Source organism: Vanacampus margaritifer, chromosome 4 (assembly GCF_051991255.1).
Source record: "Vanacampus margaritifer isolate UIUO_Vmar chromosome 4, RoL_Vmar_1.0, whole genome shotgun sequence".
NCBI classification, from domain to species: Eukaryota; Metazoa; Chordata; class Actinopteri; order Syngnathiformes; family Syngnathidae; genus Vanacampus; species Vanacampus margaritifer.
In genome coordinates, this window is record NC_135435.1 from 26,714,155 (window position 1) to 26,957,475 (window position 243,321).

A 243,321-nucleotide genomic window follows, 5' to 3' on the forward strand; every position below is an offset into this window, starting at 1 on the left:
GCGGGTGGTTGGCGGCCACCTCTTACCCAGGGACGGCTGGGGTGGTCTCCGGCTTCCCCATGACCCTAATTGGGATACGCGCTATGAAAAGTGGATGGAGGGATTATTTTGTTCTCTTTTTCTTGCTAACAAATTAAATACCCCAATGTGCCTGCTCAGCGTTGTTTTGCCCAACTCTATCCATTTCTTTATTTTTGCACTGTCTCACAAGTACAGTGGTACCTCGGCTCACGAACGCTTCAGCTCACGAACTTTTCGCCTCACGAACATTAAATTCGCGAGCATATAGTCTCAGCTGACGAACTAGTTTTCGGCGGACGAACCAAATCACGCGACACGAGAAATCACGAGAAGCTGACGCACGCTCACGGCGTCTCAGTTCGTCACCCCCTTTCTTTGAGTGCGGACGTGGTTTGTGTTTGGTAGACATTTTGAAGTGTACTTTTGCTATCATGGGACCGAAAAAGACCCCACCACAGGCTAGTGTTAAGCCGAAGAAGACATTAAAGAAAATTACGGTCGAGCAGAAGAAGGAGATCATCGAAAAACACGAACGAGGTGTTGCGTTTGTGTGACTTAGCGTCCCGGGTATTATCGCCGAGAAAGCACGGCAACTTCACTCGGATATCATCAAGAGGCAACCTGGAAGTTCATAATGAGGTCCTCAACACAGAAGATTTGATTCGCCTTCAACAGGACAAGCAGAAGGAAGCCATTCAGGAGTTGTCATGTGAGGACGAGGAGGAGGAGCATCAAGACCATGTTAACTAAGTGGAGTGATGTGCAGGCTTTTATCGAACAGTACCATTCAGAAAAGACTGTGGCTATGAGAATCATCAACATGATGAATGATAATTGTGATGCCTCAGTTTCGTAAGACCTTACAACTCAGAAAGCAACAGGTGTCAATTAAGAGGTTTTTAGTCAGCAACAAGGATAAAGAGTCTCCTAAGAAGCAAAAAAGAGAAGCCACACCGGAGGACTCTCCTTCCAAACAGTAACTCCCTCCCTCCCTCCTCCTCCCACTCCATTCCATCAAGCCTTCAACTACTGTACCATCACAAAGGCAAGTTGCAAGTTTTGCAAATAAAAACACTTTATTATACAGTACAGTGTATTTCTTTAATTACAATACAATAGCACATTTATTATACATAAAATAAGGTATATTTTGTGTAGTTTTAAGGCTTTTTTAGTAGAAAATTGTGTTTTATGGGGACCTGGGAACGGATTATTCTCATTTCAATGGTTTCCTATGGGAAATACTTGTTTGGAAGACAAACTTTTCGGCTCACATACTCTCTGTGGGAACCAATTAAGTTCGTGAGCCTGTATATTGTTTTGTTCGTTTAATTAGTGGCTTTGCAATTGTTCCCTGCTGTCTCATACTGTTCCATGTTTATCCGATTGTCCTGTAAAATGTGCTTAAATGTTTTTTGTTTGTTTGTTTTTGCAGTAAGTACATACTGTACAACTACTGCACTTCCTAAGTGCACCAGTGGAGGAGAGCAATTAAATATAGAAATTGCTTTGCCAAACATACCGCTTTGATGTCCTATAAGTGGTGTTGAAAATAGATGGAGGGATAATATTATATTTCGTTTTTCAAAGCACTATCAAATTTACTTTCTCCGTGTTCTTTTTATGCGTTCCAGATGAAGAAAATACTCTTTGCAAGAATTGGAGGGGTTGGCTCTATTTCCTTTATTGCCAGTGTCTCAGTTGTTTGGATGACGGTTTCTTAATGCTGAAATAAAATACAGTATGATGACATCCACCAGTGTCAGTCTTCCTGCGCCTCGATCAAATCCACCAAAATTGCATTACGCTACCTGCGCCACAAGTTAGACCTGGTTTTACCGAGTGAAAAACCTAGTCTGCTTTTTGTCACCAAATGGGGAGATGCGGAACATCCACGTCTACCAAATTGTAAAAAAAAAAATGACAAGGCTCCCTTTTTCATGCCAAGTGAACGGGCACCTGTATTTTAGCTCAGCATGTAGTTTACCAAGTAAACTCACTAAACCATGACTATATGCCTTTACTAAGCCTCTTCCAAACGCACCATTGTGATGTATAATTCATCTGGAAAGATGTTCAGAGGACACCACTCTTCTAATTAAGTTGTGTAAATGACAAGGTCATTAACAGTGTTCTTATGGTAATACTGTGCCCCAAAAGGGGACACGGGCTGCAGGATCTGCTGGCCTCAGTAGGCTGCCCAGCGGGGGGCTGACGAGACTCTGTGTGTGTGCATTAGTAAGGGAAATGTTCAACAGCAGTACAGACGTATTAACATACACAGAAATGGCAAGGAACGGGTTATGGAACCGTATGGATGACATGCAAAGTATTTGTTTGATAAAATGGTTGTTTTCTATTAAAACGTACATGTATGTCATTATACTTAACATGCAAACTCCAAAAAAGGAAAGCTGGAGCACAGATTCCAGCCCATGACCTCAGAACTGAAATGTGGATGTGCTAACCACTCCAAATTGTACAATAAATAAAAAAACAACAATAACAGCGAGTACATTTCCAAAGTAGGTGGGTGACCCTGTTCAATGTTTGTTCTTCAAAATTGATTTCCATCTTGAATGGATGGTTGACTGTATAAACCTGCAGCTGTTCAGTATGTATACCTAATGCAATCGCTAGTAAAACAAGCAGACATCCGTGCGTTTCATGAGCCTGGGGCACTCTACTAACTGCAGTGCATCTATATTGTCTATTTATTTTTATTCCCGCCAGTTGTTAAAATATTGTGTATCTGCATAACAGAAATACATTTAAAAAAAAAGCAAAAAAAAAGCAAAATCAAGGCAAAGCTCATGGTGAACTTAGTAGACAGGTCAGCTCATCTGCATTCAATCCATTAAAATATAAATGTTTAGTCAGGCCTGACGTGTGTAAAATTTCATGAATATTCGTCCATGTTTATACCCTAAAAAAAAAAAATGCAGCATTTTTCTCTGCAAACAGCGCATCGCCACGGGAACAGCCTTTGACGAAATGAAAAGCTTGCATTAACTTTTCATCTTTAAGATCTTTAGATGAAACATCCAGTTTGAAGCGGATTGGATATGTTCTGTGGGAGGAGTTTGATAAACTATGACCTCTATAAATAAATAAAAATAAAAAAAAAGGCTAAAAATGGCGCCCAATTCCAAAATAAATGCAAAATGGCGGACTTCCTATTAGGCTTAACATATGGCTATAAAATATATAAATTTTTTTTTTAGGTCCTGTGGCATTACATACGCCTGCCAATTTTCACAGATCTACGTGAAACTTACAACCGGTTGTTAAAAAATGGTAGCCTGTTACATGCATATTAGTGATTATATAAAGTTAAAAGTAGAACATTGATTGGCTTGCTAACCCACCTAAAAAATTATACAAACTGTTTCAAAAAGTAGCTCTCAATGTCACAAGCGTCGATGACCACGTGACTCCCACGCTGAGAATGGTGCTTGCGAATATTGATGATGACAGTCTTTTTTCACAAGTCTCGTTCCCTTGATATTTTCCCCCTTTCCGGCACTGGCCTCCTTGCTTTGAGAACTCGAAGGCGCGAAGTTAAGTGGATGTAAGTCAACCTGCCAATGAATGCGTCCCGTAATTGCAGTACTTGTGCAGCAAATCAACATGAATTGCCCTGGAAGGGCGGTCTGGAAAATCAAAGTAGCATCGTTGAGTCACATTGCTAAACACAAGGATTAACAAATGAGAGCTGAGGCTGCATGTCATTTATCTACTCATGTCATGACAAACACTTCAGGTCCGTTGGTTGCAAAACCCACTCACATTTTTTCAACATATCATTCACTTTGTTCAGCTCTCACCTTCTTTTTTTTTTTTTGCATTGACAGAATACTTGAAACAAAGATCTGCATTTTGTTGTCTGTATTTAAAGTGCTGTTTTCCATCTGTTGTGACTGAGATATGCAAACGTGTCGGTGTCGTCAGACCGAGACTTTCTTTGTGCAAATTTGGTGATATCCATTTTATAAATTATTAACCAAAGTGGTGAAAATAGCTAAAAAAAAAAAATCAGATCATTTACTTTTTTAGTCCAAGACACACTGTCAAAATTGACCGTCTTGAATGGAACGACTGAAGGGAACAAGAGATCGTAACCATTCTTTCAATTGTTCGATTTCAGGTATCAGGTCTCCCTGATTTGTTGGAATTTAGATGTCTCTGGGGTTGGTGGCCCGGTGGCCTGGTGGGTGGTGTCTGGTCGGTGCTGGATTTCACTTTCCTTTCTTTTCTTTGGTCCTTCCTCGGGTCTCCTGACGGCCTCATGACTCTGGCTGGAAGTGTTTGGTTTAGGTGAACGGTATGGGATTTTTTTAATAGGTTTTAGGTGAACTAATGAATACACACACACATACTCACCCACATACAAAAAAATAAAATAAAAAATAAAAATAAAGGAGAGCAATGATGATGACATGTCAAATGACCGAATGAACAATACTGAGCTCTCCAGAAAAGAGAAAAAAATCAAATAAAATAAAAATAAAACAAAAAAAGGTATCTTGGACAAACTAACAGCTGTTAGCAAACTGCACTTGTTTGTTTACATTCAACCGTAAACTATAAGAGCTACTGTATATCATTTATTTATTTATTTGTGTGTTTATTATTTTCCCCTTTTTGTCATCTCAGCATGGGACTCGGCCCTAGTTTTTTTTGTATTTTATTTGTTTTTATTGCGTTTACGTCAACTTGTTTTAAATTGTTTTATGTCGCATTGTTTTGCGTTTTATGTTTGTGCAGCACTTTGATTCAGTTGGGGTTGCTTTTTATTTTTATCTTTATTTTTTTTTACATGCTCAATAAATAACCTTGCCTGGAATTGAGTTGAGTTACTGGAATTGCTGCTATAGCCAGCCTATTCCCAGTTTCCCTTGTGAGAGAGATGCTCTATGAGGCACTACACAAATATTCCATTTAAAATCAAAACAATTGCTTTCCTACTTGTGGCACTGAAGGGTTTAGAAAGTACACTGCAGATTTTCTCCTTAAAAGTACGTTTTTATCTCGACATAATTCATGTTTAGGATCACCTTCACGTCAGGATGCAACATCATATTTCAAACTTGGTGTCGTATCTGAAGTGCCATTGTCGCCGGCTGGCAGTGCAGTACTATTTATCACTTTGCTCATCATTGGCGTGGTAAGTCAAGATGAGTGCTATCGGAGGAGAAACAAAAGGCGTTGTGTTATTGTCCATCAAGCTTTGGTGCTCCACCTAACAGCACGCGCGGGTGTTTGCCTTTATGAAGTCGCTTTTATAAGTGACCAAGAAACTATTACAGGTTCGGCAACCTGGATAAAGATTTTCTAGTAAATAGTAACGTGGGGCCCTTCAAATAAATGTTGATTCCGTAATTTGTTCTTTTTAAACATCAATGTCTATTTAGTTTGACTCGTTTTGTCTTTTTGTCATTTGTTGTCCACCATTTATAGCTAACAAGGAAACAAGCAGCTCATTTGTTTCATGAGTCAAAAAAAAACAAACACAGCATATACTCTTTGGACACTTAATTAGGTACACTTGCCCAGTCAAAGGCAATGGGAAATACGTAATATTAATGGATACTAACAGAGAAGTATTGATGTGTGAATACAGCAAAATCATTTTGGGGTGAACCAAATCAATTGGTCCAAGAGGGGGGGCTTGCTACTATGCAATACAAGTCTAAATTTGACATATACTGCACATTTACCATTTTATTATGACATAACAATAATAATAATAATAATAATAATTTACTTGAGTGACTGACGCCCTAGGTGCATGGTTTGCACCCAGCTGATGCACAAAAAGAACACCATCAAAGAATGTGCTAAAAAAAAAGATAATAATAATAATAATAATGATAATAATAATAGCATTATGCTGCAATTGTTGCACTGTAGTTTGGGTTTGTCCAGTACACTTCCTTAACTAAAATGAGAAGGGATGTGAAGGAAGAAAAATCACCCAAAAGTTTTTAATTGGGTTAAGAAATGCAAAAAAGATTGGAATTCTTGCTCATGACAGAAGTGTAACGTTGAGAAGCACAATTAAAGTCACAGAAGTACACCAACGAGAACTAACATGAAGCATACTTCACACAGGGATTCATATTTTCGTGATGCTGTAATAACTATTACTCGTATAAAAGGAATTCCTTTTTTTACTTGTTTTTTAATCTGCAAAACATTGTTGCTTTAATGAAAGGGCAGCTTTAAATTGAGTAAATCTTGACTTCATTATAATATACATGATTGTCACTGCAGTAGCTCTGTCTTCTATAAATTGCATCTTCTCTCTTCTTGCACATTAGCAAGCAAGGAATTGTTTGCTGACCATGATTAATTTAGAATACACATGCTGTTCATCATCCCCCTCTTAGAGCAAACATTTCTTTTCTGTATCGACAGCATGTCTATTCTCTCGATCAGAACTGGCTTCAACATGACGGGCAGTCAGAAACATCTCATGCAGCTAATAATTCATCTTTATCATTTTCGACAACAAAATCAGTCACGGGGTTACTGATGTAAATTTTTATAGTTTTTTTTTTTTTGGTGTGGTAATCTATCTTTTCGAAAAATTGATTGCCATTTCGGCTAATTATTGCCTTCTGAGAGGCACAACTAGTAAGACTCAAGGTCAACTGATATTATCTCATTCACTGCCATTGACGGCTTTAGACGTCAAAAATTCATTTGAACTATTTCTATTAGTTTAACATTTTTTCTACTTTTGTTAACAAGAGCATGAAAACCTATATTTTTATATTATTTTATTATTATTTATATATTTTTCATTTAGAAGAGATATAAAATGTGTGATTAATTGTGAGTTAACTAGTGAAGTCATGCGATTAATTCCGATTAAAAAAAATTGTCGCGATTAAAATTTGTAATTGTAATTAATCGCATGACTTCAATAGTTAACTCACAATTAATCACACATTTTATATCTGTATTTCTATAAAAAAAAAATCTAGGTTTTCATACTCATGTTAACAAAAGTGGAAAAAAATGTTAAACTAATAAAAATAGTTCAAATGAATTTTTGACGTCTATAGCCGTCAATGGCAGTGAATGAGTTAATGTCGGCATGTTACCAAAACAATCGTTATCTGGACTTTCTCCTGGAAGGGATCCTGCCGGACGCTTATCCTTCACCTTGCCCCTCCCATCCTGTGGGCATGGACTGAAGGCTGTCTCCACGGCAACGAGACATTATGCTTGTCAACTGAGACACGTCATACACACGCATGCACAATAACATACTGTATAACATTTCACAGAGGCGAAATATTTTACAACCACGCCAAAGCTGGGGATTTGACAAAAGCTAATTGTTTATTCTTACAAAAAGAACAATAATAGAGCGTCCGCACGGAAGCAACCACACTTCAAATAGCGTCACAAAAATAAATTGGATCGAGTCGGCCAGGAAAAATGAACAAAGCTTCAGCAACAGCATCAGCCAGGTTCCGTCAATTCCTCCTATTCCATCCTCCCATGTCTCCTACATGTATACAAGTTTTGAGATTTGGTGTAATGTCGGTATGCATGCACTGCAGGTGTGAGGGTTTTTCCCCCCAGGCTTCTACTATGCTCGCCTTTAGTTGTTTTTTTCCCTCCATCCCGTCTTTCCCTTCTTATCTAAGATCTCGGGGTGCTTTTAGCAGATACCGACAGACGATTCCATTTTTTCTCCCTCTGTTGAACATTGTTTTTCAAGTTCTTTGGACAGGTTGAGCCTTTTAAGTCCATTTTGTTGCTCTGACAATAAAAATCCATTCCGGTAAATTCCATTCCAGAAATGAACAGCCACAATGTTTCCTAAGCTAACATTAAACTGTCTAAAGTAAAACCGAATAAAAATGTATTGAAAATCAGGCAAAGGTTTTGAAATATGGTCAGATTAATGACTGCAGCAGCAAACGCTTGCTATTCTGTCCCGTAGAGTGACAGCGGTGGATTAATAGATCATATTCCTTTCTGTGTTTGAGTTATTGCTCCAACACAGTACAGGATTGCAACAAGCATGTCTCATTCTTATTTAAATGTGACAGATGAAAGCCTTGGAGGAATCAACTGCCTTCATCCCAACATCCAAGATGCTCTGCGTTCTCTTCCGAATTTCCCTCCCATGTATATCGCCTACAACCCTATCAAACAATATAAATAATATATGAGAAGTAAACTCAGTTTGTTACTGTCATGGATATCTAGAGAGCAGAGCATTTTGTCTCTGTTTTCTCCTTTTCCGCAGGCTATAACAAGAACACTTGTCACTGTTCCTCGGGGATTTCCTTTAGTTGTGCATGTGCAATGTTCGCGGGGATTTCATTTTTTATTTTTATTTTTACCGCAAAAGCATAAGTGTAACAGCATTATGTATGCATAAAGTATGCATATGAAGTATTGAACGATGTTTTTGGACTCCCACATTTACAATTTCTTGGAAGCAAGGTGTAGTATTCTTGTAGAACGAGCACTGTAAAATAAGAGTTGGTAGTTGTTGGCTATGGAGCACCAAAAGTGCCACAATTAAATAAATAAATACACCATGAAATAATTAAATAAATGTGTCATGAAATAATTAAATGTGTCATTTATTAATTAAATATGGAATTAAATAAACAAATAATTAAATGTGTCATGAAATAATTAAATGTCATTTATTAATTAATTATGGAATTAAATAAACTAATAATTAAATAAATGTGTCATGAAATAATTAAATGTGTCATTTATTAATTAAATATGGAATTAAATAAACTAATAATTAAATAAATGTGTCATGAAATAATTAAATGTGTCATTTATTAATTAAATATGGAATTAAATAAACCAATAATTAAATACATGTGAAAAACCTATATTTTTATATTATTTTATTATTATTTATATATTTTTCATTTAGAACAGATATAAAATGTGTGATTAATTGTGAGTTAACTAGTGAAGTCATGCGTTTAATTACGATTCAAAAAATTGGCGCGATTAAAATTTGTAATTGTAATTAATCGCATGACTTCAATAGTTAACTCACGATTAATCACACATTTTATATCTGTATTTCTATAAAAAAAAATCTAGGTTTTCATACTCATGTTAACAAAAGTGGAAAAAAATGTTAAACTAACAAAAATAGTTCAAATGAATTTTTGACGTCTATAGCCGTCAATGGCAGTGAATGAGTTAATGTCGGCATGTTCCCAAAACATGTTCCCAATTTCATTTTTTATTTTTATTTTTACCGCAAAAGCATAAGTGTAACAGCATTATGTATGCATAAAGTATGCATATGAAGTATTGAACGACGTTTTTGGACTCCCACATTTACAATTTCTTGGAAGCAAGGTGTAGTATTCTTGTGGAACGAGCACTGTAAAATAAGAGTTGGTAGTTGTTGGCCATGGAGCACCAAAAGTGCCACAATTAAATAAATAAATACACCATGAAATAATTAAATAAATGTGTCATGAAATAATTAAATGTGCCATTTATTAATTAAATATGGAATTAAATAAACAAATAATTAAATGTGTCATGAAATAATTAAATGTCATTTATTAATTAATTATGGAATTAAATAAACTAATAATTAAATAAATGTGTCATGAAATAATTAAATGTGTCATTTATTAATTAAATATGGAATTAAATAAACTAATAATTAAATAAATGTGTCATGAAATAATTAAATGTGTCATTTATTAATTAAATATGGAATTAAATAAACCAATAATTAAATACATGTGAAAAACCTATATTTTTATATTATTTTATTATTATTTATATATTTTTCATTTAGAACAGATATAAAATGTGTGATTAATTGTGAGTTAACTAGTGAAGTCATGCGTTTAATTACGATTCAAAAAATTGTCGCGATTAAAATTTGTAATTGTAATTAATCGCATGACTTCAATAGTTAACTCACGATTAATCACACATTTTATATCTGTATTTCTATAAAAAAAAATCTAGGTTTTCATACTCATGTTAACAAAAGTGGAAAAAAATGTTAAACTAACAAAAATAGTTCAAATGAATTTTTGACGTCTATAGCCGTCAATGGCAGTGAATGAGTTAATGTCGGCATGTTCCCAAAACATGTTCCCAATTTCATTTTTTATTTTTATTTTTACCGCAAAAGCATAAGTGTAACAGCATTATGTATGCATAAAGTATGCATATGAAGTATTGAACGACGTTTTTGGACTCCCACATTTGCAATTTCTTGGAAGCAAGGTGTAGTATTCTTGTGGAACGAGCACTGTAAAATAAGAGTTGGTAGTTGTTGGCCATGGAGCACCAAAAGTGCCACAATTAAATAAATAAATACACCATGAAATAATTAAATAAATGTGTCATGAAATAATTAAATGTGCCATTTATTAATTAAATATGGAATTCAATAAACAAATAATTAAATGTGTCATGAAATAATTAAATGTCATATATATATATATATATATATAATTATTTCTGTATTAATTTATTTCATGTTACTGTGTTGCAGCGTTTCATGAATTTATTGTGGCTGTCAAACTGGCCCGTCCAAGTTAGTGGGCGGGGCTGATTCACTCAGATCTCTAGTCGACTGCTTCGGCCTGAAGAGGTTAGAAACATTGCGGCTACGTCCCTGGATATTTTTTTTTGCTGATATAGAATGATCGAGGCTTGTTATCGTGCAAAACCAACATAAAAATAAAAGCAAAAAAGAGTGGAGGAACCACTTGCAGGGAGGGAGGAGAACCACGGCAGGTTATACTGACATACTTCATTTTACAAAAAAAAAAACACTAACAGGGGTGCTGGTTAGCATTAAATAAACAAAGATCTGAAAAGATCCAAAATCAAAGTAACAAACAGAACACCAGCGGTGACAGCGACAAGCGACAATGATCCCACAAGGACTGACCAAACCCAGGGAACTAAATACGCACACACTAACGAGATGACAAGAAAACACCTGGGGCCAGACACAAGTGGCTGAGGGCACGGATTGGTCAACACGAGGAAGGGGAGGACCACACACAAGACCAATGGCACAACACAACCACAACCAACCAAACAACAACAACCAAAACCAGAGCCCCAAACGTGATATTTTGTGTTAAGAACGTAATGAAAAATGAGATTTTACAGATGAATACACATCAAGTGCCGCCTAAAATTCAGATCCAATTTGGCCTCCATCAGCTAGTTAACAATTGCATGCCATTTATTCATCCACCCCTCCATCTATTTTCTATGCCACTTGTTATTCTTGGGGTCATGGCCGGTCATTGGTAAACTGTCGTACCGGCTGGCATGAAGCCCACCACCTCACCGTCGCCACTCAAAAGATTGCTATTTGTGAAAAACAAAACAGTAATTCAGATCCATCTGCAACTCCACTCCAAAAAAAAAGAAGCAAAATGCCTGGTTTGCAAATGTGCAGAAAGCTATTATATTATTTATGCTTATTGTTAGCCCCACCAATGGCGTTTTCCATTAGGTGTTAGCATTAACTCTTTGACTGCCAAAAACGTTATATAACGTTTAGTAAAATCCTATGGAGGAGTGCCAAAGACGTTAAAAGACGTTTTTTTTTTTTTTTTTTTTCAAAACAGAGGTGAAACTAACCATTTTCTATTGTTGATTACTGAAAAACGGAATAATGTAGAAACAAACTTTTTTTCTGATGAAAGATGAGAGTCCAATCTTTCATTTGGTAGTATGTGTGTTGCCATAGTCCAAACACATAATTTTCTGTGGACCTTGAAAGATCAGTCAAAAATGCTTACATCGGCTGGCACCCACGGCATCCCTTTTCTGAAAACGTCTGGCAGTCAAAGAGTTAAGCTATTGAGAGCATTCCAATGGCAGAGTTGTTTGGTTGTTTTAAATTCTCTTTGTTTTATGTTCAGTTTGACCGTAAACTTCAACAGGCAGTAGCAATAAGCAGCTTTAAACCTTTTTTTTGGGGGGGGGGAATTGTTCTGCCAACTGCCAATATGATGCAAAATGCCTTTCCTCAGTCTCTCCTTTGGTCTCTTGATGTCTCCCTGATTTGTTGGAATTTAGATGTCTCTGGGGTTGGTGAAGGACTCTGGTTGGTGGCCCGGTGGGTGGTGTCTGGTCGGTGCTGGATTTCACTTTCCTTTCTTTTCTTTGGTCCTTCCTCGGGTCTCCTGACGGCCTCACAACTCTGGCTGGAAGTGTTCGATTTAGGTGAATGGTATGTTTTTTTTTTTTTTTTAATAGCTTTTAGGTGAACTAATGTATACACACACTCTCGCACGCACGCACGCACACACGCACATACACATACTCACCCACATACAAAAAAAGGAGAGCAATGTAAATGAACAATACTGAACTCTCCAGGAAAAAAAAAATGATGCAAAATGCCACAAAGCAAGGAGCTTTATTGCCAATTTTCATCTAACTTCTCCATCAAGATGAAAAGTTTGGTGCGTGTAGCAAAATGCTCGTCTCATTTTCTCATTTACGTGAAGATGGGGGAGCATATGGAGAAATGTGAAAATAAGTTCTGTCTTCTCAATGAGTATTCCACTCACGGCTCCCTGACCTTGAGGTGAGCTTATTCCTGACCAGTGTGCCGAGCTGAATGAATTACAATATCCACCTATAGGCCCAGTGCTAGCTTGTGTCCTGACCAAACAACAGCAGGCCTCACACAGCATCTCCTGAGACCGCAGGCGGGGGCTTTTCACCACATTATCATCTGCCCACTCAAGTATGAATTCCCGGCCAGTCAGGAACCGTTGGATCCGGAATACAAAGCACAGATCATAGAGCAAGATGGTGGTAACTACACTGGAAAATACACTTCTTGAGTCAGTCTTCTGTCAAGATGATTTCAAAATGCACTCATCTCTGGAAGTATTGAATTTGTCAGGCAATCAATTTTTTTTTTTTTTGATGTAGAAATCAAAGGATGGATATGAAACAATAGATGAAGATGAATTGTATCTAGAAAAGATGTACAACTTGGAAGAAAGCCCCTTTTGTTTTAATCAACTATTTTTCCATGTGAGTAATAGTATTGTAACATGTCTATGCTCAGGCTCAGATTTGGTTTTTACTCATGAATACTTTAGAATATTATTTGCATATTTATCATACATACATGTTAAAGTTGGAAGATGGAAATCAATCACCCATGACACAAATATTGGCCGGAGCCAACATTGCCATTTGAAATGATGCCCTGGAGAAGAAAGAAACTACCGGAATGCTAAGTAACAGCTGTGGAAAGAGTAGATGAAGGAAAACATTTATTTATTTATTTTTAAAGAAGAAGTGTTGGTGACATCAGCAACAACCTCCAGAGGGAAGGAGTGAAGGTAACACAATCTGTTTTAAGTTTCATGGTACAAGACAGAAAAGAAAGGTTTTGTTTACCTTATATCTTTTAGAGTTATCTTCATCAGTGGGTCACATGATGTTAATGGGAGCCCAGAGGATCATCACAATCTATTATTAATTGCATTGTTAATTAAAGTACAACACCATGACAGCAAGATTCAAGGTTAGGGTTTCAAACGAAGGTTTGGGTTTCAAAACGTGCTTTTAAACTAGATTAAGGGTTTTAAACTTGGTTTCAAGCTAGGGTTTCAAACTTGGGTTAGCGTTTCAAAGTCGGGTTTTAAATTAAGGTTAGGATTTCAAGTGTTAGTGTTTCAAAGTCGGGTTTTAAATTAAGGTTAGGATTTCAAGTGTTAGTGTTTCAAAGTAGGGTTTTAAACTATGATCAGGGTTTCAGAGTAGAAATTCAAACTTAGGTTAGGGTTTCAAACTAAGGTTTTGGTTTCAAATTCAACTAGCAGTTGGAGATTCAACATTCAAGTTTAAAATTATGGTTAGGGTTTCCAAGTAATTTGGTTAGGGTTTCAAAACGTGGTTTTAAACTAGATTTAGGGTTTTAAACTAGGTTTCAAGCTAGGGTGTCAAACTTGGGTTAGCGTTTCAAAGTCGGGTTTTAAACTAAGGTTAGGATTTCAAAGTAGGTTTCAAGCTAGGGTGTCAAACTTGGGTTAGCGTTTCAAAGTCGGGTTTTAAACTAATGTTAGGATTTCAAAGTAGGGTTTCAAAATCAGGTTATTGTTTCAAAGTAGGGTTTTAAACTATGATTAGGGTTTCAGAGTAGAAATTCAAACTTAGGTTAGGGTTTCAAACTCTGGTTAGGGTTTGAAACTATGGGTAGGGTTGGGGTCTCGCCTACAGTCAACTGCGAAGGCTCCAGCACTCCTGGGATGCTTGTGAAGATAAGTGCAACACAGAATGGATGAATTGTTTTGTTTTTAGTGCATGTTTTTGTACAAAGATTCGAAAGTGACATCATTAGTTTGTACAAGCCGAACGTCAGAAAAGAATGCAAGAAATTGAGATTGTTGCATGTGATTTGGGTTTTACTTTTCAATAACATAGTACAGTAGTTACCAAAAAGAAGATTTCTGTCGTTCCATGGGTGCAACACAATACGTATATATGATAATGTTCACCATGAAGTAAAGGCAAACACTAGAAAATCAACCCACCCTTTGCACCCGTGTCCTCTTATAGTCACACATAGAATTGCAGTGCTCCAGGGGTTCGACCACTTGAATTTGCAATGTGAATAAATTGGCTTCACAGTCCTGTCTTCATTGGCCTCGGTGGCACATGACATCGGGGCCAGTGGAAGCGAGAGGAAAAGCAAATGAGCCTGACATGGAGCAACAGCATCGTGCCTAATGAATTCACTTATATATTATTTTTATGCCTTTTATCGAAAACATTTATCTGAGTCATTGTCATTGTGCAGTCCATATATATGGCTGTATGTGTGTTCACCAGGTTGGTCTAAGTTAGCACGGTTACAGCTGTGAAATATACTTTACATCAAGAAAGACGCGGATTTGTGAAAAAGTATTTCCGGAAGCGCGTTCACTGTCTTCAATCACTGTATTTCATATTTTCGTTTCAAGTCTCCTGAATGATCACATACTTGTAAGGTCTAAGTGTCCTTGAAGGTAGTATTCAGAATATTCTCTATTTCCATGCACTTTAACGTTATTGCCTGGTAAAACTTTACTAATTACGCCAAGGCAAATGTTTTGTCGACTTGTTTTCTTGGTCTTTTTTTGGATCTGATGAGATGGTTGACAAGGAAATACAACCGTGAATGTATTTATCAACGCATTGTGTCAAATGTGCTTTTGGCCTTGACCGTTGTCTTTAATCTCAGTGTGCCCTTCCAGTAAAATAAAATGACTTGAATGTGATTTTAGTTAATGAGGTTAATGGCTCATTTCACAGAAGAAGAAGAAAATCACCCAGCTATTATCATTAAAGCTCACCATCTATCCAGTCACACACACAGTTAAGTTTAATGCCAAAATGCTCTTTGTGCCATAAGCAAAGAGAGCAGCACAGTACATAAAGCAGCATGTAATCGATTAAGGGACATTGTCAGATATTTAAGATAACAGTGTCCTAACTCACATGTTGTGTCAAACGCCGATGCAACTATTTAATGGCTGTTCAGCATGAAGTTCTTTCCCATTTTGATTCAATGACCTCTTAGGGTGCTACGGAAGCATGGAATCGCACTTGTGGAGTAAACAGTCTTGACTGACAAATACATTTAAATCTATTTGCAAGTACGTTTGAACATACATTTGTATTTGTAAGGCATTATAAAAAAAAAAAAAACAGTTTAACCCTGGAGAACCCAAGAACCCTTTTCTTCTTTGGAAAATTATGAATTATACATTAAATGGCTGCTATAAATTCACTGAACACCAAAATATACAGTATGTTTTTTTTAATGTATTCCCTAATTTAGGATTAGGGCGAAATTTGACCCTTTGGGATTTAGGGGTATCATTTCGAAAAAATCAGAATAACAAAAACTGTCTATTTAGAATTTAAGAAAATAATCAATCAAATACACAGCTACATTGAACAATATATATTTTTTTGTTTTATTTGTTGCATTTTAGCCATCTTGTCACCACCACTCTGGCTCATGTAAGTGCAATATTCATCCACTAGATGGCCCCATGCAGGGTTCAGAAGTGGCACTCTGGACTTCTGAAGTTAAATTTGTAAAAAAAAAAAAAAAAAAGGTCTTTGTTATTTGAGCAGCAGAATTTATAGGGGCCAAATTTGACCCCGTGGTTTCTCCGGGGTTAAAAAAAACGGTGGGGTTAGCAATTGGCCTACTTTATACCGATATGTTTGAAAGTAGTAAAAGTAGGCATTCTTTATTCGTAATTTATATTATTTATTATTGTTATTATGTCTGATTTCTGTTCATCGTTTTTCCCGTAATGGGCCATGGTGTATTGCATATACCTTTTGCAAGTAAGTATAAACGCATTTAAAAATGTTCGATCGTACTTTTATATACGTTCAAACGTATTTATGCGGAAGTCAATATCCCATGGCAGGTGGAGCTAACATTTTTAACTGGCAAATACGTTGAAACCTATTTGTAAATACATCTAAATACATTTAAATACATTCAAACATATTTGCAAATGTGTTTGAACACACTTGTAAATACGTTTCAACGCACTTGCAAATACGTTCAAATGTATTTGCGAGTACCAGTCAAAACTGTTTACTCCACGTTGGCAGTTTCACGTTTCCTTTTTTTTTTTTTTTTTTTTTTTTTTTTTTTTTTAATGGAGAGCTCAGTATTGTTCATTCGGTAATTTTACCAATTTGACATGTCATCATTGCTCTCCTTTTTTAATTTTTTTATTATTATTTTATTTATTTATATATATATATATATATATTTTTTTTTTTGTATGTGCGTGTGTGCGTGCGTGCATGCGTGCGTGCGAGTGTGTTTCATGTTTCCATAGGGTGCCCATTTGCGTTATGTAGAAAATGTAATGTTTCTCTTGGTGATGTGGCGTGAACAAATTTGAGTTCAGTTCTTAAGAAGCAGGAAGCCGAGCAGACAGAATGACAAAAAAAGTTTAGTGAAAGACAAGAAAGCGAATGAAGAAATTGTGATGGCTACCACGCTTCGTCTGCATTACAATGCGGCACAATCGTTGTGGCGTCCCGATTATAATGCAATATCACTCTCTCCTCCTCTACTTCCATCTGTCTCTCTCTCCGCTTTCATTCCATCTGTGTATCCGCACGCCTCCCCCCCCCCCCCCCCACAACCCGTCCCTCGTACCTCAGCACGCATACTTGGCTTGCCTTATCTCGAGTCCCAGAGAAGGCTCCCTGTTTGAGCTGTCATTATAATCACTTTGAATGGCCTCGCTTCATGGCGGACGAGGAGAGACACGCTGTGCCCAATCACACAACACTTTCTCCCTGCCCAATAGATGCATGTCATATTTCATTCCGGCTAAGGTAAAATGTATTGAGGGATTTGAATCCAAAATCCTTCAGCGACTGAACGTGGCTGCGGGAGTTTTCCATGAAAAATACTCTGAGACAGGACTGGTTTTAGAATATGGCTGCCCTGAGCTCGACTGACATTAATGCATTCCTTGGCCCAAAGGGCGCTGTTTGCCTGCTAAGACGTTGATTGAGCTTGTGCATTAAGTGTACTATTGGTTGGGAGTGAATTCGTTACAAGCCCAAGATCAGGTCCAGTTAAAGTTTTAAAGTTACAAATAAGCTTTGTGCAAAAGCAGAATCTGTTGGGGATTTTTACCCTTTTAACCTTCAGTGATCTGAAATTTTGTGAACCACCATAATGTTATATAATCTAAAGTGCACTCACTTTTATTATCATATTTTATGGTGTCAGTTTTTATGTACCGGTAATACTCCTACAAGAAAATGAAGCCATAACAATGTCTCTTGCTTTTGAGGTTGAAGGATAGAATTACAGATAAAATGCTGCAGACAGAGGAAAAAAAAAAATTTCGGGCACATAAAGCCGATGACCGTACGACGTTAATTTTGAGTCTTGCAGTAAATGAGTACGGAAGTGTGTGGGGTAAACATTTTTACAAACACATTCGAACATACTTATAAATTCGTTTCGACGTATTTAACTACGTTCAAGTGTAGTTCAAACGTGCTTGCAAGTACAGTTAAAACGTATTTACGTATTTATATTTGAGCGTATTTGCTAATAACCTTTTTCCCATAATGCCACGGGGTATTAACTTAAAGGTGTATTGAAGGATTTTCTCAAAAAAAAGAAGCCAAACATCCGTCACGTTCAAAAAAAAGACCATCTTACCAGCTCTCCTGCTCATCGCGGGTAAACGCCCCTTAAAATGTCGCTAACGTGCGAGCTCATCTTCATCTTTATCAGTCTCTTTAATCTCTGCGGCCGCCCTCGCTTCAAAGTATGCGGTGAGCTCGTTGGAGCTACAACGATGAATGGCTGAATCCGAAGCTCAGCGGCTACATGCTACAAACACTTGAGGTGTGCATAGGCAGCTAGGGACGAGCACGCACGACGTCGTTTAACAAAAGTGCTATTTTTTTTTAGCATTTGGCCTACATTATACCAATATGTTCAAAAATAAAAAGTAAATAAAAATTATTTGTAGTGCATTTCCATTCTACATTTTTCCCATAATAAGAAAAAAATGGTTTTAGCATTTAGCCTACATGTACGTGGGAATGTACAGACGCTCCCCTACTTACGAACAATCGAGTTGCGAACAACGGTACATACGAACATTTCTGCGCGTACAGTATGTCGAAAAATGTTCGGAAAGAAATGCTGTAAGTTAGATTTTGTATTGCGCGTAGTGCTTCTTTCCGCCGCTAATACCGACGATTGGCGCTGTGAGAGCTCATTGGAGGCTGAGCAACGTGGCGAGGAGGAGGAGGAAGAAAACGCCGGTCCCCATGAAGCAGGAAATAACTTTTGAAGCCGATTCCAGCGACGACGAAGATTCTCTCATGATGTAAAATCCTCCTCTTCCTCCTCCTCCATCATCTCCTTAAGCATCGAGTACATCTTCCAAAAGTAAGTTAAACTTCATTTTATTTATCTTATTACGTACATGTACATACTGTGTGTGTGTCTCGCTCTCTCTCTCTAACATACGTAGTACAGTACAGTACTGTACGTATTCTCTCCATTTTATTAATTTTTTTTCAGTACAAACCAATGCAGGTTACTTGTACAAGCCTTAAACATACTTATATAAACCTTCAATATACTTATATAGGCTTTAAACATAAATTATAATACAAAATATAGCACTGAAGCAACTTACGAACAAATTCACCTTACGAACGATCGTCCGGAACGTAACTCGTTCGTAAGGTGGGGAGCGTCTGTATATGCAAACTCGTTGGAACGAGGGGGGGTCAAACATATTTAGTAGCAATTCTGCACTCCCACAGATGACGGCGAAGCAGTACATAACCTCAAAGAGAAATTAAGGGGGGGAAGTAGGGTCAGCATACACAACACATATCAAAGGCATTACTTGACAAATACACCAATATATCGATTTCCCCGTTATAGATTTAAATGCAAGTAAATCTTGGTAATGGAACTACCCAGACATGCATGATGGTCTGGCTGAGAGCACCTCCTCCTCCTCCTCCTCCTCCTCCTCTACCAAACCGGGTGATGGAGATGAGCTGAATCGATGCTGTCTGAAAGTAAGCTCTTATTATTAAGTCATCAGCAGGTGATAAAGGTTGAATATAGCACTAAACGGATGGAGGAGATGTGGCTTAGTGGCTGCGGCCACGAAGGAGATTATGTGTCTGAGTTAGTATCATCACACTTAACACCAATTCTAATAAAACTACAAAGGTGACACATTGCACCCAGTCTGGTGGATTTAGTGTGGGAGCAAGCATGAAGTTGAATCCAAGCCTATCTACATCCCTTTACTTACAACATAGACCAGCATTAGTGAACTTACACTGAACTTTAATTAGCATCAGGGCTACACTCGAGAGCAGCGCCGCTGAGCAGACTAATTCACCGGCAAGTGCACGACGGAGTGTATGCGTGCATCACACATGACGTTAGGTAAGCACTCACTACCCGTCCGATGTCCTGACTGTCTGTATGACTGCTCACCAGCACGGTAACGCAGATCTTTAAGTTTAGAAAATATATAAATAATAAATATAAATAATATTATATATATATATATATATATATATATATATATATATATATATATAAAATATAAAAAATATAAATAAAATAATAATTTTGAAAATTCCCTTTCATATAAATCTCTTGGGTGGGTAACACCACTGACTTTGACACAAGGGACTGGGGTTCAAATACCGGTCAGTGCAGTAACATCCAGGGAAGACCCATCATGCTATAAACCAAAGACTCAGATGAGCAATTCAAATAATGGATGTCTATAGACTCTAGTCATTGAGAATACGTCCATCCATCCATCCCCTGAACCGCTCATCGTAAATGACAATCGACGGACAACATGCCCACAATTTTACAGTGCTGCGGTAACCAATGTTTTTATTTTTTTCAATAGTTGAAAGAAATGCTAATTGAAGGCTCCGAGGTCTGCCAATTTGGGTCAATTAGTGGAGCTTAAAGCAAACATGGTGAAGCAACATTTAGCTGTTATGCTGCATGCAAATGGTATAAGCTGCCAAAAGAAGTGATGTCAGACCCAAGTGTAAATCTCCAAAAAATTGTTTTTTTTCCCCACTAATACCTATGATTAAGGTTTTTCGCAGCTTTTTTTTTTAAAGTCATTTTTATCAAAATCTTGTTTTTGCATGGGCTCTTAGAAATTTTAGTAAACTACTTCTTGTTTCTTTACATTGCTTTACCTCTCTTTGTTTGTAAAATGCTTTTGAATGCTGGATTTTTGTTATGCGAAGCACACACCGAGTTACCTTGGGTATGAAATGTGCTATATAACACTGCCCTGCCTTGCCTTGCCTTGAAATATTTTTTCAGTCTTGACTTGCACAGCATCTCTCATTTCTACGCCTGCTACTTCCCAAAGGTTGACCTTGGCTGCAGAATTTTGTGTTCTGTTTTTTTGTTGCTGTTGTTATCTGAACAACAGGTGTTTTTGCTCTGCCATTTCAGGCAGCTCCTGAAACTCACAAAATGCTGTCCAAATGTTGTCTCATTGAATTGCAAATGACCGCATTCACAGTTGTATGCGTTTCAAAAAGGACAATTTCCAAATGATATTGTTTTATTTTAGCTGACCAACCTTCTTATCAGAAATAAAAATGCATTTGACACCTTTTCTTGCTTAAGAGTCAGAATAAAAGGCTGTGACAGACGCCAGCTCTAGACATATTGCACATCGGAATAACACGGCTGTAAAGGCCAAACACAATTTGATCAAAACCGTTAACTATCCATCTTTCCAGTTTTCATTAAAAACAAGACAAGATTGACAAGAGCTACAAGGAAAGATGTGGCCGCCGAAGTGAACTATTCTTAACCCCCATGTCGCAACGCTTTAATTGACTGTCATGTACTGAAATAAGGTCTACCTTGAGAATAAGTATATTTCTTCTTTTTCATGTAACTGACGGATCTATTTAGTAAAATGGCACCCCGTTTTTAAGGTTAATTTCAGTGTCAGACACAAGGTCGGGGGCTTCAGGGATGGACCCCATAACTAAGCATACCTGGAGAAGCTTGATTTTCATAATAGCCCATTCATCAGTTGTAATTTGCAAAGCTAATCTTCCTATTTATTCCTGTGAGGGGGGCTGGGGGGGTGAACCTGGCCATTTTACACTAATGAACCAAATCATTTGAATTATAATGCTAGATTGAGAGTTCAAATTAAGGTGGCAGTTCAGGGAACCGGGTCCCCTTCCATAAAGGCAACACTGCACATGGTTGCTCAGCCCGACACAATATAATTTAAAATAACATGATCAAATGTTATTAGCGAATCAATTACCCAAAGTTACACTTGAGGGTGGGAAATACTAACATTAACTGTGATATGACACCTTAATACAGGATACAAGTAGACGTAAATAAAATAAACCTTATTCCATTTTGTTTGTTATTCAGAAATGTGACTGAGATCAATAGAAGGACGAGCAAACGACAAAATGTGTGTTTTTATGCCTCGTATGTAATTGATGTTTGTGTTTGAAGACACGCTACTTACTGCAGGTGTTCAATTAACACGCACGAGACAGTATAGAGTAGCATAGGTTTATTGTATTGAACCAAGTTATGGATTGACCTTCCATAGTTTTACTGGCATATTTTGTGTTTTGAATAGTGCACCCTTATTGCAAAAATAGATCATCATTGATTATGGACTTACAGCAATGCACTTAGAATGTGCCTCAAATGTGTCCTAGCTATTAGAATCTTGTTGTTATTCGTTTTTAAATTTAAAAAAAAACAGTTGGAATCCATTAATCTTTGACTGCCAAAAACGTTAAATAACGTTTAGTAAAATCCTATGGAGGAGTGCCAAAGACGTTAAAAGACGTTTGTTTCAAAACAGAGGTGAAACTAACCATTTTCTATTGTTGATTACTGAAAAACGGAATAAGGTAGAAACAAACTTTTTTTTTTCTGATGAAAGATGAGAGTCCAATCTTTCATTTGGTAGTATGTGTGTTTCCATAGTCCAAACACATAATTTTCTGTGGACCTTGAAAGATCAGTCAAAATGTTTAAAATCGGCTGGCACTGGGGACAACCCATTTCTGAAAACGTCTGGCAGTCAAAGAGTTTTAAGGGCTTTATTTTTCATAATCATGAATGAGCGAGTCTTTCATGGTGGTTGTGACTCGAGTGTATTAAATGTTGTAGATAAGTACCATCCTGTCTATGGTGGCCCTGCAGATGGGGCATTTCTTGGGTTCTGAGAGCGCCTCGTAGCACACCCTGCACGTGCACACATGACCGCATTCAAGAAAGACGCAGGAGCGCTCGTGGCTCAGGCAGACGGTGCATCTACTAGCCTGGACGCTGCTTCGGAATGATGTCTGCTCCCCCCTACAAGTATTCTTCCCACGCTCCTCAAACTCCTGAGCGTAATCATATTTTTGCAAAATGTCAATTTTGGCCTTCCATTCAGCAATCGCCGTCTCCATTGCGTGCGTTTCTTTGCGAGCCTTGATTGTAGCTTCGGTCCTTTTTCGCTCGGCTTCAAACTCGGCTTCTTCTCTTTCGATTGCCAATTTCTCATTTAAAGCTGCGGATTTTGCCTGTAATGACGCACGCTCCAATTCAGCCTTAAGTCTGATTGATGACGTTGAAGACTTCCACTGTGGGCTTCCGCCTTGTGATCCGGTAGCACTTTGACATTTAGCACTCGGTCTGGATGACGCAGACTTGAAGTGTTCTTTGTCATAATTGTCTCCCTTGTCAGATCGTTTCTTCACCTCTTTCATCCATTCCTCACATTTCCAGAAGAAGTTGTTCATGACTTTATTTTTCGGATAAAACCAACGGATTTGGTTATTCCTAAATTCCTCTTTAGTCATAAACTGCTGCAAACCGTTATTCAAGTCGCGAAAGTCTTGTTTCAGAGCAACAAAATCAATACGCGATTTAGTTTTTACGGCGTCGACGTTTGCATCATCCTCCATTAACTGCTCAATTTGCGTCTCCATTGTTGTAATCTGCGAGAGTTTGTTGGTACGAGCCCGGAAGAGGTCACTCATCTGTTGTCCTGAAATGGATACTGCGACAGCCTTCCCTTTCTTGAACATCTGTGTTTCTCTGTCCTTTTCGCACTTTGCATCCATTAGGGAACGTTTCAAAAGACAGCCAAGTTGCACTTTGCAATTCAGCCAAACTACTGAATTACTACTAACGGTACCCAAAACGAGTTTAGTAGTTTACCATAAGTAGCACATCAACATATGGCTCAGATGTTTGTCTTTCCATCTCGTCTAGGCTAAAGCGTCTTCCGTCAGTCAGGCCGATGTTAATTCCATAATTCAGTGAACTGATTGAAGTATCGCCTTTTGTCTTTATCCGTTACTACTACTACTACTACTGGACCAAGAAACATCGTGGTACAAAATCTTCATTATATCCATAGGATGTTAGGAAATAAAAAAATATATTTCTTAAGGTTTCCAAAGAATTTCACATCATCTGAGCGGAGTGGGCTGGGTTGCTCCACCAGTAGTCGTAGAGGAGAACAAAAGGTCTAACCCCACCCCCCCCCTAAAAAAAAATAAAAATGTCTGCACTTTGCCTCTTGACTCAACAGTGTGCAATGATTTCAATGATGTACATCTGTGAATTTACAGATAAAAGATGATGTATAATGAGTTTTGATGAGGTATGATGAGGTAGGATGATGTATAAGAGTAAAAAAAGGCACCACAAACGAGTGAGGCGAGAATAAAACGACGTACAAAGCTAAAAAGTTAAATGGCTTGGGTACCTTCTTGGAAAAATGACATAATATATGAACATAAATGATTCAAAGTTAATCACAAAAACATACATTAAATGAATTTTAGCTGCAATCATACATTTAGCAGTCAGTAACGTTAGCAAGTTATGAAAGCTAACATTTATTAGCCGCTAAATTGTGGCCAAACAACATCACATCCCACTCGAGCACTGACAATGTATATGATAGATACTTACGCGTAATAAAAAACGGATTGAATCTTGCATCCTTGTCGTGAGATGTAGTCAGTGACGCAAAAGAATGGGCGGGCATCGTCGAAGAACAAAATGTCTACTCTCACATTGCCTTGTTGAATGCTTAGCAAGCATATTGGTTTAGCATTGTCGTAATCTGGTATGAGGCAAAACTGATGTCCATTCACATTCAATTGGTCCACCTTTGCGTATTCCTGGGATGGAATTGCTCTTCAAAACAACCCTTTGGATGACAAGTGGTGCACAAAATGTGCATTCTCTGGATTATTCAAGGAAGAGGTGAACAGAGCGCGGGTCGAGTGTAAGGTGTGCGCGATGGTACAAAAAAAGGAATGGGAGAGTCACGTACATTTCACGTGAGTGCATTAAAACCCTGGAGAGCCCATGGGGTCAAATTTGGCCCCTATAAATTCTGCTACTCAAATAACAAATACCATATTTTTTTTTTTTTTTTACAAATTTAACTTCAAAAGTCCAGAGTGCCACTCCTGACCCCTGCATGGGACCATCTAGTGGATGAATATTGCACTTACATGAGCCAGAGTGGTGGTGACAAGATGGCTGGCAACATGCTGTTTTGTTGAGCTGGAAATCCATCCAAACAAAACCATCTTCTCAGCAAACCATCATTTTTTTTGTTAATCTATTTCATATCATGTTGCAGAATGCCTAGGAGTATGTTTTATATATATATATATTAATAAATTAGCAACTCTGAGCTAGTTAAAAATTGAACAAACATATATTTTGGTGTTCAGTGAACTTATAGCAGTCATTTAATGTATAATTCATAATTTTCCAAAGAAGAAAAGGATTCTTGGGTTCTCCAGGGTTAAGGTGAAAATGTTCTCTGACTGGCTGAATTAAGGTCTGGCAGGCTTGCCGATTAAGGATGACTGATATGCAGCATATAAAGAGATATAGATGATTATTATTATTCTCATTATAATTACCCTGTTTATTATAGCCTACAGCTGCTCACTGCATATTTTTTAAAAGAAGAAGTTTCATTAAAGCCACCTGTAATGACTCTCTCTGCCTGTCAATGAATACTTATTACTCAGGTTAAATAAAGCATTGCCAAACAGCGGTAGAACATCCTTGAGCAGGCAAGTAGCTATTGGTTTCAATAAACAAATTGAAAAGTTCAAGACGAAAACATGGAAGCCAGCACTAAAAGACTGATGGGACACAAACTGTCCAAGTGTACATCAGTCTTTGCAGTTTCCTCCAAGGCTACCTTGCTCAAGGACAGATTGGCGCCCGTTGACAGCAGGAGGTGCTTCATTTTATCTGCCAGGGTGACAATTCTATTCTGCTTGTATATTTCAAAGATGCATCAGAATGTCAGCATATGGACTCATAGTATCAGGATTGGTTTGTGGTGCAGGTTCATTCATAATTGCGGATTAAGATTTACACCACATGGTTAAAATGCATGGAGAGAGATTTGTCTCAAAATCATTCATACCAACACATCGGCAATTTTCACGTTCTTCACATCCACAAATATTTTTGTGAAGCAAGCAGGATCAAGTCAAAAGTAATTACTTACTACTTAAGTTAATTTACTAGATTTATTTTCCGGTACTTTGATAATAGTGCAATTCTATCTCATGTGTTTGCTTAGCTAACAGCCTATCAAGGCATGACTGATCACGGCAACGGATGTCGTCGTCGTAGGTAAAAAACAAAAAAAGGACAATACACCCCCCACCCCCCACCCCCCCAAAAAAAAACCACTGCTGCTTTGTGATTGGTCCGACCTACCGTTGGTGCTGCTCGGAGTTTGTGAACTCATATACCTCAAGAATTCTGCTTGCAGGTAAGGTCAGCGATTAATGGCCCTTCCTTTCACATTTAAATCACAATGAAACAAAAATTTCTTAATTTGTCGAGATATTTTGTATTTAGCATAAAATGAGCAAGAATGCCCCATCTAGCAATTTGTTAAACAAACATGTTTACAAACACAAATGATTGCCTCAAAAACCTACTGGAAACACCTGAAACTAATAAACAGACCGAGTTCCCCGTAGTAAACTAAGCAAATAAATGGATTAAGAAATTGAGAAAGGGGTGAATAGACAGATGGCTTGTAAATATTATAGTTTTGCTTCAGGAAAAAGTATAGCAAGCATGGATAGGTTTACAATGACTGAGAACTGCTTCTCTCATCTGTAAAATACCCACCCACTCACTCCCCAAAAAAAGAAAAAGAACATCAGAATAGCAGACAATAAAGAAAGGCAATATCTGAAAAGGTTGTGATGCTCAGCTTTACTGTAAACGTGAAATTCTTCTGACCTTTTGGTGATGAAGACCATCATACATTGATTAGGATTGGATTCTGACTGATCCCGTCAGCGAAGGACGTAATCAGTGAACTACACCGCTTCATGTTTCGATTCTCTTATTAGAGAGACATGCTCATCGTGTCTGCACTCAGATGTAGGTATTCAGAAATACTCGAAATATGAGTTGGGCGATATCCATTTTCAGAAAAAAAAAAAGTAATTGTTGTGTTCAACACTTGCTCAACCAAAGGTCAGCGCAGTCTCTGGAGTTTTTACGCCTCATGTTGTGCCAGTACTGGAAGCAGTCCTTGCTAATAAAACAAATACATCTTGGGCTATTAAAAGATACAGTGACCAGACATCCTGGCAAAGTCTATTTTGGAGATCATTTTGAAACTGTACTATTTGATAACCCTATTGGTCAATTATTGAAGGTAGAGACTGTTATGCATTCTTCATGCAGAATGTTGAGAAGTGGTTGAACAAACCAGTCATGTTAACCCCTTTTCTGGTATGGATACAAGTTAGCATTGCAGCTTTTTTCCGTTCCGTCTTCAATTCCGCTTATCCGGGGTCGGGTCGCGGGGGCAGCAGCTTTAGCAGGGAAGCCCAGACTTCCCTCTCCCCAGCCACTTCACCCAGCTCCTCCGTCGGGATCCCAAGGCCAGCCGAGAGACGTAGTCTCTCCAGCGTGTCCTGGGTCGTCCCCGGGGCCTCCCGCCGGTAGGACATGCCCGGAACACCTCCCCAGGGAGGCGTCCAGGAGGCATCCGAACCAGATGCCCAAGCCACCTCCACTGGTTCCTCTCAACGTTTTGAGCATTGCAGCTGCTAAAGAATAATAAAGATGCTCCATTGATTGTTTTCCAGAATGTATTTGCTCTGTGGAAGACAATGATTATCTTCTAATGAGAAATTAAGTACATTTTCACTCCGTTACACGTGTACCATGTTCTGTATGTTCCTTTGAAATATAAACTTAACAGAGATGTTTTTGGGAGTATTTGTTTTTCTAGCATCAGCTGCTCTTAACATCTGACTTTGGGAAGCGTTTGCATGTTCCCCCCATGTTTGTGTTTTCATTTCATTTCCAGTCGGCGTCATTGACCAACGTTCTTTCTGCCCACTATTCTTCAGGGATATGTTAAACGCAAACAACAAATGCGGCTGTACATTGTCAAGTCCACTGCTTATCCGTTAACCCGATTCAATCTCGTTGAATTTAACGAGCAGGCATTCGATTTTATATTGTCAGGTGATCCTAACAACAGGTTCGTACATGTTGAACAGTGAGTGACATAGGAAACATAAGACGAGCATGTTTCTTAAAGATGTCTCTGCGGCCCTGCCAACAGAACTGACATTATCAGCTCCTTACTAGATCAAACGCTGAGCCGCCATCATTGACCTGAATCCACTTTAGCATCACAAAGACACTTCCTATGCTTGCTTGCCCAGACTGCGCTATTGATCCTGACAAACAACCCGTCCAGGATATCTCGCAGTCATTCAACACAAGTCTCCTCTAGTCTTATACACCTCCAAATTTCCTCTGTCAACAGTTTCCTCCTTGGTGCGGCGACAAGAGCACTCACCTGAGTTTACATTCAATGAGTGGCGCCATAACAACACACTAAGTGTTTGTTCAAGCAGAAGGTAGGGGTAAGCGAAGGAGGGAGGGAGGATGATAAATCACCAACGAGGACCGTGTGAAGCTGACAGTATTACATCCTTGCACTGTTCCTCACTAGGCAAGGTTAGGCTGGCTGTCGGGTGGGCTGTGGCTCCCTCGGCGCCTCCAGGAAAGGCAAAATTAGGCAATTACAGGCAAATAAATCTTATATCCCTTGACAGCAGCTTTCAGAGTCCGAGTGTAAAATGGCATTAGGATTCAGATGGAGTACCTTAGTGCACCAGGACTTGGGAATACATGATGTACTGCGCACACAATGAAGAAGGTTTTAGTCTTGATCCAAAATTACAAAATTAGAATTCTTCACCGAACAGAAACACTACAAATATAATTAACTAGAGATATGAGCGTCCATCATTCAGCAATTGTCAACACAATCCGCCAACGTTATTCTAACCGGTTTTACGTTATTGCTAAATTACAGCTGCTATTTTAGAACCGAGGGTAGGCCGCATATATATCATTGGCGCAGTCCGTCAACCGTCAGTCTGTCAATGTTCTTTTAACCACACTTCCATCTTTATAAATTACACTTTGTCACTACTATTTCCTACTTGACAATGTTTGTTATGTTCCTATTCTTTTCCTCACTAATGTCACCATATAATATGTGCACACGGTCGTCACTCCCGTGAATAGGCCATGCAGCATTTCTCTTTTTTAGGACACTTAGCCTAGCTGTTCAATGACCTACCTGACTTAAAATGGCACGCCGAAGGACCGCTTAGGTATCTATTAACATGCCCGATATCAAATAAACAAACTGGGCACAAAACTAATGCTTAGATATACGTAGCGCTGATGAGGAATTTACAATAGGAGGAAAACATTATCATTATTATTGAGCTCTACAATCCGTCGAGCTATCAGTATTGGGACGGAGCCAGAAGAGAAGTTAGCATACCAGGTAAGTGTATATGTACTTGTTTAATACAGGAAGAAAAAGAGTGGCTCGGCCACAGTCTCAGGAAAGAAGTGTATGTCAGCAAAGTGATGTCTGTCAGTGTTTCCGTCATCCATCAGCGTCCGTCATTGACGGTACTGGGAAGGTCTGTTGGTACTGACTCAGTTATTGATGATTACATTGACGGACGAAAATCCACTTCCTGCAATGCTTAGTCCATCAATTTTTTTTAAAGTTTCCCTCATTCGCTAATCGTCAACAAAACTGATTCACTATAGAATATCTGTGGCTATGAAAACAATAACGTGTAATTCCCTCAGAAATGCATAAGGAAAGAAATACTATTGTAAATCCTAATTGGCAAAGAAAATAATTCATTAAGAACTATACTGCTCATATCTTTTCATGGAATGTTTTCTTTTCTCTCAATTATACAATTAAAATGTCCCACCCAAACTAGAGATTTTGTTTTTGAGTAGGAGACAAAGTCATGACACTTGAGCACGTCATTTCGATTTTTCAACATAAGTGATTAGTGGCACTCAATAACAATAATTCAAAACAAAACAATACAACAAAATTGTTTGAATGTACTTAATGAACATTTTGTCAAACAAAATGCTCAAACAGACACAGTGTTCTGTTCTTGATCATCTTATTCAACAGTCGACACGCAGCGTCTCGAAAATGATCTGATTTCTGTCTGCATTGGCGCCGAATTGCATCAGGGATGGGGACCGGTTGATATTCACTGCATGGAAGCACACCTCAAGTGTCCTGACTTTACCAGCAGACGAGACAAGACTGGCAATACGGATACGTTAATGATAGTGAAACAGAGGTATGGTTAGTATTCATGAAGAGACACACCTCAACACTGCTGCTGCTGCTGCTGCTGCTGCTGCTGCTTCTGCTGCAGTAGAGGGACATGGCGGTCCAAACACAGAGGCTTGAGGAAAATGCACGGAGGTAGTTTATAATGTTTTGCTGCTATAAACATTCTGCCCTTGGCTCTTCCCAAGCAGACGGACCATGGAGAATTTTACAATAGCCGTAAAGCATGTTCATCTTCTCCCTCTCCTCTAGCATCCCCTTCAGTCATAACATACAGAAAGACACACAAACACCCACACGCGCATGCATGTCATATTTCACAAGCACCACCTGCATTGGAATGAAGGAAGTGAACAAGAGTACCATCTGTAAACAGCAGCCAACAGCCCTGCTGATAAAGTATATGGTTTATTCTGATATCCAGGAGTAAAGCCAGAGCTATACTATATCCAGAAGCAGAATGTCAGCTCTGCCTCCTCATTATATATATATATATATATATATATATATATAGGGTCTCTTTACCGTTTCAAAAATGTATTAAAAATGTAATTGATTAGATATTTGATTTAGATTTGTTCTAGTGTATTCAGCGTTTATTAAAGTTTTTTATCACACTGCATTTGTGTGTTTCAGGGATCCTGTTTGTCAAAGGTCAAAGGTCGCCCACTCCTTCCTTTATCTAACACTGTCCCTGTCTCCATAAATTTCTTGTGCCATGCACGAATTGACGGACGTGATGGTGGATTTCTTCCATATTTAGTTCTGTAGTTTCGCTGAGTCTGCCTATCCGATTTTGTTTCAATAAACCATGAGACACGTTGCGCCTTCTCTTGAGGGGTAGCCATTTTGTAGGGGTTCATTCAACATCACCTCTTTGACAAACAGGATCCCTGAAACACACAAATGCAGTGTGATAAAAAAAAAACTTTAATAAACGCTGAATACAATAGAACAAATCTGAATAAAATATCTAATCAATTGAATTTTTAATAATGTTTTTAAATGGTAAAGAGACTTTATGGACACCCTGTATATATATATATATATATATATATATATATATATATATATATATATATATATATATATATAAAATTCAGTTCATCAGCATCACTGAATATATCGGCTACCAAGGTACTTCTTACAGAAACAGGATGTCTTGTAATTATGGTGATAACGTATGGCGCTTTCGTCTTTTCCTGAAATTGTAGCTTGACAGTATTAGGTCAGTTGGCCTATTAGATTGAATGAGAATCTCAGCAAGTTCAAGAAAAGTGTCTCGCTAGTTATATAAGTAAGAAAGACTTGTGCCTTGCATTTCTCAAGCTGAAGGCTCACAAACAAAGTAGGTTTGAAATCAAAATTCCAACCATCCGCCTTGTCCAAGTCTTGTTCCATACAAGTTCAAACATTCTTAGCTAGCTAGCTAGCAGCAAGCACGTGTCAACATCAATCACGTGGGCCTGTCAGTACCAAAATTATTGTCAGTAGCAAAGCATTCTCAAAGTAAGATTTTAGGACCTAAACTTCCTAACTTGGTTAGTTGTAGAAATTTGGGCTATATCTAATATTACTTCCACATTTAGCTCGACAAAGGTCCAAGCTTTAGTTTGATATATGGCGTGTTAGCATTTATAAAAGAAAATTTTAATTACTGAAGAACCAGCTGTTCAATTACTTATTTGTTGAGTGTACAATAATAAGTTATTGATTGATTAAAGTACTTGAAAGGGAGGGAAAAAGCAACATTATATTCTGTGGAGTTTAGAAACACCAGGTTATATGACTGAGATATCTCAAAAAGAGTGCAGGTCAGAAAAAATGACATTACCTGGGCCTTGTGCAAACCAAATTGAATAAAATGTAATATTAATCATACTGTACATTACTTCTCGTTCATCTTTTAAAGCCTTTAAATCTAAAGGCAGGCAGTGTCCTTGTGTTTGATTGTCCTCTCCCCCTCCGCCACTACAAGTCCATCTGTCAGACCTTGGACGACTTTGTCATTGTCAGAATTGGGCAGTGTACCCTTAAGACCTGCTGCGTTTTAGAGATATGAGCTGGGCGACATCATCAGACAGCACCTAATGTTAAATAGATTTAGTTCTTGTGTTGGATATGCGTTCTTAAACGCATGTTTTGCTAGACCAAATAGTAGAAATTCTATGGTAAACCACTTATTTCGCCTACAGAAACAATTGGCTGGCAAAATGGAAAAACCCTAACCAGTTTTATCGTTGCCTCTTTTTCGTCAACAAGCTTTGAACCACGATGCTCTAAAAAACACACACACACACACACACGACCAATCTGTTTCAACGCCTAGGGGAAGATAAATAACTGTCAGTGTCTGGTTCCACCTCCCCAACAGCGGTATTGCATCCTGGCCCTTTGGTGATGACTGCCCCAAGGTTTAATCACAGTGTGAACAGGTGCTGGCAAATCAACAAAATTATACATACAATCATTTTTAATGCATGATTAATATCCACCGTGTGAAATATTCGATAAACGTTCTAGTACAGCTAAAATATAAATCAGAGTTTGAAGGAAGAAGCCAATGTGACGCATAGTTGCCGCTCTGATAAATCCACTTTATTTGGAACTCTTCAGGCTTTTTATGGCTTAACTATGCTCAAAAAGCAATTCTGTCTTTTAAGCAGGGCCTTTCTACTTTACATTTTTAGTACCTAATTTTTGTTGGACAATTACTGGATTGTGTTTGTTTCCGGAGAGCATTTACTTTGGACAGCTTATTTACAAGCCGAAATTACCAAACGTGTCCTTGACTTGTCTGCCTGTTACTGGTTCTTAATCACAAACTGTCTGTTGACTTACAGGAATTAAGTTTCTCAAATGTCTTTTACTGTGAGACTCATTAGTAGCAACTTGGATGATTAGGAGATCAAGTTGAGAATTTTTAAGAATCCAATTGACCACAATAGACCAGGGAGAGCAGATGTGTCGTAGAACAGTTGTTTCCAAATTGACATCTCGCAGTGTCAAGTATTAGATGGATGTCAGGTGAGAATGTGTAAATGTTAGATCAATTGTGAAATTATATGCTTTCGTTATAGCAAGTAGATTGCCTACATCAGAATGCAGATTGAAAATCAAAATAATTATATGCTGTTCATGACACTGTTTAGCCCCAGTGGGAGAGCAATCTGCTGTAGTTTGAACCATCCATACTAATTTATCGTGTCAGCAACATCATGATTGGCTGTATTCCACTACATAATGTTTTCCATTCATCTACTGATAAAAATAGTGGGAAAAAACCGCGAGTGAAACAAAGAGCTTGGGGTTAGGGTTAGGGTTTTATCTGTTTATAGCACTCGTTCTTTTAATTCCTACAGTTAATTTACCTGAATGGTCCTACTTGAATAGACAATCTTTACAAAGATAGTTGCAGATTTTCCCATTTTGGGACAGATACAGCGATGAAAACCAATTTGAACCAGGAAATCGTTTTTGATTTCAAACCGAATTGAATCCATCCACTTTCAGATGTATTAATATAATAAACATTTATACGAGCAGACTTTTCAACATAATTGGAATAACTCAAACGGTTGTTCAAAAGCTATTTATGATGATCTCAACTCCAAAACTTAAACAAAAACTTCCAAACCTGACTGAAAGAGTCATTTATTACCATACATTTCAAATCCCACTTTTCAAAACAATAACAAAGGAAAAAACACATTTAAAAGTAAACACCTGGTTGGCCCAAGGTGCTCCTACATGAATGCTTTTGGACTTCCTTCAGATGTACAACCTTAGACGATTTTACCCACGGCATCACACAGTCACATCCCTGCCACGCACATTTTGGCCGGTTGCCGTTATTGTATGTGTTTGTAGCTGCTTCTGAGGTTTGATCTATATCAGCTGCTTTGTAGCGATATCCCACTCTTTGAAGCCTTCTCTTTTCTGGCAGTGTTTTGTCCACTGTGGTGGTATGGCTGTGTAGAAACTCCAATTAAATTTCTGGACAACGGTTCATCCCAGTTCTCTGCGAGGGATCAGAATCACTATGTATTTAATATTTCAGCCATGCCTGGAATGTGTGAGCATCAGTCTTTTAATGTTGCTGCTACCAAAACATGAAAATACCAAATTGTGGATTAATAAAAAGAAGAGGGAAAAATAAATGTCTTTTTTTAGAGAGTTATGCAAGGGCCTGGACGAGATAATTAGTGGAACTAATGAAAACTGGATTTGGATGTCAGGTGCAGAAGCATAAAATACCATTTTTATCAACAAGGAGGATTTACTGCAGAAAGGTCCACCATCAAGCCCTTTTCACACTGCATTTAGCAAGGCACAGCGCGCCGTCGTCAAACCTATTCGCTGTGTAAGCGGTTGAGGGCGGGGACCACGTTATGGAGCAGTGCGGCGACTTCTGCTGCCTCGTCCTGGGACATGACGTTGGACAAATGCATTCAACTGGAGAGGAGCTGGTGGAGTGATTTTCTGCTGATTTGGCGGATTTAATTACAAGTAACTGCATGATTAAAATATTCAAGATCCAGATTATGGAGATTTCGACAAGGTGTAACTTCACTAGTTGGGTTATATGAATACAGTAGCAGATATTCATCAATTACCAATGATCAAATCAATGTTTAGCGTGGCGAGTTTTGGCAATGAAAAAGAGAAGCCACGATTGTCCATTTTGGCTGGAAGGTTGTTCCGTTCTATCACAACGTGCTACAGTTCTTCTCTGTCTTTTCATGTAATCCCAGACTGTTGAGATGAAGGCTCAGTGGGCTTTGTACCATCTGGTGCAGGAAGGCTTATCCTTTTCGTAGCTCAAGATCGTACTTGGTGCGGCTGGCTGGCTGCAGGTTTGGAATCATTGTCGTGAAGCAGGATGCGTTTCCCATCTGACGCCAGCCAGATGGCGTCGTGCGATAGAAGGACAGCTCTAATGGACGTTTTGGTATTGAGCAAATGACAAATTTGGAACAGATCTCCAATTTAACATCTCCTTTGAGACGGTGTTTTTTGTGGTCGATTTATTTTTATTTAATTTTTTTTCCGGGAGAGCTCAGTATTGTTCATTCGGTAATTTTAACGATTTGACATGTCATCATCATTGCTCTCTCTCTCTCTTGTTTTTTTTATTTTGTATGTGGGTGAGTATGTGCATGTGTGTGTGTGTGTGTGTGTGTGCACGTGCGTGTGCGTGCGTGCATGTCTGAGTGTGTTCTCATTAGTTCACCTAAAACCTATTAAAAATCCCATACCGTTCACCTAAACCGAATACTTCAGAATCCAGCTAGAGTCGTGAGGTTGTCAGGAGACCTGAGGAAGGATCAAAGGAAAGAAAGGAAAGTGAAAACCAGCACCGACCAGACATTACCTACTACCCACCGGGTTACCAATCAGAGTCAACCCCAGAAACATCTAAATTCCAACAAATTAGGGAGACCTCAAGAGACCAAAGGAGAGACTGAGGAAAGGAAGGACAGATGAAGCAGAGTGAGATCCACAGACACCAGCCTCCACCGATTCAACGACCAGAGGAAGAAGCAGATTGTGTTTGAGTTTCGATTTCGATGCTAGTGTGGTGGATCTGGCATGCATGAAAATCTCCACCAAAGAGGGGAGCCGTCGACCCCTGCCAGGACAGAGCAAGCGCAACACCTCAGGGCCCCCTAAGCCACGGCAGCACCAAGGGACAACCCCCGGCCGGATAGCAAACCCAGGAGCGCCCCACCCCCCCCCCCCCCCCCACCCCAACACGGCCCGCGCCCCCAACCCAACGCAGCAGTCGATTTTGGGTTTGATTTTCTACTCAGGTCCTTGCCCACCCTTGCTTTCTACCATCTGAACCTTCACTCCAGTGTTCAGACGTCAAGAATAAGCTATAAATTGTTTGTGATCTTTTTTGTTGTCGGGATTTTGAAACATATTTTGGGGCCTTTTTTTTTAATTTATTTTTTATTTTTAGTCTCACAACGATGATAAGACTCGGGTTGAGACATGAGTTCATCACTTGACCCATAGTCCAAAAGTGCATCCATAGAAGAGAGCAAGAAAGTCAGTCACATTTCTCTGCTTCTGACGGACATCCCGCAATGTGTATTTTCCACTCTGGTTCTTTTAATGCCATCACAGCAATAGAAATGAAACGCTATAATCGTATGCTGTTCCATGCTGCTCGTTGGAGTCATGTGATTGATGACGGATGACAGCATTTGTCAAGCACATTTTCCTTCATTTGCCAATTTCCCTCAACGAATGAATAAAATGGTCTAATTGAGTCATCTCTTGCATGCGCTGTTATTTCAGTTTTAACGTCAATGCATTTGAAAATGCAGTCAAATTTAAGCTATAATTTTGTGTTCCTTTCACTGTAATAGTCATTCCTTGGTTAATATTAATCTGAGTAAAAAAATCTGTTCTTTTTCGACACTGCAAGCAGTTTGTCCAATGGTTGTTCTTCGAAACGTGTTCTAAAAATTGCTGTAATAATGAACAAAAAGGGTAAACAAATGTCATTTCTTGCAGGCCCTAAAACAACTAAATATTTTTATAGTATTATTACTTAGCTGATTTTTTTGGGTTTTGTTTGATTACCATTTGTTATTTTACTCTCTTGTTATGTATTTTTTTTTGTTAGAGTAACGAACTCTCATGAGCCCTTGGAAAGTTACCAACAGGAATTAGGAATTTCAAACGGAATTCTTTTTACATGCACATTTGAGCCAACTCACTGGTCAGACTCAAGTCAGAATTTAATCAAGCATAACATTCAACAACTAGAAAAATTCCCGCGGAAATTTTGAATGGGACTGCTGACTCTTTGGTAATGAGCTGAACAGTTTAAAATTTAAACGACTGGAATCGGTCAAGAAATGTGGAAGTTAACCATAATGAACATCAACTAAAAGTATCTCACTGTCCCTGAACATGTATTTAAAAAATGTAAATGAGCTGAACAGTTTAAAATTTAAATGACTGGAATCGGTCAAGAAATGTGGAAGTTAACCATAATCTAAAAATATGTCACTGAACTAAAGAAATGTATTGTTCTGCTCAGGAATGCACGTGGAAGTTGTAGTTAGGGTTCAGCACACCTCCGAAGGGTCACCGCAGTGAGTCATCCGCATGTTTTGCTTGCCTGATGCAAACATCCCATTGGGGATCTGCAGTGAAGAACTTTAGTGGCAGGGTGATGCACTGCCCGGTTTCTGCATGGAATGCAGCAGTATGTGCTGCTAACTGTTCAGGAATTAAAGTTAAAAAAAACAAAAAAACACTATGTTTAAAAATTCATAGATCACAATATTTTTAACATATTTCACCTCAACGGTCAATCAATTGACACATAGACAAACTATCATTTGCACGTTAATTTACAATGCCAATGTAGAGCAGGGGTGTGCGTCTCCACAAAAGACGGTTCGATGCGGTTTATGGTACGTTAGGGTGTGAAACGATTCAAGGGCAGTTCGATTTGAAAGTGTAACGATTTGGTTCGATATGTTACGGCTCAGTTCGACTGGGTTCATATTAGGATATACCTCCCCATTAAAAGATGATTCATTATTTTTATTTTTTATTTTCCTGGAGAGCTCAGTATTGTTCATTCGGTAATTTTACCGATTTGACATGTCATCATCATTGCTCTCTTTTTTTTCTTTTTTTTTTGTATGTGGGTGAGTATGTGTATGTGCGTGTGTGCGTGCGTGCGAGTGTGTGTGTGTATTCATTAATTCACCTAAAACCTATTAAAAAAAAACCCTAACGTTCACCTAAACCGAACACTTGATGATTCATTATGTATCGAGAGATATTTTAACCCTCCTGTTTTGTTGTAAATATTGTTTCCGGGTCAATTTGACACAGTGGAATGTGTAATTATCCAATAAGTGTCAGAAGTTCCGCAATACCGTCTCACAAAGGTAATCCTTCATTTAAACCTTCCTATTACATTCAATTCTCAAGAATAGAAATAATGTTCCTGGGTCAATTTGACCCAAGAAATGTTTTCATCAAAAACAAGATTTTCTGTCATGTTAACAAAGAAATTACTTTGTTTCTGACCCTCCTGTTTTGTTTGTTTCTCAGGAACCTCAAAAATGTAAATTTGGAAACAAAAGCTTAACTACCAGAGGCAAATCTTCATTTTAACACTGATGCTACGTTCGGTTCTTTTTAAATATACCGGTAATTTCAATGAGTCACTTTGACCCACTGTATGTCTAATTGTCCAAAAGTATCAAAAATGACAAAATGTCAGCAAACATTGCATGTTTATATCTAATTTCTATGTCCATTACCAGTCATTTGATTGGAAATATGTCAAATGAACCATGTTTATTGAATTTAATAATTACGTACCAAGCACGAGTTCCATCACGAAAAAAATTACATTGAACTTAGTCAATTTGTCCCGCGACACAACAGGAGGGTTAAAGTGGAACAATTCGGTTCGATTCCATGCTCTCGCATCTTAAAAAATAAATAAATAATTCAATGTGGACAAGAGGTTTTGATAATGGATGGATGGAAAATGGTTTTGTTACACCGCTAATGTAGAGTTTTCAGTTAGCCTAACAACTTCAGAAGTGGCAGATGATGAGTCAACCACAAATTCACTGCTCATTGCTAATTAGGTGGTGATGTGTTAAGCACCGTATGGAGTTATATGTACTGAAAAAGTTATTGTGCAATACTTTACCTGCAATGCTTTTTATAGTCCTGTCTTGACTGTCAACTGTGAATTAATGCCAAAGTTTTATCAAAAGAAAGTCTGCTCCATGAGCAACAGAAACTCATAAATGGAATGACGCCATGGAAACGACTCCGCTGTTAATTGTATTTTGAAACTCTATTTTATGTTTGCTTCCGTCAAAGCGAGCCCGCTGTTTTGCAATTTGACCTTCTGTTCCTCTGTCACGAGCCGGAAATCCAGAGTGGAAAAAGACACGGAGCTGGCATTCACTGACAGCAGATGAGGATGAGGTTTAGATGCGCGCATTTAATTTGAAAGTGATCTTAAACCCCGAGAAGCCAAAGAACGACTGACAGCTCCCCCACTTCTCTTGTTCCCGCTTCTTCTTCATCGTTCGTCTGTGTCGCTTACTTTCGCTTCTTGCCGTGTCATCTGACGGTTTAACCACACAGCGGTGAACTTTTCAAAGTGTCGCCATCAAATACAATTTCATACCGTTAAATGTTGAGCCGCATAAGGCAGACTGTATGCATTTCTTTTCGCGAGCAATCAAGCACAGTTGTGAATATTCATAAAAGTAGAAGCTTTAGATCAAAATAATTCAAAAGCAGGAAGTGCCTGGTGTTTCATTTTGACTCTGTTGGAAAATGATCCTTAAAGTTTTCCGCGTGTTCGTAATGTTGATTTTCTGAATCAGACTGGAGATCGGTGAACAGGACCGCCGAAGGATTTATTTTGCAGAATATTCTGGACACAGCGGGTTTACAAAAGCACAACTGCTCCTCGCTTGTGTGACATTTCAGCGGACTCACAGCATTCTTATACTATCTTGAAAAAGTATTACAAGCCCCCCCCCCCCCCCCCCCAGGAAACAGCCCCCAAATTCTTAAGCCCCCCCCCCTTCCCCAGACATCATTCAATACACATTGACAAATGGCCCTTTGATGTGGAAACAGACAAGGTCCTTTAGACATGATGACATGAGCAGAAATTGTGACAGCACTTAAAAAGACACATCCACAGATAAAAGTTCTACTGAGGAAATAAGTAAATTAAAACAGTTATGACTAAATCTAGGCAGAAGATTCTCTTCAACTCATTTTTCAGATGTTAGCATCACATTTTATTCCAGTTGCTCTTTGTGACTTCCTGAGGGCTCCGGCACAAACAGCAAGCCCTTATAAAGTGTAATTCCGCTGATTGGAAATCTCAGCGCTTTATATTGATTTTTAACACCAGGAGTTGGTGAAAGACAGCCATGTGGTAAAGAATATAAGGGATTTCACACACACACTCGCACGCACGCACACACACACATAATCACCCACATACAAAAAAAAAAAAAAAAAGAGAGCAATGATGATGACATGTCAAATCAGTAAAATTACCGAATGAACAATACTGAGCTCTCCAGGAAAAAAAATAAATAAATAATATAAAATAAAATAAAAAAAGAATATAAGGGATTTCATAACGACACAACTTCCAATTACAGAACGCTCAGGATGATCATTACTTACAAGGGAAACTTTGATTCCTTAATATTAAAGCAATTATTCTCATTTTAATGAAGCAATTTCCCCTGGAGTTCTAATACATTATCACAGCTGGTTTTCCGACTAATTTAATTTGTAACGTAAGAAAAACAGCCAGTGATGCGGAATGGGGGGAAAAAAAAGAAAAGATGAAATGTAAATCTTCTTTAGTGTGTGTGACAACAACATTGTTTTCGTAAAAAGGGAAATCAGGAGAGGAAAAATGGATGTGTATTTGTGAAGTCCACACGACCTGCGAGATGTGGCCTCTCGGTCAAAACGCTCGCGCGCGGCTTCCAAGTCCACACGGAAAAATTTATGACTTGTTTATTGACCAGCGCTTGTGCGATGAAGGACAAGGGGTCGTTCTCTTCAAATAGAATGAATCAAATGTACTCCCTCCATCTCCATGCGTGAATTTATGTTTGTTCTACTCAAATTGAGGGCAATCTTTTCAAAAAGGCAGCGTGCGTTTGGAGTTCAGCAGTAGCGCTGCGGCACCAAATATCAATCGAACGCAACATTTGCACACAGCATACGACCAGCAAGGGTGGAAATCTTCATTAGTGATATCAGTATATTTTGCTATCATAAGGTTAGCATTGAGATACATGCTAATGGTGTATACCGTCCCCTCAAAAAGTGTTGGAATGGAAAGGTGTTTGTTTTTTGTTGTATACAGTACGGAAGGCATTTTGATTCATGGCATTTATATCAAGATGTGTTAAACAACTCAGAACATAGCATTTTTTGTTTGAAGCCGCACACTTTGGAGTTAGCTAAAGTATTTGGAGTAGACATTATTGGATTAACTTAAAGAGAATGACATTTAATATTTGCTGGCATAACTTAACTTCACCAGACGGTTACATTCTTTACTACGGCCTCTTTCACTTCTTTCTCGGGGGGGGTTTCCTGTCCGGAGGTAAAACGCATGCTCTGTTGGGACTGGACATTCGAAGACCTTCCACTCTTTCCCCTCGATGAAATCATTTGTTGTGTTGGCAATGTGTTTTTGGCTTTTCCAGATTAGCTTGAGTGCATTTGTCTATAGATTGCCGGACAGAATGATTTTGTTTTTGTTTCATATGAGACAACAATATGACACATTGCAGCATTCATATTTTGTCCTATCCCTATTTAGTGATTAAATCTTTATCTTATCAAGACAAAGAGTCAGGTATTCTCTTCATTGACCTAAAACATGTTCGTCAGACTGAATGAGCAAAATTACACACTCTAAAAAATGACTACGTTAATTTACATGCAATGGCTGGATGGCAAATTAGTCCGCTGGCCATTTTAAAGAGACAGTAACGTGAGAAATCTACTTTTTGAAGCTTTTAGCCATGTTAAAATGATCATTTCTAACCAAAAACAGCACGTTGTGATTGGTCACGCTGTGATTGGTCAACTGCTGGTCACATGACGTATGGACGCCATCTTGTTACCCTGTCTGAAACCGAGTTGGCCAACCTCTCTCTATATAAGCACCAGCCCCTCCCAACCCGGAAATACGAGCAGGTGCTCACTCTATGATGTCATTGGATGCGGACCCACCCCCGCATCGTCTCTGCGGACTGAACCTTGGCTTGAATATTTAACAGGACATCATTGCTAGCTTCTCCCATTCCAATTCTGAAATATTTCTTCACTAGAAAAAAAAACGGTCCGCTAGCTCTTAACTAACAACATTAGCAATGAGCTAAAATGTTATCAATATAATACCTCTTAAAATTTAAAATGGGTTAGAAACGCCCATATCTCCTGTGAACGCAGTTGGCGACATCGGCTGTTTTCAATAATTGTTTATTTATAGTTGATAATAACACTAGATTGGTGTGTTTTCAGTGGCACGGCAGAAAAGTGGTTAGCATATGGAGGTTCAAATCCTTTCTATGAGGTGATAGCATGTTTTCCCCATGCCCGTGCGTGTGTTTTAGTATCAAAGACAATCCGAAGAAAACATTGTTTGCCATTTGAGATAATCCACAACCTTTAAAGAAAGACTCTGTGCCGCATTCTCACCATGGACCAGCGTCCGCTTGTTTCATGTCGGTACACGCAGCAGCCACATTCTTGACTGCAATTCATTCCTATTGCGAATAAATTTGCTTAAATCAACGACAAAATGGCGGCTCATAAATCAGATGTGTGAACCTGTGTCACATTTTGCCGTTGGTCATTACATTTTGCTGTTTCAAAGAAGGAGTCCGACAAAGCGAGAAAAGCACCGTAGTGCTCGTGGATCTTCAAAGCTGGCTGCCAATCGCAATCTGCACAGCGGCAGTTGGAAATACAAATTTTGTTTGCTTGATATCAAAAGGTGTCCTGTTCATTCTTGAATAGAAGCACGAGCCAGTAAAAACGTAGGCCTGAATGTTTATCAGGAAACGATCCACCTCTGGGCTGAAAGGATCCATTTGAGATTGCAATCTTCACCCAAGTTAGTGAGCTGCTTAACTTTTCTTTGGAAATTGCGTTCCTATGGGACCGAAAGGCCAGAGAAATCGGGCTGCTCTGTCCGCTCCACCTCCTCACCTCTCTCCCTTGTCTCTCAACGCTCATGGGACTCCGAGAAGGTGACGACGGGTCGGCCCGACTCGTACGCATGACCAGCTCAATGACCTTCGTTTTCAAGACCAACAGTGCAGTCACTTGAAAATATAGACTACAATTTTACGTTTTTTCTTAGCACAAATACACTTGCCGGCCACAATATTTGTCACACCTGCAGATCAAATATCAATCCAATGCATATAAAATATGCAATCTTTATGTAGATAATACACTTCACTTCAACACTGCAAAAAATGCAGAACTAAAAAAATAACTAAATAAACATTGTTAATTTCATGCATTGTTAACAGCAGAGACAGTCCTCCAATAAATACGACCACATATGTCATTTTGAAAAGATTCCAAATTACGACCAAGCGTTACATATTTTATCGGCCATGTTTTTTTTTTTTTTTACATAGCCGATAGAGGTCGCTAAACTGCAATACGTAACACTTTATTGTATTTTGGTACATGGTAAATTGACCAATATGGTTATTATTTTTGAAGGACTTTTTGCAACAGTATCAATCAATATTGAGCATTACTAACTTTTAATATTGGTGCTCTTGCGCAAATGTACCTGAGGTCATCATTAAATTGTGTGTGGAAAAAATATATAACGAGGTTCAAGAAGTACAGTTAACCCCCACTGTTAACGGTGGATAGGGAATGGGAAGGCCTGCAAATAGCAGAAAATCTGCATATAATTAATGCCCATTGAATTTTTTTTAACCCAAAAATTATTTTAAAATGCCAATAAACATTCATTATAAGTTTTGATTAAAAACAAAAACAAAAAACAGGGCGGACATTGGAGGGTTAGGGTTATGAAATAAAAAATCTAAACAAAAACATTATTTTTATATATATATATATATATATATATACAAATCTGTGATTTTGCGAATCTCCAGGTGCCGGAGGGTCGACTTACAGGACAAACATAGTACCTGAATAAAATTAACATTTTGAGTGAGTTGATTTTTGTGAGAAAAAAAATGCACTAAATGGTTTCTTGCAGTTAATGTTGGTTTGGTGTTGATAGCGGATCTTTTATTCATGCAATGAGCAATTTATTATCAAAAATTAAATATATTACAAGTAGTGTTGTTCCGATTCTGTTTTTTGGCCCCCGATTTTTCGGCCGATGCTGATACCATACCGATACCTAAGCTGTCCTGCCATTGGTTCAGAGCATTCAAGGGCCAATAGGATATCTTAGCTCGGCATGCAGTAAACATGTCACACATCAGTGAATGTCGCGCATGAGCAAGTCACAAGATGCTGCATTTAAACTCCTATATTAGCATCAGAATTAACGGTATCGGCATGTTACTTGTTAGTACTCACAGATACCGATACCACTGTTTTAATGCAAAATGCAGTACTGTGTATATATATATGTGTGTATCACAAAAGTCACAATTTTATTTATTTTTTGCATATACAGTATTTAATATTGTCGTGTTTTATTTGTGTAGGGGTATACAGACGCTCCCCAACTTACGAACGAGTTACGTTCCGAGCGATCGTTCGTAAGGTGAATTTGTTCGTAAGTTGCTTCAGTGCTATATTTTGTATTATAATTTATGTTTAAAGAGAATACGTACAGTACTGTACTACGTATGTTAGAGAGAGAGAGCGAGAGACACACACAGTATGTACATGTACGTAATAAGATAAATAAAATTAAGTTTAACTTACTTTTGGAAGATGTACTCGATGCTTAAGGATTTGATGGAGGAGGAGGAAGAGGAGGATTTTATATCATGAGAGGTTCTTCGTCGTCGCTGGAATCGCCTTCAAAAGTTACTTCCTCCTCCGTAACTTCAATGTAGGAAGAAGTTGAGGGTCGCGGAGAAGAAGATGAGGGTTGATGAGTATCTTCCTTGGAGGATTTACTAGAAACTGGCCGAAAGAAGCGATCTAACGACGATTGCAGTTTTCTTCTTTTTTCATCATAAATGATGTGGTAGCACTGTATGGCATCATTCAATTGATTTACAACCTTTATGCAACGTTCAATATTTGGGTCTTGCTGCTCGAAGAGAGTGATGGCTTTATCTATGAGCGACAGGCGTTTCTTCTTCTTCCCCCTCCTCGACACGTTGCTGAGCCTCCAATGCTGGGTGAGCTCTCACAGCGCCAAGCGTCGGTATTAGCGGCGGAAAGAAGCACTACAGTACTCGGAAAAAGGTGCGCAATACAAAATCTAACTTACAGCATCTCTTTCCGAACATTTTTTGACATGCGCGCAGACATGTTCGTATGTACCGTTGTTCGTAACTCGAATGTTCGTAAGTAGGGGAGCGTCTGTATTTTGTTGTGTTTGTCTTGTGTTCCTGTGTGTCTCGTTATGTCTGATTATGTCCACCTGTGTGTCTTTCCCCTTCCCAGTGTGTTTGACCAATCCGTGCCTTCACCCTACTGTGTTTCCCAGGTGTTTCTCATTAGTGTTGGTGTATTTAGTTGGTGCGGGATGGTTGTCAAAGCTATGTTGTTGTTTTTTTTGAAAGCCTTGCGGTTATGGTTCGTCCCCAGTCAAGCCTTGTCACATGAAGTCACCCTTTATCACTTGTTTCAACTAAGTTTCTCCTTTTGTTCACAATTCCTGTCTCCTCGCCTTTGGGTCCACCCTCTCCTCCGCACCCCGTATCATGACAAATGTAGCTTTTTTGTCATTCATCTAGTTAGGAAATGTGTGGTCTAATGTGGCCCTTGTGAAAAACTGTGCCCCCCTCCAGCTAAACGGTGTTGGCAGGTGTGCATGACAGTCAAAGTTATTCATAACCGAGCAACATTAATCCCTGCTATTCTAATAGCCTTCATAAATCAACACATACATACACACAGCCTAGTCTTTATCTTATTAAAGTCCTAATAAGATGTGAGTGATGACAGAATTCCTTGTGATTAAAATGAGCTCCGACAGAGGTGGTGATGTTTGTAGGGAGAGCGGAGGAATCATCATCGGGTTATTTTCAAGTCTGTGATTTACTCAATTGCCAATTATTTAATATGCCAGACCAATAACACCATTGTAATAAGCCATCCAAAACGATTTATCAGATGTTTTTGCAAAATAACTCATGGGGTCATGCATGTTTTATGAACAATCAATCACGCAAGACTAGCAGGCGAGAAATATTGGGAGGAATTTATTCAAATCCATTGAAGTTAAGAGGTGGAGTCGGTCGGACAAGCTGTCTTTTTTACACCTACTCCAGTGGACATGGCGCAGTTGCCGTGCGCTTTTGTGGCTTGTTTGTAGTCGCTAGTGGTGCAACGGATCACAAAAGTCACGGTTCAGATCACGGATTTGAGTCAAGGATCAGATTGTTTTTTGGATTAGCAAAAAAAATAAGAAAAATAAAATAAAAAAGATAAATAGTACTTTGACTTCATTTATTTTGGAAAACGCTTTTTCCCATTACATAAAAAAAAATTCATTCAAAATGTCTAATATAGCCGTTTAGAATTTTGGAACACAATTTTAAGGGCAATATAAGGCAGAAACATTTTTATTTTTTACATGTTGTGTTCCTAAAATCTCAAAGGCTATGTTTGACATTTAAAGTTGAATATTTTTCTTTTTTAAATGGGCAAATGTGTTTTAAAATACTGTAAATGAAGACAAAGTTCTATTCATCTTTTTTTTCTTTTTATTAATGAACAGACCTCAAAGTACAATTTAAAACTTAATTTACAGCTACCAGCCACAGGCACTCATTGGTAATGCTAACAGCTAACTGCTAGCCACATACGTTGGAGACTTCTGCCGTATCATACAACGACGGTGTAATTAATTAGCGGTTTTGTAGCATCCTAAATTAGCGATTGAATATGAGTTTGGGATAGCGTTGTGTTGATGTTGGTCGCAACTTTAATGTCAATCAAAACTACAAGAAGGAGATCCTAAACGTCTAAAAGGGAAGTCAAGCTAGCCATCACGCCACGACAAGGGCCAACTTCAAAGTAAAAGTCTACTAAGACTATTTGCATTGCTCAGTGTATTATTTGGTCAACTTTATTTTGAAGTTGGCCTTGGCGTAGGTGGTGCGGACGTATTTTTTATTTATTTTTTTCCACCAACCAATCCACGTATCGTGCGCAATCCGAAACCGTGGGGCCAGATCCGAACCAACCACGGATCAATGATGATCCGTTGCACCACTAGTGGTAGATCTTTTTGAAAACAAGCCCATTTGTGGTATTTGACAGCATTTGTTATTCCGTATGCGTACGAGGCAGGTGTCACTCCTCACTTGATCATGGATTATTAAATCCAAACAGGACCGAGTGTCCCCAAGCTTTGCTGATGTTCGACTTGGCTCGGGGCTAAATGCCATCATCGCTATGTTGATATTGCAAAGACTCATTAACTCAACAGACATTTTTTACAGTATAAATATGTAAGAAATGGAATGATAATTTATTCATGAGTCATGAGATGTTCCAGTCAAGGGGTGATGAATGGCAAAATCATGTGCATACATATTCATAAAATGATGCCCGTTCTACATGTAATGCAATATTGCCATGGCAACCAATGCAAATAAGATGCTGCATTTACCTTAACCTGTGTGAATCAATCCACGAGATTAATTAAATTAAGGTATAGGGGCATTCCAATCTTGGTCTAATTAGTGAAGTGGGCTGCAGACAAGGGTAGACATAAATTAAACAACTCAAATAGATTGCTTTGGATGTTGCTGATTATGTTTATACGTACTGCAATAATCATCTTGTTGACTTGCTTATTATTGACGTGTTGTGTATTTCAAATGTGTTGACATACTTTAGTTGTAAAATATTCACATTTGCATTTAATTGCTAAAGCTGTTTGAAGATACTCGAAGTTCTGATGTGCTATATATAAACGCGATCCGTGTCAACATACACACTTTTTTATTTTCACACTGTTTGTCTTCACCTGTATTACCGTAGTGGTTTGACTATAAAACTTGTGGAACTACAATTTCTTGATTTTATATTTTCATCTGCATCCACTTTAATGTTCACATTTTAATGAGTAATTTTATTGGTTCACTCTTATTTTGAAATCATTGCAATTCTCTTTCCTGGGTTCTCCCAGCGCTTTGTCTGGACTGATTTCCCCTTCGTTCTTTTTTTATTTAAATTTTTAGCCTTGACGTATTGAGAGCTGTTGCCATGCCGAGTCATGTTTGTTTGCTATTTTGTTTGTGACTTTGTTTAAATAAAGTTTGTTTGTTACTTTGACGTCAGTACCTGCTTCTGGGTCCTAACACAAAATGGCCAATTTTGCCCATATTAGTGTATCAATCTGAAGTAGCTCCGACATTGAGATTCACTGTATTTGCTCCAAAACCAAAATAATGATGTGCTTTCTAAATCACGATCAGAAGATAAAATAATTAAAACGTACAGTGCTCAACGTATTTATTAGACCTCCTGTCATATCATTCATCATCCATCATAAAACATTTTAATGTGTACTCTTATTTTCATCAGCTCTTTTTTTTTTGTCATTTTGAACAAAAAAATTAAATGTAATAATTTAAAATAAAAAAAAGTAGTCTTGAGTAGTCACCGATAAAGATAGCACTAGTATTTTTGTTAGAATAATATGTTAATGAATTTGAATTTCCTATACTGTATATTCCAATGTAGCACTTTTTCTTAAAAAAACAAAACAAAACATGAAATCAGTGGTAACGATACCTTTAAAAGGAGGCCAGCTAATTCAAGCTAATTGGTGCTTTCCCATCCCCCTAAATAAAGATCAACCAAACACATAGTAGAATATTGGACTGAGGTTTGCACTTTATATTCTGAATGTGTAGCTAATTGACTTCCTAGGGTCACGTACTGATTGGCTGTCAGAGAGAGCAAGAAACTCGGAGAATCACAATTAAAGAACGTCACGTAAAAAACACCCGTAACAAAATATTGTGGTGAAAACAGACTGTGGCTAATCACAACCATGTGTGTGCATGCATGTGAATTAGAATGACATGATTTACAGGTCACACGCGTACACGCTTTCCTCAGACGTCTGACTACAAGTCATCTGCAAATTGTGTGAACTAAACCTCTCTCGCAAAGAACATTACGAATACTGGTATCAATTAATTGCCACGTTTAGCGACACCTGTAGCAACAATATAGTGCAGCCAGTGCAATACATAACAAAATGGCCTACTGATACGGTATAGTGAAAGAAGATAGCCTTCAGATCATCAGGGATAGCATATGTGCTTTTTTTTGCTGATTTCAAAATGGTGGGCTGGACTAGCATTCCCACCAGGAATTATCCCGGTGCTCCAGATTTAGCCACTCTGCGCCTGGATGGTATTCATTTCATCAATCGTGCAAAATGTAAGTGATACTGAATAGGTTATGATGGTGTTTTCCATACTGTATGTTAAGATTTGCATTTGTGGGGAAAAAGTGAATAATCTAGCAAACCACCATTTTGATTTAGAGGGCTCTTTAAATATTTTTTTTTTTTTTTTTACTTGTGTTGTCATCTGTTGCTCCCTACTTCCTAAAATGGACTACGAAGCACTAATCTTCCCCGAGGGACTTACAGTCACTTGCTCGATTACCTTCGTGTCGTTGGGCAAGCTTCCAGTTTTGTGTGACAATGTTGTACATAGAGGTAATCCGTAATGACACACGCAGTTAATTGATTGTAGTGCGATCTCTATCCAGTGCTTGCCTGCAAGGAGGAAATGCTGTTTTTGTTTTTTTCTGAAGGCAAGTTAACCTTCTCTTGCTGAATTGATGAAGTGGGGACAAGCTAGGGAAAAAAATGTGTTAGTCCACTCTGGCTCTGGAATGAATAAGCAGAAAGCAGAAAATTAGATGCCGTGACATTTTGTCGTGCGCAACGATACCTCATTTAATGTGAGTTCCGGGAGCAGAACTATCACTCAGGTAATATGGCTCCGCTCTTCTTTCTTTTTTCAATATTTTGTACTTGGAATGTAAATGTCATCCTGATCAATAAAGGCAATTCTACACCATCAACTAACTTTCAACTTCCAATTTTTCAACTCGATTTGTATGATGGTCTAACAGAAAGTATCATTTGCTTAGACTATAAGACTGTGACCCGTCCCCGTGTCGTGTTCGCCTGCTACTTTGTGTTGTCTTATTACCCCCGATTACCTCGTGTATTTAATCCCTGTATCATTCCTGTCATTTTTGCCGAAAACACCTTTTTAACTCATTCATTACCATTGACGGCTATAGACGTCAAAAATTAATTTGAACTATTTCTATTAGTTTTTTCCACTTTTGTTAACAAGAGTATGAAAACATTATTTAAAAACATATTGTACATTTAGAACGGATATAAAATTTGTGATTAATCCTGAGTTAACTATTGAAGTCATTCGATCAATGACAATAAAAAAAAAAAAGTTGTCTGACGTCCCTAATTTTTAATAATCTTTTCTTTTTTCTTCCCTAGTTTCAGTTCAAGTTTGAGCTGTCAATCAATCGCCGTTCCTGTTCTTTCTTGTCAATAGTTGTTTCTATCTCATCCTTATTTTCCAGCATTTCCTGTTAATGTTCTTTTTCATAATAAAACCTGCCTTTTGTCCCATATTTGGGATGAAGTTAGCTGCCTGTGTATTCTTTGAAACTGTCTTTTGCCCGGAGTTTCACATTTTCGGTTCTTCCTCTTGTACTGAGAATGAGTCTCATTGTCATTATGGCAAAGATTTTCTGCAGCGCAATCCGCACTCTAGGATCAAATCCCGCTTCAACCACCTCCTCTTGACTCCCTGCTGTTGCGTGTCATTTCTCAAACCACATCTTTCAAATTGGGGATAACTGCAACACTTACAGTCAGGGGTTATAGAGGTCGCCCTCAGTTGTTCACTTGAAAAATGAAGCAGTTGTGTCGAGTGAGCGAAATCGTGCATAATTCCTCACTTTGCCTGATTTGTTCTCACTTTTCCTCACCGGCAATTGCTGCGTTGAGTGGACACGAGTCAGTTTCTCAAAGTAATCAAAGGTGGTGCGGGTGAAGAGATTTCAAATGAAACGACATAGCATGTGGAGGAATGGTTTTCTTTCATCAGTGAATTCTTCACCAAGCGCAAATGCAGATACTGCTAAGCAGTATTTTTGTTCTATAGGTCGCGGTGTTGCAGAACATAAACATTACGAACGTGTGACATTTACACCTGCTATTTTTTTGTATGTATTTCATTTCACACCAATTTAAAGTTTTTCTGTGATCAACATACAAAACATGAAGACGTGTATGAGAAATTACAGTACATTAATACATCTTGACAAAACAAAGCTTTTCTCAAGTAAAGTTGCTCTTGTATTGAATCTTATTAAATAACACTGCTAGATTTGAGCAAATGTGTAAATGTGGTGGATATACTTCAATATTACGTGCTAAAAATGTGGTGAGATGGTTCATGTGTCCATCTACTCTATGATTATCAGCAGGGTTGGGAGGATTACTTTCAAAATGTAATCCATTACAGTTACAAGTTACCTGCTAAAAAAAAAAAATGTAGTTAGTAACGTAATCTAAGTACCATAATATTAAAGTAATGTAACTGCATTACTTTTGGATTACTCCAATATTGAGTATGCTCATGAAGACAAAATAAAAATAAATATCACCACAATATATATTCTATACAATGTTCCCCTGCTATTTGCGGGTGTTAGGGACCCGGGCAACCTACAAATAGCAAAAATCCTTTTGTAATTAAAAAGCATGTAGGCTATTGATTGATTGGTGTCCATATGCTGTTTTCGAACTGTCACTGGAAGCAACCACAACTCATAGATAGATAGATAGTCATCCAATGAGGATGACGATGTGTGACATCAACTGCAAAATTAACTTTTATCGCAGTCACAAGTTTAGCCGCGTATATGTTGTGTATGATGTTTAAATAGTGAATTGGTGGGAGGAAGATTTGTTTGGAAGGTGTAACTCGCATTATGGTTGTAGGCTAGCGGGCTAGCTAGCAAGAAGCTACAGCGCGTAGCATGCCGCTGGACTCTCAGCTCAATTTTTCGCTGCGAGTAAGTTCCAGTGAATACCGGTCGTCATTTCCTCCTCCCGTCCGTGAAGCTTTTTCAAACTGCCCGCATGTGGAGGACACGACTAGTAAGTTTGTTCGTTCGTTCCCACCTCCCCGACATGTAGCAACGGTCCCACTCGCGCAGGCGTGCATGCGTTTTCTCTCTCTCTCTCTCTCTCTCTCTCTCTCTCTCTCTCTCTCTCTCTCTCTCTCTCTCACACTCTCACACTATCGCACTCTCTCGCCCTCTTTCGCACTCTCTCTCATTGTAGAAATTGTAATCCCTTGAAGTAATCCCCATTTTTAATAAATGTACTTGTAATCTGATTACATGTTTTTTCCTGTAACTGTAATGGAATACAGTTTTTAAAAAAAATTGCAATCTGATTACGTAACGGCGGTACATGTTTTCCGTTACTCCCCAAGCCTGATTATCAGATCATGAAAATGGGTTTAGTCTCAAGTACGCTATAGGTTCAGATTTACCACTAAACCATGTTGCTTTGCCGCGATGAACATGATTGGCAGGAGAAAGGTCGGAGGGGCTTGAGTGGAGTTATTGAATGGGAGGCAGTGATGGAAAATACTAACAGAAGATTTTGTCCTTCAAAAGAATCTGTCCACTTACAACACTAAAGGTAGAACAGATGTTACAGTCGTCACACATCCTTTTTACTAAACAAAAACACATGTATGAAAAAAAAAATATCAAATGCTAAAGCCACAGTAACAAATCATGGACACCGACGTTCAAGGCTAAGAGAAAGTCAGTTATCATCTGTGAAGTGGGACTGACCTTAACAAACAGTAACTGTGATGACTATGATGGCGTGGCATGCGGGGAGACTTGAATAGAAAAAGGTCAGTGATGGCATTTTTGGGAGAGAAAAAAATTTAACAAAGGGTTTTAAAAAGACTTTTTTCTTCAAAGAAGAAATGAGTGACAGGGAAGTAAAGGTTCAATGCTAGGAAAAAGCAGAAAACACAAATACATAAAAATTGAAAAAAAGATGAACTAGGTGAGTTGTGTATTATTATTATCGTTATTATTTAAGAGCACAGACACAGAATGTAGCCGAGGCACAGCCTCATCATAATCTCTTTTCTTCCTACAAGGAACAGTGAGTCAGTTCCAGTCTTCAAGCCATATTCTATCACGTGCGTAAGTGGGGAAAGGCACGCACTTGTGTGATTTTCAGACTTCACAGATTCTACCATTGATTTAAGTCTGTTATTTATACACAGGTACCTTCATGCCTGGAATGCACCACAGGAAGGTGAAACAATACATTGCATTACTAGTAATATATTTAAAAAGAGGCTTCTAGAAAGCTATCAGGGGCACGAACATCTGGTCCATTAGAGTAGACTATTTGATGTATGAGTGTTACAGTGCAATTTAAAAATTGCTGGTGCTGGGCCGAAACCTCAAACTTTTATGGTATTGGTTATTCCATGTATGGCTGTTATTTTTACAAATTACTTTTGAAAATGGCTTCCTCTCTTTGAGAATATAATGATAATGGTTGAACAAACATGCCGTTTTTTTAGGTCTTCTGACTATTTTGAATGTACAAGGTTTTGGTCCGACTGTTTAGAAACATCACCAGAATAAAACAGAATTTAGGGTAGAAACTTGAGGCTGAAGCCTCTACAACAGAGGTGGGCAAACTCGTTCCTCGAGGGCCGGAGTCCTGCAGGTTTTGGAGGTTTCCCTTTTCCAAAACAAGCTGATTCCAATCAACAGGATTGTTATCAGGGTTATGCAGAGCTTGCTGATGAGCTGATCATATATCAGCTGTGTTGGAGAAGGGCAACATGCAAAACCTGCAGGACTCCCCGGCCCTCGAGGACCGGGTGTGCCCACCCCTGCTCTACAATGAGGTTGGCCCAATCATTGAGGTCATCATGCGAAGTCAAAAATGATTTGTGAAGAGCTGAGTTCTGAATCTACTTTTGAGCAGTCGGATAGAAGGTGGAGCGGTTCGCGGCCGAGTGTGAAGCGGTTGGGATGAAAATCAGCACCTCCAAATCCGAGACCATGGTCCTCAGTCGGAAAAGGGTGGATGCCCTCTCCGGCTCGGGGATGAGATCCTGCCCCAAGTGGAGGAGTTCAAGTATCTTGGGGTCTTGTTCACGAGTGAGGGTAAGTTGGAGCGGGAGATCGACAGGCGGATCGGTGCAGCGTCTGCAGTGATGCGGACTCTGTATCGGTCCGTTGTGGTAAAGAAGGAGTTGAGCCGAAAGGCAAAGCTCTCGATATACCGGTCGATTTACGTTCCTACCCTCACAAGTGGCCGAAATGAGTTTCCTCCGCAGGGTATCCGGGCTCTCCCTTAGAGATAGGGTGAGCAGCTCGGTCATTCGGGAGGTACTCAGTGTCGAGCCGCCACTCCTCCGCGTTAAGAGGAACCAGTTGAGGTGGCTCGGGCATCTGGTTCAGATGCCTCTTGGACGCCTCCCTGGAGAGGTGTTCTGGCCATGTCGCTGGAGAGATTATGTCTCTCCGCTAGCCTGGGAACGCCTTGGGATTCCGTCAGAGGAGCTGGCTGAAGTGGCTGGGGGACAGGGAAGTCTGGGCTTCCCTTCTAAAGCTGCTGCGCCGGATAAGCGGTAGATAATGGATGGATGGATAGAAGGTGCATTTCTAAAACTAAGAGGAAGTAGAGGCTAGAGTAAAGGAGCACAGTAGGAGAACACTCTGCACACCAGAGAGTAGCATGTTTTGGACTTGTCCTTCCAGACAATGGTAGTGGAACTGGAAACAGCATGAGGAAGAACTACAGATATAGCTCCCCGATATCTCGCCATTACTAGTGAGCCTTTTGTTTTTTTTGTTTTTTACTAGCCGTATCGGACATTTGGTGATGAAATGGCCGCTCTGTCCACAATAAAAAACACAGATGGGCGTTGAATCTGCGTGTTCTCTCCTCTGAATGATGAGTGCGCCCCAGCAGCATGGTTAAATAAAAGTGGATTATAGAAACTGACTGACAGAATGACAAACCAGTAAAATTTTGTAAATTTCCCATTAACATGTATGACAAAAAGTGTGTTTGTTTTTTTATATGACTGCAAACTCTACCTTTTAAGGGAGCTATTTAGAGCACAGAGGAGTACTTCCTGGAATGTCTGGTCATTTCATTTACTCAAAGGAAAACTCAACGGGAACCCTGATGAAGGGAAATTAATCATTTAGTCGCATCTTGTCCATAAATTGGAGAAATGTGTCACACAGATTTTACCTCTCCCAATCCAAAGTGTGGCTCCTCAAAGACAACCAATGTCAATATTAGCTCAGACAATACAACATGTGTGTGTGGTTTCTGTTGGGAAATCAAGTCCCATTTGTAAGATGAGGTCGTGATTGTGTTCTAGAACTCTTTGTCCAGTGAGGATGTGGTCAACAGGATCCGTATCTGCAGGATCCATACCGGACTGATCAAACTGTTCCCGTTCGAAGGCGCCAAGAGCAGATAAAGGACGAGAGGCAGATTTAAATAACGAATGTTTATAGAGTCTGTAGACGAATGGGCCCGAAGAGTCGAACCCCGACAGGGTTGTGAGATGAGATCCACAGGTGCGGGGATCAAGAGGTGAGGTTAATGAAACAAGAGCACAGGCGAGGATGCAGGTGCAGGAACCCTGAGAGGAATATAAATACAGACTCAGATCAAAGCAAGAGTGGACCAATATTAGCTGGATGCGACTGACTGTGATGGTGTGAATGGGCCTTGGTGGCGTGGTGACATAAAAATAAAAAAAAATACAGAGAGGACGGCCGGACGGAGCTCAAAGAGGATATGCAGCCATCCTGACAGCATGTGTGTGTGTGTATGCGTGAGGTGGTTAGCTCGCCACATCGCACAATTGCACAATTTGGATTATGTCAACACTTCTGGTTCATGATTGGATCTTTGCTAACCAACCACAATCGCAAATTGATGTTCATGTTTAAAATGTTACATATAAGCTTGGTAAGTTTACAACACGTTACAGCCATACTATTCTGGTGTCCACTATAATAAATAAAAACATGATGACCCCCCCCCCCCCAAAAAAAAAAAAATCCGTGGGGTTTTTATGTGGGAAAAGGGTCAAAATCAGTAAAAAAAAATAATAATAATAAAATAAAATTTGCCCAGCAGAAAAAAAAATGCCTAAGTGCAGCCACGCCCTTTTACCGACATATCGATCTCATCTGTGCGATTTAGCGCAGCCTCTCTTCCCTCCAGGGTAACCAATACATCCTCATCATACTCACAGATACACAATATCGAAGGAAATAGCCACATGTACGCGCGCACAGACTGGGGGTGTCGCACTGAGCGTGTGTGCAAGCGGGCCCGGGTCACACTCGAATACATGACTAATAGACTGTCGACATAGATAAATGACTTTTTAAGTAACATAAAATTGCTCCGTATTGAACAGTAGTTTCCGCTTTCCACTCTATCTGGTTTCCCTTTTTTTCTTTTTCTTGTCCTCTGCTCGTTTTCGCTCTCTTTTTCTGTGCTGGCGAGCTAATCACATCCGCATCAGTTTGCCCGTGTCATTTTATCACTGCTGCTCAAGCGAGTCCCTTCTCTTTCTCTCCTTCTTGCTCGGCTGCACTCCTCCCCATGCGCTTCCCCATCGCTGTTTCCTAAGCAACAAGTAGTTTAAGGGTTGAGAGGCCCGCTTTTTTCATATTGTGTTTGAAGGAGGAGACAGGAAAAGACCTGGGACTGCACAATAGTAGAATTATGCAAATTAATCCACCCAGTGATAATGGATTACAGCAAGCTCTCTCGCAACTGACAGAAGGCTTTAGAATGAGCTTCCAGAGCATCTTTAAATGGTTCTTGTCTCATAAATCACATTCTTCATCCGCACTAGATTACAGTCTTTTGCTTTTCTTCTGTCTGGCTGATTGATTGGCTGCATCGTGACAATATACCTGAAATCCAAATACATTTGCAGGACGACACGACAGTAAAGCGATCGGCAACCTTACTGTATGTCTATACAATATGGAAAATGAATTAGGTAGGTCACATGACCAAACCAGGAAACCAGGTGAGCCGTGATTGTTTGTAGGCTGAGCCCTTATGTTAAAACTAGGGGTGCCGGGCGATTACATTTTTGAATCATAATTAATTACATTACTTTAACTCACGATTAATCACAAATGTTATATCTGTTCTAAATGTACAATAAAATTTAAGTTTTCATACTCTTGTTTACATAAAAGTAAGAAAAAATGTCAAATAGAAATATGGCTTCTTTTTTTTAGTCATTGATACAGTCATTTCATAATAATTCATTAAGTTGAGTTAAAATTAAAAAGATGTACTGTACTGTAAAAAAAAAAAAAAGTGTGATATTGATTTGTGTTGGTCATTTTTCTGCCACTAGATGTGATAATTGCGTTTGTAAGACGGTGACAGCTCAGTGCATTTTTCCTTCTAATATTTAACATGAAGTATCTTGTGAAATTCTGCACATTTTTAAAATTATAAAATACAACTTGACCCCAGTCTCCACAAATATATTCATTATTATTAACTCCATTACTGCTAAATTTTGACGTGGACGTGTCTGCTGCGTTGCAACAGTAATTCCCCCCAGTACAGGCTTTTCAAGTATCATGCGTTAAAAAAAATGAGTGGCATTAAAGGAACTTTTAAAATTTAACTCAAAATTAACGCACTCATTTTGACACCCCTAGTTAAAAATTGTGATGTCATTTTCAGTTGACAGCAAGTAGTAAAATACCCCCCACCCCTCCTGAGATGGATAATTGATTTTTCTGATTCCGCAAACACAAAATTAATCACAATGCAGTGTTTATACTCATGCGGCCTCAAGAACATCATATGGTAAAGAAAATTGTTGACTTTCCCTTTAATGATTTTTTATACTATATCTCTAGCTCACATAAACCCTGACCAGGATAAATGATAGAAAATGGATGGATGGATAATATGATATGATACAATGAAGTTCTGCACCACTGCCAATTACAACCACAATAATAAACATGGTTTAATTACCACTTCTACCATTGTGTCAAAAATGAAGCATTACTTGATAGTTTTTTAATTAGATCTCATTATAAAGTAATACATTTGTGAATCACCTTTCTTAGTGTGTTGTTCCCATAATATATACAGCGCACAAGCAATCTTGCTGCATGGTTTTCCATATGAAGTGTTGTGAGATGCTCGATCATAATAACATGTCATCGACATCCGCTCTGCTCAAAATCACTGACAGTTTGACCTTTATTTATTGAGGTCCTCTGTAGTTTTAAAAAGGCCTCAGTGAACATTGTTTGAATGCATATTGAACAAAAAGTTCACCTGAGACTGATGGAGATTTTTTTTGTAGGTATTTGTTCAGAAACCATGCAGGAAATATTGACATATCTGACCAGCTCATGATGCAGCCTGACAGAGTAAGTGATCATCACGTCGCACAAATCATTTCAAGTGAAAGTCGTAACGTCTGCTCCAATGGTGATCAATTTGGTAATTGTTGAGGCGCAATGTTTTGCAGCGTGTTAAGAATCTGACAATAATACCGGTATGTGACGAGCCAGTGAGCCAGCTTCATATTTTCCCGTACAGAGCAAAAACGAAAGTGTAAATTACAGAGTTACATTTGTGGGAGTTAATTTTAACCCCAAAGTATCATTTTAAATGGTGTTTCTATTATTATTATTATTATTATTATTATTATTATTATTTTAATTCATATTTATTTACAATTGATATACAACTTTTAAGAGCGTCTAAGAGTAACTTGTCTACTCCCATAGTGTTAATTTAACTCTGGTTAGTGAGTTAAAAACGTACGGGAGCATATTGCATTCACTTGAGAAAAAAAATCCTGTTTTTCTTTTTTTTTTTGTCTTTTTTTGTTTGCTTTATTGAATATTTTTCCCCCTATTTTATTGACTATTTCCCCCCCTATTTTTTCTGCTTTTTAAAAAAATATTTTCCTGTTTTTCAGAATATTTTTGTTCTGTTTTTCAGAATATTTTTTTAAGGGTTTTCCCTCAGAGATTAGAGAACAAACCACAATACCGTATACACATTCATTCCTTTATTGAGAGCCAGTAAGTAAACATGACCATCTTATTGCATGCGGGAAAGTGTCCGCTTCCGCTATTAGCGAGTCTGCAACAAGTCACTTGAAGTTCAGAGGTAAAAAAAAAAAATTACTAATAATTACTTTTTTTATATATATATATATATATATATATTTTTTTTTTTTTTTTTTTTTTTTTTGGGTGGGGGGTGAATAATATTTTTGAGTAATTTTTCCTCCTGTTTTTCGGAATTTTTTTTTTCAGCCTGTTTTTCTGAATATTTTTGGGATAGAAACAAAATATTCAGTAAAACAGATAAAAAAATATTCAAAAAAACAGAAAATGAAAAAAAAAATACTCAAAAGAAACAAAGCTCCCCCCAAAAATTAGTCAGAAAAACAGGAGTTGTTTTGTTTTTTTTTCAAGTGAATGCAATATGCTTCCGTAAAAACGTACTCTCTTCCAGTGTTAAATATTTAACCATTTTTAAATGTTGCTTCAACCCTGGAGAGTGTGGAGCGATATACATTCTAAAAATGTGTTAAAATCAACTCTGTCATTACACCTACACAGCAGAAAGACACTGAATTGACACCCACAAAGTGTCCCAAGACTTTTGCCCCATACGGTATATGACACCGTCTTGTATTATACACAAAGATAACTTGTTGTGACTTTTGTTTACACTCTCTTGCTACGTCGCGCACACTACATGGTTTTTGTACGTGTATCTGTCAGTCAAGTTGTCTGCTGCATTACGACGTTGCAGTGCTGCTTTCAATGATTAGTGTCTGTTTAGGTAACTTGTCAGGAGCTTCACAGCATCTTGACAGCAGGCAAGCTCTGCTGTGATGATGCAGTGCATGCTGTGCGCCTTCGGGTGTAAATATTCACAAAATAAACCAGCCAACGCAGTGTTTGCCTCTCCTGATATGATTAGGAAATTCTTCCCTGCAACGTGGAGACTGCAGTCAGTTGCTGAGTGAGGGGATACAGGTGGGATACTGTGGAGGCGGGGCCAGATGGGATACTGTGGAGGCGGGGCCAGATGGAGGGAAGCTATAGGGGAAGATGGGAGTGTCGTGCAGACTTCATAACGGCCTCATAACAACCTCCGAAGGGTCTCGAGATGCTGCTATTCTATCTCAGCGAGAGCTGCCGTCATCTTTTGCTTCAGCGATCAAGCCCCCATCAAGCCCTTCAACCCCCGCACCCACTGATATTGCCAATAACAGAGCGGGCGCACACAGCTGGTCGGCACGAATGTGCTCGCACGTGCGCGCTGGTGAAAAGGTCTGTAAGTGGACACTGATCCTCACATCGCCATCAAGAAAAAAAATATTTGCTGTCCACCTGGTACGGTGGTACAGACGAGGATAAAGACAGATTTCATGGACACATGGAGGGGGAATACAAAGCGGCTGCCACATTGAAAGAAAACCCTTTTCAGTGGTTCCTGTTCCTGATCACAGCTCTGGTTGTCTTGCTGTGTTATAAAGAAAGAGATATAGAAGGTCTTTCATGCGTCATGAATGTAACACTCGCTGAAAAGAAAGCTCACATGTGGCGGGGAAAAGAAAATGTGGGCACCCCACCGAGACAAATGTCTTCTGTTTTTATTAAGTATTGTGTGGAAAAACATGTTTGCCAGAGGTGTTTTTGTTCGGAGGGGGGACCAACCGCTTAGGTAAGCTACCCGGTAAATTGTGACAGGATGTTGTCAGATGGAAGTGGCCACTACGTTGTGAATGTCCGAGTGTAATTAACTGGTGGCAATGGATACAGAAAGACTGGAAGGGTCACAGAAAGGCATAGAAGTAGGCGACCTTGGACATTTTTAAGGATTAAATATAAACAACTGTTGTGTTTCTATTCAGCTCCTTTTTGCTATTCATTTGAACTATTTCTATTAGTGTAACATTTTTTCCACTTTTGTTAAAGAGTATGAAAACCTAGAAAAATTATTGTACATTTAGAACAGATATAAAAGTTGTGATTAATTATGAGTTAACTATTGAAGTAATGCAATTAATTACAATTAAAAAAATTAATCGCCTGACGCAATTAAAAAAAGAAAAAAAAAGGTTATTAAAAATTAGGGGCCTCAGGCGATAATTTTTTTTTTTATCGTAATTAATCGCATAACTTCACTAGTTAATTCACGATTAATCACAAATTTTATATCTGTTCTAAATGTACAATAAAAAAATTCTAGGTTTTCATACTCTTGTTAACAAAAAAAAAAATTGAACTATTTCTATTAGTTTAACATATTTTTTTCACTTTTGTTAAGAGTATGAAAACCTAGAAGAAAATTATTGTACATTTAGAACAGATATAAAATTTGTGATTAAGCGTGAGTTAACTATTTAAGTCATGCGATTAATTACAATTATAAATTTTAATCGCCTGATGCCCCTAATTTTTAATAATTTATTCGCCTAACACCCCTAATTTTTAATTATCTTTTCTTTAAAAAAAAAAAAAAAAGATTATTTAAAAAAATATCTAGGTTTTCATACTCTTAACAAAAGTGGGAAAAAATGTTAAACTAATAGAAATAGTTCGAAATAAATTTTTGACGTCTATAGCCGTCAATGGCAGTGAATGAGTTAATAGAAAGTTGAGCAAAAAAATACTGCTGGACATTCAAAAGTTTAGACAAAATCTAATTAAGTTCATATGTAAAGGTTGCAGTTTATGGAAAAAGTGCTAGTACAAACAAGAAGTCAGACATAAAGATAAGGAAATGACTCCAAAAGTAACATGATAACATCTGAGAAACAATTTTATTTAAACACATACATTTTGCAAGAGAATCAATGCCCTGAAAATTAAATCTGCGCCACTTGCTGGATCTGGTGGGGCTTCCCTAATGCACGGTCGATAAAAGCGATTTCTTCTTCTTCTTTTTTTTTTTTTAATGATCACCGGAGAGAATGGAGTACTGGGAAGCAGTTATGCTATGTTTACATTATGTTCCAGGCAGCCACGGAATTCACAGTCCCACCGTGGACAAAATGTCCTGAGACAACACAGAGGGAAAGGATAAGCATAAGGACCCTGGACACCCGTCAGTCATTGTCAGCACGTCATATTTTTTTTAAGGAAAGGGACTGCACGGGGCAGCACAGCCTCACTTGCCTACCCTGACCGCAATATATATACAGTATATATATATATATATATATATATATATATATATATATATATATATATATATATATATATATATATATAAATAAATAAATGAATAAATAAAATATATAGATTTAAAATATTTAATAGCACACCAGACAATAAATACCAAATTTAACAGATAACTAAAAAAAAAAAAAAAAAAGTGCAATTAACGTGGTTATGTGAAATAATAATTTATGCAAATCTATTTACAGGTATCTGCACTGGACTTATTCTAGAGCCAGCAAGCTTTGCCTCTTTGGTGCACAGAGTAGCATGGGTGTAATGGTGGAGTAAACAAGTTACAAGCAAGCTAAAAAGCTAACGCTATTATACATTTTTCCTCCTCTTCCTTTCACCGCTTTCTTAATGCAGCACCTGAGGGCTTGGACCTTTTCATTGTAAATGTGTTTTGGGGCGGCAAAAATTGTGTTTTTATCCTGCAATATAACTCCCCCTCCACTAGATGGCGACCGCCTAGTACACCTATGCCCAGGGCCGGCCGGACCTGGAGCCGACTTCACTTCTGTTGGCATCTTATTCTATTTGTGTGCAGCATAACAGCTAAATGGAGCTTCACCATGTTGACTTGTGAACTCCGGCTACCACAAACTGACCCAAGACTGCAGATCTCAGAGCCCTACTGGGTTTATATTCAATCAGCATTTCTCGAATACTTTCAGGACCAAAAAGCATTCAGTGATTTATAGACCAGTAGCCCGAATTTTAACATCTATTGACCTTTTCATTGTAAATGTGTTATGAGGGGAACAAATGTATTTGTTTTTACCTTGCAATTTGGCGCCCCCTCCACTAGATGGCGCCCTAGGCGACCGCCTAGTTCAACTATGCCCAGGGCCGGCCGGACCTGGAGCCGACTTCACTTCTGTTGGCATCTTATTCTATTTGTGTGCAGCATAACAGCTAAATGCAGCTTCACCATGTTGACTTGTGAACTCCGGCTACCACAAACTGACCCAAGACTGCAGATCTCAGAGCCCTACTGGGTTTATATTCAATCAGCATTTCTCGAATACTTTCAGGACCAAAAAGCATTCAGTGATTTATAGACCAGTAGCCCGAATTTTAACATCTATTGACCTTTTCATTGTAAATGTGTTATGAGGGGAACAAATTAATTTGTTTTTACCTTGCAATTTGGCGCCCCCTCCACTAGATGGCGCCCTAGGCGACCGCCTAGTTCAACTATGCCCAGGGCCGGCCGGACCTGGAGCCGACTTCACTTCTATTGGCATCTTATTCTATTTGTGTGCAGCATAACAGCTAAATGCAGCTTCACCATGTTGACTTGTGAACTCCGGCTACCACAAATTGACCCAAGTCTGCAGATCTCAGAGCCCTACTGGGTTTATATTCAATCAGCATTTCTCGAATACTTTCAGGACCAAAAAGCATTCAGTGATTTATAGACCAGTAGCCGAATTTTAACATCTATTGACCTTTTCATTGTAAATGTGTTTTGAGGGGAACAAATGTATTTGTTTTTACCTTGCAATTTGGCGCCCCCTCCACTAGATGGCGCCCTAGGCGACCGCCTAGTTCAACTATGCCCAGGGCCGGCCGGACCTGGAGCCGACTTCACTTCTGTTGGCATCTTATTCTATTTGTGTGCAGCATAACAGCTAAATGCAGCTTCACCATGTTGACTTGTGAACTCCGGCTACCACAAATTGACCCAAGTCTGCAGATCTCAGAGCCCTACTGGGTTTATATTCAATCAGCATTTCTCGAATACTTTCAGGACCAAAAAGCATTGAGTGATTTATAGACCAGTAGCAGAATTTTGACATCTATTCTACCGCTCACTGTCTACATGATCGGATTGCGAAAGGCCTCCGTCAGAAAGTGACAGGCAGGAGGAAACATACTGGCATCTGTGGAGGACCGGGGGTCAAACTGTAATGCAACTTTAAACCTCCGTGACTCAGACACCCCCTTGCTCCCCCTATCTGTCATGGATACCTTGATGGGGGGGGGGGAAACGAAGCAAGAATACAGAGGAATGGGATCATAAAGTCAACCTAACATCAGGCCATACGACACATTGTGTCCGTCGAGAAATGGCTGTACTGCTGAAGGAAGACAAGAACGAGCGTTCCAAGATGAAACAGACGAGAATAGGATGATGCGGTCCCGGATCTGAATGTGAATAGGGAGCTGCTTGATGAAAAACAATCACGGCTGGGATGATTGTGCTGATGGATCCAAGTTCAGCATTCATTCCATTTCTCAGACCTCTGCCCCTGAAGGGCTCTTTTGCTCGAGATCTCATCGTATTTTTCTTCCCCTAAGATTTGCAGCAATAGGTATCAAACAAAAAGTGGATTTTGTGAGTGTGAAGGACTTTTCATCTCGCCATCTCGAGTGGGATTTTTTTAAAGCAATGTCTATAGATCCTCGGGGTCATAGCGTTCAGAAAAGCCATTTTTTTTGCCACCATCATCCCCGTGGTAACCATCAGAGACAATCACGGAATGTGAATCAACTTTTTGGGCGAGGATCCGCACCCCCTTGCACCTCAAGGTGAACACCTCGCCACCTCGGCTCTGCTGGGAGAACGGCAAAGCTTAAAACATCATTCCGGTATTTGCCAGCGCTTTCCTTTTGGTATATGTGACCATCCCTCGCTCTCCGCCTTCTCCCTTTTGATGGTGCGCAGATCAATAGATCACGCCAACAAGAGGTCTTGAGGCCAATTAGGCCGCCCCGCAAGTTGGGCCGATTCCAAGCCGGTGTCGCGCTCCGTGTCAATAGTCAAGCTTGTCTTCCCTTAGGAACAATGGAAAAGGAATAAAGGTAGAGAGATGTTATTGGTCTTTGTGTGGTGTGTGTGTGTATGTGTGTGTGTGTGTACATTTGGATGTGTGCAGGTCTGTCCTCCAAGCTACAGTAATTGCTTGCGCAAAATGCTAATTAGCTCATCTAACGGTATCCATCACGTCTTAAGGGCTGGACCACACCCCACTTTCAAATGAATGCCACCTACAATGTCAGACTTGCTCTTACATATCAAATAGAGCCGTGAGATGAGGAAGGACTGATCAAAAGGCATTGTGCTGCTTTAACGCATGATGCATTAGCGCCCTCCATTGGTGCGCCAGAGCATTGCAAGGTTTAGAAAGTCTGATTTCCTCAGATTTCACTGATGATTTATGTTGGATATCTCGAAAATAATGCAATCAATTTTGCATATTTTTTTAATAATTTTTTTATATATATATATATATTTATATATATATATATATATATATATATATATATATATATAATTATTCTGTGTGTGGTTTGTCCTCATATGGGTGTTCCTAAAACCTTTTTTTCTTTTTCTTTTTTTTTTCTTTTATTATTTTTTTATCTCTTAGAGAGTGCTCAGTATTGTTCATTCAGTAATCTTACCAATTCGACATGTCATCATCATTGCGCTCTCTCTTTTTTATTTTTCTCTCTTTTTTCTTTTTTGTATGTACGTGAGTGTGTACGTGCGTGTGGGTGTGTACTCAATAATTCACCGAAAACCTATTAAAAATCCCATACCGTTCACCTAAGCCGAATACTTCAGAATCCAGCTTGAGTCGTGAGGTTGTCAGGAGACCCGAGGAAGGATCAAAGAAAAGAAAGGAAACCGTTACCGTCCATTCTGATATTTGTGAAAGCAAATTTTCTGAGCTCGTGTGTACATGTACCTAATGTTGTGGCCAGTGTGTCTATTCTGTGACTGTATTTACGCTGATCTCTTCAGTCATAAGGTGAGGTGCTGTGTGTGTGCTTATCAGTAGTGACAAGTAGGCTACACACACACACACACACATAATTTCCCTCTGTATGATAATCAAGTTAATTAAAGTACTTCAGCAATCAGTGCTGGTAGTTGGGGCACGATTAGTCACCCTGCAGTCAGGTACTTTAAATATTAATCAGACATTACACTAATTAATCTTCTTCTTCTTTTTTTTACAGCTACACAAAAAGTGGACTTCAAAATGAGCATGTTCATACATGACACCAAAGGTCTAGCTAGCGGAGGAATACAACAAGCTATGTGATTAAACATGGAGATTTTTTTTTTTAAGCTTTGTGGATTCGGTGCTAATATCTTTCAATGCTGTAAAACATTTACCATTAACAAAGTGCATGTGCAGGAGTTTAGTCGGAAGGTATTATGTGACAGCAGATGGTATAAGAAAGCTAATGAAAAAAACTGTAGGAGTGCCAAGGGAAATTATACATCCAGCTTGTTTTTAAAAGCTTGAATAACCAGTTATGTCATGACAAATCAGGCTGTAGGCTAAAAAGGCCTTTTACAAACGCTTTGGCATCCGATCTGCTCTGCATGTCAGTTCAGGCCGCACCGAAAAATCTAGTCGTCTTTTTTTCTTTTCTTTTCTTTTTTTTTTTTACCTTGGGGGGGCTCAGATGAAGAAATTCACATCATGAATCAACCACAGGCTTTGGGGCTCCGACAGAAAATCACAAATTTCTTCAGTTTTTCCCAAGACTTAAAAAGGAATTAAGATGTTTCTACCTTCCTTCAGTCAGTCTTGAAGTGGACACGAGACTGACTGCAGTGGAAGAGAAGCTCCGGCTCTAATTCCAATTGACCTCACTTCCGAAAACGTGTCGGCAACAACAGACAGCTACAACTTCCTGATCAGGTGGAGTTTTTTTTTTCTTTCTCTCCTTTCTTTCACACACATACACGCTGTCATATCAGTGTTGTTTTCTAGCTCTAAGTCCAACTCGTGGAAGGATCACGGTTGCATACCGGCATTCCACTGCATGATTTGTGGACATGAGTGAAAATAAGGAACTCTTTAAGGTAAGACTATTTGAGCTTGGATATATTTGAACATAAATAGCATAACTTTCTGAAACTACTTAAAGAAACATCATTCAAACCGTCAAACCGCATGTTTGGGTGCGTGCGTGCGTGCGAGGCAAGGGCAAAGAGCGAATGGTTTCTGCCGGCAAAATAAATGATTGACCCAGGGAGGCACCTCCATGCGCATAAAATGAAGAAACATTGTAAAAGTCGTTTGTGGGAGATATAGTAATAAATTATTTTTAATGGCCGCATTTGGGCTTTCTGGCATGCGAAGATGTTGTGTAGCTTTTTCACATCCAAGCATGCGTTGTCGCATCCAAGACCGAACATTTTTCCGTAGTAAGGAAGTTAATCATTATCGTTTAAGTGTTTTTATAGTTTGTTGAATGTGTCTTTTAACAGACTGTTGGGTAGACTTTACACTGATCTGATCAGCTGGATCGGGATTTGCCGATATTTTGTAATATCTTAATTTGCCTGATTGATCAATAACGTCATTGATCGGCTCTGGTAAATAAGACATTTCATGTTATTTATTGTTTAACTCATTCACTGCCATTGACGGCTATAGACGTCAAAAATTCATTTGAACTATTTCTATTAGTTAAACATTTTTTTTCTACTTTTGTTGACAAGAGTATGAAAACCTAGATTTTTATTGTACATTTAGAACAGATATAAAATTTGTGATTAATTGTGAGTTAACTAGTGAAGTCATGCGATTGATTACGATTAAAAAAATGTAATCGCCTGGCGCTCGGAATTTTTAATAATCTATAAGGCGATTTAAATTTTTTAATTGTAATTAATCGCATGGCTTCAATAGTTAACTCATAATGTTAGCGAGAGCCACTACATCGTGATAACTTACATTGATGTTTCTGCATTTGGCAATTTATTATTATATTATATTATTAGTATGGGATTTTTTTTTAATGGGCTTTAGGTGAACTGATGAATACACACACGCACGCACATGCACATGCTCACCCACATACAAAAAAAAATATATATATATATATATATATATATATATATATATATATATATGTGTGTATATGTATATATATGTATATATATTTAAAAAAAAAAAGAGAAAGAAAAAAAACCTTTTTTTTTTTTTTTAAAGGAGAGCAATGATGATGTCAAATCGAATGAACAATACTGAGCTCTCCTGAAAAAATTAAAAAATAAAAAAAAAATTAAAAAAAATAGTTAACTCATAATTAATCACACATTTTATATCTGCTCTAAATGTACTTTTTTTCCTAGGTTTTCATACTCTTGTTAACAAAAGTGGGAAAAAAATGAAATGAAAATGAAAAAATGAATTTTTTACGTCTATAGTCGTCAATGGCAGTGAATGAGTTAACAGTGTTTTTTGAAGATTCTGAGGGCTTTATTTATTATTATTATTATTATTATTATTATTATTATTATTATTATTATTATTATTATTATTTTCCCATGCATTTAAATTGCCGTCAATTATTCATGGATTTTCGATAATCATGGGCCAGGTCAGTCCTCCTGGTCATTGAGAGAGAAATCATTTTTGTGATATTCGAAAATTAAATAACAAAACGTTTTCTTTTTTTTTTCTATTCAGCACATGTAAATTGCATCCTTGACTCAAAAAAAATAATTTTACCAAAGTAAATGTCTCCACAATGTGATGATGATGAAAAGTAAGCAGGCTGTCTGGATTGACAAATGTTTTTTCTTGCTTTCTCATCATGAGCCGTCCTATGCAATATGTTCAAGTTTGCAAACAAAGGGACGCACCCGAGGCTCAAACACACCTTGATTTTTTTTTTTTGTGATGCTTCTATTACATAGATCGAATGAACACCCCATAAAATGGTCAACATGTTTACGCCCACCAAAGGTAAGATACAGTATTAATTAACGCTTTTCTTTGTTCAAATAACTGCTCGTAAAGCTTTCAAATGTGTTATGAATCAGAATTGACCTTGGGTATAAATAATGTTATCTGAAAGTATTCATTGTTTAAGCATGTCAGAAAGCTTGCAAGTGTTTTAAAAAGTAAACACAACAATGTTGCCAATATACTCTAAATCTGTCTGTAGACGATATTTTTGCATATGCCCTTTCCAAGACCTTGACCAAAGTTTCATCACCTGCAACTGTCGGACTTTATTCCTCATGCCACAGTCGGATTGGAAGGATCCTCGGGAAAATGGAAGGTATGCAATCGTCCTCGTAACAACTGTATGTGTTATTAGTGTGCTTAATTTGCTTGTGTGATTATTATTTTTAATCCGTTGAACCCATCTGCAAATTGGGTGCATTGATACAACAGCAAACTTTTATGACAGCATGTTTTATCTTATCATTTATAATCTGCACCAGGAAGTTCCTGCTGTTTCACAATGTTTGTCCTTGGTTCAGTTCGAAAAGGCTTCCATGTCTTTTTACAGACCAGCTCAGATGAAAACCTTCAATTGAACTTTAATAACGGGCTATGATTTATGGCATAGTTTGTTCAACTTTGTAGGCAAATACAAAGTTAAAATTGTTGTTAACATGACGTTGTTTAAACCTTTGCTTCACACAATATTCAGGCAAGTTTCTTCAGTGGAAAGTTTTTCTTTTGGTTCCTTTTTCCTCTCAGCCTGTCAGCAGGGTAACGGATGAAAAAGGCTAATTTTTCATCATCTCTGCAGGAACGGCAATTAACGGCAGAACCGACTGAAAATGAGCAACAAATAATTTTTCCCCACATCGCCCGTCATTCAGAACCCACCAGGTTTGATTGGATTGATGAATGTATGGATGGGGATACATACAGATGAATAGATAGATATTCGTCGGCCTCGTGATCTTTTAATAATGTATCCGAATTTGCCAGCTTTTCCTCATCTCACTCTGTAGAAACGATGCCATTTGCGTCGCCACGGCAACCGCAAACTGCAGTTGAATCATCCAAACCGATTACCATCAAACTTCAAGGCAGTGGGGACATTGTGTCAAACCCGAAATAAAAACAGACGTTTCAACCTATTAACTATATTCCCCTTAACCAATATTTAATTTGAGTCTAACTATTTCATGTTCAAACTGATGAATGTTTGTTTGTTATTTATTTTGCAAATATTCACTCATTTTGAATTTGATTTGAGGCACCATTAATGATGAAAGATATTTGTAAATCCTTTTTTATTCTGTGTTTATTTGCATTTGACAACTTTATTGGAATCCGTTTGTAGATTGCTTCTCAGGCCAAATGGCATTTGCGTTGGTGTCAATATCCTCACCGTGTGATCCTACGACAAGTATTTTGTTACCACCACTCATTTTTTGTCGCTTCAGTGTACATGTCTCGGGAAGCTATGAGGATCGAAGAGAACTACAAAGGAAAATGGCGGCCTCGCCCAGTTCAACCTTCCCTTTCCGGCATGTTGGCGCTAATTTGGCGGTTGCTTTTCTACAAGCCCGTTTGGACCAAAGAGAATCTGGACCATTATAATGTTCGTTTCATCTACGTGAACTTCAGCGCCTGGCACTTTGCAGGCAGTGACCTGCTGTGGGCTGGTCTTGCCATACGACTCTTTCAAGCGATGCATTTCAATTTCGGGAAATTGCAGCTGGCATTATACCGGGTGGCCCAATATCATTTCGAGGATGAAATCAAAAAGAAGGTTTGTGACTTGACTTCCTTTTTCTGTGTTAATGAGAAAGATTCCAAAGATGTTTATTTTTTTTGTTTTCGAGTTAAGTAATTTGGTGACCACTCGTGATGGAAAAATGAAGCTTCGTGAACCACTTGCGATACTTTTTACTCCTCTCGGTGGTGCTCTTGGTTTTAAGATGCAGTGGGAATTTTATTATTTTCAATTGCACTGCCTTTATTTTTAAACAGAGCAGTAACTAGATGAGTAAAAAATAATAAAAATGCGATGTTGCATTTTCCCATCACACTAGTGATTAGAAAATGAAGCTTCATGAACCACTTGCGATACTTTTTACTCTTCTAGATGGCGCTCTTGGTTTGAAGATGCAATGGGAATTTATTCATTTTCCATTGCACTGACTTTATTTTTAAACAGAGCACCAACTAGAGGAGTAAAAAAAAAATTGCGATATTGCATTTTCCCATCACACTAGTGATTAGAAAATGAAGCTTCATGAACCACTTGTGATACTTTTTACTCCTCTAGATGGCGCTCTTGGTTTAAAGGTGCAGTCAAATTTGATCATTTTCCATTGCACTGCCTTTATTTTTGCAGAGCACCAACTAGAGAAGTAAAAAAAATTGCAATATTGCATTTTCCCGTCACACTAGTGATTAGAAAATGAAGCTTCATGAACCACTTGCGATACTTTTCACTCCTCTAGATGGCGCTCTGATGCAGTCAAATTTGATAATTTTCCATTGCACTGCCTTTATTTTTGCAGAGCACCAACTAGAGAAGTAAAAAAAATTGCAATATTGCATTTTCCCGTCACACTAGTGATTAGGAAATGAAGCTTCATGAACCACTTGCGATACTTTTCACTCCTCTAGATGGCGCTGATGCAGTCAAATTTTATCATTTTCCATTGCACTGCCTTTATTTTTGCAGAGCACCAACTAGAGAAGTAAAAAAAATTGCAATATTGCATTTTCCCGTCACACTAGTGATTAGGAAATGAAGCTTCATGAACCACTTGCGATACTTTTCACTCCTCTAGATGGCGCTGATGCAGTCAAATTTGATAATTTTCCATTGCACTGCCTTTATTTTTGCAGAGCACCAACTAGAGAAGTAAAAAAAATTGCAATATTGCATTTTCCCGTCACACTAGTGATTAGGAAATGAAGCTTCATGAACCACTTGCGATACTTTTCACTCCTCTAGATAGCGCTCTGGTGCAGTCAAATTTGATCATTTTCCATTACACTGCCTTTATTTTTAAACCAAAAGCACTAAGAGAAGTAAAAAAATATATATATTGCAAGTGGTTCATGAAGCTTCATTTTCCCATCAGTGGTAGTGACAACTATTAGCAGTAGGGCAGCATTGACCATTAACCAGCATTTATGCACAGTACCCATTAATCATTTGCTCGACTTGTTTTATTCCTCTCATCAGATAGTGGCGACGGGTCCACATCACTGGAGGTCCAAGAGGATTTGTTGCTGCCCGCTGTGGTTTCTCGTCCTTCTCAGCCTGTTGGTCCCAATGATCATCCTGGTATTCTTTTTGACCTTTGAACTTCCAAAACATGTGGGCAAACCGTCGGTGAAAGTTAACGGAACAACGAACCACGTCAGCGTGCTGGAAGGCCTGGTCATCGCTTCCTTCGGAGTTCCGGCCGCCAACGCGCTCAGGTTCGCCTTCCAGATGCTCAAGAACCTCATTTTCAACCAGGAGCTCAACATCAACAGAGGCATGGACAACGAGCGGGTCAGCAGCCGGCTGGGCTTCATGAACCAAGTCAGGAAAGAGATGTGGCTCCTGTCTCGCTTCGTCGAGTTCATGGAGGTGTTTGAGAGGAGGAGGATCAGGGTGGTCTTAAGGATCACCAATTTAGACCGTTGCTCACCCCCAAAAATCGTTGCCGTTTTAGATGCTATCAACATTCTGCTGTCGGACGAGGAAAGTCCATTTATTTCAATTCTGGCGGTAGACCCGGACATTATCGTGCAGAAGGTCAACTTTGCAGACGGCTGTTTGTGTAAAGAAGACCGCGCTTATGCGCTGTTGCGGCGCATCGTCACCCTGGCCTTCACCGTCCCGCCCCTTTGCGACGATTCAAAGCTGAATTTATTTCACAGCTTGGCCAACCGTTCGAAAAAACGCGACGAGAGGAGCATGAGTGAAGATAAACATCAAAGTGAAAGGAACTCTTTGTCAAATGTATCTTCAGTGGTCTTATTCGAGACAAATGAGGCGGTTCCACTGATAGATAAAACCCTTCAACCGGAGATAACGGAGGCGGAAGTGGAAAATTGGGTTAAGAGGACACTTGACTGCAATGAAAGGAAGTTAAACGAGTACATCTTAGATGACTCCATGTCCATGAGGAGAGTCGTCAACTCCATTCGAGTGACTGTGATCGTCATGAAGGCCTTAAAGACGGAAGTCCCGCAACCTGACCTCATAGCCGCCTGGGTGGTCCTGGCCAACGAGTGGCCCTGCCGACTCAGCTGGATCATCCAGTGCGTGGAGGACGCTCAACAGAGAGACTTCATTGATCACGACAAAGAGGCCGAAGCCGACCATTCCAAGAGATTGTGGAAGGTTTTCGCCGAGTCCAGAGCCGAGCTGTATGTGATGCGTTCTCAGATTGAAGACCTGCTTGACCAGGATGGAGACCCCGAGATGTTTGAGAGATTCCTCAAGGTCGACTTCCGCTTCACAATTAAGGATCTGAAGGCGCTGGTCGAGGTCACGGTCAACCTGAATCCCTCGATTAAGAAAGAGTTGGCCACGATCCGAGGAACGTCAAGGCTGAAAGATTCCGGTTGGGTGAGGACGTTTGCTCCTTTGCCAATCACGGCTATGATCAATATGGATTCTGAGGATATTTGTAAAGAGGTAAGAAATATTCAAGATTGGCTGGGTTCTGAAGTGTTGTGTTTAGGGGAACGGTATGGGATTTTTTTAATAGGTTTTAGGTGAACTAATGAATATACACGCACATGCACATACACATACTCACCCACATACAAAATAAAAAATAATTTTTTAAAATTAAATTTAAAAAAAATAAAATTAAAATGAAAAAATAAATTAAATTAAAATAAAAAAAAGAGAGAACAATGTTGATGACATGTCAAATCGTCAAAATTACCGAATGAACAATACTGAGCTCTCCCAAAAAAAAAAAAAAAAAAGAGAACAATGATGATGACATGTCAAATCGGCAAAATTACCGAATGAACAATACTGAGCTCTCCAAAAAAAAAAAGAAAAAAAAAGAGAGAACAATGAAGATGACATGTCAAATCGTCAAAATTACCGAATGAACAATACTGAGCTCTCCCAAAAAAAAAAAGAGAACAATGATGACATGTCAAATCGGCAAAATTACCGAATGAACAATACTGAGCTCTCCAAAAAAAAAAAGAGAGAACAATGAATATGACATGTCAAATCGGCAAAATTACCGAATGAACAATACTGAGCTCTCCCAAAAAAAAAAAAAAAAAAAAAAAACAACAATGATGATGACATGTCAAATCGGCAAAATTACCGAATGAACAATACTGAGCTCTCCCAAAAAAAAAAAGAGAACAATGATGATGACATGTCAAATCGGCAAAATTACCGAATGAACAATACTGAGCTCTCCAAAAAAAAAAAAAAAAAGAGAGAACAATGAAGATGACATGTCAAATCGGCAAAATTACCGAATGAACAATACTGAGCTCTCCCAAAAAAAAAAAAAAAAAAAAAAAAAAGAACAATGATGATGACATGTCAAATCGGCAAAATTACCGAATGAACAATACTGAGCTCTCCCAAAAAAAAATAAATAAAAAAATTAATTCAAGATGTGGCAACCCTAAGGCTTTGATCCTAAGTCCAGGACTCTGGTCTTTTGGGTCATATACCACATTTTGTCCATAGTTGCCCAGTTTAAAAAAAAAAAAAAACATATTATACTAATTATAACCCCTCACTGGATAGTCAATTTACAATCTGCTGAACACCGGCCAGCCACTTGACATCACCATTTCTCAAGATAATGAGGCCCAATACAAGAGCTGCTGTAGCACAAATTCTGTCTGTGTTGTTAAGATGCGCTGCATTTTACTGAGAAGTGTTTCTAACATTTTTGCTTACCTGCTTTAGCTACACAGAAGGTCAAAATATTAAGAGACCACAACACATTACTGCGATTGCTTGACAACCAGTTCCGGGTTGCCCAATGACGGCTGGGATAGGCTCCAGCACACCCACGACCCGAGTAAGGATTAGAAGTTTGGGGAAAGAATGAATGAATGACTATTAATATATGATTATTAAACGAATGCTGTACCTTTACAGCAGTGTAAATCTGAGATGAGCATTTTTAGTAAAGGCAACATTGAATCTTGCGTCGGCTATCGTTGTATTGTGCCTGTGGTCTAATAATTAGGGCTGGGTAGCGATACTAATTTCCTGAATCGATTCGAATTCGATATACAACTCTTCAATTTGATTAAATTTTGTCTTGTTTTGTTTTTTTAAATTTAATTCAACTCAATCGAATATTAACTCATTCACTGCCATTGACGGCTATAGACGTAAAAATTTCCTTTGAACTATTTTTATTCATTTAAAAAAAATGTTATACTTTTGTTAACAAGCGTATGAAAACCTAGATTTTTTTTTTATTGTACATTTAGAACAGATGTAAAAATGCCCCTAATAAAAAAAGAAAAAAGGATTATTAAAAACTAGGGGCGTCAGACGATAATTTTTTTTAATTGTAATTAATCGTTGAATCACAAATTTTATATCTGTTCTAAATGTACAATAAACAAATCTAGGTCTTTATACTCTTGTTAACGAAAGAGGGGGAAAAAAACTAATAGAAATAGTTCAAATAAATTTTTGTCGTCTCTAGCCGCCAATGGCAGTGAATGAGTTAAATATGGAACATCAAAGTACATGATTAAAAATGTACTAACATTAAATTGTGCGGAGGCCGTAACTGGCCTAATTATTATTTATTTATTTTTGTTAATGAAAGTAACATATTTTTATCACTTAAGCGTTACACAAACATTGGCATCAGCAAGCTTGTATATAACAAATACATCAAAGCGGTGTTGCCAAAGTGGTTTTGTGGCTCCCGTTTTTGTTTTTCTCTCGTGTGAAATCTTTGGCGAACTTTGTTGTCAATGAATCTTACATACATTCTTTTGGAATGTGAGAGGTCGCCAGAGTCTTGAAGTGAGAATATTGGTAGAAATGCACCCGCCACAACCCCCCCCCCCTCCCCTCTTCCTCTCTAATGCCCCTTGTGCTTATTCTTTTTCCCTAGCTGGACAATATGGAATACCCAAGAAAGTATGCCGGGATTGTAAAAAGCAATCACATCACTGGCTCAGCTCTGGTATTTGGTGACCCAGATGATATTAAAAAACTCCTGGGCATGACCTTTGGAGAATGGACAACTTTCCGACTTCGCTTCCTGGGTTTTCCGCTGCATCTTCAACCTCAACACCAGAATGTGCATCACCCTCATCGCCACCTGTCTAGACTCCACTTACATACTTCTCAACATTCCTCGTCAAATCCCCACTTGGATGCTAGCTAGGAATCCAGTACTGATACCCCTAAAATATTGCGCAGCAATACTGGCGGTGTATATTAACTCATTCACTGCCATTGACGGCTATGGACGTCAAAAATTCATTTGAACTATTTCTATTAGTTTCACATTTTTTTCCACTTTTGTTAACAAGAGTAGGAAAACCTAGAAAAAAATGTATTGTACGTTTAGAACGGATATAAAAATTGTGATTAATCGTGAGTTAACTATTGAAGTCATGCGATTTATTACAACTAAAATTTAATCGTCTGACACCCCTAATTTTTTTTTTTGTTGGATTACTTAATTATTTAAACTCAAGATTAATCACAATTTTCTTGTTCTATATGTACAGTAAAAAAAAAAAAAAATCTAGGTTTTCATACTCTTGTTAACAAAAGCTGAAAAATGTAATCGCCTGGCGCTCCGAATTTTTAATAATCTTTAAGTCGCGTCAGGCGACTAAAATTTTTAATTGTAATTCATCGCATGACTTCAATAGTTAACTCATAATTAATCACACATTTTATATCTGCTCTAAATGTACTTTTTTTCTAGGTTTTCATACTCTTGTTAACAAAAGTGTGGGGGGGGGAATGTTAAACTAATAGAAATAGTTCAAAAGAATTTTTGACGTCTACAGCCATCAATGGCAGTGAATGGGTTAGTAATAACACAACTGCAAGTATTATTGAAAAGTAGCTAGTTGGTTTCCGTACCTTGTTTTTAGTTAAAACATTATGACAAAGACTCAATGCTCAACTTGGAGCCAAAAGCCTCTTTGATGCTTTATTTCTCTCTACAGTGGTGAATTGAGCAAATGCGTTGAAAGGTTTTGTTTTGTTTTTGTTTTTGTCTGTGTTACATCATGGAGGCAAAATGTCCGCAATATGTGTAGTTTATTATTTGATATGAACTGTGATGGGTAGCAGTGGATATTTTATGGACTGAATACCACATGTTTACTGACTGATGAAGAGAAAAGTAAATACATATTGTATTTGTGGTGCAGTAAAATGTAAATGTCATGTACAGTATATATTTCGAAACAAGCAGAATCTGTAACACGGTACATTGCAGGTATGCAAATGCAAAACTGGCCCATAATAAATGATGCCGACAGAGATTTGTTGTTGCGTTTCTCATTTCCAAACAATTTTGCTCACCAACAGCACAAGCAGAATCATGAATATTCCAACATTGAAGTGGTCTGAGATGAAATCCTACATTGAATCTGAATCCATTTTATTTGACAAGAAAAGTAGGAAGAAATGGTTGCAACTAGACTAAACTATTATTTGAATAATCGATGAATCGTTCAATAAATGCATGACTCAGATTTTAAAAACAAATCAGCATGTTGCTTATCTTTGTCAATTGTTAGACTTGACCATTTGAGACACTTTTGTGATTAACTCATTCACTGCCATTGACGGCTATAAACGTCAAAAATTCATTTGAACTATTTCTATTAGTTTAACTTTTTTCCCACTTTTGTTAAGAGTATGAAAACCTAGATATTTTTTTAAATAATCTTTTTTTTTTAAAGAAAAGATAATTAAAAATTAGGTGTGTTAGGCGAATAAATTATTAAAAATTAGGGGCATCAGGCGATTAAAATTTATAATTGTAATTAATCGCATGACTTAAATACTTAACTCACGCTTAATCACAAATTTCATATCTGTTCTAAATGTACAATCATTTTCGTCTAGGTTTTCATACTCTTAACAAAAGTGAAAAAAATATGTTAAACTAATAGAAATAGTTCAAATTATTTTTTTTTACGTCTATAGCCGTCAATGGCAGTGAATGAGTTAAGGGCTACATTTTTTATTTTGAGGGATATACATTAGCGTTGCTTATCGTTCTCTAATGGGGGGGGGGGGGGGGATTATCATCATGGAGTGGATTATTTCCCACTGGCTGGCATTAAATGAACATTCCTCCAAGTAGCAGTTCTTTTGGAGTTTATTTGACATGTAGTTTCATGTTAATGACACAAGACTGCTGGTACTTTGAAAACATATACCGGTACTCTTTTGTTTTTTTTGTTTTTTTGGGCATGTGAAAGTACAATTGATCAAAAATGGCTTTAAACATCCTCTAATCAGTCCAGTTGAGAATCCATGGTATATACAAATGGAAAGTGCAACCGTAATACACATTTAAAGCTAGATATTTAAAATGAGGGCACATAATACAGTTCAAGTAAGAGTATAAGGTCAACACATTAACTTGCTGGATTTCTCATTAACGTACTGAGAAAAGAATGGCAGGTAAGGTCACTTTGGGAGAGTATATATATATATATATATATATATATATATATATATATTTTTTATACACATGTATATATATTTTTGAAAGAGTTACCTATGAGAATGGAAATAAACCATCAGTTGTTGTTTTAGGGCAACTTATTTGCGTCCTAAAGCCTCAGCCAGCTTCTTCAGCCTTTTCTTCAGCTCCAGGGGAAACTTCTCATAGCACTTTTTACAAACAGGCTTCATGTCAAACTCCACAAACTTGTTCCTGGAAAAATAGGAAGCGGCAGCATGTTACGAGTCCGTCTGTATTCAATTGACTTCTCAGAAATGGCTCAACCTCACTAAAAAAAAGGTCAAGCTTTGCTCGTTAACATCTTTTAGTAGGAAGTTTTCCTGACGCAGTTCTGGCTAGACAAGACAAAAAGAAACGGGTCCAGATTAGGATTAGATTATATCAAAGCAGCACTCCTGGCTCTTTTATAACATATTTGCCCATTTTCTGCCTCATATATGCTTTATTTATTGACGCTGTCTGGTCTCAATTTGCATGACAACGCTTCTAGTACAAGAAGGAAAGGTTGATCTTCCCTACCGACTCTCCTCCTCCTCCAGGATTCTACTTGAAGAGGTTCTAAAATGTCTCATCAGTCAAAGCGTTGCATATTTTGCAGTCATTGTTATGGCCCACATTATTTCCCGACATTGTCATTGCTGTATCGTTATACGCAATTTACAGCTCCCCGTTTCTGCTGGCACGCAGAAGACCGCGATTATGCTGGCAGGTCCCCAAATTTTTTGCCTTCAAAATGGAATGACAGTTTGATTTGACAACTTGGAGAGATAACTACAATAAATCTTTTTTTTGTGTGAGTACGAGTAAAAATAGGCATCGTTTGAAATCGTCAAAGAACCGGGGCTGCCTTTCAAAGCTGTCATCGCTGCGATATAGCTTTCAAAATTAGAAAACGTTCTCATCAATAAAATAAATGTTCTATAGTAGGGGTATTAGAAAAAATCGCAATTCTTGAATCGATTTGATATGCGGCCGAATCGATTTTTAACTCATTCACTGCCATTGACGGCTATAGATGTCAAAAATTCATTTGAAGTATTTCGATTAGTTTCACTTTTTTTTTCACTTTTGTTAACAAGAGCATGAAAACCTAGAATGTTTTTATTGTACATTTAGAACAGATATAAAATTTGTGATTAATCGTGAGTGACTATTGAAGTCATGCAATTAAATGATTAAATACAATTAAAAATGTTAATCGCCCCTAATTTTTAATTATATTTTCTTTTCTTTTTTTTTTAAATTAGGGGCATCAGGCGATTACATTTCTTAATTGTAATCAATCACATACATGACTTCACTAGTTAACTCACGATTAATCACAAATTTTATATCTGTTTTAAATATACATTTTTTTCCTAGGTTTTCATACTCTTGTTAAAAATAGTGGGAAAAATTTTGAAAATGGAAATAGTTCAAATGAATTTTTGACGTCAATAGCCGTCAATGGAAATAATTCAAATGAATTTTTGACGTCTATAGCCGTCAATGGCAGTGAATGAGTTAAACGTCAATTATTGAAGGGAATATTCAACAAAACGTCTTACTTAGGGTTAGGATTCACACATTAAGCATGGAAGAATGTTCTATTAATGGAACATTAAGCCTTAATATTTTATTTCAGTGCTGTTCAAACAGACTGCAACCTGTTTGTTAAATGCAGTGGCTCAGTTATAAGCCTGAATTTTCACATAAATAAATACATTTTCATACAAATCTTACAGTGTACATGTTTACTGATTAGTATTTTCCAAATTTGAGGTTTTTTTTTAATAGATTCGCATCGGGATTAATCGAATCGTGACCCATGAATCGTGATACGAATCGAATCGCCAGGTACTAGGCAATTCACACCCCTACCGGGTAGGGTAACCAAAATGGAAAATGATGCAAACTGATATGAACATCAAAACAACAACAAAAAAGCTGCACATGCATACCTTAACGAGCCATGCTCATTCATGCCATAGAGGAAAAGAAAGGCAGAAACCAACGCACCAACAGCCAGAATAGATGGCAAGAGTAAGAATCTACTGAGAAGCTGCAGGTTTTTTCTTGCGCTCTTTGGCTTCACGCTCCCGGCGAGCAAGGCGGCGTTTCAACTCCTCGGGCATACACTCATAACAACGTTTGCACACGGGTTTCAGGTCAATCTCAACAAACTTATCTCTGTGATGCAAAGGCACCGCGAATGAAGCATGTAGAGAGTGAAAGAGAGGAAATCAGGAGGACAAGTGAGAAGACGACAATGTTGGACCGTCAAGTCGGTTCGAAGCAAAATCACTTACTTGAGGGTGAGCTTTGTGTTGCAGGTGGAGCAAGAGAAACAGCTGACGCACCAAGCCTTGTTGAGGGCAGACACCACTGAGGGGGAGAAGAAATAACGCAACGTTTGGATTGTATTCTAGCAAATGCTACAATCAGACATTTTCCTGAGCTTTTTCTCGTTTGAAAATGTTTGCATCAATACTCACCATCGCCCTCAATCACGCGGTTGCAGTGATAACACACATCACCGAACAGCTTGAAAATAAAAGCATAAAAGTTACACATGTTGCGTGTAGTCCTCTTTTTTTTTTTTTTTTTTAGTTAGGCCCTTTCGCCCATACCTGGTTGTAGTGCGTTTCGCAGTAAGCCAACCCCTTCCGCTCATAATGGCGATGGCCAAGGAACGGCTTCTCACACTTGGCGCAAACAAAATGCTGCGAGCACAAAAACATCTTTGCTGAAGAGGTTCACGCTTCAAACTAATGCACGTTTGTGGACAAACTGGTGCCAGTGAATGAGGTCAAGAGCAACAAAGGAACATGTCATGAACATTTTTAACTCATTCACTGCTAGCCTGGTAAAAAAAAAAAAAAAAAATCGATCTTTGACGTCTATAGCCGTCTTTGGCAGTGAATGTGTTAAAAGACCAGCACAAGCTATAGAAATTCTGAGAGGTCACTTGCAACAATTTTCTTCTTAACGGGTTAGGAATGAGTAACAATACTAAATATATTGTCCGTTTATGTGCTATTTTGTGCTTCTCTAAAGTCTCCGAGGTCCAAAACAATATTTACCCCGATCTATTAGTTTGAAATCGAATTATTTCGTTCTAACATTTACGTAAAATGAATTTCATGCATATAGGGTGATCATTCAGTGTGTCAAATTCAAAGCAGTAGCATGACTGCAAAGGCTAAACGACCAAGTTAGCAAAATCTAAAAACATTTTTTTTTTTTTTAAATAATAAACAGCTTTTACTTGCACACCTCAACATGCCACTGCTTGCCCATGGCATTGACGACACGCCCCTCGATGGGTCTCCTGCATGCGCCGCAGATGGGCACGCCCATCTTGTCGTGGCAGGGCAAACAGAAAAGTTCGCCTTTCAGTTCCCTGGCTTCAGCTGTCAGCTCCTTCCTGTGGACAGTTGAGGACAGCATTGACTAGCTAAACGAATATATGCTGTGGAGACGTCGGTGTAGTGTGAAGCGTGAGAACTGACCCGCAGTTGTTGCAGTTGAAGTGGTCCGGGTGGTAAGGATCATTCTTAAAGATCAGTGGATGCTCTTCAATGATGGCGTGGCACTTCTGGCAGATGTACTTGCCGAGGCCGCGAGCCTTCTCACGATTATGGCACGGGCGACACAGGTGCCTGAGATATAAGAAGAACATTTAGTGCTTGTCAAGGTAGAACACGATTGGGAAAATAATCATTTATTTGGACTGGAGTCACGCCATTGTTTGTTTTTATTCCGAAGTCTAAGCCTACATTTTTGACTGTTCGTATAAAACAACTTCAAAATGTATTATTATGACGGCACACAAACCTGCCAGCATTTTTGACAAAGCCCACATCGGCCAACACAGCCTGGCAGAGGTCGCAACAAAAGCAGTCAGGGTGCCAACTGTTGTTCATGGCCTTAATAACACGACCAATGATGAACTCACCTGAAAGAGATCGCAAGTGAAAGAATTTGAAGTTCATGTGGTTTGGTGACAAATCATCTTGTTTGACTTAAGAAGTATTCATTATTAAGGTATTACGGTCACAGCATAATCCTCACCACATTGGCGACAGCAAGGAGCAAAGAGCATCTGAAAGTCGTGTTCACAGTATTTTCTGCCTTCAAACTGCAAAACAAAAGAGAACCAGTAGTACGTGAACACAAAAAGTGCTTACTATAATTAGATCTACATGGCATGAAATGAAGTATTACCTTACCTCATAGAAGAGTCCCTCCGGAAACTGCTGGAAACACTGAGCACACACGAAGCACTGTTCATGGTACAACTCTCCATTGCTGTTGACAATCTTCTCAGTGGGAGCAAAGCCACTCTTGCATCGTTCACAGGCTGCACTGGCCAGTGCATTGGCGATGCTGCATGACGTAAGAAAGCAGGAATTAGCCGTCATAACTCCAATATAATCTACTCAAACGATTCTTCCAGCACCTGTCGTCTCGTTTTACTCTTTATTATTGCTCATCCCTATATAATTGTATTCAATGCAAAACGAAAAGTTGCACCGACGAGCTAACTAATTAGCATGCTAACTTGCAAGCGCTTTCCCAATAGATTAAAAAAATATATATATAGCCTGAACTGTACATTTCTTTTCATAATCAGTCTGTAATTAAGACACTGTGAGTAGTCAAGCGTTGTGAGATCATGCACGTCTTGTTAAAATGACGTTACCTTTAGCTCGCCAGTGACTAGCGCTAGCTCTTAAATTAGCAGCGGTGAATGCTATGCTAGCAATGTTAACTATGTAAATGGTAACTTAAACACTCACCTGCCCGTCATTCCGGCCACTCCCAGCATCACCTCTTGACATTCAAGATGAAAGAAACGAATTTAGTTAATAGACGTGTTGGTTCTTCTCACTCGGCGAAAGTTTTTTTTTTTTTTTTTCTGTTTTGATTTTCTTGGGATGGGACGACGCCTTGCCCCGTTGCCAGTGTTGTCACGCTGCGTGAAGAGACTTGCCCGCTGCAGACCTCGACAGCAAGAATCCTCCTCCTCCTCCACACTGGGGTTGGAAGTTCATACTCACACAGCAGCTACCAAGCAATGGAGATTTCGACCTCTTTAACGTGCTGGATACAGACTACGACAAATCAAACAACTCTTGATACCTACCACCATGCACATACAATCGGAAAATCGTTTTTGATCTCAAAGACGTGAGTGCATCAAATGAACCGATTCAAATGGCACGTTTATTATCTTTCAAGGAAATGACACATTAACAGGACTGAGAAGTTCATATAAATCATTTATATGTAAAATGGTAAGAAACTCATTGCGTCATACCTTTTCGAACTGAGCCGTATCGCTTAAAAATCGAACTGTCCTTGAAAAACGTATTTAACCGTACAGAAAAAGACAAATAATGCCAGCTGTGAGGGCTATAATTCAAATGGAAATAATCCGTAGCGCAATACTTTCTCAAACATTTTTTTTTTGTTAGGAATATTTGAAAAATAAATACTTTCACAAATGCAACTACCTTGATAATTAAATCATTTCTAGCTTTGCTGCAATGGATTAACAGTTACAGTGACAACGTTTATGTCCACTATTACATGGTATGTATTTAGAAAAACATACTGTGTAACAAAAAAAGATCAGTCCACTGCCAATGTCCTGTACCCTGGCTGGACACGTACTTATGTAGCAAGTTAGCAACTGTGAAATATATTCAAATAAAATACAAGGCTGATTGTCAACCGTAAACAGACGAAGCGGTAGTACAAATAACGGATGGAAGGTTTCAACACAATGATTTAAAGGGTTCCTTTATTGAACTGTCCAAGGGTGATGTCCTTCAGTTAGTGCGCAGACAAAAGACGTTCTATGTGTATTTTAAGACTAAATCCAGTTTGTATTCCCACTCGATTGCAAAGAAAAATAGCCAAACATGAAAACATCTCACTTAAGCAATAAAGTTTCATCGGCCAAAATGTTAGCTGAGCACTTACTTATTCAGGATAATTTCATTTTTTTTAAATTCAAACTACTTATTAACAGTGACCACCATTCCGGCACTGGGTTCGGTTGGTCAGTTCAGTTTCAGCCTGAGATGATGATGCAATATACAGTATACAGTATCGTTAGAGGCCCGTATAAACTGTGTGCATTGTCTCAAATGTATTGTACAAACATATGTACAAAGTGAGGATTGTTACTGTACATTTCAAAAATACAAAAATATGCTCATAGTAAAACGGCATCATCAATTGACAGCTACAAGACGATATCATGTGTGGAGCACATGCATTGAGAATTATGTTGGCTATCAAATGCTTCTGGCCAGTTGCCTTTTAAATGACCTCTTATACTATATATTGGGGATTTATTATAATGGATGTACTCAGTAGTTTATTAACGCAATGAAAAATGCCAAATTCTGCATATGTAGTGCTGCTTAAGAGCTAAAGATTGATATTAACTAATTCACTGCCATTGACGGCTATAGACGTCAAAAATGTATTTGAACTATTTCTATTAGTTTAACTTTTTTTCTTACTTTTGTTAAGAGTATGAAAACCTAGAATTTTTTTTATTATACATTTAGAACAGATATAAAATGTGTGATTTATCGTGAGTTAACTATTGAAGTCGTGGGATTAATTATGATTTTAAAAAAATAATCGCCTGACGCCCCTAATTTGTTATATTTTATTTTTTTTAAAGAAAAGATTAAAAATTTAAAAAAAGATGATTAAAAATGAGGGGCGCAGGCGATTCAAATTTTTTGTAATTAATCTCATGACTTCACTAGTTCACTCACAATTAATCACAAATTTTATATCTGTTCTAAATGTATATTTTTTAAGGTTTTCATACTCTTGTTAACAAAAGTGGGGAACAAATGTTAAACTAATAGAAATAGTTCAAATTAATTTTTGACATCAATGGCAGTGAATGAGTTAAGTGAATATGTGTAGGCCTCAAATTTGAAATACTGTTTAAAAAACAAACAAAAAAACATGCATAAATGTGATCACTGCATACAGTATTACATACGGCAATCCATACTATTCTGTTTGCGGCTGAGATTCACCCCGAAACATATTCTTAACCTCATCAACAACTTTATTAGCTTATAAGGGTTATTCACTGCAAATCTTTCCATGTGCTCTGTAGATGGTATTTAAAAGTGATAAACATTCTTTCACACTGCGCCTCCAGATCAGTGATTCTTAATCTGGGTTCAAAATGAAAAAGTTTGTGATTCCAATTTGAAGGGTTCTCATTATTTCAGAGGGTTACGGTTTATTACTCAATAAATACATGTCATACATGTTACAACTGCCACAAAATGTCCCCTTCATTCCAAATATTTCTGTTGACTCCCACGGAAAATGTCATCCCTAAATGCTGCAGGAGCAATACACCAGACAAATCTCATAGTTGCTCAGAGAACAAAGTGCTTAATGTTTTGTCAAAACAAAAACAAATCATTTTAAAGAGATATAAATATACATATAAAATATATACAAACAACATGGGAGACTTGAAAACAATTTTACATATTTGTTTGGGAACCTACATATTTAACTCATTCAATGCCATTGACGGTTATAGATGTCAAATATTCATTTGAACTATTTCTATTAGTTTAACATTATTTTCCATTTTTGTTAACAAGAGTATGAAAACCTAGAATTTTTATTGTACATTTAGAACAGATATAACATTTGTGATTAATCGTGAAGTCATGCAATTAATTACGATTATAAAATTAGACACTCCTAATTTTTTTAAAATCTTTTCTTTAATCACATCAGGCGGTTAAAATTTTGAATTGTAATTAATCGCATGACTTCAATAGTTAACTCACGATTATTCATATTTTTTTTAAATCTGTTCTAAATGTACAATAAAAAAATTCTAGGTTTTCATACTCTTGTTAACTAAAGTGGAAAAAATGTTAAACAAATTGAAAGAGTTCAAATGAATTTTTGACGTCAATAGCCGTCAATGGCAGTGAATGAGTTAAATCCAAATCGATGACGTTTTTTCCATGTCTTCAAATGTATTACAGTACATTTAATGGTCTCAAGAACACACGACAACACTCAAACAAATCCCTACGCAGCTACCAAACCCTTCGCACGATTTTCACCAGGTAGGCATCATGTCAGGGAACCAGACGCGGCCCAGATGCTTCGACACCTCCCAGTGGATATCATCCAGCCCGTAGCGGTGATCTGGAACGAGCACTTCCTCCATGATTGATAACTGGGTCAGTCTATCGCCGCACATCTTGACAAACTCCACAAAGGCGCTGCAAGACACTTCGCACTCTCCCAAGCCGATGGCAGACAGCTGCGTGCAGCGCTGAGCTATGCGGATTAGCTCCTCATCTAGCGGCCGCAGCCCGTTAGCGCACACCACCAACTCCACCAGGCGAGGGCAGGTGAGCCCAACGCGGCCCAGCACGTCTTTGCTGACCGAGCGGCCAAAATACAGATGCGTGACGGGGAGTTCGTCACGGAAGAAGGGGCCAAACTCATCCTCATAGAGGAAGAAGTACATGACCAGATTGAATTTCGGGGAGTGGCGCACCATGGCGTCCCAGCTGCTTTTCTTGATTGTATGGAACTGCTGGCCTGGATTCTCACTCACCACGTCGATGCGCAGGTGCTCCAGGTGAACGTGTTTCTCTGAGGAAAGTGCGATGAGGAGCTCATCACTCAGCAACTGGTAGTTGAGAGCCAATTCTCTCAAACCGTGGCACTGATCAGCCACACATAGGATGCCTGAGAGAGGAGAATGACAGCATATTAACTCATTCACTGCCATTGATGGCTATAGACGTCAAAAATTAATTTGAACTATTTCTATTAGTTACCATTTTTTCCCATTTTTGTTAAGAGTAAGAAAACCTAGAACTTGTTTATTGTACATTTTGAACAGATATAAAATTTGTGATTAATCGTGAGTTAACCAGTGAAGTCATGCGAATAATTATGATTAAAAAATGTAATCGCCTGACGCCCCTAATTTTTAATATTTTCTTTTTCTTCCTTTTTTTTTTAAAAAAAGAAAAGATTATTAAAAACAAAAAATGTAATTACTTTTTTTTTTTTTTAAGAAAAGATTATTAAAAATTAGGGGTGTCAGGCGATTTAAATGTTCCCTAATTTATTGCATGACTTTACTAGTTAACTCATGATTATTCACAAATGTTATATCTGTTCTAAATGTACAATAATTTTTTTCTAGGTTTCCATACTCTTGTTAACAAAAGTAAAAAATAAAAAAAAAGTTTAACTACAGTAATAGAAATAGTTCTAATGAATTTTTGACGTCTAAAGCCGTCAATGGCAGTGAATGAGTTAAAAATAAACACGGGTACATTTGTCAAAACAAAAACCTCAATTTCAATTTCCAATCTGCAGTCCTATAAACACTAAACGCTTCCATTTTACATTTGTTAAAAGTTCAGCCATCAGGCCGGACAGAATTGATTTGGCCAAGATGGATCGCTGCACCAATTTTGCACAACAAGAGCGACAATTGTTGTAGATCAATCAAATGGTAATGATAATTTATCACGAGGCCTTATTCCCTAATTTGTTCTTGTCGTCCGTACCTGCTGGTGACACGTGAGGACAACTGCTCATTTTCAGCAGTTTCAGCGTGTCGCTGTTATTGGCCACAAGTACTTTGAGGGAGGGGTCGTCTACAGGCGTGTCATCAATCTTCAGGGAGGACAGCGATTTGGAGTTCACGAAAACCACCGTCAATGCCGAGATGAAGTGAGACTGTTGGACAAAAACAATAAAAATAAAAATAAAAATTTTAAGACGAGGACGTCATTTTTTTTCATGCTATGCTTTGTTTGATGATTGTGTTATTTTGAAATGACTTATTTGAAATTCGTTTAATTTCAATACCATTAAAATAAAACAATTGTTTGGTTTGCTCACACATGCTTTCTTAAAACAATCATTTTAATTAAATAAATTAAAACTTAATTAAAATTAATAATAGCAGCAGGAATAATAATAATAATCTAAAAATATATATATTTATATTTACATGGTGCAAAATTTATTTCAAAAATAGATCATTCCTACTCTTTAATATTTTATTTTAAGACATAAAGTAAAAAAAACTTGAATTGCTTTTTAACTTATGTCGGGGGCGGGGGGGCAATTTAAAGTGATATGACTTAAGCTACTATGCTTTGCAAAACTGTGCCTCAAAAATGCAAATAATGAAATGTGCCACAATAGCGTTGGCAATTTTCTGATGCAGAATAACATTTGGGAGCACGACAACAGGAATGACAATTCTCCCACGGTGCAGTTTTGCCTGTGAATAGTCAACTGACCTTAGGCAGCTCCATAAAGCTGGGCCGAGCAGTGGAGATGAGGCCCAGTGTTTTCAGAGAACAGTTAACGAGCTGAGAAAGGATGTCACATGCCGCTTCTGCTGACTCTCTGCTGCTGTCCACCTGTGTATGGAAAGACAAAGACTTGAATATCAGCTGAGACTGCATCTGTTCTCCTCTCACAGACGGCTCATACCTTAAAGCTGACATACTGCAAGTGGTTGGCATGCCTTTTGATGATTTGTTTAATGAGGTCAGGGTGTGTGGCCTTCAGGTAGGAGCTGGCTGGCTGATTCAACTCAAACTCAAAGCATCGCCACAGCTCCGGCATGTGAAAAGCGTGGTTCCAGCCCCGGCATACCTGCATTTATACAAATGACATCAGATCCTAGTCCAAGTCACCCGAAAATTTAAATATCCATGAAAATCCAAATCTCTCAATATTTTTGGTTTTATTGGTATAAACTATCGTTTTAGTTGATTTTATTATTGAAATATAAAGAGTGAGTGAATGTTTCACTCTTGAGTGACGTAAGATGCTTTGACTTTACTCTTCCACTAGATGTCCCTAATGTCGCTTTCAATGAAGCACCAACGCTTCGAATGGTTACTGCAAAAGTTGAAGGAAACCCAGAACATATGCATTTCTTTTCTTTTCGAATAAAGATGTTATTCTCCACCTCATTAAGCTTCACCTGCCCATCTCTACATTCAAACTATGTTCATTGATGCCTTTTTGTGTCTATTTAATAATGAGTGCAGTGACCTAACGTGTAAAAGTACAATGTAGGCAAAACACTGCTTCCTGTCAAGTACTTTCCACTGACTGTCCTGACTGCGGACTTGTTCAAATGTGTACCTGAGAAGCATACGCTCTATCCAGCAGAGGCAGGTACTGGAAGATGTGGAGAAGGATCTCCTGCGGCAGGCATTCCCAGTTGACCACTTCTTCATCAAGATCTGCGTCCCTCCTCTGTTTACTGGACCGCTTGAGAGACCCGCCACTGGTGCCGCCCCCATCCTCCTGTTTAGTTCCCTGGAGACCTCGTTTCATCCTGGAGGATTATACATACAGATAGACTGAGGGGGCAGTAGAAATCCTGTATTTATGTAAATATTCTTCATCAGATTGAATTTACATTATTTGACGATATAATATGAGAAGAAAATATGTAAGATTATTCATTTTTACCACTAATGGATTTGCTTGCTTGTATTCTGGTAAACTTATTTTCGTAACATTTCAGTCAGAAGGGTGATTGGGAATAATGATGTATAATAGATTGACACGACACTGTATATTAAATGTTAGCACTTTGCAACAACTCGGCTCATCTGATTAATGATCAGCGATTACTTTGAAGGGAGTGGACACGCCTCCCTTTTGCCACAACAAACACGAACGTCTCAGGACCAATTCATAAACTTCAAGTTATGTTTGACTCATCAAAACTGTTTTCCATGCTAACCAAACAATGTACTTAGTTCTGTTTTGCTTCTTGGCTTATGTCTAGCATTGGCTAAAACAAACCGCATCAGTAATTTGCTTGTAACGCAAACCACACAAGTTAGCTCGATCACTCGCATGCCAACCCATTAGCTATAGCACGTTCTAGAAAATATAGTGCTGCCATATGAAATCGTCGCTTCAAACGCCGTTTCTCAAAAAGAACAGCTACTCAAAGGTCTTCTCCTCTTACCTGATTTCGCCTCAGTCAACTGTTTGTTATAAAAAGCTATCAGTCAGCGTCAACCAGGTCCGACACAACAAAACTGCGTTCGGGCTGCCCGACCGCTCAAACACATTGGACCATGAAACGGCGCGATTTGGTCGAGAGATTGGTAAATATCAGCGAGGAGGCGAAGAGTGGAGATTTCCAGACGTGGTTGTCGTCTCGAAACGCGTGACCCAGATTCGTCCCACAGTAGCGCTGCTTCAGGAGTTAAAGATGGCGTTTGTGTTGCAGGCACTCCAGGCAGCGCCTGACCTGCCTGCAATTATAGTGAAAGGTCAAACGGGGGCGCTAATTCACTCAGCTAAACAAGTTCGCAACGATTTTCTACATTACTCGGGTAGTTTCGTTTTAACAGGTACTGTACACTAGTAGGAAAAAAGTACTGACTTGTAAAGTAGAATCTGAAATGAGCATTTATGTCAACGTGACATTTCAAATAATGCTCAAAATGCAGAAACATGCACTTGTGTAAATCGTTGTTGTAGTAGTACTAGTAGTAAATGGTAAAAGTAACTCCTGAGTCCTAAATATTATTTAAATTAACACAAAAGAAAGGCCTTGTGTTAGACAAAGCCACGTACTTCCATCACTCCATGTGCATCTGTAATACATGATTTAAAATGGAATTCAGATTAACAAAATTGAATTAAATGGGATGCTTTTGCAGATTGAGCACTGCAACCCCATTGCAGTTGATTTGCAAAGCGACAGAGATACAAAATGTTTATTTACACAAGACAGCATAATAATAATAGTAAATAAAAAAAAAACAATCAAATACAACTGTATGTGTTTATTGTAATTCCAATTATTTTAAGTCAGGTCATGATAAAGGATCCTATGAATAGAATTTCTGCATAACTCTAGTTTGTGCCTTTAAAAAACAAAACAGTACTGTAATCAAAATATTGGACTACGGTTGAAGGTTGCAATAATATCTCCGTAAAACATTTTTCAAAGAAGCAATCGAGGAAGTTTCTTAGAAGTTTGTGTTGTGGTTTACAGTATGGTCAATTTTCAAAATAAAGAATACAACATTTCAAATATAAATTTTCATTGATTTAAATTTGGAACTGTGTTGCTTAAACAAATATCCTGTTCTTTCCGTATCAAAGTGGTGGTTTTATTTTCCTACAAATTCCCTCCTGTGCTGAACCACAGTAAAAGACAAACAATCATCACAAATCATGAAAAGTCTGTTTTCTGACAGTAATTAATTACTCACTTGACATTACAGATTATTTGTTATATATGACTGTAATCTCAGTTACCGGTATGTGTTTTGAGTAATACAAGAAAGTAATTTCACTTTCACCTTTTTTAAATGTGAGGTGCTGCAGAATATAACATGAATAATCAATGTTGGGAGCCAGTTACGTTTGTTGTTAAGCCGGGTTGATTTTGAATGCATTTCAACAATGGAAATTTCTGCAACGAACATACAAAATGGGGGGAAATTGAAAAAAACAACAAAAGGAACAATTACGATTGTGCTTTGAATTTTAACCAGTTTTGCCAATTGTTAATTAAAGCTTTTGTAATTTGCACATCATTTATTTACAAGTGAGCAATAAACTGAATCATCAACAGGGAAAGCAGAACTCTGCAGGCATCAAAGTCACCAGATGAAACACTAATGTATGTAGTATGTTGTATGTATGTAGTAAACCCATGTATGTTGTTAATTACAACAACCAGAACTTAATTAAGGCTGAAGGTAAACTGTTTAAAAAAAGAAAGAAAAAAAAAGAAGCCTTTTTCGTCTTAAATACTGGGCCTTAAGTCGCATGAATTTCAATTTAGTACCCAACTCGCTGCATGTTGCTTGTTAGATTATTAAGACTAATACCAATATGAGTTGTAAGCATGTTAATACATATTCTTACATTAAAACATTTTGCAACAGAACAGTCACTCTGAGTGAAACTGAAAATGACAAATGTACAGTCAAGCTCCAGATGAACATAAGAGTCTTGTCTTGTTTTTGATTCAACTATTAAGGACCGGGTCATTTGGCTTTGACCTCATTTAAAAACAAAATACGTTGTTTTACTGCATCACACACAACATCAACTCCCTCTCACACTTCCACTTCCCTCTCCTCCCAAACACATCACCGTCTTAGTGATTCTTGCCGATTCCACGAGCGAACTGACCACAGCAATGGATGCTTTGCCCAACGTCGTTAGCCATCCCAAAAGCACATCCCGCTTCGTTCCGGTGCTTCTAATCAAAGATTACGTAGTTGCGTGATGGGCCATCGCTCACGTGTGGTTGCTGCTGTTAGTTAATTGTCTCTTTGTTGGGGAGTCTCTCACTCTTTGAGCGACACAGTGCGCATGGACTGGCACGCCACCTGGCAGACACACCACTTCAGTGTCACTGAAGGTGTTGTGGCATAAGTGGCATCCCTTCTTTGCAGACACGGCAATTGGCTTCTTTGTCTCTTTCAACTAGATGAGAAAATAAACAAGATTGTGAGTGCTATGTGTTCCAGCAGTGAAAACTATTAAAAATATAAGGGTAATATTCAGAGAAAAAAAACTCGCAAATCTGCGAGTTTATAAAGTGGCAAATTTACGACTTTTTGAAGTGGCAAATTTTCCAGAATAAAACTTACAAGAAATACACGTAGCGTAGCTATAGTCTATTGTGAGGATTCGTTGGTGGTTAATAGGACACTGCTTATAAAATGAAAAGGCAGGATCGAGACAGATTAATTCTTAATGTAAACTTTACTCATTATACACAGCAGCTAGAGCGACAACACTTCCTGATCCCCTATCAGCTGACTAACACTAACCAATCAGGAGCTAGCATACATTAGCTAAATGCAAGTGAATGACCGAGAGCAGCAGATTCGACACATCAACTTAACTACTTGTACAAAAAAATACAAAAATGTAGGAACGTGTAAATAATAATTCTGGAAACATAAATGTACAAGTAAATATACATTTCAACAAATTAACTTCAATGCTTGATCCTTAGGGTGTGGACATTCGCAAAGTTGCGCTGGCCGTACCCAACACTTCAAACATCATATGGTTAATCTCTGCTAAAGCGATTACTATCTCCTTATTTGAAAAACCGACCGAAAAGTATTGGCACAAACATCTGAGTAGTACGCTTTTTGTATTTCTCGTAAGTTTTTTTCTCGTAAATTTGGGAGTTTTTTTCTCGGAATATTACCCCTCCTCTGAAAAAAATTTTATACGTGGTCCTAATACGCCGTCGTAATAACCTGCACCAAATCAATTGAACATAAATAAATTATTAAATAAATATTTTAGAGAGGGGTCTTAAAAGCCAATTAAATGAGCTAATGTAGTTGCACAAGTGTGCACACCCTCTTATAACTGGGCAGTTGGCCATATTTAGAATTAACCAATAACAATCAATTTCATGTTAAATTGGAGTGATCACAAACAGAATTTCACAAAATCCTGGCATTTGAACAGGGATGTGGGGACTTTGTGTACGTAATGATCTGCTCACCTTGTCGTGCAGTAGTTGAAGGTGTTCAGAGTGGGCGAGCCCGAGGGCAATCTGGGACGTGCGAGAGGCATGCATACTAGCCCTAATGGCTCGACCCAGAAAGGGCCGCAGCAGCTGCAGCGACCAGCCTTCCGGCAGCATCCTCAGCACATGGACAGGATCAAACAACTCTCCGTGACGATTCAGGAGGTCGACTGCTGCCATTTCTAGAGCTCCACTGTCATTGCACACCGCCGACTGGGATTTCCCGGTGGCGCTTTTGTCAAGATACATCCCCAGGAGGAGGTGGAACAGCTTCTGTCTGTAAGCAGAATCCCGACAAGACGAGGTCCAAATACAAAAGGCCTCCGCCGATTGGAAGTCTCTCAGCTTGTGTACTAAAATGTGGAGTGCTTTATCATGGTCCTCCAATTTTCCGTATAGAATTGCACACTCTTGCAGCAGTTGCTCACAGTTTTCCATCTTACCTAAAAAAATATGACATATAATAACATATCTGTAGTTTTTGAACAGCAACAAAATTTGTCAGGGTGACATTCTATTGATGGATTTGTTTTTTTTAATAATGTGGCTTAAGTATGACAAAAATGTGAAATGAAAGAAACATGTTGCCCCATATAATATCTCTTTGACTGCCAAAAACGTTATATAACGTTTAGTAAAATCCTATGGAGGAGTGCCAAAGACGTTGAAAGACGTTTGTTTCAAAACAGAGGTGAAACTAACCATTTTCTATTGTTGATTACTGAAAAACGGAATAAGGTAGAAACAAACTTTTTTTTTCTGATGAAAGATGAGAGTCCAATCTTTTTTTGGTAGTATGTGTGTTTCCATAGTCCAAACACATAATTTTCTATGGACCTTGAAATATCAGTCAAAATGCTTAAAATCGGCTGGCACCCACGGCATCCCTTTTCTGAAAACGTCTGGCAGTCAAAGAGATATCAAACAGCTCTCAATCTAGAAGCATGCGTTCATCAAAATGCATTCACAATGATAATCTCACCTAAAAGATACTGAACTCTGTACAGATTTGACTCCCTGAGTAGACCCTGGAGCTTCTCTCTGGATTTGCTGAGCTGCTCTTCATTGGTTGGAGACTCCGACGACAGTAACGACAAGACCCTCTCTAGGTACAAGTCTGCCAGATGTGTGTGGAATTGCTCCTCCTACAGACAAGAATCAAAACTGCAATTTACCAACATTAAAGCTCCTCTCTAACGGTCTGAACTACTATGAACTATGGTCACTATTTCTGCAACCATCTCGTTAGTCAGCATCACATGAAGACTTTGTGAGTGGTACCTCTATCCGTTTTTCAAGCACCAGGTGTTCCAAGTAGAGAAGAAGAGCCACCCTGTGCTTTTCCAGGTATGTAATGACGTCACCAGGATCCAGGTCTGCCTGAGCTTTGACAACAGGCCTCTTAGTGAAGATGTGGACGGCTGTCTATGAAGAAAAATTAATGCCTGGGTTACCAATGTACCTGTACCTCTACACTATATCAAAAGAAATATTCATGGGAGAGGATCAGTTTAAAATAGACATATTCAGAGACCAAATCATTAGGTACACAATCTATTGACATTTTTGTTACCTTACTGAACAACAATTAAAGGAACAATAGTTTTCTATTACTCATCTATTTTGCTCATCATTGTTTCACAATTGATTGAAATTGAAATCCGCAAACTTGACCTACAGTGGGATTCTTGTGTAGAGCCCAGTTTGCATACTTCCACACAAGGGCCAGATCAGGAGCGGAACTGAGAAAATCTACAATGTACTCAAAGAGATCAGGTCTCGTGGAGTCCTGGAGTTCACTGTCTGCAACCCGAATCCACAACTGGAAAAAAATGAATCAAATAAAAAGTGCATAAAGAATTCCTTCCTATCACATTAGTGTAGTGTCACACATCTGTTTTGAGCTTACCTGAAGTGCTGCCGGATCTTGACCATTACAACGGTAAAGCAGCCCAAGAGCAAAATACCTGGAACAGAGAGGAAGGAAAATGGTGCCGATGAAACAAGATCTTTACCATTTTTTTTCTAGCAAATGTTGACAGAACCGATACTAGGGTGATAATAGATGTTGATGTGACAAAAATATGAATTAACACATCTCTCCTTACATAGACGTGAATTAACTCTGCATTGAATTTTAATGCTCACTGTTGTGATAATGGCACCCTTTAAAGATGAAACTGAGCTATTCAATTTCTCCAGATGACTTTTTTTTGCAGGGAAGTCAGGTGCCCCATAAATTAAACATTAAACAAGAAGTCTAAAGTGCAGTCAAGTTTCAGTTTTATGGGAAAATGTTGTTTCGGGTGATCCATTTGTTCATTTCGCCTACATTGTCTTTTCAAAAGCAGGATGGAAAGTAAAACATCCAGAGTATACACACTTGTGATATTTCTCCAGCCAGGGGACACAATCTGCTAGCAGGCAGGCATTGTCTGATGCTAGCAGGTCTAAAAGGCTCTCATGATTCTGTTCAGCATACAACTTCAACAACGCAGTGTCCACATCCTCTCTGCAGCCGTTAACTACCTCTGTGCTTCGGACCTGCAAACGGGTGGCAAATTTGACATTGAAACTTAATAAAAACAATAAACTATGTTATAAAAAATGATGCAGGTTTTCTCTGTCACCTCTGTCAAATAACTGATTAGGAACTTCTTGCATTTCAACACTTTTTCCTGATCACCCTGTGCCAGGTGGTTGAGATCTGCAAACTCGTGGAGTGGAGGGTGGCAGCGTGTGAAGGAGGAAGAAGCTGGCAATAGCAGTGGGTAGAGAGAAATAAGCTCCCGCACATCCAGCTGACCTTTCCTGCAGAGGGTAGGAAAGAATGTAATGTGCAGGAAGCCAACTGACTGCCCCTGACAACTTTGACGCCATAAAAAATACGGACAAAAACATTTACCTGAAATGTTCCTTTGCTTCTACAAACTGTAGTTGGCCAAACTGTATGAAGCCGGCCTGCTGCAGGATTCTTTTGTACAAAACCTGTGTAATTGTGTAGAAAAAGAGATATAAGATTAATATTGATAGGATTGTGATATGGGCTGAAATAAATGCTGGACACAGTTACCCTATGCAGATGTTAGGAGAAATAAATCATCATGGATTATTTCGTACCAAAAACTTTTCTTTGGGGATATTTCTTTGTGCTCCCTCTGTAAGGACAAGTGCCTCCTCCACTCTGTGGCTGGCCAGTAAGTCCTGGATTTGTCTCTCAAGCGGCAAGGGCACCATAACGTACACAGCTTTAGTGGACGCCACAATTACCTTCCCTTGAGAAAAAAAAAAAAAAACACACAGATGGGTCAGAACTCTAATGCTCCACACACTATCCGACATCCAGCAAAGATTTTTGTCTAATCACCTTCAAAATCTTGAAGAATGCGTCCATCCCTGAATGAAAGTGTCTGTTTTAGCTGTTGATCCAACATGCTGTGGATGGTGATGAAGCTCTCATCCAAGGCCACCACATATGGGAAGCACGCGGCCGCACCGATGACACTCTCGGACCAGTTGACGGGGGCCCGTTGAGAAGCCCCTTCCGCGTTGGCAAACATTCCTATCAGGAAAGGGGTGGATGGAGATGTTCAAGATATTAGTGACACATTATAAGTACTGCTCTGTTTAAATTGGTTCTTTGTTTTTGTGTGCACGTGAAAAGCCTGTAAAAATAAAAATTAAACGTGAGTTATAAGCAAGTTGTAAATAACATGATTAATTGAATAATGCAAATAATTAAAAGCCAACAAGCGAGTGTCATTAAATTGAAGCTAGTCCATCATAACACAACTTACCAAGACCACCTGGTGCCGCCAAGAGGAACTCCTCCCGGGCAATCCTCTTTACAATCGGCCTCCGCTCCTCACTGTTGTAAGGGAAAAGATCTTGGGCAGCTTCTGTGTTGTAGTTCAAGATCATGTATTGCGTAGCCAACGCCAGGCAAAGGAAGTAACCATCCAGACTGACAGCAGAGGGTTGCTCCGGTGTGCTCACCTCTTTGACCAGCTGCACCCTGTCCTCATAAACCATGTAAATTTGCACCGTCCTGCGCTTTAAGGAAAGGACACCCATTTCCACGCAGAATGGATCGCCATTCACTGGATTCTCATTAATGCAAAATGTCATCACACCTCTAATCCTGGCACCGCCTCCAGATGTTGACGGTACATTTTCCAGCGTCACCATGTCCACAAGAAAAACTACTCCATCGCAAAGCACTATGAGACGCTCCAAAGCAGAAGCAGCCCGCAGCTCGGCCACAGGCTTCTTAAGGCCCAAGTATTTGTGCAGCAGTTTCTGAGCTGAGTAAGTCAGTCTCCCTTTGGCAGAAGTGAGCTCGTCAAGCAGGAAGTGGTGGATGAAGCAATCGTTGGTTCCCACATACAAGTCTTTTCCACAACATTCTATACATTCAATGTTGATGCGAGCCTTGTCGCCCATGAGGAGGTCCCGCTCCACAGCCGGGATGAGCTCGAAGGCCTTCACGCTCATCTTGGTCAAGGCATTGAAACTAGAAGATACAAGCGTGTGTTAGGAATCATCTGTTCAAGAATAATCAATATGGAAATAGACTACTATTACTACAGTATATCACAGCTAAAGTTAGTTTTGAGAAATGTAAAAGGGCGATGCTCGACAATTTCTTTTGCATGTCTCAAACAATACAAAAATGAGGAGTTCTAGTTCCATAATTTCAAAAATAAAAATCTGTACCTCTTGGTGGATCTTGTGGTGGACATTGTTTAAATGTACAGCCACATTAATCACATAAACAATAGAAAGTTAAGATTACATGTTTAATGGACCACAACACATTTGCATGTTTAATGCCCAGACAGCCTACAACACACGACACAGAATCAACAGTGGGACATAAATGAAAATCGTGTTTAGAGGATATTCTCAATTTGGCATTTGAAGAGATGTACAGTAAATGCAGGTGATTTACGTACTGCAGAATTTGTCACAAATCTGATGTATCCTGACCGTATGACATTCGTTTCCTTTATCTTTTTGTTACAATTTAATATGAAAACGTTTCTTGTCCTAATTCAGCAAACATAACAACAATACTACGCCCTTATAAGTGCTAACCCCCATAACGTTAATGCTAGCTAGCCTGTCAAATTCATGGAGGTTAGGATCAGTCATGGTATACTTGTTAACGCTGGTAAAATGTCATACAATGCAGTTTAACAAAAAGGTAAGTAAACACAGTAGAGAGGACATTTTGGCTCGTTTTTAATTCATTGAATTAAGCTAACGTTAGCCTTTGCTGATTGCGCTCTGCTGCTAGCAAGCGATTTATGACTAGCCATGGGGTTTATTCAGAATATGATTCAACAAGTTTACACACGCACAGAATGACATTTACGTAGGTAACACATCGTTTTTAACCAGCCTTTCTTCCCCTTAGGCGATCGGTGTCTACCAACTCCCTGCCCAGTTTCTTCTCATGCTTGAGCACAACTTACCGCTCATACACCCTCACTGAGACAGGCTGGGAACAGACAGCATCAGCACTACTCTTCCGCAAATAACCGCGAAAGATACAGACGGACAAATATCAACATGTCCATTTTGACAGGTGACATAAAGCCGCAGGAATATGACATGAACAGTGGTGCTAGGTCGCTCTCGTCTATCCAGTACTAAACACCGCCCATTGCATACGACTCACTTGATCTGACTCAGGGTACGTTCAAGACTACTCAGAAATAAGAAACGTGTTTCTAAATGAAGCCGCTCGTGTTACCTCTCATAGAATAATAAAGTTGGCCACAGAGTTTCAACTAATTACTTATTTATAGGGTCTAGTATTTTAAAAATTGATGGTTATCATGTATTTGAAAATAATGGAAATACGTTTTCATGTAGTAATAGTCTACCTATTTTTTATCCAGAATTTCTTTGAATTAAGAAAAGGAAACTAAAATTCAAGGGATTTGTTATCTTTGAAAAATGTAAAATGAGGACCAACATAAAATACAGTTATGTTTCAGTTTTGGGTGTAAAATTGTGGAATGGACTTGATGATGCGTTGAAGCTGTGCACTGATGGGGTTTATGAAACAATTTAAATGTAAAATAATTTATGCTTATAGGGACATTCATTAAAATGTAAAACATTTAGGAACTATAATATTGTGAGTGTAGTTATGTTTTGTTCGGAGATGTTTAAGTTTTCTTTTCTGTGTTGTGGCTGGAGCCGAAATAAACCATTCGTTCGTTCATGTAAAATAAAGAAATAAAAGTATATATATTTTAGACCATGTTGTTTACGGTTGCGCTTTCTCGACCCGGTGATTTTTTATGATTACAGACTGTAATTTACAGTATACAAATACACTGTTTGAGGCAAATTTGGATTTAAAATTCAATGTCTGAATGCATGTGTTCTGGACTAGTAACTGCTGCATTTCAAAGCGTACATGAATGCAACTCGTTTATTTTTCACCCAAGATGCACCTGTCCAAATGAACCGAAAAGCCATTTTGTTGTGCAAGCTAGCCGTTTGGGCAAAAACCCTCACTGTCAGCATGAATATCAGGGACCTCTGACACGAACCTTAACTATTCTGCGCCTTCGATTTAGTTTGCTATCTCAAGATGTTAAAATCGAACCAACTCGTCCCAGTAAGTCGTCAAACGTTTAGTGAATTAGCAATGATGCTAATGCGTTGCGGCGACTACCTTAAGTATGCTACAGTTACAGAAGCACACTGTTGGCTAGCTGTCTGCTCCTTATTGTTTTATTTGGTTGAGTAACCCAACATTACTCAGGGCTTTCTCGCACATGTGCTGTAATTAAGACCGTGGCACATTTTCTCCTAACCAAAGATACTTGGCTCAAGGATTAAGATTTATATGGATAACTAGGCGGTTGAGCAATTAAAGAAAAACTTCGCCCAAAAAAAACACTTGGGAGGACCAAGCGTTAAACTGTAGAGCTAATCTGATCATGGCCGAAGACACCAGACAGGACAAGCGGGCCAACTTCTCGGCTTTAACGGACACCAACGGGATGACCAGGACATCTTCCATGTCTTCTGGAAAATCTGGCTCTTCCAAGAAATTAGTAATAAAAAATTTCAAAGGTATTGTTCGCAACATCATATTAGTCACAGTGACCTAATTTTAGATTTAAAGACAGAAACGACGATTTCCTGTCAGTTAAAGCTCAACATATGATTTTATAACAGGTGTAAATTATTTGCAGATGTAAATCGTGGAATTACTCATTTAATACATCAAATGTGTAACTTTCGAGCATGCTAACGTTGACATTATGTAACTGATGTTTCTTACTAGGCACCTCTGACATTATTTGAGTGTGATTTTTATATTATTAGAACTAATTTGTTTATGGTGTAACAGTTGGAGTACTAGTACTGTAAGTAGATTATATGAATTTATATTACAGTCATGCTTGAATTAAGTTGAAACATTTAGCTGAAATGAGCAATGTTTGTAAACTAGTTTATTTTAACGACCAGTCCAAGCTATAATCAATAATGTACTCTAATAATCACTATTACAACATTTTTGCTGTGTTTTTCTGTTTACAGATCGGCCAAAATTAGCTGAGAACTACACTGAGGATACTTGGTTGAAACTGCGAGATGCAGTCAGCGCCATCCAGAACAGCACATCCATCAAGTACAACCTTGAAGAGCTCTATCAGGTTTTGCTGTCATTTTATTGCCAATTAGTCTTTTAGTTTTACAAGTTTGGTAATACAGAGTGAATGTTTTAGTTTTTTTCCTTATTAAAAGTATATTATCAGTATACATTATCTGTCAATTGCCTGACTGATGTTTTTTTTTGTTGTTGCTTTTGTTCTTTATGTCTTGTTCTTTCCTGTTGAAGGCTGTGGAGAACATGTGTTCATATAAAGTCTCCCCCACATTGTACAAGCAGCTACGGCAGGTCTGTGAGGATCACGTGCAGGCCCAGATCTACCAATTTAGAGAATATCCTTTATTTCATCCATTTATTTAAAATGAGACACACTCATCAAATAGTGCAGTTGTACATTATTGTAATTACAACCACAAAAAGTCCAGAAAGACAGTTTTGAAAGATGACTTCAGATCATTTTTCCTTAATATGGAGCTCACAGAATCTTTGGATAACCTTTCTTTCCTGAAGAGGCTGAATCGCTGCTGGCTGGACCATTGCCGGCAAACTGTAATGTTTGATCAGATCTTTGTCTTTTTTTACTTAATGGTAACTTTTGAGATTACTGTAGATACTAATGTTCTTCCTTCTTTTATGTAGATAATGATACGAAGCATCTTTCTCTTCCTGGATCGCACATACGTGCTGCAAAGCTCCTTGCTCCCATCCATTTGGTAAATGTCAGCCATGCACTCACTTTGTTGAGGTGAATGATGAGAACTTAGATTATTTGTGCCTTCCAGGGATACTGGCTTGGAACTGTTCCGTATCCACATTGTAAGTGACATTGTTGTCCAGAAGCGTACAGTCGATGGCATTTTGGAGCAGATCGAACGTGAGCGAAATGGCGAGACAGCTGACCGCAGTTTGTTGAGAAGCCTGCTGGGAATGCTTTCAGACCTCCAGGTAGCCAATTGACTGCCAAGCATACTGAAAGCAGGCCGTTTTATTTTTGTCTGATGTCTTTATAGGTTTATAAAGTGTCCTTTGAAGAGAGATTTTTGTTTGAAACAAATCGCTTGTATGCTGCAGAGGGACAGCATTTGATGCAGGACAGAGATGTGAGTGACACAGAGCATTAATGATTGTGTAATGTTAGCACGTACGAATGCAGTCACATTCATGTTGCATGAATGTGTGTTGTTGTTGTTTTTCATACAACCAGGTGCCCGAGTACCTGCACCATGTGGCTCGTCGGTTAGAGGAGGAGAATGATCGTATCATGAGCTACCTCGACCACAGCTCCCAGTAAACTTATGTTTTTCAACTATGCATGCTTTTGAGTACGTTTTGTTCCATTTCCTTCTCCCATGTTGTCTTTACTCTCTTGTAGGAAACCTCTTATTAGCTGCGTTGAGAAACAACTTTTAGGAGAGCACATGACTGCAATACTGCAAAAAGGTATGTTGGCCCAAAACGTTTCATATATCTGTGTATATTAATTATTTCACCATGTTAATGAGTATACTGTCTCAATCGAGGTCATTAACAAAGTGTGCATTATTCTGATTAGCCTTCACTTTAATAGGCTCTCTTGGAACAATGTTTTTTTTCTCCTAAAGTTGCATCAAACATTATTTTAATATCAAAATGTATATATTAATGACAATTTGTATAACATTTTGACAGGTTTGCGCATTCTGTTGGATGGGAATCGTGTGACCGAGCTGGCCCTCCTTCACCAACTGTTCAGTAAGGTCAAGGGAGGACTGCCCACATTACTGCAGTTTTGGAGGGACTGCATCAAGGTGTGCTCATCTTCACAGACACACACAACCCACACACACACACACACACAGTCCCGTTGACCTTCTAATATATGTCCATAGTCCTTTGGTGGAGAGATTGTTTGTACACCAGAGAAAGACAAGGACATGGTACAAGAGCTGCTGGACTTCAAGGACAAGATGGACAATGTGGCTCATAACTGCTTTGCACGGAATGAGGGATTTATCAATGCCTTAAAGGAGGCTTTTGAGACATTTATCAACAAAAGGCCCAACAAACCTGCAGAACTCATCGGTATGTTGGACTAAGAATCAATTTGATATGGCAGCACTACTGCATTCACGTATACTTCCCACTTTGTCTCTACATGTCGGTTTGATATCAAAAGATGAATATGAGACAAGAGATCAACATTTCAGCTTTTAGATCTCGTTGGTGTTGGGCTGAAACCTCCAATGTCACAATTTGGTAAAAAAAAATTTAAAAAATTCACACGTATATACAATTGGTCAGTCCACAATTTATTTTTATTTTTATTTTTATTTTTTTACAAATTATTGACTAATCTAAAGTGTGGGAAATGTCTTGCGCTCTTCGACAATGCAATATTAATGGTTAAACAAACATGTTGCTATTATTTTTTTGTTTCGGTCTCCTGAAAAGTGATGATTTTAGAGGTCAGCCTGATGCCAGCGAATTCTGAATCGTATACAGTTTTGAAGACAGCATCATTTACTTGTGATGTAACACCCTATTTTTTAGGAAAAAGTACTGGAACAGAATTATGACAGATTAAAGTGGATAAGACATAATTTGCTTTCAATAACTGCATTACGTTTTTAGCATTTATTATGATAAAGAAGAGACTGAAGGGTTCAAGTTCAACCCCCCCCCCCCCCAAAAAAAAAAAAGAACTTCAAGCCTGGAAAAGTTAAAATGCATCGGAATAGGAATACTATACAAAAATTTACAGAAACAATTTTGGTCCAAATGTGTAATTAAAAAAAAAAACCTAAAAGCTAAAATGGAATTGTTCCACTAATTTTGGTGGCAGTTGGAGTTTGCATATTTTCCCACTGTTTTGTTTGTGTTTTTGTTTTGTTTTTACTTCACTTCGACATTTATTAAACCTTTGCATCCATTGCAGCTAAATATGTGGATTCCAAGTTAAGAGCCGGTAACAAAGAGGCTACAGAAGAAGAGCTGGAGCGAATTCTTGACAAGATCATGATAATATTTCGCTTCATTCACGGTGAGTTACACATTTTTAGTGTTTGTTTTTTTACTTTGTGCATCGAAGATTAGAGTTTTGATTACGAGGCTGTGACAAAACAAATCACAACATTCTACAACTTCATTCCTTGGATCAAGTTGTTGCTTACATAAGTTTCTAGTGTGTGAAGCCACCATTACCCATCATGATACTTTGAACACAAATAGAATACTGTTTTCTTAGTGTATAGTCAGTAAATTTAGATGCAATGAACACCATGCTGTGCTTATTTCTTGTCTAGGAAAGGATGTGTTTGAAGCGTTTTATAAGAAAGACTTGGCCAAGCGTCTACTGGTTGGCAAGAGTGCTTCTGTAGATGCAGAAAAGTCCATGCTCTCCAAGCTGAAACACGGTGAGTCTCTACTCCGATATATAATTACCGCTTATATAAATCCAGCAAAGATGTAACTTACCTACCATAGGTCCTGCTTTGCTTTGGATACTTGAACCTAATGGAAATGTTGCATACTGAGCACGTTTCTAGCATAACAAAGCCGAGACATGTTTCGGCTGGTAATTTTTTGTTCTTTTGACTTTGTACAGAATGTGGAGCCGCATTTACCAGTAAGCTTGAAGGGATGTTCAAGGACATGGAACTCTCCAAAGACATTATGATCCAATTCAAACAGGTTACTCACATTCTATTTCCAAATGTCGCCACTTTGAAAATGTAATGTGAAAATGCACAAGGTTGTTTCATGCAAACTCTGTGCATTTAAATGATGTCATTTCCTCTCAGTACATGCAAAACCAGAGTGAGCCAAGCAACATTGAGCTAACAGTCAACATCCTGACCATGGGTTACTGGCCTTCATACTTGCCCATGGAGGTCCACTTGCCCTCGGAAGTAAGTACATTATTAGGGACATATAGAAGTTGTTCTTAATCAGTGAAACCATCACCATAATTCAAACTATATTGCTCACTCTTAAGTACCCACACTTCTTAAAAATGGTCACATACCATAAGGTCACAAACTTACTTGAGCTTAGTTTGTTGACATTTTATGCAATGGACAAACACAAAGTAGCACATAGTTGTGAAATGGAATGAAAATTATATTCGGTTTTGAATTTTTTAGGTGGATATTAATTGAAAAATATTGTGTAATTTAGTATTTTACCCTTTGTATTCCCTAAATGCAATCCAGTGCAATCAATTGCCTTCAGATGTGACATAATTAGTAAATAAATTCTAATTGTGTATAATTTTCTCTCAGTGTAGTTCAAATAATCTGAGTCTCATTGTGGTGTGCAACAAAAAAATATAACAAAGGGTGTAATTTTAATTTCACATTATAGCATCCCATTATCACAAATGAGGGGATTTTTTTTGTATTTTATATCTATCGCTGGGGCAGCCATTTTACTATTTGCTGTTGACTGAAAATATCACTGTGCTTCACGACCAATCACGGTTCACCTGTTTTCTGGGTTTGGTCATGTGATGTTCGCAAACAGAGCTCTTAGGCACTGTGATGTCATTTTCAGTCGACAGCAAATGGCAAAATGGCTGCCCTTTTGAGATGGATAAAAACGGGTACTTCATATTCCACAAATGCAATATTAATTAGAATATTGTGTTTAGACTAGTGGGGTTGCATAGAACATATTGTAAAGATCATTTTTTTACTTGACTCACCCTTTAATGTCTCTCAGATTGACAATATTTCAGCCTTATTTTGTCCGGGCAGAATTACTGAAACACCTCTTAATAGATCAGCAGGAGACTTTTCTGCTAGATTAGATTTTGCAGGTGTAAAATCATGCCTAGTGAGTCAAAAGTGTACCCTGAGTGTTAATCAATTACGTCTGACTTACAATACTGTGTTCTTTTTCTTTTCTTTTTTTGAGATGGTAAAACTCCAGGGAGTGTTTAAACTGTTCTACTTGGGGAAACACAGTGGGAGGAAGCTGCAGTGGCAACCCACACTCGGCCACGCCTTCCTAAAGGCAGAGTTTAAAGAAGTAAGTTCGTACATTAATATAGGTCAGAACTCAGCTTGTCTTGAGAACTTCTATTTATCATCCTGTAGGGAAGGAAGGAGCTACAGGTCTCCTTGTTCCAGACCTTAGTGCTGCTGATGTTCAATGAGGGCGAGGAATTCAGCATGGAAGAGATTGGTACTGCCACGGGTATTGGTTAGTGCTGTTAATTGTCTCAATTATTTAGAAGGCAAGTCAGTAGACAGGCCTGATGTTTTTCTCTTCTCTCACAGAGGAGGGCGAGCTCAGGCGTACGTTGCAGTCTCTGGCCTGTGGGAAAGCCCGCGTCCTCAACAAGATTCCACGGGGAAAAGATGTGGAGAACGGAGACCATTTCACTTTCAATAATGATTTTAAACACAAGCTTTTCCGCATCAAGATCAACCAGATCCAAATGAAAGAAACTGTATGTACACATTTCGTTTAGTGGCCATTTCCCAGAATCAATGCTTGCTTTGATGAAATGACAATTTTCCTTGTAGGTAGAGGAGCAGGTCAGCACCACAGAGCGGGTGTTTCAAGACCGGCAGTATCAGATTGATGCAGCTGTGGTGCGCATCATGAAGATGAGGAAGACCCTCAGTCACAACTTACTTGTGTCAGAGCTCTACAACCAGTTGAAGTTCCCTGTCAAGGTGACTCGTCTAAAAAAAATTTCTCAGTACATGTCAATGCACACTCAAAAAGCTCAATTGCCTCAGATTCACTTTTCTCTCCATAGCCTGGCGACCTGAAAAAGCGTATAGAGTCCCTCATAGACAGAGACTACATGGAGCGTGACAAGGAGACGCCTAACCAGTACCACTATGTTGCCTGAGGGGGGCGCCACTGTTGGAGCCATGTTTCCGGCAAGTGTACGGCTGGCCCCCAAAGCAGCCACCAAGTTTATTCTTGGTGCCACGATACTGGGTGCAGCATCCTGATCAGACATTGATCTCGAGAGTTGAGACTTGGCTGGGTTTTGTCCCACACTCGTCTCTGATGGCTCTTGAGTCTGCCATGGGAGTTAAGTCCAAGAACAGGCTGGAGTGCCCCAGGTTGTTGTTTTTTGGGTAAAAAAAAAAAAAAGACAGCACTTTCCTTTCACTTTACCTTGTTTTACTGCTGTGGGAGGGGATTTTTTTTCCGTTTGTTTGTTTTCCCTCTATTGCTTTGCTCTGAAATCTTTTCAGGGCGAATTTTGTATTGTAGTAGTTCAATGTTTTGTTTCAAGTGTTTAATTTGTTCCCTAAGATGTTCTCTCTTATAAAGTTTGAGTGTTACAGATGTGAAGAGAGAGTTGTGTCTGATGACAATGCAGTTGAACTACTTTGGGCTATTTTTGAAGATGTCTTGTTTAACCAAACTGCTCTAAAGTCGTGTTGTTATTTTTTTCAATTTGAAATCAGATTGTTTTGAATGTAACAATGACAAAAGTAAATAAATGTATATTTAATGAATGATTTTACTTTGGAAAGTGCTGTTATTTTTTGGGGGGAGGATAGTGTGGGCTACATCGTGCAACATAATGAAAACTACAACAGATAGAGCAATGTAAGTTTAATGTTTGAAACGGGGCTTATATGCTGTTCAAAATGTGGTCGAGATGTGTCAGGAGAATGTTGCAGGATTCTGCGAAGTGTTGAAGAGCTGCATTAAAGCAGTCTGCGTTCCTGCTGGGGTTTTACACTCCCTCGTGAATTGATGCGTGTCAGCTGACTAACCACAACACGTGCACTTTGCAGCTTTGTTGATGGAGGCAGAGACAAGAGGACCCACACATGCTATAGTACCGATGAGTGAATACAGAATGACTCGATATTGTAGTACCAACGTTCTTTATTAACTTTCTTTATTCTTATATTTGTTAAGGATTTCTTTTCAGATAACTATGGCAATATTTGTAATGCATTTACCTCAACCCAATGGCGTTATGCTTTTAGGGTGTTGTAAAAGGAAAAAGTACTGTATTTACTATTCAAGAACTTCATGCATCGTTTTGTGTAAATTGTTAAAATAAGCATGCCAAGAAATTGCAAACAAAGATCCCTGTGTTAAAAGCGTGCTTTCATATGAAGTTCTTATAGGAATGGAACGGAAACAAAATCGTAATAACAAAGATAAACAATCTGGGTCAATATTTTTATTGTATGTGTTTCTCTCATGTTACGCCATTTTTGTTGGGAGTGTAGCTGTCAAGTGTCGCGTGGACGGCTCTCGGGCGCGCGCTCACGTGACACGCTCGCTGCAGAGTCTGTGCGGACGCGACCAGTTCACGTGACGTTTCATAGCTTTTGGTTCCAGTCAGCAGAGCAGTCGCCGACCTACGTACAGAGGGTGCGCCGTTATAACCGGCACGGTTAAATAATTCTCACCTGTATCTCCTGAAAAAAATCCGTCCGATACAGCGTCGCTTATTTGACAATCCGTCTACCCAGGAGCACTTTGCTGTGCGGAAGTCCCACCTGCGACTGAGCAGCGGCGACGGCCGAGCTTGCTTCATCCCGTGCTGCATCTCTTCAGACTTTCTGCGTCTCCTTGACACAAACGCTGAAGCTTGTACTCTGCATTCGTAGCCTCTGCGGTGGCACGACGGAAAAGAAAGGATGAAACCATCCATGGCTTGCGGCTCGCTGTTGCTCCTCACGTGGTTTGCCGTGTTGGGTGAGTATTTTGCAGTCTACGTGAGCAACGGGGCGACTGCTGAGATGACAATTGATCTTATCAGCTAGCTTAGAATGCTACATGCAGCCTGTCAACTTGTACGTTTTATACGTATTTTATACGTTTTTTTACCATTTCAAATCATGTACGCTAGCATGATGCTGATGTTCACTTCTAGTTTATGTTATCAAACCTAATTGGTACCATAATATGTCAAATCATGTCTATTTGTTAGCATAAGTTGGTTGTCTTCATCTACATTCTATTATTTATCATAAAAATGATTTCACATCTGAAGAGCATGATGAGTTAATGTTTGGTTTTAACCACTGTCAGTTTTGAAACAAAATGAGGTCAAAGTGGATCACAATACTTTAGAAGTCTCTGGACTAATTGTATTGTGTTGTTTTTATTATTCATGTTTTGTTGATTTTTGTGCAGCAGCTGCAGTTCATTGTCATCTGAGAGCTCCATGTGACTTCAGCGTGCTACTTTGTGTTTCACATAAAACTATGAAGTGCTTCTTCTACTGAGTTTAAAATCTGAGGAAAACACTCCCATTTGCTGCCCGGGGCAGAACGATTATGTAAAATAAATAATCTTAATCAACATTTTTCAGTCACGTCGCCCAGGACATTGTTAAAAAGTTATTCTGACCAACAGCATGAATACAAGTCAATCTGTCTTTCTTGTTAATACATATAATGTCATTGTTAATTATGGTGGCATTTAGATACAATGCACATCTCAAAGCTAAAAAAAAAAGAATAGGACTGCGTAATTTTTATTTTGTCATTGCCTCCGTGCAGTCATCTGATTGCAGGGTTGTGTAAACTGTGCGCGGTGTTTTTACAGGGTGACTAGATGTAACAACAGGTTCATGTTTCAGCAGGCAGTACTGAAATGAAGGGGGTTGGGGAGAATTTAAAAATTTAATAACGAGTGTATGCAACCCCTGGCAGAAATTATGGACTCATCCGTCTCAAGGATTGTTCTTTCCATTCTTTATAATTTGTAGGAAGAAAGCAGATCACAAACTTTCTGCCTTTAAGAAACACTAAAAGAAATCAAGAAAAAAAAATGTGATAGTCAGTAACAGTTATTTGTTTAGACCAAGCAGAGTTAACGATTTTTCGAATCAATAAATTCTGTTTTGGGGGCTTAAACACACCACTAGTTCTTTGTTGCACCACCTCTGGCTTTTTATAACAACAGGTGGCAGTCTCAGAGGCCTGGACTTAAATGAGTGATATCTAGTTCAGTACTCTTCATCAATCTGGCTCCAACTTTCTCTGATTGCTTTTGCCAGATCAGCTTTGCAGGCCGCAGCTTCAACTTCCACCAAAGATTTTCAATTGGATTGAGATCTGGACTTTGTACAGGCCATGACATGGCCACTGTACCCCATTAATGACACCTTGACTTGATCACAAATCTGTCTCGATTTGCCCCAAACGACACAATTGCATTAAAAACACTCGCTGTAGATCTACTGCAAAAGCGTAGACCAGAAGTACTCAATAGTTGGACTCTGTTCCTAACCAAGACTCAAATGCCATTTGTATATGAAGTTATGAACCCAAAGCTATTATTACTGTAGATCATTTGACCCTTTTAAAGCCCCAAATCCTACATTTGGAAAAAACAATTGTATTTTTCAGGCTTCCTTCAAGCTGTGACTCTCGAAGTGAGGGAGAGGAACTCCACGTGCATCAAAGCTGAGCTCTCGGCGTTGTTCTCCATCACGTACAACACTTCGAGCAACTCGGTACATACAGCGGAGGATACTCTTATTTGAACGACCACCTAACGTCCGATTAGGATCCTGAATCAACCACTTGTCTTTCCTCAGAGAACTGTGCAGGTGCCGCTGCCTAACACGACCACAGTCGACGGAGCAGGTAGCTCGTGTGGCTCGGTTACCACCGGCATACCATGGCTGGTGGCAACATTTGGACCCGGACACACACTGGGGCTGAGCTTCTCAGCCAACGGAAGTTTTTACAGCGTGGCTGCCCTGATGCTGCAGTACAACCTGAGCGACTCGTCCGTATTCCCTGATGCCAACAGCTCTGGTGAGATCAAGTCTTCGCAAGTGCACAGAGCTCGTTGACCTCCGCCAGGGAGGTTATTTGACATCTGTTTGTGTGCAAACTCCCAGTTATGCTTTATTTTGCATACAACGTTGTGAAAAGAAGTCTATTTAGTGATAAATAATGTGATCGAAATATAGGGGACTGGTTGTAATTTACGATGAACAAAATGGCCAGGAGCCCACGATACCCATTGATCTGAATTTGAAAAGACAATTGTCCTGTTCCTGTTACGTGTCCAACATGAAACACTAATGCCACATAGTGGCAGAAAAATTACCTCAACACAAATATGACTCAATTTTCACACTCCTTTTAACCATAACTGTAATTGTAATATTTACTTACAATAGAATTACGTGTTTAAAAAATCGATTTGGCAATATATCGCGATCTTACAGTGCACAAATCTCGAATCGATTCTATATGCAGCCGAATCGATTTTCAAACATCAATTTTTGATGGAAATATTCAACAAAACGTCTTACTTAGGCTTAGGGTTCACACTTTAAGCATGGAAGAATGTTCTATTAATGGAACATTAAGCCTTAATATTTTATTTCAGGGTTGTTCAAACATAAAACTGTTAAATACAGTAGCTCAGTTATAAGCCTGAAGTTTCAGATAAATACATACATTTTCATACAAATCTTACAGTGTACATGTACAAGTTTCCTAATAAGTATTTTCTAAATTTGAGTAAAAAAAGAAAAAAATCGCAATAATCAATGTATAGATTTGTATCGGGATTAATCGGCATCGAATCGGGATTTATAAATCGTGATACGGATCGAATCGCCAGGTACTACGCAATTCACACCCCTAGTATCACTTAACTAAATGATACAACCGCATTTGGATTCGGTATCCGGTTGTTTGGAAACAAAGTTAGATTTACTGTGTCTTTGGTTTTTATTGTCCTCTAGCTGTGGTAACTGTTGAGTCGGCTTCAGTTGGCATCTGGGCAGCAATGAACAGCACCTACCATTGTGTGAGCGCCACCACTGTTGTAGCTGGGGGACAAACGGTCACCTTCTCTGATATGAGACTTGAAGCGTACATGCCCGGAAATGATCTCAGTTCAGCTGGTATGACATTTCTTCTTTCCATACTTTGGTCAAAGTGTGCAGCTGTGCCTTCCTTGTCACTAAATGATCCTCGCTTTGTTGCTACAGAAACAATTTGCGCAGCAGATCAAGCTCCTACTACCACCCCCACCACCACTGCCCGTACGCCAATAACGACGACTCCAGCACCAACACCACCCGGAACTCCCGAACGGGGCACTTACTCAATTAGTGACAGCAACGGCACAGTTTGTCTCTTGGCCCAAATGGGATTGCAGCTCAATTTCTCCTATGTCTCTCAATCTCAGAATAAGGTAGCGGAAGGGCCTTTCTGTCTGTAATGTTCAATCGTTCTCCATTAATACATCAGTTTTTTTTTTTTCCCCTACTGTTTTCTTCTCAGACTGTCCAAGAAATTTTTAATCTGACGCCTAATATGACAAATTATTCCGGATCATGTGAAGCTAGCAAGGCTGCCTTAGTTGTGACTCAGGGCACAACCACCACACTCGACCTCATCTTTACCCTGGTAATCGTGTTCTCAACGCTGCTGTTTAGCTACTCGCGCTTTGTGTGTGGGCACAGTTGGTAATCCAGACTCTCTCCGCAGAATTCCACGGCCAATAAATACCACCTTAGCGGGATAAGTGTGCTCGCCAATTGGTCTGATATGACAGGTAATAAAGAAATGTATCGCACATCATTTTTTTTACTGTTTTACACAATTCGATTTCAAGAGACTCAAATTTGTCTGTCCAGCTCCCTTTTCTGCCGGTAACACCAGCCTCGACTACCTGCGGACTACACTGGGACGTTCCTACATGTGCAATGCAGAGCAAACTCTGGCTGTGGCGCCAAGCTTCTCTCTCAACACATTCAGGCTGCAGGTTCAACCCTTTGGAGTCACCACCAACCAGTTTGCCGCAGGTACAAATGGCCATTCGGTTTCACGTGTGCTCTTTGTGTGTCTTCTCTTTGGACCTCGTCATTTTTTTATTTGAGTGTTGATGATCTTGCATGGATGAATGAAAGTGGACAACCACATTTATACATGAAGTCAAAATTCATTTGCGACCAAAATGGTAAGGTTTTTGGGATATGTAGGAATTTTCTTCATATAGAACAAAGAACGCGAGGTCAAGGGTCACTGGATTATGGGGCCTGGCTCACAGTCACAGACATTTGCTGTAGTTTTGGATGGGGTTGATGAGAAAGCTCTCAAGTTCTTCCACACATGGATCCAAGCATGCCTGCGTGGACCTTGCAGTTACATCACAAAGTTGGAAGCATAAAATGATCAAAATGTGAAATTAGGATGAAGGGAAAATCATGGACAATGACTTTAAAGCAACACTAAGGAACTTTCAGTTTACGTTGATTATGGCGCCGCCATATGGACAAAGTGGGTAACGTTATGCCTGAAGGAAGACCACATTTCTCATGAGGACAAGCGCATCATTTTTGAGCTCACGACATTCAAATTGACTTCCGTCTTTGTAACGAATGGGTAAAAGTGACGTATGCATAAAGCAGTCAGCACATTTGTAGTTTTTTGTGTGACAATGTTCCTACCATTCTCCTTAACTCTTTGACTGCCAGACGTTTTCAGAAAAGGGATGCCGTGGGTGCCAGCCGATTTTAAGCATTTTGACTGATCTTTCAAGGTCCACAGAAAATTATGTGTTTGGACTATGGAAACACACATACTACCAAATGAAAGCTTGGACTGTCATCTTTCATCAGAAAAAAAAGTTTGTTTCTACCTTATTCTGTTTTTGAGTAATCAACAATAGAAAATGGTTAGTTTCACCTCTGTTTTAAAAAAAACGTATTTTAACGTCTTTGGCACTCCTCCATAGGATTTTACTAAACGTTATTTAACGTTTTTGGCAGTCAAAGAGTTAAAAGTTGTTTAGTGCCCGTGAAAATGATACAGACCCCCTCAGGCCATGACAAAGGTACCATTCAACTAGTTTAAAGTCAATGTTCCATCAGAAGAGTTATGAAAATATTTTATTATGGTTGAAAAGTTCCTTAGTGTTTTAAAATGTGCACATTTTTAAGCAATGTTACTATTTCTACTGAGTTCATTGTTCTAATATCATTGCAAGTTACTTGCTTATGCATGCAAGAAACATCAACATGTGAGAGAGTGGCACCTTGTCATACCACATGTAGTAGCACTTAGCCACCTGGAGGAGGCACAAGTGAGAAAGAATTGAGGCTAAAACGTATTGCAGGGCATGTGGTGTGTATTCAGTCACACCACATTGTGTGATTGCAGAAAGTCCTCAAATTTAATCATATTCATAAACAATAAATTATAAATGCTGGGTTTTGCCATTACAACATTAACTCGCTCACTGCCATTGACGGCTATAGCCGTCAAAAATTAATTCGAACTATTGCTAGTAGTTGAACATTTTTCCCACTTTTGTTAACAAGAGTATGAATACCTAGAATTGTTTTATTGTATTAGAACAGATATAAAATTTGTGCTAAATTGTCGGTTAACTAGTGCAGTCATGCGATTAATTCCGATTTAAAAAAAATTATCGCCTGACATCCCTAATTTGTAACCTTTCTTTAAAAAAAAAAAAAAAAAGGTTATTAAAAAGTAGGGGCATCAGGCGATTTCAATTTGTAATCGTAATTAATCGCATGACTTTACTAGTTAACTCACAATTAATCACAAATTGTATATCTGTTCTAAATGTACAAAAACAATTCTAGGCTTTCATGCTCTTAACAAAAATGGAGAAAAAAAATTTAACTAATAGAAATAGTTCAAATTAATTTTTGACGTTTATTGCTGTCAATGGCAGTGAATGAGTTAATAATTATAAATAAAATATTCTTTTAAAATGTTTAAGTATTTTTGTTTTATTTTTATTTTAAATATATATATAATATATTTTATTTTTATTTTTCTGTATTAAAAATGAGTAGAAAATGTGTTGAGCAAAATCCTGAAGACTATTAAAAAAAAAAAAATATATATATATATATATATATATATATATATATATATATATATATATTATAATGTATGTCAAAAAGGTGTCTTATTTTTAATAAGAACAAACGTTCTTACGTTTACTTTTTAAAGCATGTGATTAGTAAATGAAGTTTGCTGGGGTACTGTTTGCAGTGTATCACAAAAGTCATGGGAAGAAAATAAAATTCCGATTGATTACGAAGCGGTGCCAAATGCTGTTGTGCAAGTCTCGTTGAAGCTACTTTTAAACAAATTGCCGCTCCATCTTTCCAGCGGAGGAGTGTCAGATGGATCAAGACGAGATGCTCATCCCCATCATCGTTGGAGCGGCCCTCGCTGGACTCGTGCTGATTGTCCTCATCGCTTACCTAATAGGCCGCAAGAGGAGCCATGCTGGTTACCAGACCATCTGAACAGAACCCTCGTCGCAGGGGAACATGACTGACCGGAATGTGTGGTGTGAAACGGTAAAACTGCAGGCACAAGCATTAAGTCAATGGAAACAAGTGTTGCTATGTCTGCATGTTGTTTCATAATATGCTTTTTTTTTTTTTTTTCTGGAATAATGAAGAAAAGCCAAATGCAACTTGCGTGTCCAATATCCATCAAAATTGAGCCTAGCATGTTGACCATGACATTTTTTGGATGTTTTTATCTTTTTGGAAGTAAGTCTACTGTATTTATATAAAGGGTGTCGGTTATTCATAAATCATTTCTTCTCCCGCTACTTAAGAAACAGAGAGGAATATAATAACACAAGGTTAAAAATGTATTTTTAACCAACCTTATTGTAAGAAAATTGGACAGCTAAGAATGTATATTCAAATGTTATCACTGAGTTGACTGGCTGTTAGCGAACGCTAAGATGTTTAGCCTCCCACAATACTGACATCCTACACTGCCCTTTTAATTTATTTTCTTAAATCTCCATGTGGTGTTCCAACAATCCAAGTCTGCCTTGTGGATTAGTTTTGTATTGCCGATATCCTCAATATCTACAAAAAAAAAAGTGTTCATAGAAACTAGTGATTTGATCTTTATTTTTATAGAAAGTGCTTTCCAAGTCATTTTTGCATTGTGCATCCTACTGAAAGATAATAAACATTTGGGTGATGATTCCTTTTGAGTAAATTGTGCATTTAGGATTTCTTCTATCCTCTATCATTTATGTTAAACAAATTAATTAAACAATTTAAGATCAATATCAAGGTTATTTTTGAGTACCGAAACAATATCTGGCTTGAGAACCCCACACAGAACAAATTGGACACAGTATTCCTGGAATCAAATCAGCGGGAGTGTTATATTTTGGTCAAGTAGCGTGAGGTGAATGAGACAAAGATCACATGAAATGTAAAATCTTGAAACTTAAGACATACAATTCATATCCATGTTGCACACACACAGTGACAGTTAACATTTCATCAATGTAAAAGAATAATTTGTTAGTGTAACCAAAAATATATTGGGCATGTCTCTTGGCTGTGCTCAAAGTATACAAAAACAAAAATACATTCATTTTGACATGACTTCTTGGATCCGGAATAAAACGCCTGATCCGACATAAGGAAGAAAATCAAAACTTTAAACAAATGACATTAACATGTAAACTAAATGGTGTTACTTTCACATAGCTATAAATATCACATTCTTCCATTTATGTTAAAACTGAAATGATTAAGATGAGATCAATAACATGGAGGTCAAGGTGAGACGAGTTGTTTGGTCCTTTTTCCAGTGGAATGCGCAAACAAAATTCAATTTGCCTCCTCAGAAATGATACGTGCTCGACACGCTGCTCTGAGCTTCGTCAACGTTGCGATGGATAGACTTCCGGGTTCCGTAAAGATTTTCTAGGGTTGAAAAAAAAAAAAAAAAAACGGGTTGAAGGAGGAGATAACTTTGGCACTGTTGCCTTTTGCTTCAACTTGTCTCACCTGCATGAAAGGGTGGCATTCCTCCACAAACGATCCACGCGTGATCCGTTTGAAGATTTGGCATATGTCTGGCAGGGACTCGGCTTGTTCAATTAGAAGTCTGTGGTGATGAATCAGCGTCAGCGCAACACGGAACAGGATTTTCGAGCCCTCGTAGAACAGGCAATCCCAAATTCGTAGAACTGTCTGCAACAGAAAGTTATTGAATTATTATTAATAATATAAATCTAAAACTGCAATTTTAAGTACGTCACCCTTTATACGCATCTGCTGTGCAAGTGACTAAACTAGCATGTCCTCCATAAAAGTCTCCGGAGCGCTCACCTCCACAGGCAGAATGTCTATGAAGAGACAAATGAACCATCGAGACACCACGAGAGTCCACATGACGTTGTGGTCCATCATGGCCTTCCACACTCTGGGGAACTTGACTCTGACCAACTCCCCCAACACTTCCTGGTCTATCTTCAAGCCAAGCATGGCCGGACTGTAGTAGTCTGCCATCGAACATGTACGTCAGCCAGTAGGTCATGTAACCAAAGCCATTCTTAATGAAGCAATAGTAACACACACATTAGGTAATGATGGCCACACACACCTGGTAAGATCCTGCCAAGGAGTGCATCCATCAGCCAGAAGGACTTCTCTTCATCTTTTGTGATGATAAGCAGATAGCCAGCTATAAAATTCATGCCCTGAGGTCAAATCAAAGACACGTATGACAAAGTACTCTTTTCAATCTGTGAGTGAATGAGAGAGTCGTGAACATGATGTTATTGCAGATGAATGAAAGGACATATTTACAATGCAAAAAAGGCTACTATGCTGTGCTGGAAGACATTTCCATTGCGAATGCAAAACAATGGCAATGGACGTGTTAATGATGCAGACAGATCCGGTGCGATGATAATCAGGGTATCATCAAACCTCATGTAATGTTTTCTAAATGAAAATACTGTATTTTTTTATTATTCACATTTATTATTACTAAATTGTGTTATAGTGACTAATTTATAGGGGTGTGCCCAAAAATCGTTTCTCATAACAATCGCGATTCTCATTTAGCACAATTTAGAATCGATTTTAAATGTCCCAAAATCGATTTTATTTAAATTATTTTATACTGTCTTGCCTTTGTCTGTGTGTGCCTTTATTTGGAGCGCTGTTTATATTGTACCCGATTTGGCCACTTGGGGGCAGTGAGGTTCCACGCGGTCTGATACACTGTTAAGTTGTAGCCACATTAGAGAGTTAGAAGGAAAAAGTCATGATCAAGTTATTCCAATAAAAGTAGTTTTTTGCAGTGTGGTGCTGTTCTTTTGAGTGATAAAAATGCCATGAGTAGTACGCTAATTAGCGTTAGCAAGTCCGACTGGAGTAGATCATTACGATTCCTTGCACATCTATAGATTGAAGCAAAAATCATTGTCAATCAAATCATTTTGGTTCAAAAATCGTTCTTAATCGAAAATCGATTCTGAATCAAATCGCAGACCCAAAAATCGGAATTGAATCGTGAAACATTCAAAGATTCCCACCCCTACTAATTTACACTACGTTGTATTTAAAATAAAGTATGAACAACAATTATATTTAAATGTTTAATCCCTCTAAACATCACATTTAATGCTTCTTAATGGCATTTAAGGCCTTAGTTTTAGCAAAATCCATTTAATGACTTTTAATGTTTTTGCAAACATGTAAAAAAAAAAAAACAAGTGTGACAATGTAATTATTCTAATGCAATTTGTGTATTACCTGACAATAACCGACAGCAGGATTGTGGTGACCGTAAGCCCGCAGCACATTGTACAACGTTTTCTGCAGACATGGGTCAGATGTCTTTCGAAACTGCACGTTGTCAGGAAAGGTTCTGTTCAAGTCTTAAAAAAAAGAAGAAGACAATTTTCAGTTACTAGGGGGAGGAACTCCAAGACAGAGAATGAATCTGACCTTTACCATGATGTTTAAAGTGAATAAAAACCACCACCGACTAACCTGTGCAAATGGTCTCCACCAGTTTGGTGTCATGCTGAGCGCCAAGCAGGGCCTGGTAGTAGCCTGGGTTTTTCTCCAACTGCTCTTGAGCTCCACTAGCCGCCATCCAAATCAGACCCCGGTGTTCATTGGGTATCCCCTTACGTATGTAACGCTTTACTAAAGTGGAAGGAAAGCGGAAGTTTACGGTGTGCAAGACGAGCTTGTTGCGACACTTGCACGTTTGACACTCACATTTCACATTCCTCTGTATCTTGCGTTTGCTCTGCAGTAGTTTGGACCACTTGATGGACCTCTGAGTGAGCACAACGAGATACTCAGACATCAGCTCTTCATATGACTCATAGTCAAAGTCTTCTGGACGCTCAAAGCCATAAGGATCCACCCTGGGGAAAAACAGCAAAATGAGGATTATTTGTTCGTGCGGCACTCTAGGGATGGGCCGACAGTTGTTTACATTTGTTCTTAAACTTGTGTGCTTTGCAAATGTCAAATATGGAAAAAACACAAAATATTCGGTTTAAGTGCATTATGACGTCTAACTACTTAATCAGACTAGATTTGAATGGTATATTGTACTTTGTCTGTCCCCTTACCTAATTACACTGTGCTATAGTAAGAGTGGATGGCTTGAAGCAGTGCCTTTAAGATGATTACCCAACATGATAAGCTTTCTTAGCTTAACCCTTTTACAAGAGTGGGTACTACTCCATTGGAAAGAAGCATTTTGTTTACACACGTATGTATTTTGAACAGGTTCAGGCACGGTAAAACTTTGATAGAAATCACCTGACAAAATGATAAGGACAAAACGGTATTTAAAATGTCATGAGTGTGTAAATAAGGCCGTAACAAAGTCGACTTATGGATTGTTATGGATAAGGATATCCTTATTGCCAAGACAAAGGCAGGGCTTTGGTGATGCAGGTAAAAGTAAAGACGGTTAAAGATGTTGCGGTGGGAAGTTAATTCTACATCACTGCCAAACTTAATTCAAAACACACACAAAAAGATCAATGCTTCTCTGATAGGGTCAACATATTCACATATGGCAACTATTTTTTGCTAAAGATTGTCTCGCAAAATAACCCAAACAAGTTCTCGCGATCTTTCCGTCATGTCCCACCGCGAGTTTTCGACAGGTGCAACTCATAGCTGGTTTGCCAACTGCAAATAAACACTAAAGAAGAATTTGAGGTAGCCATTACGGCAGGTAACAGCTTGTACAACATGACATCCAACGTGTGTTAGTGAAACTAGTGAAATGAGATGCTTGTAAGTTGTTTTAGAGCAGGTTACCTTTCCACTCTGTCTTTGGCTGTGCTGCCGGAGGAGCTCGTCGTCTTTTTCTTCTCCATGCTCGAAATCTTTCCTCGCTTTACGTCCGCTTTCTTCGTCCCCCGAGATATTTTCAGGCTGCGACGTTTCAGGTGGTAGTTTTTTTTTTGTTAGTTTTTTTTTTTTGTGGGAGGTCCCTACACGTTATTTTTTTGACAACAGGACACGTTGTAAAACACGGTTTCGTTCATTCATCGTTTTCTTTCTTCACCCCTCGTAAGTAAATCGCTTAATATCTGTTGGACAGATTCCCAGTCCGCCATTGTGCCTGCCATATAGAGAGAACTTTAAGTTTGACTTTTACCGCCATTCACATGCACCTGCTGCTTGCTTCTTCGCAGTATCCTGCTAAAGAGCTCGCGTAACGAATGCAATCCGGACATAAAGAGTGGAGCTTCTCAGGTTTGCTTGCTGCCTCGGCGATGCCAGCTGAAGATCCGCTTTGAGCTTCTGGAGAAGTCAGTGGGAGGTGGAAGGAAGGTTTCAGTCAGAGTCAAACGCGTGACGCTTGCCCCGGGACTCTCACGTAAAGCAGATCTCATGGTGCTTTCAAGGGAATCAGGTAATATCCTGTTATTTTTCCCCAGTGCTCACCTACCAAATCAATGAAAGGAAATTAGTTAATTATTTTCTATTTGACTAATAAATGCTTTATTTCGTAAAATAGTACCCTATGAATTGCCCGTTATAACCCGATACCTTATGCACTCCATAACAACAACATTTTATACAATACATCATATTAATGGATGGAATTTAAGGAATATCATATCAGTCGGTGCCATCTACAATATAATTCACACATTCTGAACTCATATAATCTCTCTAGTAGAATCCTCATAATAGTTGTTTAATTAATAGTATGCTCTCCAAATGAACACTCTATAGTTGAGTAACCACACCCTTTTCAGTGCCTGGAGCTCAGGTGGAGTACAGGTGAATACTGTAGAGTAGTATTAGTAGTAGAGTAGAAACATGCCTTTTGTGGACATAGAAAAAGTCCTTGAGTCTATAAATGAATGCAATGACGGTGATAAGGAGGATTATTTTCGCTACAGTATGATACAGTACTGTACACAATATTTTAAAATTAAATTTTGCACCGGTTGGGCTCAACCACTTGAGGGCGACACTAACAAAAATAATGAAGTATTTCACGCGAATTGGGGAATGCACACATTTTATGATCACGTAGTTATACTAGTATTCTCATTACTTCCCACCATATTTTGCAGCACTGAAAGTCGTATGTACAGTAGCTGTCTTTTGGCTTCTCCTATCTGGTGCACTGCACCAGAAAACAAAAGTGACACTGAGTTGGACTGGGGCATATTTAGTTTTTGGGGGGTACACAGTTTGCAGGATGCAGCCAAAAGTTGCATCAAATATGATTTATTTATTTATTTGGGGGTGGGGGGGGTCTATTATGAATGAAAATTATTTTAAAATTGTCATCTATAATTTGCAACGAAAAAGGCACAGAATTACTGATTTTGCATAGATTTTTGTTTTTCCATTCAAAATAGTACTTGTTGGAGTGTTTTTGATGCATATAATCAGATCCACTCACGATTCAATTCAATATTGTACAGCTCAGTTCGAGAAGGTACAATGCAGTGTCTTTTTTCTTCTTCTTAATTATTCACACATTTGAACAAACCTGTCAGTACTGTAAATGTGCCATTTCCTTCAGATTTACATCCCTCCAAGAAAAGACAATTCAACATATTTCAAAGTGAACCGAGTCAATGGATTTGATCGTTTGATTCGATACACCGCATCTAAAAAAATATATATATATATATATATATATATATATATATATATTCTGATTCAAATCGTTTTTTGTTACACCCCTAATGCCAAGGGTTTGAATGAATGGGAGAAAAACATCAAACTAATCAAAACAGTGACTTGAATTTGGCAATACCATTTAATGATATTTAATGATCACATAGCTCACACGCTACATGCAACCAGTATCTTGACAGCCTCATTCAAATGTACTGCTAGGGCACCGTAGCAATAGAAAACATGTTTAAGAAAATGTAAACAGTGTTATTTTTTCAATTAAGAAAAGGAGAGAAATGTAGTATTGATTATTTGTAATAAGTCATGTTTTTATTTTTCTTAGTATATATGTGGTCTAATTCATTTGCTTCTCCCCCAAGTCATCAAAATGCAGTACTTGTATTCAATTTAAAATGCTATAATTTGATGTGTGTATAATTCTCAGCAATCTAGAAAGTAAATGTGTCAGTAAACCGTATGACCTTGGGTTTATATGTTTGTTTGACAGATGGGTCACCGTAGTTTATTGACGTATACTTTGGTCTCTGAGTTTTGTTGGCCATCGGTAGTTGAGTTTGAGCCGGTGACACAAGCATACTGACAATAACATCAGATGTTTGACAACTCGGTGGTACTTGCGTATATCTCATTTCTGCTGTTATTGTGTCGCTTTTTTCGTCTCCATCCTGCTCATGTTTTAGCTGAAATGTTTCTGTTTCATTTTCCACTGCTGCGTGGACACTCTGTACCTTGATGTCAAGAGGACAGGACTCCTGTAAAGTTCCCTTTGTCCTCAATCCAGCTCCTAAAACATTTGCAGAACAGTTGGAGGGTGAAGTTTTAGCCAAAACGGTCTCTGAGCGCTGAGCATCACCGTGTTGAGCATCAAATGTACAAATGTGCGGTATGGTGTAATTGAGCAATCTGATTTGACTCGCTATATGTCTGTGTTGATTTGGGTCAACCATCAATTCTTTACCAATCAAGTTATTGTCTCTACCAATGGAGAGTCTCCCACAATGTGTGTCTTTTTCTGTCATTTTCATACCCGCACTAGCTGAAACCTTGCGTCTCTTAACGTATTGTTTCGGAGAAGAATCCTCACATGTGGACCACAGGATGGAGCAAGGCAGCACAATTGTCACATGGCACTTGAGTGGAGCCTCTCTAAGTAGAACAAGCCCGTTGGACTCAGGGAGGGCCCACTGTGTTACACATCTAAACCGGATTGTCTCTTGACAAGCATAGTTCAACTTTGCTGTCATACAAATATTTTCTTCACTCGTACCGTGTATTTTGCCAGAACTCCAGCATTGTGCATCACTTAAATGAAAATTGACGTCATCCAAAAGTGGCAGCATTTGTTCTATTTTCAAGTTCAGGTGTACCTTCTCATCTGAGTTTTGTTGCCCTTCATCTATTATCTGATCTGCTTCCAAGCACTGACTTGTACTTTTAGGTTTCGCTTCTTTACATTGCATTTGTTTGTCGTCACTTGCATCCACTACTGGGTTGTGCCCTCTTTCACAACAAGCAACCCGCTGTTTTACACTGACTGTTCCGGGAGGTCTCTCACTTGCATGTTTTGATTTGATCCCCTTGGACACAATGGCCACGTTCTCAAACTTCTCCATCAAGGAGGACAGGAGGATCCCTTTTCCAATTGCTCTTGAGTTCATCGGCTGCTTTGGTGTTTTCAGTCCTAGTTCCTTCTGCTCAGTCATGGCAAACTTGGCCACAATATCTTTCACGCTGCCGCCCCGCTTCAGCTTGTGCTCTCGTCTTTCTTTGCTCCTTTTGCTGATTGCATGTCCACCATCTTGTCTGTGATTTTGAGCACTTGTCGTGCCTCTGCTGGATGACAGAGTTCCTACCTCCCTTCTATTTGTTAGAGGGGGTTTTGGGGTGGTCCTTGTGAATTTGGACTGGAGTAGCCGGAATGTGGTAAGACGCCGGGGTGTTGGCTTTTCTAATATTTCATCTCTTCCACACATTCTTTCAAACATCTCTTTTGGTTGTTCGCACCCATTTTTTTCTGGGATCTTACACATGTTTTCAGCAGGCTCCCCATTGGTTATTTTATCAAGGGCCTTAAGTTCAGTCTGCTTAACCAATGTCTGGATTCTTCGAACAGGACAATCTCTCTTTCTCTCAAAGAAAGTTGTGAAGACTAGCTCCTCCCCATCTTGGGTTCTGGTGGTCCGATTGGGTAGATCCTGTGTCAGGTAATGCAGGAGAGTCTCCAGAATCCCTCGGAGCACTGGACGACAGTCACGGTCTCTTAGTAACTTCCGCAACATACTGGCATCTGGGCTGCTGATACAGCTTTTCTGAGAATCTGGTCTATAGAGAATAGAATAGATATGCAAAACTTAATCCACATGACTATGTCCAGATTAGAAGATTACTCATGCATTGAATGACGTTTTCTTGTCTGCAGTGACTTAACATTTGTCAAACAAAAGATAAACTTTTTGTGTGCGTGTGAAAATGAGGCTACATATGTCCTTAAAAACAAACAAAAAAACAAATATGTATTATGATAAAAAAGACAAAACTTGCTGTACTGAATTTATTAATTCCTTCAAAAAAATCAATTACATTTTTAGTTGACCAATACTTGTATTATTTTCTTTTTGTATGTCGCTATGAATTAGAATTTTTAGAAATTCTATATTCAAAATAATGTAAAGGTGGGGAAAAAACATATACTGTAGCCTAGTACCTAAAGTGCTTAGCAGCCAGCTTTACGTTAATTAGGCAGCATTGATTAGTTCATTACAGTATTGGATAATTTGGGGAAAATAAAGTGAAAACACGAGCATACAACCAGCAACATTATTATTCAGACATGTCAAGAGAAAAAGAGTCAGGGGCTTTATATATCTAAGTACATTTTAATCATTGATATGTTATGGTTAATTGACATGCTGTGACTAATATGTTTGTCACTGTTCAAATCACAATTGCAGTTTCTGGAAACATGAGTGAAAGTGCACTTACACATTTACACACTGTTAAGAACAAATTATTATCATTACAGAATTGAATGTACTGACAAGCTGTTGGATTGATTCATCTCAAATGTAGTTGTCCCTAAGCACTTTTAGACTTAATCTTAATTATGTATATGTAGACGATTATGTATGCATCCTATTGTTGAACTACGGTATATCGTTGATCTAGAAAGAGTGGCAGTTTCAGTGCGCTTAAATATAGATTATCGCATTTAAAGAGGGACTGGGGTTAGGATTATCCTTGGGTTGCTGATGTCTGCTTAAAGTTTGCAAAAGTTTACTTATTTCCACAGCAATGACACATCATCCAATCCATACATATTAAAAAAAAACATTCGACATAATACGAGATATAGTACTTCATGTGGAATAGATGCTATTAGTTAATTGGACAAACGTTGAAACCATACACAGTAGCCTAAACTTTTGTGTTTTTTGTAATTCATTGCAGATAGGTGATTTTAGCAAGATAGGGGGCGGGGGGGCAGAAAGGGTGAAGAGAGGATGTGTTACATTAGAAAGAATCTGCAAGGACTAGAGGACAGTGCGGGGACGAGGGGTCTTTGGATCGTGCAGTTCCTTTGATAGCCATTCGGCTTGTGAAGTGCAGTTTTACTTGTCTATGCACTTCTCTGCTGATGCTGCTTTGTAAATCGCCTCTCCCAGCTCCTCCAAACGCTCCCTTTTGTCTAAATCCTGGTACAGGGTTGCGGGAACTTGGCCTAGACCGTACATTAGGCCATAGAGGCAACCGGCGATTAGACCTGTGGCTTCACTTTCCCCTAAAATAACACATAAGTCTCAGTTAGCAGGTCTTCTTTTGAATCGACCCTTCATTTAAAATATCTTGATAGCTTACCTCCATGGAAAATGGCTCTTCTGCATAATTCAGCCCAGTCATTTCCTGCAATCAGAAGGGCATCGTAGGCTATCATAGGGGCATCATGTCCCCTCCGGCCCGCACGGCCTTCTGAGCTCCATCGCTTGTACAACTGTACCAAAAAGAGTAGTAAGGGAATACTGCTTATAACCAGAGGTGGGCACTTCCGTCTCCCCGTCGGCCCCGTTGTTGACGGATGCCCACATTTTCGGCGAGTTCTTTAATCATGCGAAAAAATACACGGATTGAGAAGGACCGTCCGTCTGTACTGACCCGGATCAACAGACGAAAATCTGCTTCATTCGGTTCTCAGTCCGTGTATTTTTTTTCTAAGGTTTGCGTCATAAAGCAATCACCGAAAATGTGGGCATCCATCAACGATGGGGCTAACGGAGAGACGGAAGTGTATTCTGGAATGAAACTCTACTGAAAAAAGGGATTTACCTTATCTGTGTCTTCAGCATCATAGCGATTGTCAAACAATGGTTTATTCTGACCTTCTTTTTCTAGTTGCCGTTCTTCCAAGTAAAACTGCCACTTAGCCTCAAAGTAGAACCAGTTTTCTTGATATTCTGTCGAGAAAAATATGTATAAGCGCCAACACAATGACCCATTTGTTGGTTCATTATGCCATACTGTGTTTTTCGAAACTTAAATCTATTAAACCAAACCTAGTCTTACCTGCCATATGGCGTATGGTCTTCCTACAGTACTCCTCAGCGCGAGGGATGACTTTCATAAGACCACGGCCCCAAGTCCCAAGTGGTTTTCCCTGGATTGCATAGGATGCAAACAATGCTGTTGTCAGGGAACCCAGGAACCCTGAAAGGCAGTAGTAATATCTTCATATGTCATTTTGAATTCAATAGCTACAAAAAAAAAAAATCATCTTGTGGCCAGATCACCTGTGGGATGATTGTGGGTCATCCTGCCAGCTTCAATGCTGACTTCTACCAGGCTGTCTAGTCTCTCAGGTTGCCAGTATCTCATACCTACGCACATGGCTTTAGCAGCACCCCCGAAACCTGACCCTGAACAGACACATGCAATTCAGCATTTTTCTCCATGGAAAAATATTTTTTTACTAAGTGAGAGAAACATCCCCAATCGCCACAGACCTTTTTCATTGAAGGGCGTATGCCAAGCGAGGAGAAAATTGTGAGGTTTGAGGTGAACACAGCCTTCCACAGTAGCCGGATCAGGGTTTTTACCCTGGAGAGAGGCCATGGCTTTAACATAGAGACGCACCAGCTCACGGTAAAGGTCCTCCAGACACCAGTAATCTGCATGTACACAAACACGGAGGGATTCTGAATCATTCAGAACTGGCACGCAAGAGGAGACGAGTGCGGACTAAGTTTAGCCTCAGGCTACAACGCGACAGATTACAACAAGCATGCCTTGAGCAAATGGAGACATTAACACACTGTGAGGTCAGCTGAGATCCACAAACAAATTTCATCACCATTGATAAATAAAGACCCACTATAATTGAGAGTTCTTTCACCTCTTTAAATTGACTGATGAAAATACTGTCGCAAAGGGATAGGGAAGATTTACAAGATAGTGTCCGTTCTCTGGGGAAAAAAAAAAAAAAACGGAAAGATATACAGGGTGTCCATAAAGTCTCTTTACCATTTCAAAAATTTATTAAAAATGCAATTGATTAGATATTTTATTTAGATTTGTTCTATTGTATTCAGCGTTTATTAAAGGTTTTTTTTTTTACCTCTTTTAATACACTTCTACATGGGCACCATTAGTTGCACGAAGCACATCAAGACGGTACTCGATTTCTTGCCATGTTCGCTGTAGCATAGCCTCATCAATTGTGGCAATGGCATCAGTAATCCTTTGCTTAAGGTCAGTAATGATAAACACTGTGTGTGTTTTTTTTAAACACTGAATACAATAGAACAAATCTGAATAAAATATCTAATCAATTGCATTTTTAATACATTTTTGAAATGGTAAAAGAGACTTTATGGACACCGTGTAGTTTTCCATGTGTCTCTTTTCCATTTGTTTCTGCTACTACTATTACTATTACACACCCACTAGTCAGAACATTAGAAGGGAAACTCTGCCATTAATACAGTGTAATGTTTCAGTTTGGCTGCTGTGCGTGTTCACGTGGGCGTGCGTATGTGCATGTGTGCTGGCATTCCGGGATGTGGCTAAATGGGGAGACCTAATCTCAAAAGATGTCATCGCCATATTACTCTAGCCTTGTTACCAGCAGAGTCTGACCAGCTATTGTTCAAGAGGGAGGGATGCTATTTTCAACTCCACCGTGCTGAAAATGTATTGCCATCCTTTGCAGGGCTTAAGATGACATTCGGGTGAGGACAAAGATACCGTATTACGATTTGTATTTTGGTTGGTGACTGGATTGCAAGGATAGTGAGTGGTCTACAATGGCATCCGTTCAGAAAAAAAATTGTAACTCAAATGATAAACTTATTCTCAGTCAAGATGGATCCCAAACGTACCTGTTATAAGTGCCTCTGCTGTGGTCATGTGCATTAAGGTTGCATCACTCAGCGGCCAGTTATCAGGGTCCAGTTTTAGTGCTCCCAGACCACCCAGGGACACCAGTTCTTCTTGGATCTTTCTGCCTGATGTGCAACTTTCCCAGTGGCCTTTTCTGAAGCCCAAGGCATCACCGGTACCGCCCAGAACCATACCTGCCTTGAATTTCTCCATGGTACTGCGATTTCTTGTTCAGAGAACAACTTCTAATAAATATCCAAGTTTTTCCGTTGTAGCTTTTCTCTCCCACCCAAGAGGACTCAGAAAAAAATTGGTCTGGTATCACTGCAAAATGTCCATCGAAACGTTCTCGAGCAACAACAATATTGTTGTCATAGTTTCTTTACCAGGTTCCCGTTATTGTAGCTGTCTTCTAGCGTTTCACCAGTTGTCCGTACCAAGTTCAAGTCAGTCGTATTGTTCACAGAAATGTAGTTTCCAGGATGGCCACTCGTGTCAAACTTTCAGGTTGTCATCCACGGCTTCTTTATGCTGGTCATGGTATGTCCACAGGAATCGTGTGTCTCCTAAAAAGGCAATCCCCTTGGCTCTATAGCTTAAAAGACAGTGGTTCGGTTTTGGGCAGTGATGGGGCCTGGATGCACTTTAAGAGATGCTATGATGTACTGCTTGTCAGCTGGCGTTGTTGATATTCCACCCCAACCCATGGGAGGAGGAGAGTTAAGGTTCCATCCTCAGTCTAACCAATCATGCACTGAAGCTGACTCTAATCCTTAGCACACCATTTCAGACATTTTCAAACACGTCATTTACACTTGGGTCGGTGCTGCCCAGATGTTCTACTCTTTGGCAAGCTTAACTGATATCTTTACTTTACCTATTGCGCAAAATGTGTTATTTGAAACCTCCTCTGAGTTGCCATTGGATTGTAGACCCAGACATGTAAAGTAACAGGAGACAACAAAGCATTACCACAAGAGCTTATGATGACTGTGATGATGACATGAAATCGGAATGCAACTGGATAAGAGACGACTGTTACCGAGGAGACATTGACTCTCACACACACACACACGGCAGTGCTTCCCATTCAGCAATATGCACAAATGCTAGGAAAATAGGAACAGGAAAAGATTGTGTCACTTGTGTCCTGGTGATCGTAAATGAAAACTATTTACATAAGATAATGTTATACCCTATTTGTAATTAACAGTTTTGTTAATCATTGCTTTTTTTTTTTTCTTATATGCTGGCACAGTAAAGGTTTGGAATGTGCGATCACGTTGCATGATATGTTAGTTTCTGGTTTGTTTTGAAAATTTAATGATACCTTTGGTGTCTGATTTTGTTTGTTTTGTTTTTTAGGATAAAGAGTTTTAGAACATTTAGTAAGGAAATGACTGTTATTGGACTTGTTTAGTAGAAATCAGTCAAACCAGGGGTTTAAATCAGAAATTTACATCTATTCACCATCATTACGGCGTGAAAGTGTAAATGAAATAATAGGATAAGCAGTTAAGAAAATGGATGGATAGAAACTAACTGTAACTTTGAGCTGTTGAAGATCCTTTTCTTTCACAACAGCCAGGGAAAATCTTCTCCAATCAAAATACACCATTCCTCCCTTCAAATTGTCACTTGGCATTTTGCAATGTCATTTTATTGAATTTTGCACTGCCAAATGTAAAACCAGTAAATTGGTTTTCATTTATGTAATTTTGTTTATCTGCCATTTTGTTTGAATGCCAATAGATTACATGCTTTAATTACTATTAATTCAAAATCAATTCTATGAAATTGTACCAACCTAGTACAGTATGTACGGTATGTAGAATGGAGTTATCTGATTGTGTCATGTCACGTGTATTACTGTGAAAGTCAATTTTTCACACACCAACCACATTGGATTATAAACTGCAAAAACTGGATTATACATACAAATTCCAAAGCTAAAGTAACCAAATAAAACAATTGAATAATTGACTTCAAAATCATGTGCAATGAGTGACGAGATTGCTTACAGCCTTATTTCAATTATATCAAACATATTAGCACTGACCACCACTAAATGTAATGCTTTAATCCAGTTCACACACATGCTTTATTGACATTCTTTTGTAAAAATTACACCTTTGGGACGTAACAATCGCTTTCCTTTGCCATGTAAACCTGTCAAGTAACCAGAAACAGATGACTCATACCAAATGTAACACATTGCCCATCTTTAGGATGTGGCATTTTCCTGTTCGAGAGCCACAATGTCCATGCATTGAGGTCACCAGCAATCAGTTACATGAGGTTTCACATCATCTGCATATTTTCACAACTATGTGCATAAACCTACGGTGTACTAAAGTACACAACCTGGTGCTGTGAAAAAAATGGGCGTCACTCACTGTGGATATCATCTAGCATTCACATTCAACGCAGGTTTAAAGATCATAAAAGTTGACAGCTCTGTGAGGACAACAGTGCAATATTGCAGGGAAATAAGATAACTTATAGAGGGTGGAAAACAACTAGAGGTGACATTTTAGCCTTTCCTAACCTATTCAAGCGTGGTCAGATGAGTCCAGGCGTGTAACGTTCTGTCACCCCTAGATGGCAGCAACGATGTCAGTGTGACCTTTTCTGAAATACTTTGTAGTATCAAACTAAAAACTCAAAACAGTGTAAACAAAATACATTAAAAATACTGATGGATTGTATGTTGACGTAAAATGTAGCAGCTTAGTGTGATAAAAGTTTGCAAAACAGTGTAAATCAGTGCAGTTTGTAGTTGGCAAGTCGCCTTCACCAGGGAAGCGGTTCATGAGCCCGTCAGTTTCTAGCTGTGCACTGATTTACACACTCCTGAACTTATTGAAATATAAAAGGCAACTGTATTTAAAGAGTATGCAATTGAGGACCTACTACTAATTATTAGGTACAGTATTAAATTACTGTAATTTTGCTGGTATTGAACTCAAAATGCATACATACTCCTCTGACCTTCAGATTCGAGTACAAAAAGCAGAGCTGGATATTTAAATCGTTCCACATTGAGATGTGAATTTCTAATTATAAAAGCAAATTAAAATCATCATGAACCCAACCCAAAACACTCATACGCTGACAGCAAGTGCACATTTCGCTCAGCTCTCACTGTGATTGTCAGTGAGGTCGTCAATGGCACTGCTTCATTCGAATGAAACATGCATGATTCGACGTATTGTTCCATTCACTGACGAAAGGAAGACGACACCTGCTGCTGCACCAAGAGCTCACTCTTAATGTCCCCCACTTGTGCAAAAGATTTAGGTCAGTGAGCCAGATCCACAGCAGCATGATAAATGTTTTTGTCCATAAACGATAAGTACCAGAAGACCATCATTTCTGAAGCCCGCTGGGTAGTTGAGATAAAAACATCTCGGTGCAGCTTCATCCACGAACAACCAGGCATCTTATGCAGGCTCAACGTTTGACAACTCTGCAGATAAGACAACTGAGGATGTCTTTTTGGCTTATGTGTTAAAAAAAAATTCATTCACAGAAAAAAAAACTGGGAGAGAAGTCCAATCAAAGCATGAGTCAAACACTATGTCATGCCGCTCTTGCCCCCCATTACAATTGGTCGTGCAAACTCCACAAAGTCATCTATGAGAACAGGCCACGCCCCTGAGAAGAGAAAGGGAGAAAGTATTAGCTGCGCTTGTTGCATGTTGAATATCCCAACTTCATTAACCCACCCTCTTCATCATAGTTCGACATGTCGTCTGCAATCATATTGCCAAAGTCCAGAAGGAGATTCCACGTGTCTTTGGGGATAGAGCGCTTATGATGCTCCTGAATGCAGCGCAGTAACCAAACATTTCATCAGAGGGGGAGAAAACATGCTCATTACACCACAAGATGATCCATAACATATGGTAAGTGTGACAACTTTCTCCACTCACCTGCAGAAATCTGTTCCAAAGATCCAAAAACTTGAAGCGACCTGTGAGAACTAGATTCCAGTAAGCCACAGCCATCTCTAACTCTAAGTAAGACATTAAGAATGACGGAGAAAATCAGTCTGAATCAATAGCCCCACAAAAATCATTTTGCTTTTGGCCTTACCTAAACCTTTCTGCCCAGGATTCTTGGCAAAATTAAAGGTAAACTGGTAAAAGTCTTTAAACTTTCCGGTGTCTTTCAGCTCCTGCTCTAGTCTGGGAAGGATGGCCTTCAGTTTTTCTGGAGTGTCACAGCTGGAGGGATTAAAGATAAATAATAGACTTTACCGATACTCTAAATCAGTGGTTCTTAACCTGGGTTTGAATGAGTCAGGTATCCCTTTAGGAACCACTGTTCAAAATCATTAGTAAGGGTCTTATATAGAGTAACATAGGCCGACATTTTTTTAAAGCAATCTTTTCAGTTGCAATTGAAAATAGATTTTTTTTTTTTAATATATACATTTGACTATTACTCACCCAAGGTCAGCCATTCCATCCAGGAACTCTTTCTTGCTAAATTCGCACTGAGTGGCTGCTCTGAACTTCCACGCTACCACTAATATGCTCATGCTCGCCGGGTCCAGCATCAGGTCATCGCAAAACTGCTGGATTCCATCGATGCCAATCTTATTCTCATCCTGCGGATCTGCAAAGATAAAACAGAAATGCAATCAAATCGCTGTAAACAGACCCTGAGAAATGTCACAAATACTCACCTTTATATCTGTTGTAGAGCTGTTCCAGCCTCTTGCGATCTACTGAATTTTTCATGGATTCTTTATAGTAAAGGTCCGGATTCTGGAAGTAGTTGTCCGTTGCAACTTCTAGTTTCCAGTCATTCTGTGACAGGCAGTAAACGGCAGTTCTCTCGCCTGCCTGTGTGAAGGACATAAACTGCCGAACCTTGTCTCTCTGCGATGACTTTAACTTGTGCTGAAAGAAGAATCCACGCCAAGGACCATATGGTAAACACAAAGCCATATGTTTAGAGTTTAAGATACCAGGTCCGAGTCTAATCAAAGCGTACTGTATACAGAACATAAAAACCTTCAGCAACAACAACAACCCCTATCAAATGTGGCACGCATTTGATACGTATATAAATGTGTAGAAACATTGATCAATATAAAATAGCCACAACACGCAGGTGTGCGCATATTAAAGGTTCAAGGAGTTCAAAAGTATCAAACACAACGTCCTGATGATTTGCAGAACTATCACGCAGTGGTAAATTAACCTAGAAGGTCATGCACTGCGAGTCTTGCAGAATTAACGACCCGACCCACCCGGTGATCGAACAGCACATTCACCGTAATCCTCCGAGTGGTCTCCTGACCCGGAGGAGCGGCTTAGGGGGCATCAGTTACCAAAAAGGGAAAGGTACGTGCCACAAGTGCTGTCGTGCGCGTTCCAAATATACCAACCACTGACCTTCCCCTTCCATCCAATGCGACACAATGCTAAAGACACTACAGTAAACTGTTTCGCAAAACCTCACATTATGAATAACGGGTATTTGCAACGTTTATATTTTGAGTCACTTGTTCTGGTATCGCGTTTTGAATTGTACCTACCATTTTATCACTCGCTGTTTTGGCCAACATATCTATTTTTGCCTCGCTGCGCATGCGCCAAAGAACTGCACTACTGAGTTTGCAGTTGATTCATGGGACGTGTAGTCCAAAGCTTTGCACAAGCCGTGTGACTCGACGTCTATAGTTTTGCACTAATCTAATGTATCAGATACAACTTACCTCAGCAGAGTGTTAACTTTTTGTTATTTTTATATTGCTTGTTAGTGACACCCACTGAGGAAAGATTCTGCTGTTGTTGTTAATAAAAGTTTCTCGAAAACAGTGATTATAAAACTCGTAATTACATATTTTTGGGACATTGCCCTATTCCCATTAAAAAAATGTTATGATTCGACTCTTATTCCTAAATTACAATTTTAAAATGTTATACACGACGCTTAAGATAAATCGACGTGAGTGTGGTTGTATTTAGTTTCGTGCGTTTGACTTGCTCGGCGAGAAAAACAAAACTACAACTCCCATACCGAAGCAGAAAAGTGTTTCGGAAGTAATATTAAAGTTAAAGAACAACCGAATTCGAGAGCAACGTAGTTTTTTGGCCATTTCTTTGCGCCGTTTTCGCATTATAGCGATGGATCAATGACGTGCTATGCAAAAATGTCGTTTGTACTGCTGGAGGATAGCGGCGTTAGCAAAGTTAGGTTAGCTTTAGCTTCGCGTGCAATGTGACGACAGTACAGTCTGTGAGTTGACTCTGCTGGCTCCAGCAAGTTTGACAGCCACCAAGAAGAAGAGAACGGGTACAACTTTAGCTACGTGATCGAAGAAGAATAAAATATCAAAACCTTATTGTGTGTGGGGGAAAATATCTGTACCTACCCGGACGACTGAGCGACTGTCTTTTCTTTGCTAGCGCCACTGTTGCTGTAAATCGCAGAGGTGGCGGACGGAAGTAAACGTTGAAGTTGGTGGCCAAGTGAGTCGCTGGAAAGCTGCATGGAGGTTGGCTTGCTTGAGAAATGTGTCACGACCGGCCAGGAGGTGGGAGCCATCACTCCCATACAACAAGCTGATTGTTGCCGGCTTACTCAATCGTGCACTGGAGAGCCAACGCAGTGCAAATAATATTTCGCAGGTATCTGTTGCCTTATTCATGTGTTTAGACTGGATGTTGGTCAAATGGGATGTGTTTTCACCTTCCCCCTGCTTGCTTATCTTTCCATGATGGTAGGATCTGTCACGATTTATCCCAATTTCATTGCATGCTTTTCGATCAAAATCTGTCGGACGTAATGAATCGTTGATGCGCCAGTGGTTTCGCTCCTGGACTATTCAGTTTCCGTCAGGCACGTGTAGTACAGAGACGGGAAATAGATATGAAATTATTATTAATGTGTCACTACGTGATTACGTTTAATGTGATCTTTTTTCTTTTTCTTTTTAAATCGCCACCCACAACATTCGTTGTCATGTTAGTTTCCTTTCTCTTAATTATCACATTGCAAGTTTTTGGGCACTTTCTCTCTCTTTACATCTGTAAAGAATAGTTACATTATATTTCCTCTACTACACATTATCGATGAACAATTCTTGCAGAACAAGTCGTCATATTCACTCTTTAAATATTGCAGTATGTAGTGACATTGTACCATAACGTTTTAATACAATGCAGTCAATACGAAGGATTTGTGACCGAATAGTTACATACGTATCCTCAAAAACTGAAATTATGCATTGTACCAGATCATTTTTGCAGACTTTAACATGTTTACATGAATGTGTGTTTTCTTCACAGCAGCAGGCCTGTGAACAGTGTCACTATTGACTTCCACTAGGAGTACCCAAGCAGCATTCCAGCCACTGGATGATGGACAGGGCAGCATTTTGAAAAGTTAACATCACCCAGCTTTACTAATGTTCACAAAGGTGCGACACAGCTTGGCGTGAGTTGAAAATATGACATACGGGACTCTTGAAGGACTATGTGCAATATTACTGGACAATCAACGGGTAGACTTGACAGTCTAAGCCGCTGTACTAAAACTTAGGTCACCTACTGCTGGAATCCAACCACATAGCATGTTCACTCAAATCCGGCTAACAATTGGGTGTTGTTCCGTAATGAAAGCCAACACTAGTTGTATGCACAGCTGTTGTATTACCTAACCAGCTGTCACCACACCTTACCTACATAGCCATTGTGCGGTATTGAAGCACAATTACTGTGACCTAGAACATAGTCCTGAAACATTCTTAGTTTTTTTTTCTTCTCGGTTATGTTGCTCGGTTATGTAACTGACAGCTTCTTTTTATTATTTGGATAGTTTCCAAGTCAAGTCCTTAATGATGAAAATGTAACAACTTGCTTGCCTCGACTTTTGCTTCTCAGAATTTCTGAATTCATTTTCTGTAGAACTCATTATCGTCATTTCCAATCAGTGGATTTTGACGTGTTGTATGAAAAATATTTGAGGAGGTTTCAGTTGGCAGTGTAGGCTTTGTTAGCTAACAAAGCTCGCGCTTTGTCAGTGTCATCGCTTCAGTGTGCAATTCTGATGAAACAAAAAAAATAATTCTGTGACATGACAGACATGTTCTTCAAACCTTCTCTTGCCACATCTCTTAACTAATTTGTCGCAGTTTAGCTTCATAATAACAAACATCTCTTATTTTTGTCTTTCCCAATTTTCAGGCCTATTGCTCTCAACTCACTCTAATCAGGAGTGAATAGCCTTTTTGGATGCAGATTGTTTGTTTATTTCTGTGCCTTGGCCTGGCTGCGGCATCTGCTGTGCAGCAGAGAGACCAGGAGGCCAGGTATGCCGTCAAGAGGGTCCGCCGAGGTGGGACCGAACAGGGTAAAACATGGTTGGCCAACAACTGCGCGAGGTTGGGTAGACTCCTCCGCCAAAAGAATGTGATTGTAAACAAGCTGGCGATCGCCGCGGCTGCTGTCATGCAAAACCGAACCCTTTCAGAATCGGAGCGTCACTTTCAGGTACATGACTCTCCCTTTTTGTACTGCACTTATTTTATGTTGTTGTAATTATGTTTGCCCTTAAAATTATAGCCACAATATTGTTTTTTTTTTTTGTATTTTGGGTTTTGTTCTAATGAGCTAAGTGCGCATCTCTGACTTCCTTCAGGGCGTCAGGCGATTAAAGTTTTTAATCGTAATTAATCGCATTGCTTCAGTAGTTAACTCGCAATTGATCACAAATTTCATATCTGTTCTAAATGTACAATAAAAAAATTCTAGGTTTTCACACTCTTGTAAACAAAAGTGGAAAAAAAATGCTAAACTAAAAGAAATATTTAAAATGATTTTTTTACGTTTATAGCTGTTTAGCTTGTTTTTTTTTTTTGTATTTTGGGTTTTGTTCTAATGAGCTAAGTGCGCATCTCTGACTTCCTTCAGGTGCACACAATCCAGGTTTTCCAGAAGGAGTTGAATGAGAGCGAGCACATGGTATTCCAGGCGGTGCAAAGTCTGCAAAGGGCGCTGCAGGGAGACTACAAGGATGTGGTCAACATAAAGCAAAGTAGCAAACAGAGGTTGGAGGCGCTCAGGGAAGCCGCCATTAAGGTGATCACGTCATCAAGTTATAGCGGTCGCTGTCGTGTGATCCTTTAGACCAGAGGTCCTCAACCCTGGTCCTCGAGGACCGGTATCCAGCCTATTTTCCATGTCTCCCACAGCCAACACAGGTGATTCATATCATCAGCTAATCAGCAATCTCTGGAGAAGGCTGATAACGATCTCCACCTGTGTTGGCTGTGGGAGACATGGAAAACAGGCTAGATACCGGTCCCTGAGGATCAGGGTTGAGGACCACTGCTTTAGACCATCGGTGTCAAACTCCGGTCCCGGATATATGATCAGCTCGTCAGCTGATAACGATCCTGCTGATTGGAATCAACTTGTGTTGGAAGAGGGAAACCGCCAAAACCTGCAGGACGGCGGCCCTCAAGGACCGGAGTTTGACACCTTAAACTTTAACGGTCCATGGTGTTTTTACACTTAATTATTTTTTAAATGTCCTAAAAGCAAATTGAACATTTTTTTTCCTGTAATGAAGTCTAAGATGTCTCATCTTCAATAATAATGTGCTCTTGTTTTGGATTGAATTGTCCAGGAGGAGCAAGAGTATGTTGAACTGGTGGCCGCGGAGAAGCACCAGCAGGAGGCGGTAAAGAGCGTCCTTGCCCGGAATAAGACTCTGTCCATGCTGGATGAGATCCTGGAGGATGTCAGGAAGGCAGCAGACCGACTAGAGGAGGAGATTGAAGAACATGCCTTTGATAATAACAAGCAGGTTAACAATGAACTTCTCATTTAGAGGTTGTCCCTAAGCAGCCAAAAATACAACAACAAAAAAACACCATCAACTCTTATTTTTCCATGTAAATAAAATTCAGCATCAAGAAGGTCGTATGTTTCTTCCCACCTGTCCATGCTTTGCTGTATAGATGCAAGGAGTGAATGTCGAAGCGGTGCTGAGAGTGGAGGACGACGAAGAGAACGGAGGCAAAAGAAAAAACAAATCCAATCAGAGGGAAGCGGAAGACGACTTGGGTCTGAGCATGCTCATTGACTCGCAAAACAACCAGTATGTGTTGACCAAACCCAGAGATTCCACAATGCCAAGAGCAGACCATCATTTTATCAAGGTCAGTTCGATGTGGTGTTTTTCAAACGTGGATATCTATTTTCAAAATCGGCAACGGTTTCTGTGAGAAAAGGTTCATTATGGGCGCCAATGTTTTTCATTATTACAATTAGGGGTGTTAAAAAAATCGATTCGGCAATATATTGCGATATTACAGCGCACAATTCTCGTATCGATTCAATATGCAGACGAATTGATTTTTGATGGAAATATTCAATAAAATGTCTTAATTAGAATTAGGGTTCACATTTCAAGCATGGAAGAATGTTATATTAATGGAACATTAAGCCTTCAAATTTGATTTTAATACTCTTTAAACATGAAACCGATTGCAACCTGTTTGTTAAATACATGTTTTCATACAAATCTTACAGTGTACATGTACAAGTTTAATTTGAGTTTTAAAAAAAAATCGCAATAATTGACTTAGAGATTCGTATCGGGATTAATCGAATCGAATCATGACCTATGAATCATGATACAGATCGCATCGCAAGCTACTAGGCAATTCACACCCCTAATTTGTCACTTTATGGGGGTATACATCTTGCATTGTTCATGATAATTCCAGCACTCTAGAATGTATTTATTCCCAATATATATATATATTAATGACGAGAAAATGAAGCTCCATGAAGCACTTGCAATATTTTTTCACTCCTCCAGATGGTACCTCTTGTCTTAAAGATAAAGGCGAGTGTAATGGAAATTGATAACATTTCCACTGCATCTTTAAACCGAGATTGCCATCTAGAGGAGTCAAAAAATATCACAAGTGCTTCATGAAGCTTCATTTGTCCATCACTAATATATATATATTTATATATATATACATTTGAATCTGTGTGTAGGATTTGGTGTCTGTGGTCATGTTGTCGCTACCCTGCGGCTGGATGTGCTCCCTGGTGGGTCTTCCGCCCATGTTTGGGTACATCATCTGTGGGGTCCTGCTTGGCCCATCTGGCCTCAACAGCATCAAGGTGTGCGTTTGTGGCTGTCACGGCAAGTTTTGTGATGCCTTCATTGAGAATGTTGATTTTTGTTATTATTTTTTATTTTTTTTTGCAACAGTCTATGGTCCAAGTGGAGACTTTGGGAGAACTGGGGGTGTTCTTTACCCTCTTCGTAGTAGGACTGGAGTTCTCGCCCGAGCGCCTACGAAAGGTACGCAAAAGTGGAACTTGATTTGGATGTGTAATATGATATATAATAATATAACGTTGTGTGTGTATATGTTGTGTGTAGGTATGGAAGACATCAGTGCAGAGTTCCTGCTACCTGTGTCTGCTCATGGTTCTTAGCGGCCTGTTATGGGGACAAGTGTTGCACATTCAACCCATCCAGACTGTCTTCATATCCACGTGTCTGTCCCTGTCAAGCACGCCGTTAGTGTCTCGATTCTTAGCCGGAGGGAGCAGAGGGGAGAAGGAAGGTCAGTGTGGCAATCTGACCGAAAAATATTCGAAATGAGAAAAGTTGTTGCAGTTTGACATGAGACGCATCACTTTAACAGAACCGCACTTTACTGCACGGCGATTTCTTTTCCGCGTGCAGCAATGTTTGTATTAACTCATTCACTGCCATAAATTCATTCTAAAAAATTAGGGACAAGAGGCGATACATTTTTTTAAATTGTAATTAATCGCATGACTTCACTAGTTAACTCACGATTAATCACAAATTTTATATGTTCTAAATGTACAATAAAAAAAATATTGTTTTTTTGACACTCTTGTAAACAATAGTGGGAAAAAATGCTAAACTAATAGAAATAGTTCAAATGATTTTTTGACGTTTATAGACGTCAACGGCAGTGAATAAAGTAAATATTATTAAAAATTCGGGGCGTCAGGCAATTAAAATTTTTAATCGTAATTAATCGCATGACTTCACTAGTTAACTCACGATTAATCACAAATGTTATATCTGTTCTAAATGTACAATAAAAAAATTCTAGGTTTTCACACTCTTGTAAACAAAAGTGGAAAAAAATGCTAAACTAATAGAAATAGTTCAAATGAAATTTTGACGTTTATAGCCGTCAACGGCAGTGAATAAAGTAAAAAAAAAAAGAAAATATTATTAAAAATTCTGGGCGTCAGGCGATTAAAGTTTTTAATCGTAATTAATCGCATTGCTTCAGTAGTTAACTTGCAATTGATCACAAATTTCATATCTGTTCTAAATGTACAATAAAAAAATTCTAGGTTTTCACACTCTTGTAAACAAAAGTGGAAAAAAATGCTAAACTAATAGAAATAGTTCAAATGAAATTTTTACGTTTATAGCTGTCAACGGCAGTGAAAAAAATTTAAAAAAAAAAGAAAAGAAAATATTATTAAAAATTCGGGGCGTCAGGCGATTTAAAGTTTTTAATCGTAATTAATCGCATGACTTCACTAGTTAACTCGCAATTGATCACAAATTTCATATCTGTTCTAAATGTACAATAAAAAAATTCTAGGTTTTCACACTCTTGTAAACAAAAGTGGAAAAAAATGCTAAACTAAAAGAAATAGTTCAAATGAATTTTTGACGTTCATAGCCGTCAACGGCTGTGAATAAAGTAAAAAAAGAAAGAAAATATAAACAATTCGGGGCGTCAGGCGATTAAAGTTTTTAATCGTAATTAATCGCATGACTTCACTAGTTAACTCACGATTAATCACAAATTTTATATCTGTTCTAAATGTACAATAAAAAAATTCTAGGTTTTCATACTCTTGTTAACTAAAGTGGGGAAAAAAGTTTAACTAATAGAAATAATTAAATAGAATTTTTGACGTCTATAGCCGTCAATGGCAGTAAAGTGCTTTCTAAATAAAGTTGAGTTGAGTACGTGTGACACAGGTGACCTGGACTACAGCAGCGTGCTCCTTGGGACATTAGTGATGCAAGACGTTCAGCTGGGCCTCTTCATTGCCGTTATGCCAACGATGATCCAGGCTCAAAGCGGAGACATTGACAGGTCAGTTCGACGTCAGCTCAAGTTTGGCCTGCGAGCAAGCGATGGCGCGCTCTCTTTGGTACAACCAGTCGCTCTTTTGTGTACGCTGCAGTTTCCTGTTGGGGAGTGTCCGTGTACTGAACCTGCTGGCGCAGGTCCTGGCGTCTCTGGCTACCGTGATGCTGCTCTGCGTGCTGCTCAAATCCTTTGTGGTTGGCCCCTTTTACAGGAAGCTACATTATGAGTGTAAAGGCAGCAAGGAGATCCTGGTTCTGGGAATTTCAGCTTTGGTTTTTTTCATGCTAACGGTACGCATGTTATTTACTGGGGTTTTGTGGGCAATTAACTCATTCGCTGCCATTGACGGCTATAGACGTCAAAATTTCATTTCAACTTTTTCTATTAGTTTCACATTTTTTTCCACTTTTGTTAATAAGAGTATGAAAACCTAGAATTTTTTTTATTGTACAACAGATATAAAATGTGTGATTAATCATGAGTTAACTGTTGAAGTCATGCAGTTAATTACCATCCTAAATTTTAATCGCCTGACACAATTGAAAAAAAGAAAAGATTATTAAAAATTAGGGACGTCAGGCGATTGCATTTTTTCATCGTAATTAATCACATGACTTCACTAGTTAACTCACTATTAATCACAAATTTTATATCTGTTCTAAATGTACAATAAAAAGAATTCTAGGTTTTCTTGCTCTTGTTAACAAAAGTGGAAAAAATGTTAAACTAATAGAAATAGTTCAAATTAATTTTTGACGTCTATAGCCGTCAATGGCAGTGAATGAGTTAAAAGTCATTAAATGGATTTAGCTCAAATGAAGGCCTTAAAAAAAAGCATTAACTCATTTGCTCCCAAAAACGTATTTATACGTGTTTTATGTTTGTTTTTGTTTTTCTCTCAACTGCACAAAATGGTTGAAGCAATGGTAGTTATGACAAAAAATGGCCAGCAGGTGGCAGCAGAGTAGAAGAGATCAACCAGGGCCATGTTGAAAACAAGCTGATTTACCCACAGTTCTAAGCAGATTTGTGAATAATGATTTAACTTAGCTACATTCTAATGCCAATTGCTGCAAAACGGAAACAGATAGAAATATACTTTTTTTTCCTGATGAAAGAAGAGACTCTAATCTTTCTTTTGGTAGGTTCCATGTTTTTATAGCAATTGAACACAACATTCTGTGGGACTCGCGCAATCAGTCAAAATTCAGTAGAACAGCCAGGAGCGAGGGGGATTGCTTCAGTGAAAATGGCTGGGAGTGAATGAGTTAAATACGATGTGTTGGGCTTTCAAAATGTAAATACAATTGATGTAAAAACATTGTTGTTTATGCTTGATTTTTCATGCAACGTTCAGTTGTACAAAGCAGTCACTATAAAGCAATATAAAGCAATTTAGCAAAAATAAATGAACATGAACATGAAGTTGTTTCATGTTCCAAAAACCAATTGTTCTCAATTTGATAAGAAAAACATACTGCTCCTTTCAATAACGTCCAACATGAAACACTAATCCCACCTAGTGGCAGAAAAACTACCTCAACACAAATGTATGCTTTTAACTAGTTAGTATGTCTTTTTAATTTCAGATAACTTTATGAATTCCTCGCTGTAAATTGACCGTATCAATTCGGTTTCAGCCCGAATCCGATCGGTTGACATTGTTTTCATGTAAGTGCCCGCTGTGTGTATTCATTGTTTCCATGCTTGCCTCGTTAAGGTTACAGATTTTCTGAACGTTTCGATGGAGCTGGGCTGTTTCCTGGCCGGAGCGTTGCTGTCCTCGCAGGGTCACATGGTCACTGCAGAGGTCAAGGGATGCTTTGAGCCAATTCAAGATTTCCTCGCCATCATCTTCTTTGCTTCAATCGGTCAGATGCAGTTAACGATTTGATGACTTCATGATGATGTTTTGGTCCACGTGGATCATAACCGACGTTCCACGTTGCAGGTCTCCACGTGTTCCCGACATTTGTACTGTATGAACTCACCATTCTGGTGGCACTCACGCTCACGCTTGTCATCTTGAAGGTAATTCCTTCTTCCAGTAGTTTTGTCCTCTTTGCCAGCTTTTCCCAAATCCGCCTCCATCTTGATTATCTCTCCCTCTCTCAGTTCATGATGGCCGTGCTGGTCCTTTATGTAATCTTGCCGCCCAGCTCTCGTCACATCCGCTGGATCGTCTCAGCCGGTCTGGCGCAGGTCAGCGAGTTCTCCTTTGTCCTCAGCAGCCGGGCGCGGCGTGCCGGTATCATCTCCAGAGAGGTTAGTGGCGACTTGAGTATTGATGCTAGGGGTGTGCCAAAAAATCGATTCTCATAAGAATCACAATTCTCATTTAGTACGATTCAGAATCGATTTTAAATGTCCCAAAATCGATTTTATTTAAATTATTTGATACTGTCTTCCTTTTGTTTGTGTGTGCCTTTATTTGGAGCGCTGCTCATGTTGTACCAGATTTTGCCACTGAGGGGCAGTGTGGTTCCACGCGGTCTGATACACTGCTAAGTTTGTGCCACATTAGAGAGTAGAAGGAAAAAGTCACGATCAAGTTATTCCAATAAAAGTTGTTTTTTTGCAGCGTGGAGCCGTTCTTTTGAGTGATAAAGGTGCCGCGAGTAGCGCGCTAATTAGCATTAGCGAGTTAGACTGGAGTAGATCGTTACGATTCCTTGCACATCTATGGATTGAAGCAAAAATCATTGTCAATCAAATCATTTTGAATCCAAAATCGTGCTCAATCGAAAATCGATTCTGAATCGAATCGCAGGCCCAAAAATCGGAATCGAATCGTGAGACATTCAAAGATTCCCACCCCTAATTGATGCTGTACATGGACATAAGTGACACAACTTAATATCCACCTACACGATCCAATAAACAATCAAAATGTCATTTTCGATGTATGCGGTTGTGCTCAGGTGTACCTGCTGGTCCTCAGTGTCAGCACCCTCAGCCTGCTGCTGGCGCCAATCCTGTGGCGAGTGACCACACACAAATGGGTGTCACGGAGAACGGTCACATGACCAGACTGGCTTGCAGGAAGAGACGTTCGTGGAAGGTGGGGAAATCCAGCAGCATCAGCGCAATTTGCATTCATTTAGCAACAGAGTGAAATGTTGTCATCTCATCAAATGGGTGCTGTTCAGAGGACTTTATTTATTTATTTTTTGCTGATCGTGCTTGAAAATGTTTAGAACTCACCTTCCAAAGCACTCCAACTTTCTTCCATCACGTTCCTCTTTTATTGTTAATATAATACTGTAAATGTACTGTAGCCGTACACACACCATTCGTCTTTACAAAACGTTCAATTCCGCAATTTTTGCATTCCGGTGGCATGTTGTGCCTTTTTGACACTTTGTGTGTTCAAACTTTGAACTTATGTCTCAAGATTTTTTTTCTTGCAACTGTTATTGCACATAGAAAAAAAAAAACGATATTCTTGCACTCGTTCCCCGTCGCGTTCCAAATGAATGTGCCTACTCAACTTGCTGCTCTGCATACTGCTCGTCAACTCTTCTTTGGCATTATGTATGCTGTGTAAATGTCTCTGTACAGTATATGCTTATTTAACGAGCTCTTTCTATATTACTGTTAACACACTTCCAATGGAAAGACTTTTTTTTGGTTTTGTTGTTTATTTATTAAACTGATAAAAACAAACAAACAAAAAAAAATTATTGTATGTATTTCAGTGGTCACATTTATACTTCTATCATTTTTTGGGGGCGTGTACATGAAATTTGACTCATCACTGCGAACACACTTTTCGCGGCGCGCACTTTACTGACAAACTGAATTTTCACTTCTAGTAATAATCTAATTAGCAAACTGTCCTAGGATCTCGCAAGTCTATCTTGTGATCAATAAATGAACCCGTGTGTGTGTGTATGTGTGCGCGCGCACCTGTGTGTGTCCGAATAAGCTGCTAACCCCCAAACTCTTCTCTCAGCAGATTTATTTTCGAAGCTCCATCATCCTATTAGCAGCAGAGTCCTTAAATAGAAGTGATGTCAGACTTCTTCTGCAATTATACGTAGCAGTTGCATTCAAGTCAAATGAAAAAAATCAATATATTAGTTTATGACCTGATTGATAAGTGGTCTATGTTGAATGATGGTCGGGTGCATAATTGCGGCTATTACTGGGTTTAAAAAATCGATTTTCCTTTTCGAGCCTGATATCGATTCATAAAACCATGAATTGATTATTTTAACTCATTCACTGCCATTGACGACTATAGACGTCAAAAATTCATTTGAACTATTTCTTAGTTTCACCTTTTTTTCCCCACTTTTGTTAACAAGAGTATGAAAACCTAGAAAGAAATGTATTGTACATTTAGAACAGATATCAAATTTGTGATTAACTAGTGAAGTCATGTGATTAATTACAATTAAAAATTTGAATCGCCTGAGGCCCCTAATTAAAAAAATAAAATATAATTTTTTTTTAAATTAGGGGTGTCAGACGATCACATTTTTAAATTTTATTTAATCGCATGACTTCAATAGTTAACTCGCGATTAATCACAAATTTTATATCTGTTCTAAATGACATTTTTTTCTAGGTTTTCGTACTCATGTTAATAAAAGTGGGGAAAAAATTTAAACTAATAAAAATAGTTCAAATGAAATTTTGACGTCTACAGCCGTCAATGGCAGTGAATGAGTTAATATCTCTTTTTCCCATAAATTCATAAGAATTTTAAAGGCCTTTTTTGTATTTTGACTGTTTTCTTGAAATTTTATTTTATCTCATCCTTGCTGATGTCAATGTTTGTCTAACATGTGCGGTAAGTGATTATAACGTGTTACTTTCGTTAATAAACTAAATCATTTAACTAGTTACTGCCGCCGGCAAATGTTATTTGGAATTTCATGTTTGTGGAGTCTTTATGATTTCCTTGATATTTAAGAAGAATTGATGTTACGACAATATTGGATCGAAGTGAAGTGAATCGAATCGGAAAAAACTAATTGAATCGAAATTGAATCGATTCAGGAAATTACAATCGATACCCATCCCTACAGTTTTTTTTTTAGCATCTGCAGCTAGATGTACTTCATGAGGGCACCATAAATTTAAACTGCCATAAATATATTTTTTAAAAATGGTATTGTGTACTGAAAGAGGAAGTACATTATTTTGTTTTCTTTGCGTGTTCCAAAAATGAAGATAGATTTAATGCAAGAAAAATACACCTTTGCAAAAATGATTTAATGTAAGAAAAAGGTCAGAGATCTCTGGACAAATAACTGCCTCTAATTCATCACTTAAACAGGTGGGATTCAGAGCGTCAAATGTACTCTTCTACGTGTACAATAGCTTCTTATAGTTAAAAAGACCTCTCTTTCATTTGTAGACAAAACATACTCTCTGGTACTTTTCCATGAGCAGATGGCGTAAACAAGGTCAGGTGTGGGTGTGTTTTTTCAAAGCAGATTCTGTTCTCAAGGACCAAAATGTGTTTTCGCACAAAAAGCTGAGAAGGAACTTTTTTAGACTAAATAGTATGTCCCAGTTTAAGGTCAGATTATACCGAGATCAACACCATCTGCTCTGCACAGGACACAAAACATTTCGACAAGGTTAATATAAAGAATTAAAATGTTAATAGTGTGTAACAATGGTTGATATATGAAATGGAGTATTAAAAATGTTATAATATCTATCAGTACTTTAATACTTTGAAGTTGAATTTTACGGCAATGAAACAAATTTGACATTCATTTGAATATTTCCATTGTTAGGCCTGCTAAAATGTAATGTCAGGTAAATGAGCACTTACCAGCATCCCCGCCTGTCCTTCACCCGCTGTAGTTAGGTTAGTGAAGGATAAACCCAGAGTGGATAAAGCCCTTTGGGAAAATGACGAGTCAGTCAGAAACCAATGTGTGAGAGGAAGGACTCTCAGGTTCAGCCTCACTGGAGAAACCACCCTGTTGCTCACTTCCATTATTGGTTTTTTTTCTCTCTCTCTCTCTTTGTTTTTATTTTCTTGCATAAACAACCTCTTTTTTTCTTCCCCGCTACCCTCATCGACATGGATATCGGCGGTCTGACTACAGTGGTGGCCAACTCGGCCTACATCTCCGCCCGCGGGAGTTTTGACGGGACGGCCAACCCCGCAACCAACCGGGACAAGAAATACCACTCCCGCCTCAAGCTGCCCCACATCACGTTGTGCGACGGCCTCGGGGAGACTTTGGATTTGGGCTTCCGGACCGTCTGCGTGGAGCAGCCCGTCGGCAAACGGCTTTTTCAGGACTTTCTCGACACCCGCGCCGAATACAAGGGTCCGTGCCGCCTGTGGAAGGACATGGAGGACTACGACCTGGCCGAGGATGAAGACAGAGTCAAGAAAGCGAATAAGATTTTGTTGCGCTACATGGAAGCTGGCGTCAAGTATTTCTGCCCCTTCCTGCCTGAAAACGCCATTACAAAGGTCAAAGACAAACACCAGGAAGCCGGGGACGACCTCTTTAGCGAGACGTTGGACAACGTGATGGACTTCCTCAAGAAAGCGCCGTACACATTCTTCTTGGAGAGCATGTATCTGAAGAGGTTCCTGCAGTGGAAGTGGCTGGAGGTGCAGCCGGTAGGAGAAGACTGGTTTGTGGATTTCCGCGTGCTGGGCAAAGGCGGGTTCGGGGAAGTGTCTGCTTGTCTGATGAAGGCCACGGGGAAACTGTATGCCTGTAAAAAGCTCAACAAGAAGAGACTGAAGAAGAGGAAAGGCTACCAGGTAAAGACTTTTATTAACTCATTTCACCGAAGCAACCCCCTTCGCTCCCGGCTGTTTTACTGGATTTTGACTCACTTTGAAAGGCCCGCAGAATATTGTTTTCTATTGTTATAAAAACATACCAAGAAATGTTAGTCTCGTCTTTCATCATGACAAAAAAGTATATTTCTATCTGTTTCCGTTTTGCAGCAATTAGCATTAGAATATAGCTAGCATTATTCTCCCTGGTTGATCTCTTATACTCTGCTGCCACCTGCTGGCCGTTTTTGTAACAACTACCATTGCTTCATGCATTCTCTTCAGTTCAGAGGATGCTTCTGTATGCTCTAGCATGAAAAAAACGTATAAATACGTCTTTGGGAGCATGGTCATATTTACACTAGAGCATATTGATACGTTTTGGGGAGCAAATTAGTTCATGTGGGATGGAGATGGTGGATCATTTCCTGCCCAGTTATCTAACCCCGACCCTGAACTGGAAACGGATGCGAAATGAATGTCGATTGTCGAACCCCGCAGGGAGCCATGGTGGAGAAGAGGATCCTGGCACGGGTTCACAGCAGGTTCATCGTCTCCTTGTCTTACGCCTTCCAGTCCAAAACTGAGCTGTGTCTGGTTATGACCATCATGAATGGCGGAGACCTCAGGTGAGCGTGACCTCACCGTGGCATATTTACGAGAAAATAATTGAACGGTTCAAGGGATGACTTCAAATATTCCTTTTTTTGTGGCCGGTGTTGTGACGTTCTAGGTTTCAGGCTGTTTTGAACACTGTTGTCCAAACTATGGCCCTAGGGCCATTTGTGGCCCGCGGCAAATACTAAAAAATGACATTTGCTACTAATACATTTGTTTTGTGTACTGTAGAGCTTTTCTAATTACGATGCAAATATGCAAATTAACAAATAGTAACAGAATTTCTCTTTTTCTCACTGTAATGAATAAAGGTTTTTTTTTCAAGCAAAATATTGTGTCCGCCACTTCCTGCTCTATATCGAGGTCCAAATTGTGAACATATAACATGAATGATCCCCAAATAAACTGCTTAAAAAAATAATCATCTCATGAGCGATTTCTCCTGTTTTGACTCTCAATTTAAAGTTGGGGTTCGACTGCTGTTCGTCGCAATGGGTCGGAGGGTTCCTTGACCACCCAAAAATTGTGTAAAATCCTAAAGTATTTGCCTTTATAAACTGAAAATATGCCCAGTAGAGCTCTGAGATACACCGACTTGAGTCAATTTGTGGAGCCCCGAGTTCAAAGTAAACACGGTGAGGCTGCTTTTAGCTGTTGTGCTGCACACAAATGGAATAAGCTCTTTTCTTTTCTTTTTTTTACACCTTATACCTTTGATTAAGGTCTTCTAAAAGTTTGTAAATAAAGTTTTCTGTTAATCATTCACTGCCATTGACGACTATAGACGTCAAAAATTCATGGGAATTATTTCTCCTTCATATTTTTTGATTTCATTTCATTTTTTATGAAAACCTAGGAAAAAAAATTATTGTACCTTTTATAACAGATATAAAATTTGTGATTAATCGTGAGTCAACTATTGAAGTCATGAGATTAATTATACATAATTACATTATATTGTTTTTAAAAAAAAATTAATTAGGGGTGATTACATTTTTTAAAATTGTAATTAATCACATGACTTCACTCGTTAACTTACGATTAATCACAAATTTAATATCTTTTCTGAATGAACAATAAAAAAAATCTAGGCTTTCATACTCTTGTTAGCAAAAGTGGAAAAAAATGTGAAACTAATAGAAATAGTTCAAATGAATTTTTGACGTCTATAGCCGTCAATGGCAGTGAGTGAGTTAATGTATTTTGTCAATGTGTGATCTTTTAGCCATTTTTGTAAGCTCTTTTTGTTTTCTCTACTGTTAATGCTTGCATGTGTTTTGTAGAATAGAAATACAACAACTGCCTTACAGAAAGCTGTTCAGGTAGCAATTTTAATTTTTTTAATTAATAAAAAACTTATATATAAGCATGCAATTGTTTGATAGATTTTTTGAATTGTTTGATAAAGATTAAAAAAAAAACAATAATAATAATAATCAGAATGGCCCTCGCGTCCTCGGATTTTTCTCAAAGGAAAATATTTGGACAAAGTGAAATAATCCAACCTTTCCCCATCAGGTATCACATATATAACGTGGACGAGAACAACCCGGGCTTTGCCGAGCCGCGGGCCTGCTACTACGCCGCGCAGATCATCCAGGGCTTGGAACACCTCCACCGCAACAGGATCATCTACAGAGACCTCAAACCCGAAAATGTGCTGCTGGACAATCAAGGTCAGAAGCAGGCAGCTTCCACACGCCGACTCCGCAGCGCGATGTCAATATTGACGTCCACGTATTCGATCTTGTAGGTAACGTCCGTATCTCGGACCTGGGTCTGGCTGTGGAGCTGGCTGACGATCAGTTGAAAGTCAAAGGTTATGCTGGCACTCCAGGTAGACTTGAGGAGACTCACCGAAAGCGCTTTTCTGTCTTCGTTGTTTGGCGTCAACGTTCCTCCGCCTGCAGGCTTCATGGCACCAGAGCTGCTGAAAGGAGAAGAATATGACTACTCTGTGGATTACTTTGCTCTGGGTGTCACCTTATTTGAATTTATGGCTGCCAAAGGGCCTTTTCGGAGCAGAGGAGAAAAGGTTCGTAAAAGCGTGTTTGTCCTTGCATTTCAAAATTCCATGGCGTCATACTGTCTGTCTGTCGCCTCCAAAAGTATTGGGACAACGAGGTCACTTCCTTTGTTTGTGTTGAAGACTAACATTGAGTTCTTTAGTGGCATAATAAGCCTTACTTGCACTCACCAGACTGTTATAGTAAAATGCCTGCATGCTCTATTGGGTTGAGGTCCAGTCATTGACTTCACCAGTCTAAGATCTTCCACTTTTCCCCCCTGATGAGTTCCTTTGTTGTGTTGACTGTGATGATGATTCCAAAAAAAATCTAGTTTTTCCTACTCTTAATGAACATAGTGGACAAATATGGTTATCAAATACAAATGCGATCGTTTATTTTTGACCATCGATACAGTAATTTTATCATAATTCATAAAGTTATTTGAAGTTAAAAACGATGTACTAAGCAGTCAAAAGGAGTGTAAAACTTGAAAATTGAGCCGTACATTTGTGATGAGGTAAAAAAAAAAAATAAATTGCCACTAGGTGGGATTAGTGTTTCATGTTGGACATTGGTGACAGTGAACAGTAGGGGTGGGTTGATTGACAATGATTTTTGCTTCAATCTATAGATGTGCAAGGTATCGTTACGATCTACTCCCGTCTGACTCGCTAATGCTAATTAGCGCGCCACTCGCGGCACTTTTATCACTCAAAAGAACGGCACCACACTGCAAAAAACAACTTTTATTGGAATAACTTGATCGGGACTTTTTCCTTTTATTCTCTAATGTGGCTACAACTTAACAGCGTATCAGACCGCGTGGAACCACACTGCCCCTAAGTGGCCAAATCGGGTACAACGTGAACAGCGCTCCAAATAAAGGCACACACAGACAAAGGCAAGACAGCATAAAATAATTTAAATAAAATCGATTCTGAATCATACTAAATGAGAATCGATTTTTGGGCACACCCTAGTGAACAGTGCATTTTTCTTTCCAAATTAAGAGCAATTATTATTTGAAACCTGAAGCAATTGAATGACTCTTGTCACCAGTCTTCACAAATATGCACATATATTTTTTAATCCCCTTTTTTATTGCTAAATTGCATTCTAGTGACTCCTTTGCACAACATTTGTAAATTAAAGCATCAGGTGTGTAACATCAAAATCAATTGTATTTAGATTTTTCATGTCTCTGAACATCATATTTAAAGCTTTTTAATGCCATATAAGGCGTTCATTTGAGCAAAATCCATGTAATGACTTTTAAATTACCTGCGGAAAAGCTGTGTGATATTCATCTTTTGAAACTACAATAAAGTTTTTAAAAAATCATCTTTTGATCTAAAATCTAAAAAAAAAAAAAAAAGGAATTGACATTGTCATTCCAATACTTTTGGAGTTTGGAGTGGACTGTATATCTGAGGATAAATACGTTACACATTGTTCTTTTTTTTTTATTTCTATAATCAATGTGTTCTTGAAATCTTGAGCAGGGCGTTTAATGTCAAGGTGTAAAAACCTCCCAGGTGGAAACCAAGGTGGTGAAGAAGCGCGTTTTGAACGATCCTGTGATCTTCCCGGACAAGTTCAGTGACAAGGCCAAATCCATCTGTGAGGTTCTGCTCCTCAAAGAGGTGGACAAGAGGCTCGGCTTCAGCAACGGCTCGTGCGACCAAATCAGGGCGCACCCTTTTTTTGCTGACATTAACTGGAGAAAGCTCAACGCGGGTGCGTAAGACACGTTGCTTGTCCAAGTCAAACATGAGCTCAACTTTGACCTGCTCAACAAATTCTCCTCAGGGATTCTCTTGCCCCCTTTTGTGCCGGACTCCAAGACAGTTTACGCCAAGAACATCGACGACGTCGGGGCTTTTTCCACCGTGAAAGGCGTCCAACTGGAAGACAAAGACACGGACTTTTTTGATGACTTTGCATCCGGGAACGTGTGCATCCCGTGGCAGGAAGAGATGATCGAGACGGGGATCTACGGGGAGCTGACGGCGTGGGGTCCCGCCGGGACTTTACCCGACGACCTGCGACGCGAATCCATCTTGGAGCAACCGGCCCGCTCCTCCACCTGCTCTGTGTCGTGAGGGAATGCTCACATTTCCACCTGTCTGCTACTTTTCATGCTAAAATTTGACACTGGTGTTTGATGGGCTGTTTGATTTGATTTTTGCAGTCCCCGATCAGTTCCTTTGTACATTTTACAAAGTATTTTGATAATGAAGAGAGACAGTTTAAGGTTGTTTTTTTTTTATCTTCATCAGATACGATTTTTTTTTTCTGATGTGCTCTTGCATTTTTTTTTTTTATTCATGCCTGTTTTTTAAATACAAAAATAAGCAAACATCACTTACACAATATAAATATATCCATTAAAAGAGCTAAAATGTTTGACACCGTCAAATATTTAATCATTTAACTTTTTTTTTGGTCATAGTTTACAGTGATGTAAATCAATATCTGTACTGCATCTTATCATAACAAGACTCATCTGTCTAATATTGTTTTCCATTTTTAGTTACATGAGAGTCCAAAATATTGACTGTAACGCGAATAAGTGGTGTAGAAAATGGATGGCTGGAAAGAGACGGTGTGTACTATGTAGTGCCATCTAGTGGTGAGCGTTGTACAATATTCTTTTAAACAAAATAATAATTAAAAAAACAAACCTTGTGTCCGTTGAAACGTATTCTGTAAATCAACGCTTTGAAGCGCGTGTGTTTTGAAGCAAAAAATAATCCGTGAAAAAGTATGCAAGAAACATTGAATGTACGGTATTTAAAAAAAATTAATTTAGCGTCCTTAAGTCTGTTGAAACATTAGGTAAATCCTGATTGTAACTATTTATTTATTCATTTATGCCCTTTTCCTTTGTGTCCTCTTGCTTCTGGAGAGTGTTATTTAAATGCATCCGTTTCAGGGGGGGGGGGGGGGGGGGGCAGAATTTTACATCAGCTCTATACCGTAAATGCAGATTTCCAATAAAGGAGGCAGTTGTCGCTGACAACACATTTTTGGATTGATTGACCGCCGGAGGGCGCTGTAAGCTAAAACGTCTTTTATTCAACCCAACAGCATCATGACCGGTCACATAAAACCAGTCTGCTGAGTCAAGCTCATGTAAGATGCATGAAGAAGAGAAGGGAACACTGAGATGGAACTGTGGAGGCTGATTGGTCTCTCTCTCTCTCTCTCTCTCTCTCTCTCTCTCTCTCTCTCTCTCTCTGTCTCTCTCTCTCTCTGTCTCTCTCTCTCTGTCTCTCTCTCTCTCTCTCTCTCTCTCTCTCTCTATCTCTCTCTCTCTCTCTCTCTCTCTCTCTGTCTCTCTCTCTCTCTCTGTCTCTGTCTCTCTCTCTCTGTTTCTCTCTCTCTCAAAGTTGAGACGTCTGAGCTCAGGTTCAGCTACGGTAAACACTTTTTTTGGGGGCCAACATGTTTGAATGTGTATCATGTGTCGTTTGTGAGCACGCACTTCCGAGGATGCAGTAGCTGCGGTGAATTAAAAAAAAAAAAAGCTGTCTAAAAAAAACTACAAGCGAGCTTGTCGAGATTTTATTTTCCCTCCTTTATTCGTTCATCTTGCCCGAGTCAAAATGCAACAGCCAGAAGCTCGTCAGACCATTCAGCCATCAGACGCTGACATCCTGGATCCAGAAGGTATGATATTTTTTTTACATTTATTTGCATATCAACACTGCAAGTACTTTTCTAATAAATATAAAATATTAAGTTAAATGAATGTAATAGTAATTTTACGTGTTTTGATTGCGCATACATTTCTTCTGAGTGACGACTATACGATTGAAATCATATTTATTAGGAGTTTCGTTGAAAGCAAATGTTTTTGTAGCATCCTATAATGTAATAATTTCCTGAAAATGTACTAATGTACTAAATTCAATGAAAAATGTAGTGAAACACAATAATGTAAAAATATGACCAATTATGTATTAAAAGTTTTGACTGATGTTGAATAGCAGTTTTGCCGATAATGTAAAACATTAATGGGGATTTTTTACTTCTTCCTTTTTCTCTTTTTTACCTTATATCTTATCATGTAAAACTTGGCATACATATATGTTAATTTGAAGTCGATTTTTTTCAGTCAATTTTGTGTTTTGAGAATCGGAGTGTTAAAAATTTTCAGAGTTAATTTCAACTCCCATAGTGTATTTTTAACACTGTCTGATTTAAATGAAGGTCAGTGTTGGAGTTAATTGACAGAGTTTATTGCAGAGAGTTAATCCAAGTAAGCTCCGCCCACTTCATTAAAACGGCTCCGCCCCAAAGACTTCTGGGAGTGCTGAATGTTACACTTCAATGTACATGTTCTCTTTTACATTATTGGTGAAATGATTACATTTTTGGTCAAGTTAAGTGCAAATTTTGTTACATTTACAGGGAATTATTACATTATAGGGCGCCACAGTGTTTAACCCATTCACTGCCGTTGACGGCTAAAGACGTCAAAAATTCATTTGAACTATTTCTATTAGTTTCACATTTTTTCTACTTTTGCTAACAAGAGTATGAAAGCCTAGATTTTTTTTTATTGTTCATTCAGAAAACATATTAAATTTGTGATTAATCGTAAGTTAACTAGTGAAGTCATGTGATTAATTACAATTTTAAAAAATGTAATCGCCCCTAATTATTATTTTTTTAAAAAACAATATAGTGTAATTATGTATAATTAATCTCATGACTTCAATAGTTGACTCACGATTAATCACAAATTTTATATCTGTTATAAATGTACAATAATTTTTTTTTCTAGGTTTTCATAAAAAATGAAATGAAATCAAAAAATATGAAGGAGAAATAATTCCCATGAATTTTTGACGTCTATAGTCGTCAATGGCAGTGAATGATTAACAGAAAACTTTATTTACAAACTTTTAGAAGACCTTAATCAAAGGTATAAGGTGTAAAAAAAAAAAAGAAAAGAAGAAAGAGCTTATTCCATTTGTGTGCAGCACAACAGCTAAAAGCAGCCTCACCGTGTTTACTTTGAACTCGGGGCTCCACTAATTGACTCAAGTCGGTGTATCTCAGAGCTCTACTGGGCATATTTTCAGTTTATAAAGGCAAATACTTAAGGATTTTACACAATTTTTGGGTGGTCAAGGAACCCTGCGACCCATTGCGACGAACAGCAGTCGAACCCCAACTTTAAATTGAGAGTCAAAACAGGAGAAATCGCTCATGAGATGATAATTTTTTTAAGCAGTTTATTTGGCGATCCTTCATGTTATATGTTCACAATTTGGACCTCGATATAGAGCAGGAAGTGGCGGACACAATTTTTGCTTGAAAAAAAAAACTTTATTCATTACAGTGAGAAAAAGAGAAACAAAAGTGGGAAAAAAATGTGAAACTAATAGAAATAATTTAAATGAATTTTTGACGTCTATAGCCGTCAATGGCAGTGAATGCGTTAAATGACCAAAATGGAAGCTCAGCGCAGTTAAAATGATCATTTAGGAAGCAGCCTGGAGAGTAAAACTTGCAAAAACACATCAAGATTTATTACACTGCAAATCTCGTGTCCATTATTGTAAATCTAATGTCTGGTGATTTTATGACTTTGTTGCTGTCTTTGTTTTTATCTCACACACACAAAAAAAACAACTTCACAAAAATAATAGAAGAATAAAGAATGTCTTGCCTGCTCAAGAGCATCTCCCTTCCACAGTTGCGTATGTGCGGAGGAAGAAAACAGCCCTGTGGGTGACGGTGGCTCTACTGTTTCTGTCTCTGGTGGTCCTGGCCGTGGGTTTGATCTCCGCCACTCGCACCGACAACGTTCCGGTGGCTGGATATTACCCCGGGATCACCGTGAGTGGCGAGCACTTCACGCTCATTCTTAACAGTCCTACCCGAGTTTGTAGAATGAGAAAATGTGCTTTCTGTCTCCATCCAGTTGAGTTTTGGGGCATTTCTGGGCATCGTCGGCATCCACCTGGTAGAAAACCGCAGGCCGATGGTAAGCGTTGTCATCCTTGTTACACATTAATAATTCCAATGTTGGCCATTCCCCCCCTAACAGTATGCCGAAAATGTCAAAATCGAGAGATCAATAAAGGGTACATGTTCCATATATACAGTAAAAGCTTCTGTTACTGTCTTTACCTTTGTGTTTTACAGGAAATTGTTGACAGGCGGAAAAATGTGATTACTCTGTAATGCGTTCTTGCTCTCTGGGCGCTGGTCATTGTCCATGACTGCATTTGTGGTCAGTCACAAAGATTCTGATTGGTTCTGTATTTCGGTGGCAAAAACAGAAATTGAATTAGCATTGCTTGTTTTGCTGAGCGGCCTCGTTTATTTGAGACAGCCGCACAGCCGAAGTGCCTGGTTGCGTAATAAGAGGAATGTAAGGATCGGGTTGCTAATTTCTGACAAGAAATGCGTAGGTCTGTTTTTTTTTTTTTTTTTTAGCTTCTGGTCGCAATAATTTGTGATTTTTTTTCCCTTACATAATAATCAGTGACAAATACTTCACCTGTCTTCTCTTAACCCTGGAGAACCCAAGAACCCTTTTCTTCTTTGGAAAATTATGAATTCTACATTAAATGACTGCTATAAGTTCACTGAATACCAAAATATATGTTTTTTCAATGTTTTTTTCAATTTATTCCCTAATTTAGGATTAGGGCGAAATTTGACCCTTTGGGATTTAGGGGTATCATTTCGAAAAATCAGAATAACAAAAACTGTCAGTAAACTATTTAGAATTTAAGAAAATAATCAATCAAATACACAGCTACATTGAACAATATCATTTTTTGTTTTGTTTGTTGCATTTTAGCCATCTTGTCACCACCACTCTGGCTCATGTAAGTGCAATATTCATCCACTAGATGGCCCCATGCAGGGGTCAGAAGTGGCACTCTGGACTTTTGAAGTTAAATTTGTAAAAAAAAATAAAAATAAAAAGGTCTTTGTTATTTGAGTAGCAGAATTTATAGGGGCCAAATTTGACCCCGTGGATTCTCCAGGGTTAAAAAAAAAAAGTTGATCGTAATAATTCAACATTATTTCTGGTTAGAAAAACAAAACAAAAAAAACACTTTCACCAAAATGCTTCGAGATATTTATTTATTAGACATTCCCACTGCTGTCTTCATGACTGGTGAAGGCGACCAAGTGTGTGTGTAGTGAATTTTTCATGGTGGACTTGACGGTGTCGTGTGGCAGCGCGGATCCGCTTGTCGGTGTCGAGTGTTTGATCCAAAAAGCTGAGCCAAAGTTTGAAAATGATAAAAAGCCTTTTTAGATGTATATTTGTCTATTGAGGTGCTGTTGAAGTACAAAACACACCAGATTACCAAATATCTCATGTTTTATTTCATAGTACAGTACCCATTAGTAAGGAATTCTTCTTCCACAACTACTGGGCCTCATGAGAACAAACGGGAAAAAGAAATAGACAAAACCAAAATGATCCATCATATCACCACAGTCTTTGCATTGGCTCCAAGGTTAGTTTTAAAGCTGATGTTAAATGTTATTATTAGTGCTGTCAAACGATTAACTTTTTAAAACTAATTAAGCACATATGTTTCTATTTCTCCAACGGCAGTACAAATTCTGCTTTTCTCTTTGGTCCCATTTTCAATCCATTTTACCTGGCTACATTGCCTCATCCTAGCTTGCGCTAAGCTAGTTCGTCTCTCAGGTCCGGAATCCGAGTTTGCAAACTCCAAAAGCGTGACAAATTATGCTTTATCTCTTTAGTGTTTTTAAATCATTTACGTGGCTACTAGCCTAATCCGAGCTAGTGCTAAGCTAGTTCGCCTCTCAGGTCCAAGTACAGGAATCCAAGTTTGCAAACTCCCGTTTGTTTGTTGCTAGCAAGCGTTAGCCGGCTAACAGCAAGGTGGTAGCCGACCAAATATTCCTATAACTACTTTCAGGCGTCGAATAGCTTTCACGATTATACTGTATATGGCAACCATTGACCACAATTTACTAATAGTAAAAAAAAATATATATATATATATATATATATATATATATATATATATATATATATATATATATATATATATATATGGTAGCACCCCTAAACCATCATATATTGAATACATATTTTGCATGTGTAATTTTTAGATATATTGGAACACTTTAGGCTTCCAGCCATATAAAAAAAAAAAAAGATTTTTTAAATATTTTTTTTATGCATCCTAGTGCACATACAAATGGCAGACATAATGGAGACAAACCAGTAAAAAATGACAATATGTTATGTTGTTATGAGTCAAATGGGAAAATGTGTTTGTTTAAAAAAAAACAACAACAATATTTGTTCTATGCAGCCCCACTAGTCTAAATATGGAATTCCGGGTAATATTGTGTTAGTCTAATGTGAGTTAAACAGCAAAATCCAGCCGTTTTTATCCATCTAAGCCTGGGAGCAGCCATTTTTCCGCTTACTGTCGACTAAAGATGACATCACAGTTGCTCAGGTCTCAGGTAACAACCAATCACAGCTCAAATTCAGAAAACAGATGAGCTGTGATTGGTCCTTGCCTAAGCCCTGAGCAAAATTGATGTCATCTTCAGTCAACATCAATTAGCAAAATGGCCGCCCCCTGAGGTGGATGAAAATGGCTGGCTTTTGCTTCATAACTCTTATTCCACAATGTAATATTAATTAGAATGTCGTGTTTAGACTAGGGAAGTCACATATAACATATATATTGTTGACTTCCCTTTAAACGGCCAATTGGCCATTATTTGAGTCACCACCGATTCATCCGCAGGGTTTGCAGTTTTTACAGTATTTATCAGATTATCCTATAGTTTCCAATCACACTTTTATCATAATTATTTCAGACACAGCCAAAGTTGTGAGTCATGATAAACTGTATGTCCTGTGAATGTTTCTTCAGAGGTGGCAAATCCAGGTCCAGAAAGTAAATACACTGCCACAGTTTGGCTTTAGCACCCGATGCTAGCTAGCTAGCTAGCTCCTATTAACATTTTACTATTTCATTTTATATTTTACCTGTTTTGAATTTAGTTATAGTTGTGTAGATGTAGATATAACTATGTTAACTCAATATAGCTTGATGAGTAATGCTTTTGTCCTCTTTGTTATCTGTTCTCTTTCCCCAGAAATTAGAAAGTTAATAAGTTTATTTTATTTATCTAAGAAGTCTAGTTTCTGTTCTTTAGAAATCCGGTTTTTGAAAGTTCAAGGACGAGCTAGCATACTGGGAGAAAGTAATCAGATTTTTGTACTTGAAGGGAGGGGAGAGGCATTTTCCTGGGAATCACTGTTTTTTTCTAATAAAAGTCCCGTGTCTGAGAGAGACGACACACATTTGGACAGAAACACTCCTTGGTGAAATTCCTTTGTGTCATCAGAAACTTTCTGATTTAAAAACCTTGCAAGGACCCTCTTCACGAGATCTCAACTCTGATTTATTTGAACACGCAAAAGATTACAAAAACAGGTAGTCTAACACTCCCTAAAAGGTAAACAAGCACCATGAGAACTAGCTCGGGAGCTAGCTAGTGAAAGAGGAATAAAATTATTTTGTCCTCTTTGCGTGTTCCAAAAATGAAGATAGATTTAATGTAAGAAAAATACACCTTTGCAAAAATGATTTTTAATCAGTCAGAGATCTCTGGACAGATAACAGCCTCTAATTCATCACTTAAACAGGTGGGATTCAGAGCGTCAAATGTAGTTCTTCCGCATTTACAATGGTTTCTTATAGTTAAAAGACCTCCTCTCTTTCATTTGTAGACAAAACATACTCTCTGGTACTTTTCCGTGAGCGATGGCGAAAACAGAGTCAGGTTTGGGTGTTCAAAACAGATTCTGTTCTCAAGGCCCAAATGTGTTTTCGCACAAAACGTTGAGAAGGAACTTTTTTAGACTAAATAGTATGTCCCAGTTTAAGGTCAGATTATACCGAAATCAACACCACTTGCTCTGCACAGGACACAAAACATTTCGACAAGGTTAATATAAAGAATTAAAATGTTAATAATGTGTAACAATGGTTAATATATGAAATGAAGTATTAAAAATGTTACAATATCTATCACTAGCTAGCTAGCACCTGGGGCTAAAAAGCCAAACTGTGGCAGGGTTTTTACTTTCTGGACCTGGATTTGCCACCTCTACCCCTCTTTGCAGTCATTTACCATCATAATAAGCCAAAGTATTGGAGGGATACGACATAAATGAATATGCGAAAATGTACTCAGTTGATCAACTTGTAGAGGGAAAACTGCATGTGCCTCCATTTTAACTCATACTGCTGGCCCCTTTTAGACACAGCGACTTTTACTTTATGACTAAACGCTTCACCAAACTGGTGTTCTGTTCTCAACCTCTAAAAGGCTCTTGTGGACACGACCACTATATTTCACAGACAAAAGCCTTCCCGGTCACCTTGCTGCATGAAGAGCATTATCGTATTTTAAACCAACAGGCAATGGGATGTTGGCTTCTTATTACCAGTGCGCTGTGGTGCTCTGTCACTGGACCAGTGAGCGCTGCAAAAAAGACCTTGTGGTGACTTTAGGTGCACAGCGTACAAGACATGATTTTCTCAAGGCAGCTTCTTTCTACATTCTGCTTTGCATCGCTCATTTGTGCACATGAGGGCAAGATTAAAAGCTGCGTGTTTCATGTCCTGACAGCTGGTGCTAAGCTAATGTGAAGTCATGCATTTGTCAGGCTGTATTGTCTGAGCTGCCGGCCTCATCTCCCGCTTGGAGGCCATAAAAGTCGAGGCATTTAAACAGCTAATGAAGTGGAGAGTCTGGGCTGTGGGCAGATAAAAAAGCCGCCAAGAAAATTCTTATTCTTTTTCAGCGGGGCTCTATGTTTCTTCCATGTTTTATTATGTGCTTTCAATCAATCAACAGTCATCCATTCGTGTTATTCTTTTTTTTTGTGTAAGATACACAGCTGCAATCAACTGACATAAGAGGAGTATGATGATGAGGATGAAATTGACCACTTACCATGTGCCATGTTTCCATTTATCTCTTTGACTGCCAGATGTTTTCAGAAAAGGGATGCCGTGGGTGCCAGCCGATTTAAGCATTTTTGACTGATCTTTCAAGGTCCACAGAAAATTATGTGTTTGGACTATGGAAAAACACATACTACCAAATGAAAGATTGGACTCTCATCTTTCATCAGAAAAAAAAAGTTTGTTTCTACCTTATTCCGTTTTTCAGTAATCAACAATAGAAAATGGTTAGTTTCACCTCTGTTTTGAAACAAACGTCTTTTAACGTCTTTGGCACTCCTCCATAGGATTTTACTAAACGTTATTTAACGTTTTTGGCAGTCAAAGAGCTAAGCTGAAGTCAGATGTAAAAGTTAAAATATACACAAAATTAACTACTGAAACTTGACCGTCAGTTTTGCAGTCTAAGAGAAATGTAAAAAAGAAAAATGCGAATAAAAAGCCACGCCGAGTTCAATAAAAATTTGTCATTAGACTGCCACTAATGAATTATAGTACTTTATCTTTTTTTTCCTGGCACACTTTTTTTTTCTTTCCTACGGCTATGAAATATGATACTGTCTACTGAAAACATGCAAATTGCAAAAGACAAACCGCAGAGTATTTTTTTTTTCAGTGTGCAAAATCAAACGAGAAAGCGTCATATAAATCGAATGCATTATAATAATAATTATTATTATTATTATCAATATTATTATTTATTTTACTGCCCGCTTTCCACTTAACCAATATGCAGAAGCACTAAAATTTTCAAAATCGCTTTGCCAGATTTACAGTTGGATTGAAGAAAAAAAAATGCAACTAATCCTAAAATAATGGTCAGTCTTTTTTTTTTTTAATTAACCAAATACTGGTTATATTATACTTAATATTTTCATTGCACGGGTAGAAAGACCTCTTTAACAAAGTATGTAGCACAGGTGGCCAGCATCCTGAGAAAGGTGTTCAATGCAAAACAATTTTTTGGGGGGGTCAAAATATGACTTACACTAATAACTAATAGATTTAACTCATTCACCAGCCATTAGGGTCAGGGTTACTAGATGTTGACTGATTTTGCAAGGCCCATAGAATATTGTGTTCTAAAAAAAAACATGGAACCTACCAAAAGAAAGATTAGAGTCTCTTCTTTCTATCTGTTTCCGTTTTGCAGCAATTAGCATTAGAATATAGCTAAGTTTCATCATTATTCACAAATCTGTTGAAAACACAGGGGAAAAGAGCTTTTTGCAACATGGCCCTGGTTGATCTCTTATACTCTGCTGCCACCTGCTGGACGTTTTTTTGTAATAACTACCATTGCGTCAAGCATTCTCTTCAGTTGAGAGGCTGCATCAAAGCCTTCTGTAGGCTCGAGCATAAAAGAACATACAAAAAACGTATAAATACGTTTTTGGGAGCATGGTAATATTTAAAATAGAACTTATTTATACGTTTTTGGGAGCAAATGAGTTAAAAGGCTTCATTAAAAAAAACAGTTAATAGAGCTGGGATATAATGACTTGTGATGATCTCTTGACAAATAGCAAGCACATTGATGATAAACGATCATTTCTTTATTTTTAATTGGCGATTGACTGCGTATGCCGGTATATGAACACACACACCTCATGTATGTGGATTTACAACCATTCGGAAAATGAATAACAGCAGTAGTAAGTAAAGTAAATCATAAAACAAAATAAAAAGATGCATATATCACAGTTCTTCTCATATACATGCAAATGATTCCACGGAGTAATTGAAAAGCCATTTGTCAAATGTAGATGAGGCACTGACCTGGTGGAGCGATTGAACAATGACATTAAATGATACTGAGATATACAGTAAATGTTATTACAAAGTTTATGATGGGACATCTGTGACAGGGCAGCTGGGGGCTTCTAAACAAAGTGTGTGTGTGTGTGCGTGTGTTTTGTCACTTTTTGAGAACACGAATCATAACATTGACCAAAATACCATCAAACCTTTCCTTTATCACCCTGTTGTGTTTATGCAGCTACTATCTGTGCGTGTAATATGTTTGACTGACCAAACATGAACTCAAAGTAATTTTGCTTTTGTTGCCGTGGAACTTTCCGGATTATATGACACATTTCTCTCTCCTTGCACGTTTTCTCTTCAAGCTGATGGCGGCCATCATCTTCGTCAGCATTGGCGTTATTGCGTCTTTCTTCTGCGCCATCGTGGACGGGATCATCGCATCAGAATTTATTGTGAGTATGAGAAAGACATGAAAAATGTCCGCGTGTAATCAATATTCCACTCTGCACGTGAAAAACAAAAGTTTTCAGGTTGTGGTTGAGGACAAGAAATTTTCATCAATTTGCATTCTAAAAAAAAAAAAATCAGCCTAAAAAAAATCAATGCAACAGTTTGCATTATTAATGTCTGTTTTTTTTTTTAAATTGTCTAATTTAATTACAGTCCACCTCACCTGGCTTCCTGTCCTGCACGAGAAATGTATACAGTGCAGCAACATAATGATATTCTCGGTTGAGGACCTGGAAATGAGCAAAGCTCAGTATGACCCATTAACCCGCAATGAAATATCAAATATATTTGAACGAGTGTGGATGGGCTACGAGGAGTTTAAAAAGCCATCCAGCTCTTGGCACGGAGTCGCTGATATTGATCACGAACGCTATCAGAGACCTCACAGGACGAGAGAATTTATATTCATTGCTCCTTCAAGCCTCACACAATGAAATCATTTAATGAGCTCGTTCATCGTATCGTCCTGCTGCAGGCGGCCTGCTGCTGATCTGCAGCGTTTGACGCAAAACGGCTCCATTCACGCTAATGTGCCGGCACGTCCGCCAAAAGGGAAACCTGTAAACATGCGGGACTGGAGAAAAACATTTGGGATCGTTTGCTGCAGCACGAGGAAGACGGCCGAATTAAACCTAATTTAAAAAACCTACTTTGAAACCCTAACTCTAGTTTAAAGTCCAGCTTTGAAATTATAACCCAAATTTAAAACCCCAACCTTAGTTTTAAACCCAACTTTGAAACCCTAGACATAGTTTCAAACCCAAATTTGAAACCCTAATCCTACTTTCAAGACCCATCTTCAGTTTGCAACCCTACTTTGAATTTTTTTTTACTTTGGAACCCTAATTTGAGTTTGAAACCCCAATTTGAAACCCTAAACATGGTTTAAACCCTTACTTTGAAACTCTAACCCTAGTTTAAAACCCAATCCTTAAAATCTTAACCCAAATTTAAAAGCCCAACCTGAGTTTAAAACCCAACTGAAACCTAAACATAGTTTGAAACCAAAATTCGAAACCTCAGCCCTAGTTAAAACCCTAATTTAAAACCCTAATCCTACTTTCAAGCCCTAAATCCAGTTTAAAACCGTAGTTTGAAAAAAAAAATCCTACTTTGGAACCCTAATTTGAAAAAAAAATCCTACTTCGGAACCCTAATTTGAGTTTGAAACCCCAAATTGAAACCCTAAACATGGTTTAAACCCCAACTTTGAAATCCTAAACATAGTTTCAAACCAAAATTTGAAACCTTAGCCCTAGTTAAAACCCTAATTTGACACCCCAGCCCTAGATTAAAACCCTACTTTGAAACCTTAACCCTACTTTCAAGCCCTAAATCCAGTTTAAAACCCTACTTTGAAAAAAAAATCCTACTTTGGAACCCTAATTTGAGTTTGAAACCCCAATTTGAAACCCTAAACATGGTTTAAACCCCAACTTTGAAACCCTAAACATTGTTTCACACCAAAATTTGAAACCCTAGCCCTAGTTAAAACCCTACTTTGACACCCCAACCCTAGATTAAAACCCTAATTTGAAACCCTAATCCTACTTTCAAGACCTAAATCCAGTTTAAAACCCTACTTTGAAAAAAAAATCCTACTTTGGAACCCTAATTTGAAAAAAAAAAATCACACTTTGGAAGCCTAATTTGAGTTTGAAACCCCAATTTGAAACCCTAAACATGGTTTAAACCCCAACTTCGAAACCCTAAACATAGTTTCAAACCAAAATTTGAAAACCCTAGCCCTAGTTAAAACCCTACTTTGACACCCCAACCCTAGATTAAAACCCTAATTTGAAACCCTAATCCTACTTTCAAGACCCAAATCCAGTTTAAAACCCTACTTTGAATTTTTTTTTCCTATTTTGGAACTCTAATTTGAAAAAAAAAATATCCTACTTTGGAACCCTAATTTGAAAAAAAAAAATCTTACTTTGGAACCCCAATTTGAGTTTGAAACCCCAATTTGAAACCCTAAACATAGTTTAAACCTCAACTTTAAAACCCTAAACTTAGTTTCAAACCAAAATTTGAAACCCTAGCCCTAGTTAAAACCCTACTTTGACACCCCAACCCTAGATTAAAACCCTAATTTGAAACCCTAATCCTACTTTGAAACCCTACCTCTATCTTGAAACCTGAGGTCACACTTTCTGATGGTTGCAACCATCATTTAAAAATCATAGCTTGTGACCCTATAGTTTGAAACCTTAACGCTGGTTCAAAACCCTAATTTGAGACTCTCTAAATTGATGCCCTTCAATGCAATTGTTTTATGTCTTTTTATTTGCGTTTTTAAGCACAACACCTATTATTATTATAATTGTTATTCATCCAGTCGAATACAAGATTCATGCCTGTAAAATGTGTAAATACACAACGGTGGTAACCGTGCTGCGGATGCCTCCCCTCAGGTGGATGCCCTCGGACCACTGCGCCATTGCCCCCACCCCTGGGAAGACTTTAATGCAGTTTGTCTCTGTTTTCAAAATCCTTCCACAGGACATTCGACCTTTGCAAGAGGACATGTGTGAGTTTTACACCAGTGGCTCTGGCTATGCTTTTAACAACTACTACACTGAGGTGAGCAGTTGTCGTTGACGTCATGCAAGCTATTGAGATATTTTCTATTGGTGACCTGTTCTCTCAACAGGCACAGCATATGGAATATTGCATGTTTATGAGAGATAACGAAGGACACAATTCTACTTTTGACACATCCCCCCCAAAAAGAGGGAAATTTTATAACACATTCTAATTTATAGACTACACTCAATGCCAGTACGCGCCAAGCTCTTTTCAACGGGTTTATTTTAGCGACCTCTAGTGGTCGAATGACTTTACTGCAGTTACTTAAGAAACACAATAAATGACGCTAACGATTGCTCGTATTTGTGTACCGTATGCAACTCATCCGATTTTGAACAATAACGCCTTGAATTGACCACACTTGCAGGAAATCTGTCATTCATCGGGCAAAATCTGCAAGGTGAAGCTGAGAAGCAACACTTGCTACTGCTGCTACCTTTATAACTGTGAGAGGTAACATTTGCAAACAGATTGTGACACATGCCTCAGTTGCCAATTTGTATCTGTATTTATTCACTTATTTGTTGTGTAATTTTCTTTTTCGAAGAGTTTGTTGAATTGAGTAATATTTGTTTTCATTTGTGGATTGTTTTTATTGTTTTTTTACATGCTGAACTTGTGCATGTCATGATCCATTTAACAGAGGAATAAGTTTGAATAAAGATGAGGATGAATCCTGTTCTGCCGTTTCGGCTCATTTAAACGTCAGAATCTTAAATCCAAGTAGTTTTGGTTGTGGACAACGGGAATACATGAAAATGTAACTGCTTATAAAAATATACAAAATGTGACTTGACTTGTGTGTTACAGCCCAGAGTACCACCCCCAGTACTTTGAGTTCACTGGGGTTAGCAGCTGTTGGGATGTGATCCACCTCCATCGTCTGCTGTGGTCCTCGGTGGTCCTCAACGTGACCGGCCTCTTCCTGGGAATCATCACTGCCGCCATCCTCGGAGCTTACAAGGACATGGTATGTACAGTATGAAAAAATGATGACTACTCCATATTGCCACACACTTATGTTCCATTTCCACTCCAAATCCTGCAGCAGAAACCCGCTCCACCGATGGCCCCAAGTCCAGCGCCGCCACCCCACATCCTGTACAACCCGACCCAGCACATGCTCACCTATGCTGGCTTCTGTCCTCCTGGGCAGAATCTCCCCGCCTACCCTAACTATCCAGTACCAGTGCAGGTAAGGGCACAAAGTGCAAATTGTAATATTGTGAAAGCAGTATGATCGTGTAACCGGGCCACATGATGACATTTTTGTGTGCGTGTAAGTGTCTTTGATGACGTGTTAGTAAGGTACACATCAGGTGGGTTTCCATCTACCTATTTTTATTCGAATTTTCCAAAATTGCGAAAAGGAAACGCCAGAAATTCGACAAAAGGCCCCAAATTCGCAACAAAAAAAAAGAAAAAGTTTTTACGCTTGGGGGGGTTGAAGCGTATCGAAAAAAGGAAAATGCGCATTTTGGCGATGGAAACAACAAGTTTTGCGAATAAGCGACTCCAAGACCGGAAATACGTCGCACGTTTTGACTGAGACTACGTCACACGCACGTTTGTCGTCACAATAAATGGCGGATGATAAAGTAAGATATGTTTGGGGAGACGAAGGAACACGATTCTTTTTCGAATTAATTAAAGAAAAAAACATTAATGCAATTTTAGATGGCTTTATTAACATCAGCTCTCAATGTAACGACACACTTCACTTACATGCGGGAGGGAAGCCAACAAGACAAACTACTTCCGTTCAGTCCGTCAAAACCAACATTCCCACCTGGAACTCCCCATTGTCCCAAAGTTCCGTCACTACAACGTCATCTCACAGCGCATTTTCGCAAAAGAAGAACGGATGGAAACGGACATAAGTCGCATGTCTGTTTTGCGCATTTTTACAAAATTCGCATACAAATTTCGAAACATTTGGATGGAAACCTGACTATTGACACCTTCTTTCCTCAGACTACCAGTAGTTTTCAAGGACCAGCTAGCCCACAAATGATCGCCGATGGTGGTCCGGGAGGAACTTCCTGTCCTTCCGAAGAAAGCCACAGTCAGCCGCCCTCACAAGGTGCAACCCAAATGCTACAGCAAGGGGGCACCCAGGAACCAGGCGGCTTCATGCTTACACCCAACGCTCCGGTCCTCTATGGATCCTCACACAACCCCTTCGAGAAACCCCCACCTTACGCCTACTGAACCCTCAGCCATTAGAAAACAACGCGTTTATGTCCCTAATTTGTTTGCCTGAACGGTTAGAAGGTCGGATAGATGGAGAGGTCAGTGATCTTCTTGCTATTGCTAGAAAGGAGGAAGATGTCTGTTTAGTAGTGAACGTAGCTCATGTGCTTTGAATAGGCCTCCTTCTTAGCAGATGTTCCTGTTTGCTCTCTCTAAACAATGATAAATGCACTACAAATAAGGGCTTTCTTTCAACAGTACGTACACATCGTGTCCGGGGAAGTCAACCCCAAAAAAGTTCTTTCCAATATGCTGTATGTAAACACAGCATTCTACTTAATATTGGATTTTTAAGCAGCAAAATCAACCAATTTTTATCCATCTCAGGGGCGGCCATTTTGTCAGTTGCTGTCGACTGAAAATGACGTCACAGTTAGGGTGACCCGAGGTCCCGTTTTGACAGGGACGGTCTTGTGTTGAGACTTGTTTCCCGGGGGATTTCAATGGCAAAATGGCCGCCCCTTTAGATGGATTAAAAAATAAAAAAAAACAGGTCAATGCTGTTTCTCATATTCCACAAAAGCAATATTAATCAGAATGTCGTGTTTAAACTAGTGGGGCTGCATAGAACATATACAGAAATGTTCTGGCTTGACTTCTTTGACGATTGTGTCGTCTTTTTATTATTGTCAACGAAGAACATTAGGAAATAAAAGTGTTATTTAGCACTAGTAGTATATGACGCTGTAAACATAAATATGTGCGAGCATTGTCAACTCATCAGATGTTTTACCATCATCATAATCACAAAAAACGATGTTATTCTTGAAATTCACTGAACTGTTTATTTTGCTTTTCAATACAGTTTTCACCCTGGAAGATTAAAACGTAATTGTAGCATTGTGCTGATAAAAATAAAAAAAATCATTGGACATTACAACATAGATGATTTAAAAAAATAAAAATAAAAAAACCCAAAAAAGTATTCTAGTATCCTGGCATTCATTCATGAAAAACTAGAAAATGGTACACCAGAGTGAAGCCAAAATAATACTGGAGCCCTTTGGACACAAACAACGCTTCTCAGTCTCACGTTCTTTTTTTCTTTCTGTATTTTGGTTTACTCAGCATCTACAAAATGAATAATTAAACAATTCTAATTCAGTTTGTGAGTGGAATCCCATTTTTGAGATCATCAGCTATAGTTGATTTTGTACGAAGAACATGAAGTTGAGACTATAGTTGTTAAGCTTTGATGCAAAGATAACCTCAGTGAGCCGAGCCTATTGTACGGTGAGTTTTTGTCCTAAAAAGCATTGTACAGTCACATTATTTACATACTTAGTATAATACAGCGCACTCGTTTTCCTCTCAGTAGCTTGTATGATATATTCGATACAGTGGTCTTGCATTTTTGCAACGTCAGCCTCCTATTCCCTCTCTGTGGCTTTCTGTGATGAATCATGTCATTATCGGACCTGGTGCTTTTAGAACTTTTTGCACAAGCAAAGTGCAACTGTGACAAATTTCACCTGTTTTTAGAGCACTCAAGTAGGCACAAGGTAGCTTTTTTTTTTCTTTTTCTTTTTAAAGGTTGCAGGTGGAGATGAGCACATGAATATGGCTTCATGTTGCGTACCACGTCTACCTGCATCAATGTGCAAATGTTTTCTAGAATTTGCAAAATGAGTCAATGGGGGGAGGTGACAAATATGAGGACTTGCTCAGTCTGAAATCAAATTGGACAGAATGCTGCGTTGGGTCACATAACATTGAAATCACCCAAAAAAAAAAAAACTTACTTAATATTCTTGAGGGCTTACAAGGTGACGTGACAGACCAAGCATTCCATCCGATGGACATTGTTGACTTATTATACTTCTTAGAATATGAGAAAAGTCCTTGCTAGAGCTTCCGGGCAGCAAAAAACCGTCACAGTCAAGACCATGGTCCGAGGGCCCAGTAGGACCACAACGCCTGCTTTAGATTTAATGACATTTAAATCTAATAAATCACCTCTCTACTTCAAGGCGTGAGCTTATAAATATTCTGGAAACAATCTCCCCTGCTTGTGGATTTGCTTTGGCAGAGCACTGTGCAAGGTCACTGGTTAGAGTCCAGCAGGGGGCAGGAGTGGGAGCGGATGTCGTTGTGTTTCTGGATGGCCTGGTCCAGGTCTAGAATTTGTCCGTTTATTGTGACCTTCATGCAGCCGCTGAATGGCGCAGACACAAGTGTGGAGACCAGCGGGACATCTGAGGAAGAGGTGGACAAGCAATGTCAATTTCAATTTCGAGTCTGGCATCCATGAGTGTCCTGGAAAACTTTCAATTAACTGTTTTTGCATCACCTTTTTTTTTTTAGCATTTTGTGTAATTTCAGTTTTGTTAGCATTTTGTGTAATTTCAGTTTCGTTTTACATGTAAGTGTGATTTTTGGAAATATTCATTAACTCATTCACTGCCATTGACGGCTATAAACGTCAAAAAATTTATTTGAACTATTTCTATTCGTTTTACAACCTAGACATTTCTTTTAATTATTATTATTATTTTGAAAGATTATTAAAAAATTTGGTGCGTCAGGCGATTAAAATTAATAGCATGATTTAACTCACAAATATCTGTTCTAATGAACAATATTTTTTCTAGGTTTTCATAGTCTTGTTAACAAAAGTGAAAAAAATTGTTCAAATGAATTTTTGACGTCTATAGCCGTCAATGGCAGTGAATGAGTTGATATTGTAACTCCACTTCACCAATACTGTTTACGGTTCTTGTTACGACGGCGTATTAGGGCCATGAATAATTTTTTTTTTTTTTTAAAGAGTGCAGGGGCAATATTCAGAGAAAAAAAACTCACAAATATGCAACTTTATAAGGTGGCAAATTTGCGAGAAAAAAACTCGTAAATTTGTGACTTTACAAAGTGGCAGATTTGTGAGAAAAAAACTCAAATTTACGAGAAATACACCTAGCTAAGTTGATGTGTCGAATCTGCTGCTCTCCGTCATTCACTTGCATTTACCTAAAGTATGCTAGCTTCTGATTGGTTAGTATTTAGTCAGCTGATAGGGGATCAGGAAGTGTTGAATCCGTCTCCATCCCGCTTTTTTATTTTATAAACAGTGTCCCATTAACCACCAATGAATCCACACATTAAACTATAGCTACACTATGTGTATTTCTTGTAAATTTCTGACAAAGCTGCCACTTTTTAAAGTTGCAAATTTGCCACTTTATAAACTCGCACGTTTTTTTCTCGGAATATTGAGCCCGCCCTCTAAAAAAATATATTCATACGTGGCCCTAATACGCTTTTGTTGTATCTTGTGGATGATTAAAACAAAAAACTTAACTCTTTGACTGCCAGACGTTTTCAGAAAAGGGATGCCGTGGGTGCCAGCCGATTTAAGCATTTTTGACTGATCTTTCAAGGTCCACAGAAAATGATGTGTTTGGACTATGGAAACACACATACTACCAAATGAAAGATTGTTTCTACCTTATTCCATTTTTCAGTAATCAACAATAGAAAATGGTTAGTTTCACCTCTGTTTTGAAAAAAAAACGTCTTTTAACGTCTTTGGCACTCCTCCATAGGATTTTACTAAACGTCATTTAACGTTTTTGGCAGTCAAAGCGTTAAGTGCCACAAAATCAATCATAGCTCTGTCTATGTTCTTCTTTGATGAACAGGTGGAAGTGCAACAAAGTGACGCCACCTAGAAGTGAACAGTTTTATTACAACTTCAAACTGATCAGGTGGAGTAGCAGAGATCGCTTGATAATATTGTTTTTTTTTTCATGATCAATACAGATTATTAGTAGTCAAGGGGGCTGATATCTGATATTTGGATCCAATATTTGACACATATATATATATATATATATAACACAATTATTATTGAGAGTGTGAGGTTCGATCCCCTCTCCTTTGCACACTCAATTTCTTTGTTATTTGTTGTCAATGCTCACCGCCAGGCAGGCCTCCGATGAAGGTGCTGGACGATGAAGGAAGGTTGACCTCTTCATCTTCGCTTCGTCCGGGCACCCCGTCGACAAGGAGCAGGGTGCGGTTGCCTGACATCTTCACCTCGATTTCATGACTCTCGCCGTCACAGAGGGGCGCCGGTGAGCTGGCGACGATGACGCCGCCAGCTGTTACCACGACAAACTAAAAGCACAGTTTATTCTCATTAAAAGTATTCAGATTTTTGGGGGGGAACTCATTTAAACCCAAAGACATGTAAACACGTTTTTTAATACTTTGTCCTTCAATCCCAAATACGTATTTACACATTTTTTAATGCAAGAGCATACAGAAGGCTTCGATGCAGCTTCTGACATGAAGAGATGGCTTAACGGCAATGGTAGTTATTACAAAAAAAGGCCAGCAGGTGGCAGCAGAGTATAAGCGATCAGCCAGGGCCATGTTGCAACAAGCTCTTTTTGACAGTGTTTTCACCAGGAATGTGAATATTGATGAAACTTGCTGCAAAACAAAAACAGATACAAGCATGCTTTTTTTCCGTGACTCTAATCTCTCTTTTGGTAGGTTCCATGTTTTGATAGCAATAGAACACAATAAGTCTGTGGGCCTTGCAAAATCCAGTAAAACAGCCGGGAGCGAAGGGGGTTGCTTCAGTGAAAATGGATGCAAGTGAATGAGTTAAATGCTTTTATCTGTACTTACGTCCCTCCATTCATCAGTGCCAGGGTGATAGTCAGCCAGAGCGATGGAGAAGGGGATCGTGCCTTCGTGAACAAGAGCAAAGAGCACTCCGATGCCGGTAGTGGGGTAAAGGGTCAACTGGACACTCAGGTTCTGGGACTCTAAGCGCAAACAAGGAATGTTCGATTCACAAAAATGGTGAACGCACTATCATATACACACACACTAAACACTGCTCACCATAAGAGATGTTGAAAAGAGCAAAACCCGTGCCGGGGTAATACGCTCCCGGATTCTCGGTGCTGAAACACTGAATGTTCTCGTTAGTCATGATGCTTTCCTGCATCGACCGGTCTTCTCCAGTCATCCAGCGCCACTCCTTCATGCAGCCGTCCAGACGCGGGTTCACCTACAAACAAGGGCACAGGTTGAGATGACCAGGCAGATCCGTACGAGGAATATGGAAGACCAAAACTGCCAAAATAATAAATACAGTAAGTGAAAAAATATATATATTTAAAATATATATAATTAAAAAAATACATTAAAAAATAGATATAAATGGAAATAAGAAAAAATATATATATATAAAAAAATAACAATAAAAGGGAAAATACAAAAATAAATATATAAATAGAATTAAATATCAATCAATAAATAAAAACTTATTTCATGTTGCAGACGCTCTGTCAGGACGAAATGTTATTCAAATGAGGGGGCGTGTCTTTGGTTGAACTCCGGGTCGGCGAACAAGGAAGTCTCGCCGGCTTGCATGGAGAGCTCCAGCAATGGATGACTATCTTGTCCACTGTCACGACTTTTTGCAAGTTGTGTTTATTTCCACATTTATTTTTTGAATCTTGTTTTTTTATTATTTAGTTTTTTATATATATATCTTTTTTTTTTAAATATATATACATATACATTATTTTTTTACGATTTTTTTTTTTCATTTATATATACTTTTTTGTATATATATTTTTTAAAACCGTTTTTATTTTCACTTTAATTAATTTTTTTATTTTATTTTGGCAGTTTTGGTCCTCTATAGAAGAAAGGTGAGAACAAAACCAAAACCTTGCTGACGAGGCTGCCCTCCTTAAAGGGGACTCCTCCGACGGTGAGGTTGAGCTCATGCATGTCCTTCTTCAGCGTGAACAGATCGCCATTAACGGCGATCTTCATGACGGCCTCCCTGTCGATCTTAATCACCAGACTCCGCCCCTGCTCCTCCACCGAAATCTGGTAGGAAAACGATAAACATTCTGATCAGAACTGACGAGTCCACTCGTGATGAGAAATCACCGACCTTCCTCCACTGGCCGTCGTTGACGACGGGTCCGCTGCTGGTGACCCTGCTGACTGTGCCGTACTTCAGCTGCAACTCCAGTTTCCCGTGATGAATTGCGAGCACTATCCAGGAGCTGTTCAGGTGACCTCCGGCGAAGAAGATCACACCCTCCGAGTCGTACGTGCGGAAATCAAACTCTGCGGAAAAACTGCAGCAGAAAGAGTGAGCGTGAAAAAGAAAAGGATCTTAAAATTGATTAGGAGGGATATTACATAGAGAGATTACATTACATTACATAGACTTTACATAGACTTTTTTTTATTAAAGCTACTGAGCGTAGAAAATTCAATTTTGAATCGTTTTCGTTTTTTAAAAAGCATTTTTATTTTATTTCATTAATGTAATTGTTTTTTGAATTTTTGTTTTTTTGTTAGTTTTTGTTAACTAAAATAACCTTGTGTGGAAAACAGGGTTGAATTTCGGGAGCTTTTTCAATAGCATTGCCACACCATGTTAATACTTGGACGGGCCACCTATGAAGATTTCAAGAAAATGTCATCAAAATTATTATTTTTTTTTTTTAATTGTGTCGCGACCAGATATACCGCATGTAACATTAGTTCGCTGTCACTCACTTGTGGATCATGAGGTTAGAGGAGATGCAAGTAGCAGGACTGAGTCCACCCACCCAAATACATTTCAAATCTGTGGGAAACACTGCTACTATATCAAAATTTTCCATGTGCTTAAAAAAATGCTTTCAAATGTGGAGTCAGGAGACGTCCATCCAAAACACGTCCTCACCCAGTGTTGATCCTTCGACGGAAGCGCAGCCTCATCACCGGCAGGCCGTTGAACATGCGGCCCAGGTAGAGAGAGCGAGAGTTCCTCTTTAGAGCCGGCGTCATGCAGGGAGTTATAGCCTGCGGGAAAACAACACCGCGTTGTCACTCAAGCGCGTTTGGCAAGCCGCAACACGCACCATCGTTTGATGTGTTCCACTTAACAGGGGGAAATTGTTTACATGTGGAAAGAGATGTACGAGCTCCCAACAAAAAGGTCGGTTATTTGTATTTCACCTTACAGCTCCTGAGGTCCTGTTCCAGCTTCACGCCCTCACGCCCGTCGCACAAACAGCGGAAACTCCCCAGAGTGTTGAGACACTCTTGCGCGCACACGCTTGCCTCGCACTCGTCCACATCTGGGAACGAAAGCGGAGGGGGAAAAAAATGACGACTGCTCGGCCGGCGATTACGAGTGAATTGAAGTGCAGGATTCAATCAAAACATGAGCTCTTAAAAAAAAAACAAAAAAAAAACATCGGAACTGGCTTCCTGTCAGCATGATGATGATGATGATGAGGAGGAGGAATGTAAACAACACTCGTATCAAGTGGGATTTGACGTGAACCGAGACGTTATCGTCCCGCCGCACAACAATGACCTTATATGGCTATAATAAAACGCGATCATTCTCAGAGGAGATACACTGAGGTTACGTAAAGTCTCTTTTCACACAGAAAAAGCAAAAATAGCAAAGAACAATGACGTCACTGTTTTGTTTACTTTCGTGTTGTCACTCAATTCTACATCAGCCGTTCTTGACCTTGTTGGAGGTACTGAACCCCACCAGTTTACACCAGTTAGAAAAATAAAGTATCATGTTTTTGTTTTGTTTTGAATTCAAGACGTAGGTTTACTGGTGAACAAAATGTACAGGGAAAGTTTTCATGATCATTAGTTTTGTTGCTCAACTTGATATTGCAAATCCTGCTGACTAATCGAAATCACAATTTCAATTATTACGTTCCACAATTAGAAAACCGGGCATAATCATAAACAGTTGAGTTGTTTACATTTATATAATTTGCACCTTTTTTTTAATTTTAAAATGACTAATGTAAAAAATCGTGTTTGGTCAAAAAGGAACTTGTATAATTATAGTGTTTCAAATAAATATTTTTTTACATGTTTAAACATTTTCTTGTTTTGTACCAAAAAACAAATGATTGTCCTAATCGTGATTTCAATTATTACCATTATTACCGTGATGAATCTTTTCTTCATAATCAAGCAGCCCTACTGATTCCCTTTCAATCAACTCAACTATATTTATAGAGCACTTTAAAACAACCGCCACTGTTTTCTTAAGATGGAACCCAAGGGCAGCAGATACAAGGAAAACAGCAGAGGCCCCAGAATTGAACCCTGTGGAACACCATACGTTCCCGTTATGTGAATTCTTATTGCATATGTTCATCCGACTCCGACCAATTTTTTTTTTTTAGCTCGACATAGCATCACATGACTTAGCTGAAACAAATAAGACAAGAGATGACAAACGACCCGTTGCCTACTTAAAAGCATTTCTCTCGATTCTCTAGCATTCCTTTGCTGACCCCACAACACAGCTGCATCGGCGCCTGCTGACACCGAAAGCTGCTTCTCCGGCAGGACTCATCAAACCTGTGTGTGTGTGTGTGTGTGCGTGTTACGCTCACCCACGCAGCTCTTGCTCTCGTTGTCAAAGACATAGCCGGGGTCGCACAGACATTCGTAGCCTCCCTCGTTATTCTCACAGTGAGCTGATCCGCACACGTTCATGACGTCTTTGCACTCGTCCACGTCTTTGAAAAGACACAAACGTGGACAGTTAGGAATACTGTATATACATTTGTTCACAAAAATCAACTCACTGAAAATGTATTATTATTATTATTAAGGTACTATGTTTGTCTTGCATTGCATTCCAAATCCACAGAAAATAATTACGCCTACTTACGTATTACGTATAGGGGTGGTATAAGAACCACTGTAAGTGCAACTAAGACATACCTGTCACCTAGTGGCGAATAGTGATATTACAAATTAAATCTATAGCTGACCATGCATATTCGAAGTTCTGCACTCACAGATTTGCATATTCAGGATTTTTTTTAATATTTTCAATTTTCCTGTTTTTCTAAGGTTTTTTTTTTTAAATCTCCAAAGATATATTAAATATCTATCAATGCCTTTGAGAGGTTAAAAACAATTAAATAATAAATACAAATTTTATTTGGCCGATTATTTTGCCCCATGCTTGAAGGACCATAATCAAATTAATTGGTTTTATTTATTCATTTTTTTTATTACCTCCAAACATTTTTTTAATTTTCTTTTTTGGGGAGAATTGAATGTCTATTGGTGTTATTGAAGAATATTTGAGGGTTTAAAAATAAATAAATAAATAAAAATGAAATTTGGCCAATTATTTTGCCCGATGTTTGAAGGGCCATAGTCAGATTAATTGGTTTTATTTATCTATTTTTATTATTATCTCCAAACATATTGAATGTCTATCAGCATTTTTTAAGAATATTTGAGGGTAAAAATAAATAAATAAATAAAATACATTTGGCCAAATATTTTGCCCAATGTTTGAAGGGCTGGTTTTATTCATTTTTTTATTATCTCAAAACATATTGAATGTCTATCGGTGTTTTTGAAGAATATTTTGATGGTTAAAAAAAAATATATATTTATCTATTTTTATTATTATCTCCAAACATATTGAATGTCTATCAGCATTTTTTAAGAATATTTGAGGGTAAAAATAAATAAATAAATAATTAAATTTGGCCAAATATTTTGCCCAATATTTGAAGGGCTGGTTTTATTCATTTTTTTATTCTCTCAAAACATATTGAATGTCTATCGGTGTTTTTGAAGAATATTTGGGGGTTAAAAAAAAATAAAAATAAATGAATAATTAATTTTGGCCAAATATTTTGCCCAATGTTTGAAGGGCTGGTTTTATTCATTTTTTTATTATCTCAAAACATATTGAATGTCTATCGGTGTTTTTGAAGAATATTTGGGGGTTAAAAAAATAATAATAAAAAATAATTAATTTTGGCCAAATATTTTGCCCAATGTTTGAAGGGCTGGTTTTATTAATTTTTTTTTTATTATCTCAAAACATATTGAATGTCTATCTGTGTTTTTGAAGAATATTTTGATGGTTAAAAAAATATATATATTTATCTATTTTTATTATTATCTCCAAACATATTAAATGTCTATCAGCATTTTTTAGGAATATTTGGGGGTTAAAAAAATAAATAATTAAATTGAGCCAAATATTTTGCCCAATGTTTGAAGGGCTGGTTTTATTCATTTTTTTTATTATCTTTAAACATATTGAATGTCTATTGGTGTTTTTGAAGAATATTTTGATGGTTAAAAAATATATATATATTTATCTATTTTTATTATTATCTCCAAACATATTGAATGTCTATCAGCATTTTTTAAGAATATTTGAGGGTAAAAATAAATAAATAAATAATTAAATTTGGCCAAATATTTTGCCCAATGTTTGAAGGGCTGGTTTTATTCATTTTTTTATTATCTCAAAACATATTGAATGTCTATCGGTGTTTTGGAAGAATATTTGGGGGTTAAAAAAAAAAAAATAAAAAATAAATAATTAATTTTGGCCAAATATTTTGCCCAATGTTTGAAGGGCTGGTTTTATTCATTTTTTTATTATCTCCAAACATATTGAATGTCTATCGGTGTTTTTGAAGAATATTTTGATGGTTAAAAAAAAATACATATTTATCTATTTTTATTATTATCTCCAAACATATTGAATGTCTATCAGCATTTTTTAAGAATATTTGAGGGTAAAAATAAATAAATAAATAAATAAATAAATAAATAAATAAATAAATAAATTTGACCAAATATTTTGCCCAATGTTTGAAGGGCTGGTTTTATTAATTTTTTTATTCTCTCAAAACATATTGAATGTCTATCGGTGTTTTTGAAGAATATTTGGGGGTTAAAAAAAAAACAATAATAAATGAATAATTAATTTTGGCCAAATATTTTGCCCAATGTTTGAAGGGCTGGTTTTATTCATTTTTTTTATTATCTCAAAACATATTGAATGTCTATCGGTGTTTTTGAAGAATATTTGATGGTTAAAAAAATAAAAATAAAAAAAAATAATGAAATTTAGCCAATTACTTTGCCCAATGTTTGAAGGGCCATAATCAGATTATTTGGTTTTAGTAACAACACGCGAGCAATTTGTACACACACGCCATACACGCATGTGTGGTTGCTCACCAACGCACATGTGATGTCCTCGCAACATGTAACCTGTGTGACAAGAGCAGTGGTAACTCCCCATCGCGTTACTGCACTCGTGGTCACATCTTCCGTTACGCTCTCGGCACTCGTCAACATCTGCCAGAGGCGGGGGGCGAAGGGCCAAATGGTGGGAGGTTTCAGAGTATGATCCATGTGAAAGCGGCAAAAAAAGAAGATCATGAATTATTTTTGGGCTTGTGTAAGTAACACGCAATATTGCATTTCTCAACTCCTATCTTTTGTTCAGCGAGTACTAAATACTGTTTTAGTGTTTTGGGACTTGAGACTTCTCTTCAGTGGAAAAGACTCAAGTAGACTGAATCCTCCTTGATTTCCACTCTCGGTAAGGTGGCGAGATGAGTCACGGTGGAAAAGTGTGAATTGAGTGGCTGTGAAGCATATTCCCCTCCAACTCACATTGGTGCACTCTTTCCAGTTTGTGCTCATTTTATCTTCACATCTAAAAGTGGAAGCCTTCAATGTCAGCTTATTCAGGGGAGGCGGCATCCTTCCCCTCATATCTATTACACACTATAATAGGAATGGGAATGAATGTCAACCTTGTTAAAGTGCCAAATGAAAACGGTTATGTTTATACTCCAACCTAATATTCATGTAAAACGGCTGAATAAAAATACTTGGTAAGTATTTCGACAAAATACGACTGTTACTTATCAAGATAAGGCAGAACACCCCCCAACTACCCCCCCCCCCCACCCCACAGCAATTTACACAGAATGTTGTCAAAGGTTAGGACATCGTTTAGACTTGTTAAAATGTGCAAGTCTCCATGTTTGTTGTTAACTCATTCACTGCCATTGACGGCTATAGACGTAAAAAATTCATTTGAACTATTTCTATTAGTTTCGCATTTTTTTCCACTTCTGTTAACAAGCGTATGAAAACCTAGATTTTTTTTTATTGTATATATAGAACAGATATAAAATTTGTGATTAATCTTGAGTTTAAATAATTAAGCCATCAAACAAAAAATAAAATATTAAGAAATTAGGGGCATCAGAAGATAATTTTTTTTAATTGTAATTAATCGCATGACTTCAATAGTTAACTCACGATTAATCACAAATTTTATATCTGTTCTAAACGTACAATACATTTTTTTCTAGGTTTTCATACTCTTGTAAACAAAAGTGGAAAAAAATGTGAGAAACTAATAGAAATAGTTTCAATTTTTTTTCCATTTTTGTTAACAAGCGTATGAAAACCTAGGGGAAAAAAATGTATTGTACATTTAGAACCCATGTAAAATTCGTGAAAAATTCGTAGTTAACTAGTGAAGTCATGTGATTAATTACAATCAAAAAAAATTAATCGCTTGATGCCCCTAATAAAAAAAGAAAAGACGATTACATTTTTAAATTGTAATTAATGGATTAATCACTAATTTTATATCTGTTCTCAATGTACAATAAAAAAAATCTAGGTTTTCATACTCTTGTTAACAAAAGTGGGAAAAAAAGTGAAACTAATAGAAATAGCTCAAATGAATTTTTGACGTCTATAGCCGTCAATGGCAGTGAATGAGTTAAAAAGCTCCGCAAGAGAAATAGAGCACAAAGACGAGCTCTCAAAGTGACTGCGTGAGTGAGGTGAAGCCAAACGACAGCTGTCAACGAGGTCACCGACATGACAACGAGTGCTATGCGCTGACCTCACACCCCCACTGCGGGTTCGACATTAAATCTCTCATGGTGATGACAGTACCTCGATCACAGGAGGCCCCCGTCCAACCTGAAAAACAGTGACAGAGGAAGGAACCCTTTTTGTCCTCGCAGCGCACGGTTCCTCGGGAGTTGCAGGGGGAAGGCGAGCATTGGTCTGGAATGTCTTGTGGGAAAACACAAAAAGTAAGACAACACATTTGGCATTAGATTGAAGCTCAACTTTATTTGAAAATAATAATATGCAAAGATTGAAGATAGTCGGATGAATTCTGTAGTACTTCATTAAAATATGACCTGTGTAAAAAGGCCCAAAAATTTGCCCAAAAATTCAAAGTAAATCAAAATGGCGGAATTTCTGTTTTGGTTTAGCATTACCATCGCTGTCCTGTGAAAAATCCTAACCGGTTTTAACTCATTCACTGCCATTGACGGCTATAGACGTCAAAAAAAATTATTTTAACTATTTCTATTAGTTTAACATTTTTCCACTTTTGTTATTATTATTATTATATTTTATATATATATTTTATTTTTTTTAAGAAGAAAAGATTATTAAAAATTAGGAGCGTCAGCCAATTACATTTTTTTATTGTAATTAATTGCATGATTTCACTAATTATTTTTATTATTTAAAAAAAAGAAAAGATTAAAAAAGAAAAGATTATTAAAAATTAGGGGCATCGCATGACTTTACTAGTTAACTCACGATGAATCACGGATTTTATATCTGTTCTAAATGTACAATAAAACAAAATTTCTAGCTTTCCATACTCTTGTTAACAAAAGTGGGGGAAAAACAAATAGAAATAGTTCAAATAAATGTTTTACATCTATAGCCGTCAATGGCAGTGAATGAGTTAAAATATCAAATGATACGCCAGGCCCAACTGTGTAACGTTTGGTAAGTTTTCAAGAAGAAGAATTATTAAATAATAATTCCTACCGGTCCTAATTATTAGAAAAGTTAAGTTATTTAATGCCCCATTTCACTTCTAGTTTTAGTATGTGTGTCCTCTGGCTCATAAGAACATATTATTCCACTACATGCTCTCTACATGTGTTTTTTAAAAAAGCGCTGTTTTCTTGTGCTTGCAGTCTGTGCAAGTCTGTGCATGCCAGCTTGCGATCCGAGTGCCGAGTGTGTGCAGGGCCTGGAGGAAGACGACGCAGCACAGATGCTAGTTCAAGTGTATCAACTGAATCCCAGCCAGTTTCTAAACAGCGCAATGGGAGTTCCATCGGCAGTTTTGACATCAAATTTGAAAAATTACACTTGCTTGTTTGGCAGCACTCTCAACATAACAATAACACGCATACGACTACCAGATGTGTGCAGCTACCGAACTGTGCGTGTGAAAAAATAAATAAATCTGTTTCTCACTTCTGATAATGTGCCGATATCCCGCCAAAAAGTATGCATGACATCATTTGGATGTGAACAGAGGAATGCCAATATGTGTTGTTATAAAAGGTGGGAGAGGCGGAATAATGTGCTGACATGAGGAGAGAGGAAAAGGAGAGCCGTCGTCTTGAAGTTAGCACAAAGCACAACCGCTGAGTCACACAGCCCTCCATCCGCGTCACTCGACTACACTGATGCAGCAGAAATTTTATTCCCAAGTCACGTCAGAGTTTAACTCGCGTCATCTCTGACGAAGAAGGCTGCCTGAATAGCGGACGGGGGGGGGGGGGGGTGCTGCGTCATAATGCTGCAAGTGCAGATGATAGAAGTCAATTGAAAGGGAATTGGGACATTTCCTACTGCAGTATTCACTGCTGCAATGCAGCCTGACTGCCCCTCCCCCCCAAAAAAACAGTGCTTCAATGATGAAGCCAAAATAGGTCAAAATAAAAAAAAAAATTATTTTTTTTTTTTTACAATTTTTACACACAGACAAGTCAACATCAAACCTACTGTGGACGCAGGTGATCAAATCATGTTTCTTCTTTGCTGAGCCTCCAAACCTCTCCAAACAATCTGAGCAGAAGAAAAAAGCAAAAATGAAAAAGATTAAGCAAAATTTGAGGTCAGGAAAAGGCGGTATGATGGTAAAAATACGACTTACTTAAATACTTGGGATAGAAGTAGTCCTAAAGGAGACGAAGACATGAAAAGATCCATTTTAGATGCATAAACATTAATAACTCTTTGACTGCCAGACGTTTTCAGAAAAGGGATGCCGTGGGTGCCAGCCGATTTAAGCATTTTTGACTGATCTTTCAAGGTCCACAGAAAATGATGTGTTTGGACTATGGAAACACACATACTACCAAATGAAAGATTGGACTCTCATCTTTCATCAGAAAAAAAAGTTTGTTTCTACCTTATTCCGTTTTTCAGTAATCAACAATAGAAAATGGTTAGTTTCACCTTTGTTTTAAAAAAAAACGTCTTTTAACGTCTTTGGCACTCCTCCATAGGATTTTACTAAACGTTATTTAACGTTGTTGGCAGTCAAAGAGTTAAACAGAACATGGTCATATATGCATTAACATTTCTATTTTTAAAAAACTTGTGTTACCGTAAAATTTTGTGTAGAACGGGCACCCGTGTGTAATACGCCCTTTCAAAAATTCATTCATTTGTTTCTATGTGTATAAAAGCCTCAATTTACTTTAATTATCATAAAAAAAACAAATGAATGACTAAAGACTCAAAAGATATCAATAAAGTGTAAATGCTTTTAAATCCAGGTTAAGAACTTTTTTCCTTTCACATAACTGTGGTTAAGAATTTTTCAAATCATGTTTTTGAAAACCCAACTCTTATTCATTTTAGTAAGCTCTTTTTCATGGCTTTAGCTCTAAATCTCTTTTGAGTCTGTTTGTAACGGATTTGAAATGTCGCACTTTTAATTACAGTTATGCGAAGCATGTTGACTTACATTGGTGTATGAAATCATAAAGACGTACTGATCACCCATAGGACATTCCATTTGGTATACTTACACAAGAGAATGACTTTCAAGTTCAACACGAAAAAAATCTGCCTTTGAAAACGGTAACAGTGCACAAGTTGATGAAAATAAAAATATGCTTAATTCATGGCTTGCTTTCCTCCCTGCAAAGGGTGCCACGTCCATCGCCAAAGGCATCCTGAGAATTCTCCGAATTCCTGATAAGGAGCAGCAACATCATTGCCTCCCAGCTGCATCTGTAAACCCCCCCCACCCCCCCCCACACACACACACACACACCCCTCCCCCTGCAAAAAAATCTGCCAGAATTCTTCACTGATTCTGCTGCAGGATGACTTTGGAAAGTGTCCGAAATCAGACATCAGCAATAAAACCTCAATAAAAGCTAAAATTGCGCCCCTTGACTTGTGACACAATCTTTATGTATTGATTTTTATTGATTTTTTTTTATTTTTGGTCCGTTGTCTGTCGCAGAGAAAAGTCAACGGAATCGCCTCCCTCTCTTTGCACAGTCAGAGCTTGCAGCAGAGTAAATTGCAGCGTCACGGGCACGTTCAGAATGAATAATGCACCTTGTTTTGACACTGCAGTCTTTGTGTCTCATATTGCAGAAAGCACAAAAAAAGCCTGTCACAGCAGCAAAAGGGAATTTGGCAGTCAAACTCTACAAGATAGAGAATCAATTTGACCTTTTCTTAAAATCGTAATTTCGGATTAAAGGTCATGCCCATGGTATCAATAAATGCTACTATTGATAATAAAATGAGCTGAGCATACATTTTCGGGGTTATTAACTCATCCACTGCCATTGACAGCTATAGACGTAAAAAAATCATTTTAACTATTTCTGTTAGTTTAAAAAAAAATCCACTTCTGCTAACAAGAGTATGAAAACCTAGGAAAAAAATATTGTAAATTTAGAACAGAAAGTTAACTAGTGAAGTCATGTGACAATTAATTAATTAACAATTAACAATTAATTAATTAAAAATGTTAATTGCCTGACGGGCCAAATCAAAAAAATATTAAAAATAAGGGCCGTTTAATCATAATTAATCCCATGATAATGTTATACCTGTTATAAATGTGCAATAAAAAAAATCCTAGGTTTTAAAAAAATGTATTAAATGAAATGAAAAAATGTGATTGCTAACAAGAGTATGAAAACCTAGAAAAAAATTATTGTAAATTTAGAACAGAAATTTAACTAGTGAAGTCATGTGATTAATTACAATTAAAAATGTTAATTGCCTGACGGGCCAAATAAAAAAATAAAAATAAAATAAGGGGTGTTTAATCATAATTAATCGCATGATAATTTTATACCTGTTATAAATGTACAATAAAAAAATCCTAGGTTTTAAAAAAATTAATTAAATGAAATGAAAAAATGTGATTGCTAACAAGAGTATGAAAACCTAGGAAAAAAATGATTGTAAATTTAGAACAGAAATTTAACTAGTGAAGTCATGTGATTAATTACAATTAAAAATGTTAATTGCCTGACGGGCCAAATAAAAAAAATATTAAAAATAAGGGCCGTTTAATCATAATTTATCCCATGATAATTTTATACCTGTTATAATTGTACAATAAAAAAAATCCTAGGTTTTGAAAAAATTTATTAAATTAAATGAAAAAATGTGATTGCTAACAAGAGTATGAAAACCTAGAAAAAAAATTATTGTAAATTTAGAACAGAAATTTAACTAGTGAAGTCATGTGATTAATTACAATTAAAAATGTTAATTGCCTGACGGGCCAAATAAAAAACTAAAAAAAAAATAAGGGGTGTTTAATCATAATTAATCGCATGATAATTTTATACCTGTTATAAATGTACAATAAAAAAATCCTAGGTTTTAAAAAAATTAATGAAATGAAATGAAAAAATGTGATTGCTAACAAGAGTATGAAAACCTAGGAAAAAAATGATTGTAAATTTAGAACAGAAATTTAACTAGTGAAGTCATGTGATTAATTACAATTAAAAATGTTAATTGCCTGATGGGCCAAATAAAAAAAATATTAAAAATAAGGGCCGTTTAATCATAATTTATCCCATGATAATTTTATACCTGTTATAATTGTACAATAAAAAAAATCCTAGGTTTTGAAAAAATTTATTAAATTAAATGAAAAAATGTGATTGCTAACAAGAGTATGAAAACCTAGAAAAAAAATTATTGTAAATTTAGAACAGAAATTTAACTAGTGAAGTCATGTGATTAATTACAATTAAAAATGTTAATTGCCTGACGGGCCAAATAAAAAAATAAATAAATAAGGGGTGTTTAATCATAATTTATCCCATGATAATTTTATACCTGTTATAAATGTACAATAAAAAAAATCCTAGGTTTTGAAAAAATTAATTAAATGAAATGAAAAAATGTGATTGCTAACAAGAGTATGAAAACCTAGAAAAAAATATTGTAAATTTAGAACAGAAAGTTAACTAGTGAAGTCATGTGATTAATTACAATTAAAAATGTTAATTGCCTGACGGGCCAAATAAAAAAAATAAAATAAAATAAGGGGTGTTTAATCATAATTAATCGCATGATAATTTTATACCTGTTATAAATGTACAATAAAAAAATCCTAGGTTTTAAAAAAATTAATTAAATGAAATGAAAAAATGTGATTGCTAACAAGAGTATGAAAACCTAGGAAAAAAATGATTGTAAATTTAGAACAGAAATTTAACTAGTGAAGTCATGTGATTAATTACAATTAAAAATGTTAATTGCCTGACGGGCCAAATAAAAAAATAAATAAATAAGGGGTGTTTAATCATAATTAATCGCATGATAATTTTATACCGGTTATAAATGTACAATTAAAAAAAAATCGAGGTTTTCAAAAAAAATGAAATAAAATTAAAAAATGTGAAACTAATAGACTTTTTGACGTCTATAGTCGTCAATGGCAGTGAATGAGTTAACATTTTGTGAGGAAATTGTACATGTATTCTCATGACCTGCAACCTCATGAAAGCAGCGCGGACACTAATCTGCTGTAAATGGCTCCGAGCGTAAGCAGTGTGATGCATTGTGTTTGTAAAACAGAGTGGGAGGGAATGTATGCAGATTAGGGACACATGACCGAGCAGAATGAAAACATTTCTCAATCTCCAGCAAGATTTTTGCTAAAATAAGAAAATAAGACTGGGGCGGCCTGATTAGATGTGTTGACACGCATGCGCGGATATAAAGGGGCCACACGTGAGACATGTTGTTACCTTCCATTTGGGCAAACTAAGCCAAGCAAATTGAGTGGAACAGTCAAATGTATTCCCCATCGGAGATGATAAGAGAAAATGACACACGTAGTATGAGGACAGCAGCATTTTCCAAAACACCGCATGGCATAAACTACGACTTAGTCATGCTGACTCAAAGACCACCACAGAAACCGAAGAGAAACGATATTTTTGAAAAACATGCCCATCAAATCCCATTCCAACATTATCTTGCTTGTCAGCACTGACGGGAGCATCAACATCGGCAGCTCAGACTATGAATCATCAAGTCACTATAAAACTCATGCAACTCATGCCAGAAGTCTTCAAATTAAAACAGAGTCGATTTGCAGATTTGGATCATGATTGACATTTATAAATAGTACACTCACTCGCTGGTCAAAACATTAGAAAACGCTGCAAATTCCAATTTAAAAAAAAAATGCTTTAAGAGTTACGTTATTCAACTTTGCTCATCGCACACTGATGCCTCCGACAGGAAAATTGTCAACACGGTTTTGAATCGTGATCCCAACTTTTAAGTTTACTCACAGTCTCGGGGTCATTTTCAAACACTTCTCTGGCTTCCTCCTTGGAACACTTCTCTTCCACGCACTCCCTCTCCAAGTGGCCTTGCTTGGTCTCCTCAAACACTTGGTTAGCTCTCCGGTGTCTGCTCAGGAACTGGTTTGCCTTTTGGTGTGACAGGGAAACTGGACAGAATGAAACAAAAGATCAGAGGTGGTAAAAGTACACACATTGTAGAAAGTAGAAGTACGGGAAGTACCCTTAATTCCTTTACTTTCATAAAGTGCTAATGTTGTGAAATGACCCCCCCAAAAAAAGTTAAAATTAGCTGATGATAATGGAAAATATTTGCTGTCCTTCCTCCTACTGTATCAAAGACAAGGATTTTCAAATTCAACTTATATAGAATCCGCTTAAGTTTGAGTCTGGACCGCATCAAGTATGCCACAATAAAGGAGTTTTTCATATTCCCAAAAAGTACAACTAATCAAATCTTCTCAATCTATATTAACTCATTCGCTGCCATTGACGGCTATAGACGTCAAAAATACATTTGAACTATATTTTTTTTTTTTTTACATTTAGAACAGATGTAAAATGTGTGATTAATCGTTGAGTTAACTAGTGAAGTCATGCGATTAATTATGAGTACAAATTTTAATCGCCTGATGCTCTTAATTTCTGAAAAAAAATTAATCTTTTTTTTTTAAAGAAAAGATTATTAAAAAAAAAATCGTAAATCGTAATTAATCGCATGACTTCACTAGTTAACTCATGATTAATCCCAATTTTTTATATCTGTTCTAATACAATAATAACATTCTAGGTTTTCAAACTCTTGTTAACAAAAGTGGGAAAAAATGTTTTACTAATAAAAATAATTTAAATGAATTTTTGACGTCTATTGCCGTCAATGGCAGTGAACAGTCCAGAACATTATTGATTCTTCAGAACGTGAACAAGATTGGTGACCTCATATAGTTGAGTAATATAATGACATTCGATTTCTCGAGTGCTGAAACTTTCTCTGTGCATTCAAGACATGCAGGTCTGTCTGCCAGTGCTCAACAAAAAAAACAACATTATTTTTCCAGTTTTTCTTGAAATTGGCAGTTCTTCCTTTTCATGGTAGGTTTTTGAAAAAATACATGACTGGGAGACTGGATATCTTTTCCTTCCACTTGGTGTGACTTCAGAACCACGTTTCGCCGAAAGCGGAGTCTCATTTTTGCCATGCGTGCGTCAATCACACAGTTGTCATAGCGATTCATAAGATAAACTCATTAAAAGGCAATTTAACTGTTGAATTCCTTCCTATTTACTGCCAAATTCACATTTGGCCTCTCATTCGCATCTAAATCGGTAGCAGTGCGGACTTACATATTAATGTAAGTTAACATTACAAAACAAAAGCAATTTTAAAACTAAATAAACAACCAAAACACAAGCAACAAAAAGGTGAGAGTCGCACTAACATTAAACTTTGGCATCGAGTAGGGGGCCACAAAATATCATGTGTGCTTGCAGATGGCCCTCCAGCCGCAAGTTTGAGACCACTAGCCTAAGATGCCAAGATTTCAAAGGTTGACTTTGTTCTTACTTTTCTCTATTTGCACGTTTGTTTGTTTGTTTTTCAGATTGTCATCCAAAAATCCATGAAAAAGTTACAATCCTTATTTGTTAAAGTAGACAGGAGAGTACAGTTATATCTTCAAATGTAAGGTTTAAAAAAAATGACAGGACTATATATATATATATATATATATATATAATAAATTGTATTTCGTTACTCCCACTACTGCAAAAGACAATCCACAACGACATACATTTGGAAACAATAGAAGGTCAGGTAGCGTGGAGGTGCCCCTACGGTGGTCCTAAGCTCCACAGCGTGGGGGTCTGCTCGGGGGCACCGTGAAGGGCGCCCTGCAGCATAGCAGTTAGCCACCTAGCATGCGAGTGTTTACTTACTACTACTGGGGGAGCCGCGAGCGGCCAGCAGGATTAGCAGCACGGCCGATGCGAGCCACTCTGTCCGGCTCACACGCATCGTGTAGCCGCCGTGTCCGCACCGAGCACCGTAAAGTTTTGTCTTGGAAGAAATAAAATGAAATAAAGTCCTCTCTGCCCGTTGTTGCCTCTTGCGGCTGTGAAGTCGTAGGTAACGTCAGGTTTTCAGGTACTTGTAAAATGAGTGTCGGAGGCTAAACAGCCGTCTTCTCCCCCCGCATGTCTGTCACTGCTAAGCCGCCCTCGTTGTCCTCTGGCTGCGGTTAGCTCGTCTCCATTGCGGTCCGCACTTCTTGTCCTTTGGTTCCTCACCACCTCCTCCTCCTTATACACTTGCGTGTGTGTGTCGACGAGTTACTGCGTGGTGGTGTGCGAGCGAGGCTGCATCATTTTTTTGTTCGATGCAGACTCGCACTTCTTCCATCTTCCCTCCTTTTCAAAGCGTCAAACGGGAATGAAGGTTTGGCGCATTGGCAAGGAATGCAAGCAACGCTTTTAGATTTTTCGCCCTGGGATTTGTAATAAGAATTTTGTGTTGAACATTTTGCATATACGTTCATAGGTTAATTTTCAAGGGTAAAGAAAATGTCTATGGAGAGAAGTTAGAAGTTGACAAGGATGATAGACATTAAAGGGATGAAAAAGGGAGTAGCTTGCGGTGTAAACTGTTTTGTGTTAAAGCGTAAAAGTGACTTTGTCTCGTCATTTTCTCCACAAGACTTCATTTACTTTCCATACACATAAACTTAGTCTGTTTACATAGCACTGGCGTCGAGTCGAAACTAATTATACCTCCAAAATAGTAACTTTTCAGGAGACCCCAAAATGTGTTTGTTCGACCATTAATAATTACACCCTCAAAGAGAGTAAGCCATTTTAAACACTTTAGTTTGGTAAATAATTTGTAAAAATAACACCCACGCGTGTGGAATGACAAATATTGTTGATTAGTAGACAATTTTTTAATTTTACCACTTTGTGGCTTAGGAGGTTTCGGCGTGACGCCAGTAATCTATTACTCAGAGAAAGAGAAAACAACTCTTTTTATTGGTCCTTTCCTTCCTGTTTTAATTTCTTGGACAAGTGCAATAGAAAATGGATGAGTAGATGGAAATGAAACCCAATGTCAATATGGTTTGCTGGCTCGAAGAAATCACGTGGTTTTACGGATTTGTTCTAGAATGGACAGGACATCCCTTTTCTTGAGCACGTTTCCTCATTTTTGTCAGTCAAAACACATCTTCAATGTGAATATTGTAGTAAAGCCACGCGTTGGTCTTTATTTGCTTTGCGTGTCTGTGACGTCTTTAAGCAAAGGACGTCATAGGATCAAAAGCAAAGGAGCATTAGTGTATTGTAATTAATTTCACTTTCCAGCCTTTAGCTTCCTTGATTTCAGCCCAAAATTTTCCTTTTGGTCCTTCCCTATTAAAATACGGTCACTGTTCGGAGCTGCAACAAATGTGGGTGACTCAAACAAGACAATACAATCTGAATTGTAAAAAAAATAAAAATAAATCAGCAAGCATGTGTTTGACTTTTATTTCAAGTTATTTATCCACATGTGTCTCATCAGCCTCGATGAGAGGAATAATCCCACCAAGATCCAGCGAGAGAGGCCAGGCTTGCAGGTGGCTTCGGAGCACAAGCGTCTCTTGCTCAACACGATATGCGTGCTGCTACGGAGCTTTGCTGTTCTCCCAACATTTCTTGGAATTGCTTGGTTGCAGCAAAGTGCTACAACTACGTCATCCGGCTTCCAGCAAACTAGCTGTCGTCGTACATCGCAAGTAATTGAGAAAAAAAACATTGATAAGTGCGGTATAGCCAACTAGAACTTCTTCTTGATCTCTCCTACTCCCTCCCATTCTGTGTCCTAAATTTTCAACATTCCACCACGGGGAGGACACGGCTACCTACTGCGAGTGGTGGTGTTAATTAAGGTCGCTCTTGTGGCTGAAGAACGTCCGTTTCTGGGGTTGAGGCAGGAGGACAGGAGTGGGACTTGATACTGTTGTGTTTGCTCAGGGCCTCGTCAAAGTCCAACATCTGGTCGTTGACAGAGATGTCCATGCAGCCGTGATAAAAGGCAGTTACTGGGGTGGCATCCAACGGGACATCATCTGGAAGGGGAGGGGGGAGAGAAAATGATTGAAAACGGATGTAAAACGTAACGTGGGTAGTGACACGCGCTCTTCGAGAGTTGACACCTGGAAGTGTCTGCGCATATATGGGAATGTTAGCCGGCTATTTACTGCCATTGACGGCTATAGACGTCCAAAAAATCATTTGAACTATTTCTATTAGTTTAACATTTTTTTCCACTTTTGTTAACAAGAGAATGAAAACCTAGAATTTTTTGTATTGTACATTTAGAACAGATATAAAAATTGTGATTAATCGTGAGTTAACTAGTGAAGTCATGCGATGAATTACAATTTAAAAATGTAATCGCCTGATGCCCCTAATTTTTAATAATCTTTTAGAAAAAAAAAAAAAAGTTTAGTAATTTAAATTTTTTTAAAGAAAAGATTATTAAAAATTAGGGGCATCACGCGAGTAATTTTTTTAATTGTAATTAATCGCATGACTTCAATAGTTAACTATATTTTTTTTTTATTAATTAAAATGACTTTTTAAAAAAAGATTCTTAAAAATTCGGGGCGTCAGGCGATTAAAATTTCCCATAATTAATCACATGACTTCACTAGTTAACTAACGATTAATCACTAATTTTATATCTGTTCTAAATGTACAATCATTTTTTTTCTAGGTTTTCATACTCTTGTTAACAAAAGTGGAAAAAAATGTTAAACTAATAGAAATAGTTCAAATGATTTTTTGACGTCTAAAGCCGTCAATGGCAGTGAATGAGTTAAATGGTAAAAACAAATAATATATTAATAACTAGACAAAGTGAAATTTCTGGAGAAATTGTGTGTGAATGCTGAATGCTAACATTTGAATGCATGTGGAATGCTTATGAAGTAAATTGAAAGATAAATTGTGTGGACATTACAAATTCTTAATTGTCGTTGAATGATAAATGAATAAAAACAAGTTGAATGTCATTCGCATTGAAAATGAACGGGAAAAAGTTTATATTAAACGTTAAATTGTGCAAAAAGTAAGTCATGTGGAATCAGACGTTATATTCCCAGGTAGGCGTGAATTTTTGATTTCAATGAAATTTGAACGGTGTATTATAGGTATTATGTGGCACGCCGAAAAATGTGGAGAATAAGTACAGAGAATAATAATAAAGTTTAGAAACAACATAAGTAATATAAATAATCAGTCAACAAAGACCACTATATAAACACTTTTGTTGTTAAATCAAGTTATGAATGAAAACCTTTTCCGAAAGTTGACGCGACAATTCCTCTTCTTTTATCTATGCAATAACATTGACACTTCTGGTGTTAAATTCTTAACAGTTGCTTACTGCAGCAGATTCAACTAATGAGACCACAAAGAAACACTGATCATTGATTCCTGGAATCAATCAAGATGGTCACTTGGAAATACTTAGGGAAGGTTTCCTGTAACTAAGCTTGCTTTGAAGCACTTTTTGGAAGAAGCCGACTTCAAAAGACAAAAATGGGACGTTCGTATTGAAATGATTAGCGCTGGCACATTGGCCTTAATATGACGAGCACACGCCGCTGAGTATGTTACTAAACAACTAATCTTCAACTGACCTGGTATCCCACCAATGTAGGTGCTGACCGGATTCTGCATTGTGGAGTTAAGGCGCTGCAGCGCCTCCTGCAGGGCATCAGGCAATATTTCCCTGACATCTGAAGAGTTGGCTGAGATGGAAATTTCTGTCGGCGTGACACTCAACAGCACCGTTAATCGGTCCGGGTAACACAACAGCATTGAGTCCAGTGTTGCAACCATAACCCCATCCAAGAAAACTTGCAAGTTCTACAACAGAGTGACAAACATGAATAAAACGTAAGCATGCTTAAAACATGCTTAAAAGTGTTTGAATATGCACATACGGCATCATATTCGCCGTCGGTCAGCACAGCAAGCGACAACGGGACTCTGTCGTTGGAAACGAGGGCAAAGAGGACGCCGGTGCTGCTTGAAGGACGGATGTTCATCTTTAAATCCACCTTCCAGCTTCCAGAATCACCTAAACACAAAAAAAATATATGTTATTCATTAGTAAATATAATCCTTCTCTTATAATGTCATGAAAATGTGTTTATATTTTTTTGTTTCCTTAACAGCACAAACAGCTTTGAAAATGTTGTTTTTTAAATAACCAAACACGAATGCAAAATATCTTACCTATTTCCAGTCCTGTGGACCTCAATTGAGCTTTAATGTATGCCATGAGTATTCTCTTTTTTCCTTTCACCCTTCCACACACTCAGTTTAACCCTGGAGAACCCACGGGGTCAAATTTGGCCCCTATAAATTTTGCTACTCAAATAAGAAAAAATACCTTTTTTTTCCCTTTTTTTTTACAAATTTAACTTCAAAAGTCCAGAGTGCCACTTCTGACCCCTGCATGGGGCCATCTAGTGGATGAATATTGCACCTACATGAGCCAGAGTGGTGGTGACAAGATGGCTGGCAACATGCTGTTTTGTTGAGCTGGAAATCAATCCAAACAAAACCATCTTCTCAGCAAACCATCAGATGGTAAAATTGTGGGTTTTTTTTGTTAATCTATTTCATATCATGTTGCAGAATGCCTAGGAGTATGTTTTATATTTTTTTTTTTGATAAATTAGCAACTCTGAGCTAGTTCAAAAAAAGGGTTAAAATTGAAAAAACATATTTTGGTGTTCAGTGAACTTATAGCAGTCATTTAATGTATAATTCATAATTTTCCAAAGAAGAAAATGATTCTTGGGTTCTCCAGGGTTAAATAACACTACTGTGTACCGGACATTGCAAATATATTTCCCTATGTGGACTGATAAAGTCTGACGTAACTTACTCACTGTAGTCAATATTGAAGCGCGCCAATCCTCCTCCAGTGAAAAAAGATCCTCGTTCCACATGTACGTAGCAATGTTTACTTTCCTTCTCCTGGATGACGTCCTTCAATCCAGATGCTCCCTGGTTCATCAGGTTCCAGCCACGGATGCAGCCATCAAGTCGTGGGTTGATCTATTGGACAGATTAGGTTCTTAACATTCATTTTCATGATTCATACATTATTAGGAATCGGGTGCAACAGAAAAAAAAAAAAAGGAGCACTTGAGGATGGCCACTTACAGGTTTGATGAGACTGTTGGTGCGATTGGGGAGACCGGCGATGTAAACTTTGGTCGCCAGTTTGCCGTTGACCCCCGTAAAGAGACTCTCAGGACTGTTGATGCTCATTACCGCTTCCTTGCTGATCTTCACACTGATGCTCTTCTCAAGTTCGTCCACAGAAACCTGCCGGTCGCATATAGTGCTGCTGTCATTACTCAAGTATTTTTTTTCCCCTTCTTTGTTGGAGCAGTTTTGTGATTTTATTTGAGGAGCAGCTTACAAACTTATTTATTTACTTATTTGCAGGTTCAAAAAAAAAAATTCCCATCAAAATCATTTTTTATTTCTTAAAGTCACATTGTTTAATGTATAGCAAAAAAAAAAAAACAGGAAGCAAATCTAAATTGCATTTAAGTAAAAAGAAAGATAAGATCAACTGTAAAATAATTGTGAGTCAAGTCAAAACTCCGGATTCTACTGTGAAAACAAATAATATTACTGATATGGTTTCAGCCAAACATCTATGAAAAGTGGACTCCATCACCCAAGCATTTACTTCCAGTGATAAACGCAGTCGTTGTCAAGCTTAGGTTAGCTTAGCAATTAGCATGGCTTCTCCATCTTTCCTTGTCATCCTTTTGTCAGAACAATCCTTGTCACATGTGTACCTTACTGTGTCGTCCACAACGGAGGCGACGATTAATGACTTAGGAGCGAGTCCACAACGTGTTTAGCCACAGCAGTAGCTAGCTGAAACTCGTTGCTAGCTAGCTGGTGCGGCATAAGGACTTCTGTTTATTTTCAGTTTTTCTATTCAACGTGTTGTTTCAATGATGCGCAAAATGTGATGCAAAACCGCATATTTTGGGCCTTGTTATGCTTCTCATTAGCACTTAACAGTAACTTTAGCAATTTAATACTATGAACACACAAATTGTATGTTTCCACGCACACTCTAAAAAAAGTGCAACATGTTCATCTATCTTCCATTCAAATCTTCTTACCACATGCCACTGTCCATCATTGATGGCTTTCCCTCCACTGGTGACCTTTAACGTGTGCTGATTTTTAAATTGGACCTCGATGCGGCCGTCTCGTAGCCCCAGCATGAACCACGCGTCCTGGGAGGATTCTGCATAGAGGATAACTCCCTCTGGGTCAAATGTGCGGAAGTCAAACTCGGCTGCAAACCTGAAAGTGAATGATTTTTTAAAAAAAAAAATGATTTACAGTACTCCGACTCACACACATTTCTACGCTCAATTATATACGCTCACTTTGTTGTCTCTGGCAAACGGAAGAGAAGATATATCACGGGAAGCCCTGCAAACTGCTCCCCCAGGTACAACATTTCAGCGTATTTGGAGTCGTACAACTCCACACAGACTGGGATCCTTTCGCAACGGTGCTTGCCATCCGCCAAGCGAAGACCCTGGCGGCCGTCGCAGTGGCACGTGTAGCTGCCCACGCTGTTGACGCAAAAGCCTTCGCAGATGTTCACCTTGCACTCGTCGATATCTGCAATGATGAAATCGGAAAGGATTCAGGGATCCTTCAAGAAGGACAACCGCGCAGAATTTCGGGCCAGTTGACTTTCTAAGCCAGGTTAGGTCATAGGTCAGGTTTTGTTACTCACCATTGCAGCTTTTGGAAGTGAAGTTGTATTTGAACCCTGTTGGACACTGACACTCAAACATTCCTGGTGTATTGACACATTTAGCAGGCTCTTCACAAATACTCGGGTACATTCGGCACTCGTTGATATCTGAATACAGACGGAAAAAAAGAACTTTTCAGCCTTTTAATATGAACAACAAAAACAGACCCTGACACTTCCATTCAACAATTTTAACAAATACAGAACGACGAGCTATCCGCAAACAATCTGACCCGATCAAAAATGTGCGAAAGTAAATGTTTCTCACTGAGTCACTGCATGTTTAGAGAGACTTTGTACTAACACAAGATAAACAGTGACAAATCAGAGCACTACTTACTAATGTGAGACAGCAAACAACAACAAGTAAGAGCGATAATGTCAGTTTGTCAGTTTAAACAACCTCTTCTGATGCTTTTGGAGGGGCATTTTGTTTTGATTCAAGTCAATGTATGAGTAGATGGTTTAGAAACAGCCGGGTGAGTAAAAGTGGCATATATTTATATACTAAGTACACCCGGGACATTATCAACGGCAATGTTGCGAGTGACCTGTTTTCTTAGCTGCTGAACATCACTTTGAGGCAGCTGCATTTCCGCCACGGGGGGTCACAGTAAAAACATCTGTCCTCATGTTATACAATCATGTGAATAATAAACACGTTTGTTATCGCAGTTGCGGTTTTCAGTGGTTCGGAATTCAATATGATGCAAAATCATGCACGTAAAAATTAACACCTGTTGATCTCATTGTAAATGTAGCTACGCTCACAAAGAAAGCTCAAAATTACGGCTATGTGATTATAAAACACGGAAAGGTCTTACCCAAACAGTTGATATTGTCGCTAAGATAGTAGCCATCTTTACATGTGCAGTGGAAGCTTCCCGGAATATTTTCACATTTCTGGTTACATCCCGCTGGAAACTTGGGATCGGAACATTCATCGATATCTGCACAACAGACAAATTGGTCATTCTCATTTTAAGTCAGAATTTTATTTTTATTTTTTTTAAACTGAACTCACCTTTCTCACAGCATTGCCCATTCCAGCCAGGCTTGCACACACACGTATATGAGGCTTGACCGTCCACGCAGCGCTCGGTACCTTCCTTGTAGCACGGAAACGGCGTGCACTGATTGCTGATTTCTGTCCAACAACAAACAACATTTTGATGGAACAAAAAGCAACATAGGCAAAATATATATATATATTATTTTTTATGTGAACCTCTTGTGGATCTCAATTTTTTCACAAATAAATAAATTTTTCGTAAACAGATCATTTTCAGACCAATTAACTTATTTACTGCCATAAATTAATTTAAAAAAAAGATTTGTAATAATCTTTTTTTTAAATTAATTAATTAACATTTTTAATCATAATTAATCGCATGACTACACGAGTTAACAAAAATTTAAAAAAATAAATATAAAAAAATCTAGGTTTTCATACTCTTGTTAACAAAAGTGGAAAAATGGTTAAACTAATAGAAATAGTTCATATGAATTTTTGACATTTATCGCCGTTAATGGCAGTGAATGAGTTGATGAAAATTGGATCATTTCCTGCAGCACACATGGTGACCTCTCCGCGCTGAACGAAGCGACATGAAAATAGCACCCACCTTTCACACAGGTCCGAAGGTCTGACGGGATGGCAGAATCGGAATAGTGGTTGTTGATGCCAACACGATGGGAGCCCAGACACGCTGAAAAAGAGATACATATTTACTAAACAGAAGGGGAAAAAAATCCCAATATATTCAAAAAAAAAAAAGACCTGTCTGCAAACTTACCAACATACCTCGGATAAAAGAAGTCCTGTAAAAGAAAATGCTTTTTTATTTTTTTTTTATTCAGTGCTTGCTTTTTTATTTTAGCTGAAATGTTGAATCTTATTAAATATCATATTTGGAGTTGGGTCATTGGATGGATGGATGGCTTCCCACCAACGAACCCCCCCCCCCCCTCCTCTCATTCAGGTAAGGACTTTGGTGTCCCTTCTTACCGTCTCAGGGACGTTCTCAAAGATCTCCCTGGCCTCCTCCCTGTTGCACAGCTCCTCAATGCACTCCCTTTCCAGGTTGCCCTTCTTGTGCTCCTCAAAAAGAGAGTTAGCCCTCCTGCGCCGGCTCAGGAAGTGCGATGATGTGCTCTGGCTCAGAACTGGGACACACATGGAAACACGCGTATGAACACACACATGTCAACAAACTGCTTGTTGTCCTTTTTGCACAACATGCAGTTCCCGCAAACGGGATTCATCCAAGAATCCAAGTGGCTTCATGTTACAATAACATATGACTGATCCAAGCAGGAATTTAGTCATGTTTGCTTCTGACACATGGCAGATGGAGCTGGAGTCTGCATGGATGAATTGGCCAAGCCAAATTGCTCTTATATGAACGAAATGGCGTGTGGGGGGAAAAGAGGTCATTGCGAAACTGAGATTTCCAAGAAATGACCTTTTGTTAGTATAAGCACCTCGTGATGTGCACGCGTAGTTTGAATATTACAACTCACTCACTTGATTAGTAGCAACAACAAAAACACGTGATTTAACTTTAACTTTCAAGACAAGAACTTTTGGGTATGAATCAAACAAACTTACATCGCGAAGCATCGGCGAACGTCAGCAGAAAAACGAGACATGCCGAGACAAGATTCTGTCTCCACATAGTCGAGTCGTTTAGTCCCGCTAGGCCCCGCTTGGCTCCCGTAAAAGACTGACTTCAAACCTTATTCTTCCCGAAAACGCTATGCGAGAGCTGGGGTGGGGGCCAGAGAGATACGGGCGGGGGAGGCATGCAGAGAAGTGCGTGTGTACTTACTGCTGGTGGGTGGAACTCAGGCACAAAACAGATTTACTCCACACAATGCACGCCGGGAGGTCAGCAGCTCCACAATGTGGGTTGTCAACAACAAACCCTTCATTGGGAGCAGCGGGGCAAAAATAGAGTAGTCGGGTACAAGTGCAGATTGAGTACTTGTGTGGTGGGAACAGTATCTGGTAAAAGTCTTGCCGTAGTGTAAAAGTACTGATTTAACTCGAACAAACACTTAAAAAAAATACTGACAATGAAATTTTAAGTACAAAAATAAAATTATTGTATGTGAAAATAGTAATACCCAAATATTTGTTTTACAAATATATGTTTAGCCTGGTATTTTGAAGTCTGAGGTGGCGGCCATTTTGCTGCTTGCTGTCGCCTGAAAATGACGTCACACTTGCTGAAGGTAACGACCAATCATAGCTCATCTTAAAAAAAAAACGGGGGAGCCGCGATTGTCGTTATCTGAGCCCTATGCATTATCAGTCAACTCAACAGCAATCGATGACCTCCTAAATATACAAAAACGTATAGTAACTCAAAAGTTGCCTATTTTCAAGGGGAAGAGGAAAAACGTTTTTATATGTCCAAGAACAAAGATGTATTTTTGATCAAGTGTTCTAATCTTACTAGAATAAAGTTTTAATATTTTGATATTAGAGTCAAAATGAAGCAAGGGTAGAAAGTCATAGCTTCACAAAATGATTTGTAAAATACTGTACTGTGTTATTGTGCATCCAAATAGCACATCAATGTCTAAATATGCAAGGGAAATCAAAGAACAACATGTGCAGCCAATTAGGTGAGCTATTGTTCATCTCAGCCCAAACACTGGCTCCAAAGTAGTACGTTTTCCACAAGGCGATCAAAAGCAAGTTGTTGGGAGAGAGTGAAAAAGAAATGATGTCATGACTTTCGATTTACAGGAAGATCAAAGCACTTACCAGACATCCAATCAGATGTATTTTTTTTTTCGCAGTCGCAAGGAAGAATATGTATTTGCATGGTGTGCAACCATTGCTATGATATGCACTTCTGTTTAATTATTTTCAATTGCTGGTATTCATCTTGATTGGAGCATTTCTCTCTCTGGAGCAACTGCAATTTCTAGACAAAGGAATCCAAAGACTTGTGTAACATATGCACCGGACTGGCCCAACAACTAACAAGTATCCAACGAATCATCTGGAGGATGTTAGGAAGCCATCAAAGAACACGGTTAAGTTGTTTAAACAGTTTACAGTCAAACACGAGTTTACTTCATCTAACTCCAATGTTTCTAATACATGACAGAGTAGAACAGTTAATGTATCCAATGCAAGGCTATGAATTAAGACATCATTTGTCTTAAATGTTATACACAATTTTTTTGTATTTGAGTGAGTTTTACAAAGATAAAAAAAATAAACATTTATACGGAATACTGACGTCACACACAATCTTTTATTTGCAAAAAAACGATTATAAAATGTCAAATTTAAAAGAAAGAGAAAGTCATAAACGGTGAACAAATGACACGGACACCACATTTGCATTAATATTTTCATTTTGTTGTTAAGAGAAAAAGCACAATACACTTCACCATTCATCCCACTGTTCTATATACAGTACACTCACAATAAGATATATTTTACTTTTAAAATATTTGTACAAAATACATGTGGATTCTGTGTGTAGTTAATTAGCAAATTTATGGGAAAGAGTCAATATTATTGCAAGGTGGGGGGGGGGGGTATTAGAATAAATCAGTCCTTTGTAGGCTCGAGGGTGTGAAAGTTGCTGTTACTTTAACGGCTTTTCCCCAAAAGCTGATGTTTGTAAGGTTAATAAGAAAAAAAAAGTGACTGAAAGGGCTTAGTTGTGTGGTTAATACTCAAAACCTGAGGCGTTAGTGGACACAAATTGCATGTTTGGGGAGAATAAATGAACTCATTCACTGTCATTGACGCCTATAAACATCAAAAATTCGTTTTAACAATTTCTATTAGTTTAACATTTTTTTCCACTTTTGTTAACAAGAGTATGAAAACATAGACATTTGTTAATAATCTTTTTTTTTTTTAGGGGGGGGATAAAAGATTGTTATTTTTTTTCTAGGTTTTCATACTCTTGTTAACAGAAGTGGATTTTTTTTTTAACTAATCGAAATAGTTCAAATTAATTTTTGACGTCTATAGCCGTCAATGGCAGTGGATGAGTTAAAGATCCATGAGAAAGGACTGTGTGTGGTTCTACATAATAAGAAAAATGGGAACAATATAAGACTGTTTGCCATACTGTTATTAGTATCATTACAGGCAGTGATTAAAAAAAAATTAAAATCTTACTACTGGCATGCTGCCTTCTCACTGCTAACACTGGGTCAATTCACTTGGCATGGCGGTTAAACATTTACACACTTCAGTCATTCAACTCAGATGCACAGCAAGATGTCTGTATGGCAGAGTCAAATTCATAGCTTAAAAAAAAAAATCACCCAACAGCTTTTTAAACATCACAGGTTATGAAACATATATTTAAAACACACACACACACATCCATTTAATGCATTGTATTATTATAATATTTGTTTAACAAAGAATATTATATTTAAAAAAAAAAAAGAAAAGACTGGCACTGACCACCACGGAGGATGCACAACCAGGTGCTTACATTTGGAGATATAAAGCAAGCATGTGAATGGCGTTATTTCACCTGCTTGCACAAAGGTGACCGGAGTCTGCTGTGATGACACACGCACTGGTTTGGCAAGAAAAAAAGTACAGTAATGATACAATGAATTCAACAGACGACACACACACACAAACACTCACACAATAAAAGTGTTAGCAAGATCAAAATCCAGTACCTTTGAAGAAAGATGAGGTGCTGGTGGGCAAGATTGACAAAATAAAGCAAAAAAAAAACATTGCTTATTCCTAATTTTTAGGGTTTATTATTATGTCTGGGTTCGGCATTTTAACTCATTTACTGCCGTTGACGCCTATAAAGGCAAAAATTCATTTGAACTATTTCTATTAGTTTAACATTTTTTTCCACTTTTGTTAAACAAGGGTATGGAAACCTAGACATTTTTTTTAAGAAAAGATTGTTAAAAATTAGGGGCGGCAGGCGATTAAATTTTTTTATTGTAATTAATCGCATGACTTTAATAGTTAACTCACAATTAATCACAAATTTTATATCTGTTCTAAATGTACAAAAAAAAAGGTTTTCATACTCTTGTTAACAAAAGTGAAAAAAAAAAAAGTTAAACTAATAGAAATAGTTCAAATTAATTTTTGACGTCTATAGCCGTCAATGGCAGCGAATGAGTTAAATATGCTATGTTTGTAGCATTTAGCCTACCAGTACATTTGAACGTACTTCCTCAACCGGTCAAAAATGTTTACTTGAACGTTGGCAATCCACGCTTCTGTAGTTAATGAAGTTTGATGACCTGCATTTTTGTATACTTTCTGCAATATCAAGTATAAATAAGTGGTTGTCACAATCTAGCCAATAAAAACGATTGTGAAAGCACATAGCTTGAATCCATCTCCAACCTGACGCATAAAAGACCTCCAACAATGAAGTCGTGCCGTCTTTCAAACTGCTCGCACAGAAACCCAAAGAGCCTTCCAGGTTTTTGCTTGGAATCAGCTCCAATCTGGATCAAGTGGCCGGGGCAGGACTTCAAAACACTACAGCAAATAAAAGATCAGCATCTGCTAGCACACGGATGATAAACGACGGCAGCAGGTGCCAGCGTGAGTGTGATTTCGCTCACACCTCCAACGCATCAGGCTGCACTTGGTCCCAAAAATCCATTTTTGCCAGCTGTCGACCTTTTTATTATTTCTAGGCATAAAAGGGGGGAAATACTGTTGCTCCTTCTGAAGATTTGGTCTGTAAAGATGTTATACACAAAGAACTATTACAACAACCAAAATACAAATCAACACCATAAAATATAGTTTTTTGAAAAATGTCTTGTCCGTGCATTGATTTGGAGGTGATTAAAGTGCGTGTCGTTCACTGTTAAAAGCTGTCCAGTGAAAAGTTTTGTTCTGTCCTCGCATCACAAAAAAGACGAACAGTTCTTCAACTTCTTCCTCCACGTGTGTTCCTCTTCTGTCATAACTGATCTGAGGTCAGTTTCTCCATATATATGGAGTGCTTGAGCACAACCCTGTCCTGTCTTGTTTCCGGTGGGGAAACTATAAAACTCGTATTTTCCCTGAATGCAGCAGATCCGGTGCAAGCCACTTCAGAACAGATGGACTGCGATTCACCGTCAAGTCCAACGCGCTGATTCTGAACGTCACAGAAGGAGTCTCGAGAGTCGTGGTCAGATGGAATAGGTGGAGCTCTCGGACTGCTGACGGATGTAGCACTGGAAACTCTTGTCCCCTATTGGATGTTCTCTGTGGAAATAAGGAGAATTAGTGGTTAGGTTAAACTGCAGATTTGGACTACAAGTAAGTGCAATATTGGGAATCATGTTGTCAACAACATCATAAAACCCCAAATAATTGACAAGCAGAACCACGTACTGGCTGCCTATCTTGGTCTTCTTGAACTTGTCTCGTTTGTACTTGGTATGCTGTTGCTCCAAAGTCTGCACAGCTGAAACGATCTGCTTGAGGGTTTTGTAGGTCTCCTGGGGGTCGTCAATGACGAAGCTGGAGTATTCCTCGAGCTCGGGTCCGTCGTACACCGACTTGCTGCCACAGGCCTCTGCGGGCCAAAGGGAGAACGATCCAACAACAAAGAACATGTGAGTAGGGCTCTTTACAAAATCAGTATAATCGTAAATAAAAGATTATTAATACGAACTTTTGATTTGTTTAAATTTACATTACATTAAAAAAAATAATAATAATAAATGTTGTTTCATCCAAAAGGAACTTGCATAATTAGTGCTTCAAATAATTTTATTTTTCTTAATATTTTTTATTAGTTTTTTATGTTTAAACATTTTCTTGTTTTGTACCAAAAAAATAAAAGATCGTCCTAAACGTGATTTCAATTATTCTCACTTTATTCTCAGAATTCTGACTTTAAAGTGAGAATTCTGACTTTGTGACGTAGAGATATGAATTGTGGGGGGAAGCCAGAAAGTCTGAATTCTAACTTTAATCTCAGAGTTCTGACTTTCTGACTTCAAAGTAAATATTCTGAGAATAAAGTCAGAATTCTGACTTTAATCTCAGAATTCTGATTTAGAAGTCAGAAACTCAACATTTTGAGAATAAAGTCAGAATTCTGAATTAGAAATCAGAAACTCAAAATTTTGAGAATAAAGTCAGAATTCTCACTTTAAAGTCACAATTTAAGTGAGAATTCTCACTTTAATCTCAGAATTCTGACTTTGAAGTCAGAAACTCAACATTTTGAGAATAAAGTCAGAATTCTCACTTTTAAATCAGAATTTTGAGATTAAAGTCAGAATTCTCACTTTAAAGTCAAATATCTGAGAATAAAGTCAGATCCTGCCAAACTTTTTTTCTCTCTCTTCACTGGCCTTCTTCCGTATAATTCTTACCAAAAATAATCGTGATTAATATTTTCTTCATAATCGAGCAGCCTTACATGTGAGGTAAAACAACAGTTGAAGACAAACATACTTGAGGACGTTTTGCCCTTTCTGACCTTGCATCTTGATCAGTTTGGTCATGTATGTGCTGTACAGGGAATAGATCCGCTCAGTCTCTCTGTCCCCGTCTACGTCCAGCTGGATGTTGGCTGGGAGGCCGCTAGAAACAGATGCAGGCAGGAACGTGAGAAGAGCAAAAACACAAGATAAGGACCACCCGGGAGAATTTTTGGACGACTCCACACACCCGGTGCAGGGCGTACAGCCAGGCGCCGTGTCGGCAGAGAGCTTGCAGCAGAGCCAGTGGCCGTTGAGGTAGGCTGAAGGATGATAGGTGCTAAGACGCTTGCGGTTGCATTGGCTGACTTTGGTTAAGATGTCGATCCAATCTCGCGCCTCGACGCAGTTGTTGGCTTGGATGTAGAGTGCCCTCTCTGGCTGGATCACCTGGAACATCTGGAGGGAGGAGCAACAACAACAAAAAAAGCCATGGTTCATGAGAAAGTAGTCTTGAAGTCTTTAACTTTTTGTTAAGCCCTTACATTTTTCATCTTGAAGGACTCCTCCTCCAGCCTTTCCACAGCCAGAATGTTCTCTATGGGAATGCTGCACAATGCTCCCTCTCCTGGAAGTAAGAGGTAATGCATTAGTGGAGGTTTTGTACTTTTGGGTTTCTGTTTCTCAACTTAAAAACAAAACAAAACATTGTATTTAAAAAAAATAATAATAATTTAAAACAATGTTTATTATTATTATTATTTTTTTATTAAAATTTTGTTAAATTATTTACTTAAAAAATAATAATATTAATTAATTGTTTTAATTTTTATGTATGACAAGCCAGTTGGCTAGGGCCAATATTAGATTCTGATTATGATCACGGTGAGCAAAAATTTCACAGTTTCATGGTATTAAAAGTACAGATCCAAACGGACCCCCCCCCACCACGCGCAATTTTTCGCATTGAACACAAACTATTGTAGTTTAAAAAAATATAAAGAATATTTAAAGGTGCTCTGTGCCGTTTAAAAAGGTAATATTAGCTTTTTCTTCACCTTGCATGCTCCACCAATGCCCAGAGGAGTACGAAGAGCCCTGACTCTTTTACTCTGACTTCACCTATCAGCTTTTGTCTTCCCTTTATAGTAGAGTGTGCGGACCCTCACACGCGCACCATGACCGAGCCAGACACAGATGCTGCAGTTACGCTTTGGGCCAGAGGTGGCAGCCGCGAGTAAAAAAAAAAAAAAGTGACAAACTGCACAAGGATCCTTTAAATAAGTAAATAAATGGATAAATGTTAATATTGTTCTTAGTAAGTCACAGTGTCCCATCACAAATGAGCTATCTTTAGAACAGACACGTGTGCTACTTAAGTTGTCCTTGGGGCTAATTAGTACCCGCTGGCGCTGTTTAAAATAAATAAATAATCTGTGTTCAGTGTCTCTTTGGTCTTGCTTCCTCTCTCTTCTCCCGTGTGTAACTGCGCTTTCTCTGCTCACCATGAAGGAGGAAAAAAAAGGTTCAAACTCTGTAAGCAGTCAATCATATTGTGCCCTGCTTAGACGTACCCTCAAGAAAAGCGAAGAGCTCGCTACCAGTGTTAGCGGGAGACTTTATAAAACCGTCAAACTGGTAATCGGCCCATGCCTAACAGCCATTATCTAAGGAAAATGTGTGTCGACTAAATGAGTGCAGTGAATAGGAAATTTGAAAATGTTGACATGTTCATGTGCCGTGTCGTTTGAATTTAGTACATTCCCAGCCTCCCGCTAATTCGTCTACAAAGACAAAACGAAGACGCTACCTTTAGTCTTGTGGTAAGTGAACTCGTGGTTGGTGAGACGAAACCATCTCTTTTTAAAGTTCTTCATTCCGAATCGGTTTCTTCCTTGCGCTCGCTTGATCATAAATCTGAAAGGGAAAAAAACGAGAGACATTTGACTGAAAATATTTATACAGTAGATGAGCTCAAGCTCAAGGTATTTACAGCGGTATAAATTAGCACTCCTTCGTGCATGTGTTAAATATCGTGTCCATATGTGTGAGTTAACCCTTTATTTTTATTTTTTTTAACTTGACGTAACTTGTGTGCTATCTGGCTCAAACGGGACTTGAAGGTAAAAATAACCGAAAAACGTTTCATCCCACTGATAAGACACGTTGACAAACAGTGCTGCTTTGCCATCACATCATGTGTAGCTAAATAGAAACACAAGTACAAGACACACGCAAGTAATCACTGTGATGGTTTATGAATCCCAAGTGTATTTCCACTTCATGTTTACAACTTAGCAACAGGTGGTTGGATCCAATAGTGGGAAATGAAAAGCAGCGTGCTCTCGAAAACTGCCAGTAAAGAGTGACAGTGTCGACATTGCTGTTAATTGATAAAACATGTACAGGGATGTGAACACAAGAGGAACTCGCACGTAAGCGCCAGCCAGACTATTTTGGGGAAACGGGATTGCACAGTGAGACTTGTCTCCTTTTCGCATTCTTTTTTTTTTTTCCTGGAGAGCTCAGTATTGTTCATTCGGTAATTTTACCGATTTGACATGTCATCATCATTGGTCTCCTTTTTTTTAAATATATTTATATATATATATATATATATATTTTTTTTTGTATGTGGGTGATTATGTGTATGTCCTTTTCGCATTCCTGCACCCCAAACGTGCAGATTTCCCCCTTGGGAGCTTGTGCTGGAGTGTCTCATGGGTTAGCGATAAGGTGACAGTGGATACAAGGAACACAAAATTGGGGTCAGGATGTGGGCAGATATATGAGAAGCCAGGAATGTGGGTACAGTAACCAGTTCCCGCTGTCACATCTGGCGCGACGAGGAACGAGAGGAGCTATCGTGTTAGCCATTTCCGCGGTCCTCGTGCACGCGGTCCTCGTGCATGCGCAAAAAAGGTGATTTGTTTTCAGCCGTCTACAACCAAGTGTGAGGCGGGAGAGGAGGTGGACCACTTGAGGAGGGTTTACGGTGCGCACACACACACGAGAGAGGTCACAAGGGCAAAGGGGAAGCTCTTACCTGCCCTTGGTGCCTTTTGACACTTTTCCATCCACCCTCTTTATTGTGACTTTTACACTTCTACTCCCGGTAGCAGAAAGACAAGAGGGTGGGGGTGTTGGTGAGTGGGGCAGGAAAACTAGCTTTCCTTTGAAGCCTCATTCATTAAAAAGCAGCACATTTTGTGTACAAAATGACTCCGTTTGTATCCTCATGTGTATGGTTAAAAAAGTTAATTTTCGCTTGGGCACGGATGCAAGGGAAATATTTGGACGGGTCAACAATGATTATTAAAACGACGGTAAAATGAGGATCATGGCGTGTTAGTATCAGGTTGAAAACATAAAGGCGGCATACCCTTCTTTCAGCATGATTGGTGTTTCAATACTCTTCTGATCCCACTTCCCTGAAGTTGATATGAGGTCCAGAAACTGCGGAATGATAACAAATCAATGCTAAATATAGTACTTTGTTTATGTTGGCAAGAATCTTGGGACACCAAGTTCAGTTAAAAGAACAAAAATAATTTCTTCAGTCAATCAGGGGTTAGGTTAGACCAGGCATGGGCTCCTTGTGGGCTTTAGAAAATTCAATATATACTGTACATACAGTGGTACCTTGGCTCACAAACTTAATTGGTTCCCATAGAGAGTATGTGAGCCGAAAAGTTCGTCTTCCAAACGAGTATTTCCCATAGGAAACCATTGAAATGAGAATAATCCGTTCCCAGGTCCCCATAAAACACAATTTTCTACTAAAAAAGCCTTAAAACTACACAAAATATACCTTATTTTATGTATAATAAATGTGCTATTGTATTGTAATTAAAGAAATACACTGTACTGTATAATAAAGTGTTTTTGTTTGCAAAACTTGCAACTTGCCTTTGTGATGGTACAGTAGTTGAAGGCTTGATGGAATGGAGTGGGAGGAGGAGGGAGGGAGGGAGTTACTGTTTGGAAGGAGAGTCCTCCGGTGTGGCTTCTCTTCTTTGCTTCTTAGGAGACTTTTTATCCTTGTTGCTGACTAAAAACCTCTTAATTGACACCTGTTGCTTTCTGAGTTGTAAGGTCTTACGAAACTGAGGCATCACAATTATCATTCATCATGTTGATGATTCTCATAGCCACAGTCTTTTCTGAATGGTACTGTTCGACAAAATCCTGCACATCACTCCACTTTGCTAACATGGTCTTGATGCTCTCACTTGATGCTGATAAACGCGCACCTCGTTCGTGTTTGTCGATGATCTCCTTCTTCTGCTCGACCGTAATTTTCTTCAATGTCTTCTTAGGCTTAACACTAGCCTTTTGTGGGGTCTTTTTCGGTCCCATGGTAGCAAAAGTACACTCCAAAAGTACTCCAAAATGATCCAAAATGTCTACCGAACACAAACCACGTCCGCACTCAAACAAAGGAAGCGACGAACTGGGACGCCGTGAGCGTGCGTCAGCTTCTCGTGATTTCTCGTGTCGCGAAATTTGGTTCGTCCGCCGAAAACTAGTTCGTCAGCCGAGACAAAATGCTCGCGAATTTAATGTTCGTGAGGCGAAAAGTTCGTGAGCTGAAGCGTTCGTGAGCCGAGGTACCACTGTATATGTTTTGCATGAAAAACCAGGGATAAATGTGGAAAGAATTTTTTTTTTAATCCAGAAAAAAAAAAAATTGTGGGGGGGAAAAAGCCAAATATAAAAAATAATCTACAAATATGCGAATATAGTTCTATTTCGTCCCTCCCGAGATTTTGGTGCTGAAACAGCACGGTAACCGTCGTTTTAAGTTACCATTCACCAGTAGATGTCTTAGTTGCGCCAGAGAATTGCGCATTCAACACCCGCGGTCTTGATTTTTTGAGTACGTTATTGTGAAAAAAAAATCACAAAATGAGTTATTGCACTTAATGTTGGTTTGCTGTTCAGCAGTTTTGTGGCGTCCTTAAACGGGATTTTTTTTTTTTTTTTTTTTATGCAAGAGAGCTTTTAGCACTGGGGGATTTTATTTAATTTTTTTTTTACAGTTGGTGGTTATTTTGTTGTTTGCTTTATACCTTTTGTTGTTGGGTTATGTCATGATAATTGATCTTTTATACATGCAATGAGAATAGGAATAAATGATGAAAAATGAAATAAATTAAGAGCATTTATTTTGGATGCATGCACATATTTAAAACAGAAGTTTTGTTATACATCTGCTTAGAAAGTATGTGGTTTTATCCTACGTGATGAAAAATTGTACCATTTAAGTTGCCGATCCATGGGCAACATCCCTTAATTCGGCGCAAATTTCCTAATGTAGAAAGAAAAAAAAGGCAAAACCCTGCAAAAATGGATGCGTTTAAAGCTCTTAAAAAAAAGTGTGATTTACTGTATGTCAAAAAAAAGAATAAAAACGCCAAGACTTACATTCTTCACAGCATCGGCATACTTCTGCTCGTTGAAGTAGTCGTAAAATGCTGCCATGTAAGGCTCTTTGAAATTGGCCTTAAAGGAAAAAAGAAAGAGGTCATACACTAGAGTTGGGAGATATGAAAAACATTTCGGTGAAAGCTGCTCACAGATTTGGACGTGGCGAGACTTCCCAATGTCTGGATGGTCTTGGAGATGAGGGTAAGCGTTCTAGAGGTGGCGGGATCCTGCACAGCCAAATAAGAAAGACCATAATAACATGGGATGCATAATAAGCAGTACAGTATGCGACAAATTACTATGTGAGATTGTAAAGCGTCAGTAAATCCAACTCACCGGATGGTGAGGCCGTAACTGGAAGAGATTGGGCGTTAGGATGGCTGGAGCAAAAAAACGCAGGAAGATGAAACTGCTCACCGCTGTGTATCGGACATCTTGGTCCACTGGAGGAAATATATATATTTTTTTTTTGTGATGTCTACAAAGGCAATTCTCATATCTGGATCTCAACAATAACACAATTTTGAGGCCAGTTGTGATTGCAGAAGAACACTGCAGCCACAAGGGGGCGCCAGAGTATGACAGGCAATCCTCAGAAGGATAAGTAACAAATAAAGCAACCTGTATTTCTGAGTGAATTACAAAACATGGCCTTGAACGCATCATGCTATTTCTTGCCTTTGCCTGTCTTCTGCGTTTGTCACGCTCACACATGAGGTCAAGCGGTTACCTTGGAAACGCGTGGCAGCAGACTCTCTTAGCGAGAAGAAGATGTCACACATGACAGTGGGACAGCGGACGCCAGAGGTGGTGATAACGTTGAAGATATGGTCCACATAGTGACGAAGATTTTCCTGCGGCGGGAAAGTAAACCCAATACGTTAGATAACAGCAGCCGCACGCCAACGCACACAACCACGCGGGATCATTTTCTTACTCGATTTGTCTCGAGGTTTTCCGATTCCTTGAGTTTAACCGGGTCAATTTCACAGGGCTTGTGTTCTGCGCAGATCTGTCAAGGGATTCAATTAAGAAGACTTTTATACTTGGATACTATATACACGCTTATTTAAGATGCATGAAGAACATGTGATGTCCAACCTCATCTATGATTGGTTTAAGTGTGACTTGCAGATAATGCATCCCTGCCAGTTTCATGGTCTCGTCAATGCATTTGGACGTGAGCGAGTTTCCCCGAAAAATGGTGTTTGGATCCCTGCATTAGAAAGCAGATTAGCCAAAACAGAAAAGATACGCACCAACGGAGAGTTTGGATAAATTGTCAGTTTACTGACTAAAACCCTTTCACAGTCACATCAAAGCTGCTTATACAGTGTTTGAAAAATTCATTAGACCATCCGGTAACATCAAGTGCTTTATTAAAATATAAATATTGATTAATTAAACCATTTTGAACAGGAAAGAGGAATTTAAATTTGAATTAACATTTTAACCAGTTTTTGTGTTCAAGATTAACTCATTCACCATTGACGTCAAAAAAATCATTTTAACTATTTCTATTTGTTTGACATTTTCCCACTTTTGTTAACAAGAGTATGAAAACCTAGGGAAAAAATATTGTACATTTAGAACAGATATCAAATGTGTGATTAATCGTGAGTTAACTAGTGAAGTCATGCGATTAATTAGGAATACAAAATTTAATCGCCTGATGCCCCTAATTTTTATTAACATTTTCTTCTTTTTTTTTTAAAAAAAGAGAAGATTATTATTATTATTTTTTAAATAATTAAAATTACTTTAAAAAAAACAAGAACAAAAAAAGATTAGGGGCGTCAGGTGAATACAATTTTCCGTAATTAATTAGTTAACTCATGACAAATTTTATATCTGTTCTAAATGTACAATACATTTTTTTCTAGGTTTTCACACTTTTGTAATCAAAAGTGGATTTTTTTTTTAACTAATAGAAATAGTTCTAATGATTTTTTGACGTCTATAGCCATCAATGGCTGTGAATGAGTGAAAAGTAACTAAACATAATTTGACCATCTACTCATGATATAATATTGTGACCATTTAAAAAAATAAATATGTTATTCAATAATTTTTTGATAAATACCTGTTAACATTACAGAAACATAAAGAAAATGGGTAATTAATTACCAATGCTATTAACTGAACTAAAGCTCAAACTGGGTGACAACCTAATCAAATTGTTAAGCACTGTACGTCTTCATGATCTCCCTTTAAGCTAATTGAATTAATTATTCACATCATACGAAGCACAAGATTCAATAACATCTTCATTCAAGTGACTATATAATATACAACACCGAGCTATCTAATGGTGATTATCAAATTGAATTGGAATTCATCTCCTGCAGGCATCCTTCTTTGCATCACATCTCCCTCTCTTCAAAAACAAACACGATTTTTCCACACTCACTGCGTACGGTTAACTTCGGCGTGCGCAATGGCGCTGATGAAAGGCACAATCTTGCCATAGTGGAGGAAGAGACGCACAAGCGGGATTGCGGCTTCTTGTTTCTCTCGACACACCTCCCCGAGAATGTTGGCAGTGGACGCCGACGCAGGCTGCACGGCGGCAAAACATGGTCAAAACACGTGACCCGGCGACACAAGACCTGTGACGATTCACTCACACACCTGGACGTTAGCCGAGTACAGCAGCAAATCTCTGAGGGGGGTGTAGTGCTCCGAGGGGAAGACGTGGTCCTCGGTGTAAACAATGTTCAGGCGCAGGGAGCCGAGCTCTTCCACCTTGACAGATTTGCCTCCGTTTTCCCTGGGCTGAAGATAGTACCTGAGAAGAGATTTCATGTCAACGACTGATTTAAAGTCAACCTTAACTCTTTGACTGCCAGACGTTTTCAGAAAAGGGATGCCGTGGGTGCCAGCCGATTTAAGCATTTTGACTGATCGTTCAAGGTCCACAGAAAATTATGTGTTTGGACTATGGAAACACACATACTACCAAATGAAAGATTGGACTCTCATCTTTCATCAGAAAAAAAAGTTTGTTTCTACCTTATTCCGTTTTTCAGTAATCAACAATAGAAAATGGTTAGTTTCACCTCTGTTTTGAAACAAACGTCTTTTAACGTCTTTGGCACTCCTCCATAGAATTTTACTAAACGTTATTTAACATTGTTGGCAGTCAAAGAGTTAAGTCATTCACTGCCATTGACGACTATAGACGTAAAAAATTCATGGGAACTATTTCTATTAGTTTAACATTTTTTTCATTTCACTTATTTTTTTAATGAAAACCAAGCTTTTTCAATTGTACATTAATAACAGATTTAAAATTATCATGCGATTAATTACGATCAAACGCCCTTTAATTTAATTTAATTTTTTTAAATTAGACCCGTCAGGCGAGTCATTTTTTTAAAATTGTAATTAATCACAAGACTTTATATCTGTTCTAAATTTACAATTTTTTTTCTTCTAGGGTTTCATACTCTTGTTAGCAAAAGTGAGAAAAAAATGTTAAACTAATAGAAATAGTTCAAATGATTTTTTGACGTCTATAGCCATCAATGGCTGTGAATGAGTTAAAAGTAACTAAACATAATTTGACCATCTAATCATAATATAATATTGTGACCATTTAAAAAAATAAATATGTTATTCAATAATTTTTTGATAAATACCTGTTAACATTACAGAAACATAAAGAAAATGGGTAATTAATGGCAGTGAATGAGTTAAACATTTCTTGACAATAATATGTTATATATGACCTCACCAGTCTAAACATGACATTCTGATTAATATTACATTTGTGGAATATGAGTTATGCAGCAAAATCCAGCCATTTTTATCCATCTCAGGGGGCGGCCATTTTGTCTCTTGCTGTCAACTGAAGATGACATCAATGTTGCTCAGGGCTAAGGCAACAACCAATCACAGCTCACCTGTTGGCAGCCTTCTAATATTGATAAAAAACGGCTGCTTAATTAACTCATATTCCACTAACGCAATATTAACCAGAATACTGTATTTAGGCTAGTGAGGCTGCATAGAACATATTATTGTCAAGAATTTTTTTTGGGGGGGGCGGGGGGGTTGACTTCCCCTTTAACCTTTTAAAATAAGGTGAATAGTTTTAAGGACAGCTTCAGATATGAACATGAAATATTTGCCCCATTTATGCAAGCTAAGTAAGGTAACCTCATTAGATGTCCTTTCAAAATAAATGTTAATACAATGAATGCTACCATCTACAGGACATTACAGAAATTTTAGTTATTTTCACTTTAAAAAAAATTGGCACTTTACAAAGAAATTATGGTAAAATTATTAATTTAATTTCTCAGTAAATATATTTTTCCCTTTTTTTTATATAGATTTGTAAAATTACCATACATTTGTGAATGTATTTTAACAATCAATATATGTATTTCTAATGGAGTTTTTGTTGTAAAAGAACGGAAATATTGTGTGTTTTTACAGTTACAGTGATTTTGTTATTTTACATTTGTTTGTTTTTGTAAATTAAATGATATTTATTATATATTTTATTTTTAATGATATAAAAAGCAAAATTCTGTTATATCACAGTTTTTTTAGTTTTTTTTTTTACAGTGTACAGTACTAGACACATCTCAGTATGATACAGAGTAGTTTTACACACTCAAGGCTCGAAATAAGCGGTGCGGTCAAAATGAGCATTTTGTGCCTCATCAAAACAAATGAATAGCAAAATTGAGAATCACAGATTTTTACTGTTTTCCTTGTTGAGGCCATGGGCTGATGTAATGCTTTGTTTCAATTATTATTATTTTCCTCCAATTTACCCAAAGAGACCTGCCCACAATTTCGAGGGAGCAGCCCATGAATGTAACTGATGCAGTACACATCCCACCTACCATGCATCATGGACTCCGGATTGACCCAAGACTCTGAGGGGAACCCGCACTCCTCCCAGGAACTCATCACCAAACTTCAAGTTGCTGGCATTCCACAGGTCCACCCTGGACACAAACCCGAGGCCACTGTTCAAAGACACAGACTCAGCTGATTGCAAAGTTTCCACTCACCTCAAAGCCAGTTTGTCCACATCTTCCTCTTCTACATCAAACTGTCGCTTTGTGTAGCTTAGGGGCCGTGTCACCTAAAAGAAGAGAAAGCATGAAATAGCACAATAATAATAATCGTAATAATAATAATAAGAATCTAAATTAATAATAATCTAAATTATTAATAATAATAAGAATCTAAATTAATAATAATAATCAAAATTATTATTATTAATAATAATAATAATAAATAATAATAAAAATTAATAATAATAATAATAATTAATAATAATAATAATAATGCATCAGATTTATATGTCACTTTTCTGTAGCACACTCAATATGCGTGTTTTTTTTTTTTAATTAGTATGAGAAAAAACAAATATTTAACTTTTTTCCCCCTCAACAACAACATTTTACAAGATTTTGGATCACAAAGGTCTCTAATTCTTCTTCCGCACCAAACTCATCAAATCAAGCCTTGCTTTGTGTACTAAGCCACAGGCGTGCCGCAACAAAAACGGATCTTTCCCAACCTATTCTCGCATCGTTGAAATCCTCGCTTGAGACGCGTGTCCCAATACTATTGTTCATACCGTGTAACACGGCTTCTGTTTACTGTGCAAGTTTCAAGAGCCCAGACGTTTATGAGTCAGACTTTTTAGTGTGTCTGCATCAATCACACGCTTGTCCTGCTGGCCGGGCAGTAGCAGAAAAGGAAGAGGGAGGAGCCACAATGGGGGTCAACACGGCCACCGACAACTATCTGACAGCATTTTCAAATGTATGCAGAAAAAAAACTTGTGAAAATGGGGATAAATTAATACAATATAGAATATACAGCAACAAAGTTATTTAAAACTTCCTTATTACTATTATAAACTGATGACTGTGGTAAAAAATATCCTGAACTAACAACTCTTAAAAAGATGAGCAAATACAACATTTATATCAACATTTTGTGGTTCTAGGACAGGATGTTGCGGAGTGTTTTATTAATTAGTATGAGAATAATAATTTTTTTTTTTACTTCCTATAGCGAGATTGCTTAGCCACAGAGCTTGTACTGGCACAGTTAACACTAATGTTATTAAACAATCACACAGTTCAAATGCTAATACTTTGTTCAGTTATACAACTGAATGAATAAACAAACAACAGAAGTGATTCTTCTGTATAAGATGTGGATGTGATGCAGTGGAGAGAAAATCAAATCAAACCTAATCCATTTAATTTAATGTGGATCAGTCAAGTGCAGCATGTCTTTTGAGAAGGGATTTTTTTTTTCTTTAGAAAAAAAGATAGACCACTGTGGATGGCCTTGATAACAATTAATTTCAATCATCTTAAAAAGTTATCAGGGTCAGACTGATCTGCATCCACAAATCTCTCCAGCCAAACTCCAAAATGTTTTCCCAGTGTCTAGTTTTGTGTTGTACGATAATGCACCCGCTAAAGTATCAAGCCATGACGTATTACTCTTAAACTATACCTCAAAATAGAAAACTTCATCAAACTGTGGATTGTTGGTTTTCCTCTTCACCTTGGTCTTCTTTGCTTCTGACCTGAGGAGAACAGAAATGAAGAAGGAAGTGGTTATTACCTTTAAAGCAATGAGGCTTGTAGACTTTACTGCAGTCATATTTACATGTTACGTTGCATAGTAAGCAGCATCTTCCCATTTGACCACTAGATGGCAGCACGCTATTTTGTTTGACACGAAATTTGAAAGAAGAAGAATGAAAACAAGAAGTATTTGATCTCAGCCACGTTTTTTGCTGAAGATTATTGAATGGTTGTTGATGTCCACTGTGAAATTACAAATGTTAATTTGGGGGGGCGGGGGTAAACAGGATTTGTTTACTGTAAACACATAAAATAATTGTTACACTGTAACTGCAATATTTTTGTGTTATCCATTGCTCTTGCTCCCTCTCAATAAATTCTATGTGTTTGATTTTGTTTGAATGATTTGAAAAGTGAGTTTCATCTGCATCCGATTTAATTCCTAAAAATTTGACCTACTTTGGTTAAGTTCATGAATCATACCAGAGTATGTTGTGTGTACTGTACTAACCTGGATGGACCAAGTAGTGAGACAGCAGCATATGGGTCACATTGGCCATTGACGATTGGAAGACCTTGGCACTCCAGCACTCTTGAAGAAACACAAACAAGACAATTTTATTTTATTTTTTTATTTTTTTAAGTAGCTCCACACCCCCACATACGCCCCTGTCACATATTTACTTGATACTAATTCAAATGCGTGGTTGTCTTTGCAGACCAGTTTTGTCAAAAATATTCCATTCCACTGAACAGAATAAATCTAAATCAGAACATAGAGTACATACACAAAAAATAATAATTTCTTATAACAGCGACAATTAAGCCAGGGAGAAAAGACTGCATGTATAAAAGTCCAACATTCTCTGGGGACTATTAGAACTGTTAAAATCTCAACTACCACTTAATTAGTGGACTAATGCGAGAGGGTCGCAACCACTGAAAAATGACACCCAGCCCAGCAGCCCAGAAAAGCTTTTAGCTCCCTCTTATCTACCTTCTTGGAAAAAAAAACACAGCTCCCAGTCAGTCATAATTCAAGCGTTTGTGTCTGAGCAGCGTAGAAATGTTAGCACTTTTACAAAGACCTGCTTATTTTTCAGAGGAAATATTAGTGGCCATAAAGCTTAGTGGGAGGCGAGAAACAAGACTCCTGTGGGATGTTGCGTGTGTGGTGAGGAGAAGCCGCTGATAAGTTGATGATACATGAGCGGCGAGTTTATTCCGTTACCCCCCTGCACCGACACTGTCGGAGAGGTCACATTTATTCAAAATGCCTCAATGATGACAATAGGAACAATTTAAAAAAGAATGTGTTGTGGAATGTTTTGATAATATTTGTAATTGGGTGGAACTGCATTGCCTTATAATGGTAGAAAATAGAAGGAAAAAAAACATCAATGTCAGTATTTTTAAGAACATATTACTTAAGCTGTTCAGCTGACAAAATTAATGATGTTTTAATACGCACGTCTCACCAAAAGTAAAACAATATACCAGAGCCTTCAGAGATACTTATTATTCAATTACAAGGAAATCATTGACAGAGCACTGGCAACTTTTCTTTTTTTTTTAAAGGCTGCTTGTATTTTTAAAAAGGCTGACTAAAGCAAGGCGTGTGTCTTAGTGTATTGCTTTTCTTCTTACCACAGACACTGGCAAGATATAAAAGCGTTTTTAATACTCGTCTCCAAAAATATTAGAACAGTGAGGCCAATTCCTTTATTTTTGCTGCCGATTGAAAACATTTGGGGTTGACGTTAAAAGATGAAAATTAGTTCAGCGCTCAACAGTTTAGCAAATATTTCAAGGTATTTACAGCAAAAATGGAAAGCAAAAGTGCAAATTACCTTAAAATAGGTTGAAATAAATAAGATTTGAATGTTTAGTTGCAAATCTTTTGCTTGCAACAACTTCAACGAGCCCGTGACTTTTTGACATCACCTCATATTTTCAACTTTTTTTTTTTTAATGATGTTTTTCCAGGATTTCACTGCAGCCTCTTTCAGTTGTTGTTTGTTTTGGACACTTACACCATGGCCCGCAAGTCTCCGCTTCCGGTGAAATGTATTCTCTATAGGGTTAGGGTTTACATCTGGAAATTGACAAGGCCAGTCTATAAACTTTCCACTTCTAACCCATAATGAACTTCTTTGTTTGTTGTGTTTTAAATCCAGACATAAATAAATCTGAAATTATCTCCTTTCTCATTATAAAAAAAAAGAAAAGTAAAATCACAATTTTCGAAAACAATAAGGCCTCACTGTTCCAATACTTTTGAACAGGAGTGAAGTGAAAACTAAGATTAACTAATACCAAATGTATTTATTGTATTTTGACCGGGGTTATTATAGTTTACGAAAACTACAGGTAACAGAAAAACTAAAATTAAAATTGAAAAAGCATTAATGAAATAAAAACAATAAAAAAAAAAAATTGACATTTATAAAACTAACTAACAGTTGTTAGGGAATTGTAGTTTATTTTGTTATGCAGTACTTAGTGAGCCTAAAACTACTAAAAATTAAACTAACACAAAACATTTTCAAAAAAGAAAAAAAGCAACAAACTTGCTGTCCAAAAAAAAATAAAAATAAAAATAATACACTCAGAACAAAATAAAATACAATGAAAAATCCCAAGCTATTCTAACCCTGATTTCTATTTGACAAATATAGAAAGTGCGGTGTCGGTGTTCAGTATTTATCTTCCCGTGTGAACACGATCCGTCTAAAGCCGTCCCGCTCCCAGATGACATCATGCCGTAACGGGATTAGTACCCACACAGGACGCGACACCCGTCAGGACGAATCACTTCCTGTGTGTCACGGTGATACACTACTAGTCACACAGCCTGATGAATTACACAGCAGATTGCGGCACATCTCTTAACAAACACACATAGGCACACACAAACACACAGGGATTCCTAATAAAGAAGAAGGGCTGGGTTAAGCATCTCTAATGCCGGCGCACTTCCTGTCCAATAAGCTTGTTTATGTAACCCCTGCTTGGCCTACTATCCGGCCCTCTCACAACACTGCACTGAGCTTTGACATGCCGCTCAGACTGCCTGGCAGACATATTTGTTTAGTACATGTTACTCTTTTTTTAAATTTATTTTTCATGATAATGCGCTTGTTTTGGACGCTCCCATATCCTGTCAAAAACAATTCCAGTCCAGCAGCAGGATAATGAATTCCAATCCACTCCAAACTGATGCAAAAATATTGTGTCACAGGCTAAGCGCTATAGCAGATGAAGGATGAGCTACAACTGAAGCTGAGCTACGGTTAATAGATAACATTTTAAAGTAGAATGACAATCAGTAACATTTCTTTTTGCATTCTGAACCAAATGAGAAAAAAAATATGACCGCATGCCTTTATATATATATATATATATATATATATATATATATATATATAGCATATTTTCCTTAAAATTACATGAAATTAACGGCAATTTTCTTTTCTATTCTTTTCATTTCTATTTCTAGTTCATGACATTTGATACCACTATCAAGTACCAATGCCTTTTGAGACATAAAATAAAAAACAAAACAAAAACAATGACAATTAATTCTAAATAAATACATTTCTAATTTATAGTTCCTGATTGTATAACATCCACAGCGAGTACCAATACCTTGAAATAAGGCCAGATATCGGCCCGATACCAAGACCTGTTATGGGTACTCGTCCATCCTTAATAATATTAAGATTAACATTAAATAATTGCATTTTCTTTGGACTAGTGTTTCTTGTGTTTTTGTGTGTCTGCTTGAAAAAAAAATGAAAGATGGACACTTGGCATTCATACTTTGTCCCTATGATGAAAAAATAATGAAACATGGACACTTGGCATTCATACTTTGTCCCTATGAGGCCCCAGGACAGAGACTTCCACACAAATATTTACTAAAGAAAGCGAGAGAAGAAGAAAATAACGCAAAGAGATCAGACATTGTCAGCAGGACGCGTCGTCATCTGGCATGAGTGAACACGTTTTTATGCCAATCCATCCATTAGCTAATACAGAGTGAAACAAAGTCGAGGCCGGCTGTCCTCAAACTAAATCGCAGGTGACAGCAGCTGAGCGGAAGTGGTGGGAAGTTTGCCTCGCAACAACAAACAAAACCATACATGTGGATGCACATCCTGAAGGTTGACATTTTGTATTTATGGTCAACACCGCCTCAACACTTAACACGTAAAACTAGAATGGGAGGCTATTCAGTAGAGCACAGACCTTTGCCATGCTTGAATAGTTAACAAAAGTGAAAAACAAGAGTGCAGGATTTTAATTTTGTAAAATGTTAGGAGTAGATGAAAGGACTATGGACAAATGTGGAGTAAACATTTTTGACTGCCGAGTACGTGCGAGCGTATTCGCAAATATGATCAAACGGACTTGTTGGCTAATTGCTACACACGTAGCATATTTACCCATTATGGTAAAAAAATGCCGAAACCCAATCATGCACTGTTTTTTTTTTTTTTTACTTAATTTTCGAACGTTTTGGTATAATGTGGGCTAAATGCTTTAAAAAAAGGTGTGTGTGGGGGAGAGGGTTCACTCGCGCATGCGCAAGTAATACTCCGTGGCATTTTGTAAAATATGCTATGTTTGTAGCATTTAGCCTACAAGCACGTTTGAACACATTTCCGAGTGTTGTCGAACGTACTTGCGAGTATGTTCAAATGTACTGTATTTGCGACTTATTGTGTTGATTATGTTTGAACGTATTTGCTAGTACGGAATATATTTGCAAATATGATTGAATTGACTTGTAGGCTAAATGCTACAAACAAAGCATATTTCCCCATTATGGTAAAAAATAGCGGAACTAAATCATGTACTGTTTCTTAAATTAATTTTCAAATTATTCATATTTGTATAATGAGGGCTAAATGCTTTTTTAAAAAAAAGTGTTTATTTCTCACTTGCGCATGTGCAGGTATTACCCTAGTGGCATTAGAGGAAAATATGCTATGTTTGTAGCATTTAGCTGACAAGCACGTTCAAACGTATTAGCGAGGATTGTCGAACATACTTGCGAGTATGCTCGAAAGTACTCAGCAGTTCCACGCCATATCGAATGACTATACAATATGAGCCTTAGTGTTTGTCCAATTTAAAAACAACCCAAAGCATGCGCAGAGCTTACCGTGTGGCCAGTTTGTGGTTGATGACTCCGCTGTCTGTGATGACTTCACTCAGACGGAGCTCCAGGTGCACTTTTCCCTGCAAAAAAATGCACACAAGTGAACATGTTTTTAGTTTCAGCAGAAGCTACAATTCACAAAGAGGAACTGTTCACACATCGAAGAATAATTCAATATAAACTGAAGCGCGTAACCTTTATGCACTTCTGATTTTTATTTATTTTTTTGTGTAGATCTGGAATGAATCAAAAAAGGGAATTTTAGGGAAAGTTGTTTTCATATTTGCCTCAAAAGCACTCCTAATAAATTAGCTAATGGAATTATTAAAGGAATGTCTGCGCTAAAGTGGTTTCAATATTGCATTATATACTTAAAAAGAGTCATGTAATCATTTTCATTTTTTGTTAACAGCTTAATCAACATGAGTTTTAATGGAAAGCATCAGGTCCAGCTTTTACGCTGTTACATCTTATGATGGCACATTTAACTGTGATATTTCTGGATCTCCAGTGGAAGTTTCATACACCACGTGTGAGATTAGTGTTGTATGAAGAGCAATTACAGACATATCAAACATGGTCTTCCTTCATAAATGAAACACGAAACAAAAACACAAAAACATTGTGGTATTCCTCCGCTGAGGGAAAACAGTCACGTTGAAGTTATTTTTATTCTGGAGTGATTGGATTAATGACATAATGACAGTGTTGGTGTACAGCTGTCTCAAAGAGCTCTGTTAATTAACAGTGTCAGTATGCAAATTCACAGGCGTAGCGATTTGAGCGAAGGGAGCAAAACACACGCGCACGGGGGCCAACAATACGTCCTCTATTGAATATAGAAGCGAGACACTATCTTCTGACTTCATTTGATCTATCTCACTCGCTTTCTCTCTATAACTCTCATTCTCTTCACACATCCTTCCGCCCGACGCCTCCTTGGATGAATGTGTCTCTGTTTCAGCGAGCTGCTCCAGGGCGACACACACCCATCTGTCTGCAGATGTTACCATTCACTGTTTTTGGGATCCTGTGTGAGAGCATCTGTGAGGAACTAACTGGGGTGTGTCTGCGTGGCTGCGTGTGTGGCTGTCTGTGTGTGCACACATCTGTGTGGGTGAACCAGACGGCTGAATAGTGAGTAGCGGAACAGTAATACATGTGGGACAAGTGCTCAGATCGACCACTGGAAGCTAAATCCTGAAAAAACAACTTCAGGGTCAGGACACCGAAATATATCATATTCATTGTAAACTGACATACAGTATGAGTATAAAACAAATTAAACACGAGAGCACTCAAGTTCTAACTTTCGCCGGCTGCCGTGCACACGCTGTAGCTAATGCTAAATGCTATCTTGGTTGACAGTTCAACAGCACTAAACATGGCAATGCACTCATCATTATGCAACCTTTTTTGCTCTGTATTGGGAGCTGGCTGGGTAGCAGAGGTGGCAAATCCAGGTCCAGAAAGTAAAAATCCTGCCACAGTTTGGCCTTAGCCCCAGGTGCTAGCTAGCTAGCTCCCATGGTGCTTGTTTACCTTTTAGGGAGCTAGCTAGCTAGCATCAGGGGCTGAAGCCAAACTGTGGCAGGGTTTTTACTTTCTGGACCTGGATTTGCCACCTCTGCTGTGTAGTTTACCTCGCACCAGGCCCGCATTACATACATGCCGCCAAAAAAGCTCACCTTGCATTGGCTTTGATCAGCGACTGCAGCTGTGTGACTACATTTCCCAAAATTCTTAGTCACGGAAGAAGGAAGTAGTTCTAGTTTCAGTATGACGAAAACACACTTGCAACCGATTTCATGAGAACGCAAATGTGAATTTGGAAGTAAATAGGAAGGAATTTAACAGTTAGATTTCCCTTTTAATGGGTTTATCACATGAATCGCTATGACAACTGTGTTATTGACATACAAATGGCAAAAAAATGAAACGCCAGGACAGGACCAAAGTAATATTGGGACAAAATAATGAAGTTGGCAAAATTGGACCATATAACCTATTGGACTTCAAGTTTTTTTTATTATTCTAAATTAAGATTTAAATCACTTCAAAAGGGCATCAAGCAGGAAAAATCTTGAGATGGTAGTTTTGATATTATGCATGAAGAGTACTGATGAGAAACAATAGTAAAGTTGAACCCTGTAATGCAGGTCAGTCTTTCCTCAGTCTGTCTGTTGCTCAACAATGAGTCACAGTTACAGGAAGTTTTGCTTTAGCTACACTGCTGGCATGTCACTGTATCACAGAGAAGCATGTCCCCAGTCTTGACATCTGTCAGGAACACACTGATCGACTGTAATTGCCCTTCAATTGCCACATGAAGCTTTGGACCATAGCGAAGCGTTACAATGTAATCTGACAACCAAACAGTTTGTGTTTCAACTTCACTATGAACATTAGTGCATAGATTTTTTTTTGTATATTTTTATTGGTGCGTTTGAACACACCGACCATCTAGCTAGCTTTTGTTTTGAATGTAAGATAAGGCCAAGCTACAAAAGTAGGTAAAAGGTGGATTGGGACCGTGATGAACTTGACCCATATTTGTCACCATGTTTGATGATAGAGCAAGAACAAATAACTCAGTTGTCATTCAGTGCTCTCGGTTGTCGCAAACACTAATGAAGTCCAGTACTAAGCATTGTAACGTGTACAAAAGTGAGCATAAAAGATTACAGGGGAGCTATTTAAAGAGTATACAGTAAATGTTTGTGCATTCTCTTTGTCTGTACTGACCTGCACCTCTGAGTCAGCGCTGACAGGTTGGAGCTGGAACCAGGTGTCTTTCCCGTGATATTTCTGCAGGTCTTCTTTCTTCACCGCAACCTTACCTACGCACATTATTGCAAGTCAGTATGACGAATGAGCTAAAAAAGGAAGACATGGTCGACATGAAAAAAGAAGAAGCCAAAACGTTCAGGTGTGAGTAAGACGAGTGGATGTGAAGCATATCACCAAAAAATGCAAAAGATCACAGATACTCAGTTTTAAAATTGAGGTTCTGGGATCTTGCACAGGAAAGACAGATGGTTTGATAGTAAGTAGACAAACTACTGGCCAACTAATGGGAGAAGAAGATTTTATGCTAAGTTTTAGCATCATAAAAACAAACAAACATCTCATTGTCATTACATGGAGAAAGATTTGGTTGAAAACCAAAAACCACATACACATATAATTGCCAAATGAGTGTTTCTAGAAAGTTTTTGTGTTTGGTACTGACAAGATCAATACTGTAGCGCATTTGAAACTTTCCAGTCCTTCTGTAGTATTAAACCACAGACACCAGCTGCACTTACTGACTCTTATCTGACAGTTGATGCATATCCCACAGACACACCATATGAAAGTGATGCTTAACAACAATATTAGCGAATCCTACAAGCACCACTACCTAAATGACAAATTGACAAGGTTGGCCAAATCTTGCATATAAATATTGCATCATAAAATGTGCTGTCTATTTGTAAACGAGTTAATAATTTGAGAGCAGTGATGTGAGGCTACACTAAAATCTTGCTTGCGGTTTAAGGGAAATTACATTTCACCTACTGTTGCTTTAAAGAACATTCCTATTGATATATTGACTTCAAAGTTGAGATGTTAGAGACAAATAACAAACTAAATAAACTCCATGTGACAGTTCTATCGCAAAAAAACCCCGCCAGACCTAATTCCACCTGAGCATTACATACGTACATGAGACTATATTTTGCGATGCAATGTGCCAAAAAACCTTTGAGCATTTTACCCACCGATACTTGAGTCCCTCCTGAAGACATCCCTGTCAAAGATATAGAAGGAGAGATGTCTGAAGCTACGTGGAATCTCACAATAGAAGTCTTCTCCATAGAATGGACTGTTGGCGAAAGGGCACACGAGAAAAAACACACACATTGTGATGCGAAGGGAAACCTCAAGGCTTAACTAAATCCTCCACATGTAAGAACATTTGTCACCTGAGATGTTAATAGCTCTAGGAGGTAAAATTACAGTACAATGGAACGAGATGTAAGAGGAGCCTTCACAAGCACAACAAAACACAATTTGTTCAGTTGCGATTTCACGCACAGACATGTAAAACAGATCAGGATTAAAGTCAGCTGGATTAACGAAAACACAACAGTTGAGAGTTGACACAGAAAGGATCACCCCCCACCCCCCCCCCCAAATTTGTATTACTACGTTATTGCATCAGATTCTCACCAAAACTAACGAGCCAATAAAACGAGATGAAAACACTACAATAAACAGTTAATCATGAGTAAAATTGTTTTGTTTATCTGTGTTGTCTCCTTTTGTGACATATTTGCCATTTGAAGTCTTTACCCATTGACACTGCGGTGCGGTGTCTTAAAATACAATAAATAGGAGCATGGTGGGGCGTTGAATTCCAATTTCAACGCCCACGGAGGAATGCGCCCTCCCATTGTGGAGCGGACATCACATCCGGCTATTGCTGATTGACAAGTGGAACTGCTTTGGTGCAGTCTTGCATACAATTGGATTGAGCTCTGTTGACATATCTGTCAGGCAAGCGCAGCAAAGTTTACTCGCTGTCTGCCGGAATTGCGATATACATTTATTTCAAGTACATCTCATCATATTGTACTTCTCTTGAGTTGTTCTGTTTGTTAATGCTTTTGGATGTTGAGCTTTTTGATTGTGTGAAGCACAATGAGTGTATGCGTGAAAGCCTCGAGTAGGAAATGACCTATATAAATAATGTTACCGTGCCTTAAATAGTTTGTTCACCGCCTCTTGAGGAACAACAAAGCAAGGTAAGGATAGAAGAGGAATCTGGATACAGACCAATGTTATTTAATTTATAGTGAACGAAAACTGACAAATTAACTAAAACAAACGAAACGAAAACATTTTCGTTCACGAAATACAATAAAAATAAAAATGCTTTTAAGAAAATACTAATGTTTATATAACTAACAAATAAGTATCCATATGGTGTAGCTAAAGCACTTTAAGTCCATTTACCAAGTTACCATAACTGTAATTAGAGTGAAAATGTCCTTAGTTTTCGTCTTTGACAATTAGTCATACATCATTCACAGTTCATTTTAAATGTACAGTATTTATTTAGCTGTTACTGCACATCCATACAGACAAAGCAAGGACAAACATTTGTATATTGTAGTTTACGTTATTTTATTACACTTAAAAAAAAAAACCTAATACTAATACTAAAACAAAAACACACCAAAAAAAAAACTATGCTAAAATTAAGCGTTTAAAAAAAAAGAAGTGAAAACCAACAAACCTGCTCTAAAAGTAAACTTTTTTTTAAGTGCAATTTTGCTTCTTTTTTTTGCAGCAAAGTGTTTTTGAAATCTATGTGGTTTTTAACATTCAGTGTGTTTAAACAATAGAGGAATGTGATTTTTTTCTTTTTAATGCCAGTCGGAGAAAAAGTGTATAAAATGTGTGGTGGCTGGTGAAAGGTTTATAATAAAGCTGACTACTTTGTGTATTTTATTATAATATTATAATTTATTTATTGCGGATATTTTTTTAAACGTAACCCCCAGCGGTAAACAAGGGAACACTGTACAATGAAAACCAAAACAAACCTATTTTAAAGTTTGTTTGTTTTTTGGCTTTTTGCTTAAACCCTAATACACGCACACAAAGCTAATGCAGTACTGCATGATGTCGTGAAAATCTATAGATTGTTATGCTCGCTGTGATGCACAAACAAATGAACCCAAATCATGAAGTAACAGAAAATTGTTGGTAATATCAACAACCTCATGAAACCTCATTCTTTATAAGTGTTAATTGACGAGTTTCAATTATGTGTTTTATTGCAACTTCCTGCCCACACAGACGTAAAAAGAACAGGAAAAAGAAAGAGGCAGGATGGCGTGCATACCAAAGCGACTTCTCCACAATCTTGGTTCTGAAGACTTCTTCTTGGTCCAGGTTGACAGTGCAGTAACAATCCCTCATCCTGTTTGGCCCCGGGTATGGAGGGATGTTTTTAGCTTCTCCTGTACCGAAAAGTGAGAAAAAAAAAGGTGAGTGAGCGGTTATTATTCAGGAACGCTGTGGTAAGCAGTAACAAAGTGTTTACTCGGGCGCGATGCTGAAAGTGATTATTTATTAAAGAACAGTAATAAAATACCCTTATGTAAGTGTGTACACCTGTTTATGTTTTGAATGAAACGCACATGCTCAACACACACCTACATTATCATTACATCATCAAAGCCCACAACACGCATAATGAGCTTAGTTCTTGTCGTGTAGCTACTTCGAAACGGGGCACGCTGTCATGTCATGCTCTCAAACACCTACTCAACTGGGCATTTATGAATGGTTATTGCATATCATGTGTGTGATGTTTGATCTGTGAATGAAAGGAACTGAGTGGGACGCCTCCTTCATCCGGCTAGTCTGCCCTGTCTGTTCCTCAACCATATGTGACAAGATAGCACTCCCTTTCACAAGAATGTGGTCCAACCGCCCACATCGACACGCTTGCATGCACAACACGTGCGCGCGCAAACACACGCGCACACACATGCAAAGGTGTCGGTGTCCAAGTTGCTCATGAGGAATATATTCTCCTTTCCAAAACCTCAGATCCGCAGCCTTGGTTCCACATGTGTGTTCGCCTTACTCACATGTGTGCAGCTACATCTGATGAGCAAATGACAAAAGCAACAGAAAATCTATCACCAGTAGTTCATGCTTTCACTCAATAATGTCTTCATAATAAGAGCACATGTAAGGTGCGTGTGTTTTTGCTGTTGTTTAGATTAACTCATTCACTGCCATTGACGCCTATATACGTCAAAAATTCATTTTAACAATTTTTTATTAATTTAAATTTCCCCCCACACTTTTGTTAATAAGTGTATGAAAACCTATATTTTATTTATTAATTATTATTTATTAAACCTTTTTTTTTTTTTATTTAAAGAAAAGATTTTTTTTAAATTAGGTGCGTCAGGTAATATTTTTTTTAATTGTAATTAATCGCATGACTTCACTAGTTAACTCACGATTAAAAATGTTTAATCACAAATTAGGGGCGTCAGGTGATTACAATTTTTAAATTGTAATCAATCGCATGACTTCCCTAGTTAACTCACAATTAATCACAAATTTTATATCTGTTCTAAATGTGCAATAAAAAAATTCTAGGTTTTCATACTCTTGTTAACAAAAGTGGGGATTTTTTTTTAAACTAATAGAAATAGTTCAAATGAATTTTTGACGTACTTAAGCATCAATGGCAGTGAATGAATGAATAAAAGTTTAACATTTTGCCATCAGAATTATCTCATCGTAGAAACAGATCAGGGAAGCCGTTGCAAGAGAAAAATGAGTGATGAGTAGATGATCCAGGCATTTACTGTACATAACAAGCGCATTGCTATAAGCGGAGATATAATACACTGCACTGTTTCCGTGTGCCTGATGGGGGAAGGGGAGAGAGTTGACTTTTGACCCCGAAGATCTGGCTGCAAAACCGCAAACAGATTCTCTCCGTGAAAGGACATGATTTATGACTCAGTTTATTAGTGCATGAATAGTCAAGACATTTCATCAATTTTGTACTTGCACTTGCAATTGCGTTTCCATTCGGGAGTCTTAGGAGCCATTTTTATTGCCGCAAACTTGTATTTTAGTGAGTATATTTACTGCTTCTGTGCACACAGTGACAGTTTGAGGGATGTGTTTGCAGCAAGGAAAATTGTTCATGTGCCATCATTTAAGTGACTAATAATGCAGGTGATTATGCACTTGCACTTGTGTGCTATTTTACCCACTCATCATTTTCTTATGCAATTGTGTGCTAAACACATTTATAAAGATAACGTCTTGGCTGTAACAGCAGAGCTAAAAATATTTTGTCGAATTGCCTAACTTAAAATTTTATCGAAATGTGCTGCCTTGAAATTTTGTGTTCAGTTTTGAGTTTTATAGTGTTCGGATTCCCAATGATCGACAAAAACAGAAAACTACTACTATTAAAAATCAATAAATCCATGTTGCAATTGTTAAGTACAAAATGTTGAACCAGGGATTAAAAGGGAATTTTTGAATTTGTTGATGGTCACAAACTTTGATTATTTTATTTTTTTTGGGGGGTGGGGTTTATGAAGGACTAGTTTGTGGCCCTTTCCTTCCCAAATAAAGGCAACAAATTGTTCTTTATTATTTCATCTGTGTAGTGTAAGAACAATATTATCCATTGAAGGTGTGTGTGGATTTTCTTTTAATGTATTACATTATATTATTTATTTCAAAAGCAGTAATGGAATCTGACGTGTGGAACTGTAAGTTAGTTGTACACCATTAAAATCTGTAAAGTAAGATTTGCTACTTGTCACAATTAAATAAACCACATAATGAGATTGTTTGCTCTTTGAGGTAACTGGACTGAGGCACTACTTGGACTCATGACAGTTCAAATCGCCTCAAGGCACTTGCTGTCCTATTTTCTCTGACACTACCTTTTTTGCTCCAGTGACTCAATGTCGACTCTTCTGGGATAACTATAGCATCGAAGACATCCTCTCAAAGTCTCAAATTATACATAAAAATTATTTCATCAGCACCACTGCATCACAATGGAATGCTTGTCCAGCCCGGCCCATGCTAATATTATTAAAGTTACCTTAACTACTAAATCTGTACAAGAACAAATGGTCTGCGGACTGAGTCTGAGGGTATACGGCACATCCACACACATCTCAAGTCAACCTTCTGCTCCTGACAAAGCGGACGAAAATACACAAACCACAGCGGGACAAGCAAGTGATGAAGTGTCCCCATGGGAGTCCCTTACAACGTAATCGAAGGTAATGCGTGACTCTCTGGGGGCTGATTCATATTTCATACGTCGAAGTTCACAACAACAGTCATTCACTAATTAATGATGCTTGAGGTCTAAAAATGGGATTCCTTCCACACCCTGCTGAGTACAATTGTTTCTACCCATCATAACGGTTCCTTAACAGCAAAGTGATGGTCTTACTTTTCTTCATTCATTGTATGCTTTTTTTGTTTTTATTGATATATTTGCAGAACACAAAAACATCCTCCTTGACATTCATTCCATCACTCAGTAATAATCCCTCAAATCCAATTCCCTTCCAATATTTGTTTTGCTCTAGCTATGCCTTCTAATCATTTTCCTCTTTGTAGCTTTTATGTTAGTCCATTGCTTCCACATTCCTCTTTGAAACGAGATTAAACCACATTTATTTTTATTTTCCCTTCCTTCAGCCCTCCTTTTCTTTCTCCAGAGAAGCTGGATTTCATTTTCTCTCAATATCAAATATTAAAGCAGACAAAAACAACAGCTTTCTCCTCTCATCATGCAATGCTCATCGGTGCTGCTTGTCCTTTGGGAATGTCTTGCCCTAGTATGTGGACAAAAACATACACAGCTCTTGGAAGGTATGCGCGAGTGTACTGTGCACACAAAAACAAGATGAGCACACATGACAGAAATACCCCCAAAGTAAGGTCAACCCTCTTGTCTGATTACATTACAGGAGAGTGCAGGAGGTGAAGACGGATACAAGGCAAGAGGAAGCGCAGGTTGAAGCAATGCCCTCAGTGAAATGTGTTGCTTTGTTAATCTTCCTTCTCTGTTGCGTGTACGGTTACAGCAAGGCGACTTGTTATTCTAATCCCCGCTGACGTGAACACATTGGAGGATACGCGGGCGTGAATATTTTCAGTTGCTGTTCACAAAAGACGCATGGAAGACATGGGCTTAAAGGAAACAAAATGGGAATGCATGTGAGAGAAAAAAACTATATGAATCAGTTGCGAGGGAGAACAATGACTGTGAAAGAGAAAAGGCAGACCGAGAGGGGAGTGGAGAACAGCTAGCATCGGAGAATGCTACAAGAGGAAATGAGATGAGGAGAAAGGAATTTCAACTGGATCCAAGATGTAGTTGAAAGCAGCAAAAAAAAAAAAAAAAAACGAGTTATGATCCAGTTGTGTGCATGTGTGTGGAATGAAAGCCAGATAATTGTGCAATTACCTGTTAACAATACGCAATTCCTTCTATTATCTTTATTTTTATTCAATAACATTGTCAGGCCAGCTACGGAAGTACAGCGCATCATGTAATGATTGACACACATGCATATTTAATTCTTTTTTTTTAACATCATGCGGCTGCAGCATACCCTTATTTTTATAACAAGGTCAATAAGTGTTTACATATTTCTCAACAGAATGCCAAACAATAATAACGACATGATGACACACGAACAGTATTCAGGCCACCGAGTCAAGTCTTAAAGCAACATCCACTCTGATTAAATCAAAAAGTTACCAACTGGTTCCTTGGCTCTAACTCCTAATGCGACATTTCCCCAAATGCAACTTGACACTTTCTTTTGTTAGGGCTTCCTTGACAGGTAAACATTCACAGACTTCGAATCCACAGGCAGAACATGCTTGATGTAGAGTATTTGTGCAAAGAACACACTGACAACAAAACAATCAGTACCTTTTACTTACTTTAAAAGGTGCACTTACAAAGCATAATTAAACGGAAACCATCTTTGGAACTTGATGGCTGAAACACTGTTTCTATTTAGAACACAGTACCATTGTGAACTCAGATGACCCCCCCCCGATGACGTCACCAGGGTTGTTTAGTTATTGTGTGACTCGTTCCAAAGCCATTGCATGTAAAATATGCAACAGCACTACACATCTTTTCCAGTTCTAAAACCACTACAAATAACAACAGGGATGTGATTTGACCAAAGTGAAATTATCTGAAAATTTAGCCGGGGGTCTGGGGGCCGCAGGCACCCAGCTAGGTCCAGGGCAGTGCCCTGGTGGGGGGACAAGGGGGCCCGGAGCTCATGGGTTTTCCGTGTTTTTAAGTACTTTCAATGCACTCACATGACAAAGAAATAGACAAAACAACAGCATAAATTTTCAATGTATATTGAACTATCCCATATAAAATGGCAGTTTTAGTCAACTCAAAATCAGTCACATTCAAAAACATTGGACTGCCTTTGCTTTTAAAAACTATCACTGAGAATATCATCATATCTAACTAATGTGATTACTAAGTTAACACATAAATAATGTTGAAGAGTTCAAATTTCATGAACAAATAATTGTATCATGACCAAATGAAAAGTAACTCATAGTAGAGCATACCACAAATGTCTTTGTTATAGCAGAAGATGTTATCTGTCGGAGTCATGTGCATACACAATGAACTACTAAAAAAAAATAAAAAATAAAAAAAATAAAAATAAAAAATAAAAAAATCTTTTTTTTGGGGGGGGGGGAGATAAAAAAAAGCGGGATTCCGCGAATTAGCGGAAAAATCACATCCCTGTAATAATGTTTAATCACCAAAAAAAAAAAAAGGGGTATGTGGGGAAAAAAATCAATCAATGCAGAAATACTGACTTTGCTCAAATGTGTGCCAACTATGCTACCCTGTTTAAACTCACAAATCAAGCAATTACAGAATGGGAGAGTCTTTCTCTGAATTTCAATATTTAAAAAAATATATATATACTGGAGTTGAGTTAGCTTAGCTAATGCCGTGTTGTTCTTCATGACATAACATGACCTATCAGACTCATTGGAACTCAGTAGTGGTGTTGGTTCAATTTCTTCAAGAGGCGATTCATCAGCAACAATCACACAAATGTAAAAATCCTCAATTATAATTAAGCAATTTGGTATTAGACCTATCCCTAAAACTGATCATGATTGTCTTCTACATTTTTGAAAGAGTCAATCATATGCAAGTGTACCTTGTGAATTGTCTGCCGACGGCGGCGAGTGTATTTTGCTATATTTATAAAATACAAACCGGTGACAAATAAAGGTGAGATATTGCATCATCCGTTGACAGCACTTGTGCATTTCGCCTATAAAAACTGTAATAGTCATAAATATACAATATATATTATATATGTTTTAAATAGGGCTGTCATTTTAACGCATTAATTAGATGAATTGATTATTATGCAAATTAGTGCGGTAAAAAAAAAAAGCAGGGCGGCACGGTGGCTGACTGGTTAGCACGTCCGCCTCCCAGTGCAGAGGACGAGAGATCGAGTCCGGGCTTTGGCCTTCCTGGGTGGAGTTTGCATGTTCTCCCCGTGCTTGCGTGGGTTTTCTCCGGGTACTCCGGTTTCCTCCCACATTCCAAAGACATGCATGGCAGGTTAATTGAACACTCCAAATTGTCCATAGGTGTGATTGTGAGTATGGTTGTTTGTCTCTGTGTGCCCTGTGATTGGCTGGCAACCAGTTCAGGGTGTACCCCGCCTACTGCCCGAAGCCAGCTGGGATAGGCTCCAGCACCCCTGCGACCCTAGTGAGGAATAAGCGGTTAAGAAAATGGATGGATGGATGGAAAAAAAAAAGCAATTGATTGTGAGGGGCAAATTAATGCGCAAGCATTTGAAATTTGGCCCATTGAGGACTCAATTTCATTTATGAATCACACGTCAACAATAAAAATGTGTTTTTCAAATGTTCTCTTCTTGGTGTATTCAATTGATTAGTCATGCACTACAATTTTGTAATGTCCTAGAATTAAAATTCTTTATTTGGGGACCTTTAGCAGATATGAAATAAAAATTGATTCATTAGATTAGTTAATTACAAATCCTGTAACTAATTAGATTACATTTTTTAATCACCTGACAGCACTAATTCTAAATTACAAAAATGGACTCTCCTCATATGAGAACAGACTAGACAATTTTATTTTGATTTTCCAGCATTTTTTTATTTTTTAGCAAAGGCCTGTGGAAAAGTGCATTTACAGTTGATGACTACTCATGCAGCACACCATAGTCCCTGGGGGGGGGCAGTATTGGGTTACTGATCAAACTCATTCCCATCTTGTGCTGGCAATGGGTAATGTTCACACCGATCTGGTAAGTCTCAATGGAAAACTTGAGTGAGACAAAAATAAACAACCACAAACATGCGCTCAAACACACATTTGTGCATGGATATGCAAGTTCACTAAATATGGGGAGGCTTTAAACATGAGGATATGATACAATCCAAATGTCTGCTAGGCAGCTTCATTTGGATTTCCAGAAAGAACGATGCTAAGAATTCGGTTTATCAGCGCATTGTAAACAGGCTAGACTGACAAACAAACTTGCATCCATCCATCGATCTATCCACCCATCCATCTTTTCCCACTTATTCGGGGTCAGGTCGCGAGGGCAACAGCAGCTTAAGCAGGAAAGTGCAGACTTTCTTCTCCCGGGCCCGAGCCACTTCGTCCGAGGGGCAGGCCAATTGGGAGACAAAGTCACTCCAGCGTATCCTAGGTCATCACCAGGCCCTTCTCCTGGTGGAACATGCCCGAAACACCTCACCACAGAGGCATCCTGATCAGATGCCCGAGCCACTTCATCTGGCTCCTCTGAATGTGAAGGAGAGGATGACCCAGCTTCTCACTCGATTTCTAAGAAAGAGCCTGGAGGTAGCTCACTTTGGCCGCTTGTATGAGGGATCTTTCAGTCACGACCCGCAGCTCGTGCCCATAGGTGAGGGTAAGAACGCAAATGGACCGGTAAATCGAGAGTTTCGGCTCAACTCCTTGTTCACCACAACAGACCAATACAAAGATCTGCTGATTCAACTATTGATCTCCCACTCTATTCTTCCATCACTCATAATAAAATGTGTCCACTTTCCTAATGAGGGAAACTCCACCCTTTTCCGAATGAGTACCACGGTCTCAGATCTAGAGGTGCTGATTCTCATCCTAATCGCTTCAGTGAAAACTGAAGATTGTGTCTTGATGAAGCCAATAGAGCAAACATCATCTGCAAAACGCAGGTCACCAAAACCCTCACGAGATCGCCTGGAGGACGTGGTGGAACATCGTCTCCAAGTCCGCAAGCATGTAGACTGGTTGGGGCGACACTCCAATGCACTCTCGAAAAGTGCATTGGAAAATTTGCTCCTAGCTGTCAAACTTTGTGGCCGTGTTTGTGCTGGTATATCATTACAGTAATATCCTTAGTGAATAGGACGTTAATTGGGAGCAACCTTGCGGGTGCAGTTGTGGAGCAATATTCAGCGCTCTTCGCGGACGTAGCGCATTCTTAGTGGATTTGGACCTGAGACTTTTAAATCACAACACAGTGAGGGCTTCACGCTTGTTATGCCACTTTGAGCAGCTAGAGGTCACCCCAGGGAGAGATCACATCTCCCACAGGGCATCTGAAGGGCAGCACCGAAGAGCGGGCCCACTCCAAACCCATTATTTACCCCTTCTAACCCTGCATGCTGGGCCTAATGTGGCCAATCCTCGCTATTCCAAGTACTCATAAATGTTGACAGAAAACTACCGTGCTTCCCAGAAAACTTGCTTTCTAGGACAAGGCACAGGAAATGTATTGGGATATTATAACTAAGCAGAAGTCTTCCCACGAGCGTCTGCTTCACTGGCATTCCTCCTCTCTCAGTCGCTCCTTGCCTCCTATTCAGTCTGGACAGGGGGAGGTTCAGGAACCTCTGTTAGACAGCTGTGAAGGGGGTGAGGGGAGGAGAAGCGGAGGGGGGTTTCTGTCAAAAGAAACCCACTCTTCCCTCTTGGGCTCAAGCCTGCCGAAGTCACATTGCCGCAGGCGCTTAAATTCAGCTTTCTTAGCACAGTACCTCTTGACACCTCAACTCATTCACTGTGCTGTGTTTCCAAAACATCCCAAAATACACTTGAACTGTAAACATGCTATAAAATGATAACAGCTGCTTGGTCAGCACTGATGCCAGGAAGAGGTGAAATCACTACGCTGTTTTGGGCATAAACATGAATTATGCTGTACATTCAAAATATGGAAATTTGTGCCAACAACAGATGTACATAGTCTGGTTTGACATCATTTCAACATTTGATTTAAGTTTGTTTGCACTGATGATACCGGAATCCACCCTGAGCCCTTTTTTAAGCTTTATAATTTATTTTAATGATAAGTCAACTATTTTGGTTCAGTCTAGCAGCAGTTTGTTTTTTGAGAATTTGCATTTTGTTGTTAGGAGTGGTAGGTGCATATTGAGATGCTTATGTAGACTCGCTTGGCTCTATTTTCGTGACTTGTGTAAATCTTGCATGAGATGTGGCATATCTCTGCGCACATAAGGGTTAGACCTATAGTTGGGCATCGAGAATCAAGGATCTAGTGGAATCGGGACTGAAATTCCAGTTATCCCGGAATGGTTCCGATTTTAAAATGTCTGTGCTAAATTTCCATGCCTAGTTTGCCATGCGGAAGCCGCTGAACACGAACGAAGCACTAGCAAATTGTCTTCAAATCCAGTCTTCTGCTTAGTGCAAAATAATATTGTTCAAAGGGGGTTGCTATTCAAATATGATAAAACGCCTCCAGATACACAAAATAGAGTTGAAAGTGTCGAGATCCAGAAGAATCAGGTGAATAATCCAATAAATTACGTCTAATGCTGAGCCAAGAAGTTAAACTGGAGCTAAAACAGTGGGTCAATACACAAATGCAAATGACCAGCTAATATTTAGCTTACAGTATAACCAGCTTATGATAGAAGGCTACATACATTGTTTGTCAAATTTTGAACAGTTAAAGACAAGTCAAATGCGTGCGTTGAGGTTAATTAGTGCATAGTTCCACCTCCAGCTGACAGACAAAGTGTAGCCCGCTCCTGAATGCGAGACACCACCTCTGTCCCTCTCTGTGTCCCACCACATCTGCTACGTATTAGCTTGATGCCAAGCAGGAAAAAACACAATTCTTCTGTAGTCTAGTGCAGCCAATCAGGAAGTGAATTGGGGGGTAGTTTCCTGTTTCCTGTTTTACAGACACCCAGTACTATCCCTTTGTGGGTTACGAAAATCATGCGTTCCTCCGGTAAACTCAGGGGAGTCATCAACTGGCAGAGGGTCCCAATAGTAAGCCGTCTCCTAAACAAAAATGTTCAGGTCTGAGTCATCAGCAAACCGCATGCCAAAGACAATGTGGTGAAAACAGCGTGACGCAAGAGTTGCACGGGGCGGTAAAGATCACACAACATGACGGCTGCTAGGTGACTGCACCGTATAAACTCTACTGTTGTCACTGTATGATATTACAGGTGGAGGACTGACAACTTGATCTTGTAACTGCCAAAGCGATAACAGCTATGTTTCTAATTAACAAGGTGTAAAGCAGGTCCTCCAACCTGCTTTACGCAAAAATAAATACATTTATATGTCAATGCATGATTGTAATGTATTTCTCACATATGGGAAAAAAAAGCTTCAGAAACGCAATCTAATCTTATATCAGCTGGACTGTTTTTGTTGAACGTGTGTGTGTGTGTGTGTCGTCATGTAATTCTCTTTTTTTTTTTTGCTACCCCCCTTCTGTCGCGCGTTTGGAGTCAAAACAATCCGGACAGCACAGGAAGGATGAATGGGGTGCCAGATGTCAGTTAGATTGTTCCTTATTGACTAGGAATAACAATTAGAGCACACACAGGAAATGAATGTGCCACTGAATGCATTTAAAAAAAAAAGAGAGAGAGAGTAGAAAATACAGTGGGCACTCTCTCTTTGAAGAAACATTTACTATGATAAGTACACCGGAATTCATATTTTGAGTGGGGGTGGGGGTCATACAACTGACCTCATTTTAAGTGTGTTGCAAGAATATTAAAAACGGATAGAGAAGACACTTGAATTTGTGGGATATATAATATTTGCCATTAAATAATATATGACAATTAGTTTTCTTATAGTGTAATCACTGAAGCTATTATCTATTATAACCTATGGGATACACATACATTTAGTCCAGTAGCGATGAGGCAACTTGTGCTTCATGTGCTGGAATGATCATTTCTAAAAGGGCCAAGATAGCTCTAAGAGCTTTTACTGTAAGATGCATTCAGCATTTATGGCTTCATTCATAACAAATAGCTGAATGCACTTACAAGTCTCTTGCAACGCAGGATATCCACTGGAGAGAAATCTAAATATAGCAAGCTTTTGCAACAATCAATGACTCGAGTGTGGTGGTTGTTTGGGGCAGAGGATGACCATTAGAAGATTCTGCTTCAATCTACAATTTTTTTTAAAATATATTTATGCACAAATGCACGTAAATAGGCATTTCAATTTGCAATAGCAACAGACTAGATGGATCTTGTATGGCAGCTGCTACATTCCCACAGTCCCCCACGGCTACGGGGCTGTAGAAGTCTCTTTTCCACTGCACGGTCATTTGTTGTACAGTCTACACAGAACCGCATGTGATTTGAATTAGAATAACATTAACAAGACAGATCTGTCCCGCTCCTCCAGCCCTCGGTGCCTGTCTGGCCCATTAATGAGGAGCCATCCATCGAGGCTCTCAGATTGGGGGTAGGGATTTTTTTTGTTTTCTCCTTACCTATTTTAATTTTAACGCTCTGGAAAACCCGCAGACCTTCCTCTTCAACCGCCATGCTCTCGCCGTCCCTCAGTTCCCTTCAGCCGGCTGAACAGAAGCGGTCCTCCACGCTGGTCGCTTGTAGCCTCTCCAGCAATGGGATATTCCAGAGGTTTTGCACATCTATGCGCACATAGCCGCGATCACACTCCGAGAACCGTGCCGCTGTCTGATTGAGAACAAGAGGACCGCTACAGCTCTCTGTCCGTCACGCAGCAGCAGCAGCAGCGGCAACGGCAGGGGGGCGGGGACTTGACGGAGCCCCGCCCACCTCTTTCAGACGTGACAGTGGAAAGGAAGTCTGTTGAAAGGACGAACAAGCTGCATAATGATCCAGGGGCAATTCTAAAGGGGGACCACGGTCCACGGACTTCCTAACCAGATGTACAATTAATCATTTAAGGAATGTATGCCAACTCAACATCTTGTGTGATACTTTTTATGCATTCCGTATTATCTTACTTTATTTTTTATATATGTGCGTTCATCAATTTATTTTATTTTATTTTATTTTATTTTATTTTATTTTATTTTATTTTATTTTATTTTATTTTATTTTTTTAATTTTATTTTATTTTATTTTATTTTATTTTATTTTATTTTATTTTATTGCCTTGCACTTGAACAATTTGCACTTTTGTTTTTTTTATCTTGATGTATGCACTGAACCGGAGAAAGCTCTCTCATCTCACACGATTTATAATGACAAACAATAAAAGACATTCTATTCTATTTTATTCTATTCTATTACAAAAATGCTATTTTAGATATGGAAATATGTGCTCTTAATATATTTCCATTTTGAAAATACATTTTCAATGCATGTTTAAAAGATCCACTATCCTAACGCAACAACAAAGAGCTTGAAACAAACAACAAAACCACGTTGTGTATTTTTTTCCCCCCAGTACAATGGGCTATTTTGCATAATAAAATACCATCCAAGGATGGCACAAAACTCTTGTGCAAGAAATGATAATGTGCATTTAGTCAAAAAAATTAACTCACTCAAAATTTTAATATTATTGAGGTACTATAGTTGTCCTGCATATCATTTCAACTGTTGTAGTCCAGGGCCGTGTAGGAACTGGTGTCAGTGCAACTAATGTCTGCCATCTAATGGTGAATAGTGATATTACAACTTAAAACTACATTCAATGCATATGTGCAGTTCACCACCCGTGAATTCACATATTTATTGATTTAAAAAACTAAAACAATTTCATCTTTTCCCAGGAAAAAAAGTATATTGCATGTTTATTTGTTTTTTGTGGTTGTAAAAAAAAAACTCTGAACCCACATTTTTGTAAATATAAATTAATCAAGAGGCCACTCCCGTGGACCACCTGCAGTTGTCCATCACGGTTTCTAATCAGAGCCGATGCAAGAGCTTTATAAAGATACTGAGTGTGCCCATATAGTGTGAAGATATTAATGATTACTTTTGATTGTCCATCAGAGACATTATTGTCACAGTACCAGAGGTGGAAAAATTATTCACAGTTTGTAGTTAAGTAGAAACAGATTAAAGAAAGACAAGTAAAAATTAAGGTGAAGCAAAAAATAAGTCCTTAAACTAAAAATAGTAAAAAGTAAAAATGATTTTTTTTTAATAGTTTGTCAAATTATTTTTCATGACAGAATGCTTGGTTTGGTAGTGGGGGTTGGTCACACTAGGCATTAATCAACCTCCCAACACAGTATAATGCTGATGGCTAAATTATACAGAAAAGGAACAGCCCATAATTATGGGCTTTTCAGAAAGTATAATTTTAGCTGTTGGCAAGGCTGGTCACCATGCCTACTTACTTGAATTTGAACCCATCTCTGAGCTGTGGCAATAAATGATCATGTTTTCTTCATTCTCCAGTGAAATGGATTGCAGATGTGTTCTAAACAGTAAAATCATTAATTG

At 38.3% G+C, this 243,321-nt stretch overlaps 15 protein-coding genes and 1 long non-coding RNA gene across 24 annotated transcripts; 6 read left to right on the forward strand and 10 right to left on the reverse strand.

Annotated features, from left to right (window-relative positions):
* Positions 1-66,755: 66,755 nt before the first annotated feature.
* On the forward strand, positions 66,756-77,642 carry nkpd1 (NTPase, KAP family P-loop domain containing 1). Of its 3 annotated transcripts, none has more exons than XM_077563079.1 (7): positions 66,756-67,096; positions 67,169-67,260; positions 69,106-69,154; positions 69,357-69,473; positions 70,600-70,928; positions 72,363-73,811; positions 76,249-77,642. In XM_077563079.1, the coding sequence occupies exons 3-7, from the start codon at positions 69,127-69,129 to the stop codon at positions 76,522-76,524; spliced, it is 2,199 nt and encodes a 732-aa protein (XP_077419205.1). In that variant the 5' UTR covers positions 66,756-67,096; positions 67,169-67,260; positions 69,106-69,126; the 3' UTR covers positions 76,525-77,642. The 3 variants fall into 3 exon arrangements, with proteins under 3 accessions (XP_077419205.1, XP_077419207.1, XP_077419206.1); XM_077563081.1 differs by having other exon boundaries at positions 69,386-69,473; XM_077563080.1 differs by lacking the exons at positions 66,756-67,096; positions 67,169-67,260 and adding an exon at positions 67,522-67,605.
* Positions 77,643-78,471: 829 nt separating this feature from the next.
* LOC144050111 (LIM and senescent cell antigen-like-containing domain protein 1) lies at positions 78,472-83,981 on the reverse strand. Of its 2 annotated transcripts, XM_077563083.1 has the most exons (11): positions 83,643-83,981; positions 83,073-83,229; positions 82,915-82,981; positions 82,678-82,798; positions 82,353-82,502; positions 82,117-82,267; positions 81,471-81,563; positions 81,336-81,384; positions 81,150-81,225; positions 80,860-81,030; positions 78,472-79,053 (listed from the first exon to the last, which is right to left on the reverse strand). In XM_077563083.1, the coding sequence occupies exons 1-10, from the start codon at positions 83,669-83,671 to the stop codon at positions 80,892-80,894; spliced, it is 1,032 nt and encodes a 343-aa protein (XP_077419209.1). In that variant the 5' UTR covers positions 83,672-83,981; the 3' UTR covers positions 78,472-79,053; positions 80,860-80,891. The 2 variants fall into 2 exon arrangements, with proteins under 2 accessions (XP_077419209.1, XP_077419210.1); XM_077563084.1 differs by lacking the exon at positions 80,860-81,030.
* Positions 83,982-84,632: 651 nt separating this feature from the next.
* LOC144050110 (F-box/LRR-repeat protein 3-like) lies at positions 84,633-91,216 on the reverse strand. The gene is made up of 6 exons (XM_077563082.1): positions 90,899-91,216; positions 90,058-90,253; positions 89,395-89,559; positions 89,199-89,321; positions 88,455-88,626; positions 84,633-87,618 (listed from the first exon to the last, which is right to left on the reverse strand). The coding sequence occupies exons 2-6, from the start codon at positions 90,250-90,252 to the stop codon at positions 86,978-86,980; spliced, it is 1,296 nt and encodes a 431-aa protein (XP_077419208.1). The 5' UTR covers position 90,253; positions 90,899-91,216; the 3' UTR covers positions 84,633-86,977.
* Positions 91,217-91,644: 428 nt separating this feature from the next.
* On the reverse strand, positions 91,645-100,133 carry tgfbrap1 (transforming growth factor, beta receptor associated protein 1). Its single transcript, XM_077564692.1, has 13 exons — positions 99,934-100,133; positions 98,254-98,969; positions 97,824-98,018; positions 97,577-97,731; positions 97,362-97,444; positions 97,087-97,267; positions 96,840-97,000; positions 96,366-96,423; positions 96,135-96,278; positions 95,738-95,881; positions 95,439-95,601; positions 94,433-94,899; positions 91,645-93,387 (listed from the first exon to the last, which is right to left on the reverse strand). The coding sequence occupies exons 2-13, from the start codon at positions 98,948-98,950 to the stop codon at positions 93,199-93,201; spliced, it is 2,637 nt and encodes an 878-aa protein (XP_077420818.1). The 5' UTR covers positions 98,951-98,969; positions 99,934-100,133; the 3' UTR covers positions 91,645-93,198.
* An 814-nt stretch (positions 100,134-100,947) lies between these two features.
* cul4a (cullin 4A) lies at positions 100,948-108,565 on the forward strand. Its single transcript, XM_077564598.1, has 20 exons — positions 100,948-101,554; positions 102,026-102,141; positions 102,327-102,430; positions 102,578-102,647; positions 102,738-102,811; positions 102,881-103,043; positions 103,109-103,198; positions 103,303-103,385; positions 103,471-103,538; positions 103,767-103,885; positions 103,967-104,159; positions 105,013-105,117; positions 105,380-105,490; positions 105,682-105,767; positions 105,878-105,985; positions 106,992-107,105; positions 107,174-107,279; positions 107,357-107,529; positions 107,606-107,758; positions 107,845-108,565. Exons 1-20 carry the CDS (start codon positions 101,419-101,421, stop codon positions 107,938-107,940), a joined length of 2,268 nt encoding a protein of 755 aa, XP_077420724.1. The 5' UTR covers positions 100,948-101,418; the 3' UTR covers positions 107,941-108,565.
* Positions 108,566-109,278: 713 nt separating this feature from the next.
* Positions 109,279-117,040, forward strand: lamp1a (lysosomal associated membrane protein 1a). Its single transcript, XM_077564602.1, has 9 exons — positions 109,279-109,766; positions 111,428-111,534; positions 111,619-111,841; positions 112,786-112,947; positions 113,035-113,240; positions 113,330-113,455; positions 113,537-113,603; positions 113,686-113,853; positions 116,198-117,040. Exons 1-9 carry the CDS (start codon positions 109,709-109,711, stop codon positions 116,335-116,337), a joined length of 1,257 nt encoding a protein of 418 aa, XP_077420728.1. The 5' UTR covers positions 109,279-109,708; the 3' UTR covers positions 116,338-117,040.
* Positions 117,041-117,208: 168 nt separating this feature from the next.
* Positions 117,209-121,726, reverse strand: grtp1a (growth hormone regulated TBC protein 1a). Its single transcript, XM_077564603.1, has 8 exons — positions 121,159-121,726; positions 120,094-120,245; positions 119,860-120,018; positions 119,620-119,744; positions 118,460-118,556; positions 118,186-118,358; positions 117,862-118,047; positions 117,209-117,777 (listed from the first exon to the last, which is right to left on the reverse strand). The coding sequence occupies exons 1-8, from the start codon at positions 121,215-121,217 to the stop codon at positions 117,682-117,684; spliced, it is 1,047 nt and encodes a 348-aa protein (XP_077420729.1). The 5' UTR covers positions 121,218-121,726; the 3' UTR covers positions 117,209-117,681.
* Positions 121,727-125,704: 3,978 nt separating this feature from the next.
* On the reverse strand, positions 125,705-129,813 carry adprhl1 (ADP-ribosylhydrolase like 1). The gene is made up of 7 exons (XM_077564608.1): positions 129,378-129,813; positions 128,004-128,168; positions 127,791-127,916; positions 127,567-127,707; positions 127,330-127,457; positions 126,865-126,997; positions 125,705-126,787 (listed from the first exon to the last, which is right to left on the reverse strand). Exons 1-7 carry the CDS (start codon positions 129,589-129,591, stop codon positions 126,618-126,620), a joined length of 1,077 nt encoding a protein of 358 aa, XP_077420734.1. The 5' UTR covers positions 129,592-129,813; the 3' UTR covers positions 125,705-126,617.
* A 1,630-nt stretch (positions 129,814-131,443) lies between these two features.
* dcun1d2b (DCN1, defective in cullin neddylation 1, domain containing 2b) lies at positions 131,444-135,904 on the reverse strand. Of its 3 annotated transcripts, none has more exons than XM_077564606.1 (7): positions 135,770-135,904; positions 134,072-134,288; positions 133,833-134,001; positions 133,477-133,607; positions 133,314-133,396; positions 133,107-133,203; positions 131,444-133,035 (listed from the first exon to the last, which is right to left on the reverse strand). In XM_077564606.1, the coding sequence occupies exons 2-7, from the start codon at positions 134,244-134,246 to the stop codon at positions 132,956-132,958; spliced, it is 735 nt and encodes a 244-aa protein (XP_077420732.1). In that variant the 5' UTR covers positions 134,247-134,288; positions 135,770-135,904; the 3' UTR covers positions 131,444-132,955. The 3 variants fall into 3 exon arrangements, with proteins under 3 accessions (XP_077420732.1, XP_077420730.1, XP_077420733.1); XM_077564604.1 differs by lacking the exon at positions 135,770-135,904 and adding an exon at positions 134,930-134,989; XM_077564607.1 differs by lacking the exon at positions 135,770-135,904 and adding an exon at positions 134,642-134,919.
* slc9d1 (solute carrier family 9 member D1) lies at positions 135,883-146,760 on the forward strand. 2 transcript variants are annotated; one of them, XM_077564600.1, is made up of 15 exons: positions 135,883-136,025; positions 136,686-136,816; positions 137,583-137,888; positions 138,309-138,476; positions 139,027-139,206; positions 139,361-139,561; positions 140,412-140,540; positions 140,632-140,724; positions 140,806-140,992; positions 142,411-142,528; positions 142,620-142,815; positions 144,246-144,396; positions 144,477-144,556; positions 144,641-144,790; positions 145,447-146,756. In XM_077564600.1, exons 3-15 carry the CDS (start codon positions 137,631-137,633, stop codon positions 145,549-145,551), a joined length of 2,016 nt encoding a protein of 671 aa, XP_077420726.1. In that variant the 5' UTR covers positions 135,883-136,025; positions 136,686-136,816; positions 137,583-137,630; the 3' UTR covers positions 145,552-146,756. The 2 variants fall into 2 exon arrangements, with proteins under 2 accessions (XP_077420726.1, XP_077420725.1); XM_077564599.1 differs by having other exon boundaries at positions 144,477-144,790; positions 145,447-146,760.
* LOC144050918 (uncharacterized) lies at positions 143,520-148,442 on the reverse strand. Its single transcript, XR_013293964.1, has 4 exons — positions 148,320-148,442; positions 146,435-146,552; positions 145,453-145,556; positions 143,520-144,815 (listed from the first exon to the last, which is right to left on the reverse strand). It is a non-coding gene; the product is annotated as an uncharacterized LOC144050918 (long non-coding RNA).
* grk1a (G protein-coupled receptor kinase 1 a) lies at positions 147,188-154,670 on the forward strand. The gene is made up of 7 exons (XM_077564601.1): positions 147,188-149,276; positions 149,796-149,923; positions 151,431-151,588; positions 151,666-151,749; positions 151,823-151,947; positions 153,457-153,658; positions 153,731-154,670. Exons 1-7 carry the CDS (start codon positions 148,422-148,424, stop codon positions 154,021-154,023), a joined length of 1,845 nt encoding a protein of 614 aa, XP_077420727.1. The 5' UTR covers positions 147,188-148,421; the 3' UTR covers positions 154,024-154,670.
* Positions 154,671-155,274: 604 nt separating this feature from the next.
* tmem255b (transmembrane protein 255B) lies at positions 155,275-173,833 on the forward strand. Of its 2 annotated transcripts, XR_013293786.1 has the most exons (10): positions 155,275-155,593; positions 157,632-157,774; positions 157,860-157,922; positions 165,066-165,155; positions 167,719-167,799; positions 168,173-168,258; positions 168,616-168,775; positions 168,854-169,000; positions 169,780-170,096; positions 173,697-173,833. XR_013293786.1 is itself a non-coding variant. In XM_077563098.1 (9 exons), exons 1-9 carry the CDS (start codon positions 155,530-155,532, stop codon positions 170,014-170,016), a joined length of 1,071 nt encoding a protein of 356 aa, XP_077419224.1. In that variant the 5' UTR covers positions 155,275-155,529; the 3' UTR covers positions 170,017-170,691. The 2 variants fall into 2 exon arrangements, 1 of the variants encoding a protein (XP_077419224.1); XM_077563098.1 differs by lacking the exon at positions 173,697-173,833 and having other exon boundaries at positions 169,780-170,691.
* Positions 170,818-192,037, reverse strand: gas6 (growth arrest-specific 6). The gene is made up of 15 exons (XM_077563097.1): positions 191,451-192,037; positions 189,504-189,664; positions 184,856-184,880; positions 184,705-184,767; positions 182,830-182,952; positions 181,081-181,200; positions 178,464-178,589; positions 177,043-177,164; positions 176,768-176,886; positions 175,982-176,171; positions 175,750-175,914; positions 174,913-175,081; positions 174,694-174,833; positions 173,976-174,174; positions 170,818-172,253 (listed from the first exon to the last, which is right to left on the reverse strand). Exons 1-15 carry the CDS (start codon positions 191,527-191,529, stop codon positions 172,102-172,104), a joined length of 1,953 nt encoding a protein of 650 aa, XP_077419223.1. The 5' UTR covers positions 191,530-192,037; the 3' UTR covers positions 170,818-172,101.
* Positions 192,038-193,007: 970 nt separating this feature from the next.
* Positions 193,008-201,178, reverse strand: pros1 (protein S). The gene is made up of 14 exons (XM_077564335.1): positions 200,981-201,178; positions 200,378-200,535; positions 200,166-200,190; positions 199,995-200,078; positions 199,394-199,516; positions 199,194-199,319; positions 198,349-198,477; positions 197,990-198,230; positions 197,717-197,903; positions 196,731-196,895; positions 196,454-196,622; positions 195,497-195,633; positions 195,191-195,419; positions 193,008-193,612 (listed from the first exon to the last, which is right to left on the reverse strand). The coding sequence occupies exons 1-14, from the start codon at positions 201,045-201,047 to the stop codon at positions 193,428-193,430; spliced, it is 2,025 nt and encodes a 674-aa protein (XP_077420461.1). The 5' UTR covers positions 201,048-201,178; the 3' UTR covers positions 193,008-193,427.
* A 1,443-nt stretch (positions 201,179-202,621) lies between these two features.
* On the reverse strand, positions 202,622-241,629 carry rasa3 (RAS p21 protein activator 3). Of its 2 annotated transcripts, XM_077563948.1 has the most exons (25): positions 241,368-241,629; positions 229,844-229,961; positions 227,712-227,815; positions 226,693-226,787; positions 223,951-224,027; positions 219,292-219,372; positions 218,707-218,779; positions 217,236-217,309; positions 217,065-217,169; positions 214,837-214,993; positions 214,616-214,764; positions 213,307-213,421; positions 213,143-213,217; positions 212,936-213,059; positions 212,542-212,648; positions 212,355-212,432; positions 212,203-212,280; positions 210,158-210,231; positions 209,822-209,881; positions 208,586-208,692; positions 207,321-207,403; positions 207,026-207,234; positions 206,835-206,938; positions 205,736-205,919; positions 202,622-205,606 (listed from the first exon to the last, which is right to left on the reverse strand). In XM_077563948.1, exons 1-25 carry the CDS (start codon positions 241,420-241,422, stop codon positions 205,531-205,533), a joined length of 2,562 nt encoding a protein of 853 aa, XP_077420074.1. In that variant the 5' UTR covers positions 241,423-241,629; the 3' UTR covers positions 202,622-205,530. The 2 variants fall into 2 exon arrangements, with proteins under 2 accessions (XP_077420074.1, XP_077420075.1); XM_077563949.1 differs by lacking the exon at positions 209,822-209,881.
* Positions 241,630-243,321: the final 1,692 nt, after the last annotated feature.

Coding starts and splice junctions, on each gene's coding strand:
- adprhl1 (XM_077564608.1), bottom strand. CDS start 129,591: ATGGAGAAATTCAAGGCAGGTATGGTTCTGGGCGGTACCGGTGATGCC. Junction 127,458..127,566: donor GACCATACGCCATATGGCAG/GTAAGACTAGGT, acceptor TTTTCTCGACAG/AATATCAAGAAAACTGGTTC. Junction 126,788..126,864: donor AAGAGCCATTTTCCATGGAG/GTAAGCTATCAA, acceptor GTGTTATTTTAG/GGGAAAGTGAAGCCACAGGT.
- tmem255b (XM_077563098.1), top strand. CDS start 155,530: ATGCAACAGCCAGAAGCTCGTCAGACCATTCAGCCATCAGACGCTGAC. Junction 155,594..157,631: donor TGACATCCTGGATCCAGAAG/GTATGATATTTT, acceptor TCCCTTCCACAG/TTGCGTATGTGCGGAGGAAG. Junction 168,259..168,615: donor TACCTTTATAACTGTGAGAG/GTAACATTTGCA, acceptor TGTGTGTTACAG/CCCAGAGTACCACCCCCAGT.
- gas6 (XM_077563097.1), bottom strand. CDS start 191,529: ATGCGTGTGAGCCGGACAGAGTGGCTCGCATCGGCCGTGCTGCTAATC. Junction 184,881..189,503: donor TTGAAAATGACCCCGAGACT/GTGAGTAAACTT, acceptor CGTCTCCTTTAG/GACTACTTCTATCCCAAGTA. Junction 175,915..175,981: donor ACGACGGCCAGTGGAGGAAG/GTCGGTGATTTC, acceptor TTTTCCTACCAG/ATTTCGGTGGAGGAGCAGGG.
- LOC144050110 (XM_077563082.1), bottom strand. CDS start 90,252: ATGAAACGAGGTCTCCAGGGAACTAAACAGGAGGATGGGGGCGGCACC. Junction 89,560..90,057: donor ATAGAGCGTATGCTTCTCAG/GTACACATTTGA, acceptor GTATAAATGCAG/GTATGCCGGGGCTGGAACCA. Junction 87,619..88,454: donor TCCTCACGTGTCACCAGCAG/GTACGGACGACA, acceptor CTCCTCTCTCAG/GCATCCTATGTGTGGCTGAT.
- grk1a (XM_077564601.1), top strand. CDS start 148,422: ATGTGTGAGAGGAAGGACTCTCAGGTTCAGCCTCACTGGAGAAACCAC. Junction 149,924..151,430: donor ATGAATGGCGGAGACCTCAG/GTGAGCGTGACC, acceptor TTTCCCCATCAG/GTATCACATATATAACGTGG. Junction 151,589..151,665: donor TGTGCTGCTGGACAATCAAG/GTCAGAAGCAGG, acceptor TCGATCTTGTAG/GTAACGTCCGTATCTCGGAC.
- pros1 (XM_077564335.1), bottom strand. CDS start 201,047: ATGTGGAGACAGAATCTTGTCTCGGCATGTCTCGTTTTTCTGCTGACG. Junction 199,320..199,393: donor TGGGCAATGCTGTGAGAAAG/GTGAGTTCAGTT, acceptor TCTGTTGTGCAG/ATATCGATGAATGTTCCGAT. Junction 195,420..195,496: donor CCGACGGCGAATATGATGCC/GTATGTGCATAT, acceptor ACTCTGTTGTAG/AACTTGCAAGTTTTCTTGGA.
- slc9d1 (XM_077564599.1), top strand. CDS start 137,631: ATGCAGATTGTTTGTTTATTTCTGTGCCTTGGCCTGGCTGCGGCATCT. Junction 140,725..140,805: donor CGCCCGAGCGCCTACGAAAG/GTACGCAAAAGT, acceptor TGTTGTGTGTAG/GTATGGAAGACATCAGTGCA. Junction 144,791..145,446: donor CCGGTATCATCTCCAGAGAG/GTTAGTGGCGAC, acceptor GGTTGTGCTCAG/GTGTACCTGCTGGTCCTCAG.
- LOC144050111 (XM_077563083.1), bottom strand. CDS start 83,671: ATGCTGGGAGTGGCCGGAATGACGGGCAG. Junction 82,982..83,072: donor CGGAGGGACTCTTCTATGAG/GTAAGGTAATAC, acceptor TTTGTTTTGCAG/TTTGAAGGCAGAAAATACTG. Junction 82,268..82,352: donor TTCAACTGCAACAACTGCGG/GTCAGTTCTCAC, acceptor AACTGTCCACAG/GAAGGAGCTGACAGCTGAAG.
- grtp1a (XM_077564603.1), bottom strand. CDS start 121,217: ATGGAGAAGAAAAAGACGACGAGCTCCTCCGGCAGCACAGCCAAAGAC. Junction 120,019..120,093: donor GATACAGAGGAATGTGAAAT/GTGAGTGTCAAA, acceptor CTTCCACTTTAG/TAAAGCGTTACATACGTAAG. Junction 118,557..119,619: donor CTGCTGTCGGTTATTGTCAG/GTAATACACAAA, acceptor ATTTGACCTCAG/GGCATGAATTTTATAGCTGG.
- lamp1a (XM_077564602.1), top strand. CDS start 109,709: ATGAAACCATCCATGGCTTGCGGCTCGCTGTTGCTCCTCACGTGGTTT. Junction 109,767..111,427: donor CACGTGGTTTGCCGTGTTGG/GTGAGTATTTTG, acceptor TGTATTTTTCAG/GCTTCCTTCAAGCTGTGACT. Junction 113,604..113,685: donor CAATTGGTCTGATATGACAG/GTAATAAAGAAA, acceptor TTGTCTGTCCAG/CTCCCTTTTCTGCCGGTAAC.
- rasa3 (XM_077563948.1), bottom strand. CDS start 241,422: ATGGCGGTTGAAGAGGAAGGTCTGCGGGTTTTCCAGAGCGTTAAAATT. Junction 214,994..217,064: donor TCCGGAGTCCATGATGCATG/GTAGGTGGGATG, acceptor ATCTCTTCTCAG/GTACTATCTTCAGCCCAGGG. Junction 210,232..212,202: donor ATGCCGATGCTGTGAAGAAT/GTAAGTCTTGGC, acceptor ATCATTCCGCAG/TTTCTGGACCTCATATCAAC.
- cul4a (XM_077564598.1), top strand. CDS start 101,419: ATGGCCGAAGACACCAGACAGGACAAGCGGGCCAACTTCTCGGCTTTA. Junction 102,812..102,880: donor TCCTTGCTCCCATCCATTTG/GTAAATGTCAGC, acceptor TGTGCCTTCCAG/GGATACTGGCTTGGAACTGT. Junction 107,106..107,173: donor TAAAGGCAGAGTTTAAAGAA/GTAAGTTCGTAC, acceptor ATCATCCTGTAG/GGAAGGAAGGAGCTACAGGT.
- tgfbrap1 (XM_077564692.1), bottom strand. CDS start 98,950: ATGAGCGTGAAGGCCTTCGAGCTCATCCCGGCTGTGGAGCGGGACCTC. Junction 96,279..96,365: donor AAGATCCGGCAGCACTTCAG/GTAAGCTCAAAA, acceptor ATTTTTTTCCAG/TTGTGGATTCGGGTTGCAGA. Junction 95,602..95,737: donor TGCTTGAAAAACGGATAGAG/GTACCACTCACA, acceptor TCTTGTCTGTAG/GAGGAGCAATTCCACACACA.
- nkpd1 (XM_077563079.1), top strand. CDS start 69,127: ATGGTCAACATGTTTACGCCCACCAAAG. Junction 69,155..69,356: donor CATGTTTACGCCCACCAAAG/GTAAGATACAGT, acceptor ATCTGTCTGTAG/ACGATATTTTTGCATATGCC. Junction 69,474..70,599: donor GATCCTCGGGAAAATGGAAG/GTATGCAATCGT, acceptor TTGTCGCTTCAG/TGTACATGTCTCGGGAAGCT.
- dcun1d2b (XM_077564604.1), bottom strand. CDS start 134,983: ATGCGCAGCGAGGCAAAAATAGATATGTTGGCCAAAACAGCGAGTGAT. Junction 133,608..133,832: donor GATGGAATGGCTGACCTTGG/GTGAGTAATAGT, acceptor TAATCCCTCCAG/CTGTGACACTCCAGAAAAAC. Junction 133,036..133,106: donor GTCGAACTATGATGAAGAGG/GTGGGTTAATGA, acceptor TTCTCTTCTCAG/GGGCGTGGCCTGTTCTCATA.